The sequence below is a fragment of the Erpetoichthys calabaricus genome, chromosome 11, assembly GCF_900747795.2.
Source record: "Erpetoichthys calabaricus chromosome 11, fErpCal1.3, whole genome shotgun sequence".
In the NCBI taxonomy this organism is placed as follows: Eukaryota; Metazoa; Chordata; class Cladistia; order Polypteriformes; family Polypteridae; genus Erpetoichthys; species Erpetoichthys calabaricus.
This window is the reverse complement of record NC_041404.2, coordinates 65,384,287-65,628,079: the sequence shown is the minus strand read 5'-3', so window position 1 is coordinate 65,628,079 and position 243,793 is coordinate 65,384,287. Positions and strand designations below refer to the sequence as shown.

The 243,793-nt window shown below is 38.4% G+C and overlaps 5 protein-coding genes and 2 non-coding genes across 11 annotated transcripts; 3 read left to right on the top strand and 4 right to left on the bottom strand.

The window, feature by feature from the left end:
• Positions 1-937: 937 nt before the first annotated feature.
• Positions 938-129,223, bottom strand: LOC114660506 (golgin subfamily A member 6-like protein 22). 3 transcript variants are annotated; one of them, XM_051933339.1, is made up of 9 exons: positions 128,891-129,223; positions 113,381-113,436; positions 98,845-99,321; positions 97,162-98,805; positions 65,429-65,510; positions 62,782-62,878; positions 3,963-4,436; positions 3,438-3,809; positions 938-3,399 (listed from the first exon to the last, which is right to left on the bottom strand). In XM_051933339.1, exons 2-7 carry the CDS (start codon positions 113,427-113,429, stop codon positions 4,314-4,316), a joined length of 2,472 nt encoding a protein of 823 aa, XP_051789299.1. In that variant the 5' UTR covers positions 113,430-113,436; positions 128,891-129,223; the 3' UTR covers positions 938-3,399; positions 3,438-3,809; positions 3,963-4,313. The 3 variants fall into 3 exon arrangements, with proteins under 3 accessions (XP_051789299.1, XP_051789300.1, XP_051789298.1); XM_051933340.1 differs by having other exon boundaries at positions 97,162-98,703; positions 128,891-129,222; XM_051933338.1 differs by having other exon boundaries at positions 97,162-99,321.
• A 3,374-nt stretch (positions 129,224-132,597) lies between these two features.
• Positions 132,598-138,519, top strand: rpl10 (ribosomal protein L10). The gene is made up of 6 exons (XM_028813243.2): positions 132,598-132,734; positions 133,822-133,880; positions 134,199-134,306; positions 135,116-135,254; positions 137,763-137,925; positions 138,286-138,519. Exons 1-6 carry the CDS (start codon positions 132,712-132,714, stop codon positions 138,439-138,441), a joined length of 648 nt encoding a protein of 215 aa, XP_028669076.1. The 5' UTR covers positions 132,598-132,711; the 3' UTR covers positions 138,442-138,519.
• Positions 134,552-134,687, top strand: LOC114661439 (small nucleolar RNA SNORA70). Its single transcript, XR_003717826.2, has one exon. It is a non-coding gene; the product is annotated as a small nucleolar RNA SNORA70 (small nucleolar RNA).
• Positions 138,031-138,165, top strand: LOC114661438 (small nucleolar RNA SNORA70). Its single transcript, XR_003717825.1, has one exon. It is a non-coding gene; the product is annotated as a small nucleolar RNA SNORA70 (small nucleolar RNA).
• A 220-nt stretch (positions 138,520-138,739) lies between the features above and the next one.
• Positions 138,740-145,505, bottom strand: dnase1l1l (deoxyribonuclease I-like 1-like). The gene is made up of 8 exons (XM_028814534.2): positions 145,165-145,505; positions 141,682-141,770; positions 141,493-141,579; positions 141,008-141,120; positions 139,758-139,870; positions 139,413-139,570; positions 139,129-139,225; positions 138,740-138,851 (listed from the first exon to the last, which is right to left on the bottom strand). The coding sequence occupies exons 1-8, from the start codon at positions 145,297-145,299 to the stop codon at positions 138,771-138,773; spliced, it is 873 nt and encodes a 290-aa protein (XP_028670367.2). The 5' UTR covers positions 145,300-145,505; the 3' UTR covers positions 138,740-138,770.
• A 21,405-nt stretch (positions 145,506-166,910) lies between these two features.
• atp6ap1a (ATPase H+ transporting accessory protein 1a) lies at positions 166,911-189,128 on the bottom strand. Of its 2 annotated transcripts, XR_007936163.1 has the most exons (11): positions 188,962-189,128; positions 187,185-187,311; positions 178,780-178,854; positions 177,808-178,001; positions 173,588-173,628; positions 172,050-172,135; positions 171,316-171,581; positions 170,105-170,155; positions 169,604-169,841; positions 168,081-169,510; positions 166,911-168,044 (listed from the first exon to the last, which is right to left on the bottom strand). XR_007936163.1 is itself a non-coding variant. In XM_028813240.2 (10 exons), the coding sequence occupies exons 1-10, from the start codon at positions 189,078-189,080 to the stop codon at positions 169,301-169,303; spliced, it is 1,407 nt and encodes a 468-aa protein (XP_028669073.2). In that variant the 5' UTR covers positions 189,081-189,128; the 3' UTR covers positions 166,911-169,300. The 2 variants fall into 2 exon arrangements, 1 of the variants encoding a protein (XP_028669073.2); XM_028813240.2 differs by having other exon boundaries at positions 166,911-169,510.
• A 15,566-nt stretch (positions 189,129-204,694) lies between these two features.
• LOC114660504 (sterile alpha motif domain-containing protein 9-like) lies at positions 204,695-225,652 on the bottom strand. Of its 2 annotated transcripts, XM_028813239.2 has the most exons (4): positions 225,520-225,652; positions 223,061-223,141; positions 211,927-212,008; positions 204,695-209,870 (listed from the first exon to the last, which is right to left on the bottom strand). In XM_028813239.2, the coding sequence occupies exons 3-4, from the start codon at positions 211,928-211,930 to the stop codon at positions 205,246-205,248; spliced, it is 4,629 nt and encodes a 1,542-aa protein (XP_028669072.2). In that variant the 5' UTR covers positions 211,931-212,008; positions 223,061-223,141; positions 225,520-225,652; the 3' UTR covers positions 204,695-205,245. The 2 variants fall into 2 exon arrangements, with proteins under 2 accessions (XP_028669072.2, XP_051789296.1); XM_051933336.1 differs by lacking the exon at positions 223,061-223,141 and having other exon boundaries at positions 225,520-225,632.
• Positions 225,653-243,793: the final 18,141 nt, after the last annotated feature.

Below are 243,793 nucleotides of genomic sequence, written 5' to 3'. Positions count from 1 at the left end.
AAGTATCTTTGTTGGGTCAACAAGAGGTTAATGTAAGGACAATCTTCAGCACGGCTGCCCCTTTTGCAAATGAAACGACAGTACTTGGTATACCTGAGCAGCAGTCTTAGTATCAGTGCCACTACCTTTACAACACAACAGATGTTCCAGTTGTTTTTGTTATACTGTGTATGTATACTTATAATAGTAGAAGAAATCACAAAAATAGGTAATTATGTGATAGGTTACACTCCAAAAGTGTTCGGAAAGCAAAATTCTTGTTGCCAAGTGAATAGATGGTGTGATTATTTGGTGAGTAAAACACATCAGGTTCTGCAAAGGATATTTTAAATAGAGACGTCTCATTGTCATGAATCTTCTGCCAATTGTTGGACCTTTAAGCAGGTGATCACAACATAAACAGTGTGATCACTCATTTAAATGATAAATAGGAATGAAATAACAATAAACAAGAACAACTGTATATTTTAGCAGGTACCGTAGGTTTCATGCCTGTTTTCCTTGTCCTTATTTTAGAGGAGATGCTTAAAATGAAATAACATGAATTTGAGTTTACTATGAAAACGTTTTCACTCTGTGGCCCATAAAACTGTCATAGATGTGTCCTTAACAGATCCAGACTCCTAGTTCCAAATTACTTGCTCAATGTCTGTTTGGAGATTATATATTTTTGCCATGTCTTCACTGTATTTTTTCTAGTGTATTCCACATTCTTATGTGAATAACTTTGAGAATGTGAAAAGTAAACCCAGACTCCTGGTGAAAGACCACACAGACATGGAGGAGAACAATGAATGGGTGTTGGATTTAAATCCAAGAAGGTAGATCTGTGAGGCAGCCTAACTAACCAGTGCACGACATGACTGCATATTACACGGGGAAAAACATGAATGAATAAATGTAAACTGCTTATATCTTTACAGAAGACACAAAAACATTTTCAAAAAAATATTTATTTTAATATTTTAAAAGCATCTGGTTTTGTTTTTCCTGATTACAGAAGAATGTATAATAACAGCTGCTTGATAAGATGATGAATGATGTAAGTAAAGCATAAAGACATTTTAGGAAACAATAATGCAACAGAAAAGCAAAGTATAACCCTCTGCTATCCTGTAGATGATATTTAGGCTTTAAAAAAACTTGAGGCATAAAGCAATATGTGCTGAATGTGTTAAGTAGGGCACAACATTAGCATGACTTTGCAAATAAACAGCAGATAACTTTCCAGTTTTCCGAGTTTCTACTAAGTAACACAATGTTAATTTGAATTTTACCACAACAGTATAAGGACTATGAGAAGAATAAGAATGCATAAAGAAAAATGATTATGACCCCAGTAGAGCTGGTGGTTTATTGCTGAATATTATTTATATCAAGCAAAATACTGTATGTTTTATATATTGTAGGTACACAGCAAAATTGTTGCATGTAAAATAACCAGAACAACCCAACTGGGATTCAATTTTTTTGCTAGACAAACCATTACAAAAAAAAAACTGCCATTTATTCAGTAAGTTCATACTGAGAAACATCAAACACAGAATAGAAGAATACTTCTAGTTGCTTCATCCAGTCTCCCTTCTTTTTCCCAAATTAGGGATCACAGCAGTGCATATACATTTTAGATCTTTTTAGAAATTCTGCACCCATGAATCCAAGACCGCCTTTCTTAAAAGCAGTAAGACTGCATGCAAATACCTTTTAGTGCTACACTATCACTTTTAATAATTCTGTGGCCTAACATAAAATTTTCAGACCTGCTTAATTCAGTTCAGGGTTGCAGGATTCTGGAGCCAATCCTAGCAGTTTTGGAGGCAAGATGGCCCTGGACAAAATGATGCTACTCATGCACACACTCAATTTACAGATTGACAATTTGTGTTAGGTGTTGTAAGAGCAAGATCAGGGTGCCCAGAGAAAGTTCACACAGGCACAGTATGGAAGGTACAAAATATATCAACACAACAACCAGGCATGGTATTTGAATCCAGGATGATAGATACATGTGGCCCCATTAACATTCATGTGCCACCCTTAAGAATTACTGTACATGGAAATCTGAAAGTGCACGTGTAATTTTATAATTTGCATCCCTAGAATACCTGCCACAAATGAATGCTATGTTTGGACTCAGAATGGAAGGCAAGCAACCCTAATTCCCCTTTTCTTTAAGTGATGCTTGTTTTCCCTTCAGCAGTTGCTCTGTGGCCAACATTTAGGAAATCTGGTCCATTGTGTGTAGATTTTTAAGCGTGCCGACAAATTCAGCATGATTACTTCACAATTACTTGGCCATCATCTTATAGTTTTTATAGGCCTAAAATCATTTATCTCTACATTAGTGGAGAGGCCAAATGCCTGCCATCAGTTACTACTATGTGACATGATTGTAATGATTTGAGTTATTGCTCACAAATAAAAGCTCATAAGAAATTCAAGAAAGATCAACAGCTTTGACTGTATGCGCTGACCGTCTTGGAGTATTTAATTTAGAGATTCCAGATTATACGATTTTAACCTTCCAGTTGTTAAATATTTACCCTGGAAACTGGCTTGTTTGAACACACAGCATATGCATTTATATTATGCAGAAGGCTGAGTCAAGCAGTGGAGTAGAGACACTGACCTGAAGTCAGAGGGTGGTGACAACACCACCCTTCCTCTGTGACTGTTATACTAGTGAAAGTGTATAAATAAGCCATGCCCCGGTGCTTAAAAGCTGTGTGAAAGTTGAATTGAAAGTCCTTGCTGCCCACAACATTACAGTAATGCACAAATGTATTTACCCAAAATGCCTGCAGTGGAAGCTAAATCTAGGTTATCTGAACTGTTACAACATGTACATTGCCAATTAGAGTTTGAACGGATTGAACAGAGTTTTGTAGCTAGAAGGTCTAGAAGTCATTTTAAAACCATAATAGCATGCCCAGAAGTACCAATCAATTTGGTAAGTGCTCACTGCTCTTCTTGAGACATGCGATTAAAACAATGAGGGCACCCCCTGGAGTGGCACAACTAGCTAGTAATGAAGTCTCATGCACAGTACACATGCATTTAATCAGGCCTTGAGAACATAAGGAAAGCAAAAATGTGGATCCAAAATTTTTTAACCTCTTCATTGTTTTGAGTCCTTCTTCTCTACTGGCCATAAACATACAATTTTCAAAGAATTAGGGTTAACATACTGAAATAAAAATGGAGGCATTTATGGTTCTGCCTCCAGGATGGGGTTGTCACCTATTACATTGAGAAAATGGCCCTTTAAGCACTTAAACTTTATGATTTGTCATTTCCTAATAGAGATGGAAGGGTAAGTAGATGAGTTTGCTCAGAAAGGGTGTCAGGTGGCTTTGTAATGCCTACAATGACTTCTGCACAGGGCCTATTTAACTCAAGCTCCTGAGTGCACTACGTGTTTCGTAGAATGCCTGTACTAATAAGTCATAGCAGTAATCTTTATTAAAAATTGCAGTTATAAAGCTCTGTTCCATAGTAGAAAATACTGGTAGGTTTATTACTTTAACAACTTAAAAATTAATTAAGAAATTGGCTGAATGATGAACCACTTTGCACTCTCAAAATAGTAACAGTCCTGTAATGGCACTTTACTGAGTTGTGTGGATCCTTGGCAGAGAAACATTTCATTCTGAGAGGGGTTCTTTGGGCTTTGAAAGGGTTCTTAATATGTGGATCAAACAGAAATCTTTAAATTATAGTAGGCCCAGCAGGGTACTAACAGATCAAGAAAGACATGAACTTAGCCTGTGTGATTGCATGCAGCAATAGTTATTTTAAAATAAGAAACTCTTTCGTCTACGGTGGGCTGGCGCCCTGCCCGGGGTTTGTTTCCTGCCTTGTGCCCTGTGTTGGCTGGGATTGGCTCCAGCAGACCCCTGTGACCCTGTAGTTAGGATAGAGAGGGTTGGATAATGGATGGATGGAACTCTTTCGTATTTTACAAATCTGTTACCATCTATTTATGGAGCCTGGTACAGTTCTAAATAAATAAAGCTTTTTTGTGGAACCTTCATATGGACGCTTCATTTGGTAACCAAAAACAGTTTCTCTAAGGCATTGCTCTGCAGAATCGCCTTTATTTTTAAAAGTGTATATGCTGTTAGTTTTACCTCCATTTACCAGCAGCCCTTTTTGACTAAACAAGGATCTCCAACCATCCATCCAAAAAAAAATATACAGTATATCTAGATGACAACACTAGTCGCAGATGAATTCAGTATCCATGCAATCAACAAATGTTTCAGAAAATTCTACACATAAACCATTGGGCCAGAAAAGCTTTGTTCCATGTTTTAGAGCTGCAAGAAATCCTGGAGGGAAGAGGCATCCAGCTGGCCAGTAGCCCACCAAAAGAAGAGTGTTCCCAATAGGATGATCAGGCAAATCCTCAGGAAGGTTCGCAAGAAGCTGGAATTCTGGGGATATAGAAGAAGAGGTTATAAGTTACAATTTTCAATCTTTTTCAGATGTAAGAAGTTTTGTAGAGAAGATAAGCTCTAAAAATATGACAACTCAGTATCAGTAAGCTTGGAACTTTATGAGGCCCACAGATGAGTTGAGAACAATTTCATAACAAGGAATAAAATTATCCGGACCACTGAAGAGAATATTGACTTAACTAATTCTACCTAATTCTACCATACTGTAAATATCCTAAGCACTTATAGATAAGGCTACTTGCCCTCACTTCCCCAATTCATGATACACTCCATTTTGGTTTTTCTGTAATGATTTTCTGATATTACACTTATCCTTCTTCTCTTCCAGTGAGTTTTTACTTAGATTTACTCTGTTATAGTATGAATTTTCAAATTCTAGTGCAGTACTTATTTTTGAGCTTTATGTGTAACTTGGTTTTAACTTGTTTTTGCAATGTTTGCATTATTACTGTACTCGCCCACCCCCGGATTTGGTTAACTGGATATGCAATTTAAAGAGATTGTTATTTTCATGGGAATTGTTACATATGCATTATTTTCACTTTTACCTTAAAACTTTTGTAAAAACAATACTTGTCCTTTATTTCCGGCCCCGGGAGTGGTTAAATATTTTTCTCACAGGATGTATAACGCTGTTCGCGTAGTGAAGGGGTGGGGGGGCTTAACGCACGCTATGGAGAAGCAGTTGGATCATCTGCTGGCTTGCTGCTGCTGCTGCTGGTGAGTTGCATGTTCTGCTTGTTGCGCGTCAATTATTTAAAAGCCTGTACAGCTGTTGTCCTTTTGCAATTTTGCATCTCTGCCGCTCGCGTTGTGAAGGTTTGTGTGTTGGGTTGGGGTGGGGGGCGCTTAATGCACGCTAGGAGAAACGGTCAGATCATCTGCTGGCTTGCTGCTGCTGCTGCTGGCGAGTTGCATGTTTTGCTTGTTGTGCTGCGCGTCAATTATTTAAAAGCCTGTACAGAAGCTGTCCTTTTGCAACTTCACATCTCTGCCGCTTGCATTGTGAAGGTGGTGGTGGGGGGGTGTTAACGCACGCTAGGAGAAACGGTGGGATCATCTGCTGGCTTGTTGCCGCTGGCAAGTTGCATGTTCTGCTTGTCGCTTGTCGTTGTTTTAAGAGCTGGGAGCACATGAAGTGTGTCTGCCAAAAGCATTCCAACAACTGCTAGATTAGATGATCATGAATTTGTTTTAAATGTCGTCTCACTGCCTTGTCTCATGTGACATTAAAGTGCCTCTCATGGGACGTCAAATTGTCTTCCGAGACGATCACGTCTCATCTCCCTAGTCTCCCTCCCAAGATTTTTTTTATAATAGAGAGATATCAGCATTCTGGTGATGCTATTTTATGTTCTCTTTTGCATATGGTTGCTGCCATTTTGAGACATTTGTGTTGCTTGACCCTACCCCTAACCCTAATTTCATGACAAACACTGGTATCTGAAGATCCTAACCTGTCTGGGAGACCAATGTAATGGAAAAACATGGGGCGACAACCTGCCAGGACTGTAGCCTCCCCTTCCTTACACACTAGATGCACACATGTAGAGCATGCTGGGAGCTGTAGTTCCTTGTGGCAGCTCTGCTGGGTCCTGTGGGTGGCACCAGAGGGAGCTGCAAGGATTAGTGGACCCTATTTCATAGGGTTTTCTCCTGACCCGGAAATGCTTTCTACATCCAATGTCCTAAAATCAGACGTTTTCCTGGGTCTTGTATAAAAAGAGCCACTATGTTTCAGAAGGAAGACAGAGAGAAGAGAGTTGTATTTGTGTATGGAATTCAACAAGAAATCTGCTTAAAGGTATTTTGTTGTAATTAACCTTTTATTTAAACCCAGGACTTGCATCTGTGAGTTTGGGGCTCTGCTCCCTACAGATCACACCTTATATTCAGTTTCTCATGACAACATTTTGGGAGACTTAACCATATTTTGAAGGGCTACCAGTACAGTACAGTATCAGCAACCCTACCCCTAACCCTAACCCTGGCAACTTTCTGCTTCCCACACCAATTCCTGTGGAAGTTCTCATCTCATCAGTAAGGTACTTTAACCTAAAAAAGAGCCCCTCCCGAAGGAGCTATTTTCATTTCATTTTTGCCTATAGTTCCATTTAGTACAGCTATGTAGAACACAATAGCAACCCAAATTATTTTCTGTTTAGTGAGTTGAAAGGCTACACCATTAAGTTTTCCTCTTTAATAAGCAAGCAACTGTTAAAGTGCTTGATGTGAGAATGTAAAATAGGAAAGGATTAGGATCCTGAATTATTTCTCACTGGTGACAAGTGGTTACAAAGCAGGATAGCCTGGACATGGCAGATAAAGCCATCTGGTAGCATCTAATGAACTGAAATCATGGAGAAGTAAGGAAAAAAGTATAGTTGATTATGGGCACTAAATAAAGAGAAACATTTATTACAGTGTTAACATATGAAGATCCAGATCCTCACTGCAAACAGTGTATCTCTGTTTAGTTTTGCATTAATTTTGTATTACAAGTGTACAGAAATAGACAATGAGAATATTTTTGGGGAGAAGAATGTCTTATTAGATTTGTAAATGCTGTGTGAACATTACCCAATCTCTGATTTCCTTCATTCCCTGGAGAGATCAGGCAAGAGGCCAGGGGTCTCTTTAAATAGGGCCTAGATCCTCTAGCGGTTTGCTCCAAAAATGGGATGTGTTTCATACAAAGCAAATAAACAAGATCACCATGATAACAACAGAGATTAGCTTCAGCTGTAGAATTCTCAGAGAAAACATTAGCTGTTATCCCCACCATGTGCATCTGATCTTCAAAGGAATGAAAAAATGACAAGAAAGGACTGGTACAGCACTTGTGCCATAACTAAATTTATCATTTTTCAGCTAACTGCATGGCACAACTTACAAACACCACACAAAGAACCATTATGTAAAATAAAAAAAAACATTTGAGCAGTTATACATTATAAAGATGCAGTATGTGACTGCATAACATCTTTTTGAAAAAAAATACCAGAAAAAAAAGTTTTATAACTAATCATACCACACCTACTATAGCAAATGGGTTAAAAGAAAGCTGAAAGAGAACATAGAATTTACTACATGTGTGCGTCATAAGCAGTTTGTTTTATATATATTCTTGAGACTGTTAAGAAAGTCATTTCAATGCCCATTGAGAATGTCTGTGCATACTACAATCTCATGAACTAATGAAGACACAGTGGGCACTAAAACATCTACTTCCACACCCTAATCTAGGAAAGATGACTGCATATGATTGATGCTAAAGAATGCATACAGTGAAACCTCAGTTCACGAACATCTCTGAACATGTACAAATCAGTTTACAACCAAAAAGTTCGCCAAACTTTTGTATCTGTTCACGACCACACACTCGGTATACGAACAAGCCAGTTTCCCTTTCGGTTTGTACGTGTTCAGTCTCTCCCTGTGCATTTCCTGTGCAGTGAGCAAGAGAGAGAGAGCGAGAGAGCACGTCACACACACATGAGAGAGACACATATGAGAGAGAGACACACACACAGGCAGCGTGAGAGAGAGACACACACACAGGCGCGCGAGAGAGAGACACACACACACAGGCGCACGAGAGAGACACACACACAGGCGCGTGAGAGAGAGACACAAACACACACACAGGCAGCGCGAGAAAGACACACACACAGGCGAGCCAGCGAGAGAGAGGGCTGGACGCATAAGGTAGAGAAGGCAGTTAAAGAATGCACTGAGCTTGATTTTGTTTTCACTTCTGTTTTCAGCGATCAGTTCGTAGCGTGCATTGTTGCAATGTTACTTTTATTGCTGGTTTATTAAATTACGGATTTTTTGAAATGTTCATTTTTTTCCCTGTGCTTAAAACTCATTAAAAAAAGTGTTTTTAGTCAGCAGTTGGTAGCACTATAGCGTGAACTATTGCAGTGTTAGTTTTTTCTGTTGTTCAAGGTTTTCTCAGTGTTATTCAATGTTTTTACATTTAGTTTACTATTACGCTGTGCATTCTATGGTTTAATTAACTATATTTGTGCTTAAAAACTTAAAAAAATATATATTTACATACAGTTTGTATAGTCTGGAACGGATTAATTGTATTTACATACAATCCTATGGGGGAAATTACTTCGGTTCACGACCAAATCGGGCTACGACCAGAGTTTTGGAATGAATTATAGTCGTGAACCGAGGTTCCACTGTATACTTGCCTCACAGCATCTGTCATCTTAATAGCATTTCCAGCTTCCACAAAGTTCTGACTTGAGAATCAACCTCCTGCTTTTAGTTCCCACATTGTCCCTATAAATGCTGCAATGCAAAGAAAGGGGTAATGACTGACAGAGGATGCCATCGACCACATGACCCTTCAAGATTTTCAGAACAAAATCAGACAGGCTTATATTGTATCAACCTACCAACAGGAGGAGCTAGAACAAGTAAGTGGGGTTGTAGACACTGAAAAGACAGTAGGGGATGGGTAACAGTTGGACACATGTTGCTCAATATACCAGAGGACAGCTGTGGGTTTCTTTTTTGTTGCTCATGATCTCCTGCTGGCACTTGTGAAAGACAGGCCACCATCCTACCTATGGGAGATGACTGACTTTTAATGCTATATTTGGGGCTCAGAATTGCAGAAGTGCCCGGGGCTGCTAAAAAGCTCTAAATGTATAGCCCCAAGACTTCTAAACAGCACATTTGACCCTGGAACATATTATTGGTGTTTCCCCAGATGTTTTCTCAAGCTGGGAGTATAAAGCTAATAAAGCATTACCTTTTCTAACAGTAAAGAAAGCTTGGGGCTGGGAGTGGAATCAGGGTTCATCTGGTGGCTGTGGAAGCTTTAAAAGCAGTCTATCATTCATCTGCATCCCTAATTCCAATGAGGTTATTTGTGCTTCTTAAGTCCGATATAATGAAGAAAGTTTAACCTATGACTTAATTTAACAAAATGAAATTAATGGAAGGGAGTAGCTGTTTTGATGGTGGTTTTACTTTATTAAATTTGATACAGGCTCTGAAGTAACCATATTATTTCTTCAAAACATAGCCAGCCAGAGTGAAGGAGGAGTGCTATAGTGATAAATCCAAGATGACCTTTGTCAATAGGTCCTCCATCAATGGATAACCCACATAATTTGATTTTCAAAGAGATCTTAGTAATATTCAGTTGTTCTAGGAGACCAAAACTAATAAAATTCCTGGTGGAGCCAGAATCTATTAGAACAAGAAATTCAATTGAATCCTGAAAGCAGACTAGTAGTATGGAATCTGATATGTTTCAGCCAGGGTTTATTTCCTTGGTAAAGTATGTGCTCCTTTTTTCTATTATTTTTGTTGTTCTTGAATTATTGTTTTTGTTTAAATGTTACTTCTGTTGATATTGTTGTTTATTATTTATTACTTTTGCACTTTGTATTTAAGTATGAATACGTTCTGTTATGTGTCGTTATACTAATTTTAGTACTGCAACATAGTGGATTTTTTTTTATTACCTGTGCTGTCGTTTTGTTTATGGGGCAGTACTTAACAGGGGCCTTTTGCCATCCTGTGTGAATGTTAGGGCTTGCCGTGCACACTGGTTTTGGCACCACCAGAAGCCCTTAAAAAGGACTGCAGAGCAACAAGAAGAAGAAAGAAAGACAGTTATAAAGACTCTTTCAACATCACACATTCATTCTAAAACAAAGGTATTGTCAGCAACTTCCTGAGCTGATAAAAGATCATCATTCAGAGAGATTTGTATTGGGAAAGGTGGCCACCTCAGGGGCCACATTCAGTGTACAGCTGGAGCAGTTGGAGAAGTATCGATTTTAAATGGTGGTGAACAGGAGTTTCCCAAATATCCCTTTGAGGCACTACCAGTTTTTCATGTTGGGGATAGTGCGGGTTACAAAGGGTTTCACCTGCTTTGCCGGCTCTTTCGCATATTACGTTTACAACCGTTACTTACTAAACTAGACTTTTTTTATTGTTCTCACTGAACTTTCTGTTTCTGTGGGCCTGTTGTAAAAAATTAATTAAGCAACAAACTGCTAGGGATTTGTGTTAATGGTGTCGTGGGGTGTGTAGGGATAGTTCGGTTGGATGTGCATTGTATGTTGTCTTGCTTTGTATCTTATTACAACAGTAAAAACTTTAATTAGCTGTCTTGTTTTTTTGTATATGATCAAGGGATTTTAGAGGGGTTGGAAAAACCAAGAATGAAGTATAGTGAGGCTGTTGGCATTTTTTCGATCCTTTGCCTCATCCATGTTAGGTGGAGAAGTGTTGCATAATGGCTTCATGAAGTATGTCTTCAATGTAATAATAAGCCATTTCACGTTGTACGTCCTCAGAGAGGTCACCATAACAAAGATTCACTAAAGTCTGGTCCTCCCATCCCAAGTCTGCTTTAAAATGTAATAAAATTCTCAGTTGATGTATTGCCTTGCTGATAATTAATACGTTTCTTTGTGTCTAAACTATTTAATTTAGGCCAATCAAAAATCATTGCAAATGTTTTTCCCACTTGCTTCAAACCAGTTTTGCTGCCCTTTGTATGGCTCATTCTTTGTTAGGCTGTTGGGACTTGATGTGCCTAGCATGACAGCAAGGCGGGAACTGACACTAGACAGGGTGTTGATTAAATATGAATTTTATAATATTGGAATGACACCTGGAGGAAATGGAAGCATGCTCAGCTAGCAAAAGGTCAGTGCGCAGATCAGCAAACACATTAGTTATAGGGCATGGTAATAAAGTCATGGAATGAAACAAAGAAAAGTTCCAAAACCCAAGTGAAATACTAAGGCAGTAGAAACAGAAGGCTAATTCATATTTAAGACCTGAATCAATACATGGAGCCCTGTGAAATATATGCATAGGTACGGAAAAAAGGCCCTCTCTTGACTTGAAATAAAGTGACATTGGCAAGCAGGGTGTAACACAAATTGAGGATACAATGTGTGATATTTAAAATGTGTTTTTTTACATCTATTTTGATCATCTTTATGGTTTTTATTATCAGGATTCTGTTCATTTTAGTTTCAATTCATTTGACAAAATTTTATTTTTACCTTTTTGTTTTTTAGTTGTTTCTGCAATGCATTTTGGATGATCTGCGGTGGGTTGGCACCCTGCCCGGGTTTGGTTCCTGCCTTGTGCCCTGTGTTGGCTGGGATTGGCTCCGGCAGACCCCCGTGACCCTGTGTTCGGATTCAGCGGGTTGGAAAATGGATGGATGGATTTTGGATGATTGACGTGATCAGAATTGCCATGGTAGTGATGTCAAGGAAGTGATACTATAAATATGGCAGCATTTCAGTATACACTATCCTTAGGTAGATAAACAATGTCTTGAAAATCCTTTGTGTAGTTAGCTCTAGCACTGGGTTTGGTTTCGACTTGCCTTTGGTCTTTGACTCATGATTCTTGTTTTGCCTTTTTGCTCCCTTTGCTTTGTATTTTGCCATCTCCCAGCTTTAACCTCTGCCTGTCCTAATTATGATCAAATTACATCTTTCACATCCTGGTCATAACAATCTGTGCCCTTGCTTGTGTATCTTAACAGCATGATTGAATTGTTCTTGATACTTTTTACCCATTTTGGGAAAGATTTTATTTTTATATGTGCAAATAATATATTTCTCAAAATTTACAGTGCATCCGGAAAGTTTTCACAGCGCATCACTTTTTTCACATTTTGTTATGTTACAGCCTTATTCCAAAATGGATTAAATTCATTTTTTTCCTCAGAATTCTACACACAACACCCCATAATGACAACATGAAAAAAGTTTACTTGAGGTTTTTGCAAATTTATTAAAAATAAAAAAAATGAGAAATCACATGTACATAAGTATTCACAGCCTTTGCTCAATACTTTGTCGATGCACCTTTGGCAGCAATTACAGCCTCAAGTCTTTTTGAATATGATGCCACAAGCTTGGCACACCTATCCTTGGCCAGTTTCGTCCATTCCTCTTTGCAGCACCTCTCAAGCTCCATCAGGTTGGATGGGAAGCGTCGGTGCACAGCCATTTTAAGATCTCTCCAGAGATGTTCAATCGGATTCAAGTCTGGCCTCTGGCTGGGCCACTCAAGGACATTCACAGAGTTGTCCTGAAGCCACTCCTTTGATATCTTGGCTGTGTGCTTAGGGTCGTTGTCCTGCTGAAAGATGAACCGTCGCCCCAGTCTGAGGTCAAGAGCGCTCTGGAGCAGGTTTTCATCCAGGATGTCTCTGTACATTGCTGCAGTCATCTTTCCCTTTATCCTGACTAGTCTCCCAGCCTCTGCCGCTGAAAAACATCCCCACAGCATGATGCCGCCACCACCACGCTTCACTGTAGGGGTGGTATTGGCCTGGTGATGAGCAGTGCCTGGTTTCCTCCAAACGTGACGCCTGGCATTCACACCAAAGAGTTCAATCTTTGTCTCATCAGACCAGAGAATTTTCTTTCTCATGGTCTGAGAGTCCTTCAGGTGCCTTTTGGCAAACTCCAGGCGGGCTGCCATGTGCCTTTTACTAAGGAGTGGCTTCCGTCTGGCCACTCTACCATACAGGCCTGATTGGTGGATTGCTGCAGAGATGGTTATTTTTCTGGAAGGTTCTCCTCTCTCCACAGAGGACCTCTGGAGCTCTGACAGAGTGACCATCTGGTTCTTGGTCACCTCCCTGACTAAGGCCCTTCTCCCCCAATCGCTCGGTTTAGATGGCCGGCCAGCTCTAGGAAGAGTCCTGGTTGTTTCGAACTTCTTCCACTTACGGATGATGGAGGCCACTGCGCTCATTGGGACTTTCAAAGCAGCAGAAATTTTTCTGTAACCTTTCCCAGATTTGTGCCTCGAGACAATCCTGTCTCGGAGGTCTACAGACAATTCCTTTGACTTCATGCTTGGTTTGTGCTCTGACATGAACTGTCAACTGTGGGACCTTATATAGACAGGTGTGTGCCTTTCCAAATCATGTCCAATCAACTGAATTTACCACTGGTGGACTCCAATTAAGCTGCAGTAACATTTCAAGGATGATCAGGGGAAACAGGATGCACCTGAGCTCAATTTAGAGCATCATGGCAAAGGCTGTGAATACTTATGTACATGTGCTTTCGCAATTTTTTTATTTGTAATAAATTGGCAAAAATCTCAAGTAAACTTTTTTTCATGTTGTCATTATGGGGTGTTGTGTGTAGAATTCTGAGGAAAAAAATGAATTTAATCCATTTTGGAATAAGACTGTAACATAACAATATGTGGAAAAAGTGATGCGCTGTGAATACTTTCCGGATGCACTGTACATACTTGAATACTTATTATTATTTAGGTGTGAAGTTGGGTGCAGCTTAGTATGGTTTATTCAGCTTTTTTTAGGTGATCAATCTTGCTCTTTTCAGTGTCTTCGAGACCCATTCCTTGTTGAATGCTCAGTTTTGCCCCTTGGAGAGTTATGGACGATTGGCAGGTTGGGGTGGGGTGACTGAGGACAATCGTCACAGCAATGTCAACTGATTAATTAACCTCCGACAACCCACCACAACCCACTTCACAAACCATCTTCATCAAACCATTACCATTAAATACATAACTAACTTGAGACCAAATGACAGCAACCCACATTAAGGACCTTAAAGGATGCCTTAAAAACCTGAGGCTTTGGAGGGTCAAATACAGGTTCTCGGTGAGGGTTGTCAGGATCTCCATTGCTCACTATTGGGAGTGCAACCCAGTGTCCCTGTAGCATGTGCAGGGCCAGCTGTTGCCCCAGAAGCAAATATAGTAGGGGTTTCACAACCAGAATACATTTGGGGTAAAGCCTCGACCTAAGTTGGGTGGACGGAGAGAAAAAGGAAGTGAGATGGGAGTGCTTCGATTTACTTGATAGTTGAGCAAATTGTCAAACTGCAGCAACAGGAAGAGAGTGGTTCAAGATCTGTATAAGTGGTCCACAGTGGCAAGAGATTTTTGGTTTTTGATCTGTAGTACTTTGTATTCTCCTTTTTGTGCACCCCTCCCTTGTAATTATTTTGCACTGTTCCTCTGGGATTACCTTATATCATAGCACCTACAGTTAAGAATGAATGATTTCTCAAGATGCATTACCTTTCTTTTTATTGTTTGAAACTGTCTAGGTTAAATTGATTGAAGAAAGAAACAAACAGACCCCTGGCTAGTTTAGGAGAACAAAGAATACTATCCTACTGCTTGAAAATAGGCAGAAATATCAAATGCAGCAAGATTATTAGACTCCTTCAAATCAATCACTGCAATTAGTTTCAGTGTTCTGTGCCACATTTCATATTTTCCTAATACTGCAGAGTGCTTTGCCAAGCAGTCTGTATCGTAACCCTAAAAGGAATAACGATGTAGCATGCTTACAAATTAACAGGTAAAATAAACCAGAGTTTTCATTACTTAAATAAACTTAATTTTGTAATGCACCAGAAACTACTGGGGCTTCAAGACATTATTTCAGTGTTGAGAGAGAGAGAGAGAGAGAGAGAGAGAGAAAGAAGTGGTAATGAGCCAGAGCTCCACAGAAGGAAGTGTTTGCCACAAACCTGGGTGGGCATTCTTATGTTGGCATAGTAACCTGACTTCTGTAAAAAGATCTTGGCTGCCTCACAACTTTATTCTGGTTAAACAGCACCAGTCAAAAAGTGATAATGCACCAACAAATTAAGAAGTTATTATCCAGTGTCCCCAAAATGAGTGATCAAATGAACACAAAAAAAATTTATCAATTCATTTACCAAAATCAGAATCAGAATCAAAACTACTTTTATATGCCAGTACTTAATGTAGAGGACCTTAACTGGGTAGATGTGGAGCTGCTAATAACAGAACCCATCATCACATACACATAACATAAATAACACAAGTTAAACAACATGCATTATAAACAGTTACGATTATTAAGGAGCTGTGCGAATGAAAGCATGTCGGTGTGTAGCGTGTATGCACATGCATACACATACAAGTGGATTTACATGCATACACACACATACACACACCTTCATATATATGAGAGAACACATGAATAAGTGAGGAAGAAAGACTAAATTGTTGGTTTGGAAGGGCTGTGGCTCTGTGAAAGAAACTGTTTAGGCATCTATTAGTTTAAGTTTACCAGAGGGGACTTTTTGGAACAAGTGATGACCTGGTTGAGATGAGTCAAACTCACTTAATCCAAGTTTGGGTTTATGAGGAGAGGGAGCCGTTCCCCTCAGTGCCAGACACGAGACAGGAAGCACTATAGAAACAGTGGGGGGGGGGGGGGGGGGGGGGGACCTATTTTTAATTCGAAAATTTTGCAATCTGAAGAGATTCCAAAAAGTGGAATGTGTGTTTTTTAGTCAGGCAAGGCGGATGCAGGAAGTAAAAAATGGGCAAGAATTTGCAAGTCTGGACAATTTCTGAAACTCAGGGGACACCTTCATGATTTACCTTGTGTGATGTTTGGCTTCATGTTGTGAACACACAGTGCAGCAGGTTTGAAAAGTGATGTCATAAAGATATAGAGGAAAGGGTGGAGGGCTGCAGAAGCAAGGCATAAGCAGACGTTAAACAGAAATGAATGATTTCTGTTAAAATGTAAGACTCCTCTCTCTCTAACGCACTCTCTCTCCTCTTTCAACCCTCCTGTCATTTCTACTGACTGCTTCAGTCCAATTTAGGAAATTTCTTGTGGCCATTAACCTCTCCTTGACTCTTCTTTGCAATGTAAAACATTGCAAACATATGCCTGTTACTGGCCAGGACCCAGAATTCATCCATCCTGTTCACTGAAGAGTACTGTGAGCAGTGCCTTTGTCAGAAATACCATCAAGAAACTGTGAAGCTACTATATAAACAGAGATTACACAGCAGTGAGAAACCAGCACTGACCAAAAGATAGCAGTTATGTGATCAAATGGTCATCACCAAAAACTGGTAAACAGGAGCAGAGAAGCCTGATAGAAGCTGAAGACTTTGTAAGCAGGGGTCATGTTGCTCAGGGTATAAAGTGATGCAATGATAAACAATAGTAGCACCACCAAGTTAGTAAAAGGTGACAGAGCAATAAACCCAAGTGCTAAAGAGGAGCCAGAGCAGTGTGTTTCATTGAGTACTGTATATGCAACGGTCTTCTTGAGATTAGTGGCAGCCTACTAAACAGGAGAGGGTGGACTAAAGTAAAAAGTGATCCACCACCAGCCAATGGGATCTCCTCAAATTACTAAACGGTTATAGTATAAAAAATGGAGTGCTATTAATCACTTACTAAAGTCAGACAAGATTGTTCATATCTAATAGTCTACTAGACAAGAGTGGCTCAGGTGATGACTTATAAAACAAGATTGGTGTAATCCATGATCTAAACTAATGTACTGATAAATAAATATGCAGTACTCATATTTACACTTATATTTACATTTACTTATTTGGCTGATGTCCTTATCCAAGGTGACCTGCAACATTTATCATACAAATGCTTACATTTCTTTGTTTGGTTTTCCAAAAACTGTGACAGCCATAAAAAATAAGGAGTGCTACCTCCCAATTACTAAAAATGGTGGTCTGCTAGACAAGAGGGATGTACCTGTTAAAATGGCTGGCCTACTGACTTAGCATCTGTTCACCTCCCAGAAACAGCAGCTGTAAGGCTGTTTCTGCCCCAGGGAAGTAAATAAATGGGCTGAGCAAATGCACCAAAGAATGGCATTATCGACTGTCGACAAGACTCCTCTCTGCATGTACATAACTATCAAGTGATTAAGACTATGAAGGAACTGTATGTTCTGAGTTAATAATGTTCATGTGTTCATTTTCAGATGTAATTACACAGTTCATAATGGAGAGCTGCCACATTTAAGCAGCAGCTTGTATGCCATTTTCAGGGAAAAGGCTTAGTGTAGAACAATATAAAAATATTATTGGATATCTATTTGATGTACACACTTCACATTATTATTGTGGCTTGAGTTTAAACCATTACTAGTTAGTTTGTTAATGTTAATATAGTAAACTGAATGTTAATTTTTCAGTGGATATCAACATAGTTTCAGATGAGACAAGCCACCTCCTTTTAGAGGCAACTAAACAATTTGTTCCTGCCATCTAAAACTTATATAGCATTATTAGGCAGTTTTGTAGTTTATTTACATAAATATGTAATGAGTCAATAATCTTATATTATATCTGTGACGATGCGGGTTTGGCTCCATGCTCCCCTCTTCTGTTAGGGAGCTCTTGAACCCAACACCGTCGGTAATGTCACCGATGAGCTAGACAGTGAGGCAATAACAATGAGCAAGGGGATGATGTAATAAAATAAAGGTGCAAAGTGCTTTTATTTAAAACAGTCAAAACAGTGTCCAAATCAAGTGCAGTCAAAGTTCAATAAATAAATAATCCATAAAACAAGTGTCCAGTGGGGTTAAAACCATCCATAAATAAATCCTTTAAAATCAGAGGTTAAAAATGCAGACTCTCACTTCCTTTACTCTCCGGCCCCCCTCCATCACTCTCTCCCCGGCTCACCCATTGCTCTCTCAGCCGGTGGAGACCCATTTCTCCCCCTAACCATCTTGGGCTTCTCTACATATGCAGAGAGGACATGGCAGCTGCAGCACATTAGCCCCAGGAACAATCACGGATGTGGGCAGTCTCTCACCTGCGCACTTAGGTGAGAAACGCCCACACCGCAGATCGCCCTGCGGCTCGCTACAGTCACCACGCCCCCTCGTTAAGCCGCGAGCGCGGTGATTATTTATTTAAAAATGGCCTTTGTTGGGAGAGCTGTGGACCCATAACACCACAATATCTATTATAGTATTCTTTCAAACATTATGTAGGATGGGCGGCACAGTGGGTAGCGCTGCTGCCTCACAGTTAGGACACCCAGGTTTGCTTCCCGGGTCCACCCTGCGTGGAGTTTGCATGTTCTTCCCGTGTCTGCGTGGGTTTCCTCTGGGTACTCCGGTTTCCTCCCACAGTCCAAAGATATGCAGGTTAGGTGCATTGGCGATTTTAAATTGTCCCTAGTGTGTGCTTGGTGTGTGGGTGTGTGTGTGGGTGCCCTGTGGTGGGCTGGCACCCTGCCTGGGGTTTGTTTCCTGCCTTGCACCCTGTGTTGGCTGGGATTGGCTCCAGCAGACCCCCATGACCCTGTAGTTAGGATATAGCAAGTTGGATAATGGATGGATGGATTATGTAGGATAACTTATGAATGTTTTTCTTTTATTCAGGAAACCACACACATACACATGCATACTGAAGGGTTTATATCTTACCAGTAATAAGAGAGCAAATTAAAGAGTTATTCCAAGACATTTCATTGTCTCATCGTCTCCAACTGGAGAGCTGTGGTAGGTTCAACTCCCCCCTTCAACCCCACTGAATCAACATACCATAATTGTGAAGGCTGCCTATAGCACATCACTTGTTTACAATACCATAATCATCAAAAATCTAATGGACTTTAACACAGGGATGAGGTGACTCGGGGAACCTGATTGACTGATGGATATAATCATCGTTCCTCAGAGCTTCAGGTTTAAGGATTGCGTCCCTCTTCTCAGTATTTGCATTACACGTAGGATGCCCGCACAGGGTGTTTTAATTCATAGTGTGCACCTCATAAGCATAAGTTTGTGAGGTTCTCAAAGTCTATAGAGAGTACTGCAATGTGCAGATGTGTAAAACCTACAGAAATATATTCATTATCCTGATTTTCGCACATTACCCTTCTATTTAAGAAGACTAAAAATCAAAAATGTGTGCCTAGCGGTCAAGCCGACAGTGAAAGATAAATTCATATCATTTGGTCATTTGATTCCCAAATCTATTAATCAACAAGAATTCTAACTCTGAAATACAACAGTAATGTTTGAACAAGAAAGCATTTTTGTCACATAAAACAAAGAGATTGGAAAGGCCTTGACAACAAATGTAAAGAGCATAGCGAGGAGGAAATGGAGGAGCTGTAGGGCATCATCACAAATGACAGGGTTCAGCTTTATCAAGTTAAAGCAGGAGGAAGATTTCTAAAAAAGAAAAAGGGAAGAGGTGGGTCTTCTTTAGTCCAATTGAGCAAGCAGGTAGGAAGTTCCATAGAGTGGGAGCCAAAAAACTAAATCAGCACACGCTAAATGTAGCAGCACTTCAACACAATAAGAAAGTCAATGTTAAAATGTCATGGGTTTAAACACTATAAGGTGCTGATCTTGACAGTTTTTTAAGGTAAAACCAGCAAAGTTTTATAGATGATTTGGTGTCAGAGAAGAAGCCAAAGCAGCTAAACCAGCTGAGATTTAATAAAATCGACACATCACAGGCAAGTACAGTAAAGAGTGAAGCAGCTGCATTGTGAATCTTTAGCGTGCAGATACTCATTGAAGAGACCATTTCAGAATTCATAAGAGAAAAAATGAAGGAATAACAAAGGAATTCAACATCAGTCAAAGAGCCCAAGACCTGCAAGAAATCTCCAGGAGAGAGAAAGCAAAAGAGAAAGAGAGAGAGAAACTTTAATATGAGGATGATGAGTGTACAAGAGCCACTAGTAGAGAAGTTCACATTTACTGTATATGTCTGCTAGGTGACCTGGGAGGACAATAGACAGCTGCACCAGTGAAGGGGAGAGCAAAATGTGGCCTCGGTTTAATTATGAAAAGTTCCCCCAGATGCCAGAGGAAAGTGAACATAACAATAGTCTTGGGATGTGTCTGACTGTCTGCTAAAAGATCAACGATGGCATGCAGGAGACCACAAGATCCCATGGCTAATATTTAAAAAAAAACTAAGGTTAGGGTGCACATTCAATAGCAAAGATTGGGGAACAGGACAACCACTTTCTGCTAAGGTGACAAGATACTGTTGTCTCTCTCATTGAATGAGAAGCTGAAATGATGCTTGGAGACCAACCACATGAAAACTGGTTACATGGTTTGGTGGCATCAATGTAACGACATAAGGGCAGATCATCAACTGTACAAAACAACATGATCAAAATTATTGTTGCATTTAGGCATATTTGAGAATGTGCTGAGGAAAATTCAGATATCAGTGCTTGTCTTGAGGTAGTTGAAGAGCAGAGGATCACATGCTGTTGGTGAACTGGTATAATTATATTGTGCGAGCTATACACCATCAACAATAAGTAAGAAATCACTTTAGAAATTGGTCAGAGCAGGGAAAATTATAATCATTGATCCATTTAGACGTAAGCCAAAAATACAAGGAGGAAAAACTAGTTTACAGTGCTGGTCTTAATATAATTTGGCATCAGGGGGTTGTTGGATCAAACAGAGTACATAGAAATTCCACTAAATGAGCTAACATTTATGTGGGAAATAACTCCAAATCCAAATTGCTGCTCAGTTGTAATTGGAAAAATAGGCAAATAATAAAGGAAAAGCACTAAAGAAATAGTAGAAAAGGAAAAAGGTCGCAAGTCAAAAAGTTTGTTAAACTGAATTTTTCAATGTAAAGTCAATAAGTACATAACATTCAGACAAAAATATCAAAGCTGTCAGTCATCTCAGCAAACTCCAAATAATGTAGATCTCAAAATGACACCCGAAGGACCCTTCTACATCATTAACTCACATACTGTAACTGTGCATTAGAAGTCTTCACTCTTGGCCTGCTTACAACTGACTTGATCCCAGAATGGTCAAACTCTTCAAAATTAAGAAGATGGAGAGGACATCAATCCACATTCCTTCTTAAATTAAGCTCTGGTGAGCCTCACACATACAGAAATAATGAAGATGCGTTTAACTTCAAAGTTCACCCCTGTGATTTACACATTCTGTCACCAAGGGTCCAATTTCATTACAGAGGATAAACCCCCTCTTAACCATTTGCTATTTGAAAAACTGCTGCAGAACCATAGAAGAAACATAGTGGCTGGCCTTGTTTTGTGCTAAACTACACCAAGGCAGTGGAAACCTATTTGAATACTAACATAGAACAGGTTGCTTGGTTTGGGCAGATGCGGAATGTGGAGTTCATAAGCCTTTGCAAAATATAAATACAGCATAAGTTAATATGAGATATTTGCCCACAAAAGAGAATTGTGCAAAATGGAACAATTCTGCATGACAGGCCATATTGAATCAAGGTACGGTTGTAGTACTTGACACCAGTCTTGAACTTGAGATGTTTTTCTATTGTCTCAGACTTGTATTGAACTTGTTAGTATTTGCACTCAGACTTGTCTTGGTCTTTGTCATTTGCTTCACCAAATGTGGTTTTTGGTTTTGTGATTAATTCTATTTATTTCTTGTAATCATTACTATCTGTCTGTAATAATTTCTTATTGCTGCCTTTCATAGGCTTTGCTATCTGGGAGAATGTGCACAACACCATGTTTGATTGTTATAACCACAAGGGAATGATTCAGGATTGTTCTGATCAAGCATTTGTGAGAACTCTGGTGACAGTTAGGGCAAGGCATAGCAACTACTTGTGACTTTGATTTTTGGTTAGAGTCTTGGTCTGATTTATTAAACTGTACTTTTGTGGTCACTTTTGTGATCTGTCCCTAAAATCACAGCAACTTGATCTGCCCCTTATTTGCTACAACAACTTCAGATTAATTTGTTTCAAAGGACATAGTCACTGCAACCACAGATTTGTTTAGTTGAATATGCATTTTTTTTCTCAGGATCCGCAGTGTCTGCAAACAAATAATATTAGACTGATTCAGATACTTTTCAGCCAAATAGATATGAAGTCCATCACTACGAAGATTATTCGGTCATAAATAGTGATGAGGGAAACAATTACGTTTTCATCCTGTAAGGCAGTGTCTCCCATTTTGTATTTATAATTGCCATTGCTTTTGCCTATGTGTAGCACTTTGCACTTTTCTGTGTTAAACTGCATTTTCCAACTGTTTGCTGCGTTCTGAAGTTTATCGAAGTCTTTCTGAATTGTTTACGCTGCCTGCTCATTATCTGCTGTTCTTCCTTTTGTAGGATCATCTGTGAATTGCATACGTTTGCGAAGTATACCAAACTCAATGTCATTAATACAACTTAGGAAAAGTAGTGGTCCAAGAACAGACCCCAGAGGGAATTCACTGGTGATCTCACTCCATGTGGAGCATTCTCCTCTTTTCTGTAATCTTTGTCTCCTGCTAGTTAACCAACTTGATATCCTTAGAAAGGAAAAACAAATCTACAATATACAGTAAGAATGACCTGACACTGCAGGATTAAAACATTAACAAACCATGAAATTAAATAAGACCCATTATTGGTAAGGAGTGTTTTCTAATTAAGCAGCTGGTTTGGAACAAAACCTGCGGCCACTGTGGCACTCCAGGACGCTGCTCGTCCCTGGATCAATCCATCCTTCCATCCAGGTTTTAGATCCTCTTAACCATTAGAATTTTGGTACAACATTGGGCTTAAGACAAGACTCAAACCTGGAAGGGAGTATGCTAGTCTCTTGCAGGTGCATGCAGAAAATCACTCATATTGAACCTGTTTAGATTTGTCAGTTTACCACACAGGTAGAGAGAGACCAAAATGGGAGATGAACCCGGATCACTAGAGCTGTGAGCTAAAAAGAAACACAGATTGATATTTTATTAACCTCACAGGAAATTGCATTACTACAGCAAATTGTATAAAGTTAACAACAGCCAGATATACACAGTGTAGAATACTTTCAAGTATAAACACTAAAAATAAATAGTCCTTAATTTATTTAATATTAACCAACTTGCAAGTCTGTTCCAACTGTAAAAATATTTATTTATAAAAATGACTCGGTAGTGTGGGCGGCACTGTGGTAGCGGTGCTGCCTCGCAGTAAGGAGACCTGGGTTTGCTTTCTGGGTCCTCCCTGTGTGGACTTTGCATGTTCTCCCCGTGTCTGCATGGGTTTCCTCCCAAGGTCCAAAGACATGCAGGCTAGGAGGATTGGCGATCCTAAATTGTCCCTAGTGTGTGTTTGGTGTGTGGGTGTGTGTGTGTGTGTGTGCCCTGCGGTGGGCTGGCGCCCTGCCCAGAGATTTGTTCCTGCCTTCCGCCCTGTGTTGGCTGGGATTGGATCCAACAGACCCCCGTGACCCTGTAGTTAGGATATAGCAGGTTGTGAAATGACTAACTGACTGAATGACTCAGTAGTGTGTACATAAACCTCTTTAGCAATGGTATTTAATGGTATTTAAAATGTAAAGTGCTGTATTAAATTAATAATAATTGATAGCTATATCCAAAATGTGTATTGCACAATTAAGTACTAAGTTGTCATTGTCTCTAATGTGTAATGGCTTTCCCTTTGTCTTATCACAATGTGACACTGGGCTAACAAGCAGATTGTCTCTGTTAAGTAGCTGGGGGCTCATAATGATAAAGACAATGGCTGCAACAACATCAAGAACGATTTGCTTGTCTGGTTTTAGGATTCTGATTGGGAAATGCTTCTGGCAGAGGTCCAACCATTTGGCCTCAATCCTCGGATTTAGCAGACACGTTTGCTCATGAAAAGTTCAAAGCGAGTGCTGGATGGCTCATTGAATCTTTTTCCTTCACTGGAGCTGCACCAAGAGTAGATACAGGAGAAAATAAAAAGAATGTTCCTTAGGAAAGCTAAAAGATGTCAGTCTTGAGAAATTAACCAGCTACAGTTCACAGGAATTTTTTTATACCAAATAAAGTAGTATATGAGCTGAGTGGCTGTGTGATTGGATGCTGAGATGGTGAGACCATTGACCGAGTCTATCATATGAAACCTTAAAAAAACAAGTACTGAAGTGAAAAATAGCAATGATTTGTACACATTAAACTTTCATGGTTATTTATCATGAATTATGAATGCAAAAAATAAAGCTGGGTGCTTGTTTTGAATATATTACTACTGTCAGACGTTCCATCAATTCTGTCAGCAGGACTAGAGAATAGTCCATACTGCACTCTAATGCAGCTTAGAAATGAAGATTTTGCTTCCTGGACACTTTTGGGTGTATCTTATGGATTTTGGCTTGCTGATCATAAAAACACCTTTAAATGTTACCATCACATACCATTTTATTGCCATATCACAATATATGTATGCATATACAGTACAACATCTACAACTGGAACATCTATGCAGTTCTAAAAGTAGTGACTCTGCTACTAAGAATGCAACTCGAAAATCCCAAGTACTGTTGTTTCATTTGTGAATGGGACAGCCATGCTAAAACGTCTCATTACAATAGAAAGAACAGGACACTCCATAAGTATTTGGTTACAGGGCTGAAAAGTGTGAAACATTAACCACTTGTCGAACCAACAAATTATTGTCTTCTCTTCATTTAAAACTTTGACTAATGAAAAATGTTGTGAAAGCAATGAACAAAGAAGGTGAAGATTTATGATATCTGAGGCAGATATTTCCATGAATAAACTAATGGCACGATTAAGGAAGGCATTTTTGTTGGTCCACAGATCAGACATGTCATTAATGACAAGCGGGTCAAAGATGTGCTGGTTGTCTGGAGGAAATCACATGGAAGGCATGTTGTTTGTGAATTTTCTAGACGTCTACAGAGCACCAAACTATGTCCAGCTGGATGACAACAGGCTTCAAGCTTAGAAAACCATGAAGTGCAACATTTCGCTAAATTTTCATTTTTTTGCATTCACACTTGGACTTCATCCTCGCTAATCTTGGTGCAGTGACTGGCAAACATGGTGAAAAGTTTCACAAGGACATTGCAACAATTCCATCCATCCATTATCCAACCTGCTATATCCTAACTACAGGGTCACGGGGGTCTGCTGGAGCCAATCCCAGCCAACACAGGGCACAAGGCAGGAAACAAACCCCAGGCAGGGTGCCAGCCCACCACAGGGCGCACAAACAAACACAGCAAGGACAATTTAGGATCGCCAATCCTCCTAACCTGCATGTCTTTGGACTGTGGGAGGAAACCCACGCAAATAAGGGGAGAACATGCAAACTCCATGCAGGGAGGACCCGGGAAGCGAACCCAGGTCTCCTAACTGCGAGGCAGCAGCGCTACCTATTGCGCCACCGTGCCGCCCCCATTGCAACAATTGACAAGTGGAATTAACTGTTGTGAGATACTAAATTGACAATCAGATACTAAGAACAACCTAAAAGCATCAAGAAAACATTTTCAGCTCAGCTGAATTAATGCAATGTGTCAGTATCCTTAAGCCATTAAACATGCTAAATTCAATGAAAATTAATCTCATGCTTTTCCAATTTCCTATGTGATGCAGTCAATCTGAAATTAAGTTAGTGTTCAGCTTCAAGCTATCATAAATCGTAAAACTTTTTCAGGAAGAAAAACTTTAATAAATTGTTACAGTATCCAGTGTTATTGAAATGTACTTCTACCCTGCAGCTTTACTGTATAGAATTATAGATCTTAGCTATTACACCATCTTCATGTGCCATAACTTCAGGTGCTGTTCTTTGCCATATCTTAACTCCACTATGGTCCATCCAGATTATATTTTTTCGCTCCTAAATCAACCATATTGTGCTCCCATTCTCCCCAACTGGGCTGGCATGCAGTGGGCTTTGAAATTAATCAGGTAAATGCCAGGGGTACAGTAGTACTGAAATGCTGTATTTGGTTTAAATCCTCTTTGAGATATGTAATGGAGAAGCATTAAACATTTGCACCAAATGTAAACAACATCCAGAATTGGCTCCTGTCGCGTGTTCAGAAGCACTTCAAGGAAGCTACCCAGGTCCCTGTATTGGAATATCCTGCTACAGAAAATGAATGAGTGGGTGAAAGCACATTTTAACATTTTCACTTAGTTTCTGTGCATGCTGTATATAGTGAACAATTTTCTCAGCTGAGAATGAATCCAACTGCCATGTAAACACTTTCCATTAAGAGTCATGGGGAGCCAAAGTCACTAATTAGCCTAACATGTAAAACTTCAGATTGTGGGAAGAAACCCTGGCACCAGGCATAAAGCACACATGGGCATGGGTAGAATAAACTCCAACATCAAACCAGCCATCTGCAAAGAAAAGTGTTGTCCTATGAGAATATCACACCCATGTGAAGCATAACATTACTGATTCCTGTGAAGGTCAAAACTAAACACACAATGGATTAATTGATTAGTTTTTAAAGAAAAAGAGGAATGTTCAGCTTCTTTTACTGTAAGCCATTAAAATGTACAACCACCACACTAAAGTGCCCTCCAAGAGGGAGTCCGTCACCTTCACATCAAGGACAGCAGTGTAGTCTACATAAGAAAATTCCATCTGTCCGAGACACCAACACATAGATAAAAGCCTGCTTAAAGTTATTAATAGCTACTGAGGTATTTAAAAAATATTTTTGTTTTCCTTTCAGTGAGTGGAATACTTATATTTTAAAGGACCACCAATTAATGCCTTATTCCTTCAATAAACATCCATCCATCAAATGTTATACCCAATTAATTCAGTGGGGCCATCCCATCAGCATCACCCAAAAGGCTTGAACCAACAATCAACAGTGTGGCACCAGTATGCCATGCCATTGGGCACATTGATGTGTACATCATATTCTGTCACTGGAGGCCATTAGATACAAGACAGAAGCCAACAATCAACTGCGTGCCACTATGTCATCGGACATATTTATTTGTATATCCATATTCAGTCGCTGGAAGCAATAGATACAAAGCAGGGACCAAAAATCAACAGCGTGCCAATGTATCATTGGCTTCATTTGTGTGTATGTCATATTCAGTCATTAGAAGATACAAGGCAGAAACCAGACCTGGACAGGCTACAAGTCCATTACCTCACAGTCACCCTCACTCATGTGAAGCTAATTTAGAATTGCCAACTTAACACTCACGTCTTTAGGATGTGGGAGGAAAACCAGAAAACCCAAAGAGAATTCCACACTGACACAGGTATAGCATACAAGCACCACATCCAAAAGGCAGTAGTGCCAACATTTCACCAAAACAAGTTTTAGAAACACATGCAAGACTATAAATCAGGACATTGATTAGCACATGTGAGCAAGACTTTCATTGCACTCTGTACACTTGATAACAATAACCCAATAAACACATAACTGATAATAAACTAGAACCAAATATGAAGTAGCAAGAATATAAAGATATTTTGGAAGGCTGAGCTAAGCTCATTTTTTTAAGACAGGCATCTCACACCCCACCCCTGACTTCCTCCCAACTTCAAAGCATCTTCATCTGTGGTGAGTGTTGCCTGTATAGGAGTGCACATCTGCGTCTGCTGTCTTAACCATTTTCTACTGGACTTAGATGTTGCCTTTTCTTTATTTCAGATTTCTTGATACTTTTCAAAGAAAACAAAGTACTAAAAAAATAAGCAGTTGTCCAAGTCCCTTATGATTCACTTACATGAAAACCAGTGTGTAAAACGTGAGGTGGCCATTATGTTTTCTGTGCTTCATCCTGTGATTTTGATGCTTAATTCACAAATACACCAACTTAAGAAATTCCTCAGAATTATAATAGTCTTAATAGTCTTCTTGTGGTGCCTAATCTGACACTGTTCACACATTCATACAAATGTAAAGCAATTATCTGCTTTATATGTATTTTTCTATGTAAAGAATATAGATGCTGAAGAGTTGAGATGCTATACAATTAAAGAATCATTGGGGATATCATCTGGTCATGAAAGAAGACAGTGCAGTGTGTGGAAGAAGGGGTCCAGTTTGAAAGCATTAAAATGCAAAAGCAGGAGGAACTCCTCCTCTGCTAAATTCTATTGCCTGGGATGTGTGATCACCAGCGATGGTATTGTCTATGACTTCAGGTGAGGTGCCAGGTGGAGTAGGCAGTGGATGAGACAGAGGAGAGAGCCATGAAAGATTAGGGCAGTATTGGTGTTGGAGGGCAGTTGAGGTATGAAAACCTCCTGTGTCATTACAATACGTATATATATTCCTACTGTGGTAAATCTACCTCTGATAACAATGTTTCTTATATTGTACTGAAGTCCTGGAAAACATCTGCTTTGTTAACTGAGATATTACTATACAGGGCAGAATAGGGAGTTAAATCTTTGTGATTGATCTGTGACCTCCATGAATCACAGGAAAACAACTCCGATTTATACCAAACAAAATAACAGGAAAATCAAATGAGACCCACTCTCTAAATTTATAAGAAATGTCAGCTTGTTTTCCACTAACTTAAAAAAGTTGGTTTAAAAATTTTTGGAATGTTGAATTCTGTAGATATACAGTATCAAAGGTTGTGGGCTTTTTGGGATTGGGGTGGCACTGTTAAGGTATGTCATACAGGACTCACTGACTTTTCCCAGCAGTGCTCTACCATACATACTTCATGCCTTTTATTTAGAGAATAGAATTATGATTTATGCATGTGAGCGATTATTATCTTTTTCCAAGGCCTGCTTGTATCTGTTTGATTTAGTCTAAGCAGCTAAGCCAGAAGGTCACAACACTGATATTGGCTTCATGCTTGCATGCCAAGGAAAAAGCTTACTTGCTGCCAGAAATTTTGGGAACACTGAGTACTCGCATAAAGATGTTAAGTGCCCAGCAGCCTTCTGGCAAGCTGCTGATTGGTTAATATACAAAATACATTTTTACATTTTATTATTTAAAAATTTAAATATTAATTACAGTCTTTGAGCACCAAATTTCAAAACAGAACACGACAATAGGAGATACAGTATCATTAAGATTTTCATTATTGGCATATGTAAAAGCATAGTGAACATCATGACTCTATTAGCTAGATAGATAGATAGATAGATAGATAGATAGATAGATAGATAGATAGATAGATAGATAGATAGATAGATAGATAGATAGATAGATAGATAGATAGACATGACACCAGAATGTCCAAAACACACACGTTTAATTTACACTATTTACAGATTTTTTGCTCAGTCCTTGTTCCTTCAGCAGCCTCCACTCCCCTCTCGCAAGCTCTGTCCTCTTCCACCCGACTCTATGTTTCCCGAATGGAGTGAGGTGGCCCCTTTTATCTTGCCCTGGATGTGCTCCAGGTGCACGATGACAAACTTCCAGCGGCACTCCCCAGTGTGGTAGAAGTGCTGCCTTTGCACCCAGAAGCACTCTGGGCATACACCATCCCTGGTCCGGCAGCACTTCCTGGTGTAGCGGAAGTGCTGTTCTCCAGGATTCAAGGACCATCTAGGCACCCAGGGAAGAATAGTGCCGCTCTCCCAGTTCGTCATTCCTCCAGGCATCCCGGCGGGGCAGGGTCCCTGGCCATCAGTCACAATAGATAGATAGATAGATAGATAGATAGATAGATAGATAGATAGATAGATAGATAGATAGATAGATAGATAGATAGATAGATAGATAGATAGATAGATAGATAGATAGATAGATAGATAGATAGATAGATAGATAGATAGATAGAATTTTATTTGTCCCCAGGGGAAATTTTGCTATTTACCAAATAAATACATAATATAATACAGTACTGTGAGAAAAACAAACCCATCTCAAATATAAACAACAGTAACTAAAAAGAAAGAAAACTTGTGACTTGGCAGTTACAGCCACAGTCAGGCATTATACCAGCATATTGCTGTTGGTATAAAAGAGCCCATAGTTACATTTCTTGAATGATTGAATGATTTGCTGGCTGAAAGTACTCAGTGTGTCAGAGAGAGGATGTGCAGCATTATTCATGATGTTCATCGGTTTTGTCTTCATTTTCTCCACTACTACTTCCTCCAGTAGGCTGAGCATGTGCTCCATAACTACGCTTGCCTTCTTAATCAGTTTGTTGATTTGGTGGGCCTCTCAATAAATGAAGGACCAGCCCAACACAACACAACATAGAAAATCACACTGGCCATCACAGAGTTGTAGAATATGTAAAGAAGGTCACTACTCCCATTAAAGGAGTGCGGCCCTCTAAGAAAAAAACAGTTTGCTCTGCCCTTCCTTATATACTGTAGTTCCTCTGTGTTAATAGAGCCTGTCATTGATATGAACCCACACATATCTGTAACACTGCACTTCTTCCACTTTCACTCATAGACATAGAGGGTCTTTGGTGCAAAGAAAGTCAATAACCAGTTAATTAGGTTTGCTGATGATAATTTTCAAAGAATTCTTTCTATTCCAAGAAACACAGTTCTCCACTTAACTCCTGTCTCATCCCCTACATCAATACACCCCATAAGTGAAGAATTATCCAAAAATGTTTGCAAGAGACTTGACCTGGTGTTATATTTATAGTCTGAGGTGTACACAATGAAGAGAAAAGGACTGTTCCTTGTGGTGCTCCGGTGTTGCTCACATCCATGTCAGAGTCTCACAAACTGCAGTCTGCCCAAAAGACAGTCCACTATCCAGGACATCATAGCCTTGTCCATGTGCATATCTCTGAGTTTACCCCTTAACAGGGATGGCTGGATGGAATTAAAGGAGGAGGAGGAGGTTGGGAGCATGCGCTGATTACAGCGCATTGCCGCACCCACCACATGGCAAACCACCCACATTGAGATCTGAGTGCAGCCATGTAACAGGTTAAAGGCACTGCAGAATTTATAAAACACAATCATCAAGGTGCTGACAGCTTTATCCAGGTGAGAGAAGGCCTTGTGGTGCAGATAGATAATTGCATCTTTAACTCCGGTCTTTATCTCATTAGCAGACTGCAGTAGATCCCAGTGGTCTGCCACAAGAGGATTCAAATCGCCCAGGAGCAGCCCCTCAAAGATCTTTATGATGTGAGATGTTAGTGCCACTTGTCTAGTCATTAGGTGAAGAGGCGACTGCCTTCTGCTGGCTGCCTATATCTCTTTATGTATCAAAATAATTATTAAGGAAATCCACTCTCATGATACAAAGGTATGGAATGATTCTGTATCTATGGGTCTCTGATGGAAACAGCAGAAATTAAGATTAAACAACAAGCTGAAAGAACTCTGGCTATCAGATACTATTATGGAGTGAGTAAGCTCAGGTGGCCAGGCTTTTCAAAAGGCAATTCTTTCTTGATAAGGTACAGGAGAAGGCCAAGAAAACCTGGAGCAACAAGTATATGATCTATCAGAAACAAGAAGAATGTGCAAACTCCAAACACACAGAAGAGCACAGTAGCTTGAACTCAAACTGAAGTCCAAGTGACAGCCAAAATATATCCATCAAATATCAATTGCTTCCTCAATTGCAATGTCATAAAGAGCTGTCACTGGAAGATGCCTACAGTTTCTGTGGACTTAACCAAACACAAAAAATGTATGTAAGTAGTTAATGAGTCACTTGATTATTTTTAAAATAGATTTGTCATGCCAAAGTACATTCATACAAACAAATGGAAAAATAAAGTACAGCAAACCAATATAACCTTTAACCTTTTTATTATTAGCTGCAAGGCTGTCTGACTGAAGACTGATTAACTTTGACGATTGTTTTACAAAAAAGTCCATGTCTTATTGAGATTTATTGATGGTGATTAGTCAAATGACTGTTCTGTTAGCATGATGTGCTGATCTTGAGATTTTTTTGTAATGAATTGCACCCTTGTACAATCTTATTCCTGTGCTTTATGCTTTTGGAAGAGGCAGTATTTTTAGCACAAAGTACTGCTTATGCATTGCGCTGCTTTACTCTTGATATGACTGCTAGTGGTATCTTGTATGGTGCTGAATATTGCAGCATGTTTTCAGTAACCTTTACCAAATGTTGCTATTTCAACCATACTGTCTACTTACTGTATATTGCACATAGAGAGAATGGGTCAAGAAGTATTCACAGAGTGATCAGATAGCTTTTCAATCACCCCTCTTAGGAGTGCCACTTTGCAGTGGTGGGATTGGAATGAAGGGGGGCACAGTAATCATAATTGACCCTCATGAATAAATCAAAGAAGACTTCACCTGAAACTGGGATGCTGGCACCTACTCCTGGTTCCAGGCCTGGGAGTGGCAGGAACCGGAGAGCACATGGTGGTCATGTGACTCGTATAGTCTGATTGGGTTTAGCTTAAAAAGGTGTGTGGAATGAAGATCAGATACAATGCAGAAATGGGACGAGCCTGGATCAACTGACCTTACCGGTGAAGACTGACTTTTGGGACATGGAACATATTTTCTCTGGCAATGGAGCCGAACTTGTGAAGAAGCCTAAGTACAGCAGATAAACCACCTGCACCTGCACAGGCTATTTACATGAAGCTAAGCACATTTGGGCCTAGCCAGTACTTAAATTGGAGATCAACCGTGGAAAGCTTTGTATGCTGCTGAAAGAGGTGTTGGTGAGGCCAACAGGAGTTGCTTACCCTGTGGTGTGTGTGTGGATGCCAATGTCCGAGTGCAGTGACGGGGACAGCATGCAGAAAAAAATGGTGCCATCTTTTGGATGAGACGTTAAACTGAGGTCTTGACTCTGTGGTCATAATGGGTCTTTTGAGAACAGTAGGGAGGCCAAATTTTCCATCATGACCCCATCTGTTCTGGCCCCCTAATCATCGCTTGTCTCTAATTAGCTAACTATCCTTGTCACCTTTTCATTATTTACTAATTAATGTGAGGTGAGTGTACTGGTGCAAAATGTTTGCTGTCACATCATTCAGGTGGATGGTACACATTGGTGGTGGTTGAAGTGGTTCCCCACTGTCTATGTAAAGTGCTTTGAGTAGCTACAAAAGCACTCTATAAATGTAATTAACTATTTTTATTTATTAATTATAAGTAAAGGATTAAATCCATATCTATTGTATTAGGTTAGATTATCTGGTTTTGCTAGCCCAACCTTTCTGACTGACACAGAAAAAAGGTCTCTGCTACCTAAAGATTCAAACACTTTTTTTACAAATTACATCAATTAAAGCAACTTTTCTAGGTAATGTTCTCTCTAGCTCCTACGGTAAATAAAACTGGTCTGGCACTCTTGTCCCATAGAATGAATATTAAACCAAATATTGTTATACATACAGAGGAAGAATATATTAATAAAAGTACTTTTTGTAATAGTGGGCAGCACGTTGGCATTGTTGCCTCAAAGTAAGGAGACCTGTGTTCGCGTCCTAGGTCCTTGCTGCATGGAGTGTACATGTTCTCCTCGTGTCCTCATGAGTTTCCTCCCACAGTCCAAACACATGCAGGTTATTTGGATTGGCAATATTACACTGGCCCTGGTATATGGTTGGGGTGTGTGTGTGTGTGTGTGTGTGTGTGTGTGTGTGTGTGTGTGTGTGTTCACCCTGCAATGGACTGACACCCTGTCCAGGGTTTGATCCTGCCTTACACCCTATGCTAGCTGGAATTGGCTCCAGCACCCTCTGCGACCATGTTCAGGACCAAGTGGTTTAGAAAATGACTGACTGACTGACTTTTTGCAATATCTCTTTATACATTATGACAACAAGAACGAGAAGACCTATTATGAATGTCAGCTGTCAATAACAGGAAACAATATTTGTAATGAATGGTTGTTTCTGTAACTAAAACAATACGAAGCAATCAAGTTGCCAAGTGAGCAACATCCTTAACGGCAGTCCATTCTGGTATTGTGTCAGTTATGTCACAGTAATCTTGGCCTGGTGTCACAGATATCATAGATATTCCTTTAAATTAATTTTCATGCCTTGCTGGTAAAGACTGTTTGTGCTAAGCCTGGTTATACTATTTCATATTCCATCATAAAACGTTTTAATCAAGCATAAACATATTACTTAAATCTATCCTCCTAACTTACACTGTATAAATATTGTAATGGGAAAACTGATTTGTTTAAGGCCATTTTATTTAAAATTATACAGGGCAGTAAAGAATGAAAGAGAGCCTGTGATTCAGCCACTAGGAAGATAACATGGACAGCCTGCATTGGTGAATCATAGATATGAAGCCAGTTACTATTCTTAATGTATGAAAAGAGAAGACTTCCTCCTCCAAATTAGAGAGCAATTTTCCTTTGTGGTTCTTTGCCTTTGACGTTAGTATTTGTGTTAAAAAAGAGTAATAGAAAGGAATACTGATCATAAATAATAGATCAGGAGATGTAAATAAGTTAAGAAGAAATATCAAAATCATCAAACTCAAAATGCGAAGCTAAAAGTCAAAAGAGACAAAACAGAAGTCCAGGAACTTAACTACGAAGGCTTTCCCTATCTGAATTATAGGTTAAAATGTTATTTTTAAAAGATTTATTCAGAAGCTTGGACATAAGTACCATTTAAATATCATCAGACCGATGACACAACCTGCCTGTGTCTTCATCATGTGATCGGCAATGAACTAAAAAACATACAGTAACTAAAGATATTAAGTCTTCTTCCTCCTCCTCTTCATCTTTTCTCACTTCTATGTGGGGTTGATCCAAACAGCTCGTTCCTGCACCTCTTCTCCAGTCGAGCCTTTTTTCTTCAGATCTTTTTCTACTTCATCTATTCACCTCCACTTAGGCCTCCCTCACTTTCTCTGCCCCTGTACTTCCATTCCCATCACTCTTTTGCCCACAAATGTATTGTCTCTCCTCATCATATGTCAATACTACTTCAGTCTACTTTACTGTACTTTCTTGATATCTTTTCCACTTTTGTTGCACTTTTGATTGTCGTATTTCTTATTCTGTGCTTTTTTGTAACTTCAGATATCCATCTAAACATTTTCATTTCTACCACATCTAACTTCTTCTGAACTCCTTTTACTGCCCGTGTCTCAGCTCCAAACATCTTTGCTGGTCTCATGACTGTCTTGGAAACCTGACCTTTAACCTTTGCCTTAATTCTTCTATCACACAATACTCCTGATACCTTCTTCCAATTGCTCCATCCATACTGCACTCTATGGGTTATTTCTGCATCTAATTTTCCAGTGGGCTGTTACTTATCCTAGATATTCACTAACATACTGTAATTCAAAATTAAGTGATCAAGATGCTGCTATGTTTTTAAGAGCTGATTTGTCTGCTGCCCCAGTGATGTAGACCTCTGCCAACAAAAATTGTCCTTTTTGTGAAATTGAAGCGTCTTGGAGACTGGTAGGATTACTCTCAAGACATGTTAAACTGGACTGCATATGATGTGTGACTGCTTTTTTCTCATTTATAGATAGATAGATAGATAGATAGATAGATAGATAGATAGATAGATAGATAGATAGATAGATAGATAGATAGATAGATAGATAGATAGATAGATAGAGTGAAAGGCACTATATGATAGATAGATAGATAGATAGATAGATAGATAGATAGATAGATAGATAGATAGATAGATAGATAGATAGATAGATAGATAGATAGAGTGAAAGGCACTATATGATAGATAGATAGATAGATAGATAGATAGAGTGAAAGGCACTATATGATAGATAGATAGATAGATAGATAGATAGATAGATAGATAGATAGATAGATAGATAGATAGATAGATAGATAGATAGATAGATAGATAGATACTTTATTAATCCCAATGGGAAATTCACATTCTTCAGCAGCAGCATACTGATACAATAAATAATATTAAATTAAAGAATGATAATAATGCAGGTGAAAAACAGACAATAACTATGTATAATTTTAAATGTTAACGTTTATCCATCAGATAATTCCTTTATGTGTTGGTCTGCCAATAGGAATGAATTATGCACTGAAACTGCAATCTCATTTTCTGGATCTGTCCTTAATTTTTTTTTTTTAATAGTATCAGATTAATGGTCTCTTCAGTACAAGGCTGTTTGGAGAAGATCTGGAGACTGATTATTCTACAAAGAGACAAAATTGTACTTACTTAGGCAGCACTGTCAATTAATAAAAAAATTTAAAGGATTAAGCAAATCTGAAACTGAAAAAGGAAGGGTATAACATACTATATATGAAATAAAAGTTTAGAACTTTTAGAGTCCTTGGAAGAACTTCCAACTACTCAGAACCTTTTTATCAGCACCTGCAAGTGTCTAGGACTGTCCCTTAAAATCTACAGAACTATGATCATTCTTCCAAGACGTCTCTGGTTGGGTGTTTGAGACCCTATTAGTTATCATCTCTGGAGAAACTCTGGAAGTTGTTGATCATCCTGTATACTTTGGTAGTTATATGTCTTAAAAGACAGCCATGGAAAGGGAAGTTCAACACTGAATCTGCTGTACTAGAACATCTTTAAGGAAATTGCTCTGTCAGGTTTTCAAGAATTATGACTACAAGATGAAAATCAAGCTTAAATTTAATTGCTGCTGTCTTATACATTAACGAAATCTGAGTTACCTATCGATCTCTGTTGAGAAATCACTCAGGGCTTCACTTCCTCTCTTAATGCCCATCTTCCCTGAGACAGTACTGTTGGGATGCAAGCTTAAGATAATGGGAAGTACAAGCACTTAGTGCTACTACTCAGCCTGTAAAAGATCAAGCTGCGTAGAAATGATGAAGCTTTCTGCACAATAGTGCACATCTTAAAGGTTCATTAGATGGAAGACCCTAGCCATAGGACATCCCCCAAAGAGCAATATGATTCATCAAGTTCAAAACACATGTGCCACTAGTTATGTTTGTCCCTTCTTGAGTAAATTTGACACATGACGCCATTTACCTCTGCTGAGGAATAACTCATGATGTCTTCCCCCCCAAGCAGCTATCCTTAATGAGGAAGAAATGCTGGGACACAGACATGAAATATTTGGAATTATAAGCAGCAAGTTATATCCCTCAGTCAAAGAATTCCATCAGCCAGTAGCAGATTAGGCAGTTTAGCTGTGAGGGATTCTCTTTAGCAGAGAACATCTCTCAGGTTTGCTGCATGCATGCTTCCGAGTAGATGATCAGTGTCACAAACAAACTCTCATGAGACTCCATCAGCAGTGTGCCTGGAGGATTCTCTTTATCAAGAGAGAAGTTTGCTCTACTGCTCCTGTCTTCTTCAACAAGGTAAAGATTACCAGCATTGAAGCCACAATCCTATAGAATCAGCTCCTATAGAAGGGCCACTGCATCAGTATGTTCCTCATCCCCAGACACTATTACCCGCTGAAAAAGGGTCTGAAAACCCAGAGTGGTGGGTCAAAGATACCCTTGAGGTCTTCCTTACAAAAGGCCATCTCAATGTCATTAGCTGAAACACCATAACCAAGGGATATGCTCCAAGCAGACATGTTATTCATAAAGTAGTTAATTATTTTGAGGGCGACCACATTTCTGATGAAGTGCACAAAAGGCTGTGACACAACGAGAGGGAGGAAAAACCAAGATTTATGGAAGCTGCTCCCAAACACAACTTCCTGTTCTCTATTAGAAGTATAACTTTCATGGGCATCATTTTCATTTTGGGTGAATAATGAATGCAATCAGCTATTTCTTATCAATGCTTGGATGAAAGTCAGGTCATGACAGATTCCCTCAAGATCTGCACAAATAAAATGACATGCAGCAAGATTTAATTCTGGACAAATTCTAAAATTATAAAAGCCACCGAGCAGTATAAAGGAAGTCTTGCCTCTTGCATATTTTGCAATATGTTTTAATCAAATGAAAAACAATTATCTCAGAACCCTTGGAACTCATTAGGAAATCTGTTGTTTAAGTTGGACAAGCTGCTGCTGGACTAACAAATTATAAACAAGATGAAACTGACACCCATTTCCTCCTCCCTTACACTTCTAGCTAAAAGGATCGTCTCCTATCATAGCTTAGCTTTCGAGCCTCTGCCTCCGAGCTCTGCTCTTCACTCCAGGACAATCTGTTTTGCTTTAAAAGGCAAAGCCAGATTTATTTATTTTTGAAAATGAATCAAAGCAATGGAATTTACAACCATGCAACTATCCATTTAAAAAGACTTTAAGAAATGTGGCTCACTCCCCCGTCGTCTTTAAAGTCCCTTAAGGCTCTCCATCTCTCTCAAACATTGCTTTTAAACATTTGGTTTGTTTTCCCTCTGGTCAGTACCTTTCTAAATTTATAGTACATTTATTGACCCCAAGTTTCTTGTTTTGAGCAAACTTGTTTATATTCACTTACAGATTTAATAAAATGCATTTTTTTAAAAAAATATTTCAGAATGTAGGTAAGTGTAAAATTGCTCCTTTTACAATGTTCAAACTTCTGAATTTAGAATGATGTCAAATGGTAAATAGCCACTTTGTTGCCATTGTCAGAAAGGCTCATGAGGTTCATCCACACATATTGATATTTGGTCTTTCTGAGAACACCACTACTGGTCATGTGTGAGTAGATATGGGTGGAGAACTTTGGTAGAGCTGCTGCCTTTGTCTTTAGTGCATATTGGAAAGCAATAACGAACATTATAAGGACTCATCTGCTCCCAGTAAGGGTGTACATTTGGAGTGGAGGTAATGAATGCTGAGACAACAACAACAACATTTATTTATATAGCACATTTTCATACAAATGATGTAGCTCAAAGTGCTTAACAGGATGAAGAAAGAGAAAAAAGACAAAATATATTAAAAAAATAAAATTAGGCATTATTAATTAACATAGAATAAAAGTAAGGTCCAATGGCCAGGGAGGACAGAAAAAAAAAAACTCCAGACGGCTAGAGAAGAAAAAAATAAAATCTGCAGGGGTTCCGAGGCCACGAGACCACCCAGCCCCCTCTAGGCATTCTACCTAACATAAATGACCTAAATTAGTCTTCATTGTATTCAGGGTTCACATGGAAGGACTTGATGATGATGGTCATGAGGCAACTCCTGTGATTAGTAAGATGTTAAAAGACTCACTGGAATATCAAAGGTGTGAAGCTATTTGGAAAAGAGGAAGGATAGTGAAAGAAACAATTCTAAGATATCTGGATGAACGTGAGATAGCCACCTCTCACTCCACAGAAAGATCCTGAGATCCATGATCTGACTCCTATTTCAATTTCCATTGAGTATTATACTGTTAGGTCCATCATTGTTACTAAGGAGAAGTTGTAGGTGGAGTGGTGGCTCTGAGGCTAGGGATCTGCATTGGCAATCGGAAGGTTGCTGGTTTGAATCCCGTAAATGCCAATAGGAACTCTGCTCTGTTGGGCCCTTGAGCAAGGCCGTTAACCTGCAATTGCTGAGTAGTGAGAAAAGCACTATATAAATGCAAAGAATTATTATTAAGTGAAACAGGCAAGTTTTCATTTGCCTACAGTTTCACAAAACTGGCACTAAAATTTTGCTCTTGCTAAATATGAAACTTACTAAGAGTTTTGTTGAGGTTTGAAAGTTTTTTTGAGTGGAAAAGAAAGAATACTTCTCCCTAAAGTCTCATTCACTTCTGTGCTTTGCAAAGTGAAACATCGTGAATTCAATTTCACTCGAATCATTTCATTTATCACTAATTCTGACTTAAGCTTACTGTATATACTCACAGATAAGTTCTCCCGCGCATAAGTCGGGACTTGATTTTACCGTATATTTTCTGGTATTTTATAATGTCAGTCATGTCATGTAAGTCGAATGCGGAAAACTCACGCTATTCGTCCAAGAGATTATGATATGCTAACGCCCACCTGAGAGAGTAACCACGGAGCACACTGCCTTTTTTTCTCTGTATTGTGCCTACGTGAACACATGGTAATACTCAAACTATTCCATAGCAGCGTTTGCGCTGATTTGTGTTTTTTGTATCTCACACCCTCATACACCTTTATTGTAAGATCATCCCTTATCTATGATGGAGTGTTCGATCAAAAGAAAATATGAAGCTGGTTTTAAATTAAACGTCGTTGAAGTAGAGAAAGAAATTGGTAGCTGCGCTCCTGGAACAAAATTTGATGCATCTGAGAAACTGATGTGAGATTGGAGGAGGCAAAAAGATGTAAAAAAAAAATTTACGTGTTGCATTTTTGAACGGGAGTCTGGGGGTCTGATTTTATGATCGATTTTTTGAGTTTCAAGACACGACTTATACGTGGGTATATATAGTAGTTCTGCTTATACTGGAAAAGGAGGATATTGTTTCAGTGTAATCCACTAACATTGATTTTTCAGGGAGGAAGTCCCAGATGCAAGAAGTGTGAGCAGGAAAAATAAAGAAGCATACAATATCGTTTAAATTTAAATCCAAAAAGCAAAGTGAAAAGGAGCAAAAGACAAAGCACCGAAGAAGCAAATGTAGCCAAAAAACTCGTTAGAAAGGCAAAAATCTAAAAACAAGCACTAGGACAAAACACTCAAGCTCTGATCTTGGAAGTAAACTTGACTAGGGACTTTTCATACTGGCAAGAAGTACGGTGTTAGAACAAAGAGATCTAGTCGGGTTCCTTCTTTAATTTCTTCTTCATCATTTGACTTCAAAGTGATTAGTGTTGCTAATCAACAAATTAGACAAGGAGGGTCCAGGAGGAAACTGCAAGCCAAATGGATTCCAAATGTGACAGCGGCCTGCTAAATACGAGGTGGGGGGCTCCTACAATATTCTTAAAAAAAACTTAATTATAAAACTAACAGCAATTCTTGTTTAGTTACCTTCAAAATACACTCCTTGATATCCGATTCATTTATCTCACTGATTCTCCCATTCCTGGAAACATTTCCTGAACTCATGTTTTGTTACCATGTCTAGAGCCTCCTGCAGTTTTTGTTGAGATTTGTCCATGGTAACCAATCTTCTTTACTTCAGCTTTAATTTTAATTTTGGGAACAAAAAGAAATTGCTGACAGCAGAAACTGGTGAATATAGAGGATGTGAAGCAACAACCACATTGTTTTTGGTCAAAAACTCTTTGAATGACAATGCAGTGTGTGCAGGTGTATTGTCATGGTACAAAATAAAGTTTTACGTGCAACACTGCTCCAGACATTTCTTAATTATGCTTTCCTGTAGATGCCTTAACAGTTCAATGTAATGTTACAGACTAACAGTCTGTCTACAGGAAACGCTTTATGAGGAATTCTGTCAATGTTGAAAAGCACAATCATCATTGTCTCCTGAAAATCTGCCCTGGTGGCTTGGAGAAAAAAAAAACTGCTAAAGTCACCTGCATGATTCTAGAATAAATGCCAGAAATACACCTTCAATGAACTCAGCACTGTGTCCTGCGGTGGGTTGGCACCCTGCCCGGGATTGGTTCCTGCCTTGTGCCCTGTGTTGGCTGGGATTGGCTCCAGCAGACCCCCGTGACCCTGTGTTCGGATTCAGCGGGTTGGAAAATGGATGGATGGATGAACTCAGCACAATGCCACTCAGTGGACTGCCTAACCAGACATTAGGCATACAATACCTAGCAGCACATTTGAGATCTACACCATACTATTGTGCTATTGACCAAATTTTTGGGTCTCCTCGAGTGACAGCTGACTTAATATATGTTTTGTTTTTTTTAAGCACAATATACAAAAAGATGATACCTCAGTTCTCCATTAATCATGTTGTTATTGACATTTAAAGATGGCTGTAATACCTACTATACTGGAATCTTCCAACAACACTTTTGATGATGTTCAGTTATCCATCCATCCATTTAATTATAATTATTGTCCTCACAGGTAGCGCAGTAGTAGTGGTAGTGGTAGTAAGGAGACTACAGAAGATTGTGGGTTCGCTTCCTGGTTCCTCCCTGTGTGGATAGCGCTTTGAGTACTGAGAAAAGCGCTATATAAATGTAATGGATTATTATTATTATCCCACCGCAGGACACACACACAAACACACCCAGCACACACTAGGGCCAATTTAGAATCGCCAATCCACCTAACCAGCATGTCTTTGGACTGTGGGAGGAAACCCACGCAGACACGGGGAGAACATGCAAACTCCACGCAGGGAGGACCCGGGAAGCGAACCCAGGTCCCCAGATCTCCCAACTGCGAGGCAGCAGCTCTACCCACTGCGCCACCCTATTTAAGATATGTTGATGTTAATAAAAGTGAGATACTTGTTTTTTGCAAAGTTCCATTTTTAAGAAGAAAGAAGACTGATTTTTTTTTTAAAAAAAGTCTCTAAACTAGACCATCTCTGAAATGTACATTAAGTGCTTCTTATCATCTGACCTGAACACAAAATTTGTTTGTCTTTCAGGAAAGAGTAAAATATCTTCTTGTACACAACCAAATTACAAAGATCCTGCATTATATGTGGTAAAGTCAGGCAAAGAAATTGTTTGCAAACTGAAAAACATTAGCTGTGGACCTTTCATGGAACTTCTAAGATTCTATCCTACTTCACTCAGTGCCCACTACAGATCATCAGACGTGAAAATCATTGACCTAGGACACTACGATTCACCTTTATATGCATGATTGAGCTGCTCTTACTAATCCATTGCACTGTCAGCCCTGTAATATAAACATGTGAAAGTGACTGCTATATATTAAACATCTTTTCTATTGATTCTGAAGCTTATGGACTTTTTCAGGAAGATGGACTACCTATATTTTACCTATATGACCAGAGAAGCTCAATTTACACTACTTTTTATTATAATTGCTATTCTGTTTTCTTGTTGTTTCTTGTTTAGCCACTTCCCCTTTGGACTAGCATGATCTCATGTTATCTGCTCCATGCAGACACACACTCTGAATATCTATATAATAATATCCAATTTTTGTATGCCCAGCAGTTACCTTCTGTTGGGTTTATTCAGCCATCTGTGCCATCTATTGGAGTGTATTTTTTAATTAATTGCATTTTTTATTCCAATGGATGACACATCACAAACATTAGCACTGCAGTTGAGAATCCTGTATCAATTGCCATATAGCTGAAGAAACAGTTGAATTGGCACTAACACTTCATTTATCTATATATATAAAAGCCAAATACCACTGACTCACTCATCACGAAATCTCCCAAACCATGAGGAATGTAGGTTACCCTTGGCCCATAGGTGCTCGATAAGAAACGGTTTTAAAAATTTTGTGGTCCAACCGCGAAATTTCTTATAGTTTTTTAGAACCATTTGTATGTCTGTCCGCTTTTCACGGGAGAACTACTTAACGGATTTAGATTGGGTTTTTTTCTATAATTTTCTTGAACATTTCATTAATTTTCGCGCTAAGTATCATAGTTTGCTCGCGTTACCGATTTATTAGCGTGAATCCGAGAGAGACTCATTGGGCTGTGGGGAGGGGGGTGGAGCCCTCCTCACTCACGCGTCTGCCTCGGGGCGTAACCTTAACTCTGCTTAGTTAGTGAACGAGAGAACTACTTAACGGATTTAGATCTTTTTTTTTTTTTTTTTAATAATTTGCTTGAACATTCTGGTTGATTTTGCGACTTCTCTCATTACACTAAGAATCATAGTTTGCTTGCAGGAGTGATATATTCACTCTTATCCGAGACAGAGGCTGTGGGCCGAAGGGAATGGGAAGAGTGACATCAGGAGTAGAGAGCTGGGTGGGGCCCTCCTCACTGTTCTGTTTCACTAATACACAGGTGAAGCCGTGAGGGATGGCTAGTTTAAATATAAAAATATAGGATATAAAAAAGAATGATAGAGGGAGTACAAATTTTATTTGAGTCTATTAAACGTTCTGGTGATCTGCCCTCATTAATGTAGCAAAATGACAGCAGGAATAGATCTTGTAAATAAATAACAAATTCCATTAACAGCTGTAAAGAGAGCATGCTGGACTCCCTGGATCCATGTTTGAGACCCCTGTGGTCATACCATCGACTACCTCACTCTGTGTGACAGTCAGTGGGCTCCAATGGGATTAATACTATTACTATTAATACTATGAGCCTTTTGTGCCTCTATTTATTTATAACTTCCTTTATTAGGTTATAGTGTCAATTGTTGAAAAATGCAATACATTTTATTAGTAAACACGACAAGCGCTTTGGAATGAACGTTTTAAGAACAGCACTCCTGAATGAGGATGTCGTGAGTGATGTCATAGGTATTGCAGGCTGTTGAACTAATTTCAGTTAGATGACACCATGATTTTAAGTGTTGGATCAGCTAGTAGACTGGCTCAGCAAGTAGTATGAACTTACAGTATGCTTTGTTCAACTCACCTTGCTTGTTTTTTAGATTGCTGAGTCTCAAATTCTTGTCATTCTCTTTCTCCTTGACTCAAGAGTTTGTGACTTTGTTCTTGTGTTTTATTCTTACCAGCTACAATCGTTAGCCTAGCTCTCACACTCTTATTTGTGATTTCTCATGTACTTACAGTGCATCCGGAATGTATTCACAGCGCATCACTTTTTCCACATTTTGTTATGTTACAGCCTTATTCCAAAATGGATTAAATTCATTTTTTTCCTCAGAATTCTACACACAACACCCCATAATGACAACATGAAAAAAGTTTACTTGAGGCTTTTGCAAATCTATTAAAAATAAAAAATTTGAGAAAGCACATGTACATAAGTATTCACAGCCTTTGCCATGAAGCTCAAAATTGAGCTCAGGTGCATCCTGTTTCCCCTGATCATCCTTGAGATGTTTCTGCAGCTTAATTGGAGTCCACCTGTGGTAAATTCAGTTGATTGGACATGATTTGGAAAGGCACACACCTGTCTATATAAGGTCCCACAGTTGACAGTTCATGTCAGAGCGCAAACCAAGCATGAAGTCAAAGGAATTGTCTTGAGGCACAAATCTGGGGAAGGTTACAGAAAAATTAATGCTGCTTTGAAGGTCCCAATGAGCTCAGTGGCCTCCATCATCTGTAAGTGGAAGAAGTTCGACACCACCAGGACTGTTCCTAGAGATGGCCAGCCATCTAAATTGAGCGTTCGGGGGAGAAGGGCCTTAGTCAGAGAGGTGACCAAGAACCCGATGGTCACTCTGTCAGAGCTCCAGAGGTCCTCTGTGGAGAGAGGAGAACCTTCCAGAAGGACAACCATCTCTGCAGCAATCCACCAATCAGGCCTGTATGGTAGGGTGGCCAGACGGAAGCCACTCCTTAGTAAAAGGCATATGGCAGCCCGCCTGGAGTTTGCCAAAAGGCACCTGAAGGACTCCCAGACCATGAGAAAGAAAATTCTCTGGTCTGATGAGACAAAGATTGAACTCTTTGGTGTGAATGCCAGGTGTCACGTTTAGAGGAAACCAGGCACCGCTCATCACCAGGCCAATACCATCCCTACAGTGAAGCATGGTGGTGGCAGCATCATGCTGTGGGGATGCTTTTCAGCGGCAGGGACTGAGAGACTAGTCAGGATAAAGGGAAAGATGACTGCAGCAATGTACAGAGACATCCTGGATGAAAACCTGCTCCAGAGCGCTCTTGACCTCAGACTGGGGTGACGGTTCATCTTTCAGCAGGACAACGACCCTAAGCACACAGCCAAGATATCAAAGGAGTGGCTTCAGGACAACTCTGTGAATGTCCTTGAGTGGCCCAGCCAGAGCCCAGACTTGAATCTGATTGAACATCTCTGGAGAGATCTTAAAATGGCTGAGCACCGACACTTCCCATCCAACCTGATGGAGCTTGAGAGGTGCTGCAAAGAGGAATGGGCGAAACTGGCCAAGGATAGGTGTGCCAAGCTTGTGGCATCATATTCAAAAAGACTTGAGGCTGTAATTGCTGCCAAAGGTGCATTGACAAAGTATTGAGCAAAGGCTGTGAATACTTATGTACATGTGATTTCTCAGTTTTTTTATTTTTAATAAATTTGCAAAAACCTCAAATAAACTTTTTTTACGTTGTCATTATGGGGTGTTGTGTGTAGAATTCTGAGGAAAAAAATGAATTTAATCCATTTTGGACTAAGGCTGTAACATAACAAAATGTGGAAAAAGTACTTTCCGGATGCACTGTAGATCTATTTGTAGCTAGAGATCCACAAAGGGAGAAAATGAGTCACGTATCTTAGAATAGTTTTTTATTCCTAAGCTTTCGACAACCTCCCAGATGTCATCATCAGAGGGAAATGATTAGACATACAGAAATCAAAGGCAATATACAGCTGATGAAGAGAGAGTGGGGATGGAGGGAGAAATTGTAAGGGGGGTTGGAGGTGGATTAGTAAGGTGGGGTTCGGAAGGTGCATGTACCACACCCTCCTTTATCATTGTGACGTTTCAGAAAGTACAGTACGCATCCTGTCCAGATCTGGGATCAAGATAGCACATAAACAGGCAAACATTTTACGGACTGTCCTTTTCAATGCTAAAAACAAAAAGTCAACCACAGAGACAAGAAACGCAGTTTACAGCATTTCATGCCGTGCTTGCCCAGCGGTATACATAGGACAAACATCTAAAACACTCACAACACATATACAGGAACATCACAATGCCGTCAGAAGAAAAGACCACGGTCACTGATTTACACACAAATAAGTTCCACTGGACACATGTTTAACTGGGATACTGTGAAAGTAAAATTCAGGGCCAAAGCTAAGAGTGGCAAAGAGCTAGCTGAATCGTGGGTGCCTAATGAAAACGCCATTAACAGACACTTGGACCTGAACCCAGCAAATGCAGGCTTAAAAAAAAGAACATCTAAATAATAAAAAAAGACTTTATGACCAACACCTTCCAAACCCCATCTTACTAAAGAGCGGACCATATTTTGTGACTTGCTGTCTCTGCTTTAACATGGAGATACAGTGAGTGCTAAGTATTTCTCCTGCGCACTCCACCATTATTCCAATACCAAGCCTGGAAATTCAAGAAAGGAATATCGAGCATTTCAGAAATAAAATACTTGTCTTGATCACGTGATGTATGTTTCAGTGCACTCATTGCCGCTGCAGTAAGCAATCCATATAATTATAAACAACCTGACAATGCTTAGGCCCACGTAACACTTATGTATTCGTCAACATTTTCAGAGAGGCTGGCAGTGAAGAAGAAAGAAGAACAGAAGAGAATTGCCCTAAGATTTGAGAGCATATTGATAAATTTCTGTTCTCTGATTATGATCAGCATCCATTGTACGGTTCCAGATCACCCAATCAGCAAATGTCTGAGTCTCTGAAACAAACAGTGTGCATCCTGTGTAGACATTTTATTGTCGTAAGACAGACATTTAACAGCTCTAAGCTCTTATGTCTAAGATGATGTAGTATAGACAATATGTATGCTATTCTTGCTTTATTTTTATTTATACTCTATTGCTCATTTATATCTCATGCCGTCTCTGTTATGTTTATGTGTTTTGTCTCCACATCCTGGCAGCAAAAAGTGAAAGCAATTACACAGTATGGCCACACCTACCATCATCTTATGGTCCAACTCCTGTCCTGTACAGTAATAAATAATCTGCAACCCCAAATCCAAACCCCTATACATGTGTCATTTACAGTCTTCACAGTCCTTAACCCACTGTGTAAATTGATACAGCAGACACTATATTATCTCACCTGAAACAAGCATGTTACAACCTGGACTGGAAGGAACTGAAGTTTAAATCTTCTTCATTAATTCTGTTTAGTCCTATTACAGCATGCCTTCATCACCTTGAAGCCAAGCGGTAATCTGGCCTATCTCCATCCATCACCATGCTGAAGATCAGATTAGCCGCTGGCATGAAGTTAAAAGCTGTCAGCAACTCGACAGCAAAGGCTACATTCTTTTGAACTTATCAAGCATAACTACAGCTATGACTAAGTTAAGCAAGTCTGGATCTGGAAGTGGTTCACACTTGACCAGATGTCAGCGGGTTGCTTTTGTTTATTTGGATTGGGATGTAACCAGAATAATTCAGATTCAACTATGAATTCATTCTAGAAACTGGCAGGACTTCTGAAGACACATCCAGGCTATCAGCTGTTAGTCTATGGTTCGTTCAGCTCTCATGAGCGCAATTAGTGCTCTTCACATGTTTAGCTGTGAGATGCAATTTGCTACTCACAAGAAATTTTTAAAGAAAAATATATTTAGCCCTTCCTCTTTTTGGCTCATGTTTAAATGAATTCAAGAATGAATGGATTTATGGTCATCTATCCCAGTTGTCATTGTGAATAAAACCTTAGACACAGCCCTAAGAGATCCTATCCATTGCTAAGATTTAGTTTTACCTAAATCTTTCCCTTTCTTCAGCTCACCATCTTTGTCCTGAGTCCATGGTGACTGCCTTAGATGTTGTACGCCTGAGGGCAATTCATTTTTTTGTACCACTAAACCTCATGCTCCATTGTGTTGTGTAATCATATACTTCCCTGCCTACTTCTGCTGTATTTTGTAAAAAGCTACTGGATTTAGCTTGAGATGTTCCACCAAGGAACATTTTCTACAACATTAGTTAAGATGTGCACGCAAACATTACGTAGAGCATAACACACATTTTTGGGAAAGGCTACGCATGTTTGCTTAATATAAGTCTGCACATGAAGTCTTTTAGTACCTAAGAACCCTGAAGCATTAGGCAATTCTTTTCTTTAAGAGATGCCATCCCCCCCCCCACAGTCCCTCAAATCAAATGATTCCAGTCTAACACTACCTTATAAGGAAAGCCAGCATTCCTGGAAGCCTTTTTAAATTCCCAAACAAATCCCAGCCTCTGCAGGGTTTGACCTTTTCCCCAAGAAGAGTGAAGTAATTACGTCATTCATAAATTCTCCAGAGGTGAGCAGGGGTCATGTGGATACAGTAGACTTTACGTTTCACTTTCTTTTCTTCTCTGAATGTGGGCTGCTGAGGATGCCCAACTGGATATGTGGGAGATGCCAGAACCTTTAAGCCATGACAGGAGCTGGGTGGTCTGTTTTTAAGCTCTTCGCATTATATAGCAAAAACTACTTAGGTACTTCACTGTGAGGTGGAAATAGCATGTTAAAAAACTTTGTTTTTGGTAAACATGTTTGCATGTCGGACAGAGTAAAAAATTATTGCAAAAAATGTATGCATTTAGGTTTTTCAAAAGCCTGGACCCTGTGTACAAAGAAACTATTAACAATTTGGCTTTAACTAAAATGAGGGAAAAAAAATGTAAAAGAAAACAAAATAACCTTTAGGAAAAGGCTTTGTTTAACTGTTCAGAGTGCACAGAGAATGATCAAGGAGACCGGCTGGCCAGTCTCACTGACATTTACACAGCCTGCAGTTGATATCATTTGAAAAAGGAGTAATCCTGATTTGCTTGAAAAAAACTGATGCTGAAAATGTACAATAAATAGCAGACCACCTCTCAGTGGTTATTGTGTCACTCCACGGTTGTATTGTTCCAATAGCACAAGTAATGATTTTACCATAATTGTCCTCATCTCAGCCTTCAGTTGTTCTGTGGATTTCTGCAGTTACATCAGGGATATGCAGGCAAAAATGAGATACGTGTAACTTTAAAAACAAGAAAAGTGACGTCTAAATTTGGCAAGGTTGGCACAATAGCTATAAGCAAAGCAAATATGTGGTAAAACGCAAGAATCAAAGTCATTGTACAAGAGCACTGAGTCAAAAAACAAACTAGGAAGGGCAGGAATAAGGGGCCAGGCAAAAATGGAGTTGGAGTAACGAAGGAAGAAGTCAGACCACACGAGACACAAAGCAACCAGAAATTCCAAAAACTATAGAAAGATGAAGAGAATTTTAAAATATAGTATTGAATATTGGCCAAGTCCAATGGACGTCTGAAGACACTGTCGCCAGCCAATATTAAGTGCTGCAAGTGGAAAGAGGCTTGGTCAGCTGTGTGTCCCCACACTCTGGGAATTCATGCAAGTGGACTTGAATGAAAAACTTTAAAGCTGTAAGCTCAGATTCCATCACTGCCTCATTGTACCCTGACTATTTATTTCATAAGCCTGAATGTTTATGAATTTGCCTCATGGATGTTACAGTGATTAGAATTACTAACTCACAGCTCCAGAGTCCTGGGTTCAAATACCAGTCTGGGTCTTACAACAATAACAGTTTATTTCATGCACAGCCCAAAATCACACAAGAATGGCCTCAATGGGCTTTAACAGAGCCTGTTTTTTGACAGCCTCCAAGCCTTGACTCCCTAAGAAGACAAGGAAAAAAACTCCCAAAAAATGAAAATCCTTGTAGGGAAAAAAATAGAAGAAATCATGGGAAAGGTATTTGAGATTGACACCCTTCCATGTTGAGTTTGCACTATTGGTGTGGAGTTTGCATGTTCTCTCTGTGTTCATCTTAGCTTTCTGTGTATCCTCTAGTTTTTCTCCCACATCCCAAAATGTGTATATTAGGCTAACTGGTGATAGATAGATAGATAGATAGATAGATAGATAGATAGATAGATAGATAGATAGATAGATAGATAGATAGATAGATAGATAGATAGATAGATAGATAGATAGATAGATAGATAGATAGATAGATAGATAGAACTACGGGAGTAGCCTAAAAATGAACTGAATACATGTTCTGCTTTTCACCCAGCGCTGCAGGGAAATACGCCGAGTTCAGTACTTGGAGAAAGCACATATGAAAAAATAAAAAATAATAATGGATATATGGATGGATAATTAAGCCATTTATTTTCTAAACCTGCTTATTCACAAAGACGGACACCAGCCATTGGGCACATGCCAGGAAACACCAGTAGAAAGTGCATTAGCCCATTGATAGTTTGTAATTGTGAAAATTTGAAGCACCAAGTGCCAAGAGATTAGGAGCAAAGGGGGATGTTCATCATCGAAGGTTGCTTAAAACAATAAATAGACTGAGTAAGGGTGAAAGATTATCAAAAGAGGCTCATGGAATATTAGGAACTTGCTTAGAGAAGTGTTCGAAGGATAAAACAAATCAGGAACAGTAACAGTAATGCATTTACTGCACTGTGTATTTAAGTAATCGCTTCATTAGATAGCATTGTGAACCCGTTATGCTACCTTCACATGCTATGGGAGTTTTTAAAGCTCCCACTTGTGACCTCTCATCTTCCAGTTCCATTACATTCTTAAGGTCCACATAAAAAAGCATTAGAAGATAGGCTTCATTTTGTCATGAATATAAAGAGCATAGTAAATGTAATAAAAGTGTATTGCATCCATTCCAATACAATTCAACCACAAACGTCCCATTTCTCGGCAAGCAAGTCATTTTTTTTAATTTTATGTTATTAACTGAGGTTAAAGCTTGGCATTCTGTTACTTGGATAATTTGGAGGACATTGCCTGGCTCACAGCTTTCACTTTGGAGGGTGTTCACAGGATATTTTCTAACCAAGAAACTTGTATTTGCCATCACTCTGAAAGTACATAAATGCAGCATTAGCCTAGGTCCTTAGCCATTTACTTTCCAGTGTGTTTGAGCTCAATAAAGGTACTGTTTTATCCTTAAAATGATCATTATTTTATATATACAATAACTTTTATGAAGATGTCTGACTGGAGTGGAGTGACCTTCTTACCTGCATGTGTTAATCAACATATAACATGTTGCCATTTTCCAGCATCATGACTAGCAGTATAACGGCATTACCTTGAAACCTCTGTCTTCTTTACCCGAAAAATCTCAGGACTAATCTAGGCAAACTCACAGCTCTTAATCCTACAGAAAACTGTCAATCATTCACCACTGTATTTTATCCTTCTGTCCATTTGTTAAACTCACATAACCAGTCAAGGGTGCCTGTATGAGGTAGCACTGGGCACAAAGCAGAAAGAGACTCACTCCTTCAAAATTCACATATGCTGGACTATCAGGACATCTTTGTAATAAGGGCCGAAAACCTGCACGGTCATGAGAAGAAAGTGCAAATTCCAAATAACCAGCCTCATCTCCAGCCTTAATTTATTTTACCTGATTGTAGCTTTTGCTAAAATTCTTCTTATCACTTATTAAGCGAGGGAAGCATGGTGGCATAGTGGTAAAGCTGGTATCTCGCAGTAAAGAGATCAGGGTTCGCCTTTAGGTCCTGCCTGTATGAAATCTGCATGTTCTCCTTATGTCTGCATGGGTTTCTTCTGATTATTCCGGTTTCTTCCCACTGTCTAAAGACCCACAGGTTAGGTGGATTGGCTACGCTAATTTGACCAGAGTGTGTGAGTGAGTTCACCCCATGATGGGCTGCACAGGGTTTGTTCTTGCCTTGCACCCTATGCTGGCTGGGATGGCTCCAGCAGCCCCCAGAGTAACTCATTAAGAATTAAGAGAAGACTGGGAATGTAGATTTACCTGCAGATTTTCAGGTATTATGTACAAAGAAATTCAGATCTTCAGAAAAATACACTTCATTCTAACAGACTCACGAGTTTCATATTAAATACTTTTTCCAATAAATTGCACTGATCTACACCAAAATTCTCACATCCAAAACAACTGGATGTACTTTATAGATTTAGGCATGATAAATCCATTTATGAAATTGGAATTTATCTACCACAAACCATTTTGAGTGAAAAATGCCATTTTGAAAAAAAATGCTGAGTTTTTAAAAATAAGCTAAGTTTGCTTTATGGCATACTAGCCGTGCCCCGTGGCTCCCCCCGCCTATTAATGAAACAGGACAGTAAGAAGGGCCCTGCCCAGCTCCCCACTCCTGACGTCACGCTTTCCCCTTCCCTCGGCCTGCAGCCTCTGCTTCAGATTAGCGCGAATATATCGCTCCTGCAAGTGAACCATGATACTTAGAGCAATGAAAGAAGTCACAAAATCAACTGGATTGTTCAAGCAAATTATAGAAAAAAACCCAATCTAAATCCGTTAAGTAGTTCTCTCTTGAAAGCGGACAGGCAGACAGACAGACATTGGATTTTATATATATAGAGAAGTCTTTTTCATGGTGAAAATAAGTATATTTTGAGCTGATCCTCATTCTTAACGTTAGTTGAGGTGGAAACAAATCCAAATCAAGAATTTACTACACAGTCTTTGCTCTCAATCGGTATTTTTCTCTCTCTTCTTATCCCTTCAAAATAGCCAGGAATTTATATTTAGAAAATTAGAAAGATGCCTTTTTAATTGTCCAGAAGAGAGAAAGTTGTTGTTTAAATGTTTTTCAACAGAAATATGCAAGGTCAGGTTGATCCATCCATGCAGATGGTAAAAGAATTTACACCATTCCTTTATTAAAAACAAAATGCCACAATTTTCTTGGGAACACAAAGGCGGAAAACTAAGATGAACTATCTGAGGAGCGTCTCTCTTCCTGCTTTGCACTCAGGTGTAACCTGTCTTTAAAAGTCAACTTCTTACGTTCTTATTTGGATCTTTTCCCTGAGATTGTGGGAGCGTTCTTTAATGGAAGTCTGGAGACGTTCCACTCGAACATCCCTCAGTGGAAAGTGGAGTGAGTCTGTGTTAGCAAACATCCAACATGGAACACCTTGAGAAGATTATAAGAGCAAAAAAGCTACCAAGTGACTACTTTTTGTTAATGATAATAATATTTAAAACAGTATTTGTCATTCATAATTTTTTCAAGTTTTAAATTATTAAGTGTAAAAATATGGATTTTTTAAGAAGGTTTTTTTTTAAAACTTCAATTTAAAAACTGGACATGAAAGAGCAATTCTATTGCCAGTTTTGCATTCAGCACCCTCAAGACGAGAGTGAAAGCTTTTTTTTTTTTTTGCGGACCAGTTTTGTTAAGCAAACCCAGGGAACTCTCCAGTTACATCCCACATGAGGTATAATACATATTTATATATCTTTTTAGGTGGAGGATGAGTCACCATGAGACAGTATCATTGTTTTCCTTTTACAATAACATCAAGAACAACAATTTGATTTACTGTATATAGCTCCTTTCCTATGTTCAAAGTGCCTAATACCTATATAAAAGACCACAATAGAAGCAAATCACAAGATAGCTCAATTAAAAGCACTGGATAGATACTATTATCAAAGTATTAAACACCAAATATAAGATAAAAAAAGAAACACAACAAATTCTGTATTAGTACACGTAAACAATAAACAGAAATAAAATACCCAGCACGAGAAAACAACAAGCAAGATTACACAGTTTGAGACTCCATGTTCCATTTAAGGAATTTACCTGGACAATGAATTAAGAGATGGGATATGAATGTCAGCTCAAACTGAATGCCATCCTGAATAAAATGTGTTTGATTCAGCAGCTTGAATTACTTTGGGGATACCAGTCCATAGTCTACAGCTGAAGGCTCTGTCACCCCCACAGCACTGTTTGGTTTGGTTTATAGCAAGAAGGCAGATAGGGCTTTAGTGGTGTAGAAGGTAGGCCATGTAAAAGTTTATAGGTCAGCAAAAGAATTTTATATTCAGTCCTATAAAACACAGGGAGCCAATGAACAAAACGGGCATTGTGCACTCAGTCTGAGTGAAGACATTGCTCCAGAGTTTTGAGTCGGGTTAACAGATTAAAGGAGATAAAAAAGAACTGATGAATATGTGGTATTATACAAGTGTTTCAATAGTAATTATAAAGCTGTTTTCCACAGCCATTACCAGATTTTATTTTTCTATTTCCAGAAAGATCGGAGACATGTGCCCCTTCAGAGCCTATGGGCATGATGCCATTGTTTCACAGAGAACTCCATCACAAAGTACTTTGTAAGACACTCAACAATACAATGCAAGCCAGCACAAGATAAGGGGAGAAAATCAAACAAAACCCAAGATAACCCACAAAGCAATCCTGAGACTCTTTGTGGAACTGGAAAGAGTGTTGGCGTCAAGTCAGAATGTTACATAGTGAAGTGTGTCTACACAGGAGTAAGAACTGCAAAATAAGCACCAGTATTGAAGGCACAAAAGTTTCAGTTGTAAAAGTAAGAAAAAGAGCAACTTGGACACATTGTGAATGCTGTAACCAATGGAGAGACAAAGACAAATTCCTACAGCATCCTGTTGCCAGAAGGTGAGTCCATGCTGCTTTAGGTCCTCACTTTTTGTTTCACCCTCGTAGTTAACTAACCTATGAGCAGGTGTCCGTTCATGGACGTGGAGACCCCCCCCATCCCACCCCCCCCCCCCCAACCCTGTCTGAGGTGGCTGAACTGAGACCCATTTCTCTTGATATTACATATTTAGTATAAGCCCTATGAATTTACCTTCACAGCAACATGTCATAGCAACATGATGACTAACAATCTACTGATGTTTTATAAGTGTTATGAAGACCAGAAGATGCCTTTGTTACGGTCTTGTTACATAGGAGGGAATGAGTAAATAAATGCATTTTTGCAGTACCTAAACTAAAATGTTGCCGGTTTTTAAAAATGAGTTTAAATGTTGAGAATATCAGTTGGGAAACAGGGAAAAAAAAGGTTGAGTAAGTGGAATGTCAATAAAATAGAATGAATGTAAACATGAGCAAAGGGAGCAGACAAGGTTAAATTCAAAAACCAGGCCAAACAAAAGGTTAAAGTCTGATAAAACCTTAACAAAAAGTAGCATATACTGAAAAATGAAAAAGTAAAAAATCTGAAATATGAGAAAACAAGAAAAAAATATTTTGTAAAATCTTCAAGTCAAGAGTGGCTTGAAGAATAAATGTCTTCAAGTTTTTACAGGATGTATTGTGATGGAGCAGCAGCCCATCCATGACTGGTACCTACCTTATGTCTGATATTGCCTGGTTAGGCACCAATTTTTACACAAATCACAATGATGTTAAATGGGTTTGTTAAAAAATGAATGCATATTTACAGGACATGCACATAAAGTATAATCTTCTAGCTGTGGAGAGTGTATTTAAAGAATGAAAGACCAGTTATAAACTTCAACTCCTTTATGGAAACCAGATAAAGGTGACATTCTATTTTTCTGCAAACATGATTAGCTGATACATTTTTACACTTTTATTAAGAACTGCAAAAAAATAAACTCTCACAAAGCAAAAAAGTCACAATTTCTAAAATCTTCATCTAGTTGAATGTTTTCAAAGGTGTTGGTCCTTCAGAGACAGACCAAAAAAATAACAAAGTACTATGGCTGGCATGAAAGCAGCCTCACATCTGCAGCATTCCACATTCAAATCCTGACTCAGTTACCATGTGGAATTGGCATGTTGTACCACCCGATTTTCACACAATATCCAAAAAAAATGTCAGTCTTTATAATAAGAATTTTCCTTATTTTTCATTAATTTGATAGACACCTTCATTCAAGATAATGTACCAGATCAAGATACATTACAAATATTTCAGCGAAATTTTTACCATTTGAAATCAGACAGGTTATATGACTTGTACAATGGATGAGATGCATTAAGAAAAGTACTTCAGTGACTAGAAGAAGAAACATACGTAAAAAGCAATACTGAAGCCAAGTGTCCATCCCATCTTTTGTCTATATAAGAATCAGAAACAAGAAATTATAATTGAGAGTTCATGTAATATAAATTTTTGCCAGGAATCACAAACTAAACGAGTATGATAAATTTGTTTTTGAAGGTCAATCCACAATCTTGGATTACCAGGAATGGTGTTGCTATCCAGTAATGCCAGATAACAATACCATAGCCACTGTACACAAAGATTGCATCGATTTAAGGTATGAAATATATTTAACCAACAGCAAAACTCCCTGTAGGGGAAAACAAATATTAGATTTGGATTCTCCAATGTCAAAAACCATAAACAGAACCTAAACCTGCCATGAAAAGGTTCAGAAAAAGTCAAGAAAATGTTAAAAAGAAAGCAAATTATAACAACTTGCACACAGTGAGTCAAAGCTGGTGGTTGATCTGGACAATGTGTGTAATTTAGTTCCACAACACAGCCACATGGCCACATGGCTACTAAATATTAAAAATGCTTTCTTAAATATTGCACCAAGTAATTGTTGTTGCCCAAAAACAGCAAGCATTTGATACATCCAAGAGCGCAGTCAGGTGTACATTATTGTTACAGTGGATTTATTAATTATGTGATTCGTTAGTGGCAAGCCTGGTTTGGTTCACATAGTGTGTGAGTTGATAAGAGTTTAAGTGATATAACAAATAATGGATACTACAGTTTTAATATCTATACACCTAGAATGTATTAGTATTAAGAAACTATCAGGAAAAGTATAAATTAAACAAAAAAAACAAAAGTAAAGGAATGAACAAGTGAGGACAATAAAACAGCAAATAAATTAGGAACACACTGTGGCAGATGGATGGCTACTTAACCAAGCTGGGATGCCCAAAGAAGAGAATGAAGGGGGAAGGCAGCGACTCTGGGACACTGCCTCCACCAAGACTGCAGATGGCAAGATCCTGGCCACCATGGGATTTGGAATTCAGCTTCTCAGCCATGCTGGATACCATGGGTGCTGCCAGGAGATGCTGCCTGGGGACCTGGAGACTCATATCTTTTCCATAGCCTGGAAGTACTATCGAGTCACATGGATGGAAGCCCCAAATTACTACTAGGCTGAAGAAAAAAGCAAGTTCTCCATCTGAACTGGAAGTGCTGGCAAGACATGTGAACAGAAGAGGAGAAGCACTTCCGGGTCAAAGACTATATAAAGGACTTCTGGAGACCCAGCCAGGAAGCCACAGTTGGGAGCTGGAGGACAGAGTTTGCTAGGAGGTGTGGAGGAGAGATTTGTGTCAATTTATTGTATTATTAGTATTGTATTGCCTGTTTGTGATGCCGGAGGTGCTTTTGGGCACTACTACAAGAAGAAAAATAATGAAATACCTTCTTGGTGATTTTACCCTGTGTTCAGTGTGTCTGTCTGTTGGGTTAAAAGAGGCAACAGCGACCTCTAGTGTCTTACAACACTAAACCAACTACCCCTCTGATCCTGCCTGTACAGGCCTTGGAACCTCTGACTACAATGAGGGGTAGCTCACCACTTACCCATCTTAAAGTACCAAATCTGAATGCCCTCCATCATTCACTTCCTTGTTCTTAACTCACAAGTCTCTCAACATAACAAGCCTTTAAAATCTCACCCTGAGATCACTTCGCAGGTCATATGTTGGGCTAAGAACCCCACCTAGGTTTATTTCCTACATGTATAAGGTCCAACTCTTGAAAAAAAGGTCCAAATACTTCTGATCAGTCCCTGGTGGCCTGTTCTCCTCAATATGCAGCAGAGACCTCTATATTCTCTCTAATGGCACCCTGTTACTATATACCAACCAGGAGCATTTCTTGCATTCTTTCACCTGCGCCCCGCCCACCCCACCATCCTTTTAGTTCTGTGCCAACAGTGATAATTAGTTGTCAGGTATTCTATACTACCATACCAGGTGTAACTTTTCTGCATACTATGTGACATTTCTACCAGTATGTGATCTTCCCTCCTTCCAAAAACACATCTGAATGTTCTCTTTTAGTGGCACAGTGCCCCCTGTGTCTACAATTCCCCTATGTACCAGTGGAAAATTCTTAATAGACATAACATTATGGAATACTGTTAATGTAGAACTCATGATTTAAGGAAATGCCGTCACTAAGAGAGCACGTTGTGCAGAGGGATGGACATACAGTATGCTCCAGAATGTCATGTTTTAATGACTGAATGTAAGTACACAACTTTGTTTCTTGCCTCTTTTCATCTTTTGTGAAATTTTGCAGCTGAGTGTAGGGCAAAACTCAAGCAAGAGTTGATCGGAAGTCTCCACAAGTAGAGCGTATGCAGTCTTCCTGTATCTCCAGAGAAACAACACCATATTTGTTGTTAAACATCAGTTTAATTACAGTTTATGGAAATCTGTGGCTTCCTATAAAAAAAGTCAAGTAAGAAAAGATCTCAAAGTACATTCCTTAGACGCCCAAAACAAGTGCTTAAGAATAGAGGTTACCATGTTTAAAGGCAGCTGCAAAGGCATGTAATGGTCTGTGTCTGCAGCTATTGTGCTCTTTGAATTCCAGGAAGACTTCCAATTGCTCATCTCATATTATTTGCTTGGTGACTTAATGAGGAGACTGACAATATTTATCGTGAAAAGACAGCCTGCATGAGCATCCAGCAAAACATGACAATTACAACACAGCTAAAATTATTTTCAGCTGCACAACAGAGATAATGGAATGTTTACAAGGGCGGGTGAAGAGCGAGGATGTTCCCCTGTCAAAAAGGAAAATCCCACTTCACAACCCTTTGTCATTTCTGTTCAAGTCACTGCCACACCCCTTGGATGTTTGAGTGTGGGTCAGACAGCCCTTTGGCCAAAAGGGATCTCTGCCAAAAAAAAAATAAAATATAATTTAAAAAATTAAAACAATACATTTTGAAATACAGCATAAACATCCAGCTCCTCATTGGCCATCATTTAAGATGGCCAAACCCACTGAATAGACAGTTCAGGTCTAATGCCATAATAAGATGCATTGTATTTGTACAGTCTAATGCTTATTTTATCGATAAAATGATAATTTAATGGGCTTCTTAAGCTCATTATAAACTACAAAGAAATCCATCTTGGGGAATTATTATTATTATTAGTGCATTATTTGAAGACAAAACTGCATGAAGTTTGCCAGAACTTGAACTAAGTGCTTCATTTTCAGGCATTAGTTGGGTGAAATGGACAAATTAGGTCTTAACCAATGAGAGAAATGGAGGCAGTGTAAAGTCTTCTATTTGGACACTCTTCCATTTATTCTTATCTGCAACTGTGGACATTTTCTTTTTTAACTAAGGCCTTATTAAATGATCTAATTACCAAATGTAGTCTGCTGCGCTACTCCTTAAATAAACAAAAAAAAGTCATTCTGGAAAGGTGCATCTGAAGGGGTACGTTTGCGGCTACAGAAGGAGACCTCCTACATGTACAGTAGCCTCTTTGGCTTCTTTTGCTGCTGTCAGAGTATTTCTCTTCTTGCCCTGGAAATGGTTAATAATCTTCAGGCTCCGATGATTTAACAACTGCGACATGAAGTCAGAACAGCTCTGCTCTCTCATTCCTGACCTCCCGGCATCCCACACACCAAATAAGGGAAAAATCCTCGAATTGCGGGCCTCTGACTCACACAGACTGCCAGGCACTGACGCTTAGTAGTTCCAGCAGAGCTCATCACTGTGGAGAGTCACAAAAAAAGATTTACAAAATTTGCAATGGCGCTCCATGTACAATACTCCTCCAAGTAGGAACATTCCAGCCTCCACTTTTTCGTAAGAGCTGTCTGATCAGATCTCCAGATAAGGTTCTAAATCTGGTGGTGAGATCACCATACCACTAAATTCCACAATAAATGATGGGAGTGACTCTAGACACAACTATACACACACACACACACACACACACACACACACACGCACACACACACACACACTCTTCGGTTAATTAAAAACTCTAAAACTGAGCCTTGTGCTGCTATTTGACTTAAGATGTACAGTACAAAGGCAGCACCTAGGTGCGGTGTGTGAAAAAAACAGCAACAACAGGCCAAGGATGGCTCAAATTACATGATACCATTTTTCAGTTTTATATATCAGCAAGTAAGTACAGTAAGTATCATGTATCTGTCTATTCATCTAAATCAACTTCATCAGTCTCATGGTCATCATGCTACCAGCTGTCCCAGCTTTGTTAATCAAAAGACAATGGCCAGTCCATCACTAGGCACTCGCACACACACACAACCCCACACAACAGGCCAATTTAAACTGCCAACAAGTGTTCAAACAGATTGAAAATTAGTCCACGTCTAATAGTATGAGGCAAGCATTATATTTTTCTCAGTTCATAAAGTATACTGGCATGTGTACTGAATTTATGTAATTTATTTAAATTATTGGCCATCCCTGGGGCTTTGTATAATGTTTTACCAAAAAGTCATTTTTCCTCATGGCTTCCAATAATGACCCATAGACAACCTAAGAAGTCATGGTTTGAATTTCTGAAGTTAGCATACGTGTGTACAGTATTTGCTTTGCTGAAATTGCTTTCAAAAGAGAGATATTTACTGTAATCATTCATTTATTAGTCCCTGTTTCTGGCTCTACCCAACCGGCTTGTGAATCTACTTTAGTTGACCTCTTGCTCTTTCATTGCATTAGAATTTTTGCCATCTTGACATAGTTATTGATCAATTTGCTTACCAACCTTGGCCATTCTAATAATTTCCAGCCTCCTGTCCCTCTCCAAGAATATGTCACCATCATAAATTATTGGCCAATACCAAACTCTCGAAGAGTGCCTGGCAGTCAGTAGGTGGTAGCACATGAGGGTCCCTGATAGGATTTAAATGAATATGTAATCAGACTGTTTCATGGTACTCCAAAATTAGAGTTTACCACAAGACCATGATGAAATATCTTGTCCAACAGTAAAGGTGTTTTCACAAATTGATTCTTTCAATAATCAAACAATGTGGTTTTACTGCTTCAATAAATTTCAGAACAGACATCTTGAGTGATACTGCAGGCCAAAACAGCTTGAAATCTGTTAAATCTAATTCAAGGTCTGTCCTAGCAGCATTGGGCAGAAGTTAGGGGCCAAAACCGGACAGATGTCCAGTCAATTATAGATTCCACTTACATCACAAGCATAACATTAGAAGAATTATAGTTTCAAAAATGCAACCAAAGAATTTCAGGAAAGCCATAACACAGATTCATGACAACCTGGCCCAGAGACCTATGATAAAATGGAAGACTGGAAGTAACATTAGTAGTTCATCTCAGTATGCTGAGAAACACAGAACTCTGTCATGCTATGGGTGTAGTTTATACATAAAGTGACTTGTGCGTACCCTTTATTGTGATTTGTATTCTTTATTTTTATGAGTATTTCTGAACCAATATTGCTGATCTTTATAGGCAGTTATAGGGTTTTTTGGTTTGTACAATTCGTTTCTGACATTGGTCACTTTCCACAATGTTTTCAGAGAGTTAAAAATATTTAGAGTCATATTTCAACAAAATTTTTACTTTCATGCTTGTCACCATTTTAGTAGTGTCATTGTTAAGTTGCAGACCCGATTGTTGGGGGTGTGGCCTCAGAGGTCACAACACCCGATGTCATTCACAAGAGGGATTAAAAATGTCACCTATGATGACCTTTCCTCATTTGAGTTTGTAGGAAATTCAAAAAGAAATCTCTGTTGTTGTTGTTGTTCTGTTTATTAGCATTAATAAATCATTTTTTGATTCAAAATTGGCTTTTGATTTACAAGTAGGCTTTGACATTGATCTTTATTCTCCCGGTCACCTACATTGTTCAAAGTTTGCCTCCTTTTATGGCAAACATAAGATCAATTAAGAGGATTTAAAGAAAAATGAACCAGAGGTTTCTGTGTGAATTAAAGAAGAATACGAACAGACCACTGCACTCATATTTAGAGTCTTTAGTAAGGACTAAAGATCATTTTAGCTGATTTTGAATTTCTAGTTTTAGCCATTTCTTTGAAGAAATAAAAATTATTCCATGCAACGATGGAATCAATAAGGAATACCTACCTCATATGGCCAGTTGTGTGTCCCACTATGCACACAACATGCAAAAATAAGCAAATGTGTATTAAATGAAGAAATGTGAACAGAGAGGCCAAAAAAACAATCATTAGAATGTTATGATAAAAGGAGGCTCCACAGTGGTGGAGATTACTGGAATTTATAAGGGAGGTGAAAAAAATGAAGAGTGAGTTATACAAGATCTGTAGCTTAACTAATAAAGCATTCAACGGGCCAATTCTCATTCGAAGTTCACGTGCTCCTTCAGTGGCTTTAGGTTAGACTAGATCTTACCTTGGATGCTCCTACTTTTCTAACATGGTAAGCCTTCTTCAATTCATCCTCTCTCATTTGCATCTCTTCCTCAAGGCTGCTCTCACTGTCACTGTTCCTGTGCAAAAACAGAAAGATATTGTTGGTTAATGCAGAAACTGAAACATCCATCAGGTCATCTCCTCAGCTTGGGAAAGCCCACTGATTAATAATCAAATTTTAACAGCTCATTTGAATTTTTTAAATTTGTGACTGACACTTTACACATATTAACAGCATGTTAATGAGAGCATGTTTTTACTACTCTGTTCCTACCTCCGAGTGCCCATTCTAATTTATCAGTTAATGTGGCGTTTCACTGTTCAATGACTGTTCATTTTCAAAGATTTTGATGATGTCCTTGCACTTCCACACTTCCACACTGTCTTGCACAAGAGAAGTTTGAGAGTAGCGTTCTCTTTCTATCATAGCTTCAGATGGTCCGCCTTATACATATAGTGCTAGCTGTAAATTTTGGTGGAGGTGGAATAATGGCCTGAAACTATTTCATTAGGTTAGGCCCCTTAATTCCAGAAAAGAGAAATCTTAATGCTACAGCATTCAATGACATTCTAGAGGATTGTGTGCTTCTGAATTTGTGACAGCAGTTTGGGGAAGGTCCTTTCGTATTTCCGCATGACAATGTTTCAATACACAAAGCAAGGTCCATACAGAAATGGTATGCCAAGATTGGTGCGGAAGAACTTCCTTGGCCTGCACCACATTCTGACTTCAACCCCATTGAACACCTTTGGGAAGAACTAGAATGCTAACTGTAAGCCCAGCATCAGCGCCTGACCTCACTAATGCTCTTGTGGCTGAATGGAAGGGAATCCTCGCATCCATGTTCCAAAATCTAGTGGAAAGCCTTCCTAGAAGAGTGGAGATTGTTTTAACAGCAAATGGAGGGCCAACTCCATACTAACGTCCATGGTTTCAGAATTAGAAGTTAGGGTGTGATGTCTGGTTGTCCACATACTTTTGACGATGTAGTGTACTCTATCCTTCATTCAAGATGGACAGAATAAATAAATCATCTCAACAAAATCTGATGACTTATTTGAATTATCAATGATAAACTGAAGTCCCATTATCATGTTTATGTATGTATCCAATGTATTTCTGCTTAAACATAATGAAGCTGCTAAAATAAAGCATATTTTTTAATTTTATACCATGGGCAGCTGGTAATTCTGATAAAGCAAAGACCTCCATCATGTGAATTTGTGAATTTCCCATTGGGATTAATAAAGTATCTATCTATCTATCTATCTATCTATCTATCTATCTATCTATCTATCTATCTATCTATCTATCTATCTATCTATCTATCTATCTATCTATCTATCTATCTGTCTATCTATCTATCTATCTATCTATCTATCTATCTATCTATCTATCTATCTATGTTTGTCTCATATGTTGCCATGGCCTTGGTGTTGGACAGTTGGTAAATCAAAAGATGTCTTAAGTATCGTGAGGAGCAATTAAAAGAGTAGTTGACATTTCCAAAGCATTCTTGCTGTTAGTTTATAAAACAATCATTGACATTTTTTGGCGCTGAATTTGAGATTTCTGGCTTCTAGATCCTGCCATTATGGACTTTTCAGTTTAATTAAACACTTGTTTATTGTTCTACCCTTATTTATTTGCTAATTCTAGACTGCACTGCCCAAAAGATTTATTCTAACCCTGCATTGTCCCTCATGTTTGAAATCATATGGATTTCTGTATAATGCAAAATCTCCAATGTTTGCAATGTTTAATCTACCTATCACATTTCTTATGACAGAATGGTAGTGCTTGACACAAGGTGCCCCATGGGCAAGGTTACAGTCTATCGCCTAACCAAACTCACACTGGGACCAGTTTCGAGTCCCCAGTTAATCTAACCTGTATGTGGAAGGAAATGTCAAGTATTAGGATGAAAACCTACACATGCTAGTGGAGAGCATGCAAACCCACATTCACAACAACTGTTCGGATCCTTCCAGATTATTATTTTTTTCATGCTTTGGAAATTTATGCCATGTATTTTATTATTATTTTGATTTTATTGCTACATCATTGCCAGTCATGTTGCCCATGTAGTGCAACACATGATGTCATCATGCCCATCATCCCAGTTTTGGGATATTCTAAATGAATACAGTTTACATTACACGCTGCCACCAACAGGCCCAAAGTAACACACACAATGGGTACTCTGTGGTCACCTACCTCCTTATATGGCTGAAAACAATCAAAAAGTTCATATTTAACAAATTACACCAGGGAGAAAAATTTGTGTTACTGATCTCTTATGTCCTACTCAAAATGAATGGATTATTTAAGAAAAATGTAAAAATAAATGCTGAATTAATTCAATAAAAAATAAAATATTTAAAATTTAAATGTAAAGTAATAAAAACATAAAACATAATGTATATAAAATGTAAAAATACTTTTTTTGCATAACATTTTTATCTTAAACTGTATACCACAAACATCAAATTTGTTTGCAAGTTTTTAGGTTTCTTATTTTTTTACAATTTTACATCTTTATTTTAGCTCATCCCATCTTACTGTTAGTATTTCCCATTTCTTTCAGGCAGTGCTCACTACAAGGCCTTTTTGCAGGTTCACTTACCTCTTGGAATCTCCCTTCACATTAGCACGTGTGACTGGATGTTGCTTTCGAAATCGAATCGCTTGTTTCTGTTTGGCGTTACCTATGATAAAGAAGACAAATTGTTAAATTAAGCTTAAGGTATACTGAAGCATGTTTACATCTATAGGTGTGTACGTATGAGTAATTTTCCTAATGGTATCAAGTACACATTACACAGTTATTTTATTTGCACCACATAATCTTTTTCTAAAACTGTAAAGAAACTAAATAGAATTCCAAGAACGTCTTAAACATTACTAAGAAAGCTTTCAAATCTGACAGCACAGTTTTCATACCAAGAGATGATTAGCAATGGAGTTTTAATGACACATACTGTACTAGCCAAATAAGCATACAGTATGTCTAAACAATTGACCAATTTGTTTATACTGGTTTTTATGTCTGAAGAATATGCTGCATATGGTCATAGCCTTGGTACAGGATTAAAGGGAACCAAAGATGGAAAAGTGAAAGCCACCAAGTTGAAGCTTCCATAGTAGTGACTATATTACCTGCCACTAGCTTATCGGGTTTTACATATTGTGTCTGCTGTTCAGGTTGGAAAGACATGCTAGGACCATGATGAATGGAGCTCACAAACTGGTAGGTACACCTCACAGACAGATGATCTATTTGATCTGTTGGATTCAAGTAGCTTCAACATGGGATATAATTTTGTGTGCCAGAGAAGAATATCTTACAAGAGACATCATGACAGCTACACTTTTCTTAACACCTATGTCACACATTTCCTGAAGACATTTGATTTCAAAGAATTCATAGGCTGTGCAGTCTTTGTTGGTCAGTCAGGTTTGATTCTAAAACAGTATTTGCTGCTTGTTTGATTTGTTTAATATGATTGCTCAAATATAATAAAAATAAACCTTGCTTGATCTCAAGTTTTTAAAAGACTCCAGTAATCATTCACGTATTAGTGAAACAGGACAAACTTTAAAAATCAATAAAAAATGTTTAAAATTTGTATTGAGAAGAATTTATATCAATAGCTTTGTATCTGAGGGCCTCTTGATATACGATAATTTTGGTTTTGCTATCATGGGCGAGAATGTAGCTGTAATGTCTTTGCCAAAAATGTAAAAAGTTTTTCAAATATCTCTGGCCAAGCAGAAGGTAGGTACGTTCCAACGTCATCCAATCGTGTTCAGCTCTGACGAGAGAGCGTCCCCCACATGGGGAGAAGAGCACATGGCTGTGAAATGAGCAGGTACCCTCTAAAACACATATAGCTGTGATCTCTCTCTCAAAAACAAATGTTACTCTTTAGCAATCTCTAGATGATAATATCTGCTGAACAAATAGGTATCAGTAGCTAAGCAGAAACAAGGTACACTCCAACATGTGGTGAGAGGTAGAGTGAATCTAATCCGGCTCCCTACACCTGAGGTCCTGTCTCCTCCTCCCCTCAGCCCATAGCCTGTCTCTTGGATACCAGCGAATAAATCTGTGCTGCAACTAAACTATAATACGCGATGAGAGAAGTCGCAAATTCAACCGGAATGTTCAAGCAAATTATAGAAAAAAAAAACCCAATCTAAATCCGTTAAGCAGTTCTCTCATGAAAAGTGGACATACAGACAGACAGATGTTAGATTTTATATATATATAGAGATGTTACTACCCAAAAATTTGTAAATTCCATAATATATAATTTTGCTCTTATCACCCATCCATAAGTGGTATGAATGGTAAATTCCACTTCATGTATTCTGTCCTCGTTTTCAGCTTTGCCCGCCCTTCCAAAGGAAACTCACAAATCAGTCATCATCAGCAAGATATGTGTTACTGAGAGCAGCAATGTCAATTCTATAACAAGCTAGCTCCCTGGCTATAAAGGTTGATCATCTCTGGGATCTCGCTGTCTCGTTTCTGTCTATAAGGATGCATATATTTTTTGTTTTGATCACATGAATGGGTTAGCTGCCAGCCATGGCCTACTGGCCATTTAGGTGGTAATTGGTAGGACAGGCATTGTCCCTTACTTGGTTGAACAGTGCTATCCCTAAACAGGGCTGCCCAGTCATCTGGAATGCTGCCAAACGTCCCTGCTGCCTTTATTCAAAGAAGAGCAACCACTCATCCACAGACCCCTACGAACAGATTTGGGACTACAACTGCCCCGTCAGGATGCCCTGCGGATGGAAGGACCGGAACAGAACACATCTTCACAGCAATACCTCCCCCGGAACACAAGAGGGCAACCCCACTGGATTGCATAGGGAACACAGGCTTGGAGCTTGGAAGCTCAACGCTTTTGGGACTCATGGTTTCCGCCAGGGAGTGCCTGTACAGTCCAGGAGACCTGGACTGTGGCACTTCCCCCACAGCCAGAAGTGCTGCCGGAAAAGGATCCAGGTGCACCTGGAACACTTCCGGGTGCCTATGCAGCACTTCCGCCACACTTGAGATGCAGATCAGAGTGCACCTGGGATACTTCCGGGTGCAGTATTAAAGAGGCTCACTCTGTTCAGGGAGCCAGAGTCGGGAGAAGGTGGACAAAGCTTGTAGAAGTGGAGTAGAGGTGACAGGAGAAAGAGAAAGTGAGAAGGGAAAATGACTGAACAGTAATTGTGGTTGATGGTGCACTGTGCTGTAGAGGCAACTAAAAGTAAAGAGAGTGTTGCTTAAGAACTTGTGGCTCCGGTTTCCTTCCAAAAATATGCAGATTTGGGATTTGGTGACGCTAAAATGATGCTAGTGTATGTGAGTGCTTGTATACACCTTATGATGAGCTGATGCCCTGCCCAGGGATTGTTTCTGCCTCGTGCCCAGTGCTAGCTGGAATGGGCACATCCCTGGATTGATGGATTTAATGATTAAACATCCTTTTCAGAGAGGATAAGGTGTCCTCAGAATTTAATGGATGTTACAGGCAATTCAAAAGACACCGAAGCCGAACGTTTTCTCACCGTGATGATATTGTGTACTGCCACCTTGTGGAATCTTCCAGATTTACGTAAAGTACGTGCACAAGTATGAACAGTATAACACTTGCGTAGCAGTAGCGTCCGCTGGAGCATGTGTTACGTCGCGTGAAGTATCAACATGGCCTTAGAGGTTTAATGTAATGTCACTGATTAACAGTCTGTCCATGGAGATCAGCCTCTTCATGAGCAACTAAATGTCAAAAAACGTGGTCATGGTTCGCCCTTATAAATCTGCCATGGTGAAGTGGAGAAACAAAAACGCACAAGTCATGTGTATGATTGTAGAATAAATGCCAGAAATATGCACTCAATCAATTCAGCACAATGCCACTCAGCAGACTGATTAACCTGATTGTAGCTATTCAAGAACTATATCCTACTTCCGCACCATTGACCAGTTCTGTAAATTTTTGGGTCCCCCTTGTATGCTTAAAATATATGAGACTGAAATGGAAAATTTTATTTGAGGTACAGAAATGATTTTCACCATTATTTTCTCTTAGTCTAGTCATTGGAAGCCTATATGTTTAATCACAGCCATCTTCCATTACAGAGCTACAATTGTGTCAGCTAACAGATTACTAAACATCTAACAATTCCTGCATTCATATCTGCAGAAACATTTCTTCAAAATAATAGAAAAAACATGACATCCAGTCATCAGTGTAAACCTTTCCTAAGTTGTTTATTTTAACTTTCAACAAACATGCTAGTGTTACGTCAATTAAATTAGTGAAATTGCCCCACTTCTCATAAGAAAATCCAGAAGGATTTACTTTTATTAGTTATGGTTTTGGTTAGTGCTCCAGAGTCCTGAGTTCATGTCCTAGCCTAATCACTGTATGTTTGTCTGGACTTTGCATGTTATCTCCATATCCCTTGTATTTTCTTCTCCATCTCCAAAACCCACTGTACACTTTCATTCTCTGATCACTCTCATTCCATATGGTAGATGGCTTCAGGCTGTTGAGATTAAGACTATCAAGTGTCATAACAGTATTTACACCCCAGCTATGAGAGGCATATATTTAACATCTAAACTCTATTGTGCTAGACTTGGATAAGGTGGGGTTCCAAACTGATTGCTTGTATTAATATTTTATTTGTATGAATCCCACCAAAGCAAATTCTATGCAAATTTCGTACTATGGCAATTATAACAACTAAAAGTAAAACAGAAATGGACATTATTCTGAGTTGTAATTCTAAACTGGCCCAAAATGAACAAGTGTGCTTGTAACGACAGCCCATCCAGACATTCATTCCTGCCTGGAAACTGATACTACTGGGTTAGACTCTGGCACCCATGTTGTAATAATAGGAAACATGAACTAATGAAGTGTCTTGTACAAGTAGAATTCAACTTACAATTACTTTATTTACTATTACTATGCTACCTATATAAGACGGGTTGAAAATTAACTAATCAATGCAGACCTCAGCATTAACATTTGCAGTGCAATATGCAATGCTTATTTCTCTGTTACATGCCATTTGGTATGAGTTTTGTTAAAGCAGTATTAACGTTTGTGATTTTATTACTAAAAATTTTAAAATCTTTTAAAGTGACAGAGACATAGCAACTAGATGGACACACAAGCAAATACACTGACACTCATCCTTTTATTAAGGTAGATTGTGTCAATGATACAGATGTGTAGTAAGTTGAGGGTTAAAGATGCTAAGATTTGCATTGGGTGTGACGAGGACGGATAGGATTAGAAAGTACATTAGAGGGTCAGCTCAAGTTGAACGGTTGGGAGACAAAGTCAGAGAGGCGAGATTGCGTTGTTTTGGACATGTGCAGAGGAGAGATGCTGGGTATATTGGGAAAAGGATGCTAAGGATGGAGCTGCCAGGGAAGAGGAAAAAAGGAAGGCCTAAGACAGCGGTTCTCAAACTGTGGGGCATGCCCCTGACGTAACAAAAAAGGGGGCGCAAATGTTGCCATATGTGGCATAATTTTGCTATTCGTAGGGAAATTTTAAACTTGTAGCGGTGTATCAGCAGCAAAAAATATACGAATAAATTTTATTAGGGTTTTAAAAAAACGTTAGGGGGGCGCAATTAAAACTGTTATGGAAACTCGGGTCGCAAATACTTAAAGGTTGAGAAACGCTGGTCTAAGAGAAGATTTATGGATGTGGTGAAAGAAGACATGGAGGTGATAGGTGTGACAGAGCAAAATGTAGAGTACAGGAAGATATGGAGAAAGATAATCTGCTGTGGCAACCCTTAACAGGAGCAGCCGAAAGAAGAAGAAGAAGAAGAAGTTCATAATGCTTAGTTGTTTTTAATTCATATAGTATTTAATAAGCATGACTTTGTCTTATCCTGCGGTGGGTTGGCACCCTGCCCAGGATTGATTCCTGCCTTGTGCCCTGTGTTGGCTGGGATTGGCTCCAGCAGACCCCTGTGACCCTGTGTTCGGATTCAGCGGGTTGGAAAATGGATGGATGGATGGACTTTGTCTTAACCCAGATAGCAATGACTACTAATGTTTATCATGTATCTGTTTCAGCCAGAATATGGGCCAGTTGGTCATTCTTGAGAAGCCTTGAATGTGAACCCCTGATGGCATGTGAGTCCATTTCACACACTACTCCTAAACCTTCGCCTAAAAAGTGTTTTGCATCCCTTCATTTTACAGGTTGCTGAAACAGACAAAATGGCAGAAGTAAATGGGAAAACTGAAATGAAGAAAACATCTTCTTAAAGGGGGTGCCAGGACCAAGGTTGGAGCTGATGGGATGTCGAAGTACAGGTGTTGTATAATTCTTGGGTGGAGAATTGGCGAAAGGGAGTAGTGGTGAGGTGATAAATAGCTACCCAGTGGGCCTGCACAGTTGTTGCTAATGCTGTTGATGCCTTCAGGTGTCTCACTAGCATCCATTGTTGCTGCAATCATCATCTGTGTACTTTTCGTCTTAGTCATGATTTTTACAGCAGAACTTTCCAAATACCCCTTAGCTACCTACTTCTTCTGTTTCCTTTTTCTTTTTTCCTACCCACTGTAGTAATTTGTCCCATCTCTTCTTGTGTCCACCATTTTTCCAAGCTAGTTGTCCAATAATAGTTGTTCACGATCATTTGTAGCTTGCAAATGGTGATATCAGTGTTAAAATATGCTCTACTGCTCATTTTAGATTTCATTGTCAGTACAAGTAAAAGTTTTGTGTGTCACTTTATTCAAATATTTTAACATATACACATTTATATTTTTATATATGTGTAGAGGTATTGAGGATTGTGAAGTGGAAGGTTAGCAGTCCCCCAAATAGTGGAGCTCTCCTGTTTCACAAAGACTGCTCTGAATGGAGAGGCAGGAAGAGAATGAAAGAGAAATAACACTTTTATCCTAATAAATTAAATTATTTTTCCTAAAACTGGGGATCCCAAGTGAGTGACAGCTTTTGTTCATTCTACTTTCCTTATCAGTAGGTGTTTAATGCCTGGTTAATCTAAAATACTTGTCTATGCATTCTGACAATGGATGATTAGCATATATAAATATTAAACAAGAACAGTAGTGTTATTAATCCAGCCATATATAGTATTATTAGCTCACATAATTAAGTCCAATGTTTTCTGTACACATTTTAAAACCCAAAAGCTTGTGAAGCGCAATCATAACAGCCAGTCATGGTGGTGACATTAGGCACAGTAGGCACAAGAAATTCATTTTTGTTGGCCCATTAATTGCACTCCTTAGTTAGTTATTTATGTTATTTATGTTTTTTATCCAGCCTTGAGATGGACTGGCACCCAATTCAAGATTTATTCCTAAATTCTACCTGATTATTCCAATGCACCCATTGTTATAAACTGGATTACTTAGGTTTAAAAATGGACATATAGATACATTTCACAAGATACAATTAGTATATATACCGCACCTAGATTATTCTTTTTCTTTTTTGAATTTTTTTCTCTCCAACACTTTTGAGTCTCTTTTCTCAGCGCTGCTCTTTCTTCTTCGCTTAGTCATCGACGTTTCATCTATAACGTATTGTCCTTATACGCTTTATATGTGCTGAGACCCTGGATCTGTGTGCGCTCAAAGCCTTGACACAACTGAGTGTTTTGCTGCCCTTGGTCTTATTTGATATTGGTTGTAAGTAGGGCGTGTCTTGCAAGAATCTCATGTTCTACATCCCCACGAGACGGTCCTGGGTCAATCTCTTGGCACAAAGTCTCATGTATTCATGTCTTCACGTGAAGATCACGTCTCATCTCCCTAGTCTTTCTCTCCCAGGATATTTTTTTATAATAGAGAGATTGGACCGATGCCTTTATCCAGGGTGTCTTACACATTTGAGCTATGATCTGTTGCATTTCGTTTGGAAGATAAATAGACTTGCAATCACATTGTGTCAGTAGTGGGATTTAAAGCCACCACCTTAGGGTTTGAAGTCCATAAGTCAAGTCAATTTTATTTATATGGCCCATTTAAAAAAACTGAAGTTGACCAATTGGATTGGAGTTTTACATTCTTAGGTGTGAAATGCAATCCGATTAATTGGTTGGTTACCTATCAGGTAACGCTTGTTGTTGGTCACCAAGTCGGCAAACATCCGCCACATCCACTCAGATGCGAGAAACAGATCATAGACATGTCATACTGTATCTGTCAAATAATACAAAGAGTACAAGATACATGTGTCGCCTTTACTGGGGCTGACCAACCTCAAGCATTACTGGGTAGGTAACCACTCAATTAATCAGATTGAGTTTCAGACCTAAGAATGTAATGCTCTGAACTTCACCCCGTCAAAGTGAACCATCCACCATGGCACATCGTCAGAGGCTTCACCTCAGGCACTGACATCTGAGGTTCAATCCCCATAATGGGATGCAGAAGTATGTACACCTGATGAGACCCAATAAGGGCAAAATGCATGTTGTATACTCTTTGTATTATTTGACAGGTACCAGATAACATATCTATGATCTGCTTCTCACAACTCAGATGACGTGGCAGATTTGCCGACTGGCCAACCAACCACAAGCATTACCTGGTAGGTAACCACCCAATTAATCAGATTGCGTTTCAGACCTAAGAACATATATATAGTAAATAAACACACCAAAATTAATACTCACATGCAAGTTTAAAAAGTTAAGGCAAAAAGGTAGGTTTTCAGACAAGATATAAAAGTGATCAATGTTGGTGCTGATCTAATGTAAAAAGCTGGACCAATCCAAAACTTAGGGGTGGCTACTGCAAACGCACAGTCCTCTCTAAGCTTAAGTCTAGAACTCTTCTAGCTTCTGGTCAGAGGATCTCAGTAATCGTGAAGGAGAGTAAGAGTATAAGAGGTCAGTAAGATTAAAGGGGGCTTAACCATTCATGGACTTAAAAACAAACAGTAAAATTTTAAACTCCATCTTGTAGTGAACAGGAAGCCAGTGAAAAGAAGCTAAGACTGGTGTGATGCAATTCTGTTGTTGTGTGCGTGTTAGAAGGGTGGCAGCAGCATTCTCGACTTACTATAGATGAGGAACAGATGACTGATTAACTCCGATGTATAATGAATTGCAATAGTCAAGCCGAGAAGAGACAAACACATGAATTAGTGTTTCAAAATCATGTACAGAAAGAAAGGGCTTGACCTTAGCTAATACCCTGTGCTGATAGAAATAAGCCTTCACAATGGAGTCAAATTTGAGGGTATTATCAAAAATCAGACCAAGATTTTTTGCGAAAGGATTACTGTAGGTTGTCAAAGGGCCAAGATTAATTGCAGGAGCACAAGTAAGTTAAGAAGGTCCAAAACACATAATCTTCGTTTTTTTTTGTCATTTATACTAAGTATGCCATGCTGCCTACCTTTTCTTCTAGAGATCTAATTATATGTTCGTTTGTGCGTCTCGGGAACTGAATGTTTGACATTGTGGTCAGCAACACAGGAGCGCTACAGGGGACTGTACTTTCTCCGGTCCTGTTCAGCCTATATACATATGACTTCCAATACAACTCGGAGTCCTGCCATGTGCAAAAGTTCGCTGACAACACTGCTATCGTGGGCTGCATCAGGAGTGGGCAGGAGGAGGAGTATAGGGACCTAATCAAGAACTTTGTTAAATGGTGCGACTCAAACCACCTACACCTGAACACCAGCAAAACCAAGGAGCTGGTGGTGGATTTTAGGAGGCCCAGACCCCTCATGGACCCCGTGATCATCAGAGGTGACTGTGTGCAGATGGTGCAGACCTATAAATACCTGGGAGTGCAGCTGGATGATAAATTAGACTGGACTACCAATACTGATGCTCTGTGTAAGAAAGGACAGAGCCGACTACACTTCCTTAGAAGGCTGGCGTCCTTCAACATCTGCAATAAGATGCTGCAGATGTTCTATCAGACGGTTGTGGTGAGCGCCCTCTTCTATGCGGTGGTGTGCTGGGGAGGCAGCATTAAGAAGAAGGACGCCTCACGCGTGGACAAACTGGTGAGGAAGGCAGGCTCTATTGTTGGCATGGAGCTGGACAGTTTGACATCTGTGGCAGAGCGACGGGCGCTCAGCAGGCTCCTATCAATTATGGAGAATCCACTGCATCCACTGAACAGGATCATCTCCAGACAGAGGAGCAGCTTCAGTGACAGACTGCTGTCACTGTCCTGCTCCATTGACAGACTGAGGAGATCGTTCCTCCCCCAAACTATGCGACTCTTCAATTCCACCCGGGGGGGTAAACGTTAACATTATTCAAAGTTATTGTCTGTTTTTACCTGCATTTTTATTACTCTTTAATTTAATATTGTTTTTTGTATCAGTATGCTGCTGCTGGAGCATGTGAATTTCCCCTTGGGATTAATAAAGTATCTATCTATCTATCTATCTATCTATCTATCTATCTATCTATCTATCTATCTATCTATCTATCTATCTATCTATCTATCTATCTATCTATCTATCTATCTATCTATCTATCTATCTATCTATCTATCTATAACACAGTAATATTAATTAGAGCAATTAATAATATTGTTCAGAAGCAAGTACTACAGATTTGTAATCATAGTAAAATGTTTTATTACCACAACCAACTATCCATACATTTCACCATGTATTACTGAGTGTCCAATACAAATACTTTCAAATTGCAGTAAAATGTCAAGACATAAACTGGAAAATCTGAGAGAATTGTGTGACTTTGCTGATATCTCTGCTGAAACTCAAGAGGAGACACTTGTACATACAGTATTTTTGTGGGTATTGTTTCCTCGGGAAAAATCTGACAAGTATGAGACAAAAAAAAATATCTCCATTATTTTTATCTTAAGGTGTTCCTGACAATGGAATAAGTAAAGGTGTCAAAACTGTAAATAAAGGAACAGGAAAGGCTAAAGAATGGAGGTCAGTCTCTGAAACACTGTAGCTGTGTGATTAACAAAGTTGTTTTCTTATTTTAGTGTGAAAATAAGGTTTTTGTTGTCAGTGTTAAGGTGATTCTCTTTAAAGGACGATTAGTCTCCTTTTTTCTCCTAACAAGGTCCACAAAATGTATACTTACAGGATTGACTGAGGGAATGTTGTGACTTCCTCTTGATACAATCAGTTATATCATCATACCTCTATGAGTTTACATTTTTTGAAGATATTTTGGACTTCCTCCAGAAGACCTGTTTATACTTCCCATGAATCTGCTAACACTGCGTCACTATGGCAACTGAATGGATAACAAGTAAACACACACATACACACACATCGAGGAATGGCCCACAGTGATAGAGCTGAGTCAGAAAAGGGGGACGAGCAGGAAATTCATTCCTATTGTTATAGTTACATAGTTGCAATTAAAGCAATTGGAACCTGTATAGCAAAGCATCCCAATTATATGTTGTGTTTCTCTTCAGAGTAAGCTCCCCTAGACTTTATATGGTACATGCTGTTGGAAGTTCTTGTGAAGAGGCGGTTTAAAATATTAATAGCTGTTTCTCCTTTTGGAAGTTTAGGTCTTGGAAAGAAGAAATACAAAGAATACAACCAGGGAAATTAGGAAGGAAGTTTCAGTGCAGTAATTTGTTTGTCTGCCAAATATTGCTTCCTAAAGTGGGCTTGGTGTGCAACAACTTTATTGTAATGCAGTATGTGAAATATTCACTCTTGACTAATAGTTGTTTTCTCATGCTTGTTAAAATCCCTTTTCAAATAATTATTTTATAGTCATATTTAGACAATTATTACTGAACTTATGCACTCTTTGAGAAACCCACTTTAAAGGGGTAATCTAGGAGCCATGGATTGCAAGGGGAGAACATCATTGAAAGGTGGTATATATAGTGCAGGAGGAAGCTTCAAAAGAGACTCCCCAAAGTGAAAGAGACACAGAGGGATCCAAAGTGATTTTCAGGGAGCACCTCTGTATACTGGTGTGAGAAGATAGGTGCTGCTAGGAGGCTTCAGACAATGTCAGATGAGGATATCTCTATTACTTAAGTATATAAGGGCACCTCTAGAAACAAAGTTTTGGAGCAACCTAGAAGTGAGAATGCTAGAGGACAAGAAAACCAGCCAAGGCTAGGCGTGACTGACAAAATACCCAAGGAGAAGGCAAGGTCATAAAAAGTTGTCAATAGGTAGCAGTCCATCCTTTCTAGCTAACAAAGAAGGGATCGTGGTGCCTTTTAGGGTAAGCCTAGTATTTTCACATGGTCCCTGAAAGGGAACAAGTGGCTTTGTGATTTCCTAAGACTACCATTCTTTTAAGACAATGCAAGGCTCAGAGATGCAGTAACACTAGGAGCCACCTGAGGGAGGTCTGACCTGGTGGTCTTAAACCATAAAGAGAGACATTTCTGATGTTTTTCTGAGGTTTGGCCCAGATAATCATTAGAAAAGTTCTGCAGAAAAGAGTAAAATGGTAGCTTAGAAGGAGAGACCAGTTATCAGAAGGTAGGAAAGTCAGGAAGCCAAATGACTAGACATTCAAAAGCAAAACCTTGGAAGTTAGATCCAGAACGTGATGCTGGAAAAAGAGATCCTGAAATTTCCTAAAGGAACAGTTGAAAAGATGGATCAGAGGATGACTGAAGGGGAAAAGTATGAAAGAGTGGTCAAAAAACAAAACAAAGTTAGCAATGCAAAGTCAAACAAATAAAATACCAATTGCAAAACACAAAAACAAAAGGGAAATTGTTAACCTTACACATAACCGATTAGAAACTTGAAACCAAAGCTCAGTCCAATCGAATGTCAGTACCTAAAACTAGCCAAGAATCATATTAAGGAAAATGAAAGCAAACATCTACGACCAGAAATCTTAATAGCACAGCTAAGATATGAACAAAGAGATTTTTCTTTGTTTGCATAATTTACTTGGATAGTGATGCATCTGACATGCTGATTCTCATAGCGTCCCACTGACAGTGTCAACCATGGATCTACCACAATCGCAAACCACTGCAATCATCATTTTATCATGATGAAAGCAATATAAAATGGCAACTCCCAGGGAAAACCAAAATGGAGATGGAAACAAAGCACAATATTATCAAATAACTGAATAGAGTTTCTATAAAAAAATAAATGCAAAAATTAGATTCAGCACCCCAAAAAATCATAATAGGGATTAACCATTAATAAAACAGGCTAAAACAAGTGTAGAATAATATGCCAACATGCAGAATCATAAAAGAAGTTTAAAAAAATGATAATCAAAGCCAAAGTGTCAAATACAGTAATCCCTCGCTATATCGCGCTTCGCCTTTCGCGGCTTCACTCCATCGCGGATTTTATATGTAAGCATATTTAAATATATATCACGGATTTTTCGCTGCTTCGCGGGTTTCTGCGGACAATGGGTCTTTTAATTTCTGGTACATGCTTCCTCAGTTGGTTTGCCCAGTTGATTTCATACAAGGGACGCTATTGGCAGATGGCTGAGAAGCTACCCAGCTTACTTTTCTCTTTCTTTTGCGCTGACTTTCTCTGATCCTGACGTAGGGATTGAGCAGGGGGGCTGTTCGCACACCTAGACGATACGGACGCTCGTCTAAAAATGCTGAAAGATTATCTTCACGTTGTGATCTTTTGTGCAGCTGCTTCCTGAAACGACATGCTGCACGGAGCTCCGCATACTTAAAAGCTCGAAGGGCACGTATTGATTTTTGATTGAAAAACAAACTCTGTCTCACTTTGTCTGCTCCTGACAGAGGGGGTGTGAGCTGCCGCCTTCAACAGCTTTGTGCCGCGGTGCTTCACATACTTAAAAGAAAAACAGCCCTATTGATATGTTTGCTTTTCTCTCTATCTCTGTGACAGTCACTGCTCCTGACAAGCACTCCTTTGAAGAGGAAGATATGTTTACATTCTTTTAATTGTGAGACGGAACTGTCATCTCTGTCTTGTCATGGAGCACATGAAAAAGAGACAAATGTTTGTTTGCAGTGTTTGAATAAAGTTCATGTCTCTCTACAACCTCCTGTGTTTCTGCGCAAATAAAAATAACCATATAAACATATGGTTTCTACTTCGCGGATTTTCTTATTTCGCGGGTGGCTCTGGAACGCAACCCCGCGATGGAGGAGGGATTACTGTAAAAAGATTACAAAAAAACAACCCACATTACAGAATTAGTAGGATGCTGACAAACAAATCAGCCATATGTTATACTACCTGTGTGATGATATTAGAAGTGATGTGACACAATTCACATTCCTACCTTGAAACCCAAAAGAGGGAAAATGGCGGTATGCATGAAAATTTAAAATGGTGTCACAGTAAAACAAAATATAATAATGAAAGCAAAAAAGCAGAAAAAAATGAAGTATTAAAAATAACCTGTAGAATCATGACAGTAATGATCATTTGTAATTAGGAAGCCCTAACAACCTGCTATGGCCTGTCCACATGTTATTACTGCCTTGAACCCAATGATTTCTAGGGTACAGTAGGTAGGTAGCTGCCCTGGAACCCAGTCCTGAATAAGTGGGTTAGGAAGACATATGTATGGGTAGACAGATGGACAGAACTGAATATAGTATTGAGGCAGTTCACAAATCATTTACCAAAGATCAAAGTTTTTGTAACCAAAATGCTAAACCCAAATACTAAACCAAAATTCAAAGTCAAATGCTCTTTGCCAAATTAAAAACCAAACAAAAACTCTACTATGTTTTTTTTTTAATGAAATGCCCTTTGAAAGCAAAATGTATGTGAATTTTTCTTGTTTTACCAAAGTTTTGACATGAGCAAATGCTTTCCAACATATTTTATAGGGGCAGTGGTTTATTCCCACAAATAAAATGACGATGCCTATGTGAAATACAGAACAAACCAAATGACAGTATGATGATGTCACAAAAGTACTCTTAACAACACAAATAATAATATTAATTTACAAATTATAAAACAAATCAGGACAAAACAAATTGGGTAGTAGGACTTTTGTTTAATTGGTGATAATTTTGATATTCTCTGTTCTCTTTATGCATCCTTCCTTTACATGCCATGTACTGTACCTCAGTTTTGATGTTCTGAATTCATTATAGAGAGTATAAAGGGATCCTAGGAGTTGCGGTATTTGTTACCAATATGGCTAAAATGCACAACTTATTAGTGAAGTAAAGACCTACTTTACGATCAGACCTGATATGCATGGCCGACACCTTTTGTTTCACTTGAGAGATAATATCTGGAACATCTCCAGTTTCTACTATACATGCAACTGTGATGCAGACTTCAACTAAGAATTTAACATTTCAAGTTCATATTTTTCATCACTGCCATAGGACACAAGTTCTTTAGAATTTTTGGACAGAAGCACTTTCAATAATGGAAAACTACAATAGAAAAAGGCAACAGCAACATTTCAACAAGAAATACTAAGACAACAAACACAAAATATGTGTGTGTAGGGAATTGAAAAAAAATAGAATATAATTTTTGTGTGTGCATTATCAAAGAGGAGAAACTAAGTGTGAACAAATCGTTTTGTGCCTGTAGTATCATTTGCTAAGCTGTAGGATATGAAAGAGATTCATTCAGCAGTGTTTGATAGACAGCAGGCCCTGTCCTCTGATTTAATGTGCCTTGGGCATAATTTCTGCATGTTTTGTATGCCACCCCTTCGTTGTGCCAGCATTTCTGGACGCATGTTTCAATTTCGATAATGCCCTCCTGGTCAGGGCTATTAAACTTTCCTTTCTAGATGACCACATGTTAGGCAAAATGAGTGTAATCTATCTAGCAATAGTCTTCATGTAATTCAGATGGTGTTGAAGGGGTAATGTTTAATGCTGTGTTTGGGGTTCAGGAGAAAACTGGGTATGGTTTATACATGGAAGTTTCCTATTCAAACACATTGGAAGCACATTGAATTGTTGGTTAGCACTACCCTGCCATATGCTGTCTTGTAGATTTTGCACTGCATGGACTATCCTAATTGTTATGAAATTCCTTCAACTGGGGAAGGCCAAAACCAAAAAAAAAATCTTTGCTAATACAAAATTTTAATATCACCTTTTGAAAGTTTTGATAAGTAAGAAATAATGCAAAATTCAAAATGACCAAAGTCTATAGTCAAAATTACAAACATTGGAAAATGCTCAGTATGAAAACATAAAGGACTCCAAATAAGAAAACAGCTGAAAATGTATGACAAAACTAGAACCAAATATACTAGAGAGCCAAACCCAACATTTAAAAAAACAGTAATGCCAAAGCAATATTCAGCACTCCAAGAAAATTAACGATCAATGACTACAAACAATAAAAGAAAGAACAGAAGAGGAGCCAAACAAAAAAGCTGAGAGAGTGAGCTAATGCCACAGTAAGTAGTGGTGGCAGCAAGTTTCTTAAATGGGCTCTAAGGTAATTGTTGTTCTAACCAACAAAACACATGAGATGCCTAAATTGGCTACAGGAGAAAAAGAGAAAAAACAAGAAGAAAGTAAACCAAATCAAGAGCAAAGAATGGAGGAAAATTACAACAATGGCAAAAAACGAAAACAACAAGGAAACAGAAGTCGTAACACCTCACTTCAAGGTTAGCACTCTAATATGATTACATTTTGGGCTTAGGTTTAGTGAGCTCTTCAATTCTCCAAAAAAGTGCATCCAATTATAGTCGCCCATTTAGGACAAAAGATAACATTTCTGAAATGGCATAGAAAAATTCAAAAACTCAGGCAGCAGTGAGAAAACAACAAAAATCATATAAAAATATTATGAGGTGAGAGAAAAAGCAAGGCTCAAATCGAAGGCACGCTTTTTGTCTATATGTGCACAAAATGAATTGCCATTTAAACTGAGGATGTTCATTGAAAATCATGTGATGAAGGGATATCATCTAGCAACAAGACCAGACAAGAAAAACAGAGCCCAACATGTGGACCTGAATTATTCATTTGAAACCACATACAGCATATTCTTACTTCAGAAAAACAATTTCCTCTTCATGGCACAGAAAAACGAATAGATAGCTACACCCACTAAAACCACATGCTCAAATAGCAGCTGAAGTGCCCCTTCTTTCTTGATATTTTGCAACAAAATTCAGCTGTGCAATGTCTAAAAAAACTGACTTCCTATGTAACCAAGAAGCAGTAAAGATGTGGTTTTCTAAGGGTGGCAGACTCTGAAGGTAGATTGATCAACAGGACTGTCAGACTGAATAAGATGCTTGGAATCAAGATGGGTGTTTTCTTCTAAAGCTTGGAGAATAAAACAAAATATGTAATGAAACTTAAAAGTGCATAGGATATCTGGTTATTCTGTAAAAACTGTGATAACAGTACCATACATCAGAAATTACAAATGCTCTTAATTTCAACCTAGTATGACTGAGTGAGTCCTAAAATGGACTGGTGTCTCATCTGAGGTTGGGTCCTATTATAATTCTTGTATTTTATTATTTATTTTTTATTGCTATGATGATAACATCATCACAGTGCTATTTTAATACACCTTTTGTCACATATAGCAATGGCCATATCATCATTGACAATGATATCCACTGTAAATCTTTGTGCGTTGGTGTGAAACATGACTACTCAGGCCATGACTTGAAGATCTTTCTCGTCTCTATGACCTTTCTGCCTGATGTTTTTACTTTATTCTTTCAATTTCATTATTTGTACTGGTAAATAAACTTCTCAGGAGGTCTTCTGCCTATGGACTTGCCTTTTTCATTTAAATACTTGCTGTTCCCTGTTAACCCATTCAATTGCTGTTTTAACTCTGTGCTTGTGATTTGCAGTTCATGCCTCTCTATTTGTATCAATAGATTGACAGAAACAATTTGCTATGAAAATCTGCAGGCATACTGATGATGTAGAATTATCTGGAGTTCATTGGTATGAGAGACAGTGCCATGCGCAAATTTGTGCAAGAACAACGTAACAAATACAGTATGTCTAAAAAGTCCACAGTACTGAATAGTAAATTAAAGCTCCAACATGACGTTAATCTGCATCCAGTCCTGCAAGCAGGTCCTCCAATTTACAGGGTATTAGTGGCAAGATTGGCACTCCAGCCACCATAAAAAGCCTCACACTGTTCCAGTGTGGTACTGAGGTAGCACCCGTTGCATTCAGGTCCCAATTCAGGTGGTTTGCTGTGTGGTTAAACAAATTCAGGGCTGAAGTTTAGAAAGCAGCCTGGGGATTCAAAATGAATTACACCGGGTAGTAAATTGTTTCAAAATGTTTTGTTTTCTAATAAATTTTTCATGATTATGATAGACAGTTTCAAGCTGTCAGTTTCAGATTGACTGTATCACGTGGTAATTTTGAGAAATCTGATATTAACTTTTATTGAATTTAGCCTGTTCACTTCAGTACTGGCACATTACATTAGTTCATTTGAACTAAAAATTCTGCTGCTGATTGCCATTAGTACTCAGCATCTGAAGCATCTCGTTTCAGTGTCCAACAATAGTTGGCCAAGCATTGATGGACTCCAATCGCCTTGAAATAGTTTTTCCTCTTTTCCATTGTTGTAATGTCCTGTTGAAACCGTTCACCATGTTCATCATGGACTGTACCAAGATAATCAGGAAAGAAATCGAAGTATGAAGCATTCAAAATGCTCGTTCATGTTTGAGCACTTTCTATTTTCATTCATCAGAGTGTTTTCTGGAAGTTGTTTATTTAACAATATTTTTGGAAAAATACATGTGTTTGGAACATTGTGAGCATACAAGTCGATGACTTGACATGTGGATTATACAACACATGTAATGTGAAACATTTTCATGGACAATTTTGATATAGTTTGCCGTTGTGCAGCATTGGTCACCATAGATGCTTATTGTATCAGAAACTTTGTTATGAAAAAATAACATTATTTTTCATTGCCATCAGTACAAACTATATTGGATAAATAACTTTTAAACAAATATAATTTTTTGGTGGGATAGTCCTTTAAATTACAGAAAGGTTCCTGATGGTATGTGAGGGCAAGAGGATGAGCTTCTATAGAATAATATTGAAATAAAGATCTATGAAAGGAGAGGCAAATCAGTAAGAGGTAAGCAGTAAGTATCAGGTTAGGAGAGGTCAAGTTAAAAATGATCATCAATGATCCACAGTAAGATGGATACCAGGCAATAGCTGACAGGGGCTGAAATATGGGGATGCAAACGAGTAACGCATGTAAAATATGAGGAAGCACACTCAAACAACGAACTCACAAGATTGTTTTCATTATACATCTACAGTATGTTCTGTTAATTTAACAGAAAAAGATCAGAGTTGCTGGCTGTAGCTGATATAAACCTCTTGGATAGCAGATTATCGCATATAAGTCACACTGTGAAAAATTCAACAGATTACATTCTTTTAAAAAGAAGCACAATCAGACTCAGTGACTCTTGCCATTGTCTATCTACCTTATGTTAATGAAAATAAACATTTTTCTACTCCAAATTGGTATGTGTCTGTTCCCCATATACAGTTGTGTTAAGCTGATTTAACATAAAATCATCACATTTTTATGTTTATGTATATGAAGAGTCTTCTACCCCAAAAGTTGGTTATTTTTAATTATTTTTATCAGGTAGAGCAGATGTGGAAGGATATGAGAGTACCTAGGAATGACTGTAAAGAAAAAAAAAAACTACTAATCTTGACGATGAGCGTATGTCTGACAAAAGATGATGACAGAGATATGAACTGAGACATACAGTAGTGGGCCACTCAGTGATAGTAAACATGTATGATTCAAGTCAGTCCAGCCCAGAATTTGTCACTCATCATTTATTGAGTACATGAGAAGAGCATGGACTGGTTGACCTTATCAAAAGCTGACGAGAGGAAATAGTATTGGTAATCTGAAGCAACCAGACCACCACATCAAATTGACCCTATGGTGAATTTTGGGGGAAATGACAGAAAGATGGTAAATATGAGGTGAAATGGTAAGACCACATACTCCTGGAATCTGATAAAGGCTTTGATCTAAAGTTGCCCAGTAAAAATAGGCTGACTGCTCAAAATCTTCAGAAGGAAGTTATTGCCTACTTTTTATTTCTTCCTTGGTGACTTTGATATTTTATTTTTCATCATTAAAAATAATTTGCATATCTGTGTAGATTTAAAGCACTACTGGGCTGCAGACATATGTACAAATGGCTCGCGGGTATTTTCGAGTTACCTGCATGACATCATTATGATCTAATCCATGAAGCTGCAGCTCTGGGCTGACAAGAGGAAACTTGCCATCTCCTCCTATAGTCAGAAAAAGCAGCTGGGTGTGAATGAAGAAAGAAAGAAAGAAAGAAAGAAAGAAAGAAAGAAAGAAAGAAAGAAAGAAAGAAAGAAAGAAAGAAAGAAAGAAAGAAAGAAAGAAAGAAAGAAAGAAAGAAAGAAAGAAAGAAAGAAAGAAAATGATGACATGATTTTGCTGTGCCACAGGAGTGGAACTCAGCCATACATAGAATACATTCCAGTTCTATATGGACCAAACTTTCCATGATTTAACTAAAAGTCTTTCACCGATCACATTTACCTCCCTTAAAACTGTCCAAAATGTACCTAGGGCAAGACCCAACCTGCAAGCATTGATATCTAGCTCCAGCATCACTGGGTCACATGTTCTGGGAAATCACCAAATTAACATTGTTTTAGACCAAAATCTTTACATACTTGTCAAGCAGTTCACTCTAACTCTATTAACAGTGATATTTGGTGCACTCCCTGATGGCATTAAAGTGCATAGGGAGAAATCATTTGTAACAGCCTATGCCACACTGTTAGAATGCAGACTTGTTTTGCTCAATTGGAAGAATCCAAATCCATTTTCTAGAACTCAGTGGGTAAGCGATGTTCTAGATTATTTCAAATGAGAACAAATCAGATTCTCCCGTAGAGGATATGTCCAAAACATTTTTAAAATTTGGCGAAAAATTCATTAATAGTATTTTTGAAAAAGCATGCTGGGCCTGTGATTGACTCTCTAGTTTCATAGACTGTATTATCATCTCTAATAAAGGTTAGAGGGGTTTTGTTTCTTTTCTGTTCCATTTTATTCTTTTATTCTTACTTATGGCTGGGGGTTGATTTTTTTTCTGCTGATGTTTTTTTTTTGTATTTTTATTTTTTGTTTTCTTTCATTGTAATAATTTGAAGTAAATGGTTATATCTGGTATATGATCTGTCAAATGCCACTGTAATGTTGTGGTTTTTGGAAAGAAAAAAAGGAAGAAAAAAAGAAACAGCCAAACAATGCTGTGAAATACTGGCTGACAGTCTATGGAACTGCTTCACACATTTAGAACAGACCAGGTGGTGGCGCTGAAGGCACTTCTCTAGATATACAGGGTGAGGTAGAAAGGATGGACGTCTTTGAAATGGCTAGAACTCACCACTAGGTGGAGTGACAGATGTGCGGTAGGTGGCGTTAGGTTCGTTAAGTCTTAGTATTTTTTTATTTTCTTTTTAGTTGAAGCCATGGAGCCATGGACGATAGAACACCACGTTTATGCGTACGACTGTTTTGTCAAGAACAATCAATCTATTACCGCAGTTCAGCATGGGTTTCGTTGCCATTTCAATATCCACAGAAATAAAGCTGTTCCCACTCGTAACACTATCCTACTTTGGGTTAAAGAACTTCGTACATGAGGTACACTAATGAACAAAAGACCGCCGGGGGCTACACAAACGGCACGTACCCCTGAAAATGTGGAAAGCATACGACTAGCCCTGCTGCGCAGTCCAAGTCGATCTGCTCGGAAGCATTCTTCTGAACTTGGCCTCAGTAATCTTTCGGAGTGCTATATCGAGATGATAAACAACTTCTTTTTACCTGAATTACGACGAAAACGTATTCCCATACGGCGTGTGTGGCTTCAACAGGATAGGGCGACAGCCCACACAGCTAGAGCATCAATGGATGTTATTCACCCTCTCCTCCCTGGTCACCTCATTTCCAGGTTTGGTGACATTCATTGGCCTCCTCGGTTCCCTGACTTATCCATGTGTGATTATTTCTTGTGGGGTCACCTCAAGGCACATGTATACAAGCATAAGCCCCGTACATTGGAGGAACTGAAGGAAGCCATTCGCGTGGAAGTCGCCCAAATCAACAGAGCGATGTTGAAAAGAGTGGAGGCCAACTTCCATGAACGCCTTCAGAAATGCATCAGTGATAACGGACACCACATGGGAGATGTTGTTTTCCACACTTGATTTTCTCAAATGCTATTTCAATATGAACTCAAATCTTTCAATAAATTTCTTTGTAAGAAAAAATTAACAATTTTGTGATTTTGTAAAAAATGTCCATCCTTTCTGCCTCACCCTGTATATAGATACAGTTCCACCAAATTCAAAGGAGTTAAGAAATACAATAAGCAGAAGACACCTCCCCATCAGTGACCACCCACTACATACTGGGTATCTTAGTTGATAACATGCACTAATGATGATTAAGGAATCCTTACATGAGTCAATTCATCAAGACTGAGCTCACCAGCAGGCAAGCAACATCACTTCTGCTTATGACAAATGACATACATAGTTTTAGATGCAAAGACACCAACACACATTCACTTAGATAGATAGATAGATAGATAGATAGATAGATAGATAGATAGATAGATAGATAGATAGATAGATAGATAGATAGATAGATAGATAGATAGATAGATAGATAGATAGATAGATAGATAGATAGATAGATAGATAGATAGAATTGTATTTGTCCCCAGTGTAAATTTGGCTTTTTACAGAAGATCCTTAAATAAAAACATAAATAGGTAGGTAAATGAATAATATAAGATTGTTATAAATAATAATAAAAATCTACTCTATATATTGTGAAAGATAGAGGCACTGTCGACCCCTTGAACCCTCAGATCAGACGTCAGACACCAGATAAAAGTCCAATATGACTTTATTTTATAATAATAATGTGCACCAAGCACACTCCACTCCACTATACTCATACAATAAATCAATAATCAAATAAACAATCAATATAATCCTCCACTCCCAGACGCGTTGCCACCCTTCCACCCAGCTCAGCTCATCTTCTGGGATTTCCCATAGTCCTTGTATATTCCCTGACCCAGAAGTGTTTCCAATCCCTTAGTCCATGTGATCTCCTATCACTTCCGGGTCAGATAAAAATCCTCTTCTTCATCCCGGAAGCACATCATTTCCCTTGTCGCCTTGCCTATGACGTACTTCCGGGTTATAGGGCATATAGAATTCCCTGAGCCTCCCTACAGCGTCTCCTGGAGGTCCCCATGGTATCCAGCAGGGCTGGTTGTAAAAACTACAAGGTCCATGAGGCCCTGCTGGAATTCGGGGAACCTCTATGCCGCAGGGAGAGCTCCATCTGGCGGCCTGGGGGTGTTGGCCGGGATGACAGGCCGGCCATCCCTCACAATATATAAAATCCTAAGCCTAAAAGTGCAGTGATTTTGTACAATGATTTTATGTGACTTTTTTGTCATGCATTAAATCTGGTTTATTTTAAAACCTTGTCACAGGTGGCTGGGTGTGGTCGGCAATCAGCTGCCTATTTAAAGGTCCACCTCCCAACAATCAAGGCTGGAGTCGGGTGAGGAGTTGGACGAGGTCGGAGAAGGAGGTCCTGTGTGAATAGAGTGTGAAGAGAGAGGAGGCTGAAGGAAGCCTGGACTTGGGGAAGCAGTTGGGGTTTGTGTGGTGGTGCACTTATGGACTTTGTAAATAGTTTTTATTGTAAATAAACGTGTGGTGATGGCTTGTAACGTGTCTGCCTGTCTGTGTCCGAGTCGCCTATTCCACAGTGGCGTAGTCGGCAGGATGCTCTGCCTGGTTCAAGGCAGGGACCTGCATTTAAAAAATTGTCTGTGGACGGCCTGGCACAGCAGGTAACCTCACCCACATGCCGCAGGGGCGGCGTGCACCCAACCCCGCGTGAAGATTGTTTAATCCGGACCGTTAGCGGTCCACCAAAGGACTGTGTGTTTCAGGGGCGGCTCAAAGACGCGGCGGCAGCAAGAGGAGCTGCCGGGATAGAGAGGCTGCAACTCAGACAGCCGCGGAGCTGCCCGGAGCTTCGTCTCCGTGTGTGTATGGAAGACGAGATGGTTGCCAACCGGAAGTCCCTCCTTGTGACAGGCATGGGATTGGATAGCGTGTCCTGTGTCCCTGCCAGTGATTGGATGGAAGCGGGACCAGGGAATGTCCATCCCGTGCCAGCCAGAAACCCGATTGGGCTGGAGGAAGAGGCCCAAAGGAAGCAGACGGTGAGTGGCGCTGTGTGTCAGGTAAGCCCGCCGTCAGATGTTTCTCTCTCCTTGGCAGCGATTTTGCAGGAGCTACAAGAAGAGCTGCGGATTGTACTATCGCTGCCGGCCGAGCGAGGTGCCCTCCAGGCAGAGACGCAGGGATCAGAAGGGACGGCTGCTGCGCCAAAGCAAGCGCTGCTGGCAAGAGAGGAATGGCGCCGCGCTGGAACTTCTGACCGGAGAAGCACAGCGGGGACGGTGAGTAGGACCGCCCCCGTAACACTGCGGACACCAGCGGGGCAGGGTCTGTCCTTTTCCTATAGGCAGATCCGAACCGTTACGGTGTCCCACAGTAAGAGGAGAAGTCAGAGGAAGAAAACTGATTCCTCCAATATGAGAGGACGTGTTGCTGGGTGCACACGTCTCACGAAGGGCCGCCCTCTGCCGAGGCAGAGGGAAAAACCGCAGGCTGGGAAGCAAAACATGAGAGTGCTCCAGTTGGCGGTCCGGTGGCGAGGTAATCGCAGGTTTTGGATGGTGAGGCCGAAGAAAGGAGCATTGGGGTGCCGGTCGGAGCGGAGAGCGTTGGCCCACACATGGGTGAAGTGTGCAGAGTGGCCGCGACAGGGCAACGTCTCTGCCCCCTGTTTTTCTGTTTATTTTTTAGGACTGGACCCTAGACTGGAAGGTGTCGGCCTACCGCCGAGAGAAATCTGTCCCTCTCGGATTGCCCGCTGGCCCTTAGGGGTCTCAGCTTGGGGGGAGTATTGTCACAGGTGGCTGGGTGTGGTCAGCAATCAGCTGCCTATTTAAAGGTCCGCCTCCCGACAATCAAGGCTGGGGTCGGGTGAGGAGTTGGACGAGGTCGGAGAAGGAGGTGGGCGAAGAGAGGCCTTGTGTGAATAGAGTGTGAAGAGAGAGGAGGCTGAAGGAAGCCTGGACTTAGGGAGACTGTTGGGGTTTGTGTGGTGGTGCACTTATGGACTTTGTAAATAGTTTTTATTGTAAATAAACGTGTGGTGATGGCTTGTAACGTGTCTGCCTGTCTGTGTCTGGGTCGCCTATTCCACAACCTACATATATATGTTTGGTATCATTCTTTTCAGAATTTATCGAACTTTAATGTGATGTTGTTAGTTTTTCAGATTCTTATTCCGTTTTTAAATTATAAACTAAAAAATATCAAGAACTCACCTCCCGTGAGACGAGACTTTGTGCCAAGAGATTTAACAATGCGCAGGGCTGGAAATAAAAGACAAAAAGTAGGACAGCAGGCTTTTAAATGTTCAAAGCAGCTGATTGAGTAAAGAGTAGGTAAAAAAAACTGTATTTGTTTCCCATTGCATCACTGTTTAAGAGGGGATTTCGGAGGAGCAACCGCATCTCCTTGGGTTGTGTTCAGCACTGCTCTTCACAAGAGACGTGAAGTGGCTGGCACATAGCACAGGCTGGGGGGGTTGGCGAGTAAAGCGAGCACGGGGTGAACCCCATAGTAATAATATAAGATTATTTGATTTGAGCTGGAACTACAGTATGCAAAGCAAAACAATACACTAAACCACATCGTAAACAAAAACTAATCTTACCTGAAACAAATAATTTGATCAAATGATAACACATTAGCACATGCACACTACATCAAACAATAGATTACCTGATACTGATGCATTAGCAACATTCAGATTTAACATAGCTTAGTTTTATACCTACTGTGTGATTCAATTATTACCTTCAGCTAGTGAATGAACTGAATGATTTCAAAAACTGGATTTGCAGCAAAAGTGTTGCTTTGACAGAAAATTTGAAAAACAAGGGTGTTTTGCCACAAGCAAAATGTGGACCAGTAGCACAGATATTTCATCTGATCTGCACACCTTTTTCTCCATGTTCAAAAGCATAGGGAAATGTACTCCAGTGCCGAGCATGAAGAAGTGGTCCCTGATAGATAGTTCTTAACCGCAGGCACCTCAGAGGCACTTCTCAAGTGCTAACATCCACTGACCTGAGCCTCCAGAAGGATCTCAGCTTGTATCACATTACAGACTTGGGGGGCTTAAGCCCAAATGAGCAGTGCAAGGCATGACTGCTGGAGTTCACACAGGAACTTCATAAGGCAGATGAGAGTGTGCGGAGCCACATTGAGGTCCACATAAGATTGTGGTGGCATTGAAGGGCAGCTGAGAAAGCAGACAACAGCTTCAGCTATGGAAAAAAACCCTTAGGGAGCAATATTCCTTGCTTTCCACTTCAACCCAAACCTAATTTTAGCACGTTTTATATTTCACAATTGCAAAATCACACACAAAATTAATATTATGGGCAATTTCACAAAATTCTGCTTCAGAACAAAACTTTGCTGTTTTGCTCACCACTACTTGCAACCTTCTCCATTTCTATTCTTTCTGAGTGTCCATGGTGGCACTTGGTCTGCCTCTTAGTAGATATGTATTATCACATATTTTAAACTTATTTTCGTACAACAGTTACCAAAATGAAACTTGTTGACTACAGAATATTTTTTTCAGAATGAGGCTGACCAAAGATGGTTAGAATTTTGCCTTAAAACCATCATGTATAAAGTGCAAGCATATATATGTGTATTTTGTATATTACATTTTTATATGTTTATATTTCATTTTATTTTTCAGTTTATATTTGTTATTATTTTATTGGCTTAGCAGAAGAATAAATTGAAACTGAACATTGTAATATGATGGATGGGTGATGAGCATTCAGTATGACTGACAGTTAAACATCATGCTATGACTGTTGAATTTGAACCCCAGCTTGTCACGTCTTGGTCCTCTGATGCCTTTGATACTTCATCACACCTCTTGTCTACTGTTGGTTTCCCAAGCCTTCAGAAAATTTCTAGAAAATCTGCAGGGTTATTGACAGTGGTGGGCCTGAGTGGGCACACAGGAAGGAGGTTAGGTAGCAGGTGGTCTGGTGCACAAAAACATTGTGTCTCTTAACATCGACAAAATGAAAGAGATGATTGTGAACTTCAGAAAAACCTGTCCTGTCCACACATTCCTGCACATCAATGACTACTCTCTTGAAGTTGTCAAGAGTGAAACGTTTTTGGAGTGGTCATCATGGCGGACCTTATTTGAACCCTCAACTCTGCCAGCATAGCAAAAAAGGTGGCACAGTGTTGTCACTTCCTGCAACACTTGAAAAGAGCCAGAACCCCCCCCCCCATCAAATCCTCTTCACATTTTACAGAGGCACTAAAGAGAGCATCCTGAGCAGTTGTAATACTCTACCTGGTATAGGTACAAAAGCACCTCAGATTGCAAAACCCTGCAGATGATAGTGAAGACAGCAGAGAAAATCATTGGGTGTCTTTCCCTTCTCTCCAAAACATTTAGAAAAATGGTGCGTTCAGAAGACTTCAGCATCATGGACAAGCTCCACAAACCCCTCACATGGACTATTTGTTCTTCTACCATCTGACAAGCAATACTGGCACATTCATGCCCACCCTGCCAGACTGTGTAACAGCTTCTGTCCTCACAGTCAACACCTTGCTGAGTCCATGACCCAGATAACTATGAAGACATTCCGTCAGAAACACCTACTGTACATCTATATATATAATTCACTATGCCGACAGAAAAGGCAAGACAACCATGGGATACGCACGATATAGCCATGCCCGCCAACTCACAGAGACCCACCCACCAATGCTAAGATGAAGGGATACGCCGACAACTCACAGAGCCACGCCCGCCAACAACACAGAGCCACGCCCACCAACTCTAAGACCATGGGACGAGAATGCCTGCCTGCCCGCCTGACTGTTATCAGCGTGTAAAACCATTGCAGCTTTTAACTCACAAACTGCAACAACTCACCAAACAAGGACACCCTGTCTCTCGAGGCATTCACACTGCTGGAAGACAATCATAGGATACGCAAAAAAATAGCCATGTCAGTCAACTCACAAAGCCCAGCCCACCAACTCATGCCCACCAACTCGAGCACGCGTCCACCCACGCTCTCAAGGTATTCACAGTGCCTGCTCATGTGCCCAGACGCAACAACTCACCAACTCGCTTTCGTCTCTGCTACAGTACACATGCACCACTGAGCCACGTTGACTTTTCATTATTCTTTTCGGTTTCAGCTGCATTTCTATATATAATCCACCAAGTCGTCCGACCATGGGATACAAACGACAGAGCACTGCCCAACAACTCGAACCGATACAGAGACACGCCCACCAACTCTAAGAGTATGGGACGAGAACGCCTGCCCGCCCGCCCACCTGACTGTTACCAGCGTTCACCGCAATGTACTGGAGTGTAAAACCATCACAACTGCCAACTCACAAACTGCAACAATTCACCAAACACCGCATCAGACGCTGTCTATATCTAAGAAGATATATAGATACTCATTATTCCCCGGCATGCGTCCACCCACGCTCTCAAGGCATTCACAGTGCCTGCTCATGTGCCCGGACGCAACAACTCACCACACACAAATTTTGCTTAATCTGACTCAACACGGGAAACCTCACCCGGCCCGAACACGGAGAGGATTGACAGATTGATAGCTCTTTCTCGATTCTGTGCGTGGTGTTGCATGGCTGTGCTTAGTTGGTGGAGCGATTAGTCTGGTTAATTCCGAAAACGAATGATACTCCTTACTGCTAAATAGTTACGCGATCCCCAAGCGGTCGGCGTCCAACTTCTTAGAGGGACAAGTGGCTCGCAGCCACATGAGATTGAGCATTAACAGGTCTGTGATGCCCTTGGATGTCCGGTACTGCACACGCACTACACTGAATGGATCAACGTGTGTCTACCCGGCGCCGACAGGCGTGGGTAAGCCGTTGAACCCCATTCGTGATGGGGACCAGGGCTTGTAATTGTTCCCCACGAATGAGGAATACCCAGTAAGTGCGAGTCATACGCTTGCACTAATTACGACCCTGCCCTTTGTACACCCCCCCCACCCCCACTACTACCATGGTCGGGTGACTTGGTGGATTATATATAGAAAAGCAGCCGGAACCGCAAAGAACAATGAAAAGACAACGTGGCTCAGAGATGCACAGACGAAAGCGACTCAGGTGAGGAGTTGGGGGCGGGCACATGAGCAGGCAGTGTGTACTGAACGATGACTGTATGTTGGTTCGTAGCGTGCATTGTTGCAATGTTACTTTTCTTGGTGGTTTATTAAATTATGGATTTTGCAAATGTTCATTTTTTTCTCTGTGCTTAAAAATCATTAAAAAAGAGGCGTGATTATGCGGCGTATGCTACGCCATGGGTTGGCTAGTAAAGTATATATGTGCAATTGTGAACTATTCCCAAATACAATAGAGGCACTTATGCACTTTATTATATTTTGGGATACTGAGGAACTTCTTGCCGCTAACAGTCTGCTTGTCATACTGCTACTTCTTCCACTGCTGCTGCTGCTGCTTCTTGCTGCTGCGACTCTAGTACAGCAAACACTTAGACTGCTGTATACCTGCACTGAACGTTTGACTTTTGATTTTTCTGTTGGTTGTATTGTTTGTGTCAAGTTGCACTGTGGTCCAGGACGCACATCATTTCATTTCTCTTTCTATTCTGTATATGGTTGAGATAACAAAAGAAGCTGACTTGACTTGTTAACAATATGGCAATTGATATTCAAAATAATTTTTTTTATTTATCTCTGTGGGTACATAAAGTTGCAATTATATTTTATATATAGAATACAAGTATTTAGTAAGTTTTCTATGACTGGCATATCTTTACGTTATGATTAAGTTGTGATTGTGTTATTGTTTGCCCTGTATCAGATGGTCAAGCCCTCCCAGAGACAGTATGGCACAGGGTGGCTGAACATGCATATCTCTCAAAGCACCAACTGACTTTCTTCTTTTTCTTTCAATCTAGCTTTGGGGGTGTGACCTTTTGCTGTAGACACGCCCCCCAAGTCTAAGCAGATGATAACACTTAATGACCAAGATGAGGCTGCATATGAGGGATGGCATGTCATGTACAGGAATGTTTGTGTTGGAGTCCAACCCCGATAAGGAAAGAGAAAATGAATGGAAGAAAGACAACAGAGAGAGAGAAGAATATTAGACACACTAGCCTTACAGATAAGAGGATTCTGTGCTTACAGAAGTAATTTTTTTTTACTTTTTACTGATATATAAAATAAATGATAAAAAAAAAAAAACACACACACTTTTCTTATGCTCTTTTTCTTTGGACCCAAAACATGTAAAAATTCAAAACCATAAAAGTAAAGAATTTTTATGTAAGACGCTTTTTAATGTTTACATAAATAATGACACATACCTTATAAAAGCATACACATACAAAATTAACAGCTCGTGTTATGTAATCTGATTTTGCAATGAACATAGAAGTGAAAAGCAGTGTTACTTTTTGTTTAAACCTACTGTAAACAGTCATCTCTCAACGAAAACATATACTGTACATTTAAATCAACAACTGCTTCAGGACTGGTAAGGAAAGTGTGGCACACGTCATGAAGGAGCCTAGGATAGTTTACAGAAAGCAAAACTGAATGGAAAGACGCTTCAGCTTTGATTAAGTAACTGCATCTGTGTGATTTATTTATTTATTATTTATCAGTTATCATGAGGCATGCAAGAAAGTGATTGTAGACTAAGGTCTGTCATGTAGTTTGAAAGGATCTGCTGGTTTCCATGGTCACAAAAGAGCCCAATGTCTCTGAGTTTTCTCTGAGTTTGTCCCTGCATAGTGATGGTAAGGTTCGACACGACTCTATTTCACCCCAATTTGACATTATCATGGGACTCTAAGAACACTGCAACATGTGGTCACTTGATCCATCCATCCATCTATTTGTTCATCAGTGGAGGAATCAATTCATTTTTCATCAAACCCACTTCTAGACATAACATAAAAAAGTACTTAAAAATACAACCCTGTATGAGGTTTAGAGTGCATTCATTTCAGCCTGCCACAATTGCGTAAGTATAACCATGCAGCATATCAGACTTGCTCACACACATACTTTTAAGTTTGTATTTATATGTACTTTGCACATCCACACAGTCAGACACAAAAGCTCTTGAATTACAACCATTTATAATAAAAAGGGGCCATGTTAATGGCATTGCTATCTGAAAAGTATTTTTTTTATTATATTCTTTTTTCAGCAAACTCAGGGAAGGTTATATGTTGTTGCAAATTATAGATATAAGAAATAATTAAAGAAATATTTGCTCTCTCAAGAGAGGCAGGAACTGATAAGCAGAAGAGGGCACCGATAATGGAGTTGTATATGTTTCCATAGGACTTTCCTGTGAAGCAGGATGAGGATGCTATTTTAATGATAAGCCCCATATAATCAGCAGTTCTACTTTTAGGCCTGGTACATCTTCAAGGCAAAAAGGATATGTCTCCATCCTTTTTCTAAACACTCGCCCCACTTTCTTCCATTACAGGGTTGTGAGGAGTTAAAACCTATCCTTGAATCATCAGGCTAAAAACTAGAAACACCAGTCCATTATGGGACACAGTTAGGCTTACTTTCACGAATAATACCAGTCAACCTGATGCGAGAGTCATGGGACATGTAAATATATTCGAGTGTCCATGTGGATACTAGAAGAACTCAAGATAGGCAGTAACTAGACTGGACATTAAACCTAGGTCTATGGTGTGATAATTAATACATTTAATATATGTATTTCATCTTGTTTATCATTTTTAAGGTTCTGGATCATTGATTTGAAGTCTATTTTTTTTAACGTTTTGCCTTTACTGTTTACATGACACTCCAAGTATTGTCACGTGACAAGGTCAGTCGCTTTAGGATGTCACAGGAAGAGATGTTTTTAGTACATACTTTTTGCTTTTAGTGCTGACTAATTTATTCCTATTCAGGATTTCTGAGGATTGAATTAGATGAAAACAAATTGCTTGCCAGTACTATTAAATTAGGAGTTAAAAGAAGATCTTGATGTGATAATCAAACTAGATGAGAAAGATCGGAACAACATTAGAATAAAATTGTCACACAGGATGTAAGCAAAGAGTAGACATCTACCTTATGGTAGCTTCAGTTTTCCAAATGAAAGGTCATTCTTACCTCGACTCTGATTTTCTTTGTCATAGAGCCCAGGACCAATATTCTTTGGTGAAAACTGCATGAAATCATCGGGGTGAGACATGTCCATAGGATTCTGTTGCTCTAGATCTTCTTTTTTATGGCCCTGGGTAATGGCTTTATCATCATCTGTCAGATACTGATGCACGTTCTTGGGGCAACCAGGATCAGCTAAGAAGGTTGTCATCTCCAACAGTTCAAAGGTTGAGGATGACAAAGTGACATCTTTCAGAGCCAATTTTTCTTCATCTGATGACTTGCCTCGTTGCTGGGAATGAATGATATTGTTTCTTTCATTTTCCTTAGTTGGTAGCTGCTGGACATCTTTAAGGCCTACTAATTCAAGGCCAATCGTTTCAATGTCATCATCATCATCATCTTGTTCTTGGCTATCTTCATCACTGCAGCCAGTAATCTCCACTGTCGGACATCTCATTGTCAGTAGAATGTTTGTTTCTTCTTCATTATCTTCAGATTCATCAATATTTTCATTAAGTGTTTCATTAGAAAACTCCAAGATTCCTGATGAAGAAAGGATTTCTAATTCATTGGGTTGTTGGTTGGATGAAAGCTCCAGCTCTCGCTTTTTCATCTTTTCCTGAGTATCACTTTTGATTCCATGTGGATTTGTCATATCATCCACTTTTACGTTGTTTACTGAAGTTGTGTCTTCAGTCTCCTCATAAAATGAAGGAAGGGACTCAGAAGGACCATTCTTTCTCTGCTCTTCAAAGATTAGACCAGCATCAAGAATGCAACATTCCTCATCCTGATCAATGGAATAATGATATTTGCTATCTTCCAACTCAAAACTGGTCCTCAGGTTTACAACCTCATCTAGCAGTTGTTCAGCTTTTACTTGTAGATCATCAGAGTATGTGTCCACACGTTGCTCCATCATTTCATTGCTACTATGCACAACCATTGATTTGGTGGTACTGGTAAAGCATTCTTTTAACCCTTCTTCACTTTCATAAACTTCTTGACTATCACTGGACACTTGCCCAGACTCCTCCTCCTCAAAAATGGCCTTCAAACATTTTCCTGAACTCATGTGAATATCTGCATGATGATGTCTTGGTAGATCAAAGCTAAAATCAGATTGTTCTAGATCACATATACCTTCTTCCTGTTTACAGCGAACATCTTCATATAGCTGGCTACAGGCAGAATGTAGAATCTGTGTTATTTTTGATCCAAGATAATCACACTCTTCTACCATAGTTATATAGTGACCATCATTCTTTAGTTGATGAAAGAGCTGCAAATCTGGTAAGTGCTCAGCTTGCTCCTGTATGAATATACCACCATCTTCTTCTTCTCCCTCTTCTTCTTCTTGTATTTCTTCTTCTCTTACTTTTTCTTCTTCTGTTTCTTCTTCTCCTCCCTTTTCTTCTATTTCTTGTTCTCTTCCTTCTTTTTCCATTTCTTTTTCTTCTTCTTCTTCTTCTTCTTCTTCTTCTTCTTCTTCTTCTTCTTCTTCTTCTTCTTCTTCCTCTTCTTCTTCTTCTTCTTTTACTAGTACTTCTCCCAATACTTCTCCCAATTCGTCTCCTTTATAATCTTGTTCTCCTCCATCCTCCTCCCCCTTCTCCTCCTCCTCCTCTTCTTCTTCTTCTTCTTCTTCTTCTTCCCCTTCTTTTTCTTCTTTTTTTACTTCAACACCATAACCATGAATCAGCTCACTTGGCTTTTCTTCAAAATCTCTCTCCAAAGACCATTTGCTTTCAGTATCTAAGTTATATTTCTCTCTGGCCTCTTTTGACTTTAAATGAACTGACCAGTCACCTGTGTCTTCACTATTCTGCTTCACTCTTATCTCTTTCTGAATCACCTCAGAATTCAATTGCTCTTTCTCTTGACCATCTTCCTCCTTTAATTGCTGATTATTATTCATAACATCATCATCACTGCTGCTCTCTGCTTCCCATTCAGGTGTGAAGTCTCTGACACCAATTGAAGTCTTCACCTCTTCACCAAGGTTATTGTTATTGAGAAGGTCATTGGTTTCACTGACATCCTCATCATCTTCTGAAGCCTCTTCTATATCATTCTGCTTTTTCAGAGTTAAAAGTTTAGAGAGGTCTCCTTCTTCACTTACACTTGTGAAGGCTTCATAGTCCAGCTCGTCTTGAAGGTACTCTGAAAAAAACATAATCAGGTTAGCCCTGAAAATCAGTAAATTCAGCATCCATCAGATGTTGGACACCTTGAGAACCAAAATGATTATTTTATTAACTCTTCTCCATCATATATTGCACAACATGCTGCATTAAGATTTACTCCACTTTAATTAGGTCCTGTACTTGTAACAGCAAATGTTACAGAAGAAGAAATTATAAATTAAAATAATTTGCTCCTATAAACATAGATGAGTTTTTTTTTATTTATTGAATGACCCCCTTCAATTACCCAGTCTATGTGGAGTTTCTCCCTGTGCTTCTGTTGGCTTGTGTAAGGCATGTGTGTTATGTTCATTTCAGATTCTAAATGTAATGTTTTTGTGCAGTGAATGGGCCATTTCAAAGCTGATTCCTGCTTTCTGCCTAATGTAGTCAGGAAGGGTTCTACTCCCCTGAAATGGATTAAAAAGAGTCTGAAAATGCTATGGTATGTTACTTTACAATAAAAAGAATAGTTTACTTTATGAAAATTGTTTTAATAAATTAAATAACCTGAAAGAAAATATGATTAATTTTTAACATGTTGGTGAACAGAGGAAGCCTATGGATATTATTAAATTAGGGTTAGGGTTATGGTTAGGGTTACTTGGTTGACCTGCTTACCCGAGATAACTCACAAGATACAAACATGCATGCAGTTTATCATTTTCATATTAAACCCAGAGTTATGATTACCCAAAGCCAATCCCAGTAGCACTGGGAGCAAGGTAGGAAACTGCTCTGGACATGTAACCAGTCAGTCACAGACACTAGAATCAGCTTAGAGTCAACAGTTACCTAATTAACTTAACTATGGTGACAAAAAGAGAACATCCAACTTCAAACAAGCAACAGCCTGGTGAAGAATCTGAACCCAGCATGTTGGAACCAAAAGACAGCAATACTATCCAGTACTCCTGTGTGCCTCTCCGAGATGAGAAAACATTACAGTTTATTTTTGAAGTGAAGCCCATACAGAGTGAAGCATTATAACTCAAGAATGAAGTGGCAGCCTTGTGGTTTATACTCTAATACCTTGTCTACCAGACCACAGCACCTTCCTGAAATCAACAAGACATTGTGGGCGACAGGAGAAAAGAGCGCTTGATCTTTGGTCTTCAATGCCCTTATTATTTTTTGTGTAAGCCATTGGTGAACATACCCCTACCTTCTCTTTCATGTTTTTCACAATTCCCTGACTTAACACACTTTATCAGAGTAAGACAGAGATTAACTCATTGGCATGGCATGCTGACATCAAGAAGCCCTGCAGTAGTGTCAGTCTCTTATCAAGATAAGAACTCATCTGAAACGGTAAAGAACACAAGTGTTTTAATATGCAGACGCCCAGTTCTTCATACACTAACAATCTCAGCTCTGGCTCTGGGACCAGCAAGGAATGAAAGTCAGAATTCTGGTTATGGACCCATTGTCTTTTAAACTTGTGTAATGTACAGGTAAAAGGCAACTTTGGCTGCATCCTTTTGAGCACCAGTGACATAGGACTTTTTGGTTGGTAATTTAGGCAAAAATCAAATGTAAACAACAACATTTATTTCTATCATACATTTTCATACAAATGATGTAGCTTAAAGTGCTTGGCAAGATGAAGAAAAAAAAAGACAAAATATAAAAATAAAATTAGGCAATACTAATTAACAAAGAATAAAGTAAGGTCTGATGGCCAAGAAGGACAGAAAAAATGAAAAAAAAAACTCCAAGGGCTGAAAAAAAAACAAAATCTGAAGGGGTTCCAAGGCCACAAGACCACCCAGCCCCCACTGGGCATTCTACCTAACATAAATGATCTAAATCACTTCTCATGGCTTTTAGGCTTCACATGGAAGAAATAGACGATGATGGTCATGTGGACTTCTGGCCTTCAATCCATCAATGTAGGGCAGGGGTGTGCAGATTCAGTCCTAGAGGGCCACAGTGGCTGCAGGTTTTTCTTCCAACCCATTTGCTTAATAAGAAGCACTTATTGCTCAAGTAACACTTCTGCTTCACTTTAGTTGCCTCGCTCGTTAAGATGTTGAACCATTATTGTTTATTTTAGTCTTAAATAGCTGTAGTCTTGGTTTTTAAGTGCTCCTTATTAGCAATAAGATGCAAATGACAAAATAAACCAGCATTTCTCAATTTAGCTTGTTTCCATTTACCCTTGTGTGTATTTATCATGCACTATTGGGTTTAATTAAATACTTGGAAGGAAAGTGAAGAGAAAAAAGTGAAGGACTGAGAATAACTCATCTGTTTTAGACTTCAAATCATTTGGATGATATCCTTAGAAAGGAAAAACATCTAGGATATGAGAATGACTTGACATGACAGAGTTAAAGCACTAGCAAGCCTCGAAATTAAATAATTGACAAGGATTGTTTTTTAATTAATCAACTGGGTTGGAACAAAAACCTGCAACCACTGCAGCCCTCCAGGACTGAATCTGCCCACCCGTGATGTAGGGACTTTACGGTGCTTTGATTAGGTGGTGGTGGCTCTGATTGCCACCACAGAAAACCGGAAAGAGAACAGCAGAGAAGATAGGGGTTGGTACGGATTTTGGAGCCATGAAAAATAATGATAATTAAATGCATATACAGAATATCAGGGTTACACTAAAATGTAGCTATGAGAAAGCCATGTTAAAATAATGGGTTTTTAGCAGTTTTTTTAAAGTGCTGCACTGTATTAGCCTGGCGAATTTCTATCGGTAAGCTGTTCCAGAATTTAGGTGCATAACAGCAGAAGGCCACCTCACCACTTCTTTAAAGTTTAGCTCTTAGAATTATAAGCAGACACTCATTTGAAGATCTAAGGTTATGATTTGGAGTGTAAGATGAAAAGCATTCTGAAATATAGGATGGAGCGAGATTACTTAAGGCTTTATAAACCATAAGCAGAATTTTAAAGTCAATTCTAAATGGCACAGGTAATCAATGTAGTGACATCAAAACTGGAGAGATGTGTTTGTATTTTCTTTACATACTTAAGATTCTGGCAGCTGCATTCTGCACTCGTTGCAATCGATTGATGTCTTTTTTGGGTAGTCCTGAGAGGAGTGCGTTACAGTAATCTAGCCAACTAAAAACAAAAGCGTGAACTAATTTCTCAGCATCTTGCAAAGTTATGAGGGATCTAACTTTGGCTATATTTATTAAGTGAAAAAATGCTGTCCTAGTAATCTGATTAATATGTGATTTAAAACTTAGGTCAGAGTTAATAATTACCCCTAAATTCTTTACCTCTGTCTTGACTTTTAAGCCTAATGGATCAAGCTTATTTCTAATACCCTCATTATATCCATTTTTGCCAATCACTAAGATTTCCGATTTCTCCTATGCTTACATCCTGGATTCACAAATCTTGCCATACATGGCCACACTTTTATTCCAGACAGTCTCTGAATCATAGCCTTATTAATATGCCTTATTGGACTTGTTGCTTAGTTGATTTCTTGCTCCTGATACTGTGGATTGACAAAAGACAGAGACGTTAAAAAGTGACGAGCCCAACACGAGAGAAACATCTGGTCATTTATTTCCTGAACCCTTTTTAATCCACTATAGAGTATCTATCTATCTATCTATCTATCTATCTATCTATCTATCTATCTATCTATCTATCTATCTATCTATCTATCTATCTATAGGGTCACATGGAACCAAAGCAAGATGAAATTCCAAATGGGAACTCCTAAACTCACATTTGCTCCTTGCTGGCCATTTAAAGATTGTACCTTTGAAACAGGTAAAGAAATGTGATTTTCAGGAAGAAATGTACATGCAAACATTTATAGAACAATGAAATTCCACACGGAATGTGTCTCACATTCCCACACCCAATATAGAACAGACAGTGACTTGGAGTTTGTATCTTTGGACAGAGCACTTGAATTTCTTGAACAGTTTAATGTCTGGTGTCAGGCTTATGGATAGAAGTGTTTTACCATCATCTGAACCTTCAAAGTCAAATGAGAAGCAGGACTTAACTCAGCAACACTGAAGAGATCAACCATTTCAGATGCTGGTTAAGATGGATCCAATTATCCTAGGAGGAAGCCTTGGCATGGCCTAGAGTTTTCACATGGGTAAACAGGGTCTTTGTCAGGTGGACCAAGAAAAACTGTACTCCTAACACTTTCGAAATATTCAGTAATAAAAAGAAAGTAGGACACAGGACATTGAGATCTTTAACAAAAGGCAGTTCACGTTTCAGTGATAGGCAAGGGGAGGCATGAGAATTATTGAAAGGCAATCAAAAGATTCTGTTTTAATATAAACATAGCATAACAGTCAGAGAAAATTAAAAGAAATCCACATTATAACAAAGCCAGATTGCCACAATGCTGTGGGCTGACCTGCTCTCCATAGTTGCATTTTATGAATCTGCTTTTTTTCCTGCTCAGTGTTTCAAGGAGTTGGAATCTGTCTTGGTGACTTTGGATGTAAGCTAGAAGCAATCCTTATACAGGATTCCAGGCCATCAGAGGATAAGCTAATGTACACACACAGAGGCTCACTAAAACAAACCATCAGAGATGGCAGTCAACTTGACAGACTATTTTTGGACTGTGGACTACAGAAGCTCCCCTATATGGTGTACAAATATGCAGCCTGAAAACTTTCTTGATTCTAACTAGTGAGTGAGTGAGTGAGTGTGCCCTAAAAGACACACATTAATAGATCAGTGAATTAATGGGCCGATTAGTTATTTCAGGACATATTTACAAAAGAACATCCTTTTTCATTAATGATTCCGCCAGGTCCTCCTTCTGTCTTATGTCGGACTGCAAGTGAGAAAACCTTCCCACAAATGACCTAATGCAGAGTTGTGCTGGGTTGAAGGTTGTCCAACATGAACTGATACCCGTGTCAGCAGGAAAAAACAATTTCCAGAACATTTTTCTGTGACTAGAGTAAAGCATATAAACCTCACAAAGGAGGCACCTAATCCAGGAGCAGAGCTTGAGTGTTGTGATGGAGAGCAACTTCACAGAAACCAGGATAAAATGGCAAAATGATATGATATGCAGCATACATTAAGTCTTTATCAAAATATATTCTTTGACAAATATTAGACAAACACATGAGCAATGGTTCAATTTATTTGACAATCTGTAGACAGATTAAGGGCATATGTGAAAAAGAAATGGTGTTGCTTTCAGAGCAATCCCTGGAATGACTTGTAGGTAAAGAACACTCTTGAAAATCTTGGGGCTGCTCTAGCAAAACATCCTCGGGCAGCCTCAGATGTCCCTGTACATCTGAGACCTGGGTTACAATTAAAAGGCCAGGCACCTTTCGTAACTTTTGTGGTTCTTAGTACGGATTCACGTCTATTCTACATGGGAACTGTTTGCTGCTACCTGATGCCCTCCTGGCTTCCTCCATACTCCAGTTCATTTCAGTGCCCAAGGAGTAACTATTTTTGCAGCTTACATGTGTCCAACTCAAAATATTGGTGGGCTGTAGTGGCTTCAGGTTTTGATTCCAACCACTTTCTTCTTCTTCTCTTGTGTTAATTTTAAGCGATTTGCTTTTTAAGATTCCAAAACCTGAACTGTTTATAATAGCCAGAAAATAATGAGATGCAAAGCAAGCCAACAAATGACCAGCTCACCTAATCCTATCTGCATCTGTATATCCACCGAGGTGATGCGAGGGATGGAGGAATGGAATTAGCCACTCTATGCCAATTGCTGGTGAATGGCACTTAAAAAGACCTTTGCCATCTTCAGCGGCCACTTCCACCACTCTTTCAGGTCTTCAGTACATGCTCCCAGCTGCTTGGTCCTTTTGTCCCCTCTCACCTGACCCCCAGCTCCTCCTCTCTCTGCTCACCCTGGGGTCAGAGGCAAACCATATTCCACACCATTCCCTGGGTCTATGAGCCTACCCAAGACCAAGGTGCACATCCGAGAGTCGCCAAAGGATGCGCACCAGGGTTAATGGACTCATGCAACCAGAAGATGCAACCAAAGTGCTTTCTAAGTGCTGTGTCTGGGCCCCGCTTTTTGCTGCCTACCCCCTTGGACAGTGTGTGGCTACCTAAAGAGTGTGTCCCATTCAGTTCTGGACTCAGGGAAGCTACACTGCCCTCTTCTCAGAATCCTCTGCCTCGAAGGTAACATGAACACTATCTTCTGAGACACTCGAAGGGTGAGAGGCAATCTGGTTTGTTCTGCATAAAGCAAGACATCATGACCGTGATCGAAGGGGTCCACCAGTGCTATTAATAAACCAGTCCGCTATCTTGGAGTCGTTAGTCAGTTCTTCTCCCACTGCTTCCACCAGTCTTGTGATACGCGGCGTGCAAGAGACAGAAGGAATGTAATTAGACTTTTAACGCCAAATGCTGGTGAATGGCCCTAAGATCCAAGATCAGGGTCCACATCCGAGGCTCACCAGCAACCACACATCAGGGCTGATGGGCTTTAGCAGCTGAGTGATGCATGTGAAGGGCAATCTAAGTCCTGTTTCTGCATTCATTCTCCTACCTACTGCTCACAGGACTGCTTTATTACTGGTTCTCTAAGTACTCTCTCCACAGCCACCTGACAAGCATGTCCCTCTCAGATCCAGACAAAAGGATGCTACAATATGATATCTGTTTTTCAGTAAAATATTTGAAAAAAGAAAAATGTCTGAAGAATATCAATCTATTCTGGGACACAAAACAGATTGATGGTATTCTTATAAAAAAGAAAATCAACCATTTTGAAAATATCTGGTATGGCAGAATGAGAGCACATAGTTAAGTATTATAATAAATTAACAGCAATATTGACTTTTTATTAATAAATTAGCAGGAACAAAAATGATGGCCTATTTTAAGTTTAAGACTTCTGAATTAGTTGGTTATCTGTTGTCTTGTTTTTCATCTTATTATTGGCTGCTAGTGAACCAAAGGGAAAGAAGGGTTCTGAATCGTAAAAAGCAAATGAACTAAAATGAAGACAAAAGATGCTTGTTCCATTAGCTTCTGTAACTGGTGACCTAAAAGGAAAGTGACTATGAAAGCCTGCCGGCATACTGCCTCCCAGTGGCTGCTTATCCACACTGGCATTAGGCAAAACTCTTCAGTTATCAGTGTAGGCATCTCTTTTTAAAAAGTCCCTCGTTCTTTCCCTGCTGTTTACCCTTTACCTCCTAGGAAACCCATTTGAACCTTCACAAATCTAAAATGCAAGAGTTTCCAAATTCAGTCCTTGGGCAACAGAGGTGGTCGCAGGCTAATTTCACAAATAAGTGATTCAGATATAGTTGTAAATGATCTAATTGTTTAACTAGTCTTTTTCTTCTTTTATTTTGCATTAAGAAACATGTATTAATAAATATGCTAAAAATCTAAACAAGATTCAGAAATTTGAAATTTTTGACATGTCTTTAAATATTAACTTTATTACTGTATTCTTTTAATTCACCTTTTTCTGTTTAGTTTACTCCTTTAATTGTTTCCAGATACTTATGATTAAAGATGAGCAGTACAGCTACAGCCACAGGTGCAAATGACACCGAATACTAAAGGAAAGCAGCTACTTCAGTATAAAATTCACTTTGAGCTTATTAATAAAAAAGGCTTAGAGGGCCAGTGATTGTATTTATCAAGGATCTCAGAATTACTCCTAGGAATTGCAATTAAATGTCTGACTAGGATAAGAATTTGCCCTACCTCTGAGTAGTACACCCACATCCAGCTAGGAGGGAGTATTCACATTTAAGAAGGAATGTTACAATTTTACAACACCCCTTGTCACACATTGGCACTCATGATGATATTTAATAGATTTCTGATACTACAGATGAACCGGCTTCACCACAAAGATAACAACAACACCAATAATAATACTAATATTCAAAGTATTAGGAGAAGAAGAACAATGGAAAACGTAATAACTTTGGATGTTGCACTTATCTGCAGGTAATTGTTACAACAATATCAAGAATAATACTGTATGACCAATGAGATGGAAAGACAGAATGAAGTTAAGGCCTAATAATGGACATGTTTATTTAACAAAGAATGATCCCAAACTGTTTCAGAAGAATTACCTTCCCTTGATTCGGCCTCATGAAACACCTCGTAAAGAAACAGTTTAGCTCTTCCACTGTTACCAATCATCTTCCAGAGTCACATGTCGTGTTCCTGTCCGTGATCCCACTGTTATCTTCTGCAAGCCTCTATTTATGTAAAGCTCTGGGAGTCTCTGCCTGCCTTCTTGAACCTTCCTGGGCTTGTAAAGTGTAATGTGAAAGTCTCAGCAGTCTCAGCACACCCATGTCATGTTTTGCTGTCAATCACCAATCCAGCCCTGCTTATCTTCGGGGTAATATGATGTCTACTACAACTCAGTTTGTATCCATGACCACCTGTGTGTTGATACTGTGATTTCACTAGCAATTTACATATATATATGCTCATCCACACTTGTTGCAATGATCTTTATGTGTGTGATGATCTGCACAAATACAGCTTGCTTTAACATTACCTCATGTGAAGTGCCAGGGAAGAGTATGAATCTGCATATTACCTCACGTGTTGTAAGGACATTGAAAGGTTGGTGCAAAATTCAAGAAATGGTTGGTTGTGATATACCCAAATCATCTCTATTGCAAAGCTACTTTTTCCCCATGGAAAAACTGTAATAGAAATATAACATGACCATCAATCGCCCTCGGTCTGGAGCTCCATGCAAGATCTTGCCCTCGTGGGGAGAGGATGATCATGAGAAAGGTTGTTAATGATCTGAAGGCAGTTGGGCCACAGTCACCAAGAACACCATTGGTAGCACACTATGCTGTAAGAAGGCACATGTACAGGCCTGTCTTAAGTTTGCTAGTGAACATCTGGGCCTTTACATGTGCCTTCTTGAGCAGTGGGACCTTGCGGGTGCTGCAAAATGTCAATCCATTACAGCATAGTGTGTTACCAATGGTGTTCTTGGTGATTGCGGTTCCAACTGCCTTCAGATCATTAACAAGCTCCTCATGTGTAGTTTTGGGCTGATCCCTCACCTTTCTCATTATCATCCTCACCCCATGAGGCAAGATCTTGCATGGAGCTCCAGACTGAGGGTGATTGATAGTCATTTTATATTAATTCCTTTTCTGAATAATCACAGCAACAGTTGTCACCTTCTCACCAAGCTTCTTGCTTATGGTCTTGTAGTCCATTCCAGCCTTGTGCAGGTCTACAGTCTTGTCCCTGACATCCTTTGACATCTCTTTGGTCTTGCCCATGGTGGTGGAGAGGATAGAATGGAAGAAATTGATTCTGTGGACAGGTGTGCTTCATACACATAACAAGCTGAGATCAGGAGTATCTGTAATTGATTGATTGATTGATTGATTGATTGATTGATTGATTGATTGTAATCTGTGTACCACATGGGCACACAGCCAATGTGTGGGAGCCAGAAATCTGGCTGGGTTGTAGGGGATCAAATACTTATTTCTCTCAATGACATTCAAATCAATTTATAACTTTTATGTAATGTGTTTTTTCTGGATTTTTGGTTGATATTCTGTCTATTTCCATTAAAATGAAACTACCATAAAAATTACAGACTGTCCATTTCTTTGTAAGTTGGCAAACTTACAAATTCAGCTGGGGATCAAATACTTATTTCCCCCAGTGTAGATTTAGTGATCACATAACATACAAGAATTGATACAATTATTATTCCATCTCTATGTGCTCATTGTTGCTCAGCCTTTCCCAAGATGTGCATGCAGATCTCTGCCTGAATGTCATCTACTGGCATCTCCAAGGCTATCCTAAATTCTTGTGAAATCAGGAGTAGTTTCCTAAATTAGGAAAACTGATAAAATACTATTCCTCCTACTCTTAAGAATAGGACCACATCTGCATCTCTCTGAGATTTTTTAGCCAGTTAGGACTTTTTTTTCTACTCTGAGACTCTTGAAAAATCTTAAAAAGCAAGAAAAAGAACAATAATTAATATCACTCAGTCAAATCCTTGCTACATTCACCTAATATTTAGCAAACCCATTTTGCAATTTCTGGATTGACACAAAAAGGCAGAAACTAGGAAATAACAGCTTATTTAACAAAGGTAGGAGTTCATTTAAAAGCAGAATGTGGTTGGGATGAACACCAGTAGTTAAGGTGGTCTATAGGATTGAACTTGAGGACCACTCATTTATGCATTTTATTACTAATTAGCAAACAAATAAATGCAACGTTGAAGTAGTGGCTCTGCTTTAACTTCCAGTGTCATTTCCCCCGTGCTGCTCATAACTGATTGTCAGTATGTGGATGCAATTGAAGGAGCAAACTCCACAGAAATAAGGTGAAATTAAATAAAAATTGTAAAAGAATGTTGATTGTTTAAAACTATGACAAAAAAAAACACATTTATAGAGGCCAGCTAAACAATTAGATTGGTGAGACATAAGAGTGACCCACGGTTGGAATGAAAGCCCGCAGCCACAGTGGTGCACCATCAATGAACTTGGGAACCACTGTCTTAAAGCTTATATTATTGAACTAAACTGTTAACAAATGTGAGAAAGACTAAAAGTGGTTGTTATAAAGTGTATGCCACCTGTAAGTCAATTCTAACTAAATTTCTTGATCAAGTAATGGCAGATTCCTTGAGGAAACACACCACTGAGACCCATTCAAACACTTAATGCTACCCCTAAATCCTAGCCTCAATGACAAACTGCTTTGTGCCTTTCATGCTTCCATTGTGTACGAACAAATATATAACACAACACAGTATTGTCAAGTATGTTTTTACATGTTGAAAAATAAATATAAGTAAAGCTAAAGTGGAGGCATTAGCATGTTTTCAAGTATTTACTTGGGTTTGGCTAAGAAAGGCTGCTGCCGTCTTGTGCTAAAGCTACAATCAGATAACAGAGCCTTATTGTGCCCCTGCCCAAAGAAAAAGATAAACAGTCATTCATCTTACTGGGAGGCGGAGAAAACAAATAATTCATAGTGCCTCCTTCCACATGACTTCATCCTGCCTTACAGAGGAGCCGGTCAGCATGATACTCTTTACTCATTCAAGGCAGCATTTAACAAAAATGTGATGAACAGTCTCGGCGGACAGATCAGTGGGCAGCATTCTGCCTGCCTAAGAGAATGCAAAGCTTTTAATTTGGCCATAGGAAAAGTATTATTCTCAGTGGAAAAAGAAAATCGCAAAGCACAGTGAGGCACTATAATCCACATGCAGTAAATCACAGACCAGACACCAGGTCTGATGCACAGAGTGGCGCCAATAGCACAGCAAATGGAGGGAGTGGGTTCAACTAGAAAACAAATCACAGACTAAATGGAGAGTCCAGCAGTCATTATACTCAGAGGCCTATCCTACATGCATGTAAAAGAGATGATAAAATGTCCCACATTCTCTGGGTAATAGAAATTAAGTTCACCAAATAAAGACAGTGCTTTGTAACGTCAACATACAGCACAAAACAACAACTCAATGAGAGACTTAAAAGAAACTTTAAGATTCTGCACTCTTCCTACAGTAAGTGTCACAAAGTAGAGAAAAGGCCAGCCAGACAAAAACAAAAAGTAAATCATAGCATAGCTGACAGTGCTTGTTAAATTAGGGTGCCTTGGAGGCTAAAATCTTGGACTGTAAGCAGGAGGCTCTCAGTTCAACCCCAATAACTGATTCACTGGGTGACCATTAAGGAGTCTCCTAACATACAAAGTGAAGATGTAAGGAAAGTGCTAACAGCACATGGGCGTTGTAAAAAATTGTTTAAGGAAATTCCCCAAGCAAAGCTGAGTATTACAACTAGTATAACAGATCATATAAAAAGATAAAGGGGAATATTTCAGGGCTTAATATTGCAGAAAATGTATAAAAGGGATTTTTTGTAACTGAATGAATTTTTTTTTAATTCTTAAATTTTTACCTGCATTTTTCTTGGATGAGGCTAATGTGACACTGCTTGTTGATGAGCATTTTAAGTTACTAAGTGGTATTCGTCTGACACGCCTGGCCACACTGAGTTCAGTTATGTCTGCCTGCAGCCCATCCCATGCTTGAATGATTGTCATCCAATTATCCAAAAGAATTCATTTAGACCTTTTGGGTTTGAGCAGTGACATTTTCCTTTGTTAAATTTAGGCTTTGATGAGGCATAGAGAGTCTGCGCCAGACTGAAACGCTTCTGTCATTGCAGCCCAGTCTGTCCTTCATTAGGAACAGCTCTTACCCGATTATCCATCAGAATCCTTGAGGTGTCAACAGTGCGCTGCAGTTTTCTTGGTTAAGTTTTAGGACAAATAGAGTTACTGTAGAATTTTAGATTTTGTTCTGACTTATACCATCAGAGTGGCCACAAATAGACCGTTCACTTTTAGCTCAGCCAATCCAGACCTCCTAGTCCATTTATTCATTGTATTTAAGTCTGATAGGTAGTTACATTTAGGGTTACCTCTCTGGATTTAGCAGTAATTCAATACAATAGCCTCAGTCATGCCCACATATCCTTAGTTGATGAGTGTGCCTCTCTAAAATGCTCATATATTCAATGCAAAACATTAAAGAAGGAATCACACTCAGCCATGAGAAGTATATGTAATCTCCTAAACTAGGAATCAGCCAGGAGTCGGATGTAGAGAAGCCATGCTATCCACTGCACCCAAGGTGTAATTCTATGACATGTGTTATTCCCTGCAAGTTGAATATTTCTTTTCAATGCCATTTGTCCTTAATCTGCTCTCTCACATTAACTGCCAACTTACCACAGCTCACCAATGTGTTTAATCCAATTATGGGTCATGCAGGCCACCAGGACAAGACAGGAGACAACCTTGGATGGGATGTGATTCCATTACTGGCCCAGCTATTTTAAGAGTTTTTGATGCAGCATTAGTGTTTTTAAGGTACTATGGTGTTGTACTGTGTTAGCCAATATGGATGTAGTGAGAAGTCAAGCAAAATTACACCTTTTATTGGCTAACTAAAAAGTTTACAATATGCAAGCTTTCAAGGCAACTCAGGCCCCTTCTTCAGGCAAGATAATAATAATAATTCAAAGATGTAATGTTTTTAAGGTGAATGACTGCCCTCTGCTGGAGATCCTTTAGTTAATTCCGACAGCTGTAGTTATGTGCCCATACATTTTCAGAACAAAGTTTTTCTAAAGCAGGGTGGTCAGCATCAAGTGTAATAGATTGACATAAATATGGAGCTTCTATAAAGGCTGCAGGAAGTTCATCTCTATGCAGCCTCAAGACATCATACTGTGCACAGACTCGCTCACACAGGGCCCATTTAGAGTCCCCAGTAAATGTAAGATGCATGTCTGTAGGATGTGTTACAATATGAAATAGGAAAGGAAAGCTGAAAGCCAAAAGAACACAAGGAGAACATGCAAACTCCACACAGTGACCAGACTGAGGATCTACATGGGAAGGACAACAACCTTCTTTATCTTTGTGCGATCCAAATAAAAAATATTTTATTTCTAGATTAACATAACATTTTCAAACTCTTTTAATCCTACTCAGGGCTAAAGAGGAAGTATCAACCCTAGAAACACAGAGCACAAATTAACCCTAACCAGCATGTTCTTGGGGATGTGGTGGAAAAATCAGAATAACTGGAGGAAAACCCAGGCAGATATGGGGAGAATGTACAACTACAGACAACTACCAAGATGGTATCTGAATTTAAGACACTTGAGCGTGAGGGAGCAGTGATTATTTCTGAGATGTCTGTTTCAGAATTTCATTGGAAAAACCTCTATTAATATTGTAAAACATTGTGTGCATAGAAATTAACTATTAAAACTAGAACTATAGCTTTACTACTTGTTTAGCCAATTAAACATCAAACAACATGGAAATGTAATTCTGAAATTAAATAGTCTTAGTTAATGCAAATATTAATGTGTATGAGAAACACATTGAAGAAATAAATATATTTAAAGAAAGTAATTTCTTTTCCTACAAGATGTGATTTCTCAGAATCATCAGTTTCACTTTTTTACATGTCTTACTTTTGATGTTCCACATATAAACCAAATAACACTTACTGTCAGATTGGAAAGCTTGATTCAGGAGACTTTCAAAATCTTCATCCATTGTGGGCCTAGTGGAGAGTGAAACAAATGAGATGGTGAAATTATTTCCTGAGCGTTTGGACCACTCTAGTAAATGTGAAATACTGTGGCCTCAACGGTTCTAACCCTAGGAGTCAATTTGGTAACAACTGAACAGATTTTCTCTGACTTTACCAAACTGCTGTAAATTGTAATTTCCAAAAAAAAGGTTTTATTTTAATCCTTGTATAATCAATGCTCATCCAAATTTTGACATACATGTCAGGCAAACATCCATGCATTTTCTGGCCTGCCTAAACCAGTTTTTGGATCACAGGGAGCCACAACCTGTTCTGGGCAAACTTCTCCACAAGATAAGAATCAACCCCGGACAGACAAAGGTTATATGAGTCTATGAAAACAATATTATGAACCAATTGTATTAAATTGTGCAGCCTTTGTGTGGGATGAGTGTGTGATCCCAGAGCTGGTCCTATCTACAGTATACACACATCACACACTGTGTATGGAGCCTACGATCAAAGGACTGATAGAAAGGGAGAGTTGAGCCATAGACCTCCACAGCTCTGCAAGTCTGGAGCTCCGCTGGACAGCCAATTGGATTGCACGCTTTTGTCACATGGTTTACTGGATCTGAGTCAGATAGACTTCGCACAACCCAAATCTTATAACAACAGTGTATCCAGGCATATCGCATAACATCACTGAAGTATCATGTAAAGCAACAACCTCCTCAACGGAGCGGAGAGATGAAGGTCTGCAGCTACACTCTGTTGGAGTTATTGCTATTTCATTAATCATCAGGCTAACATTGTTGTGATAATTTTACATTAACTAGCAGAGAGATGGTTTCAAGTCAACACCAATCAGGAGCACAGAAAAGGAAAAAAAGTGAAAGCATGAAGAAGCAACTTGTTCTGCACTTGCAGGTGTTTTTAGAAATCTATACTTGTCCAACTTAAAGTAAGCTAACTGACGTTACATCAATTGCCAGTACATTAAAGCTAGTGGTTTACAATGGAGTAACAATGCCATTATGTGTAATAGTTTTGATATCGAGTGTTTAACAGATACTGTCTCATGTTACTATACCTCCCTGACAAATCCTTGTAGACTATTTATTACTCTACATGTTGTTAAATGCTGCTAATGCTAGTCTACATATTAAGTGCTGTGAGTGTTGCTGCAATGAGGAGATGTTTGTAAGTTTCACCAACACAGGCTTTCATACCTGCTAGTTAGTTATTGGCTGAATTGTAGAAATGTGGAAACAAATAAAAAAGAGCAATTAGTTCAGATTAATGACTACTGTTGATTAATTTAATAGGCAACTAACATTATTGATTTAGTTAATGCCTAATAACTACGTGCTGTCATTGGAAAGACAAAAAATGTAAATAAATTAATAAGTGTATGTGATACATACACATGTTCACTTTTTAAATACTGAATCTAAATATTCAGATTCATTTTGTATTTACGGTATTAAGTAAGTTTATTAAAAAAATGTTCATTATTAGTAACAGTATTTTTATTTATTATTATAATTAGTAGTAGTAATAGTAGTAGTACTAGTAGTAGTGTATTATTATTATTATTATAGTAGTAGTAGTACTAGTAGTAGTGTATTATTATTATTATTATTATTATCTCTCTATTATAGAAAAAATCCTGGGAGAGAATGACTAGGAAGACGAGACGTGATCTTCACGTGAAGATCACGGAAGACACTTAAAAGACCCGCGAGATGAAAGAGATTGGCCACCGAGCGTCTTGCGGGGACCTTAAACATGAGACTTTGTGTCAAGACAATGACCCAGGACCGTCTTGTGGGGACGTAGAACATGAGATTCTTGCAAGACACACCCTATTTACAACCAATATCAAATAAGACCAAGAGGCAGCAAAACACTCAGTCATGTCAAGGCTTTGAGCACACACAGATCCAGTGCTCTCAGTGCATATAAAGCGTATAAGGACAATACGTTATAAATGAAACTTTGACGACTAAGCGAAGAAGAAAGCAGCGTGGAGAAAAGAGCCTCAAAAGTGTTGGAGAGAAAAAAATGCAAAAAAGAAAAAGAATAATCTAGGTGCAAATTCAGAAAATAAGGAAAGTAATAATCAGTCCAGAACAAGTGGAACTGAAAAAAAAGCACATCCAGTTGGGCTCAGAATTAAAAGACAAAGTATAACTTCATAAAGACGTTCAAAAACGTTGGCGCTATACACATGCAGAGCAGGTTAGAGATTATGAAAGCAGTGGAATTCGAAAGGCTCAAAAAAAACGATGGTGCAATACAAATGTGGAGAAAGTTAAAGAATATGAAAGTAGGAAAATTCGAAAGTATTGTAGTGTCCCAAGCAGGTTGAAGCCTTTTTTTTTGGAGAGACTGTTAGGTTCGATTGAGGGAGGGCAGAGTACAGCACGGAAGACTGACAGTGGGGTATTGATTGATGTGGTAAGGGGGGGGAGGAGAAATAACGAAAAGGCGAATAGAGATCGAATATATGGACACAGGTGATATGTCTGAAGTATGTAAATACTGTATTGTAAGGCTTTGAAGTTTAAGTCAGAGAATTTCAAAAACGTGGTTTATCTCACATGCATTTATTGGTTACTTTGCAAAAAAAAATTATTAACTGCTGATGATATGGATCGTTTGTCTGTGCTGAAATTCGAAACAGAGAAAACTATCCTGAATTATGGTACAAAGTCATTAACACATGTCTCACTGACCTCACTTAAAAGATTCAGCATATTGGGACTCTAAATATTCCAAATATTGTTTTTAAAGAAGTTCTGAAATAAAAGTGAAACTAATGAAATAGCAACAATTCAAAGAAAAAACAAATCTTAAAAGTGTGTATCTGTAAAACCAAACACGGAGGTTGGCGAGCGAAGCGAGCAGGGGACAAAGACCCCTAGTTATTATTATCATTATTATTATTATTATTAGTAGTAGTAGTAGTAGTGTATTATTATTATTGTTATTATTATTATTATTATATTAGTAGTAGTAGTAGTAGTAGTAGTAATAGTAGTAGTAGTATTAGTAGAAGTAGTGTTTTGGTATTTATTATAATGATTATTGTTATCATTATTATTATTATTAGCAGTAGTAGTAGCGATAGTAATAAAATTGTTCTTTTCATTACTGTTGTATCACATGTCACATTAACACCCTGGACCATTATTATTATTAATTATTATTATTATTATTATTATTATTATTACTAATTAGGCCTTCATTTTTACAGGAAAAAAATCAATTTTATATATCACTGCCATTAAATAGAATTAAAGCCTAAATCTATGGATTACCTTCCAGACTGCAGCAACCCTTCCAGTTACTGTTGCATCTGCTGAGCAAAGTTTTTCCAAACTTAAGCTCATCATGACACACTTGAGGTCACCCATGGCGCAACGTATGGGCAGCTTGGCTCTTATCAGCATCCACTCAGACGTTGCTCTGAAGCTGTGTTATGATGACTAATAGAGGGCTTTGCCTGCAGAAAATGTAGATGAGTGCTATTGTGATATGCAACAACGAGACTGAGGAAACCTTTAAACATTCATTTTCAAGTTTTGATTATTTAAAAAAGGCATTTTATTATTTTATTACTTTTATTATTTAAAAATGGCATTTTATTTGACTATTTAACTAGTTATTGTTAAGTCTGGGATGCGTGCTTCTCTGTTTACTTATTATTTATATATTTATTCTTCCCGTTAAAGCTGTTATATATAAGAAATACTAATGTAATGAATTCAGGGTGAGGCAGGCTGGGAAGTCTGGGACACCCAAGAAGAAGGTTCTGCTTAGGACCCCAGTTTGCAGCATGGGAGCCATTCTAATGCAAAGCACTGTATCCCAGTTTTTTGGGAACACACTAACACAGGGATTGTTTTGTAGAAGTGTCTCACTCAGAGTGAAACTCTGCTTTGCTAGATTTGTAAAACAGACAATTTCTGAGCTACTTAAATTTCAGGTGAGACTTCCCTACAAAACATGACACTCTTGCCATCTGTTTATATTTCTGATGCCAAAGGCCAAGGCAGTGTCCAGGCTTCCCCCCCAGGCTAATGTGCTGCAAAGACTTTGAATTGTATTTTTTTGTGGCACTTATCAATGAAACAAGCACCTTGAGCATGGGAAAGGTGCTAAATACATACAATGTATTATTATTTTTTTTATTATAATTATTATTAAGCATTAAGGAACACGGACAGCAGAAAATCTTTCCCAAATTACCTTTCACTTGTGTTCAGTAGAGACTACACTTTAGACATCCCTGAACCAAAATAATAACCAAATAATCAGAAATATTCAAAAGAAATGATGATTTTATTATAAAAAATAAATGCACAAGAAAGGTTAAACACAAAGGAGATAGGAATAGCACACATAAAGAAAAATAAATAACCAGACAGCCCTTCAGCAACTCATTAACACTCACATGGGATGCCTGACACACTTACCCACTGTGACAAACAACACACTCCTACCAGCCACTAGTTTTTCGTCCTCCCAGCAGCTGACCTCTTGCCACCACTAGACCACCCAACTCCACGCTCACTGGCCTTATGGCAGGCAGTGTCTTTAAATCTCCAGCCCACAGGCATTTTAGGGGTTATTTCTATTGCCCTCAGAAACACTTCTGGGCAAGTGGCTAGTCTGACCCTTGACTAAGGACACAGCTAAGAGCCCCACTTAGCAGACCCTGCTGTCCCTGCAACCACTGGAGCCTGAATATAATGTAAATTGAGGGTCTGTGCATAAAGTAAAGATCTCCATTGTTTCTAGCTGGGCTAAATGTCACATGCTTTATTTCCACTTAGATTGTACTGCCAAGGACGACAGTGCCATTTATCCCCTTTTATAGTTACACCAGTGCAGTAACCATCCACCCATTCATTTTTTGAGCTTCACTTGTCTATCACAGCATCACAGAGAAATGGAGCCTGTGTTGACAGAGTCTGGCCAAAGACAAGATGCAACCCAGGACGGGGGTCTAGGAACACATTCATATAAACATATACCTTTTATTTGCTCACAGTCAGCTAATTTAGACTGGTCAATGTTATTCACAGCTGTGTAGCTTAGAAACCAATTTCTATGTGTACATATGGTTTCTTTTTATCTAATGGTTTGACAAAGAAACCTGGCTTTAACGGCTTCATGGGATTTGTAAAAGGAGGCAGTATCAGATCTTATGTGATGTGGGTGTACCTAACACACCTATACTCACATACAATGGACCAGTTTAGCATTACCCACAGCCCAATGTGAATGACATTGACAAGCTTGGACAGGTAAAATGCCCAGACTCTACACAGGAGTCCCAGTCATCCTGACCATCATGGGGTGGATGGGGTACTAGTCCATTATGGGGTACACTCACCCTTACAGGGTCAATGGCAAGTCAGCAGTGAATAGCTGCATGTTTTTGGGCTATCTGAGAATACTGGCACAGACATGATGAAAATGTTCAGACCAAGTTTTGTGAGCTCGGAGGTGGCAGCTCTAACCCCTGCAGCATTTTGCTTTTCTTGTACATAAATTTATCTCTTAAATCCAAAACCCTTGCACAGGAAATTAAATATTTTAACTAACTTTTAAATTCCTGATTAATCATTGTTTTACTTTGGAAATGATTTTTCATTCTTCACATATGTGAGCCACCTTGTAGGTTAGTTCTCCCCTCTCAACTGCTGTTATCTCAGCCAACAACGTGGGGTCTCACTAAATCAGGCTTTTCATCTTAATTCCTTTGTAAGAGCTGTTGGCTCAAAGACAGTCATCTCATGATTCTTCATTCTGGTTTGACCTCCCAGCTGGTCAATCTCTCTCTGTACCTTTCCTTCAAGTTATTGCTTTGGGACTCATGTTGGTTCATCTGGAAGTCATAATTCCCAGATGAATTTCCATGCAGATGTGCTTTTCTCAGAGACAAAAGCCTTTTTTGCGATGTGATGTTTTTTAACATTTTCTTATTCAGTTGGAGAGACATAATTGAGCTGATTCACTAGTGATCAAACCTTCATGTTCCCCCACATTGCGCAAATCAAAAGCAGTATTATGAAACATTTAGCTGAGATCTGCACAATTAGTAGTCACAATGGACAACTGACAGAAGTCAATCCAATCTGGGAATTAACATAATCTAACCTTCTCAGATCCTTTTAATCCAATTCAAGGCTGTGGGGGGATAGAGCTTGTACTGGAATGTATCAGGCATAAGTATGAATAGAGTGCCAGTCCATCACAGAATCTCTATTTTATTGGAAATAATTTGAAAAAAGAGCTTAAAATTCAGCCAACAGTATGCTACAGAGGTTAACACTACTGTCTCACAGCTTCAGAGACCTGCATTCAAATTACCATCACCTCCTGCATGGATAAGATTAAGAATGTTGTTCCTGTGGCTGTGTGGGTTTTCTCCTTGGCCTGATGTTTTCCTCCCACATCCCAATGGGTAGATTTATTGGCAGCTCTAAACCGGCACAAAGAGAATGTGAGTATGAGTGTGACTGGTAAAGGACTCTCACCTTGTTTACGGTTAGTTCTTACCTATGCCTTAGTGCTGAAGGAATGGACTTAACTCACCCACAATCCTGCAATAAACTGAACAGGTTATGAAAATGGATGACTAGGTGGCTATAAAAGACAAATTCAACAAAGATGATCCAGCAGAGGGCAGTCACTCCCCTTTTTATAATAAAAAGCTCTGAAGTTCTGAAAATAGTGTCAATGAGTAATGGAAGCTGACACATTAGATAAAGATGCCCTCAAAGAGAAAGAAGCAACATGCAACATGCAGCACAAAATGCCATGCTAGATTGACCCAATATGAGTGAGTTTCCCTGGTGATAGACCTGCCCTGTGGATGTCTTCTGTTTTGTGTCTATGCTGCAGATTAGGCTTTGGCCTCTATTAGAACATTAGAACAATATAGACAAGATCAGGCCATTCAGCCCCACAAAGCTCGCCAGTCCTATCCACTTAATTCTTCTAAAATAACATCAAGTTTAGTTCCGAAAATCCCCAAAGTCCAACTTTCTACCACACTACTTGATTTCTTATTTAACGTCTATATGGTTCTCTATGTAAAGAAAAATTTCTTAATTTTTCAGTGAATTTTACCCTTAAGTTTCCAACTGAGTCTGTGCATTCTTGATGAATTCATTTTAAAATAACAGTCTCGATCAACTGTACTAATTCCATTCATAATTTTAAACATTTCAGTCATGTCACCTCTTAATTGTCTTTTGCTTAAACTCAAAAGGCTCAGCTCTTTTAATGTTTCTTGATAATTCATTCCCTTGTAGCCCTGTAATCAGCCTAGTTGCTCTTCTCTGGACTTTTTCTAGTGCTGCTCTGTCCTTTTTGTAGTCTGGAGTCCAAAACTGCACACAGTACACCAAATGAGGCCTCACCAGTGCATATTGACTTCATATTGTAACATGTGGGTTTAGAAAATCAATGGATAGAGCACCAACCTTAAATTTAGCTGTAAAGAAAATACCTTCTGTGTCATAAAATTTGGTAATCCAATAAACTTTCACTTAGAAAATGCCTCACATGACTTGATCTGCAATCCCTAGTGGCCCCATTCTTTCTACATTTGCTTGCAAAGAGTCTCTGTTTTCTGCAGTGCCCGGGCAGCACGTTTTATCACACAGAGCATGTCCATGAAGCTTAGTAAGTTAAATCTAGACCAAACCCATGCATCTTCCTGTCTAATGTTAACATTTTCATATTACAACAGTGTACTTTCAGCCTGTAACTTATGCTCACGGGCAGCTTGGTGGCACAGCGGATAGCGTTCTCCGCAGCTATTGCACTCCATTTCTGAGTGACTGCTCACAATCCCAAACACATGCTGTCATATTGATCGATGACCATGAAGTGGTTCATTATGAGAGAGCATGCCATAGCATAGACTGTTGGATCAAGCATTGCATTTAAGGTTGAAATAGACTCTGCCTGTTTGCACCCACTGTGCCACTGTGGACATGTGCTATCTGTGCCTTTTTGGCATATTGTTTTATGTTAAGGTTTGTTTTATTAATTCATTTAAATCACTGTTCACTGTACAAAATTTTTTTTTTTTTTTTCAATTTCCTTTTTATTAATTTTATTGTAATCATTCGGTACATGTAGATCAATTTTTCCAAAAAATAGGATTGAAAACAAATCAAACCCTACCCCTGAGAAGGAGAGCATGGCCAAAAGAGTAAAACATAAGGCTTGTAAACATGCCTAAATTATTGAGTTTAATAGGGCAAAAAAAAGATAAATGGAGAAGGAAAAGAAATGCAGAAATAATTATTTCTTCTTTTTCTAAAATATTATTGATTAGATCTTGCCAGGTTTTGAAAAAAATCTGTACAGATCCTCTAACTGAGAATTTGATTTTTTCCAATTTCAAATAATATAAAACATTGGTTTCCCACTGACTTATTAGAGGAGAGTTAGGATTCTTCCAATGTAACAAAATCAGTCTGCATGCCAAATGTGTAGTGAATGCAATCACAGTTTGCTTGTCCTTATCCATTTCAAATCCATCTGGAAGAACACCAAACACAGCTATTAATGGGTTAGGAGGGATTGTAACACCAAGGCTGTACTAAATATTCTTCACTAATTTCAGAAAGAGAACAGAATGAAGGAGAGAGCCTTCAGGAGATTGTGCTTTGAAACATAAAGGAGAGAGAAACTACATGTGAACAGATTCGAAAAGGTATAATTGAGCAACACCAGAGATCAAGGTGTCTGCCCACTCCTAAGTTAGACAATTATAGAATCCATTGTACCATTATGTCCTTGGCCATGACTACACAAAAGAAGAAGACAAGGAATCTGGAAAAGCTGTTTAAAGGAGAATGTGAATAATAGAGTTATACCTTTTAAAAATCATAAAGGATGCGTGTGTCAGCTTTTTTCAATCATTTAAAATGAAATGTTTTGCTGTTATTAAATAACATTGTATCAACTCTTTAATTGTACCAACCATTCATCTATCCATTTAGCCATTTGTTTTTATTACCTGCTATGTGCAGCGTAATGTTGTGTTGAGTCTCAGTCTGTCCTGGCAGCACTGGTGGCAAGGCACTAGATGCCAGGTCACCTAAGGGTACGTTCATACAATCTCTGAAATTCTAAAATTGGATTAAGTGGGTTCAGCTGTGCATGCGTAGATGGATGAATGAATAATGATTATTTCTATTTACACCTAATTCATGCACCCTTAATTTGTTCTTGTGGTGCTGTTAGTTCTCATTTTAGGAACCTAATCAAGGACTTTGTTAAATGGTGTGACTCAAGCCACTTACACTTGAACACCAGCAAATCCAAGGAGCTGGTGGTGGAATTTAGGAGGCCCAGGCCCCTCATGGAGCCCGTGATCATCAGAGGTGAGTGTGTGCAGAGGATGAAGACCTATAAATACCTGGGAGTGCAGCTGGACGATAAATTGGACTGGACTGCCAATATTGATGCTCTGTGTAAGAAAGGACAGAGCCTACTATACTTCCTTAGAAGACTGGCATCCTTCAACATCTGCAATAAGATGCTGCAGATGTTCTATTAGACGGTTGTGGCGAGCACCCTCTTCTACATGGTGGTGTGCTGGGGAGTCAGCATTAAGAAGAGAGACGCCTCACGCCTGAACAAACTGGTGAGGAAGGCAGGCTGTATTGTAGGCACAGAGCTGGACAGTTTGACATCCGTGGCAGAGCGATGGGCACTGAGCAGGCTCCTGTCAATCATGGAGAATCCACTGCATCCACTAAACAGTATCATCTCCAGACAAAGGAGCAGCTTCAGTGACAGACTGAGGAGATCGTTCCTCCCCAACACTATGCGACTCTTCAATTCGACCCGGGGTCTGTAAACGTTAACATTATTCAAAGTTATTGACTGTCTGTATACCTGTATCGTTATCACTCTTTAATTTAATATTTTCTTTATCAGTATGCTGCTGCTGGAGTATGTGAATTTCCCTTTGGGATTAATAAAGTATCTATCTATCTATCTATCTATCTATCTATCTATCTATCTATCTATCTATCTATCTATCTATCTATCTATCTATCTATCTATCTATCTATCTATCTATCTATCTATCTATCTATCTATCTATCTATCTATCTATCTATCTATCTATCTATCTATCTATCTCTTTCACTTTATATAAAGTATCTAAACTTGCATTATTCTCATAGGTAAATGTGTGTATTCTGGCAGAACTGGGTGTAAGGCAAGGACTAACACCGTGCATCTTGGCCTGTCCATCACAGGCTGCTCTCATACACTCACACTTCACATGTGCTGAATATAATCATAAATACCAAATAACCTAACATAAGTATTTGGAAAAACCAGCCAACACAGACACAGGGAGAACGCAGAACTTCATACACACCATATGAATATCAGGCCAGAATTCAAACCCAGGGCTCTAGAGTTGTGAGGTAGCAGCACACACCACGGTTCCACCATGTCACCATGCTAAACAGAATAAAGAAGTGAAAAGTCCTGCTTGCCATAAACCCTGTGATTCAGACACTTGCTTGTTTTTTCCACACAAAGCATACTAAAGCCTCGTTTCCCTTTTGTCACTTCCTCAGACCTTTTGTCTAAACTGTAAATATACATACTTCTACAATAATAATTTTTTCCCTTACTGTGGTGTTTGGCTTCGTGCTTTGACTTTCTGGCATCTTTCCACTTGTGAGGATGAGGCGGCAGAAGGGCTTCACCAGAATCTTCAGCTGTCTTAACCACATTTTCTAACAAGCTGGGAAATGGAGATCCATGCTGGGAAGGTGCCTTCCTTCATCTTGCAGGACATACAGTATTTGCCTGTGACAATTTACCAGGGTCAAGAAGCCTGATTGCCATCTTATGGTTTCAGTTTTGAAGCTGGGGCTGCTCTGTTCTGCTGTCCTTCATTTTTTTTTAAATAAAAATGTTGCCTAATAGCCACATGCATTTTAAGGTGTCTCAGGAAATGACTCCAGGGAGAAGGGACATGTAGTTACCATGTGTAGTTACAGAATAAGTGACAGTTTGTTGGTTGGAAGAACAGCAGATGTTGGGTCACTGTAGGCACATTGGCTCTTTACACTTTTGTATGTATAGGGTGGTCCAGATCTAATTATGCCATTTTCATTACGCTATAAGTTATTACGTTTATTACATAGAGAATTCACATCACCTGCCCTGCACATAGAGATTTCACTTAAAATTATTTTTGTTGCTGATAGATGGAAGCACCTGCCCTGCATTCCAAAATGGTGGGGAGACGGTTATCAGTCGAACAGTTGCATAATTAGATCTGGACCACCCTGTACTTTTTCTGTTCAGTCGGGCCAACAGTTTCAATTAGATACAAAGTTCTAATGCCTTTCCAGAGATATGAGTGTTTGTAAAAACAGTTAGAAATTCAAACACAGAAAAGGAATAAAGTAAAGAAATCTAAAATCAAAAACAGAATCCAAAGACAAATATAACATGATATTGTCACACCCATTTAATTCATTTCAGGGTGGCAGGAAGTTGGAGTCTGTCCCAGCAGTACTGGACACTGGGTGGGCAAGGGGGGCAACTGCTCTGGACAGGGTGCCAGCCACTGCAAGGCTCAATCAAGCACACACACACACACACACACGCACACACACACACACACACACACACACACACACACACACACGCACACACACACACAGGGCTAGTTCAACATCACCCATCAACCTTACCAGCATGTCTTTTGGGATGTGGGAGAAAACCAGAGGACCCAATCGAAAACCCCTACAGACACACAGCAAACATGAAAATTCCAGATGCACTTAAACTGGGCACTGTTGCATGCACATTAAGGTGCACTAAAGTTATCAAGTGAGACTGGGAGATGAGCGTAGCCATGTGTCAGTCAAACAGTTAGTCAAACAGGCAAGAGTCAGCTCTGGAAAAACAGAAAACAACTGAGCACTGCAATAAAGGGGAGCAAAAGAATAGTCAGGAAAAAGAAGCCAAAGTCAGTATACCAAAAGGAACCTCTCTATGTTGTGAATTCATTTTGTTCTTTAATTATTCCTTATCTTATTAATGGATATCTTGCCTTCTTGATGATCATTTTGGAGGTTTTGTTACTCTAGGACATTTGTTCAGTAGTTATTTTATTATTTCCATCCATCCATTTTCCAACCCGCTGAATCCGAACACAGGGTCACGGGGGTCTGCTGGAGCCAATCCCAGCCAACACAGGGCATAAGGCAGGAACAAATCCCCGGGCAGGGCACACGCACACACACCAAGCACACACGAGGGACTATTTAGGATCGACAATGCACCTAACCAGCATGTCTTTGGAATGTGGGAGGAAACCAGAGGAAACCATATTATGCAAACTCCACGCAGGGAGGACCCGGGAAGCGAATCCAGGTCTCCTTACTGCGAGGCAGCAGCACTACCACTGCACCACCATGCCGCCCTAACCATGATGTAATTTTACAAAAAAAAAAGATTATAAATATTATCTTGGTGGCCATTTTCTATCCAAGTTTGCAGAATTATTCCCAAAAGATTTGACTTATTTAATTTGCTTTTCTAGACTCTTTTTGGTAATGACTTTTTGTCTAGTGCTTTTGATTATGATTTTTGCCTAGTGTTTAGGTACTTTTGAAAGAGCTTTTTGATTTCCTGATTATAATTTTTGAGAGTCTTAGGTTACATCCTGTTTTCTGGTCCTCTATGTAAAATCTTTCTTTCATTTTGACACAGCATATTCTACGTGCTTTTGAAAGTTGAGCTACTGAGAACTGAAGTGAGGACTTTTATTTATCCATCAAGTGATAACTTGTAGGTTCAAGAGTGCTAAATTTATATGCAGGCAAGTCACATGACATCTAGACTGCATCAAATAAATGCAAAATAATATAACATTAAACAACATAAACACTGTTACAATTAGCACAGGGCAATAATAAACCACAAATTTAGATGCCTTACGAGAAAATTCAAAAATTGGTGAAAGAAAATGTGCATATAAATGGTGCAACCATAATGAAAGAAACAGATTGCAAACCATAATCATAACAGGCACAGGATTTCAAGCCAGAACCTTAGATTTGTAAGGTGACAGCACTACCAGCTACCCCACCTTGCCATCCACCAAAAACATACAGAAAAGCTAAAAAGCAAGAAATCCAAGCAGATTCCTAATACACTAGGCAAAACTAAAAAAATGAAACCAAAGATCAAAAACACTAAAATGTAGCAGAACAAGGCAATACCTGCTAAAGAAGGGGGAGCTCAACATGGGCTTTTACAGAGCAACATCTGAGCTCCCTCCAGTTGTCTTATCTGGCTCTTCACCACATGATTGCTGCATAATTAAGGTTTCTAAGCAACATACCTAGTGGGAGGAGCCAGGAGCCAAACGTAGGCATAAAGGGAGAGCTATCGGCAGAGCCCCAGTTCACTCTTAACAGCTGATGATTCAAAACTTGACATAGGAAGTAAAATGAGCAGCTGGAGGATGCAAAACGTAATTTACCATTCAGGTGACATACAAGAATCAAAGAATAGATGTGGTTTAGTATAGACAAAAAGACCAAAAATTCATGGCCGGTATGAAAAACATAAAAAGATAAAAGGAAAAAGAGTTAGAATCCAAAATAAGACAACTAGAAAGAGAGAGAAAGGCTCCCTCAATTACAAGTGCACAGGGAGTCTTTTTAGATACAGTACTAACACAGAAGGAGCCTTTAGAAATAGTAAAGCGGACACCTTGGCAACCCCTTAGAGAAGTTAAAGGGAGCTGATGAAAGAGGAAAGTGTGGGAAAATGCCACCCCAGTATCTAGTTCATGTAAACATTTCATAGTTTACCTTATGGACACTTCTTGGTATTTTTTCATATACAATATGTCAGCTCTTGTAATGTGAATTTGGTAGTTGGACAGTGTTGGCATTCCATATTGAAGGCTGTATATAAAACAGCAATTTACATTTCCTACTTCAGTGTAGCTATAGACAAAGATGACAGAATCGGATGCATACTTTAATAGCTCTAATCAAGGAGAGAATCCTCTCTCAAACTCATACTGCCAAAAATAGTCATGTAATTTTAAACTACTTATAGCTTGGGCCAAAGAAGTGAAGCTACAAAAATTTTATGCGACCCCAAAATAGAGAAGCACCTTAGGCAACTTCACATATCACTGTAGCCCGATCCAGGGGTTATGACATGGTTTCACAGATGTACAATATCACTTTAAGCTAATTTTATGTTTATTCATTGTAATAAATTAAGACTGAATTTTTTTTATTTTAAGGATTTATTACAATGAATAAACATAAAATTAGCTTATGGTCATTTTTGGAGCATGGGGGCTGCAAACTGGGATCCCGAGCCATTTTGTTGTCCAGTGGGCACAACAACATGCTATACCAGTGCATGCTCCCCAACCTGACCCGATCTTAATATGTCACCCCATCTTACCACCACCACAATATTTCCTATCCGAAGGGTCCTAAAACCTGATGAAAGAAAAACAGTGGTGTTTCAGCTGTGAATTCATACTGAATTCACATACTTCCCTCATTCTCCATGACCTTCTTATCTTTACACCACACTCTTTTTTTAAATTCATTAGAGCCTTATTTTGTAACTTTTTCCTGGCTTCTTGTTAACTATGCTTCCTCTACTCCATCCTTTATATCTTTAATTTCTCCCTCCTCCCCTTTCTAGAAGACTCACAGCCAAGACATCCTGTATCTTCTCTAGATGTCTGTTTATGTTTGAATAATTGATGTATCGGTGACAAAAATGGTTTGTTGCAGATTCTTTAAATGTCACTCCATGATGTGGTGGAATGCTGTGGAATGCAGGATAGCACCTAGAAGTACTGCATTTAAGGAACGTCCGCTTACGTGATCTGCAATGATGTTGGGAATTCAGAGAAAAAACAGGTTTATCTTTAAGAGGTCATGATGTACTGTACATTTGGGATATGTAAACTATTCTGGCATTTTCTTCTAATATTTCTAAACACCAGAATGCACAGCTTAAATTCATGACAGTCCCATATGGTCACCAAGAGGATAAGGCTATGAAGCTTGCAGACAAGCAAGACAAATCACCTCAAATGACAAAGGGTACCACCTCATTGGACCCCCGCTGGTATGATGTGATCTGAAGTACTGTACATGAATATTTACTTCTTGACTCTAGCAGAGGACTGTATCTGTAGAGAAATCTAAATCAGCACAGGAAAATGGCCGGTCAGACTGGCTTATGACAACATCTTCTACTAATGTTTATCTTATAACATCATCTACACTTGCAGACTTCAAAGAATGCAAACTTGAACAAAACCAATCATGATGTCACCTTTCAAAAAGACCATCTTCTCAATAAACCGTTTCTAGCATGCATTTTATCTTTTTTTTTAATGCTTAAAAGAAATTACCTGCTTTGGATGCAATCAGAGTTGCTTAAAATGGAGACAGCTGAAATAACAAACGTCTTGAAAGAACAGCGTCCAAGTGGCAGGAAATTCTACACAGGAAGTCTGCTGACAAAGACAGGTGAGCTTGAAAGAGCTGTAGCATGAACTGTAGTCCACTAGAACTCTGATTTCATTTGGACCACCACTTCACAGGGTGGGTTGTCCCATGCTCCATGTAACCAGGACGTGCCAGTAATCTTATTTGCCAGGATCAAGGTTGTGTATTGCCTCCCCGCCTCCTGCTCTTGAAATGGTGTCAGCGCTTGTTTTGTTTTTGGTTAGGTTTGTGGTTACCGTTCATTTCCCTTAAAGAGTGTATAAAGCGCTTGAAATAAAGGTCACATGATATCATGGTCTTCAGAGTGCCAAAAATGGCACTGTTCTTGTTTCCTTTCCACAGGTGCATTCAAATGCAGAAAATCACATTAAATTAAATATTAAAATTAATAGTGGAATCTTTCAGACTGAAGATGGATAATATCCTGAACGAAATCTCAGTGGTCTGTAATTACCTGAGCTCTAGTGTAAATTTAGTGATCCTGTAACAAGCAGTGCTGACTCATAGCTCCTGGGGGATGGGTTCAAATGTGTAGAGCTTGTATGATCTGCCCATGTTTGTGTGGATATTCCTCTCAGCCCTAAACCGTGGCCTGGAGACATGAATGTGAGTGTGTGCATCAGGCCATCGACGTACTCGGTGGTGAGATGGCACAGTGGCTGGACTTGGCGAAAGAATAGTCTTTGGCTCCCATGACTCTGTACCTCAGGGTTGTCCAACTCAGATCCTGGAGGGCTACTGTGGTTGCAGGCTTTAATTCCTGACCATTTTTTAATCCATGACCAATTTCTTCTGGTAGAATTGACATTCCCTTCATTTTAATGACTTTGTTTTTAAGACTCAGCCCTCTGAATTGCTTCTTTTTCCTTTAAATGGTAGGCAAACAAAAATGAGATGTGACATGAGCCAACAGCTAAGTCAAGACCTCAAACACCAACCAATTTCACTCCAACTAGTATCTTAATTAGAAACCAGTTCTCATTGTTAATTAAACCCATTATTTACAGTATGTCCATTACTCATTGGTGCTGTTATTCTGCCCCAGTAAACATTTCCAAAACTATTGATTTTCTTTTTTCTAAGAACACTGTCAAAACTCTGTTTTGAGGACCAGAGCAGATCAACATTACTGAGACCTTCACCTTTTTTTATTTTCAGATATTGTATGATAGATACAGGAAGGCTGGTCATGTGTTGGCTCATCTTGTATCTCGTTACGTTTGGCTGCTAATTAAATAACAAAAATACAAGGGGTCTGTGTCTTAAATAGCAAGTCGATTAAAATTAAGACAAAGGAAATAAGAAAATGGTTAGAATGAAAACCTGCAGCCAAATTGCCCATCCCCAACCTGATATAACTTATTTAATCTGCATCTGGAGAATACTGAGGTTAGTAGCCTTCTTCTCTGAACTCAGGATCTTTGTACATCAAGCATTGTAGATTTAGTGAGCTCCCCAGTGCATGGTTAAAAACCGAGGTAAGCTAAAACATGATTCAGTTAAGTTTCGAATTACAGTACATTGGCATAAAACAAATGAGTGATTACTGTAAAACGTTAAAGGACAGCAAAGAGGTGCAATTGTTAGCTCTGTTGCCTCATGAATACAAATCCCAGCATGGTTGCTGTCTGTGTGTAGTGTGTATGTTTGAGGTACTTTTATTGTATGGTGTTCCTGGACCACTGCTATGAACCTGTATTTGTGGTAAAAAAAAGTTGTGTTTCCACACTTGGCATTAAGTTGAGTTTGTTAATTGTGAACAATGGACCGTGCTAAAGTTGCCTGTTGTCTCCTGTCCTATTTATGATTTCACAGAAAGCATGTCAAATCACCCCAATATGGAAAAGTATCTCATTTGAAAACCAAAGTAATGTTTTCAATGTCTGCAGTTAATGCTGTCTTCTTGGCATCAACAGACTACGACCTCTGCTGCGTACTGGAATGGTTTGCAACTGACTGTGATTTAGTTGGGATGAGAGTCAGCACCTCCAAATGTAAGGTCACATATTCTTTTGGAAAAGTATATTGTGTTCCCTTCAGGTAAAGGGCTTTGTTTTAGCATGTTAAGTGCTTGTGACACTGACCAAAGAATTAGTGCAACGGTGGCATTTTTGCAGATGCTGTAGCAGATCATGGTGATACTATATTCTCAGATGAAGGTTTCTTTCTACAAGTCAGTCTACATCTCCATTCTAACCTGTGGTCACAACTTCTGGGTATAGAATGATAGAATGAGAGTATGAATACAAGCAGTTGAAAATAGTTTCTTGTATAGGATTAGTTTGTTCTCTTTCCTTGATAGGATGAGGAGCTCAGCAATATTGGGTTAAAGTGGGTTCAAGTTCACACATGGATGTATCCCATGGTCGATATACTAAAATTTAGAGGAAGGTTTCTTTGCAAGTGCCTATCTGAATTGAGAGGAGCCTCTTCATGTGGTTTGGACAAATGTCCCCCTGACACCTCCCACTAAAGACATTCAAGGAATGGCTGGTCCACTGAAAGAAGATATGCTAGAAGAGTTATATCTCTTAGCTGGTCTAGGAGCATTTTGTGTTCCTCAGGAAAAGCTAGAAGATCTTGTTAAGGATAGGGTGGCCTGGTCAGTCCAGCTCAATGTGTTGCTATTGTGACCTTCATCATAAATAGTGGAGTGATAATGATCATTTAAAAATGATGATGATGATGATGTTTGTAGTATAAAAGATCCTGTTTTTTCTCTGTAAACTTTCCCTTTTAATATTTCTCTTTGTTTTTCATAAAGTGCAACAGAAAGTACATCTTGCAAACAGCTTCTGAGGTTTGGTCTGATATTCGCCAATAATAAATACTGTATACCTACTGAGAGCACCTTTCAGCAAGGTGCACCACCTCTGTATGTATGGACATTTTCCAGGGAGAAAATTTAATTTACTGCAATGTCTCCTTGCATGCATACAGCAGGGTGGCACATTGCCAGAGTCCCTTTTCTATATAACACCCAGGCCCACACCCATACCTTATTCTTTTTAATGAATGTGTCTTTGGTGGCTTATCCTAAATAATAATCATTTAATATGTATGTTACATTACACTAGAAAAATTTGTCCTGCTCTTATTTACTTCACAGCATACACAAACGGGAGTAAGAGGTACATCAGGTAAGCCATTGTGTGCTTTGTATTGATTGAAATTAAGTTTTGTGTTTTAATATGCTCTTGTTTATCGAAAAATTTTTCATTTTAATCACAGATATAAGTAAAAATTTCACTGTGCTTTGTACACGTGGCAGTATTACTGCAGCTTATCGTTAAAAGCACAGCCGGCTCTATGGTAGAAATAGAAACTGACTACGTCAAGGACTACAAATCCCAGCTTTCACAGGGAACGGTTACCGGCATCCGGAAGGAAATCGGTCAAGGACATAGGTTTAAGTAATTACAAATATTTTTAACATTAATTTTATGTAAAAGTCTTTACTCACAAAGAAATGTATAAAAATGGAAGTTAAAATGATTTAACTAAGTAAAACGGGGAGTTCCGCCTGGAGAGCCCGCTTGTTGAAGTGACGTCGCCGTGTGGCTCCTCCCTCTTTTCCTCCATTAAGTAAGTGAAGGGTGGTGGTGTGTAAGACTGTGTGAAATAAAACGTTAATAAAGTGGTTTTTTTTATACAGAGAAGCTTTTGAAATAGTGGCACGGGTGGCGAATAACATCTCCCTTTTATTGTGTTGCAGATTGCAGCCATGGGCCGACGACCAGCCCGCTGGTGAGTTCAAAATTGGGGCCGTGAAGGCGACAGTGCTCCGGCGCTTGGAAATGGCAGCAGAGGCCGGCCATGTGCGCTCAGCTGCTATAAGGCCTGCTGTCTCCAGAAGCCTTCACTTCCAAAAACATTTTTGAAGAGTTTCTTTTAACAATTTTAATAATGCTTAACGGTATTTGCCAGCACACGTTTTAATATCGGGTTGTGTGTCGTTTGTAATCGTACAAGTTTTAAGAATTTTGTACGTCTACTACAGTTTGGTTTCTTTGGCATCTTTGTAACTTTGGCAAAATTTGACCGAAACGTTTTGTGTCGTAGATAAATTAAGCAGTAGTTCATAATCTCCAAATTACCTGGCGTCATGTTGATCGGATTGGCCAGTGTAATCTTGAGTTTTCTTAGTACGCTATGCAAAAATAAACCGAATTGAGGTGAATTTGATTTAGCGAATATAAATCTTTATCCGCGAATGTGTTCTCCTGACAGTTCACATATGGAACTTTTAAAGTCCATATAGGCATATATTATTGCAATTGATAATGGAGTTATGCTAATTTAATGGTACAAAGCATACTTTATCCACACTTTTCCAAATTAAACAATGGAAACAATGGCATCTTACCTGTAGTAGTGTACTATAATGTGAAATACTTTGTAGTCGTGCTCACGTTGACGTGGATGTTTATAAGAGATGTCAAAAAATTTTATAGTTGTTAATCGCCCAAAATAACCACCACCAGATTTTGTGGCCAGTTTGTTTTGGGCAGTAACTTTTAAGGCCATAGTGTAATAGATTATTTCAAAAGGACATCTCTTAAAGTGAACAGAATTGCCAAGAGAGACATTTTATAGAAATTTCCCTTCATTTTTAGTTTCAGTGGGTTCAAGTTCACACATGGATGTATCTCATGGTTGATATACTAATATTTAAAGGAAAGTTTACTTGCATATTGTAGGCTGCTAAATTTAGTTTTATCTTTTTGTGTGTGTGTGTATCACCAATTCTTGTTCTAATGTTTGGAGTAATAGTTTGTTTTGATCTTCATACTGTTACGCATTTCGTTTTAATGAGTTTGTCTTTGTTCTGCAGTTACAGATACTGTAAAAACAAGCCATACCCGAAGTCTCGATTCTGTCGGGGTGTGCCTGGTAAGAAGATCATTACAGTGTTTATTTCTGTAGTTAAACACTCTTATTCTATTATATTTTAAATGGAATTTGATATCAATAGTTGTAATATATAATTTTTCTGTGTGGTAATTTTGACTGTTTTCAGAGATTTGCTTTGTCTCAGCATCTGTTAAATATCTGTGAATGCCAGATCCTTAGATTTAAAATGTGTTCTTTGGTGGCATGTTACAAAGAACATCATAATTAAACTGAAATTGATTTATATTTTGTCAGTTATTTTATAAAGCTCAAGTTTAAACATTCAAGTTAATGTTAATCACATACCTTGAATTTCAGACCCAAAGATCCGAATCTTCGACTTGGGTAGGAAGAAGGCTAAGGTAGATGAGTTCCCCCTTTGTGGTCACATGGTATCTGATGAGTATGAGCAGCTTTCATCTGAGGGTACGAGCCATGTTTTTAGATTTTACCAAATTTTATATAAAACTATGTAAACCAATATCAAAACATTTCAACAAAAATTTACATTGCATGGACATATATTGGCAGAGGTATCTTGAAGTTATACATTTTATATGGTTGTGGCTTATGTTTATTTTCTAAAACTTTCAAATTTGGTTTAAATCTCTTAAAACTTGTTTAAGGCAAGTATTAACTCAAATGCACAATGATACTTGTCATCTGTACTCCTGCAGTTTATTAAGCCGACCATACTGAGTGTTAATCCAGTGGTGGTGTGCAAAGGCTGCAGACAGTAAAAGTCATTGGTTGTGTATGTGCTTGGCTGTGTAGTGCCTAGTGCTTTAAGGGACCATTGAGATACTTGAAAAATGAATTACTGGAAGCATGTTTGCTTGGAATGAGAACTGTTAACTTTTAGCTTTAAATTTATACTAGCTGTGCTATTTGTTTAAGGTGGGTTGAAATCTGAGTAAACCAGAGACTTTAGCGTTAACATTTGCAGGCACCATGCAACCTGTACATCGGTTATATGCCATTTTGGTATGTTATTAATAAAAACAGTGTTCGTGATGCAGCATCTGTTGGAATGACAGAAGCATAGCAACTGAATAGACACATTTTTATGTAGGTGGATTAGCTGCCTGGACACAGTGGAAAAATGTTAAATATTGAATTACAGGGAAACACTTTCTAGTTCCAGTACTCCCTTTGAATTGTTGCTGATTGTGTATGTTAAAGATTTTATGCCTGCTATGGTTTAATGTAACATACTTTGTTACTCTGTCTTGCAGCTCTTGAAGCTGCTCGCATCTGTGCCAACAAGTACATGGTAAAGACTTGTGGCAAGGATGGTTTCCACATCAGAGTCAGACTTCATCCTTTCCATGTCATCCGCATCAACAAAATGTTATCCTGTGCTGGAGCTGATAGGTAAGTCATTATTCTTAACAGCATTGTCATCATAGTTTAGACAAATGATTTGCTAATTACAATAAACTTATGCATAGAAAATATCCTTGTTTTATGCTTTTTCAGTGGGGTCCGCAGCATTGAGCACATGCAGTAATAATGCAGAAGTTTAATACAGATCTATTTTCAGCAGTGCTGGCTAGTTTGTTAAATCAGACTTGGAAGGGCCTGGGTAGTTAAATACAGTTTCAAATAGTTTTTATAATCTATATTATCTGTATAAATACTGTGATTTAATGGTTACAATCCTGCAGCTACACATAATCTGAGTGTTATGGTTTCAGAACTGGTTTTCACTCAAATTTGGGTTGGTTATTCTAAAATGCTTCATCTGTGGCAGTATATTGTTTTTCCAGAGCTTCAAGATTGATTGAATTTCCATAAAGCTGGTTTCCCATTTCTTTACCCTAAATGCTATATATGTTTCAAAACTTTACATGACATGACCAAATCAATGTACTATACCTGTAAATAGAAATCGGTATCCTTGTATAAAGCAGTGCTAATGCGTATTTGTTTTGGAGTTTATATGTACGTGTGTGTGTGTGTGAAATAATGTCAACTGTCTTCATTTCCTTGCCCCATCTTGTTAAACAATTGAGAAGTCAGTTGGTTAGCTTTGTGATTTCCCCCCCCAGTGTAAAGCTCCAGTTAAAAGTCCAGAAGGGGTTATTTTTTTCATATAGCATCTTAATAGGAGTTGGTCATTAATTGCCACATTGAAGTCAAAGAATAGTAAAAAATGAAAAACCACATCAACAAATTGAGGAGGTTATGCAAAACCACAGGTGTCAAACTCCAGGCCTGGAGGGCTGCAGTGGCTGCAGGTTTTCATTCTAACCTTTTTCATAACAAGTGACCAGTTTTCACTGCTAATTAACTTCTTTAGCCCCGTTTTAAGGATTCAGTCCCCTGAATTGATTCTTCATTAAATGACAGCCAAACAGAAATTAGACGTGAAACGAGCCAACAGATTATCAATTAAACTGGGGATTCAAACTCCAACCAATTTCACTCCAACCAGTTTCTTAATGAGCTGCTGATTCTTGTTAATTGAACCTGTCATTTAATTCCATGGCTTGTTGCTGCTCTCGTTCTGCCACAGCAGACATTTCCAAAACTGTTGATTGTCTGTTTTACTGAGACCTTCACCCTTCTTTATTTTCAGTTATTGTGTGATGGGCACAGGGGAGCTGGTCATGTGGCTGCTTGTTTTATGTCACCTTATTGTTTGGCTGTTAATTAAGGACAAAGAAACTAAGGGGTCTTGAGTCACATCAATTAAAACAAAGGCAAAAGTTAATTAGTAGCAAAAACTGATCACTAATTAAGGAGATGGTTAGAATGAAAACCTGCACCCACTGCGGCCCTCCAGGACCGGAGTTAGACACCCCTGTCAGCTCAACTAATAAACCACTGATCTGGATTTAAACACTTCTGTAATAGATTAACTCAGTTTTGGAAGGCTTCCACTTTTTAGAGTGTTTTTGGTAAAAGGCTGATGTGTTTGTTTAAATTGTGAAAATTTTGGGGTATCATGATTGTGCTTTTTTTTTTTTTTTTTTTTTTTTTTTATGTAGTTGATGTAAAGTTATGTAGCAACTTGAACTATGGTTTTAGTTGTAATGTTTTGAAGAGACTGGACAGCAGCTAGTGTGTAAAGGTAACAATTGTTTGCATCACTGTTAAAGCTAATACCTGAGTTTTATAGAAGTTTGTGAAATTAAAGCTTCAGGTCTTAATATACCTTTTTTTCTAATTTATACTACTGTTCATTGTTTCAGCTCACTAAACGTCACTGCAGATTTATTATCCAGTTTTTTTTTTTTTTGTTTGGATAGTCTGCACCATTTAAAGTAGTGGTCCCACTGATCTGTTGTATCTTAGGCAAGTAGGACAAAAGTCATGGTAGAACGGTCCCTCACAGTTGTAAATATTTCTGTCATGAATGTATTGTATTGCTGAAGCCTGTTATGTAAAGCTGTAACTGGGTGTAAGGATGACGATTGTGATGTCTCCTGCACTGCAAGATAATTTAGAGTTGTTAACAGCACTAACTAATGCTGTTTGTGTCTGCAGCAAAACCCAGAATTAACTTTCTTTTACTACTTTTTAAGATCAGACTAGAAAGAATTGAAAAGTCTTTTCTCTAAAACATTTAGAAAAGGTCTGTGTGAAATATGTTTGAGGGTTCAGACCTACATCTTCATACTGAACATAATAATCTTTTAATGGCGCAAAGTATTGCTTTTCAATGATGTTGCCAAACCAAGGTAGCAGAATTTCTTTGTACCTTGCTTACAGATATGTAGCACACAATGGTGATGCAGTCGTCCAGATATAGTTAATATACAAACTTTTTCTGTCTGCAATCTAGTGATGTTCAGTCTGTTTTTAAAAGCCTCTTAAAGTGATCCATATACATCATGTTAAACAAATTAACTAATATGGGAGATCTTTATCCTGCAGGCTCCAGACAGGGATGCGTGGTGCATTTGGAAAGCCACAGGGCACAGTGGCTCGTGTCCATATTGGCCAAGTGATCATGTCTGTCCGAACCAAGGTCCAGAACAAGGAGCATGTCATTGAGGCACTGCGCCGTGCCAAGTTCAAGTTCCCAGGGCGACAAAAGGTGGGCAGTAGTTTATTTCCAAACTCGGACTTAAATTTAAAAAGTCTTTTACATTTGAGTGTGTATCTAAACCATTATGTTTAAAATTAATCATAATAGATACCACTGCAGCTTATTAAGCCGACCAGAATATTTGCAAGTAATATACTGGTGTGCAAAGGCTGCAGACATCAAACTCACTGGTTGTGTATGTGCTTGGCCATATCATGCCAAGTGCTTTAAGGGACCTTTGAAACAAAGGTTGTTTTTTCATTTGGTTAGGCCCTTGTGTTGTTTTTAAATCATGCAGATGTATATAGTGCTGTCAACCTGTTAACAGTTGTTAATGAATGACTGACTTTTTTTTGCCCTCCTGTTCAGATTCATATCTCCAAGAAATATGGATTTACCAAGTTCAATGCTTGTGACTTTGATGACATGATGGCTGAGAAGAGACTGATTCCTGATGGTTGCGGGGTGAAGTACATCCCTAACCGTGGGCCCCTGGACAGGTGGCGTGCCCTGCATGCTGCTTAAGCAGCCAACAGCAGTTGAACTTCTACAGTTAAGTTTCAGTGAATTTCAAAAACAAATAAAAGGTTTAAAAATTCAAAATGTCTCCCTTTGTTCTTCCCCACCCATTCTCACTAAACAATTATGAATAGCACATCAGTAAATTTGACAGAACGCCTTAACATTTTATAAAATATATATATATATATGGAATTTAATCTTTGTACATTTAGTAATATATTACTTTTCATTAAAAGGTAATTCATGAATTCACCTTTAGCTTACAAAGTTGTATCCATCTGCTTCAGTAGCAGTATATGCTAATCTTTAGCAAAAACATTCTTTTCTCAATATCAGAGCTCACTGTGGTGATGCCCTCTTGAACAAGCTATCAGGTCTACTTCGACTGGGAAATGGTCGCTCACCTCCTTAGCCTGCAGAAAGAAGGAAGTCATCAGTCACACTGAGTTGAGATACATGTAGTCAAGACATTAATAGGTTTAAGAAAACAATTTTATATATTATATAATAAATTGATTACCACATTATACTAATTTGAGTGGTTCTGAAAGACTTTGTTGAGGTCATGTTCAGTAACTTAGTAAATTACGGACATTCGTGTGAGACTTGCACAATCTGGAGCTGCCAAGCAGTAACTATACATGCTGGCCTATCAATGTAAATTGTGAAGCACACCACAAAGCTACCTACGTCGTCTTCAGAAAGTCTGTATTTCTTCTTAAAGTTGAATGGCTTGGCTGATTTTACTATTATTCCATTGAGGAACTCCTTCCCATGAACTATAATCCTGTTGGTAATATACAAGAGAGAAAGAAACTGATGTTTGATCACGCTTGCCATGGTTTTGTCTTTTTTTTTGTTTAAGTTGAAACCACCTAAAGTTAATTTAGATTTTATTGAGCCTTAAGTTTGACTTAACTTTGCTGTTAATTAAACTTGGATAACTTGGACTGATTCCCATTTTGCATTCTGACCTGTCGTAGGCACAATGTGTCTTCTCGCTAACTGTGGTGTCCTCCTCATCCCCAATCAGCCAGTAGAAGTTGGGGTGTTTTCTCAGTCTGATGCTTTCCCAGTCCTTGGCAGTAACGTAACTGCAAGCAGCATTCAGATCCCCTAGAAACATGATATTCTGTGGATAAAACCCAAGAGGGCCAAGTTAGGAGGTGGTGCTGCTTTTATTATATGATGCTTCCAAGATGATTTTTGTTCAAACATGAAAAGTTCTGCCAAATTGGACCTAAATATTTGAAGAGTTCTTCTAAAACATTTTTAAGGTTAAAGGTGTTTTCATATGCACATATTCATTTAAATCAGACCTGTGTCTTCCAGCGCTCCTTCACACTTTCAAAGACTTTGAACAGCTCATCAATCTCTCGGACAGCATCCTTTGGAGAAGTGTGCTGTGCAATGAGAACAAAGTCTTTCACTGCTGAAAAAGTAAAAGTTGTGTGTCAGTTCATGGCATCCTAAATACACATTGCAGGCAGTGTGTGGTTAACAGAGGCTCACATTCTAAGATGTAAACATCTTTAAGGTAATATGGAGAAATATGAATAGAGTGTCTCCATAATAAGAAATCTAAACCAGGGGTTCTCACAGGCGGTCCTAGGGGCCCACTGTGGCTTCAGGTTTTTGCTTCAACCAGATTCATAATCGGTGACAACTGACAACACTGATCTCAATTAATTAGCTGATATTTTTTTTATCTTGTTCATTAAGAGAAAACAGAAGCATGATTTTTACATTTATAAGACATATAGAAATAATTCTGCTTTTGCTATAGATTTAAATGCTTAACTCACTTTTGTTGCTTTCATTATATTTTGCCCTTTCTCTGTGCAGTTTGCTCCCTTCATTGCACCTTAATAATGACAATTAAAAATGAGCAGAGCAGACACCCAGGCAAATGACACTGAATCATGAAAGGCTGCAACTACTTTAGTGTTAGACCAACTAATTAGAAAACAATGGATTAATTAAACGATTAGAACACCTGGAAAAACAATGAACATCAAGATGTAAATATTGTTAAAAAGAAAAAACATACATTATTCCCATATAACTTCTTTTACATTTTAATATTTTCTTTTATTAAACTTAGTTTTCTAATTTCTATATTGTTCCCAAACACAGAATCTGGGAAATAACAGTTCACTTAATTACCCCAGGAGTCCAATTAAAAACAGAAGCTGGTTGGAACAAAAAACTTGCCACCACAGGGGCTCCCCAGGACCGACGTCGAGAACCCCTGGCCTAGAGGACAGTTAAACGCAATCCTTGTCTCACCCACAGCTTCCGATATGTGGTCTGCTGAATAACACCAAACGTTTTTAAAGCAGCATTTAGTGCTCTGAATCTGTAGTGCTCTTTTACAAACATTTTGCTGGAGTAAACAGTTGGAGAAAAGGTTGAGGACCTTTGCAGTAGAAGCCACAATGCTGGAAGACTGGATTATATTTAAATATCTTTCCTATTCCTGAAAAGCTTTCTCATTTTTAACAAATAAAGCTTCTACTAATCTCAGTGACATTTTAGCAATCACTGAGGGCCATTTTCTTGAACTAACCGGTATGTGGTGAGTGAAACCATGCGATGAAAGGCTCTCTGGAGAAAGTGTCCGAGTCCCCCTTTGTGGTACTGGGATATTGATAGAAGGCTTGGACCTGCACCACATCACTCCTGTGACAGAGAGGTCTAAGTAGAAGTCACCGGTCGCTTTGCATTTCACATTAACAATCTGCACATCACTACCTCCATTATTATGCTACTTTGACTAGAATACAGTATTATTCACTTCTTTATAAAACTCCAAGCTAACACACTGATGATTTTCAGCTACATGGACATATTCTATTAAATAAAGCAAGCAATCCACCAGTTAAATGCTCTTAATCCCAAAAGCAGAAAGTATTTTATTATGGATGGATGACTACCCATAGAACATATCTGTCATGAAGGCTTATGAGCGTATCTTCTTTTCATCTCCAAACTCTGACTGCATGTAAGATATAAAAGACAGTTTCAAGAATCTGTTGGGTGTGAAGACGTTACCTGAATATAAAGACATACTGCTCTTTGTAGGAGTTCCGGCCGAGCCTCTCGCTCCCCAAAAAGGTGTAGTTGTGCAACTTATCAAACCTAAAAATGGCAACCACACACATAAACAAGGTCATTGATCATGTGAAGCACGCTTGGACATCAACAATTCTCCACTGCAGCTATTCAGGCTGGTCGTTTTACCTGTTTAGCCCCTCGATGAGCACCCGGACAGCCTCGCCTTTGGAGTCTCGAACCTCCTGAATCAGACACACGTCACAGCGAGAAATGATCTGCAGAGTCCAGAGAAGTAAAAAAACAAAAAATCTGTAAAGCACTGGTGGTGATACAACACCCCTTACCCGTAACCAGTATGGCAATGCCAGCAGGCTGACCTTAATGGCATAGAGTACCTATAAAAAGTACATATTCACCCCTTTCACATTTTATTGTTTGTACAACACTCAATCACAGTGGACTTATTTAATCAACAGAAAAAGACTCGTTAATGTCAAAGTGAAAACAGGTCTCTGCAACGTTGCCTAAATTAATTAGAAATGTAAAAAGCAAAATAATAGATCACTTAAGTATTCAGCCCCTTTAATATGACACCCTTGAATCATCACTGGTTTTAGATGTTCAATGGAGATCACCTGTCGGGGGTTTCAATTGACTGTTGTACAAATCCATCTGTGCCTGGAAGGTCCTGCTTAAGATGAGTCAGTATGGTGGGCTCTCCTGCACACTGAAGATAAAGAACACTCCAAGCAACAGCAGGCGAAAATGGGATTGAAAAAGCACAAATCGGGATGGAGATAAGAAAATATCCAAGTTACTGAATATCACTTGGAGTCAATTAAAATCAATCATTAAGAAGTGAAAAGAGCCTGGCACAGCTGTAAATCTGCCTTGAGCAGGCTGTCCACAAAATCATGTAAGAAGAAGACTACTGAGAGAGGCCACCAAGAGACCCGTGTTAACTGGGAAGGAGTTACAAGCTACAGTGCAACAGATTGGCGAGGTGTACATTCTGAAAAATGTAATCGTGCAAGAAGAAGACTGGCGAGGGAGGCTACCAAGAGAACTGTGATAGTGCTGAAGGAGTTACAAGCTACAGTGAGTGACAACATCTGTGCCCATACGCTTCACCATTCACAGCTTTATGGGAGAGTGGCAAAGAGAAAGTCACCATTTAAAAAAACACACACACAACATCTTGGCTAGAGTTTGTCAGAATCTACATATACTTTTGAAGCCCATTATAAGCAGACCAATTTTGATATTATCTATAACAAAATTGGTAGAATTATGTCGGCATGTGGAATAACATTGTAACATAGGGTTGGCATGATACCACTGAAAGGTTGCTGACCCCTGGTTTAGGGGGACCAAAATTGAGCAATTTGGACATCAGGGTAAATGCCATGTTTGGACATTGCCCATTATCAAAAACACACCCTCCCCACCATGAAGCGTTGTGGTGGCTGCACCCTCGTGTCATTGGGGATGCTTCTGTGCAGCAGGACCTGGAAGGTTTGTGATGGTAAAATGAACTCGGGCAAAATACCAGGAAATCCTGGAGGAGAACCCCACACCTCAGGAGCTTTGTTTTCCAGCAAGAATACAACCCCAAGCATAAAACCAACACTACACAGGAATAGCTTAAAAACAACAATGTTGATGTCCTGGAGTGGCTGTGTCAGAGTCTATCTGATGTCATTCCAATTGAGAATTTGTGGCTGCACTTGATAAGGCCTGTTCACTCACTAACACCATGTACCCTGGCAGAGCCTGAGCAGCAGAAATATTGGGAAAAGATGGCCAGATGTGCAAGGCTGATAGACACCCATGAGGCTGTCATGGCCGACAAAAGTACATCAACTAAATACTAACTTGAAGGGTGTGAATACTTACAGTATGCAATTAGTTATTTGGGGGGATTTTATTGAACTAATTCGGACCACTTTGCAAGGATCTGTTAACATATAAAGTCTTTATGTTGAAAAAACAAAATCCACTGTGATTCACAACAAAATGTGAAAAATTCCAAGGGGTGAACACTTTTTGTAGGCACTGTAAGTATGAATAGCTATGAGCGATTTGTTTTCTTGAAGTTTTATGTGGCTTTTGCCCTAAATATTTGATGCCACTTTATACTTTGCATTTATTTCTGCACGGTATTTTGCTAACAATAGAGTATATGAATAATATGAAAAATAAATTGTGATAAACAAAACAGAAATAATTGGGAACATCTTCAGCATGGCAACAGAAGGAACTGGAATTGCAGATCCATTTATTCAGGCTCTACCTTCAGCAAGAAATAATTGCAATCTGAGCTGAAGAACCCCAACATACTGATGTGGCGTCACAGTGGATCTCTAGAACTCTGGCTGAACTGGAACCTTTTCTAGAAGACGATAATTGGACAGATGTTGCAATATTTCACTTTGGTCATTGTGAACTGATTTTGGACTCCTTCAGTGCTGTGTTTCTTTGGAGAATCCTTGGGTACCACTGGATTGACTTTGTGTCAAATGAGTGGTTACTCACTGACTCCTAAATGAGGCACATTACCTGCCTTGTCACAGCACTACAGCTACGTGGGGCGATTCCCTGAGGGTGATCCAACTCACAGAACCCAAGTGTCTGGACCGGGCCAAGGGGATGCCCATGTAACACCTGGCTGCGGCAGATAGATGGTCATTTCCGGAGGGTAGGACTGGACCGCGTGTCTGCCTGAGGAGTTGCCAACCAGGATCATGTGGTGGGTGCTGTACCAGTGCATGCTCCCCAACCTGACCTGACCTGACCTGCCATTGTGACATAAAACTGCCACTTCAGTGCTAGTGATAGTTACTGGAGGATATTAAACTAAGGTTACATCCACTGTACTACATTTTCATTTAAAATATTTGTTCAATATAACAATTACCACTAGGGTTTTCACATCATTTATAAAATAATCTTCATCCACACTAAAGTGACCAAAAATGCTCATGACGTAAACATTTGCCTACTCTGGGCATTTGCGCATTGGTGAGGCTGTAAGCCACAAGACTTATTACAAAACTGTAGTGATCAGTAAATTATATGTGCATTTATGAAGAATTCAAACTGTACACAACCCAATTTAGATGCATACAGGCAAGCAACACAAGTACCATGGAAAACAACTCCACTTTGACCACCATGGTTAGAATGTGGTTTTCTCCTGGGAAGGGTGGCCATTCACAGACTGAGACATCGTAGAAGCAGGATCCAATCAGGGAAGGGCTACACAATAAGCACAAGCAGTTCAGAGTCTGATTAGAGTCTACGTTTTCAAAAGTCTGCGTTTTCACCAGTCCACATTACAACGCTGAGACTGCGTTTTCAGAAGTATACAGTTCTGGAGAGCATTTACATAACTTTCTGTTTTCAAGGGTTAAAAATGCGGCGGTTGTGTGGACAAAAGACAAAAACTGAGATTAATGTCTGCATTTTTAAATGAAAATGTACAGGTGTGGACGTTGCCTAAGATGTATGACCATCAAAACTTGTCACCAGATTGACACACAGTCAGCTCTGCCACCAAGGCAAACATGGAGGTAGCTACTTGAAACTTTAATCTTATCAAGAAGACATCCTGTGGAGGACAGCAAACTTAGCATGACGACTAATTAAATATGCTGTGTGGAAACCCACCTTAATCAAAATGTCCATAACTTGTTTGTTAGCCGCTTTGGCCTCTCCGAAGCTTTTAACATTAAAGGCACAAATCTTGAAAGCCAGAGACACATGGAAGCCAATGATGAATAAAACCAAAGTAGCAGACTTCATCCTTCAGATTGATGTGGCCTACAATGCAGAATTATCAGAGTGATTATCAGAGTGGCGATAATTTGATCTTTATGCTCACATCTCTGGCTTCTGAAAATGGGCTCACAGTTCTCTTCACCTTCTTCCCCGTCTCATCAGCAGCGCCATCATCTACTTTACCAGCCACCGTGACTAAACACAGCTGATCTCGGACTTTGCACAATGTGACCCTCAAACTGTAACCCTGACCTCACTGCCTGGATGCAAGGAGATCTTCACACTTTCACTCAAATGAAAGATGACATCCAAACTCAAACCTGAAAACAAGCTGACTTGTCCACTTTCAGCTCTGGGACCCCATGATGGAGCCAATCTAACTTTCATCATCTCATGTTTGGCACTCTTTGATATCCAAATGCTCACCAATGCCTTGACACAACTGGCATAAGCACAGCTACACACTACCAGTCCCAGCTTGTCCACTGTCTTTGCACAAAATGAAAACCTCCAGCTTCTCAGGCTGTGTGGATGGACACAGTCTCATTCTGGAAGTGGGCACAAGATGACATCTACACTTTAGTCCATGCCTTACCATGAGGTCATCTCCATACTACCACACCTGGCCATACTTTCACACCAGTTGATAAAATTTTCCAACAGATTAAATTCACTTACAATCTCTAACCCCTGGCTGAATACAAGATGACATTCACTTGCTCATTTCAAATACTGAAGCTTCAACTGCACAATCCCATTCTACAAATAGATATGAGATGATGTCCATCCACACTGTGGTCCATGCATTTCCATAAGCTGATCTCCATGCTGCCAGTCCAAAACATTCTATGATTGATCACACATATCCTGGATACTGGACACAACACCATGGCTCTCAACTCACTCCCTTCCTACTCTGTAAGAAAACTGGACCCTCTTACCTTTACATTATAAGCTGATGTCCACACTGACCTCAGGCTTCTCTAAATCAACATGAGCTGCTCTTCATTGCCATAGTAGTCCGTCAGAATAAAAACATCAATTAATCTGAACTCTCAACATTTTACAACTGAAAGACAAATTATAAACATCCACAGGATTTGATCTACTGTATATTCTCACTCTTATTTTCTCTCACACCGATCAGCCACAACATTAAAACCACCCGCCTAATACTGCGTAGGTCTGCCACCAAAAACAGCTCTGTCCCATTGAGCCATGGACACCATAAGACCTCTGAAGGTGTCCTGTGTCATCTGGCCCTGAGACATTAGCAGCAAGTGCCTTTACGTCCTTTAAGTTGGGAGGTGGGGCCCTGATGGATCAGACTTGTTTTACTAGCATTCCAGGTGGAGATCTGGAGAATTCGAAGGTCAAGTCAACACCTTGAACTCTCTGTCATGATCAACAGACCATTCCTGAACAATTTTTGCTGTGAGGTAGGGTGCATTATCCTGCTGAAAAAAGCCGCTGCCATTACAGTGAACAATTTTGCCATGAAGAGGTGTGTGTGGTCTGCAAAAATCTTTAGGTAGGTGATATATGTCAAAGTAATATCCACTTGAATGCCAGAACCCACGTTTTCCTAGCAGAACAATACCCAGAACATCACACTGCCTCCACCAACTTGAATTCTTCCCATAGTGCATCCTGCTGCAATCACTTCCCCACATAAACAATGCACATCCACCATGATCCAGATGTTCTAAAAGAAAAGTGACTTATTACATCAGGCCACCTTCTTCCATTGCTCCATGGTCCAGTTCTGACACTCATGTGCCCAATGTAGGCACTTTTAGCAGTGGACAGGGGTCAGCATGGGCACTCAGACCACTCAAGTTACGATGCACCGTGTGTTCTGATACCCTTTTTCATGGCCAGCATTAAGTTTTACAGCAATTTGTGCTACAGTAGCTCCTCTGTGGGATCAGACCAAACAGACTAACTTTCAGTCAATGAGCTTTGCGGACCCATGACACTGTGCCGGTTCATCAGTTGTCCTTCCTTGCACCACTTTTGGAAGGTACTAACCACTGCATAATGGGGACACCCCACAAGACTTGCCATTTTAGAGATGCACTGACTCTGTTTTCAAGCCATCACAATTTGGCTCTTGTTGAAGTCACTCAAATCCTTTCACTTGCCCATTTTTCTTGCTTCTAACACATCACCTTCAAGAATTGACTGTTCCCCTGCCGATTGTTGTTTTGAGATAATCAATGTTACTCACTTTACTTGTCAGTGTTTTCAGTGTTGTGGCTGGTCGATGTAAATCGTATTTACTTATAAATTCAAATGTAATGACAGCACTGACCTGAGATACCAAGATGCGTGAAGCTGGCCTGCAGGCTGAATCCATTGTGTGATTCTCATCCAGCGTGCCAGTAGGAGCCCCAGGCCGGCCTACGTCTTTGTGCTTTGTCAGTAAGTGGTCAGCACTAAGCCTCTTCTCAAATGCAGCACTGCCCCTCAGTACAATCAGCCAATGAGGAAGGACGAACAGAGGATGTGAAAGACAGCTGATCGCTCTTCATGCTCTTGTGTTTGTGTAACTTTAGCTCAATGGGTGTGATAAATGCAAAGAGAAAGAGACAGAACAGTCTGGCCTTTCACAGATGTGTCTTTTTATAGAAAAGGGGGCTTTGTTTTTTTTTTACATTTAAACTTCATTTAAAATGATTTGTTTTTACACTCTTTTAGCCTAAAATACAGACAGTGGAACAACCTTTGTCAAGTCATTTTCAAAGTAATCCATCCATTTTCAAACCTGTTTAATCTAGATCAGGACTGGGGAATATCCGAGCAGCATTGGCATAAGGCAGGGGCCAACATCAGACAGGGCAAAAACCTATGACAGGGCCCATTGACCTATGACTCCTGGCCATTTCAGAACCACTCAGTTAGGCTAACACATGCACACCTTTGAGATGTAGGAGAAAAAAGCCCACATAGCTCTAGAGAAAGCGTGCAAAATTCATACAGAAACTAACATCTGCTCTACCAAACAATAAGGGTCCTGTACAGTGGCAAATTGATGGTAATTAACCAGTCTGCTACGGAGACTAAGATTCATACCTGGGCGGTCCCTGATTGTCTGATGGGAGTTTTCTCTGAGTACTGTGGAAGATGAATGTTCTTTTCGTTCCCTTGTACTAATCCTTGTTTAAGGAGTTAAGCAGAAGTAAGCTTTAAAAACATGCTTTGCTGAGCAAACAGAAAAATATTTGTCAAAAGGACTCAAGGTCTAAGCATTCCACACTGAGACTGCCTTATCACGTTTTCCCTTAGTTTACATCTGAACGCCATAACAAAGGGGCCAAGAAAATCAAGTTACAAAATGGGCGTTAAAGAGGCTCAAGGATTGTGTAAAATAAAAGTGTCGACTGTTGTATTTCATAATGAATATTAAATCACACATTCTAGGGGTATAAAAACTTTGCCCCACCCAACAAACAGTTGTTCAGAAGAGCCCTGATGCTGTCATGTAATATTGATTGCCTGCTTTTCTGAAACCTGCTCACTGTGACGATGAGAAAATAAAGCTGCTATATGACCACACCTGCTGTCTTGTCTAAGTGATCGTCCACAGTACCAATTGCCATGGATGTGTTTAATTGTGCCCTGCAAAGGACTTTACATTCAGAGCTGGTCCCTCATTTCCACCCAGAATAATCAGTAAGCTGGTGAGGTTTGTAGATGATACCAAACTAAGTGGAAGGGCAGATAATGCAGAATGAGATAAATTGTTACAGAGGGATGTGGACCGATTTGTTGCAGAGGAAATTGTATGCAATTAAATGTAAAGTGTAACATGCTGAAATGATAGATTTGGATACTCAGCGAGAGGTCGGAAATGTGAATTTACCTCTTATGAAAAGTTCTTAGATGTCATAGTGGACTCTTCACTGTCTACATCCAGAAGCAATAAAGAAAGCTAATAGGATGTTACATTGTATAGCACAAGGCGCAGAGTACAAGTCAAGGGAGGTTGCACTTAAGTTATATAACTCACTAATGAGCCCTCATCTGGTGTATTATGTGCAGTTTTGGTCTCCATATTACAAAAAAGATATAGCAGCACTAAAGAAAGTCCAGAGAAGAGTGACTAGGCTGATTCTGCGACTGAGAGGTATGAGCTATGAGGAGAGGCAGAAGGAGTTGAAGCTTTCTAGTTGAAGATTAAGAGGGGACATACAAATAAGTGTTTAAAATTATGAAATAAATTAGCATAGTGGATCCCATCTATTACTTTAAAATAAATCCTTCAAGAAGAACACAGGGATGCAGTTGAAACCTTGTTAAATATATGATTGTCCGTCTCAGACTGCGTGCTTTCTATTTTGATCTCACTGAGGCAATGTGGTGCAGCGGTTGGCACTGCTGCTGCACAGCTCAGGTCACGTTTTTGGCCACAACAATCGGTCCAGCATAGTTGGCAGGCGTTTCCTTAGCCCTCAAGGACACTTTAAAGGTGATTGCACCATTATAATCCAAAATAGTTCAGTTAGTCCTTCCCTTTTGACTTCAATGCATTTCGCCGAGTTCAGCAATATTCACGAACACTTCCATGATTTCTCTGAACTCGAGGCAAAACGAACACCATGGAGTTCACTCATCACTACTCCACAGACAAACATTTATCCAACCAAGACAAATTTACATGGATAAGCAGGCACAGGACAATGCATACACCCAGAAGAAACTGTAATCCATCGTGTGTTTAGTTGTAATCCAATAGTGCAGGGGTCCCCAACTCCAGTCCTGGAGGGCACCATTGGCTGCAGAGTTTCATTCTAACCCTTTTTTAAATTAGTGACCTGTTTTTGTTGCTAATTAACTCATTTTCCTTTCATTTTAATGGACTTGTTCTTTAAGATTTGTTCCCCAGAATTTCTTCACTGTTCCTCTGAATTGCTTGATTTCTTACCTCAAATGGTACCCAAATAGAAGTGAAATGTGAAGTGAGTGAGCCAACAGAAGACCAACTAAGTCAGGGCCTCAAATTCCAACCAATTTCACTCCAACCAGCTGCTCAATTAGGCTCTGATGCTTGTCATTAATTAAACCTGTTGTTTAATTCCACGGCTCGTTGCTGCTCTCATTGTGCAATAACATACATTTCAGAAATTGTTGATTTTATTTTTTCTATAAACACTGCTAACATGGTTTGAGGACCTGAGCAGATCAACATTCCTGAGACCTTCGCCTTTCTTTGTATTCAGATATTGTATGATGGACACAATTTTGCTGGTCATGTTTTGGTTCATTTTATATCTCATTATTGTTTGGCTGCTAATTAAGGAAAATGAAACAATTAAGGGGTCTGAGTCTTCAAGAGCAAGTCAATGAAAATTAATTCAAAAGAAGTTAATAGCAGCAAAATACAGGTCACTAATTAAGAAAAGGGTTAGAATGAAAACCTGCAGCCACTATGGCCCTCCAGGACCGGAGTTGGGGACCCCTGCAATAGTGTGTGTGTGTGATGTGCAGATACAAATACAGACAGTTGATCACAGTCCCTTCGGAATCTTTTTGGCTCCATTTTGAATAGTGTGCCTAATTCCAAACAGTGAAGCTGCCCAATGATGAAATACTACCAAGGCTGCTGGGAGTTGTGGAAAATATAAGTAGTGCTGCTATAAGACTGCTCTGTTCTCTTCTTACCTACTATAATCATTGCATTAAAAAAGATACAGTAGTGATCAGACACAACTATATCCAGTAGACATGACACAACAGCACTGATATCCTGTAATTTAACTAGGTGGAATATATGGAAATGTTAGGGAGCTGGCCTAGAAACGGGTTAAATAAAACCAAAAGAATATGCAGTGTTACATTAATAAATTCCATGACACTTAATTCAACCTTGTTGTTAAAGTGTAAATTAACTCCCAAATCAGAATGATTCAGTAATATCCTGCAGTGACAACCAATACCAAATCAGACAATTCAGTAATAAAAGCAGAACTTTGCTTTAGGTGGCCGATTAAAGGTTTCTACAAGCACCGATTGTTTGAATGACATCATACCAGCCAAACAATCCAATGAGGAAAAACTCCCAAAAGCATTTCAAGATTCAAGTGAAATGTGCCCTGAATCGGCCCATGAGACTGTACAATAAGTTAACAAATAGATCATTTAAATTAAATGAAATTTAAATGAAAAAAGAAAGAAGAAATTTTAATTAATAAAAAGAAACTTAAAAGGGTAGAACTAAGGTGCTACAATATATAGGGGAAATGTACTGTATATATCCAAAGCTTTACAATTTTAAACAAGGACGGTGCTGTGTGCAAATGGTACAGAATAGAACATCTACTGTATGGTCTGTAAAGTGCAGTGTGCTAGATTGCTGGTTAAAATGGACTTCAATGACATGGTGGTAGATGAGAAACAATGAGGTAGAGAATTCAGTTTGTGTTTATGAACATTTGAAAAAAATTTGTGATGGCATGTCCAGGTTAAGAAGTGGATCAAAGTTCCTCCTGAGTCTCTCTGTTCTGGCCATAATACTCCTAAACCGTTGGCCTGATTTGAGCAGGTCAAACAGGTAGTTACTGGGGAGTGATGAGTCTCTGATGATCCTAGTTGCTCTGGTCCTGCTATAAAAACAATAAAATATCCTGCAGAGATTGGCAGATTAGATCTGGTGCAGTATTCCGCTGCCCGGATCACTCTCTGTAGTTCCTTAATGTCCCGTACATAACTGTTCCTAAACCAGGAGGTGATGATCTGAGTCAAGACACTTTCTACAGTACCAGAGTAAAAAGTCCTCAGGATCACTGGAGAAACCCACAACTTCCTCAACTGTCTAAGATGGTAAAGACGTTGCCTCACATTTTTGGAGGGATTGAATGTGATCAGTCTATATCAAATCCTCTGTGACATGAATGCCCAGATGTCTGAAGCTGCTCACCCTCTCCACTGCGATCCCGTGGACATTGATAGGGGTATAGGACTGCTGCTGTCTTCTACCAAAGTACACCACCAACTCCTTGGTTTTGCTGGCATTCAGTTGGAGGTAGTTCTTCTGACACTACAATGCCAGGTAGTTCACTCCCTCTATGTATCTCTATCTCCATCTCATCATTGTTGGAGAAGAAGCCCAGCACCACTCTGTCATCAGCCAATTTGATGATGAAGTTGGAGGAGTGTGGCCACGCAGTCGTGAGTATAGAGGCCGTGGAGCAGAGAGTGTAGAGTAGAGGGCTGAGTACACTGCCTTGTGGTGCCTCTGTATCGAGTGTGATGATGCTGGAGGCATCACTACCAACACTCACCACCTGTGGTCTTCCTGTGAGAAAGCTGAAAACCCAGGCACACAGTAGTAGTAGTGCCCAGTATGGGGTAGTGCCTACCTTTTCTTTTCGGTTCTTTCTGTAAGTAAATATTTTAAATTTGAAAGGCACATCTCATTTAATTGGCCTGGACCTTCAAGACCAAGTTAGATCTCTGATAAAAAAAACAGACTTCAGTTACATAATCTCAGCGAGTTGTGGCGCATGTCTATGACAGTTCCTTGTGCAATATGACATTCCCAGTGTCACAAGCGACAACAAGCCGTGACAAAATAATGTGTAATACTATGTGTTTAAGAAAATAGTGCTCAGGTGGAAGTGCAGTGCATACAATGTGACCACAAGAAAAGAAGAAAAGTGGGTATTTTGGACCAGAGAAAACAAATCAAATCTTATCTGTTCAATGTCTAATGTTTGTCATACAACAATAGATTGGAAAAAGGAAAAAGTCAGGTTGAGGCTGCAGCTAAACTCGCTATATATCTGCAAAATATGCGTACAGCCGCTGGGGCTGTCAGGCAGCATGTTAACTTGCGGTCAGGTTGTGTCATGGCCATGATTCTTTGGAAATTTAAAACTGCTGAAAAGTCATGAGGGAGATGTTTACTTCATCATTCCCCTGTAAGCAATGAGATCCAGCAACCGCAGGCTTTAAGTGTAATATGCTTTCTCATTCAAAGCTGGGTAGTGTGACATCAGCCTTTGCGTCACCTTTTGTAAACAAAAGGTGAAGATGCCCTAAATTTGGTCAGAGGGAACGGTTCAAATAGAAAATACTGAAAAACAAAAGTATCTGTTTACCAAAGTGCAAAATGTAGTTTAAAAGAATCAAAAATACATTAAACAAAATTCAAAACAATAGATAGCATTACATCTCTGAACAGAAAGCACGAGAAATCTCCTGCAATATCCAAACGTTTGGATGGTCACATGACTGAGATGTCATCTTTTACAGTGATATGTAGAGATGGACATTACTGTTAAATAAAGTATACCTGTGGTGATGAAAAACAAGTGCAAAATGATGCCACCCAGCAGTGAAAATCCTATTTATGATGTCAGCATTATTATATCATTAACTAGAGGGTTCTGCCCCCTGCTCGCTTCTCTCGCCAACCCCTTGGCGGGTGCTACGCATTAGCCACTTCGTGGTTCTGCCACTCACGTATGGGGAAGCGGATGTACAATTTAAAAAGATTGTTATTTCCATGGGAATTGTTACATATGCATAATAGAAGTAACTATTTTACATTAGTGAGTAATTAACCATAGTAAAAAATAGTAAAACGTAATAAATTGAAGGAAAATTATGTTTCATGTTGTGTTAGAGGTATTCGTTGCGTTATACATGTTCATTCTGTTTGGCTTTGATAGTAACACGCAAATACTGTACTTTTTAAACTTACACTTTTACTGCAAAACTTCAGTAAAAACAATATTTGGAATTAACTTTTCATCAATATCGCATTGAATTCTGATTCCGTGTTAGGACTTACATCGTAACTGCCCGTGAGTGAATATCATTTCTTTCACTCTAATAAATAAACCGACTTTTTCAAATGTTTGTCCCGGTGATTTGTTAAACATCCATCCATCCATTCTCCAACCCGCTGAATCCGAACACAGGGTCACGGGGGTCTGCTGGAGCCAATCCCAGCCAACACAGGGCACAAGGCAGGAAACAATCCCGGGCAGGGTGCCAACCCACCGCAGGACACACACAAACACACCCACTCACCAAGCACACACTAGGGCCAATTTAGAATCGCCAATCCACCTAACCTGCATGTCTTTGGACTGTGGGAGGAAACCGGAGCCCCCGGAGGAAACCCACGCAGACACGGGGAGAACATGCAAACTCCACGCAGGGAGGACCCGGGAATCGAACCCAGGTCCCCAGATCTCCCAACTGCGAGGCAGCAGCGCTACCCACTGCGCCACCGTGCCGCCCGATTTGTTAAACAGAAAACTGCAAACATTTTAATATGAATGACATATCAAGATCTTCTTTGGTGTCTAATGTTATCCATGGAAGATGTACTACATTACCTTTCTTGTCGCCTTTTAAAATTTTATATGTCAGAATTGTTCGACCAGTTTTGAATACAACTTATCTTGTCCTATTGCATAGCCCATCACTCATACATAAATTACGCAATAACATTATGCTAGCCCTGCAGTGGGCTGGCGCCCTGCCCAGGGATTTGTTCCTGCCTTGCGCCCTGTGTTGGCTGGGATTGGCTCCAGTAGACCCCCGTGACCCTGTATTAGGATATAGCGGGTTTGAGAATGACTGACTGACTGGCATTATGCTATATCCTTCTTTCAACAGTAATTCCACAGGTGGAAGACTGGACAGTGTTAACAGTTGTAGATATTCTACAGGATAGTGTAAGTTGATGTTTTCATCTTCTGCACCATCACCACCAACTGTTTCAGCATAGTCTATAGATACACATTTAACCAATTTGCCGTGTAACCAATCAACAATTTTCGTATTAATTGACTTCATTGCTCCTCTGTGCTAGGATTGCCCGTGTACTCATTTCTTCTGTTGATAACCCTTTGGGATGAAATTCTTCAATAAGATAATAAGTCTTCTTTTATTGGGAACTTAAAGTGAGGAAAACATAAAAATTTATAAGAGCTGAGAGCGCAGGAACTGTGTCTGACAAAAACATTCACACGAATGAGAGGTGAGAGGGCATGGGCCATTAAACGTAAATGGTTGAGAGGAGGGTGGGACTTGAAAAAATCTTTTGGCAATAGTCTTGTCTCGTCTCAAGATTTTCTTTTATAATAGAGAGATTTAATAATAAATAATAAATGTAGAACTTTAATTAAAGCAAACAAAAATATGTAGAAATGAATTGGCTGCTGTTAATAGCAAAGTTCACGGCAGTTTGAATACGTGTGTCCCATGATGGACTGGTGTCTGCAGTTGGTTCCAGCTTTGCCCTCAATGCTCATGATCTTTAACTGTAAAATGCAGATTTAGAAAATAGATACAAGTATGGACGAAAAATAGTAGCCCTTTCTGTTCTTTACATAAAGTTCCGGTAAACAAACAACATTTATTTATATAGCATGTTTTCATACAAATTATGTAGCTCAAAATGTTTTACAAGATAAAGAAAAAAAAAAAGAAAAATATAAAAATAAGATTAGGCAATACTAAGTAACAAAGTAAAAAGTAAGGTCTGATTGCAAGGAGGACAGAAAAATAAAAAAAAAAAAACACTCCAGAGGGCTGGAAAAAACCCAAAAAGAAGAAGAAGAAAAAGAAGAAGAAAGGATGGAGGGACTGGGCATTAGTGCTTGTGCTTATCTGTATTGAGGTGGGTAGCGAGGGGAAAGCTCTGCTCCACGAGAAAAAAAAAAACGTGTGTTGCCTTGGACTGGTGTCTTTGTGCCTGTTTGTGTCCGGGTTTAGAGTGGCTGCATGCCCCGGTATTCCACAAAGGACAATCATTTTATTATATGTTAGTAAACTGAAAGTTGTGCTTTACTTTAAGTCAGTCTTATACAACTGGGAAAAGCATGACATTTTGCAGTTTCAGTTAATTTAAAGGATATAGTTGAAATTTCCTTGGTGCTGCTATATCTGACCACAACTACTGTAAGTAAGAGGGGCGTTCAATAATTCATCTACCTCAGTAGGAAAGAAAAGAGTTTGCAAAAAAATTTTGTTTTATTTTTCAATATATTCTCCTGATAGTTCCACACACTTCTCCAACTTTTCCTGCAATGACTTTAACCCCTTTGAAAAAAATCTTCAAACCAGGACATCACGGCTGCCTTGACGTCTTCATTCCTTGAAAACTGCTGTCCACGGAGAAATTTCTTCAAAACTCAGAATGAGAAATAATCTGAGGGAGCCAGGTCAGGACTGTAGGGTGGATGGTTCAGCTGCTGGAACCCACATTTTTGGATGGCAGCCTGTGATTAACATGACATGTGAGCTGGCACATTGTCATGAAGAAGCAGCATGCCTGCTGTGAATTTTGGTTGTCTTTTCTCCTTGATTGACTCCTGCAAAGCAATCATTGTGCTGGCATAACTCTCACTTGTTATTGTTGTCTTGTGTGGCATGTACTCCAGAAGCAAAAGTCCTTCAAATTCCCAGAAGACAGATGACTTTGCTTGCAGATTTTTCTGTCTTGAACTTTTTTGGGGTGGGAGATGACTTGTGCTTCCACTGCATTGACACCATTTTGGAGCCTCATCTCTAGTCACCATAAAATGAAAAAAATTCACTTGGTCTTCACAGAGCATCTCTAAGTTCTCCTGACAGCACTGGAGCCTTCTGACATGGCATCAGCATTCTTGGAATCCATCTTTTACTGACTTTTGACATGCCCAACTTTTCATGAGTTATTTTCCAAACTGTACCTGCCGAGATGCCCATTTCTTCAGCTAATCAGGAAACCTTAATTCGTCTGTCTGACAAAATGAAATCCCCGACTTTCTCGTACATTTCTGTGGATGTTGCTTCCACAGACAGTCCAGTGTGAGGGTCATCTTTAATAGACTCTCTACCCCACTTAAACTACTTTCTCCTAAATTGTACTTTGTAGGATGATGGAGCAGACTCACCATGAACTGCAGTCATGTGTTCATGAATCTCCTTTGGCTTTTCCCCTTCTTTTGTGAGAATTTTATCACTGAACGTTGCTCCAAATCTAGCATTTTCTTACTTGATTCGCACAAGGAGTTCCGGGCCCAAGAATGTCACTTCCGGTTCCAGGCCCCGATGACGTCCCTTCCGCTGACCTGCCTTAAAAGCAAGACAACCTCCACTTTGTATTCAGTTCTGTTTTGGACTCAACTCTGTACACAACTCTGCAACATATTTGCCTTTTGCAGCCAGGATTCAAGTATACGGGTAGCTGCCCCTAACCTTTTTCGTGTGTCAAGGCTATTTTATTTCACACCCGATATCTCTTTTAAACGCTTGATGTCAGATATTACAGTGTTGGTATCAAATTTCAAAAGCGCCAGATCAAATTTTAAAAGCATGATATGAAATTTTAAAATGATATCAAATTTCAAATGTGTGATATCAAATTTCAAAATCTCAATATCACCTTTTACAAACTTGATATCAAATTTCAAAAGCTCGATATCACATTTTAAAAGTGTGATATCAAATTTTATAAGGCTGATATAAAATTTAAAACTCACTAGCCAACCCGCGGCGTAGCATACGCCGCATAATTATGTATTAATGAGTGAACACTTCCTGAAAGACACAGTTGTCCAAATGGGGTGGATTTGAGGATACGACTGTAGGTGAATGAAAAGATGGAACTCTGGAGAGGGCAACATACAATTGTCCGTGACTGACAATTGGAGGACCGCTGTTGCACGCTCATTCAGCGATTCACATCCGCGACAAACATGATTTTTCTTAGATGGTCCTGTTGCGTCCACCCTCATTCTCGAAGCATACACACCACCTGGTCATGTGCCCGCTTGCAAGAGCAACTCATGGAGACCCACCCACCAACTCTAAGACCATGGCGTGTAAAACAGTTTGCGATGGTGGACGCGGTCGTGCGTCGTAACCGAAAAGAATAATGAAAAGTCAACGTGGCTCAGAGGTGCATGTGGAGTGTAGCAGAGATGAACGCGAATGACGCCGTGTTTTGTGAGTAGCTGCGTCCGAGTTGGTGGGCGTGGCTCCGCGAGTTGTCGTCGTATCCAATGGTCTTAGATTTGGTGGGCGTGGCTCCGTCCTGTGTGCTCCGTGGGTGTCTTGCTTGCTGGCAGCTTAGTGAATTATATATATATATATAGATAATATCAACGTTTTGAAAGCAGATTATCAAATTTAAGGAATTAAATGTTTAAAGGGTTTGCCATAATGTTGAGGATGTTAATATTAAATTTCAAAAGGGTGATATCAAATTTTAAATGCTCGATATCGAATTTGAAAAGCCTGATATCAAATTTAATAAGCCTGATGTCTCCTTTAAATGCTTGATATCGGACATTACTATGCTGGTATCAAATTTCAAAAACTTGATGTCAAATTTCAAAAGCTCAATATCAAATTTTAAAAGCATGATATCCAATTTTAAAACTTGATATTAAATTTTGAAAGCTTGATATCAAACTTCAAATGTGCAATATCAAATTTTAAAACACTTGAGGCTTGAACATCTTCCATAATATTTTGTGTCTGGAAATCACGACTCAAACAAGAACAAACATCAAAACAAGAAGAGCTAAATCTGAGGCAAACCCACTAAAAGATTTTAAACTGAAAGATCTTATTGACGTCTTATGTTAGTTATACTTAACTGCCAGTAAGAAACTGTTATCTTATATAGAATATGTGGGATGACATAATGTGTCTTAAGTTGCAACCAATGTAGCAATAGCAACCGATATGTTCATGACCATGAAAGATGGTTTAATTATCTTATGGTGTTATAGTAGAAAACATTTCTGGCCCGTTTGTGTTTTGGATTCATGCTTTGCTCTTTGCTGCACATTAACTTCAAGTGAGTTAGATGGCAGTTAAACTTAAGCACAGGGTAAAATATGTTCTACAATTGTGAGTTCTCTTATTTATTGTTTTAGAGGCATTAACATAGGAGGTCAGAGTTTGAGGAGCAATCTGAGTTTAAGCAATTAAAAACACTGAAATTGCAATATCTCAATATCCCATTTTAAAAACTTGACATCAGATTTCAAAAGCTCGATATCACATTTTTAAAGTGTGATATCAAATTTTATAAGCCTGATCTCAAATTTAAAACTCATAATATCAACATTTTGAAAGCAGATTATCAAATTAAAGGCATTAAATGTTTAAAGGGTTTACCATAATGTTGAGGATGTTGATATCAAACTTTAAACACTCGATATCGAAGGTGAAAAGCTTGATATCAAATTTAACAACCCTGATGTCTCCTTTAAACTCTTGGTATCGGACATTACAGTGTTAGCGTTGACATCACATTTCAAAAGTGCCAGATCAAATTTTAAAAACTTGATTTTAAATTTCAAAAGCCTGATATCAAATTTCAAATGTGCAATTTCACAGTTTAAAAGTATGATATCAAATTTAAAACTCATGATATCAATGTTTTGAAAGCAGTTATCAAATTAAAGAGATTAAATGGTAAAAGGGATTGCCATAATGTGGAGGATGTAGATAATCAGATTTCAAAAGGGTGATATTAAATTTTATACGTCTGATGTCAAATTTCATAAAAATGAAAATGGATTAAATGCCTGCAATAAGTGAGCGTCTCCTGAAGCAGCATAAGCAGGGTTGCCAGGTCAGATTCAATCCCCCTGTTTTTGGAGACTTAGAAACCAATTTTATGTTTAAGCACTCTACTTCTCTGTTAATAATATATCTATCTTATGTAAGTGTGCATTTATTTTTTTTTTAATGTTATTTATTCATTACTTTTATTTTTTCTATTCTTGTAACTGTTTATATAAATGTCCTATAGAAATGCATGATGTTGTTATCTCAAATGGCAGGTATACACTTCAAAGTAAAAGTCCCCAGTGATCACATGGGTCTGTGCCATAGAGAGATGCAAACGGGCAGTGATGAATGGAAAAGAAATAGAATTCTGCAGGACTGACACAGGTGTCTAATTCCTTTTGGAAGAGTAAAGTAGGGGTGAGTTCTTACTTTTAGAGTCCTCATTTCATTTGTGAATCCACTGTTCAGTCTGTCAAAGTTAGCAAAACTGGGCAACCCAACGAGAATAGAGGGGCTTGGGATTTGTGATGCATTGAAATCATCACAACCTGTGGTGATTGATCTTGTGTTCATGAAGCTATGAATGTTTCATTTCACTTTTCACAACCATTCCAAATTAACTAAACCATGCATTCATTTGCAGTAGTTAATTCAAAATAAAGAATTACAGATAGCATAGTTTGCATATTTTTGGCTCAATGTCTGATGACAGGCTTTTCCTTTTTGTATGTAAAGGAGTCAAGTCATTTTCTAACCTGATGGGTGGTGGTGGCTTCTGGAGCCCATCCCAGATATTGAGGGCAAAAGGCAAGAACAGACCCTGGACAGGGTGCCAGTCCATCACAGGGAGAACACACACACAAACCAGGACCATTTTAGCATCACCAATTTGCCTACCATGCATGTCTTTGGACTGTGGCAGGAAACTGGAGCAGCTGGAGGAAACCTACAAAGACACAGGAAGAACATGCAAACTCCACACACGGAGGGCCCTGGACACAAACTCAGGTCTAGTGACTGCGAGGCAGCAGTGGTGCACCACCATGAAAAGGAGTACAATCACAACTTTTTTGAAGGCCTTGTGATTTGTGACCCTTTGAAGTCTATTTTAACCTGGCAAGAAGCATCAAAGAAACACAATAATAAGGCTGTTCAAGTTTTGACATGGGCAATTATACAGAACTTATTTTAATAAGGTATATGATGAATATCACTGAATGCAAGGCAGCTAAGCAAAGTGGTAGTTAGCCAATCTATCTGAAATGTAACCAGCTACTTATCAAGACTGTGTCATCTTAATTGAATTTTAATTTTTAGACTGAGACACAGCAGGATTTTTCATTTTTCTAAGGTTCATTTCTATTGAACGTACTGTAGAAGCCAGAAAATGAGAGGTCTTGTAGATCAGATGTAGCCAGTGACCTTCCAGAGTGGGGCACCCTACCTGATTTATAGCAAACTCTCTATAAGCATCCACAGCTCTCAAGGTAGCACTGTCCAGGGGCTGGAGTTTGGTCTAACTGCAGCCGGCAATACCCATGACATCAGTCACGAAGCGGCCTTTGAGTCAGATAACTCTCCCACAACCCTAACCTTAACCACAGTGTAATACGATGGGCAGTTCATGATGTTGGGGTGTTACGTGGCTGACCTCATAGGTGCTGCGGTCAGCAGTTACAGTCTGTTGAGGGCCTGCGTTCCTGGTGGCTTCAGTGCTTTAAAAACAGATATTGCATTTACCAGGGTATACAGTGGGAGGAAGGAAGGAAGGATGAGATTCTTTTATGTTTTCTGTTATTATTTTTGTTTTGACCTTAAACCCAAGTTAACCTTTTGATTATGAAAATTCTTTGTATATGAAAATGATGTTTGTTATGGACATCACAACTAGTCCAGTCACAGTTAATGTCATAGATTACAATCAATCAGGTCGTTCCTCCAAGTCAGAAACCCTTAGTGTCCAGTATCTCCTTCATTCCACACTTCAGCACTGAACTGAGCTTCAAATCACCATCTCTTCAAAGGCAGGATGCTCTAAAATAGTTCTTAGACGTAAAGATCCAAAAAGAGCTGCAAAACTATGTCATTAAGTGACCAGATAAATCTGTGCTATTGAGCCATGAAGAATGGCGTTTAATGTACTGTATATGAAAACTTCTTTCCCTCACTATATTTTCATCTCATCTGCAATCTTGCAGTTGTGCTAATGAGAGAACTACACTTCCCATCAGGCAGCAGGAGTGCATGGTGGCTGCTGCTCAGACTGAGTTGGTTACGCTTATGGGGCTGTCACGTGATGAACGAACGACTCGAAAAAAACTATAGAAAGTTGCGCAAATGCGCATGCGCGATTGAACGAATCACTCCCACGAGACGACTCGTTTTTCCCGAGTCACATTAAAGATTCGCAAGAACGACCCATCACTAGCTGCTGGGAGGTCGCCTTAGTGCCGGTTTGAAGTTGCGCTTTGTAGAATCAGCGCACCACGCTAAAAGTTTGAATTGGGAGACTACTGGAGGTTTATCTTTTTTTTGTTTTGTCACTCTTATAACTACTTTATATAACAATCACCTAGCTGGATTACAGCTTTTGTCTAACAGAACACCCTTTGGTCTCATAGTTTTCAAAAACACTGTTCCCGTTTTTTTGGAATCTTTTCTGAGAAATCGACAGGTTCAAAAGGGGTGTACGATGTTGCAAAACTATCATGGAGTGGCGTGTCTTTATTTTCACTAAGAAAGTGTTTATAAACTCTTTTTGTAATAAACTTTTTGTAATCGGAAAATCGCTTTTGAAACAAATGTTAGTGTAAATTTCACAAAAATGTATACAAAAGGAAACTTCGCTCTTTTTCTTATCACTATTATATTTTGTGATGTTCTATTTTACATAAAGCGCTACCCACAACAGGAAAAGCATGCAAAATACTGTATGTGACATAGCCAAACCATGACGAAAACAAAATGTTCAATTTTTTGCTATACTACATTCCGATATTAAAAAGATGATAGGAGTGTGACTGACGGTGCCGTGTTTGAGTGAGTAAAAGTAATTGGTAACTTTTACTGTGTCGTGTTGGTAGACATTTATTCAAATTCATTATATGAGGCGGCAGATCTTCTTTTAGAGTTTGACTTGTGCCTATTTTAATTAAACTTCTCAATAACATTAGCAAATGCTGCTACGCGTGCTGACCTCCAGGAATTTTTGTAGGACAGCCATCCCACCCATTCCCCCCTACTGTAGATACCATCCACAGTCCATGGTTAGGTGCATAGACGCTAAAACAAAATTTCCTCTCCACATGTCAAAGCAACCCTTTGTGGTGACCCCTTTGGCCACTACTACTAACACCATGAGCATCTGTGCCTGGGGCCTGTCAGAGAATCACCAGAGAAGACCCTCAATACCTGGTGATGTCTATGAATCACAGACTTCAAGCAGTCATTGCATTCAAGGGATATACAGTACAACAAAGTACTAAATATGACCTACCACGGCTATGTCTCAGACATCTTAGTGCCCAGAAATGGGTATGGGGGGCTATGTAGAAAAAGCATTGCCATTTCCACAAGGTGTGACCAAAATGTATGCAAACACCCTTCAATGGAAGTTTGCAATGCACACTTTAATCACCTTGGATTTATTTTTAATTTTAAACTGTGGTTAAGAGGGGTAAATCAAGGAAAAATATTACTGTGAACACTGCAGAAGCCTAGGAGTTTGGGAATGGATTTCAAAAAAATCTTGAAACCATTGGAAATCAACCACTCCACTGTCTGGAAGATTGTCCACGAGTGGAGGAGATTTCAAACAAATGCCAGCCTGTCCAGGCCAGGCCACCCCAGCAACTTCAATCTGAGAGCAGAAGGCAAGAAAGAGGTCTCTAAGAAGCCTAAAATTCCATCACAGGATGTATAGGTAGCTGTTGCCACTGTTGATGTCAAAGTCCAGGAGTCTACCATTAGGAAGGTGTGCCAGGTGGAACATGAAAGAACACCATGTCCAGAAAGAACACCAGGGAACAACGAAGGTTTGCCCATTAACTCCTTGGCGAAGGCAAAGAGTTGAGGAACAAAGTGCTCTGGGCCAGATCAGGCAAGTTATCTGGCCACAGTACCCAAAGACATGTTTGGGAAAAAAACAAAGACAGCATTTGACTAAAAGAGCCTGATGCCAACTGTAAAGGGCAGTTCACCATCATAGACTCCACTATGAATTCTTCATTGTACCATAGGGATTAAACAAGACCATCTGTCAGAGTACTGAAGCTCAACCAAAAGTAGAACATGTAACATGATAATTGCCCTAAACATACCAATAAATTTGCCAAGGAATGGCCGAAAAGACAGAAAGGTAGGGTTCTGGAATGGCAAAGTCAATACCTGGATCTGAATCCCTTTGAGATGATATGGGGTCAGAGGATTTAAAATGGCTGTGCACGTAGCACATCCCTCTATCACAGACATGAACAAACTCTGCATGGAGCAGTAAGAAAAACTCTCCAAGTTGCTATCAGAAACTGGTAGACAACTATAGGAAACTCTACTTGAGTTTGTTTCTGCCATGGCATACACCATATCCATTCAAGTCAAATTTTCATTTTTCTTTTCCAGTTACATAATAACCTTTATCTAAATATAATTTAAATAAAGATCAAATCTTGATACATCTACATACGTATGTAGTAAAGAGAAACATGAGGTGTACATAGTAGTAAAGAGAAACATGAGGTGTACATACTTTTTCCCATAACCATATGTGTGATCCACTGGCTCTGATGTTCTTAACCATTAACAAGCTGCATTGCAGAACAATAGACTGGAAAGAGAGGGTAGTTCAGATTATGTACATTTATCCGTAGCTGCTGCTGCTTCTGTGGTTGAAATGGAGTGTAGAAACTAGAGCAAAGAGAGAGAACATGGGCATTATACACTGCCTGGCCAAAAATAAAGTCGCCACCAAAAAAAAGGGTCACACACTCTAATATTTCGTTGGACCGCCTTTAGCTTTGATTACGGCACGCATTCGCTGTGGCATTGTTTCGATAAGCTTCTGCAATGTCACAAGATTTAGTTCCATCCAGTGTTGCATTCATTTTTCACCAAGATCTTGCATTGATGATGGTAGAGTCTGACCGCTGCGCAAAGCCTTCTCCAGCACATCCCAAAGATTCTCAATGGGGTTAAGGTCTGGACTCTGTGGTGGCCAATCCATGACCTTCTTCCATTGCTCCAGAGTCCAATCTTTATGCTCCCTAGCAAATTGAAGCCTTTTTTTCCGGTTTGCCTCACTGATTAGTGGTTTTCTTACGGCTACACAGCTGTTCAGTCCCAGTCCCTTGAGTTCCCTTCGCATTGTGCGTGTGGAAATGCTCTTACCTTCACTATTAAACATAGACCCGAGTTCTGCTGTTGTTTTTCTTCGATTTGATTTCACCAAACGTTTAAGTGATCGCCGATTATGATCATTCAGGATTTTTTTCCAGCCACATTTCTTCCTCGAAGACGATGGGTCCCCACTATCCTTCCAGTTTTTAATAATGCGTTGGACAGTTCTTAACCCAATTTTAGTAGTTTCTGCAATCTCCTTAGATGTTTTCTCTGCTTGATGCATGTCAGTGATTTGACCCTTCTCAAACGGACTAACATCTTTTCCACGACCACGAGATGTGTCTTTCGACATGGTTGTTTAAGAAATGAGAAGCAACTCATTGCACCAGTTGGGGTTAAATAACTTGTTGCCAGCTGAAAGATAATCGCCCATGCAGTAATTATCCTATAGGAGGCTCGCACCTATTTGCTTAGTTAAATCCAGGTGCCGACTTTTTTTTTTGGCCAGGCAGTGTAGTTTGGAGAGGAAATCGTCTGGTTTGCCTGAACTTTATACAATGAGAGGATGAGCTCTAGACCCACACTGAGAACTGGTGTCAAAAACTTTCACGTTCGTCAGCATTGCTGCTCTCCAATGACACCCATTTCTGCCCAGTGTCTTTCCAATTTTGGAGTTACAATTCTTGACCTTTTCTCAGCCAAGAGCAACCAGCACTTCTTTGGATGTTTGTTAGAATGCATGCTATATTCTGGACAATCTTACACAGCCCCTTGGAGTAACTTTTGGCAGAGCAGCAACTCCTGGGCAGATGTGCTACTGTTGCAGGTGTTTCCATATGGAGATTACGGCTCTCACTATGGTTTGGTGGAGTCCTAAAGCCTTTTCTTGACTCAGATCCCATCTTTGCACATAGTGTTATTTGCTTGGTAAATGTTTGTGCTGGCAACATGACTTAGATGGCATGGGTCAAATCCGTGAGGTTTACTCTGAGCTGGGCTAGCTGCAATCATGGCAGGCCGTTTTTAAATCAGCCAACCTCGGCTCATCCTTTTAATGGGACTGAATTAACCAGGGCAACAACTAGTTTCTCACACAGTGCCGGTTAAGGATGAAAACTTTACATTTCTTCAGTTATGTAATGTGTAAACAAATGTATTATTTATTAATTTAGGCACCAGTTTTCTTCCAATATTGGATTTTGGTTAAAGAATGTAACAAAAAAAAAAAAAAAAAACAGGAATGGAGTAAATGTTTTTTCTCCATACTGTAAATTTCTGCAAAACATGTGCAATACAAATTTAAATGTAAATATGTACATTTATTTAATGTATTTAATGAACTTACATTCTTTTATCAACGGCACCCTTTAAAATATGTTCCCACACCTCTGCCTCGTTTTGTTCGACTGAAGAGTCCGACACCGTGTGGCAGTTCAGTGGAGTACAGCAGTCTTCACTGCAAACGGGTCTGTACTTTCAGCCTCCAAAAAGGCAGACTCTTATTTCCCCTTATACTTTCCACCTCCTAACATTAATTTTTTTCTTAATGAGACGGATGGAGGAAAAATAAATTACTGGAAATTAGTAATGTTTAAAAACAAAAGACCCAATTTTATATAATCACTAAAACTGAGCTCTAATGTAGTTCATTGCTCAATAAAGAGAAAGAAGAATCATAAAGCACGGACCAAAATGGAGATTAGGGCGATTCTTTTCTAGAGAAGAGTAGTAATTAACCATATTTGACACCAAATAAGTGAAACACCGCATCAGTTTTACATAACGTCTTTAATCAGAACACAGTTTGTTCATTTTTCTTAAGTTCTGTAAACAGGTAATTGAAGAATTGCTGTACAGTGAATATAATTTACCTTAAAACCTTTCCAGCCCATTTTTTTGGGGATAATTGCCCATCACAAATAAAACCCTTCCAGTTTAAAACAAATTAATACCATAAAAAATAAATACTATATTTATTTGCTCAATTGGTGAATTAATCCAAAGTGTAAAACAGTAGAAGTGGTTATTTAATAACACCTGGGAAGCAGCAAATGAAAGGAACTTGCCAAGTCCTTGTGTGATTACGATGCAGGGCTGTAAAGGCTTCCGCAAGTAGGATAATTCACAAGAAATCTCAGTAACACCAAGTATAACACAAACACAGTCCGAAAAACACAGGACTATCACAAATAAATAGAAGCGCTTAACGCACAACTTTACTCTGCTTTTATAATTTCTTTATATACATATATTTCCTTTTAAGTCCTAACACTTGACTGAATTCAATATTTTATCATACAGGTGGTCTACATTAGTAAGATAGAAAGACTTAGAAACTGATGCAATAAACACACTTGACTCATGTCTGCTTTTTTCTTTAGCAATCATAGAATACTGCGTATGAATTAAAGCTCAGGTTCAGAACAGAAGAAGAAAGCGATTCCATAGTTGAAGTTATGGTGTTGTGCCTCTGGATATTTCTAAAGGAATTCATTACCACTGCAGCGCCTACTGTAATGCCTACTGAAATGGGACAGATGCTGGAGTAGTGTCATGGAAGCATGTCCAAGTCCTTTGATGGCACAAAATGCTTAGAAATGTAACCAAGAATAAAAATTGAAAGAAACTTCAACTTAAAATGTAAAGCAGAAAGAAAATCCTTGCTTAGTTGCAGCTCTTGCAGTCAGACATCATTATAACAAGTCTGATAATTATTTAACATGGGATTTAGTGAACACAGAAACTACCGTGTACTTGATGTGCAAGTTTCAATGAAGTTCTCACAATTTTAAGAAAGATGTGAAGCTCCAAAGCTAGTTTTAAATAATATAGTTTTACATAATCTAAGACACATTTCAAAACATCAATATGAGAAACTACTTTCTTCTCAAAAACTCAAATTTCTGAGACATCTTCTGAGCAAATCAGGCACAACACACGTAAGCACTGCCAACTCTGGAATACCCCCTGTAAACGTTTCTGATGTACAGTGATGCCAAACCTAAGCAAGGCGAACTACTGAGATTTCACCTCAAACATCGCATTAGTTTCACATAGTAGTGCAGAAAAAACACAGACATGGATGAATCTCACATTTCACATAAAACACGTCTGAAAATGAAAATCTAAACTTTCAGGGCACAGGCATTACCAGTATCTAAATCTAGAACAATTACAGATACTCTTATTAAAACATTTTACTTTACATTTTGATTCTGGGCGATTGAATCAAAAACACAACTAATCAGAGGATACTATTGCACGTTGTTACAGAGTGGAAATGGTGGCTGAAAACTACTGTAATTTTAAACATGAAATATGGAAATTGTATCTTGAATTAAATCAAATTTATCTCACACTCTTATGTTTAAAAAAAAAATAAAAACATTACATCCTTCTGTGTGTACATACCAAACTCTGCATTTTGTAAAATTATTGTATAATTAATTAGGTGCAACAAACAGCAGACAAAAATAGAAGGGTGCCGCTTTGAGTAAATCTAATATTGGAAGATTGGAATGCAGTAAAGTTTAACTGTTGCTTTCTGTGTTAATCCGTTTTGTATACATATCTATATACACACACTCTATAACAAACAGGTCAAATAAGCAACACATTTGTACCAAATTTTAAAAAGACATTGACAATTAGGGTTATTTATGAAGTTGGTACACAGTGCATTAATACCAAAGATGGGTAGCCAGGTAGCTGGAATCTTTCACTAAGGTGTCTATTGTCCCAGGCAACCACACTCAAAGTAGCCATCAATGCAGCTGCTAACCAACTTCAAATAATACTTAAAATTATAACCGGCAATGTTCAAATAGCAGCTAATAAATTAAGTGTGTGTGACAAATGGTATTAATTATGACACACTAACCAGTGACGGTCTTGTTAATCCAAGCTACAGAAATAATCTAAAATCTTCAGTTGTATTTTTGTTTGCTGTTTGACACAACAAGGTTTAATGTAATAATTGAAATAAAGATGGGTAAGGAATGGCAAATTATAATTTCTAAATAAAGTAACAAAATTAGAAAAAATCTGTTTTAGGGTTATCAAAAAAAGAAAAAGTGGGCATTGAAGAATGAAAAGATTTAAGATGGACTTTCCACTGCTATGTGCCACTTGAAAAATGTGAAGGCAAAAGGAACTAACATTACTCATTCTGAGGCACAGAGATGGAAGGTCCTTTAGGGTCATCAAACCGGTCCATAGTCTTAAGATGCATGATCATATGGAGACCGTATGTAAGAATAAGAGTCATCAGTAGAGTGGTGACAAGACCCATCCAGATTCCAGGGGTAAAGAAGGTGGCACAGTCACTGGCATATGAGAAGTTCACTCCTGTTACATTGAAACCTTGGATCTAAAGGAAGGAAGGCAGTACAATTGATTGGCATGGAAGATCAACAAAAAATATTAACATGAAAGGTTTAAGCAAGAAGTGCCTTCAGTTTACCTGAAATTCAGAGAAAGAGAATGTCCACTGTATAGCTGGATTTGTGCTATTAAAGGGTACCAGTAAGGGGTTCCATTTGCTTGTAATTGATTCACAATGAAAAGAGTAGTTTCGTGGAGCATAGATCTGATTACTTCCATTGAAGGTAGCTACTGTCCCGTTGTAGCCAATTTCCACATACTGCAGCTTGAACCATTCTCGAGCAGAGACTTCAGAATAGGAGCTACTCATTACAAACCTAAGAAGAGAAACAACAAAAATGGACAATGCATATACTAAATGCAAAAAAGAACCCTACTCAACTCACCCCCAACCACCAAACAAAAGTGCTAAAATTGAAATTCAGAACTTAATAAAAACATATAAGAATAACTTTGGAAAGTGTGACTTGTAAAATAAGCAGTTGATACCACATCTCTCAAAACATCTGCACAAAGTCCTGCTTTATTTTGTGTGTGCTCTACAAATACAGCCTATACATCAAAATGTTATTTTACTTACGTAAGTCTGAAACCACTGAAGTTTGCAATGTTTCCATAATTAAGGACAAGCCTTGAAAGATTGAAAGAAAACTAAAATTAATAATACATCTGTTATAAAGAAAATGATTTGTTTAGTGAAAACAGTAAACACATAAAAACTCAACATGACCACTGGTTACCATCACCTTTGGGTTGTAAATTAAACTCCTTAACCACTAGACACTATCAGCCTACATCAAAGTTGGATTTTGATGTTACAGACCTACTTCATTAACTGAGATATTGAAAACGTAAGTTGTTACAGACATCATTTGACCTCAAATCCATTCACAACTATAGAAAATAGTAATATCTGTAAAAGGAGAAATGCCTCGATTAAGCAGAAAGAACTAATTATTTTGTTCCCAGATATTTTAAAAAATGGAGATCGGAACTGCACTTATTTGATGTTTTCAAGTCTGAAATGTATCGACTAAAGGAGAATCAGTTTAGGAACTCTTAAATGATATAGAAATGATTTAGTGCAAATACAGAGAGATTCCATGAGCATGAGGATAACAGGTTCAGAAAATTATTTGGCATGAAGGCGACAGGCTAATAATGCTTAGGTAGGTGGAACTGAAAACATAGTAAAAAGATGTAATGCACTATGGTTTATGAGCATGAAAGGAAGGGTAGAAAGATAACATTAACGAATAGGCTTCTCCCTCAGGACACACAAAGAAGACAGGGAATTTGATGGGGTAACCAATTCAGGTTCACATTGATGATATTTGAAGTTACAGTGTGTGTATATATGTGTGTGTATATATAAAGAGAGAAAGAGAGAGAAGTAGGGGTTTGGTTAACAGAAGAGCAATTGGCAGGTATTTTACAGCATAACAATTCCAGCAACTACCTTGGGACTGTATGTGCTCTACTGGAATACTTATAAGGGCCGTGTAGCGATAGTTGGGTGATTCATGTGATATACGGTACTGTAATCTAATGAGATCTTCACAATGAAAAAGATTCACGACTAAGCCGTAAAAACAAGACAAATAATGTAACCTTGAATGACACAAACAATGCTGAACAAGTTACAATAAACGTGATTTTTACATTTGTAAAACTTCTAGTTTTAATTTCAATTAACTAGAAATATGAAAGTCAGCCGGCTACAATACAACAATAAACATCTGATAGAAGTCCCTTGTAGAACAGGTTACCTGTAACCTTTATCTTACTCACGTGGCAAGTGACTGACTACATGAAGAGCCATCAAGTGACACACTGGCACCTGAACCAAACGTCCGACTAGTAAGATCGAGACGGGCCTCTGACGGAGTATTTTCGCTATAGGTTAAATTCAGGCCTTTTGCCCAAAGTAGGATGCATGGTTCTGATGAAGTTCTGTTAAACATTACTGGAGGGTAAGGGGCAGGAGTAGGTTTTACTGGTGCCTGCAGAAGTGAACGGCCAATATTCTCAAAGGCCAAAGACACTTCTCGTATCACCTTGGAAAAAAAGAGGACACAAAAAAAAAATAAAAATAAAACAGGTATGATTCATATTTTAATAAACAGTACTCACATCACATATTCTAAGCATGTACTTAATATAGTGAAAGGATAACTAGGCTATTCAAAAGTATAAATGTAAATAAATAACAGTAAATTAGTACTGCAAAATGTTAAATTTCTACTGTAGTAGTAAGAAATATAAGAAGCGGTGTCCATTTATAAAGTTGAATAAAGCTTTGCTATTACGTCTATACAGGAATGCAATACATGCCAGGATTGCAATACAACTGGAGAAATAATTATGCTGGAGCACTCAATGTAAGAGCAAATCCTTCAGAGAATCCCACATCAAGTGGACTATGTAACAAATACAATTATATTCAACAATCTAATGCAGAAGAAAATATAAAAGCAGTTTTTAAAATTTTTTCTTTAACATTGATACTGGAGATGGCCACTTACCCTTGAAGGCCTTGGGGCAGTAAAGATGGCTGTATATGGAACAGTCTGGCTTTTCATTATGTTCAATACCTGGCCAATGACATCATCTTTATAGAAAAATAGAAACATACAAAAAGACAAACATACAAGGATTAAAGGATCACGCAAGTCTTATCCTGATTTAAGCAATAAATAAATAAACCTGAGAAAGCAAGTAAAGTAATTATTTCAGAGCAATAACAAAAAATAAAATGGTAGTCGATAGGTTTTTGCATGACATTTTAGCTGATGACTGTTAAAAATAACATTGGAGATGCAACTAAATCAAAAATGCTTTTCACAAAGGCTGCCCAGAAACTTCCCAGGCTAACTATCCCAAAATGAACTAGAACTCAATCATTTACAGTGTATTAATTACCAGGCAAAACTAGAAGAGATTCTGGGCCACCAACTGAGTATTTTTTTTTTTTTTTTGTAATACATCGATGAATGGCAGTGGTTGAGTGTTGCAATCTTACATACACACACACGCACACAAAGACATATATGACACAACCATTAATACTACCTAAGCATAAAAATGGTTGGAAAACTGAAGTACAGGAGAGCCAAAAACAAAGCAGAAAAGGTCCAAATATGGATGCTTCTGCATTTTACGGTTTGGCAAAGCAGCAGAAGCATTCGTTTTCAACATGTGCCTTCCTTCACTACTTTTTTGATGCTAGAATAGTTTCACAAGTAGAAACCAGCATCTACAAAACAAGAGGTGCCTAGTTATGTCTGATGGCAACTGGACTCGACAGTGTTCTGCTTATCTAGGCATTTCTTTAAGTCAATATTCATTGACTTCCCAACTGTCTTACCCAAGAAAATAATTCAAATTCTATAAAATTATCAAAAATGCTGCCCAAGTCTGTTATGATTGGTTTATTGACATGAATGTTAGACCATTCTGTATGCAGAAATGCTTTGCACACCTTTTCCCCATGTATTTCTGCAGCTTTATATACAGTATAATATTATATGACAACCTAAAAAAATTCCTGGGAACTTTACTAGGATTTCACTTGGGAAATTTTTAGGTTGACTGTTCCAGTATTTCTGACCATGCTTTCCTTCCATATGCACTTAACCAAATATTTAAGATCTAATAAAATAATGCTGCACTCTACAGTGTATTTTTGAAACAAACTAAGTTATTGTATGTAATGTCATTGGGGTGTTACTATGTGTTCCAATCTACATGTTCATTTCATAGATTTCTTAAACCCTTGCATATAATATTTAAATATCTTAGAGAGTGTATTAGGCGCAAAACATTTTCAAAATGTCTTAATACAAATCAGCAAAGTAAACTTATGACAAAAAAAGGAAATCTCTACCTTTTATTGTTTAAATATAAGAAAAGGTGTTATTTATGAAACCATAAAGCAAAAGCTCGCAAGATAGTCTACAAAGTTTATAAATTTGCTAACACTACACTAGATTAATTGATCATAAAAATGAAATATTACCTGCTAATACATGGCATGCATTTAAATCAGCTGGAAGAAACTTACCATTTCCATGAAGAACATCTCGTGCAGACATCAGATGCGTGCTAAAATGCAAAAACAAACATTTTTGCAATTACCCGAATTCCAAATAACACTATTTATGAAAAGCAGTTTCCGCTGTTAGAGAGTCTGAATGAATGTACAATAGTTTTCAAACATTTTACTAACCATTACCAAGTCTTTAATCATAAACTGCTCAGCAATCACATTGGTACACATACCATATATAACACTGATTTCTCAAACACTTTCAATGCAAATCAGGGTCACAGAGAAGAGTAGAGTTCATAAATGTATACCTACACAGTGCTATAATATGTTGACACATTAGAATCGGGGGGTGGGCAATTAATTCTCCCAAGAGGCCACATGAGAAACTGGGACTGTTTTGGAGGGCCGGACAAATAGGCTGAACTCAATTCTGCTCCACATTTATTTTCTCTCTTTATAAAAAGCAGTAAATTGTATGGTTTTACTTATTAATAATAATAATGCATTTTATTTATATAGCTGCTACTGGTAAGAGTAAATGTTATGGTTAGGCTATGAAAATATGGAACAGGCATAGTAAAAACACCAACATTGTATCACTATTTAATCAACATTCACAAAAACAATTTTGAAAATTGACGTTTTTACAGCATTTAAAAGACCAGCATTAAATTGACTTTATACAAAAAATAAACTAGTAAGTGCTATTGCAATTTTTTGTAGTCTAATCACCTCATTTGCTATTTTTCAGGTTTTTTTGTTCAGTGAGAGAAAGCTAGTGTATCTTGAGGTTGCACAAGTACACTGAAGTCAGGCTGAATGTCTGGGGTGGATATGCAAAGGACAGCTGATAAGTGATTGTCAGTGAAAGAAGATCTCTATCTGGATTTGTTAAATTTCATCACTGTGAATGTTTGTTCACATATGTAGGTAGATCCAAAGAGAAGCAAAATCTTCTGAGTGTACCTCCTCGTGTGCAAAGTCCTCATTTTTGAGAACTCATCCTTATGAGAGAATAAAAATCCAGCAGCGTTACAGACTTAAAGTGCTCTGCTAGTAGTGTATCAGACTGCAGGCCAATGAGTTTCAGATGAACTTCACTGGGCGCATTATACACAATGCAAGTGAAGGGAGAAGAAATCATGTGTATTTCACTCTCAACTGTTTTGAAGTTTTCAAATCACCTTGAAAACTCACTATGCAGGGCTCCTAACATGGATGTGTACCTGTGGCGGTGTGGCTTGTTTCAGTGGTAGCATATGTGAGAATGTTGCCCTCCAAATGGCTAGAAAGATGCTGCAATTTTCCTCATGAAAGCTTTCATCAGGATGTACATTTCAGGTACTTTCCTTGCGTTTTGGTATTTGGATTATTCATTAATACTGTCACATCAGTAGCAAATGCAAGATCTTCTCGCCATTTTGGCATCTGAGAGTGCTGGAATGTCCTTGGCCTTTCTTCTCACAACACTCTTGAATCTTTGCTCTCAGGTCCCATATTCTTAAGCACTTTATCCAGGCTGAGCCACCTTACAACTGTGTGATAGCCTATGCCTCCTCGTTCAGTTCATGCTCTTCCTAAAGTGCAACACATGGTTTCTGATTCAATGATTTTGCCCTGCTGAAGTTAACTATTTAAGTTACATCAATAACTTGGTAAATTTTTAGCAGTGACTTACACAACACCTTCAGGTCTATTCTGGGTTAATTTTAGTCACTTTATCTTGCATCTACTTTAAAAGTCCAACATTTTTCCCTGTCAGATTTGGACAACCATTGGTTTTAACACCTGTCTTTTTATCCGATTTCAATCCCAGCTTGTCAAAGCATTCATTTACCTCCATGATCAAATCACTTCCTGTTGTCGTCTTTCATTGACTGCATTGCTGCCGGCTCCTCCATAATCTCAAAGTCCTTCCTTATCCCATGTAAAAAGATGAGTAACTGGGTTATGACACAGACATCACAGCTCTCATCCAGAGCCAAGGAGAAAAAGGCAAAATTGTTTGCAACTGAAGGTCCAGATTTCCTGCAATTTTCCCGGAGAGGGGGACATTCTCAAATGCTTTTTTCTTCTCTGGGCGTATTAGCGCTGCACCGTCCAACAAAAACACTCTTTAATAAACTCTCTATCAGGGAATGGCTTACTGTTTTCGACTGCTCCATCCCTGGATGTGGAAAGCTTGGTAAAAAGTCCATGTTGCTTTTGCAGCTTAGGTAGCAAAGCTTCAAATGTCCGTGCCTGCTCTATATCAGTCAGTCAGTCATTTTTCAACCCACTATATCCTAACACAGGGTCACGGGGGGTCTGCTGGAGCCAGTCCCAGCCAACACAGGGCACAATGCAGGAACAAACCCCGGGCAGGGCACCAGCCCACTGCAGAGCACATACACACACACACACACACACACTAGGGACAATTTAGGATCACCAATGCACCTAACCTGCATGTCTTTGGATGTGGGAGGAAGTCAAGATCTTATATTTCTCTGTGTGTTTAATCTTATAATTACAATTAAAATTGTAATCCTTAAAAAAAGTTATCTGTTCTCTACAAACTAAGCACATGGCTTTACCTTTGACTTCAGCAAATAAATACTCAGTAGTCCAAGTCTAGTTAAAAACTCTACATACTTGATCAATCTTTCTTAACGTGGCCTGACATTTTTGAGTGCTAACAGCTAACTCACATTTTCTCAAAAATGCCTGTTCGGCAAAACATTACAGTGAAGTTGCATACGCTCGCTCGCACACACGCAGGAATGTATGTAAATTAATTAGGTATGGTTAAAAAATAAATAAATAAATAAATAAATAAATTGTTGCCTTCAAAGTAAAAAACAATGCTGTTGTATTGCATGCACCAAAACATGCATACCGTGCAAATATCACGTGTAATTCCTAATTTTCCACTGACCTAATGCAGGCCAGTCAGGGACAACTAAAGGGATGGCTGTAGCTCAGGGGCTACACAATGCCCAGGTCTGCATTAGACTGTGAAATTTAACACACAAGTCACAAATTCTTATTCTAAGTGCTCATCCTTAAAACAAAACAGTAAACAAAAACTATTGCAAAGTCATCTTTTTCATTTTAAAATACCACCTTTAATCTTTTTGAATAAAACTGCTTATTGTAATATAGCAAAATTTGTTTAGTCCTTCTACAACTTTAGCTTTGCCAAGCTATTAGGGGAATAGTGATGACCAGAAACTCTGATCTCCAATGGAACTAACCGGGCTAAGCAGGGACACCTATTGTCTTCATTTTAATACACCACATTATACAACTTGCACTACTATGCTAGTGTGCTTTAGATTATTATACATTTTCCTCATTTTCAATTTTCTCTCATACAGATACATTTTTAATGAGTGTTTCTCTATCTTGTGCCCCATTCATCTTTCCATTTTTAGTCAAATATTAGCTAAATATGCAAGCAGCATATAAAGGGAGATGCACAATATAAGAATCCATTTACATTATATAAATAAATTGAATCAGAGGGGGTAAACAAGCAAAGCAGATTAAACAATGCACACTTAAATTGCTAAATCTTTCAAATTTAAACTGAAAACAGTTTTTGTATTAAAAAGTAGTTGGGAGAGGCATGGAACCAGCTAACTCTCTTATACAGACCGAACATCTCAGCAAACTATGCTCTGTATCGATTTAATATTTGACAGATGAGCAATGTGTAATAGTAAAAACGTTTTCATTTTGTGAAAAATTATACCAATATATTTCCAATTTGACAGAATGCTCAAAATTTAGCAGATCACAGAGGACACAATATAAATGAATCAATTTCAAACTGAAAAACCAGAGGCAATCAAATATAAAGAGAGTTAAGAGTGGAAAACTTTTTCAAGGCTCTGTAGTTTATTGTATTTCATATACTTAAACTGAACTCCTGGGTACATGGTAAACCAGAAAAAAAGCCCTGCAAATTGTATATGAACTTCAAACTTTTGGATTTTTCCCCATGTTTTTAAAAATGCTGAGATCCTGGTATAGCCAATCAATCATTCACAGAGTGAACATCAATTACATTATTAATTTTAACGTCCATTATCTATGCCCTGGTTAAAAATAAATAAATAAATAAATAAATAAATAAAGCAAACATTATTCAAACAATGTGAATTGCCAGTAGGGATAGAATAATCATAGGATCTGTACACCATAACTTTCTTCCTGTAAAATTATTATCAGGTTGAAAATCCAATTACCTTGTACTATAAGGAAGACGAAGCACTAGTAGAGATGCAATAGTTTCATTAAGTCGCAGCTGACTTAGGGTTGATGGTTCGATATAAAGAGGGCTGGTAGCCAACTTCTCCTGTAGCAAGGCTGGCAAAGCACTTGATGCTTGCCAATCCACTGATGGCAAAACAAGTGTGGATGGTGCGGACTCTAAAGCATTCTGAAAAATGTAAAAATTAAAAATAAATGCACCACAAAGTACACCACATGTATATTTGAAAAAGTGATTGTGGAAATAAGGAGGCTTGGAGAGTTTCATGCACCTATTGACATTAATAGTGTTTCTGCGGAAGAATCAGGCACATATTAAATTGTTAGAGGTCCACTGACAGGTAAATACAATTGAGAGGAGTTACTGAAAGCAATGCACACTAAATATGGAAACATAGTTAATTAAAATGAATTTTAGAGATTGGATTATTGCTTCCGTCTATGTATATGATGGCTATGATTCATAAATGGTAGAAAGAACATGTGCGCATTACACAGCAAATACAAAAATCAATGAGCTGGTAAAAGAAAGCTGACACATCCTAAAAGGTAACATAGCTAGTTATATCCACAGAAAAAGATTCCTATTGCTGCAATCAAGCTGTCAGAAATAACTTCACTAAGGATACCATTTTATTCCAACAGAATTACAAAATGCACTATAGTAACTATCACATTAGCTAGTGGGTAACACTGTTAATGCCTGTATATATGATGATGTCTTAACCACCAGCAACTACTTCTGCTTTTAATGCAAGACAAAATGAAACACTCTAGTGACTAATGGTTTAATAATGGATTAGACAACTAGATGTATTTTGAAACATCAGGAAACTGTTGCTCAAAAGAGGAATTCATGTGTAAGTAACAGCACAACCATTATCTATTTTTCAATTAAACTGACATGGGAAAACATGATTTTCCCTTTATTTTCAGTGTTTGCTTACCTCTAGGTTGGGAAATGCATTGTCTTGTTGATTTCCAAATGCCCCTCCATACACTGTAAAGTCATCAAGGCTCAGCTGGATAACAGAGAATGCATGTATTATAGAAGCATATCACTTTGTTCCAAGACTTCTTTAATAACAGGTGTGCACAACATATAGGCTGTAGGCCAGCTCTAGCTAGTCAAAGAAAATTTTCCTGGGTGGAAAACATGAAATACTGACTATTGTAAAATCTACTCAAACTTCTGCCTAAATCTATGTTAAATCATAGATTCAGCTATGCAGTTGGTCAGAACAAACACGCCCATGTATCCACAACAAACACAGCCCAAAATCAAATGGGTATGCAGAAAAGGTGATTCTGACCTACTTTTGAAAATTTTTGAACTACTCCTGTTTCAAAAATGGACATCTTTCAGATGACTTGATGGCATTTTTCTTAACAAAAAATACACACAAATATATTCAACAGTATCTTCTATAAGCAACATTCATGTATCTTTGAAATATTAGCTGGCGTAACTAAAAATAATAAAATATTTGGAATCGTTATACAATACTTTTGTGCTTTATTTTAAATGTAAAAGAACAATAAAAGACTGTTCAATAAAAAATCCTTATAAAGGTGCTTGTTGTGTCTAAAATATTACTTTTATAAATTATAGGTTTCTGGGCAACTGGACACACTGAAGTAAAGAACTGGAGAGATCTTGTAAAATCTAAATATATATTAAAAGGAAATTAGACAAAAAGGCAGGAGATAAAGACAAGGGGGGTCAAAATTAGATCTGGGAGGGCTGTAGCGGTTTAAGGTTTTTCATTAAAAAGACATAGAATTAACTAATGTTTTTCAAAGACAGTAAGGGCTGGCTTCTAATTAAAAAACTGACTGGAGTGAGAATGGTGGCCTTCAAGAATCAAGTTGGAAACCCAGTGTTAGACGTTCATTTGTTGGCTCACTTTGGATTTCATTATTGTTTGGCTACTGGTCAAGGATAAAACAAACATTTAGGAGTGATGAATATCAAAAAGCAAGTCAATTAAACTGAAGGCAAAAAGGAGTATGTTTCATTAGTGTAATAATTAATAATCTGGCTAATAAAAACTTGCAGGCACTGCAGCTCTCCAGGATCCAAGTCTGACACCGCTCACCCAGTTAAATTATAACCCCGTGTTAACAGATACATTCTTTGAAGAAATCAATTAACAGCAACTTTATAAGTTTCTGTACTTACTTTATACTATTCTGCTTCAAGATATAGCAATAACCATATTAATGAAATACACTTTGCAAAAACTGGAATGTGATTCATTTTAAATTGAAAGCTAGAGAACATCACTCCAAGCAAGCACAACTTTCCTAAAGGAACTAGGTTTACAAAATCTCTGTGCAAAATCAGGACGTTTTACACAATGAAGGGTTTTCTGGATGAGTGGAAGTTTCTTTGCTTACTTCCTGCCTATGTTACAAGTGTAACAGCACCCAGCGCCACCCGCAACCCGTCTACAAATATAACCGGTGAACATTTACTGCAAGAAGAAGAAAAACAATAGTGTCTGGAAAAGCATCATGAGTCACACACATGTGGCTGAAATGCTATTTGAGGCAAACACATGATCAACTATTTCTTGGTACACTGAAACAAGAATCCTTCATTCCATTAATTTTCTAAAACTTATCTGGTTCAGGGTCACATAATCTGCCATTAGCATCACACACAAAACAGAAACAAACCCAGGGTCAGTTAATGGCCAGACTCATCAAACTGGCACAGTTTAGTCATTAAACTAACTTGCATCATGTTTACAGAAAGCAAACAAAGAAAGTTTTTTTTTTTTTGAGCTTGCAATAAATTTAAATTTTGCATGACTCTTCTATCCATTTCTCTAAATAAACAGAGTGCCCAGACTAAGGCAGTCCATCATGCATACTGAGGCGTTAAAAAAAAGGTATAAACAGATCTTTATAACAGCACTAATATATTATTGCCAAAGTACACAAAAAACTAGACCTCTTCTTGTACAGAAAATTAGATTTTGTTCTAGTTTTACATAATACAACATATGACTTTACAGATGGGTTAAATAGGTGGGTTAGGATTATTCTAGCTTCAAAAGAAGTCAATGCCATGCTCAGCTAACATGGTGCAAAGATATTACAATGGATTTTTCTTTCACTTATGCTTTCCCATCTGCTGTTGCCAAATAATGCTATTGAAATACTGGGATAGACAATAAAATCAAATGCTGACAGATAAGCAAAAAACCTTTTCCTAAAAAGGTGCAACTGTGGGGTAATCCAAAAACATATCATCTAGTAGGGTATATGCTTCATGATGTTGCTCAGTTTGGACTCTGTCCCTGATAAATTTTAGGTAATCTTTGTTGAGAAAGGCATGTGTGCCATACAATTCGGGGGTAAATTATACTTTGCATAGAGACAAGAAAAAGTGCATCTTGTTGATAACCAAATTCCATTCATATCCAAGATTCTAATTAAAAGATCCTGTTCCCATAGTTATTTAAAAAATCATCTAGGAGTGCATTGCTTGAATTAAATTAGTGCAGTTTTAAGCATAGCTACTGGGCAGGTTTCTTTTATCAAAGTTTGTTTGTAAATGAAACAAATAATGTTTTACTGGAATATTACTGCACCTTATCTCATTCCAATAAAGGAGATGTTTATATTTACAGATACTTTCCAAAAGAGAAAAGAAAATTTTAACAATATTAATTATACTAGTTGAAGTGAAATAAGATGCAAATAGATGACCTTCTCTTATTCTGCATTTTCCATCATATGACAGTGTTACAGTTAAGTTTTCTAGTAATTATTTCTCATAGACTGCGGTGGGTTGGCACCCTGCCCAGGATTGGTTCCTGCCTTGTGCCCTGTGTTGGCTGGGATTGGCTCTAGCAGACCCCCGTTACCCTGTGTATGGATTCAGCGGGTTGGAAAATGGATGGATGGATTTCTCATAGACACTTAAACTGTTGTATGAAAAATCCGCAAGATGTGGATTTTCTGATTATCAAGAGTCAACTTGTTTATCCACATTTTTTCCTAATACTACTTCTCAGTCATGAATTTATTATTTCTTTATTGATTAGGCAAGCGACAATACACTTATCCTGCAATAAAATTCATATTGCCATTCAGTCTTCATGATATACCTCCAATATGAAATTTTCATAAAAAGAAATGTACTGTGTTTAGTGTTCATTATAAATCAAAAAGTGCAAAATATATTCAAATCAGTGTGCAAACATACAAGTTTGAATGTATGCTTTTAAAAGCTTTTTTTATGAAAATAAAATATTTTATTAGCATAAAATATTTCCACTACAGTAACATAAGATGTGTTGCATGTTAATTAGCTAATGTAAGCATGAATATTATTATACTTTATAGAGATGAAATAATGACCCTATAAACCTACTGTATAATATAATGTGACTACTATAATGCTACAATATCCAAATCTAAATGTACCTTTTTTTTCTCTGAGTTAACATTAAACATTGCTCAACAATGGTTTATTTTTATTTTCTGCTTGAATGCCTAACTGACCCATTAGCTGTAGAACCTGACTGGATTTGTGAAGAACTTAAATGTTATATTTTCTTTTAAGTGAAATGAGAATGTCATCACTCTAATAAAGCCAAGACCTCACCACTGTGACAACATTTCATATAATTGAAACACCTGCTCACTCACTGGGTACAGATTTAGCAGTGACAGACGTGCGATTTCACCAGAAAGGCAAACTTTGTTACTTTGGCTGCTTTCTCTAGCTCTCTCTTTCTACCGTGCTAAAGCACTGCTGTTGACAGCAACACAAGTCTTAAGCTGGTATTCTTACATCCACAGCTTGTGGGACCAGCAGGAAGTACAGCGCGCTGCTCCCAGAAGTGTCTGTGTATAGCATGTGACATCTTTCAGTAGAGCAAGTTTGTGTTCTGTTGGTCTCAAAAGAGTTCCAATTGAAAACAAGTCTGTTGATGCAATGGTGCATTTATTAAACAATGTTGCATTTCACTGTACACATTTAAGGATGCGGCTGACTAAATTAAGTTTGTATGCATAGCACTAAACCTGTAGTCCCAGCCCATATTCAGATACAGCCATGACCATTTTGTGCATCGACAACTTTCACGTTATTATATAGTGTATAAAGGTTCTGTCAAAGTGCAGCTTGTTTGCCAAGGAGTATGTTGTTTTTCAATCAGTGCATTTACATGCACACAAAAAATAGGAGAAGCTGAGTAACCCAGGTTAAGGCAGAAACTTTGTTTCTTAAAAAACCACATTTACCTGAGCAAGTACACTTCTGGAGTTCTAACTTATATATATATAAAAAAAAAAATAAAAAAAAACATGGAACGTCATTAAATTGCACAAAAGAAAAAAGTGTTAAATGTCATAATGGGCCATTATAAATCCAAAAACAAGCATGAAGCCTGTGGTAATTTTCTAGTGTTGTATACAAGTGTTTAGTTTTAGTTCATCAGGTGCTGTGAAGTAAATAACATCCAATCCATTTTTACATCCTCAACCTGTGCCACCAATGACTCACGGTGTGAACACTGGCCACTGCATCACCCCGTCACACTGTTTTAACATATCTATAGAAAATAACTGGATGAAAAATAAACTAACACCTTATTAATATATTTGTTACCGGATTGCATGCAGCACACTTTTCTACTTGGCTGTACAATTAAGCCCTGAAAAGGAGCTGTAAAATAATATGAATCCTTCTAAGATTTTAATGCGTAACCCACAACACTGCCCCCTGAGATTGTTCTGTACGCTCAACTCATAAACATAAATTTATTGATTTCTGAAATACTGAAACAGACTATTTCAATTAAAAACAGGATCCCCCAAAATATCTTGTAGATGCTCTTACCTGTGGCTATCTTGTGTTACAAGCAAAGACATATGGAGGTGGAGTGCAACCGACATGAGCAAACAACAAAATCCTTAACTGTAATCTGGTTAACAATGTTTACAATGAAAGACATTATTGCTTGCCTTTGTGTTTCATGTGATAATATATGATACACGACCACATTTTATACTGGAAGTATTTTATGTTGCAAATCAATACAAAATTTTGTCTCATGTCTATTACTGATAGTTTACTGTCATCTTTAAAATTATGCAGCAATGACATCATTGTTATCCCTGACCGTGTTTCTCTTATTCAAGGACTCTACCTACCTCCACTGATCCAATTCATAATAAATCTATCATCTATAATTACAAGTTGATTAAGATTTTATCAAACTTAATTTCTGCACTAAGTGAGGTTTGGAGTTATTCACAGATCAAATTTTAAGAGATATTTGTGGGTCTACCCCATAAACAAAGAATCTGAGGTAATAAAACATTTTACATGACTCACATAAAAAACTGCAAACCTGAAGAACAGCAAATCATATTTCCAAATAAAATTATCAAGAAAACACAAAATTGTCCAGTACTAAGTTCTACAAAATGGTACTTTCATTACAAACTGAATTTAAACCTCCTGACCAAAGAAGGTTACAAATAAACAAAAAAAATTCAGAATGTACTGCAGAAATTAACAATAAATTGAAACTAAAGTTAGTGTAAACCAATTATTAGCATATTTAATACGATTTTCTACACATCCAAGTGTAAAGAAAGTGACACTTATATCAATGATTTCATCAATAAGAAAGAAAGAGAGAACAAGAAAGAAAGAAAAAGAAAGAACTAACTCTGAGTATGGATCCAATCTCACTACCAAATAAAGAAGTTAAAGGAAAACTCCAATCAAAATTGGTGGTTGTTTATATGCTCCTCAAAAGTTTTTTATATGAAAATCACCCCCTGGCCATGAGTCCAGTCCAGTAGCAGCTTACTCACTGGCAAACACTGTGTTTCAGGTCACATCAGCAATGCAAAGTTCACAGACAGACATGTACAGCTAAAAATTAAACCTTAAAGAAAGCAAGTAGTGACATTATCAGGAAGTGAATATACTTGGACTTATGCATTTCCAAGATCATTCAAGAAGTAGAAGGTCAATTTGTTTCACAGCCTGCCGCAAGATAATTTCAAGGTACTCCAGTTGTGAATATGAAAGTAAATGCAGTGACAGGAGAAAGTTCCACAAATCAAATTCCAGTGCACATTTCGTTTTAGTTCAGGATAGTGATTTATTTAACAATATTTTAGTAAAAAATCATGTGTTTAGGGCGCTGTCAGAATATGACTGAAGGAATACATGTGGATTATTGGACCATAAATTTTATGCTTACCACAGACTTACAGTGCATTGTATCAAAAACTTTAGTTCTGTTCTGCATGAAAACACAAGATTATATTTTTTTTCAGCCATCACTATAAACTACATGTGGTAAGTAACACGTAAATAAAATACCATTTTTGCGTGGAGTATTTCTTTAGGACCCTGGCAAAAATTTGACCTAAAAGGGAAAGTGCTCCTTTCTTACAGCCTCACATAATCAAAATGAATTTATGAAAAATTTAAACAATTAAGTTTAATACAAACGTCTGCAGTATCTGAGTTTTGAGAGGTCCTATTATCTCTGTTTGCAGAAAGTGGTTTTGATAAAGTTGAATGGGAATGGTCTATTCTCTGTACTACAAAAAATTGGATCAGCATATGTACCTGCATCAAATTTTATATTCCAATCCAGGAGGCTCTGTTCATATAAACTGTATAAATTGAAAATATTTCAAAGTGCAATACAAAACCAGACAGGGCTATCTATTGCCATCAACATTTTATCCAAATGTTATTATAGTAATGGTTATTCAAACCATAACTTGCAGAAGTAAAATGAATTATGAGTGAAGAGTCTAAACAAAAAAGGCATCTCTCTCTGTGCAGATGACACAGTATTTTGCATTATGTATCCCTATTTTTAACTGCTACTCATATTAAACCTCTGAATATTTTCCATAGGCTCTGTACTTTGAACTACTAACTTGAATAAAGCAAAAACTCCATATTGTGTTTACTCATAACATTTTCCAGAAGCAAACCTCTGACAGTACTCCACAGCCCCTCACATGACAGGTAGGAAAAAATCCAATTTACAGTTAGGTGATGATTCAAGGTTCTGTAAAACACCCAAATTCTCAAACCAGTTTTGAGGAGAAGAAAACTGTCCAGGTCTAAATGGAAAAACGCAGGAATCATCATGGGCAACAAAGTGCAAAAATAAATAAATAAAAAAGTCAAGATATGCAGAGTTATGGGAAAAGAGTACCTCCACACTGGGATAAAGTGGTTAACTGAAATTGGAAGAGCCACAGTATGTGCCCAAGTCAAGTTCAAGGACTCAACCCAAACCAAATCCTAAAATGTGTATTATCATTGGCAAATTTATCACTAATAGCTGGCAAGAACCACAGTATGATATCAGCACCAGTGAAGCATGTTCAAAGCGTTATAATTTATACCAGAACATAACATTTTGAACCCCATTTAATCCAATTAAGGGTCACCTCTCTTTAATTGATATCTACCAGCAAAGACTCCAATTAATATCAATTAAAAGAATTAATAACTATGCACAGACTGTTTTATTAATATGTTTCTAGGACTGCATAAATAGTAAATAATAATGAATTCACTTATTTGCATGTACTCTACAAGAACATTCAAAACTCAAAGAAACTGTTTGCTGGGCAAGTTAGGGAAAAACTTCATTGTACATTAACACAAGCACAGCCAAACAATCTACAGTCCATTAATAAAGAAACAAGCGTGAAGTGCACTTGATGAATACACAAAAACAATCTTTAGATGAGAAACAGAAGTTAAACAAGCTTTAATAATTTTTTTCTCAACCATTGTAAGTATTGTGTAAGTATTTCCCATAAAACAGAATGTGGAAATGCTTACTACAGCTCTTGCAGACTAGAACTAGCAACTTTATTATATTACAAAATACAAGTAGATAACTAGAGATTTAGTACAAGAAGCATAATTTGACAGTTGTTGTTAACACCTCCTCTGAACTGATTTTATTTTGAGCCAGAGCTATTTCAATTATTCAATGCACAGCATATTCAACTGCATAAGATTCACCATTCACCCTCCCAAGAACCCATTACCCAAAATGCCAAAAATGCAAACATGGGTATCATTTTCTTAAAAGTGTTCTAGGCGGCTGCCAAAGATGTGCAAATCGTACCTGAAATATACAGTGCTTCTTATTACTGGATGATATAATTTTAAACAAATCCATAAAATTAATTTGTAATGCAAGAGCAAGAAAATCGGGCCTTCAATTTTTGAAAAGATTTTCAATTATACTTTTACCCATAATCTACACATTTATGTGAATCTGAAGTTTAAGTGCCAAATGACACTGTAAAGTTATTTGACATCAAGTACCTTGTCTTGTAGGAACAGTAGCACACTGTGTGGTCCATTATTGAATGCACAGTTCAGGTAAGAAAGAAGTTGGGAGCCAGACACCACATGTCCCACACTAGGGGTGTCTTGTGATTGCCACAACGAGCTGAAAGAAATAATCAAACCTCATTATCATTTTGTACATTTCACATTGAAATCCAGATCCAGCATAACTGTTGCAAATTTCTCCAGGAGAGCTGCACATGCAAGCTAAGGATCATATGGCGCTACAGAGCCATGCTGTCTGCCTAAAACCTATATAGACAAGTCAAGGGTAAAATTTGGTTTAAACACCTTCAGTGGGAAAAATAGTAATTTTCACCCAATATAAGCTAAACCTTAAATGAGTGTGATAAGACTTAAGCAGAGCACCTTATAATGTGAAAGTGGGTTTACTTAGTTAAAGGAAAATTCCTGCTGGTGATAGGACTTTTTTCTCTGTAACAAATGAAATTGCACATTGAAGCATTTCAAAATAATATACTGTGGGATTGTGGTGATTTGTTGGGAGTCTAAGCATGAGAACAAAACTGTAACTTTTTTTTTTATTTAAAAAAAGTGAACACTTGCCTTCTCGCATTATTTCCAGCAGAATTATTTCACCTTAATAATTACGTTGAGCCAGGAAGCACTTCATTATGCAAAGAGTTGTGGGAATTTGGAACAAAGTACTACTGAAACATTTAAATGAAACAGAAACCTTGACAACAAAAAATATATCTGCATGAGATATTAGGACAGCTCAGCTATGGACTGAATGGTCTGCTCTCTTGTCAAATTTCATATTAAGCCTCTAAGTTTGGTTCTCTGTTGTATTTCACTGAGCACTCGGTTATTTGATGAAGGTGATTTTGAAGTTTCCACCATAGATAATTATCTGTTCTTGATGTCTAGTTACCCCCCCCCCCCCCCCAGTTATTTTTACTGTTCGCTAACTCTACTGTTGTTCTACTTCCCTAGCTTGAACTGTATTTTTAACAAGCGTGTATGCCTCATACAAAACAATCTTGTTTATTTGCAAAGCACCCTGTTATGAAGTGCAGTCAAAAACTGTGCCATTCCTATGATATCTTGGAGGAAAATGAATGCCTTTAGATTATTCTGCACGGGTGACGAGGGAAACGGAGAAAACTACATTGTTACTATAAATTCGTTTTGTATTTGTTAGCTTTGAAAAGGGCTAAACAGGTGGGTATTTTGAGTCATTTAATGTTTTAAACAAAATTAATTTCTGTTCTCATAAAAACGAATTCGAAAACCTTTATTCTTAGTGTGGTACTCTTTATTGATGCTAAAACAACGGTGGCGGCTGGCTCGACCCAACGGGAAAAGAAAACCCTGAAAGATCAGATAACTTAATGGATTTATTAGGAAACGACCAGGAAAACACACTTTACATAGAAACTGATGCATAGGAAACCGGGGGAAAAATGTTAAAACCCAAGTACTCGGATACGTTCACAACTAGATCCTATAATGTAATGTACTCCCCGGTTGAAATATATAGCTATGAAGTACTGGCGAATGCGAGTAAATAGTGCAATTTTATGATGAAAATGGTACTATCCCCTGCAGTTACAATAATTGCATAAACACTTAACTACCATTACGTAACGTATTGTAACTTAGAAGACCAACTAACGACGTTTTAAATCCTAAAAAAATGTCTGAATGACAAGCATGCAATAAAGGATGCAGGCAGAAAATACATAACAAGGGGGAACCTCAACAAGAATGTATGTTTAATCACTCTTACCTTTCTGTGGACCAGATAAGTACGGGAACCTGATCAGTACAACAGCTTAAACCGAAGAGTCCGAATAAAAGGCTAAACAACCCCATCCCCAAGTGACATCTCAGCTCCATTTTCGCCATCTTCAGCTTCTCCCCTGCAGTGACTATCTTCCTCAATACGGATGACACGAGACACGTCACATGACCCAGTCACATGCCACACCTAAAACGCTAAGGACATGGATTGGCTATGAGAAACAGCACAACTTTAAGGTACTCGCCTCCAAAATGCGTTCATTGGTTCTCTGCATGCGTGACAGTTTAACTACGGAAGTAGTTATCGCAATACAGTATTTAAATACTATATTGTATTTTGGTAATCTTTTATATTTGAATTGCAATGTGGAAATTCTATATATGCATTGTAACTGAGAAGTAAATTTTAAACGCAACGGGTTCATATAACGGTTATTAGTAGACACTTTTACAATAGTCTGGTATTTTATTTTTTATGATTTACCATTCTACACCAGATGGTGGGGCTGTAGTTGTACGATGCACTGCTTCTTTGCAGGTGGAAAACCTTACAGTACTCTCAGCAGCAGGTAGATAACAGAGTGTACTATATTGTTACGTTTTTCGCAAGCCAGTGGCACGCAGTTACGAGATACTGGCACACACTGACGGGACAATATCGCAGGACAGTGGCATCCTCTCACGGAGCAATGGTTTGCCTCGCACTACCGGTTACAGATCACACACGCCATAGATCACCATGCTGAAGCGCCGTATGGGCCCTCTAATGGCACAGAAAACTCATTACAATATGAAGGGCACATTAATAACGCAAGTGCAGGTGCTGTTATAATATATACTGTATTTTTTTTTTATCTCCCGAATTCAAACAACATTAAACCACAATATGTAATGTTTGCAATTAAACCAATCGCCAAACAAAAATCAAAGAAAATGAAGAGGGTCACAGCAGGTTACCGTATTGTTTCGTTTGTCCAGACCAATGTTTCCCTGAAATGTTTTTGCGTTTATTATTATTTTTTTCCCCCCACTGTATCCTGAACAGAGAATTGGGTTCAGATTTTGCAGCGTGCTGGGGGCGAGGAAGAGCGCAAGCAATAAGAGACTTCAGGACAGTGAGAAAATAACAAGCCTCCTAAGGACTAATAAGAACAGGCACTTTCCCTTAGTGAGATGGAATTAGGGTGTAAAAATAATATTTAGATGAAGCACTACACATCAGTTATAGAGAAAGGCTGATTTAAGACCGAGAGCATAAATATTCATTCATAACGAGGGGCATTTTCTTTAAATACAGTGTATTTGGCAGCACCGGGTGTGAAACTAAAAACAAAAAGCGGCATCGTGTTAGGAAAGTAGTCACCTAGGTAGGCAATGGGGGGAATGGGAAAGCAATTATAAATAAAGACACTGGCACTCAAGGAACGAGCATATTACAGGTGTTAAATGACTGCAATCGTTCATTTAAATCAATATTTACATTTTTAAATAATGTAATTTAAATAATTTACACAAATAAAAATGGAGCTGATAAATTTACTAATACAAATTTTGATAATGAAGTCAATCTAATGCAGGTTCTATTTGATGTTGGAGCTTTTGTTGTGTAGCTTGGATGAATTAGTCTTTTTTGAGTTGCCATTTACTTATTAGGGTGTGCCTTTATCCAGGGAAGTTTACACCATTTATGATACAATTGGTTATATTTCTTTTAGTTTTCCAATTGCACCACAGCAGTGTTAAATTACTTGCCTAAGGTCACACAGTGTCAGTAGGTGGATTTGAACCCACAACCTCAAGGTTTAAGAGCCAAAACCTTAACCACTACACCGCTGCCTGCACACTACTGACACTGTATTATTATCATTCTTTAATTTAATATTATTTATTGTATCAGTATGCTGCTGCTGAAGAATGTGAATTTCCCATTGGGATTAATAAAGTATCTATCTATCTATCTATCTATCTATCTATCTATCTATCTATCTATCTATCTATCTATCTATCTGTGGTAGAACTAGGTGGGTCATTTAGACACATGTAAAGAATGCACTCTGTTCTGAGGCATTAACCCCAGTATTAGAAATGTCAAACCATTTCCAGAACTTTGTAGAACTGGATGGTGATTCTGAAAACTCTGAGGTGGTAGGCAGGCATGAGGAATCAATGGGTCATCTCAAAAAGGTGATAGTGGTGGACTTGATCTGTAGAGGTATTGAAATGCAGGTTCACTCCTGGAGCAGATACTCTTGTACGGTGTATTTTCTTCTGGGTCCACAGGTGGAGGAACTCCCAGGAAGGGTGGATAAGCTCTTGGAAAGAGTGGGGGTGGATCTAGAGGTCATTGTCTATATTGGAACAAATGACATAAATAAAGGCAGGTTATCAGTTTTGCAGTCAAAATTTAAAGAGTTGAGTGCCAAACTGAGGTAAAGAATTGACAAGGCAGTCTCTCAATGTCTTCCTGTGCTGCACAGCTGTCCTGGTAAGACTGAGGACATTAAAACATTTAATGCATGCCTCAAACCTTGGAGTAGTATAGAAAGGTATAGGGACTCTTTCTGGAAAAGATGGTATTGTGTGATGGGTTACATTTGAACAGAAGGGATGCCAATATATTGGGGAACCATATGATTAGGCTAGTCAGTGATTGTGGACCATGAAGTTTAGGCCAGGCCTGGTTTTGAATTTCATATAAAGAGAAGAACAGTGGTGGAATTACAGATACGCATAGTAATCTGATTTCTAGCCCAACATTAAAGTGCTGCAAATTAACCATCCTTTATATTGTGTTTTAATTGAATTGTTCTCATTATTACCTTGTATCTTCATTTGGTCACATAGAAGCACTTTGGTTTGGCCTATTAAAAATGATACCAGAATATTAACAAATTGTCAAATTGTGGTATGAACTTTGCATATGCTATTACTTTTAAAACATAAGTCATGCTAGTGATATAAGAAATGAAAAACGTACAAGTTATTTAAAATTCAGAGCCTAAAAAATGCTTCTACCCACAATTGCTTTTGGTGTCAGGTAAATTAGGATCATAAAACAATTGTCATCCAGCACTGTCAGTATATAATAGAAAAATTGACATATTATGGCACAGTGGTACATTTATCTACAACAGGCTGTAGTCTCAGAGCTGTGACTGGTACTTTATATAATTCTGACAAACAAAAACTAAATGGCTATGATAAAATATAAAATAAATTATTGAATATTTTAATTTGTAATTAAGCTCCAGCTATTAGTCTTTTAGTTGACCAGTGATAACAAGTCCCAGCTACTTTTTATAGGCATGGAATTATTACTTCCTTGGCACTGCTGACATTATGTTTTTATTATCTCATTAAAGGTGCAGTTGCATTGTCCTGGAAAGGTAGGCATTTTTTTTTTCTTCATTGCCTATTTTATAGAGGCATGTTGGAGTTCACTCAAAAATGAAACAATAGAAAAAATAGGTATGGTCTGTAAATCCCACATAATAAACTCTTCATTCAGCACATATCATGAGAAGCTTTTTCCAGAACAGGCATTTGTGATAATATAATATACAGTATTACATTCAGTAATTTCTGAGCATTTGTGGGCTAGATATTGGTCATTATACATATTATAGATAAAATATCATAAAATTATAAATAATATGCTCTAAGGAGACAATCAAAATTAAGTTAAACACAGAACGTTATTTGAAGACAACAGCAGAAGCTTTTTCCTGCCATTCAATAAAAAGTGTTATTTTGCAATAATTATTTCATTATTTCACAGAAGTATTATGTTAGTAGAATTGTGTAAGAATCAGTAAGAACTTACTGACAAATATACTTTCCTGGTTTGGAGGATTGTTGGATAGATGACAATGTCAGCATTAGAAAGTAATACGAATAAATATAGCACACAAGATTGTATTTTACACGAGCATTAAAATGCCCATTTAATGCAATACCAGTTTTCAACTTCTGATTTATTGTCTCATATGTGTAAAAAAGGGATGAAAAGATCATTAAATGATTGACAATTACAATGTGACTGATCATGGCTAGTGCTGTTACCTCTCACTTCCAGACACCTACGTTTATCATTTTTTAAATACATTTGCATTTTCTTCTCATGTTTACGTGGGTTTTAACAGATTACCCACCCCAAAGCCCAATGCCTTCCACAAACATACATTTATGGAATTATAACTCTGTTAAACCAGTTTGCATAATTGCATTAGGTCAGGGGTAGGCAATGTCGGTCCTGGTGAGCCGCAGTGGCTACAGGTTTTCATTCCAACCCAATTGCTTAATTAGAAACCAATCATTGCCAATCTCAGACCTTATTTAATTTTATGGCTTGTTAGTCTGTGCAATGTAAGGCTCTTATATCGTAGATTTTTTTCCTTTCCAAGGATATCATCCAAATGATATGAAGCCTAAAACAGATCATTTTCAGTCTGTCACATTTTTCTATTAAGTGTTTTATTAAATCAAACAGTACATGATGAACACACACAGATGTAATTGGAAAAAAGCTAGCTGGAGAACTGCTGGCTGCTTTGTCTTTTACATCTTATTGCTAATAAGGAGCAATTAAAACACTGAATGCAGCAGTTTAAGATTGAAATAAGCAATTAAGGTTGGAGAACCGTAACAAGCGAGACCACTAAAATGAAGCATCAAAATGTCACTTAAGCAATATGTGCTTCATCAGCAATAATTGAGTTCTCGTTAAGGAACTGGGTTAGAACAAAAACCTGCACATACTGTGGCACTCCAGGACCGACATTGCCTACCCCTGCATTAGGTTATTAAAATGTGATATTTCTTTACATCACTGGAAATGCATAGACATGTTACCTGTACCACTGTTGCTATAATGAAATATGCATTCATCTTTTTTCGCTATGTGCCCCAGTGATGCTTCAGTCAGGTTGTGTCAGTAAGGTCATTGCATTTTAAGTTTAGGATTTTAATTTCATTTAGCTTGTTTGCAGAAAATACCTCCCATACCTAGGGTACCATCATCAGAGGGGCACTATTTAAGAAAAGTAAAGGTGTATGCTTTCTGGACACTGAGGGGACCGACACCACCCTCCCCCCAGTCATTGAACTCTGATGATACTGAATGGGTGCTGTTACCCACTGGGTGCCATTTATGAAAGTAAAAGTACCCTCACTCCATACATGAAGGGGTGAGCTCTACTTAAAGTGCTTCCGTTGGTATGGTGAGAAAATATTTTATATATGCAAGTATTTTTCATGACACCAACCTGTGAAACTGTCAAACTTAGATGACTGACAAGCAAAGGCATAAGTAAGAAAGGGAGAGAGAGGTGAGGAAGACACAAAGGAGCACTTGAGTTGAGGAGGCCATGGCACCAATCTGAAATGTCGAAATAAAAAGAACTAGTGAAGGACTTGGACCAGCATGTGGTGTTGTAGGGGGTGAGTCAATATGGTGAGGGTATATATTGTGCCGTGGCTGTGTTTTATGCTAAATAAAACTGTTTTAGTGGTCATTTACAACTGGTCAGTAACTCATTACATGTGCACCGTTATGACATATATTGAATCTAAATCTGTAACTGAGTTGCAAAAAAGATTTCATGTTAAGCTTAAAGTGCCTTGATAAATTCCTTCTCTAAACACTATTTTAAAGTGGTTTAATCATTTTAATTTACTGATAGTGTGAAGGATGTGCTTGGTAAACCATTGAGAACTGGTAAGAGCAGCAGACAATATCAAAACGGTGAGGCAGGCTGTAGATTTGGCATTCAGCAGCACATCAGCTCGCAGCTTTAAACATTTTAGACTGGACTGTTTGCCAGATTTGTCATCAAGATTAACCCCATCACCCTTATAAAATGAAAATACTGCATACATTTGTTAAGAATAATTTCAGTATGGGACTCAACTTTGTTAGATTCGGTGAAATATCTTTATTTTCACATACATTGCGAAAGCATAGTGAAAATTCTTCTGCTACAGTTGTGCTGATGTATAAATTAATTGTAAATAAACGGAGTAAACAGTGGATAAATAAGAGTAGTAGAAGATAAATAAACAGTGGAAAAAAATATAATGTACAGTACAAATACACATAAACCAGCAGGTGGGTACACAGTGCAAGGTAGGCAGGATCAGGTTGCTGGGAGTTCAGTGACCTTATGGCCTGGAAGAAACCCACCTTTGAAGTAGCTCCGGTAGCGCTTTTCAGAAAGAAGTAGAAACAGGGATGACCTGGGTGGCTGTCATCAGAGATGATGGACCCAACTATCTTCTGACATCTGGTTAGCACATGTTATGAAGCTGTGGAAAGTCAGACCCAATTTTTTTAGAAATTGTATGGACAGTCCTTTGGAGGAGCAAGTGATCTTGGAAAGTGAAGTTACCAAACCATACCGTGATGCCTCAGTAAAAGTTCACTAGTGTTTTGGTTCTTACCCCAAACCTCTTTAGTCTTTACTGTTCCTTTTTCAGTATGCAAGGAGTGTTGATAGACCACGAAAGACAGCCAGAACGTGAACACCAAAGAACCTAAAGCTGCTAACTGTGTGCACAGGGAGCTGTTGATGTGGAGGGAAGTGTGACTGCCTTTGTTCTTTCTGAAGTCAACAATGATACCAATTGTTCTTTTGACATTCAAGGTGAGGTTGTTGTTATGGCACCGTACAGTCAGGTCTTTTATCTCCCTCCTCTAGGTAGCCTCATCATTGTTTCCGAAGAAGCCAATCATAGTGGTGTCCATAAAGTTGATGATGCTGTTACCGTCATGCTGTGCTACATAGGCATTGACTTTATAGCAGTAGGCAGAGGCAGCGGAATGCTAATTTTGGTGAACAGCGTTGAGTAGTTATTTTTGCCAGTCTTCGCTGACTGGGGTCTATTTGTCAGGAAGTCATACAACCAGCCAAAGATGGAGCCACTTAGACCAAGGTCTCTGTGTTTTAGTGCCAGGCTGGTAGGCACAATGGTGTTGAAGACAGACCTATAGTCAATGAACAACATGCTGACATGTTGTCCTTTCTAGTTATCCTAGAGCAGTGTGAAAGATGAGGGAGATGGCACCATCCACAGATCTGTGATGTTGGCATTCAAACTGTAGCAGCGATGTTGTGGTTAATGTGGATTGTGACCAGTTTCTCCAGACACTTCCTCACCATGAATGTTAATACAATGGGCCGATAGTCTTTCAGACAAGAAACAGCAGATTGCTTTAACACAAGCATAATTGTCGTTTCCTTTAAGTACTGTGGCACCATACATAAAAACAGGGACAAGTTGAAGATGTCAGTGTACATGCTGAGCAATTTGTGAACTCATTTAGAAGAAAATATTGTTATTCTGGAGCTCATTTAAAAACATTTATTTAATACTAGGTAAATACATCAAACTATACTACTCAATTAGTATTATATATTATAATCATTACAAACAATGTTAAGCTTGATTCTGAATTATGAACATGCAGGCAGCATGTCTTGGGGGGCAGCTCTCCTGGGTGCTTGATACCATGTAAGTACTGTTTAAAAAGCTTTCTGGAACAGTTTCTGATGGTGTTTGCACATTGTTTGTAGTCAACATGGCAGCGGTATCATTTGATGTGAGAACATTATAACATCATTGGTATTGTGGGAAATCAGTTAGGAAGTACATTTTTACTTCTTGAAGTAACCCGCTGTCTGCCTGCCTGGGTTTTTGTTTGTTATGTTTTTCAACTTTGTTAGTGTCAATGAAATCTTGTAGTTTTCAAAGTAAATGAGCAGAGATGTCTTAATTTTCAGGACCTGAAAAAGTTTGTGTAAATGATTTATAAGGATTTATAATGTAAACACTGGTGTATGGTAGAGGTTGGTTTTTGAAGGAGTGTAGTCAACCAATATAATGATAAACCTGACTATGAATTGTGAACCTAAAGCCACTATGTCCTGGGAAATTATTAACAGAGGCTACCATGGACGAAAAAGATAAGAAGCTGTTGATAGTGCTTATGTCTTGTAAATAGTTCCATCTTGTACTTCCTGAGGAAGTTACAATGTGTTTTAGTTCTTATGTAGTCTTCACCAAATGAACAAAGTACTGTGTGTTTTAATGGCATTGGTGTTGTGTAAAAGCAGTGAGAAAGTGCCTTGCAACTTTTTGAAGCTGTCTGCGTGTGACTGTAGTGTTTGTACTGCTTCAACTTCTGTTGTAAAAGCTTGGGTGTAACAAATGTTTTGAGTTAATTAAATCCTGTTTTTTTAAGTAAGTGACAAGACATGTCTAAAGTGGGATTAAAAATAGAGGGTCCCATGTGAACCGTTAGTATGTATAACTTTGTTTGATGATAAAGTTTGTACCTTGCAAGTGGCATTCAGCAGATGGTACAGTAGCACAGCCTGTGACTTGTGGATGGTGCATGAGGCGTGTATGGACATTGCTGGTTGTAGTGAGAAGGAACTGAAGTGGTTGGTGCAATGTGCTTGACAGACTTTTTCATAGTTCTGGAGCTGTGACTTTTGCTCACACCTACGATGTTTTTTCGTACTGTTGTTTTCATGTCACTGTGGACAATTGGCCATTGTTTTTGTGTCAGCCTGAGATACATGGGCATTGTTTTGTCTGTTAGGCCACGTGTGGAACTGAAACCCTCTTTTAGTTTCACTCCAGACATGAGGCATGATTAATGCAGTGAGAAGGAACCACACATCCGCAAATTTCCTGTAAGATGATGCATGCTGCAGCATTGTGGTTAGCGGTTAGGAGGAGTCAAAGTCCAACTTCAGAGTCACCATGGGCTGGATGTCCAAATGATTTGACTGCTTTATTCCATAACCAGCACTATCAGCCAAATGAAGAAGTTAAGTGACCATTCATAGTATTCTTTCAAAAATCATATCCTGGTACTGCACCTGTTATAGAGAAAAATGCCTTTGTCTCAGCTTTATTAAAGTTTACACTAATCATTTAAACTAGCAGTGATATACCTCAGAAATATATTCCGTTCTGAACTATAATTTTTGTTTTATTAACAACTAGGGGGCATTTCCCCCTGCTCGCTTCACTTGCCCACTCCCTCCCCTTTCCCCCCCGGCGCACACTCCGCTCCAGCCACTTTGCATCTCTGCTGCTCGCGTTGCGAAGGCTGAACACACGCTGAGGAGATGTGGTCTGATCAGCTGCTGTCTTTCTGCTGCTGCTGCCGAGCTGCATGTTCTGCTTGTTGCGCTGTGCGTCAATCATTTAAAAACCTGTACAGCAGCTGTCCTTTTGTCTCACTGCTTTGTCTCGCGTGACATTGAAGTGTCTCTCGCGGGACGTCAAATTGTCTTCTGAGAAGATCACGTATCGTCTCCTTCCAAGCATTCCAAGATTTTTTTTTTATAATAGAGAGATATGTTTGCTTTCCTCTTTTCTCTTTTAGTAATATTTATGTGACAAATACGCTTGAACTGAAACAAAAACATTCACTGTTTTTTATTATATGTCAATCGTTATTTGTGTAAGTATGGCTCATTGTGCTTACAGTCATCATCTTGAGTCCCAATATGGTACCAGTTGTCTTATTTGGGTCCTAATATTTAAAAGTATAAGGTGATATATTTTTAAGAGTATGACATCTTCCAAAAATTATTAGCAGATTTATCATATATCTAACCTTGAGATTAACATCATTTCTTTTAAAACATAGAAATATGATATTATCACTCAAGTTTAATACATGGTGTAACAATAGTGCCTTCTTGCGCCCGACCTGGCACAGACTCACACGGAAGCACGTATAAAAATCAAATACAGGTGCTGGTCATACAATTAGAATATTATGACAAAGTTGATTTATTTCAGTAATTCCATTCAAAAAGTGAAACTTGTATATTAGATTCATTCATTACACACAGACTGATGTATTTCAAATGTTTATTTCTTTTAATGTTGATGATTATAACTGACAACTAATGAAAGTCCAAAATTCAGTATCTCGGAAAATTGGAATATTGTGAAAAGGTTCAATATTGAAGACACCTGGTGCCACACTCTAATCAGCTAATTAACTCAAAACACCTGCAAAAGCCTTTAAATGGTCTCTCAGTCTAGTTCTGTAGGCTATACAATCATGGGGAAGACTGCTGACTTGACAGTTGTCCAAAAGATGACCATTGACACCTTGCACAAGGAGGACAAGACACAAAAGGTCATTGCTAAAGAGGCTGGCTGTTCACAGAGCTCTGTGTCCAAGCACATTAATAGAGAGGTGAAGGGAAGGACAAGATGTGGTAGAAAAAAGTGTACAAGCAATAGGGATAACTGCACCCTGGAGAGGATTGTGAAACAAAACCCATTCAAAACTGTGGGGGAGATTCACAAAGAGTGGACTGCAGCTGGAGTCAGTGCTTCAAGAACCACCACGCACAGACGTATGCAAGACATGGGTTTCAGCTGTCGCATTCCTTGTGTCAAGCCACTCTTGAACAACAGACAGTGTCAGAAGCGTCTCGCTTGGGCTAAAGACATAAAAGGACTGGACTGCTGTGGAGTGGTCCAAAGTTATGTTCTCTGATGAAAGTAAATTTTGCATTTCCTTTGGAAATCAAGGTCCCAGAGTCTGGAGGAAGAGAGGAGAGGCACAGAATCCACGTTGCGTGAGGTCCAGTGTAAAGTTTCCACAGTCAGTGATGGTTTGGGGTGCCATGTCATCTGCTGGTGTTGGTCCATTGTGTTTTCTGAGGTCCAAGGTCAACACAGCCGTCTACCAGGAAGTTTTAGAGCACTTCATGCTTCCTGCTGCTGACGAACTTTATGGAGATGCAGATTTCATTTTCCAACAGGACCTGGCACCTGCACACAGTGCCAAAGCTACCAGAACCTGGTTTAAGGACCATGGTATCCCTGTTCTTGATTGGCCAGCAAACTCGCCTGATCTTAAACCTATAGAAAATCTATGGGGTATTGTGAAGAGGAAGATGCAATACGCCAGACCCAACAATTCAGAAGAGCTGAAGGCCACTATCAGAGCAACATGGGCTCTCATAACACCTGAGCAGTGCCACAGACTGATCGACTCCATGCCACGCCGCATTGCTGCAGTAATCCAGGCCAAAGGAGCCCCAACTAAATATTGAGTGCTGTACATGATCATACTTTTCATGTTTATACCTTTCAGTTGGCCAACATTTCTAAAAATCCTTTTTTTGCATTGGTCTTAATTGATATTCTAATTTTCCGAGATACTGAATTTGGGACTTTTATTAGTTGTCAGTTATAATCATCAACATTAAAAGAAATAAACATTTGAAATACATCAGTCTGTGTGTAATGAATGAATCTAATATACAAGTTTCACTTTTTGAATGGAATTACTGAAATAAATCAACTTTGTCATGATGTTCAAATTTTATGACCAGCACCTGTAAATGCTTATTTTTCTTCAGCTGGAGGGCACGTCTTCCTCGTAATCCCTCCAGCCACAACACAGTCCCAAATAAAGCACTAAACACAACCAAAACACGCCCTTCTGGCACCACCACTCCTCCCTTGAAACTTCGTCCTCTCCTCCCGACTCTGGCCGCTGAGTGGTGGTGGCTGGCCACTTTTATAGCACACCCGGAAGTGTTCCAGGTGCTTGACCCCCTGGTTCCAATTGCACTTCTGGGTGGGGCTGAAGATTTGTCCAATAGGGCTCCGGGACCTATGCAACTCCCCCTGGGGGCCACCCCAGATCCCAATAGGGCTGTGGAGGACTCCATCTCCCATGGAGCCCTGCGGGAAACTGAGGCACCCTCGTCAGCCAGGGAGGCTGCCACCAAGCTTCCCGGTGGAGGTATTGAGTAGTCCATATGTTGGGGCATCACGGCCGGTCATGGGACCTGGCCATCCACCACAATGGTTCACAAAGGATTTCTGAAAATGTAAATAAATCCAAAACCCTTTAGAACACTGATATTCCCAAAAAAGATGAGAAAATGTTTTTGGATCAATCTCACGAAAAACGAGTGTGTTGAAAATCAATTCTCATTGTAAACTCTAAGAGGGTAAATCTTTTGTATCAGCATAAAGCTTACTGTATCATGGATACTGTAAAAGAGGTACTTAATATTTTATTCCAATCAATGCCATCTACCACAGCACTCCACCTCACACCCACTACTGGTAGATGACTGGCGGCACATTTTCCTCATATGGTTATCATTACCTTTGAAACTGCTAATGTCAGTTCATCTAAAAGAAGGAATGAGGTGAAACTTACAACATCTACAGTAGGGATTCTGTGATAGCCAACCACCTGAATAGTCTTCAGTAGAATAGTTTATTATAATATAAAAACTCATAAAATGAGATTAAATCTTTATATATAATCTTCATTTGGATCTTGATCTTTGTTTGTCCGCGAATTCACTGCCTTGTGTGGTGTTAGGATTGAACTAAAGGAGACTATGTGCTGTTTGTACTGGCTGAATACACAACACCTTGTTTGTTACTTTTGTTTACAAACACTGTCGATACTACTATTTGTGTTTAGATCTGGCGTCGACACCGTGCTTTATGTTTAGATCTGGCGTTGACACCTGCTTCGTTGTCGAGACTGTGGTTTTTTGTGTTTCTATCGACCGTTGTTGGCAGCACTTCGTCCAAATCGAATGTTTCATCCATTTCTTGGAGTCAGCAGTCAGAGTATATAAGTTGGACACACTTCTGTGATTTTTCCATTAGTCTGCGTTTGGAGTTCAAGAAAGAAGCATTGGTTCTTCCTTACTGTTTGGATTGCCACAAAGCAACCTGCGAGATTGGAGAATGATTGAGAAGAGATCGTGAGAGGAAACGACAGCGTCATGAAAACGAGACGGACTGTGAACGGAGAGAAGCAGAAATGCTCCTCCACCACCACATAATTACTATTTGGACAGTGATTCTGAGTAGGCCATTCCTATCGAATCAATGTCCAAGGGTTTTGTTTTGTAATTTTGTTTCCCTTATAAAAAATCATAATGCTGTGCGACGAAGGGCCCAGTTGATGACTGGCAGCCGCGTTTAAACAGGGAGCCCTTCACAGACAACTTTAACACGAGCAACGTAGTTGGGCGCACATGGCTAGTCACTATATATATTTCATAGCCTGACAATTTCACTTCTTTGTTAAATAGCTGCTTCACAAATAAAATTTTGTTTCAAATAGTTTGTAAATGCAGATTCGTTTTGGAATTTCATATACCTATTATTGCATATGGTGCATGTGTGTGGTGAAACTGAGAAAATCTGCTTATGAAAATTAGACAGTTTTAGGGGAAATTTACCAGTATCAAAAGTTGCATTTAAGATCACAATTCCAAGCCCCCAACAAATCTATTGAGGGTATTAAATTGGGGAATATGTTCCAGCTTTGTGTTTTATTATTAAATGAATGTTGTAACCATTTCAGTTTGAACATAATATTGTAAGTTTTATAAACAGGAATATTTAAATTACCAACACCTATTAAGTCTTTCTTTTAATTGTAGGATTTGTTTTTTAATATAAAATTTAAAATTTGGTTTCCAAATTCAACACAGACGAGGATATGTCCCATACAATTGAAGCAAGAACCAGTTTTGATAAACCTTCTGATTTAGAAGAATGGGTCCATTTAGAGAGTGATCCCTTAGTAACCATACATTAAATCATTTGTCAATTTGATATAAAAACTGGAAAGAATTTAAGAATGACAGCCATTTTATTTTTTTACAGTTTCACTCATAGATATGTTAGAACGTTTTTCCTCAGAATCAATAACTATTTTTATTTTCACAATTCTTATGGGCAAATAATTCATATTTATTTATATTAACCAGTCAGACCAGATACCTCAGACAAAGCATTTTGGACCTCAGTCTGATTTCTGATTAATACTACTGTATCATTCACCAGCTGTGAGGATTTGATTCCCCTCTCTTTTACTTGTATTCCCCCTAAAAGGGTCACAACTTGTTCTTCCTAGATGAATGACATGCAAGAACTAAAAGTTTTTTGTGAAGCAGGAGCTGGACAGGGTCCTTTACCAGTAATCACTGCTAGAACAGCAAAGCCAAAATGCTAAACCTAAAATCAAAACAAAAATCACTCACTAGCACTAGGCCATTTTTTGGAATGTCCAGAATCTCGGACAACCTGCAAGTGTGTGACCTCAACCTTTATACTGCCATGGTAATATTGTCAGATGTTGCTACTTCTGGTTACCAAATGGTAGCAACCACATCATTTATATAATTGTTAACAGTTGCTATGGAAACAGTTTTCTTAGTAATTTCCACTTCTGTAATCATACAGCAAGCTCCCTCATTTCACATTTCAGTAATTCCCAATATTTGGTTAGAAAGCACAAAATTCCATTTTGCTAGAATATTCCTAATGTCTGTGCTGAATGCAGTATTTGGTATATGTTTATTATTAAATTTCCTGTAGCTTTTATTAACATTACTTAGAACACTAATTTCCAAGTCGAAAGCAAGGATTATAACCCTGTCCAGTAGTTGTTCCTGCCTTGTGGTTAACGATTGCTGGGATAGGCTCCCACTTCCACATGACTCTGTTCAGGATAAGCGTGTTTGAAAATTGACAAATGGATGGACCTGTTACTGCAGAAGGTTGAGTAGACACTTAAACCTTTTCTCGCATAATATTAAATATGAACCAATGTTTGATTCTGGATTGTTTCGTTAAATCTTTAGTACACCATGCAAATTGCTTAGTGTCAGGGTGAATAGTTCTCCATACATCATAGACTCCAAGGGTCACGCATACTGGATGAAGAACAGTCAACTGGGGGTATCTCTCTATTGTCTTATCAAAGACAGATTTAAAATCATTGTATACAAAAAGTTTTAGATTTTAGAAAATGTGTGTAGTAACACTCCACTCAAAAATATTCTTTTTAAATGTGACTTACCTTATGTAGTTTGTAGTGTTTGGCAAGAAAAAAATGTAATCTCATGAATTAATGCAGAATATAGATAAAAGTTTCTGATATAAAAGACATCTATATATTTCAATGCTGGGCAAAAGCAAAAATAATCAAAAAGTCAATGAAAACATCTCATGTTCCTCATGTTGCATAATCAACTGGTCAAGTTATCCAATAGTATGCTTGCAACATCCCAAACACATGTATTTTTTAACAAAATATTGTGAAATAAACTGGTTCAGTAAAACGCTCCTGTAAATGAAAATGGATCTCACTCAGACCCATCCAAGCATCTGAAGTGAAGACCTGCTTCTCTGCCTTATTCATTGGTCAGGGGTCCAGCCCAGTAACAGCTTACTCATTGGCTAACATTGGGCTTCATATGATATCATCAAAGTGCACACTGGCAGATGTGTAAAATTAATATTAAAAGTTAAACAAAAGCCAGTGAAACATTAGTAGGAAGAAAATATGTCTCATACTTATACATATCTGAGATGCTTCAACAAGCAGGAGGTCAGTTCACTCCATGCAGTTTCACAGACTGCTGTTCAATAATCCTGAGGTACTCAAGATGTGGCTCACCACTATGAATATAAATGTAATGACAAGAAGCAGGTGTACAACTCAAATGCTCTTTTATCCATCAGTAAAAACTAAATGGGGTAGGTAACATATGAAATAAACATAATCCTCAAAATAAGGATAACTCATTGGCCTCAGTGATCATAATATAATTTAATAATTTCCTCATTGGAAACCCTTCAATATTGCAAACCCTGCACTATAATTACTACAATGTTAAAATTTCTGGTTTTTTAGACACTAAACACTGCCTCTATGTCACTAATACAGTATACATTTTGTACATTATAGACCATGTAAATTTGCTTTGAGAGTAATAATGTGTATTTTATTGGATGTAGAGCATCACACAATCTTTGCTGATACTACTGTGATTGCCATTTTTTATGTATGTAGGTACAGCAGGTTCTACTTACACTTTGAACATAAAAACAATAAGCTCCCTTATGCCTTTCTTACTTTTTCCATCTCACAAAGTATCCTGATGATATGAAACTTTCAGTATAATTCATTTCAACCATTCAATCCATGGTGCTTATTTGAAGTTTTAGATTGGTACATCAGGAATTCTTAATATAGTACATTCTAGTTAGGGATGTGAGTAAAAAATGTTTAAATGTTTAAACCAATTTGTGACAGACATTAAATCTGCCAATTCTGAGTTGCTGTAATTCAACATTAATAAGTTCAGATATCTGTGTCAACATTTACAGTACATGATTTTATTCTTTACAAAAAACCTTTACTAAACTTCTTGTATTTTAACATTCCTCATTCTAATCATTTGTCAATCTGTACATTAAAAGCAACTGGACCATAAAATGAAAATCCTAAGTAGAATATAACATTTTCATTGGCATTTGGCATTGAGGCAGAATTCATAGGAAGGATATGAATTTTGCTGTCCTTGTGAGCTCCTCGAACAAAAACACCACCATCTTCTGTCCATCCCTTGCACTGTTTCAAAAGCTGCCTAAATTCTTTCATCTCCCACACTTCACCACTTAGCCATTTTAATCTCCTTTCATTAAAAGTGCATTTCAGGATTTTTTCTACCTTGCTCCTATGTATGATCCTATCAAGGCCTTTTCCATTTCCCAGAAAGAAGTGAGTGTAAATTCTTTTTTTCCTGGGAGGAATATTTTTAATTTTGATACCATACAGCCGTTTCAAGGTATCAATTGCAGACAGTAATATTTCATTATTCCTACGATTATTTTCATTGCTTTCAAATCCATCTGGCCAAAATAATATGGAAAGCAAGAATGCCGCTGTAGGAGGGTAAGCATAGTTTTTCAGTTTACGCAACTGCATGCAGATTTGTTGAAGTTTTTCTAGGGTGACACGTTTGACAGAACGAGGCAAAGCACACCCCAGAGCAATCTGACTGGTTATATAATTTACAAGATCCAGTGGGTCCAGTCTCTCCTTTTGTAGATCCTTGGGGTACATGCTGATGATTTTTTCTAGATTCTGGCCAGATTTATCATTTTCATTGTCGGTTAGCATTGACAGTATGGTAGTTATGTTGCCACCCCCGTTACGATAAATAAGCATACGTTTCATCAGAGGGGTCAACTTATTCTTAGGTTCTGTCTCAATTTTTATATTTGAGGAAAAGCTGAAAAAACGTGCATAGATCTGAGCTTTCCGCAACAACCAGTTTCTTGGATTGTACACATGTTCCAGCTCTTTGCTCTGTTGTTCCTCTTCCTCTACAGTTTTATCCGTTTGAAAGTAACTTAAATCCTCAGAAATCCATTCCAGAGCTTCATAAATGCATCTTTGTAGTCCTTTTATATGGCCATGTAAAGTTTGCCAATATTTCTCTATTCTGACAGGAATGTAATCTGTGAGTAAATACCGCTGTAATTCACAATGTCCATTTTTTTCTGTAAATATATCCACATTTTCAATCAGTTGTAACAAACGGCATCCCACATCAACCTCTCCAAAGTAAGCAGTATTATTCATGTGGTCCATTTCAGCTTTGTCAGCTTTCTCTGAAGCTCGAAAACATTCCATTGCCTTCAATGCAATCTGGATTATTTCAGAGGTATTTTCAGCAGTAATGTCCCCTTTTGGTGAAGGGTATAAGAAATTGAACCACTTCCTATAAACCTGACCTTCTGTGTGCAGAATAATCGAATCATTTGGAAGCTTAGATTTTGCCTTTTCAGCCCATTTCTTGGCGTCCTCAAACTGGTTGTGTGTATAATGTAGGCGGGCTAACTGCTGAGCAAAAAAAGGATCCTCGCCAAAAAGTAAATAAGCCATAATTAACAACTCTATGGCTTTTTGTGGATTTTTTTCTTCATTGAGAATATGCATGATCAAAGGAGCAAAAAAGGTATCTGTGTCATCACCTCTACTTTTTCTATGTCTTCTTATAAACAGGTTCCTTAAAAACTTTACATAGTCATCTCGGCCAAAGCGATGCTCAAAAAGAACTTTCTCCTGCAAAAGACTCACCGCAATTGTACTCTGGGGCTGGTTATCAGAGAGTTGACGTAGAATTTCCTTTGCTACCAAAGGATGAATAATGCGTATAGATGAGATGTGCGTTGTGCTTTCTCTTAAGTGGATAAAGACTAGTCTTCCTTGTTCCCCTAATGAATTTTCAAAAGCATGCAGGTAAAACTGTTGTTGTTCCACACCTATCCCGAGAAAGGCTATGCAGTGGGATACTGAAATATACGAGTTCTCAAGGTAACAATTAAGGAGGGCAACATACCTGATCAGGTAAGTGACAAGAGATGAATGATCAATACCTTGTAACAAATGTTGCACAAAGTCTTTAATGTACTTTTCCTCAAATTCTTTACTCATCAACACAAAGGTTAAAACAAAATAGGGTTCATATTCTTGCTCAAGCTCCTCACACTTTCTTCGAAACAATACCTTTTCTTTATCTGTCAGCTTGTGTGTAACTGCAACAGTTTGCGAAGGTGAGATTTTACACATTTTTTCCGGGTCATGAGATCTTTTACAGCTAAGCAATATGAAAGAAGCCACAGAAGGATTTGTCTTTTTACAGGACATTGCTTCCCCTAGTTCGTGTTTTAAATCGTCAAGATACTCTTCATCACAGTCCTCCACTAACAAAAGCACTGGAACACAATTGTTGATATCTTTTTCTTCATATTCCCTCAGAAAGATTGCATTCTCGCAAACGCTAGTGACACTGTGAGATTGTTTAACCACTGCACACCTCAGCTTTTTTCGATAATTCCAAAGAATCTGCCTTGCAGTTGTGCTCCCCCCACTTCCTGGATGATGGTACATATTAATCCGTGCCACGGCTCTTCTCTGGCCATGTGATTTTAAAGTATCATCTAGCAACTTAGCAGTTTCTCCATAAGCTTCACGCTGAATAATGTCACCACAATATTTGTTATCAGCTAGCCACAATAGTTTCCAATTCACTTTTCCTCCATGATAAAAATACCTCTCAGTATTTTTGATTTCCTCCTTATCAAGATATTCAGGATTTATGTTTTCACATTCATCAACACTCAGGACTTCCAGGGAAACCATTTTTTCCTCGTCCACAGCTCTCAGTAAACACAGACCCCCAGTGTGGACAGCAAGATGCTTTGTGACCCGAACAGTAATTGGCTGGATGCTTTGAACGGTTTCATCTACATGGCTCATCTTCATTCCAACAATGCTCATCTGATTTAAGGCGTCAATGCTGCATGATGTTTGCGCAAGGTTGGCCCATTTGGTAAAGATCTTTTTTGATTCAGAAACACATACAAGATATTCACTGCCAGTCAATTCAGAATGAAACTCATGAAAGGCCTCTACAATTGGCTGTTCAATCTGGGACATTAACAAAAAAATAACAACAAAGGAGCTTTTGGGAAGAATTTCATTACAGATAACTGAAATAGCTTTTTTGAGATATTTCTTTTTAGTTCTCATCCATAGCTTCTCGTCACATGATTTTTCATCCCCATGGTAATCATTTCGTCCATTGCAGAATATCCAGCTTGTTTTGTCAACAAGCTGCAAGTGTTTAATAAATTCACTTGTACTTAGCCCACTTTCATTCATGTAGTTTTGCAAGAAATGTGCATTTACAGCATGGTGCTCCTGGTAATGGTTACAGAAACCTGATGTTTTTGAATCAGGATCAAAATCAAACACACAGAAGATTTTCATGTGTAGCAAAAAGTTCATGTATTCCAAACTTTCACTGTCCCACTTGTTTGTAACAAGAATGTACCAAAGGGAATCATCAAGAAGTTTTCTGCCACATGTCAATAGGATGTGCAATTTTCTTCCCAGATCTTCAGTTTCTTCTGCAGGGTAGCAGGCATCTAAAGCTTCAGCTTCTTCTCTCCTTCTGTCTCGGTCTGCCATGCTGATAATAAAGTCATCTAGTTCCTCTTCACTGGTAATGGGTTCTGTTTTGGCACCTATTCTGCGGAAGACAGTTTTCTTTCCAAACTCAATCTTATTGTTTTTTTCATTATACTTTGGCAAAGAAACTGTGTAGCGTTTGCCTTTGACAATACTTATAGATGAAACAATGTCTACTTCAACAATCCACCTTGTCTCTTGGCAGCCCTTTCCTATTACCTCAATAAATTTTGGAGGCTTTATGCAGTGCCGCGCTTCCTCTCGCTGAGCATCATTTTTGAAACATCTTTCTATGTAATCCAAAGCATCAACATATATGTCTTTACTTTCAACTGGGATTCCAACTATTTCTCCATGGCAATTTTCAGAATTTTCTACACTATCCACAACTCCAAAGTGTATTGTACCATTTGTACGAACATTCATGCAGCCAGAACCAAATCTGATCACTTCAAATGCAAATTTGGATTGCAGACGCATTCTATCCAATACTGCAGCTGTAGTAAATGCTTTATATTCATGGCAAGGAATTATTAAATTTTTACTTCCTGATTCTGGAAGAAGAACTGTGTGTTTCACATATTTAAAGTTGATATCCTCTGTATCAAAAGGACGCATTTCACTCTGTGGCAATGATGAACCTTCACTTAGATTTTCATTTTGTACTTTATGAGGTTCTTGGTCACGTCTGGCATTCACCTCTACAGTGTTCTGCTCAAGTGATCTGCACACTTGTTCACTTTCTTGCGTAGGTGTACTGTTTTTGCCCACCTTCTTTACAGCAGTCTGTTTAGTGGACTTTTGCTTTTTACTGGAATCAAGTAATTCCTTTCTTTCACTTAAAACTAGATCAATTTGTCCATCTTGCATCCCAATCTTGTCCTTCAGAAAGGCTTCTTGTAAACGTTTTAGAACCGGACCCGTAACCTCCTTCTCCTGAAACTTGGTAATATATTGCTGTTTCACTCCTATTTCCTTAAGCCAGGCAGCAACGTGCACTTCAGACCATTCATCAATTGGTATTTCCTTGTAGTCCTCTAAAATAAACAAAACAAGAATTGGTTTTAAAGCAGAAACTATTATGTAACAGGAAGATGTCAATATTGTAAAACACAGCATTCATTTTTTTGGGAAAGTGTGATGGTGCAGGTTTGCTCCTTGCTCTCACTCTTCTTTGGGAATCCCTTGAAATCTCAACCGTTGATACCCTAACCAAAATGAGCCGAGCAGATAAGGATACATACATTGCAGACAAGGCATAAGTGTACAAAGGTACTCAGTGCTTTTATGAAAACAAGTTCTTAAAAACAGTGATTAAAATAAATAGTGCAGTGCATAAATAAATAATCCATAAAAGCAAGTGACAGCAGAGGTTAAAACAAGTCCAATAAATAATCCTTTTATAGCGAGGTTAAAAGCGATCAAGGCAGAAAACTGTCCTTTTAAAAATCTTGGTGTGTCCCTTTATCCTGGCATCTCCTCCCCTTATCCCGACAGGACCTTTCAGGAGGAGAAGACACCCAACCGACAGTCACATCCATCCTTCATTTCCACGTTTGGGTCCTTACTGCTTCAAGACTCCTATTAGGGTGCCCCATCTGAACCTCTTCTATCAGTGCTTAGGTCCCTGCAGCCATCTGTGTCCCCAGTAGGGCCCCCCACCCGAGCATCCCCAACTCCTTCTGCCTTCCTGGACTTACACAGGTACGGTATCTGGGTCACTCCAACTCACTGATCACTCAGCAGGAGTGGCCAACTTCAGCCTCCTGAATGTCACCTGCATGCTCTCAGGATGGGCTGTTCTTCCAGCTGTCTGCCTCTCCATGTATGCTTGTTCTTTCTCTCTTGTTCGTTCACTTGCTTTGCCTTCCTGCCTGCTACTCTCTCTCCTTTCTTTAACTTCCTTTTCTTCTTGATCTTCCTCCCATTTCTTTTGTCCCATGTAGGTTCCTCTTTAAACTGCCTCTCTAAATGGGTGCTGATGCGAAAAGGGGATACCTCCATGGCTCAATTGAGCCACCTGACTGATCCACCGGTTTCCACATGTGCATGCAGTGGGTTCGGCCAAGTACCCCAATTATCCATGAGTGAAATGTGCCTGCACACACCTTCCCTGAATGGAGCCTTGCACACGATTATTTTTATAAACCTAGCCACCTATTGCTAAGCCACGGACCCTCTATACCATAGAAAGTTAACAGTTATAAAGAATATGGAATTGGAACCTAATGCTGGAAATATAACTGCTTGTTTTGGACTCTTGGTAAGGAATTCTGTTTTGTACTTATGGGCCACCTCTTCACAAACACAAACCAAAATGATTATAGTAATATTAATAATAATATACAGTAATAGTAGTACTATACTAACTGCTGAAACTTAAGGAATAGCAATCCTAGTGAATCAGCCCCTCCTGGCAAACTGCAACCACTTCTTGGTCTTCTGTCTCTTTCTCCTCCACAGTAAGTGTATACTATGCTCAGGTTTGCCCATTGATGTTGCACCACTAAGTATTACTGTACTAAAAAAGTCTTTGTTTGTTTTTTTAACACCATATCTAAACCACTAAAACACAGTTTTTGTTAAGCTTATACTTCTAAATAGCTATACATATTAGTATCTGAAAAATATACTGATGCCTTTTGTATTTACACTCATACATTTTCCACAGCTGTTCTACATGCACACTGTCATGGGGAAGAGGACATTTCTAAGTTTGTAACAGTTTCTGTAAGTTGTGTTCAACTTTTAAACACGTTTAAAAACTCCTATTAGTCTGGTAAAGACCAGAGCTAGATTTTCCCCAGAAGCCAATAAAGATTACAAAGAATAAGAGGAATGCAATTTAACTTCACCCCTTTACCACTTTCAAGCAGCTGAGCATCCTCTGTTCAATGTGATGAATGCAGTTTTAGAAATCACATACTGTATATATGTTGATAAGAATTAGTGAAAAAATAAATGTAATGGGTGGCTGTGATTATTTTCGCATTTAGATATACTAACAAGTGAGAAACCTAAAGCCCACAAATATCAACTGTATTCTCTTTATTTTTTTAGCCAGCATATTGTAAAATAAAGGACTTCACTTACCCATTTTCCAAGTAGTGTAAATTGTATATGATGCTATGTATCAAATAGTAATCCACATCAGCTGTTCCCAAAATTAATACTCCTAGAAAAATAAACCAGCAACAGTATTAAACTAAACAATGGCATAAAATGCTGTTGGCATTCAATATCAACTATAGAAAATTTATGGGAAAGCAAAATTTAGCAAAATTTACAGATGGAAACAACACAAAGTCTTAGTTTCTGGTTACAAAAAACTGTTATTGCAGCGTTATTTATATAAATGCTGAAAAACTATTACATATAATAAAACTAACAACCACACACATACAATTTATCAGGTATTTTGTAAGGTCTGCTGTATCTGTGAAAACTTAATTGCTAATTTTAAAGACCACAGGTAAATAATTTCACACTTTCCATATTCTGCTGAGTTGGGTTATTTCAATTTTATAAATAGTATTTGTCATTACTAGTAATCATAGCTGCCTCCACAGGCTCCAGGAGACAGGTTTTAATCTTCATCTGGCCACTGACTATGTTTGCTAGTATTATTTTATCTCTAAAAGTTGTTTTTTCCACATTCTAAAGATGTGCATGTTGAACTAAGAGACTTGAATTGGTTCCTTATGAGTGATTTAAGATGATTGTTAACTGTGCACTGAACTGTCCTCTATGTCTCCTGATTGTATAAATCACTTAGGATTGAATAAACAACAGCAAAACATACAAACAGTTTTGATCAAAATAGGTTATCCAGCCCAACACAGCCTGTGAATCCCATTCACCTATCTTTTATAAAATATAATCTAGTTGAGCTTTGAAGGTCCTTAATGAGCTAAAGTCTACCACACTAATTTATTCCACATATAAAAACATTCAAAAGTTTGTTAGAAACTTACCTTTAAATAGCTTCTACTTGTGTCCCCATGATCTTGTTGATGAATCATTTTAAAGTAACCACTGTACTAATTTCTTTCTTAATTCTATAATAACTACTCTTAACCAGAATTTATACAACCTCTTTAAATCTTTACTCATAAGTCACACCCCACAGTTTTGGAATCAACCTAGTTGCTCTTTTCTGCTGTTTTACCAGGGGTGTTGTACCTTTTTTTGTAATATTAAGATCAGAACTGCACACAATATTCCAGACGAGGCCTCACTAATCTTAGTAATAACTTCTTGTGTAATATCTATTATTCTATCATCATTTTTAATCTCTCCTATACAATGTCTTGATGTGCACAGCAACAAGTCCACTATGATTCCTAAGTTGATTTCATAAGGTGTTCAAGTTTCAGATGCCCCCATTTGTGTATTCAGATCTAAGATCCTTACTTAAGACATGCAACACTTTACTTTTCATCCATCCATCCATTTTCCAACCTGCTGATTCCGAACACAGGGTCACGGGGGTCTGCTGGAGCCAATCCCAATTTATATTTATTTATGTTAAATTATGTTGACCACATATATACCTAAATGTGCATTTGTAATGATTCTGCCAAGTCTAGGGTATTGTTGAAATTCCACCTATAATAATAGGTTTTTCCAATAATTCCACCTAATAATAATAATCTACTAATAAAACTACTAAGCATTTTGACTGGCACAACCAAGTAAGGATTTCATTGCGCTCTGTTCCAGTAACTGATCTGGAAAAAGTACCACTCACCATAACCCTTTGTATTTTATTTTTGATCTACTTTTTGGACAAAAAAACAAATAAAATAGGAAGGGTCTGGAGTTAAAAACTAAGGTAACAAGTATTTAAACCACTTCGACAAGGGGCAATAATACGTAAGAAAACTAGCAGTTCATGACCGAGGGACTGCGGTAGGGCCAGTGTTTAGAAGTGGTCACATTAACATCCTGTGTTAGTATGGTACCAGGACAATTCATCACATTACTTAAATTAGGACAGGGTCATTTCATGGCAAATCAACCAATTGCCCATGAACTTCGGAGTCAAAAAATCCTGGAAAAATTACCAGGTGTACCCATGTTAGACAGGAAACACTCTGTAAACATTTTTTGATGTAAGATCAATACTTACCAAGATACAGACAGTTTAACGAGGGGAGGGGGGTGTCGATTTCATCCAGCCTCATTTTTTCACCAAATTTCACCATAGCTCAAGAACTAAACCATCGAGAAGGCTCAGACTTTGTACGCTGGTATATTAATTGGTATAGTATGTGACTAAATTAAAAACATTTGGTCCTGATGACCCTGCATGGTCAAAGCAGGCCCTTGAAATTGACTAAAGTTTAATTTGAAACTGACTAAAATTTTGATTTTTTTTTCCTTATTCAGATAACTATATAGGCTTTCAGAAAAAGCAATAAACAGAAAAGTAACTGTATCAGGGTTTGAACAGCAGACCTCTAAAATCCTAAAAATCATTTTGGATTACATTTTCAGAGCACCCTTACAGCATTGTGGGAATGTGCAGATCATTTTTTAAATATTTGTCATTTATTCTACATTGTGCCTTCTTTCTCAAAACACAAACCTTACTTTTCTTATGCAAATCTTTCAAGTTTATTTTCCATACTAAACATAAGCTGAATGAGCCATATGTTGAATTTTTAATCAGTAAGTTATCAAAAATGAACTTTTTCATATCAAATGACAATGTCCTATCTTATGTTGCTGAACAGAGAATGCAATTCTTCAAGGCCAGAAGAGTGCCTGGTACTCGAAAATAACCACTCTTATATCCCAACAAAAGATGGCAAACTCAAAGTCAGCCGGGTGTCTGGTGAAGACAGTCAATAGACAGTCTGAATATTCATCAATGATGAATCAGATGTGTCCCTCACATTAGACAGTGTCCTATTGGAGGCTATGTTGGGTGCATGTATGATGAAAAATGTTGGATTGGTGTGATTCGTGAAAAGAGTGAAGCGGAACCAGATATCCTGATATGTTTCATGCATCCAGACTATCCTGCACAGTCTTTCCATTGGCCACCTAGAGATGATATTTGTTGGGTGCCATTACAGTGTGTCATTGCACTGCTTAGTGCACCTACAATGGTCAGTGGGAGGCAGTACCATCTTGATCTCAAAGACAAAGTTGCCCTACACTCTGCACTTCAAATTGAAACAGAAACGGAATGAGTCACATTCCTGCTGCTGCAATACCAAGAAGTTAACATTTCATTATAACTAGTGTTGTATTTAATGATAAATTAAGCAGCTGATGTTCATGTGTTGTGCTTAATGTGCCTTTGGTAATTTATTTTTTTCCATTAATCCTATACCCAGGTTACTGATGAAGAATTTGATGATTATCATAACTGACACATGGTGAATTTAACCCATGTTTAGAATGGAAAATAAAAATGAAACATTCAAATAAGAAAAGTAAGATGTGTTTTTAAAAAAGAAGAGAATATATGTAGGACACAGGAAAAATATTTTTTAAAATGTCTTAACATTCCCACAGTGTATTAAGCTGGTCTGACAATTACACCCAAAATGATTTTTCACATTTGAGAGGCCTGCTGGTCAAACCTTCATGCAGCTTCTTGTTTGTTTATAACCTTTTGAAAAGCCCTCTGTAGGTATCTAAACATGGAAAAAGTTTCAGCAGGCTGTATCAGTTAGAAGTTAGAAAGTTAGAAAGTTAGAAAGCCTAAACATGGCAAAACCAAAGATGTAAAATATTTTCTTCCCCATTTTGAAGGTCTGCTCTTACCAAGTGGTGTCATCTGGACCAAACATTTCAATTTGTTTACGTACTATAGTCATAAAAGTACCAGTGTGTAAAATTTGAGCCTGCTAGGTGGCTTAGTTCTTGAGATATGGTCTTGCGAGACTGATGAAAAAGTAAAGCTGCGTCAAATTTGACACCCTTCTCCCCTCACAAAATTGGCTGTGTCTTGTAAAGTATAGGTCTTACATCAAAATAATTTTACAGGGTGTCTCCTGGATAAAATGGGTACACCTGGTAATTATTTTAAGATTTTTTTGAGACCGAAGTGCGTGGGATTTCTGGAAAATCGGTTGATTGACATGGAATGACCCTATACGTTTTAAATGATTTATTAAGCTACAAACACAGTAGTAAAGGGTGATTTGTAACTTTAAGAACATGGTGTTAACATCTGGTGGTAAATAAGACACCCTAATAGTTAGAAGACCTGTCTTTGATTTTATTTCCTAAAGTTTAATGTAGTCAAAAACCTAAGCTGCTTTCTTTTCATGCTTTATTTTACAAGAATGCAAACAAAACACATGTGAAGTGTAGTTAACATGTTCTCTGGTTGATAACTAATAAGTTTAGTCAGGACCAAAAACCTAACTTTGTAAATGTATTAGACTCTTAATTTTTTTGTCAAAGTTCAGGCAACTGCAGCATCTTTAGAGCAGCATGGCATAATTGTTAAGAGGCATGAGGACAAAGTAGCTGCAGAGGTATCAGAGAGTGCCAGGCATGGGGGACAATACAACTCGTTCAGCCTGTGCTTTTAGTCAGTGTGTATATCATACTACTTCATTTACATATCAACGAGGAATGTTAAGTATGTGCACATGCATGGAAATGGAAGAAAGGATGGCTGGTGTCCAGCAGATTGTACTGGGCCAGTCTGGACCAATTTATGATCTCAGTCCATCCCTGCCATTAAATGTCCATTTATATTACACTTTCCTCAGTTGAGTCAGGATTCTGTTACTCCTATAACATCATATCTCTCTATTATAAAAAAAAAATCTTGGCAGGGAGACCAGGGAGACGAGACGTGCTCTTCTCGGAAGACAATTTGACGTCCCTCGAGAGACACTTTAACGTCACGTGAGACAAGGCAGCGAGACAGAAGGACAGCTGCTGTACAGGCTTTTAAATGATTGACGCAAAGCGCAACAAGCAGAACACGCAGCTCGCCAGCAGCAGCAGCAACTCAGCAGCTGATCCGACCGCATTTCCTTAGCGGGCACTCAGCCACCGCCCCCCCCCACCCCTTTCACAACGCGAGCAGCATTATACGTCCCACGAGAGAGATTTAACCACGCCTGGGGCAGGAAATAAAGGACAAATATTGTTTTTACAAAGGTTTAAAAGTAAAAGTGAAAATAATGCATATGTAGCAATTCCCATGAAAATAACAATCTCTTTAAATTGTATATCCGGTAAACCAAACCCGGGTGTGGGTGAGCGAAGCGAGAAGGGGGCAGAGCCCCCTAGTATTTATAAAGCTACATATAAGTCCAATAATTTCTTATATATTTAATACTTCTAATATTAAGGGAATAAATATTTAGTGTATCACTTTTTTTATTTTGTAGTAGAAGCAACATCCGGTGTTGCTCGGGTAAGTCAAATTAAAGCCCTGTTCCTTTTTGTTTGCTAATCTGGCTCAGCCTGTTCTGGTGTTTCACTTATTCTTCCACTCAGTGACACAGGTGATTCACGAGGTAACACTGTTCTTAAAACTCACTGTATTAAAAAATAAAAAGTACCCTCAGGGTCAGAATTTTGGGTTTCAGATTAGTCTATTGTGTGACAAAGTGGGACATGTGTGCAAAATTATGGTGAGATTGGACCAAGGGTGTGGAAAGCTAGATCACCTCCATCGGCTTAGGCAAGCATCTCTATCCAGAACTGTTTCGACCCTCTCTGCTCCCCCACTCTGCTGACAGCCACGGGTGGCGTATTTATTATTGGAGATTCTATTGTATGAAACTTCAATATTTCTTGCCCTAAACAGAAATCTTTTGTTTCTTGTTTTCCCTGTGCTCATGTACAAAATATTACAAGAAGAGCCTGACAGTCTTCAAGAGGTACAAGGACAGGGCAGCGGGGACCATCATAATACATGCCGGAGTAAACAACGTGTGATACCAATAATCAATGGTTCTTAAAGTGGATTTGCAGCACTTAATAATGCCACAAAGGTGAGAATCTTCATTTTGGGTCCTTTACCTCAGGCTAGAAGATTGGATGAATACTACTGTCATCTGCTGGCATTGAACAACTGGTTGAAAGGCTTCTATGAGGGACAAAACATAGGTTTCATGGACAACTGGGATCTCCTCTGGGAGAAGCTGCATTTCTTCAAGGAGATGGTATGCATCCTAATAGAACTGGCACCCAGGTCCTCTCCAAAAACATCTGTAAGGTAATCTGTCTCTCCTAACTATGTAATTCTAATCCAAATTCTTTCCATATTGTCTTGCTAGGATATGATAACTCTGTAGCAAGCTCTTCCTCAAATATGCACTGCATTAACATTATAATAACCAAAAAAAAAAAAAACTGGAGAATGATGCATGAATGCAAATAATTTAATTACCATTTCAGTTCTAGATGTGCACTGCATTAAAACTATAACAGCAGACTATAGATTAAAGAAAAAAATCTGCACAAAGCGGCATTAATACAAATAACTTAATTACCATTTTGAGCAGCCATAACAGTCCACCATTTCAGCACTATTCTTCCGAAATCTTAAATATGGCCTTATTAAATGTTAAAGTGTTAACCAACAAGATGTTTTACATCACTGGTCTTATTAGTGATTGGAAAATTGACTTTCTTACATTAAGTGAAGTGTGGCTCACCTCTGATGGTGCAGCTGTTTTAATTGAATCTGCACCTCCAAATTATAGCTTTACTTATTCAGTTCACCAAGATTAAAAAAAAGTGGGGTCTTCATTGAGTATTTACTTCAGAAAGTTAAAGTGTAATGATGATGGCTTTAGTACATTCGCATCTTTTGAGTATCTTGCCGTTGTTATTTAAGGAGTTTCTCAGTCTCTAGTGTTGTCTGTGTGTAGACTTCCTAAACATAATGTGTCCTTCATTGAGGAATTCTCAGACTTAGTGTAAATTATAATAACTAACTATGATAGGTTCCTAATTGTTGGTGACTGTAATTTTCATATTGATAACCAGTGAAAGCAAAAGAATCCATGAACCTCCTGCACTCTTTTGGTCTGAGCCAGTACGTTAGCCGGCCCACTCTTGGTGGGGGCGTCACACTCTGGATTTAGTGATTACTAAAGGATTAAAAGTTGATGTGAGGCTGGTCGTGGATATCGGTTTACCACACCATTTTTTCATATTATTTAATGTAGAAATACTGCTAACTACAACTAATGAGAAGCATATTGTTAAAAAAAACGCTATTACATCTACACACTATCTAAACGTTAGATACATCTACAACTTCAAAGTTTGCTAACATTCTAAACAACCAGTCCATTTGTAGTGCTTACCACAATAGTCATAATAATGTAAATGATAAGGTGGAAATTTTTAATGCTAAAGTGACAGCTGCCGCTGACATAGTTGGTCCTGAAATAATCCTCCAGCACTATTATACCATAGAAGACACAAAGAGTGTCTGATTTAAAGAAAACATACTGGAGAGCGGAGTGTAAATGGAGAAAAACTAAACTGATAGTTCACTATGAAATATTCAAGGCTAAAATAACAGAATATAACAACTTCTCTAAAATTATAAATAATAATGCTGGTAATCCAAGAGTTTTATTCTCTACCATTGATTGTTTTCTAAACCAAGGTTACTCAATGGAATGCCTCCAAAAAACTTCTAGTAAAACTTATGAGGTTTTTGCTGTACTTTTTAAGCACAAAGTTAATGATATTAGAAACAATACAGTACACCCCACCAAAGCTGATCCTATTAAATCTCGATATTCCATTTTAATCTAATTAAATTCTTTCACCAGGATAGATTTACCTGATCAGTGCAGAATAATTTCCCAAATGAAGTCCTCCGCCTGCGTCTGTAACACAATACCAACAAGCTTTTTCAAAGAAGTTTAGATACAGGGGTCTTCCCAGACTGTCTTAAGATTGCTGTTGTTAAACACCTGCTCAAGAAAAATAATCTCCACTCCTCTGTTTTTGACAACTTTAGACCTATTTCTAATCTGCCTTTCTTAAGTAAAGTTCTAGTAAAGGCAGTCATTACACAGCTAAACGATCACTAGCAACTATAGGCCAGTAAGCTTAACATGCATCACAGGAAAATTAATGGAAGGAATTATTAAGGATAAGTTTGAACAACACCTGGCAAGGACAGGAGTTATTAGGAACATTCAGCATGGGTTCAGAAGAGGGAGGTCGTGTTTTACTAACATGCTGGAATTCTATGAGGAGGAAACAAAAGGATACGATCAAAATGGAGCATATGATATTATTTATCTGGACTTTCAGAAAGCATTTGATAAGGTGTCACATGAGAGGTTGGGCATCAAATTAAAAGAAGTGGGAGTTCAGGGTGATGTTTTTAGATGGGTGCAGAATTGGCTCAGACACAGGAAGCTGAGGGTAATGGTGCAAGGAACAAGCTGGTTAAGTTTGCAGATGATACCAAGATAGGTGGATTAGCAGATACTTTGGAATCCGTTATATCATTACAGAAGGACTTGGATAGCATACAGACTTGGGCAGATTTGTGGCAGATGAAATTTAATGTCAGTAAATGTAAAGTATTATACATAGGAAGTAAAAATATTAGGTTTGAATACACAATGGGTGGTTGGAAAATTGAGAGTACACCTTATGAGAAGGATTTAGGAGTCATAGTAGACTCTAAGCTATCGACTTCCCAACAGTGTTCAGAAGCCATTAAGAAGGCTAACAGAATGTTAGGTTATACAGCACAATGTGTGGAGTACAAGTCCAAGGAGGTTATGCTCAACCTTTATAATGCACTAGTGAGGCCTCATCTTGAGTACTGTGTGCAGTTTTGGTCTCCAAGCTACAAAAAGGACATAGCAGCACTAGAGAAGGTCCAGCAAAGAGCGACTAGGCTGATTCCAAGACTACAGGGGTTGAATTATTAGGAAAGATTAAAAGAGCTGAGCCTATACAGTTTAAGCAAAAGAAGATTAACAGGCGACATGATTAAGTGTTTAAAATTATGAAGGGAATTAGTACAGTGGATCGAGACTGTTATTTTAAAATGAGTTCATCAAGAACACGGGGACACAGCTGTAAACTTGTTAAGGGTAAATTTCGCACAAACATTAGGACGTTTTTCTTTACACAAAGAACGATAGACACTTGGAATAAGTTACCAAGTAGTGTGGTAGACAGTAAGATGATGAACTTTCAAAACTCAACTTGATGTTTTTTTGGAAGAAATAAGTGGATAGGACTGGTGAGCTTTGTTGGGCTAAATGGCCTGTTCTCATCTAGAGTGTTCTAATGTTCTAACTTGAAAAAACATGCTATTATTGACAAATTTCAGTCAGGTTTTAGAACGAATCACAGTACAGAAACTGCACTGTTTAAAGTAGTAAATGACTTGTGGATTAATACAGACAGAGGCCATTTATCTGTCTTATTTGCTTATCTGTTCTCATCTGAGTGCAGCATTTGATACCATTGATCACAATATTCTTATAAATTGCCTTAGTCAGTGGGTGAGCCCCTCTGGCAATGTCTCAAATTGGTTTGAGTTTTGCTTAACAGGTAGAAAATTCTTTGTTAGTTGTAGTAATTACACTATGAAGACACATGACATTTTATATGATGTTCCACAAGGATCTATCCTGGGTCCGCTGCTCTTTTCGATCTACATGCTTCCATTAGGTCTGATTATCTCAAGGCATAATGTGAGCTACCACAGCTATGCTGATGACACACAAGTGTATTTATCAATAGCGCCTGATGACCCAGACTCTCTTGGCTCACTGACCCAATGTCTTACTTGTGTTTTTGAATGGACGAGCAGTAATTTTCTCAAAATAAATATGGAGAAAACTGCAGCATCCAAACCATTCTGTCAGGTTCAACAAGAGCTACTACTCCTTAGATGTTTGGATCCTGAACTCTTTGTCTATATTGCATCACGGTCCTGGAGAACATTATTTTATGCTTCTGTATGATGCAATACGGTATATGGATTTTATAACAAAAAAGCCACTTGACTTGAATAAAGAACAAGAACACACACATATTGAGCTTTATATATTAGATTATTATGAGTAAGCTAGTAACATAGAAATCACCTTTATATTCTCATTTATTTGACTGCTTATTTGATTAAATGAGCTTTTAAAACATGGCCTGTACTAAGCTTCATTCCTCCTACACCAACATCTGAGCAATTGTGTTAAACTTCCTGTTCTCCTTAATCTTACCTGGATGAGCAGAGGTTCAGAGAAGAACATCTTGTCAGAATTTGCTCCTTATCTTAGCTCTTCATATTTCTCTAGCAGAACTGGAAGTCTAGACTTATTTATGTGAATTGCTCCGATGTAGACAATCACAACTGGTTACATACTGTATCTAGCCTATTAACATATCTAGGAAATATCTCCCAATCATACACCTAGAAAGCAGCACACTGTACCAGTGAAGGAAAAACCTTTGTGTCATCCCCCCAAATATCTCTGTCTCCTATCTTTACATTGCTCTTGCTGGAGACTTGGTTAAAGGAGATGTTTTGGAAACACTTCAAAGTTATCAGAGTTGCCATCTTTCTCCACAGGGTCTTGATAATGGTTGAACTGCCATGGGGCATCAACTCTAGAGTTGATGCACCTTGATGGTGTGAAAATCTTACCTTCTCTTTCTATACCATTTTAGAGCTGCATAGTCTCTCTCTCTCTCTCTCTCTCTAAAGGACAACTGATTAAGTCCATCCAATTCTCTGTTGTAATGGAGGCAAGCAAATTCCTCCTCTAAGTTCTGTGATCCAGTACTCCAGGGATTATTGGCATCTCTTGCAGAAGTAGGTCTCCTGGAGCAAGCTTCTCAAAAGTTCAGTATCATACAAGACTGACATGTTATCAGCATTATTTTAGAAATATTTTGAGGTAAAGCTGTTTAACCTCTATTTAAGTTAACATTTTAAATACGAGTTGTAAGCAACTAGAGTAGCTGATAACACCTTTTGCCCTCTTCTAGTAGTAGTATTAGCAGTTGTTCCATGTGTGCAGAATACATTGAAATCCTTACTTGTACAGTACATCTAACCAAAATGCAACAGGTTAACACTTTCTGGTTCCATAATAAACAAGAATGTATCAAAATACATAACATCACCTGTTAATAATATCATTGTACACCTTGGTCTTTGCCCCACTAATACTTAAGACTTTGTTTTAAAGTCTGCTCTGTAACTTTGTCCGTAACTTTCAAATGTTTCCAGGCCATCACTCACCTCCTTGCCTTTTTAGGTTTTTCCATCTCTTGATCACATTTTTATCATCCTGCTGGTTGCCTCTGCTTCTGTCACCCAGTTCTGTTCGAAATGCAAAGCAAATAAAAAATGTCTTCAGCTGCTCCAAATCAGAAACTTAACACAGCAAAAACAACTTTCTGCACAGGGAAAAAATAACAAAAATATACTCCATAGGCTATAATTGGTAATCAAAATGAAGTTTTAGGAGCAGGCGCTACAAATACATTAAACTTGCACATAGGTGAAAGCAAACACAAGCTCCCATCATGCCTTAAAGGAATGACATTACTATGTGACACGTGTTTTCTGTGGCAGCAATGCCAGCAGAATCCCAAAATAAAGCAACATTTTTTGATTCCCCAAAGATGATAACATTACATCTCACAAAATATTCCCTAAAAATACTGTATAAGTACTCTGCACTGTCAACGCCTGGTAAACTTAATAACCTAAAATTTTAGTTTCCTTTAACTATTATCCCTGCCACGGAACAGTTTGTTAGGCTAATTTGCTTTGATTTTGTAAAAACTGGAAGTATTTAGCCAGGAGACATAATGGCTACTGCTGCTTTACAGCTTCAAGAGTCTGGTCTGAAATCCTGGTCTGGTTACTCTGTGAAGTTTGTATATTCTAGGTATGTCTGCATGGATCAGTTACTCTGGTTTTCCCAAAGATGTGTGTTTTAGGTCATTTGGCCATGTGGGACTGATTCTGTACATGTGTTTGAATTTACCCAACAGTTATGGTGGCGCTCAGTCCAAGGTTAGTTCTTGCCTTGCATTCACTCCAACTCTGAACTGAACAAATCAAGCATGGGTAAGGAATATTATGGAAAATTTCATAACTGCTTTTAAGAAAATGATTTGAGACATCATCATCATCATAATAATAATACATTTTATTTATATAGTGCATATCCCATGCTCAAGGTGCTTCAGAAAGTTTCATAAAGAAACAGCACATAAATGTAATATTGGATACAAATGTTTCCTGAATAGAACACTAAAATAAATAGATACAGGATATACAAAAGTAATAAATAGAATAAAAGACAATAAACCAGAGTAAAATACTAAGTTCAATACTAAATTAAAAGCCTACAAAATAACATAATTTGTGGTATAACACACACACACAAATTATAACAAATGTCGGGACAGAAAGCGAGACTGACAGAGGGAGAATGTCAGGTTAACTTATATAATTGACATATCTATTGATACTGTTGACAAACAGCAAACTAACTGAATGTCAGTTGTTTTTGTACAATTTTAGTATAACCAATCGGGAAGTCCTCAGCATTATTTCGCATTTTATAACAAATGCTGAGTACAGTCTTGCCTAGATGGTTTTAAAGATATAAAGAAATTTCTAAATTATTGAAAAAGTTCATACATTTGCTTCACATTTTCATGCTTAGTGAAGATACTGTGGGTAACATCAGATTGTGCCAGTTCTCTTCATCCACTAACATAAATAACTGCAACAGAAGTGGCATTTTACTAATTAGAGGAAGGACTGCATTAAAGAACATTAACTTATGAGGACTTCAAATACAGATGCTGCTCTATCAATCTTCCCTAAAATGTTGGTCACTTCATGCACTACAATTCATTTTACTTCAATCTTTAAAACACATCCTTGGACTTCAAAACTCCTGATTTTGTAACTGTTAATTCAAGAAGCTCTGGGTGCTCCCTCTTGTTCTGATGCATGTCTCATTCAAATGATATCAGAACACTACAGTAAAATAAGTGTCCACTTGTACAGAAGCAATGCCACATTCTGCAGAGCAAGCCAATACTAATTAAAGACTCAGTCAATTGGCTGAATCCATTTCTCACTGTTTAGACAGAGAGGTCACGTGACCAAAGAGACCCACAAAAGAGGCTGGAGGGAAAATCTGGTAATCCCTCAGCATACTCTTTAGAATTTCTAAAAAATGCAGAGCTACTGTTTTTAAATGAAAAAGAGTCTTAAAGCCTGACATAGTATTTTAAACGTCCCAGTTAGTGATACTGTTTTTTTACAGTAGATTCTGAACCTAAAACTATGGCTTGCGCTTAGAAACGTTGAATTTGATAATAAATGTATAATTTCAATTGTGTGCAATTCCCTCTCTCGCTGTGTCATTCTGTACTCCTTTGCATTTTAAATGTTGTTTTCCTTTTAATGCAAAAATATTATTTTCCCCTAATGTATGTGCCACACCTCTAAGTATCTCGGCAGCCATTGCAATGCGGCGATAAGCTGCAATGCACATATACAGTATGTTTCATGAAGAATATTTTGGATTTATAAGGAGACTGTCACTGCATTTCACGCATTGCTTTAATTTTTCACCATGCACTCACTATTATACAAGCAATGGTCGAATCAATTTTTAAAAATAATAATATGCAAACACTTTGGATAAACTGTTATGCAGAGAAACTTACCTTTATTTTGATCAGTCTGAAAAAGGTTCGTTACAAAGATTACGACGGCTACCCGAGATCAGCACGCCAGAGCTGTAATCTCCGCAGTGAAGTCCCAAGTGCCGAGAAACGAAACTAAAGTGAAGAGAAGGCGCATGCGTAGTGTGAGAGTGCCCTACATCATACTGTACGGCGATGCCCGATCTGCTTTACAATTAACTCTTCAATTACTTGCATACATTCTTGCTTACAAAATTTTTTTTTTTCATATTAGTCATAGGGACATAATACATGGAAATACTTAGTTGGATGTGCTAATCAATTTGCATAGTCGATGTTAAAAATGGTATCCCTCTGGGATTATAGCTGGTGTGACTGTTATTTTTTAATGTATATGAATAGTATTGATGAAAATGTAATTAACTAGCAATAAGTTAGATGGAATCTCAAGGATACCCATGACAGGATTCGGATTTAGACAAATGTGTAATAGACACAATTTAATGTAAATAGTGTAGTATGTAGCAAGTAAACATGTTAGATCTGTACACACAATTGGATGGGGCTGAAACTTGAATATACACCTCAAAAAAACAATTTATGAACCATAGTGGACTTGTTGCTGTTTACATGCAGTGCACTGGAAAGAAAGACAAAGATAATATACTAGGCGATATCGTACAATGATGTGTCAAATACAAATCAAAGGAATTTATTTTTAATATAGTGCATTAGTGATGTTTCATCCGGAATATTGTCTGCAGCTCCGATCTCTGCATTACAAAATAGATAACAGCAACTAAGCTGATTCCAAAACCGTGGGGTGTGATTTATGACAAAATAGATTAATATTTTCGATTTAACACAAAATAAGTTTAAACGTAGACATGTTAGAATTATTAAAAAATATTAATATAATTATTTAAACAAGAACACGGGGGCACAAGTAAAACTTTTTCTGGGGCAATTTTCACACAATTGTTAGAAACGTTCACACAAACAGCTAAAAATATGTGGAGTAATTTTTTTATTCTTTTTTCAAAATTGCTCCTATATTTCTTGTTCTTGTTTATTATACCCTATGTATGGGGTTCCCGTACCCCCAGGGGGTGCCAGATGGCATTTCAGGGAGCGCGACCAAGAGGAGGTGCGTTGTCCGGAGGTGCATTTGGCGTCCTGCAGTGTGCCATCCGTTAGTGCTCCTCTTCTAGGCTTTGTAAAGAATCGTCAGCTGTGAATTAGCCACAGAAATGCGTGTTCTCGCGGCTTTCTTGCTGCGGGAAGAGCGTTCTTACAGGTGAATAACTTTTTTAATAAAATGGAATTTGGACTCTGCTATGATCTGTAGAGAAGGGCGAGGTCTAGTGTCGTCTTCTGTGTAAACCCTAATCATGAAACGTCAATGATTTCGAGGTCTGACATTTTTGCCAGTGTGGAGCAACGCAATGTGAATTGAATGCAACAGCTGCTGCTTAAACTCAGTCCATTTCTCCTGCTGGCGGTCCTGACAGTAGCACAACAATTTTAAATGTGCGGTGAATCCGTTTTTGAACTGCAGTGAGTGTAAAAATGGGGGATACAGCTTGCTGACTGTGTTTCAACGCTTAGCGCTGCGTGCACCGTCGATCACGTGTCATTTTCTCGCGGCACTTGATGTTTCGCGGGATACCCCCACCCCCGAATCATCGACTGGGCATCTAGGCTTCACTGGGGACACATTTACAAGATTATATTGATCTATATAGGTAAAGTGGTCAATTTATATTTATATTTTATGCAGTCTTAAAAAGCTTTTTTTTGTTCAATTTGTTCACCCGCAGTACAGTATGTGGTTCAATTTATGGTTAAAAAATTAGAAATGCCTTCATCTTCAAATATGATATTACTTTTGAAGGTGGTGCAAACAATTTGTACATTTTGTAGTGGTGTGGGACATAGAAAATGTTGGGAACAACTGCCCTGGATGATTTATAAAATCAGGAGTAACAGAGGAGAGGTTAGTGCACAGTTTGCCATCATCTTAAAATAATAGTCATTGGCAATGTTCCAGATTTAAGATTATCATGGTGATGAAATCCTTATCCTTTAGTTTATATATATATATATCGCAATCTGATCCATCAGGTAACGCTTGTGGTTCATCGGCCAGTCGGCAAACATCCGCCACACCCTCGCAGTTGCGAGAAGCAGATAATAGACATGCCGAACAATACCTGCCAAATAATACAAAAAATACACAAAACGTGTTTCGCCCTAATTGGGGCTCATCAGGTATGCGCACCTTTGCTTCCCCTTATGGGGATCGAACCTCTGACGTTGCTCCATGGCGGCTGGTTCACTTACTTGACATGGTGAAGATCGGAGTATTACAGCGCCCGAGGCAGAGCCGCAGACTTCACCCTGTCAAGTAAGCAAACCAGCTGTCCTGGCACAACTGACTTCAGAAGTTCGATTGAATCGAAGCGAAGGTGAATACACCTGATGAGCCCCCAAGTTTAGTAAAAAGTAATAACACATTGAACTGGAACTATTTCACATAATAATACTGCACATTCTCAGAACCAAAAAAGTTATTCACTCGAGAAGCAACAGAAAAGTTATTGCACATCTAAGTAGTTGGAAAATGTTCTGAGTGATCCATTAAGGAAAGAGGGAACTGCTTACTGTGTGGATGAGCAACTGGAAGAGGACTTCTAGAGTCTGATGGCTGTGGGGAGGAAGGAGTTTCTGTGATTTTCAGTGGAGCACGTTATGCAGGTATATTAAATGGCAGGAATATCAAAGCAGTCATATTTAGTACTTTGTCACATAACCCTTGCATGTAATGACTGTTTGAAGTCTGTGATTCATAGACATCACCAGCTGCCTAGTGCCAAGCCTCTAATGCAGTCATCTTCAGCTCCTGCTTGTTTTGGGTGCGGACCTGGAGAAAGCATATGACAGGGTGCCTCTAGAGGAGTTGTGGTATTGTATGAGGAAGTTGAGAGTGGCAGAGAAGTATGTAAGAGGTGTACAGGATATGTACGAGGGAAGTGTGACTGTGGTGAGATCTGCGGTAGGAGTGACAGATGCATTCAAGGTGGAGGTGGGATTACATCAGGGATCGGCTCTGAGCCTTTTCTTATTTGCAATGGTGACGGACAGATTGACAGACGAGATTAGACAGGAGTCCCCGTGGACTATGATGTTTGCTGATGACATTGTGATCTGTAGTGATAGTAAGGAGCAGGTTGAGGAGACCCTGGAGAGGTGGAGATATGCTCTAGAGAGGAGAGGAATGAAGGTCAGTAGGAACAAGACAGAATACATGTGTGCAAATGAGAGAGGAGGTCAGTGGAATGGTGAGGATGCAGGGAGTAGAGCTGGTGAAGGTGGATGAGTTTAAATACTTGGGATCAACAGTACAGAGTAATGGGGATTGTGGAAGAGAGGTGAAAAAGAGTGCAGGCAGGGTGGAAAAGAGTGTCAGGAGTGATTTGTGACAGACGGATAACAGCAAGAGTGAAAGGGAAGGTCTACAGGACGGTAGAGAGACCAGCTATGTTATATGGGTTGGAGACGGGTAGCACTGGACCAGAAAGCAGGAGACAGAGCTGAAGGGTAGCAGAATTAAAGATGTTAAGATTTGCACTGGGTGTGACGAGGATGGATTAGGATTAAAAATGAGTACATAAGAGGGTCAGCTCAAGTTGGACGGTTTGGGAGACAAAGTCAGAGAGGTGAGATTGTGCTGGTTTGGACTTGTGCAGAGGAGAGATACTGGGTATATTGGGAGAAGAATGCTAAGGATAGAGCTGCCAGGCAAGAGAAAAAGAGGAAGGCCTAAGCGAAGGTTTATGGAATGTGGTGAGAGAGGACATGCAGGTGATGGGTGTAACAGAATAAGAGGCAGGAGGGACAGAAAGATATGGAAGAGGATGACCTGCTGTGGCGACCCCTAACGGGAGCAGCCGAAAGAAGAAGAAGATTTGGAAGGCATGCTGAATTGGATTTCAATCGGGTGATTGCCTTGGCCATCAACAAATATTCCACTTTTTAGATTTGAACAACTCCTTTGCTGCCTTAGCAGTTTGTTTGTTGTTGTGTAAAACTCAAGTCTATGCACATTTTTTCAGCTTCCCCTCCCACCAAATACAACACTTGAGGCAGAACTTAAATAAATTGACCCTTCTGATGACACATGCTTGTTTATCAAAAAGGTGGTGGCAACTTAACTACCATACTGTCAATGCTAACAGACAATGAAAATGATAAATCTGGCTGAAAGCTGGAAAGAATTATTGGCATGTACCCCCAGGATCTACAAAACGAGAAACTGGAACCTATGGATCTTGTAAGTTACACAACCAGTCAAATTGTTTTGAAGTGTACTTTGCCTGGTTCTCTCAAACATGTTATCCTACAAAAACTTCAACAAATTTGCACGCAGATGTGTAAAGTGAAAATGTATGCTTACCCTGCTACAGCTGCATTCTCGCTATCAGTGTTATTTTGGCCAGATGGATCTGAAAGCAGTGACAATCATCATAGAAATAATGAAATATTACTGTCTGCAATTGAGACCTTGAATCAAATGTATGGTATCAAAATTAATAATATTCCCCAGAGAAAAAAATGAATTTACACTCACTTCTTTTTGGGAAATGGAATGGGTCGTGATAGGATCATACATAGGAGCAAAGGAATGTTTCTGAGCTGAAATGGACCACATGAATAATACTGTTCACTTTGGCAATCAATATCAACCTCTCCATTTTGTGTGAGAGGTGGAGTTGTTGGGTTGTCAGGAGGACAGACTTCGATGCTGCCTTCTGCAGAGCAAAGTATTGTGGGTAGCAGGAAGTAAAAGAGGAAAACGTGCTTGTTCTGAGTGTCTGTAAAAAGTATTAGTTTGCACTTCAAATGGTTAGACAGTTCCATAGAAATAGTGTGTGTCAAGCAAAGCAACAACACACACATTTACATAATCTGCATATTAAAGTTTGGATCTAAAATCTTCTTTCCAAGTGTCTGCTGCAAATGCCAACTATTCCTGAACAACCAGAAGAAGTCCTTTAGTTTTTCTCTCCTACACATTTAAAACAATTGATTTAAAATGTGGGCATATTTACAGATAAAACTGGACATTCTGAACTATAGCGCTATCTACTCACAGATTACATTCCTGCAAAAATAGAGAAATCGTGGCAAAATTTACATGGCCATTTAAAAAGACTACATGCATTTTAATGAAGCTCCGGAATGGATTTCTGAAGATTCAAGTTACTTTCGAATGGATACAACTTTGGAGCAAGAAGAACAGTACAGCCAAGAGCTGGAACATGTGTACAATCCAAGAAACTGGTTGTTGCAGAAAACTCAGATCTACACACGCTTTTTCAGCTGTTCCCCAAATACAAGATTTGACACAGAAGTTAAGAATAAATTGACCCCTGTGATGAAATGCATGCTTATTTATCTTAATGGGGTGGAAACATAACTACCATACTGTCAATTCTAACCGACAATGAAAATGATAAATCCGGCCAGAATCTAGAAAGAATCATCATCATGTACCCCCAGGATCCACGAAACGAGAAACTGGAACCCGTGGTTCTTGTAATTTACACAACCAGTCAAATTGTTTTGGAGTTTGCTTTGCTTGGTCCTCTCAAATGTGTTATCCTAGAAAAACTTCAACAGATTTGAACACGGTACATAAAGTGAAAAATTATTCTTAATCTGCTACAGCTGCATTCTTGCTTTCCATATTATTTTGGTCAGATGGATCTGAAAGCATTGAAAATGATCACAGAAATAATGAGACCTTGAACCGAATGTATGGTATCATAATTGAAAATATTCCTCAGAGAAAAAAATAAATTTACACTCACCTCTTTGTGAGAAATGTCATGGGCCTTGATAGGATCAATCATAGGAGCGTGCTATACAAAATCCTGAGACGTGCCTTTAATAAAAGGAGATTAAAATGGCTATGTGGTAAAGTGTGGGGATGAAAGAAGTTACTTAGCTTTTGAAACAATGCAATGGATAGATCAAAGATGGTGTTTTTGACTGATGCGCTTACAAGGACAGCAAAACTCAAAACCTTCCTTTGAATTCCACTTCAATGCCAAATGCCAATGAAAATGTTACATTCTATTTAGGATTTTAATTTTACAGTACAGTGGCTTTTAATGTACAAACTGACAAATGATTAGATTGTAGAAAAAAAGAGCAACTTGAGAAATGGGGGTCTGAGGTCTGGGCCCAACTTTAATTTCATCATCAGCTGATAGGGCAAAAAATCAAAAAGAAGTTGATGTTCCAACTATAAGACAAACCCTGAATCCAGAACTTAATCACATCACAGTTGAAGACGTCCAGCATTGTTTCTAAAGTGGTAGGGTTGTTCAAAAAAAATATAGGGCCCTATGGATTCCGTTTTTGTGGAATAACAAATTTGCACATGAAAATGAAATTTCCATGTAAAACTGGAATTGCATTACACATTTTCTCTAGTTAGTCCATACTAATTCATCAAACTGTTTATCACAAACCCAAAAAAAGGTGTGCTTTGCTGATGTGGCTTAGTGAATCAAATCATACTATGCAAGAAGTAGTGTAGGTTTCATAGTTAAGTGTATTTAATCATATTTTTAATCGCAATGTTATTTGAATTCCTTTAGAAAGGTGACAAACTTGTCAAAGCATCAGACAACTGAAACATTTAAACCATCACAAAAAATTAGGAATTTGATACTGACAGCTAATGTTTGTGCTGAGCAGTACCCCAGCAAGTACAGTGAATCAGATGAGCAGTTATTCTGCAAAGCCTAGAAACACATCATTTTCTGGACCCACCAATCAACCATTTTCTTTCCTTTTGCAAAACAGGAGTTCAGAAGTAATACTACTGTATATGGCAGATGTCACTTTCATTGAGTGCTGTAACTACTCAACTTTCTCCCAAGCAATACTAGGCTCCTTCCACAACAATAACATCAACCTCAATAATGGAAGGGCTTTTGTCACTGATAATGCATCATACTGTATAAAAGCACGCAATGAAGTGCTTAAGGGGATAATGCCTAAAAGTGATCATGTAATATTTATGTGTCACAGCCTCAGTTTGATAGGCGAGACATAGCAGCATTACAAGTATTTCAGTGAGGCTGCATCATTAGTGATCTTGGTGAAGTCTGCCTTTTTCACAAAACCGGCAAGGAAAATAAGGTAGTTAGCATTTTTGTCAGTGAAAGAGAGGACCCAAAACAAACGATGTCAGTGATGAAATGCCTTGTATCTTGTATGCTTTCAGTCAACATCTCTATTTACAGTATATAAAATCCAATGTCTGTCTGTCTGTCTGTCCGCTTTTCATGAAAGAACTACTTAACAGTTTTAGATCTTTTTTTTTTCTATAATTTGCTTGGACATTCCGGTTGATTTTGCGACTTCTCTCATTGTGCTATGTATCACAGTTCGATGCGACACACACAGCGGGCCGAGGGGAGAGGGATGGGTCCCTCCTCACTCACACGGGGCATATCTTACCTCCGCTTAGCTAGTGAACAAAAGAACTGCTTAACGGATTTAGATCTTTTTTTTCTATAATTTGCTTGAACATTCCGGTTGATTTTGTGACTTCTCTCATCGCACTCAGAATCATGGTTCGCTTGCAGGAGCGATATATTCGCACTAATCCGAGAGAGAGGCTGCGGGCTGAGGGGAAGGGGAAGCGTGATGTCAGGAGTGGGGAGCTGGCCAGGGCCCTTCTCACTGTCCTGTTTCACTACTATGCAGGCGGAGCCACAGGGGATGGCTAGTAGTAAATATATTAGACTAATTACAAAGAAAGAAGTTGGAGTTGGATTCAGAGTCAGAGGTACCATAAATTGAGGAGTCAGAGTCAGGGTCAAAGGTTTTGTGTACTGACTCCACAGCCCACAGCTTCTCCAGCAGCACCAGCATGGCATTTTGAATGCCTGCTCAAGACCCCAGGCTTAATGCATTACAAAATAAGATATTGTTTTAAGTTCTAATGCAACAACACTACATTACGAAAAACTTGTAACCCTTCACAAAAGCCAATGTATAAAACCACTTTTAGAATTGTGTCACATTTCAAGGAATAAAAATGCTTGCAATACATCAAGAACACTTTCTGAAAAACAAAAAATACATACATAAACATATGCATCAAAACTATATCATTTTTATAGTAAGGTGCTTCAAAATTATTTGGAATAATGTAGATTATAAAACTGCTTAGAATAAGTGCACCACAATACTGTTTAGTATAAAGCTTATTTTAGTAAAGTGTCTCAACAAACTTAGAAAAATGTGTAAATTGCAAAATGCATCAAAATCAATTGCAGCTGTATCAATAACAAAAAATGAAGCATAATCAACTTGCATAAGAACAAAGAAATCAATGAAATGTACAAAGTGCCACAATACATAAAATGACTTAAGATTTACATCTTAATGTTAGAGATAGTACTAACTATCTGGCTAATGCTAGTCTGTCTGTATTAGGGTGCCCATTCCTGCCCTTTGAGATCTACCTTTAGCTGCAAACCTCATCAATCACACCTGACTGAAGTACAACAGCCCTTTGAAGGAATGGCAAAGTGCCATAAGGTGTTTGATGAGAGGTGCAGCTAAGCCAAAGATGGGGAACCATGTGCCACAAAGGTCCATGAGGCTATAGGTTTCACTGCAATCATAATTTGTACCATGCGTGTTCCATGATTAGCTCCTTCTCAGGGAAATTACCCGATACAGTATGTGGTTAAATGAAAACCTGCAGCTTCATGGTCCTCCATGACAGGTGGTTCCCCACTTCAGAGCTAAGCTCTGCAGATTGGTAGATCTTCAAGAACAGAATTGAGCACCCCTGGTCGTAATCCAGGTCATCTTTATCTGTGTATTATTCTGTGTGTGTGTGTGTGTGTAAAGCACCTGAACAACTTTCAGTGGGCAGCTCAATTCATGGCCCCCACATTCTAATGCGGGCCCCTAGGCCAGGATCTCTGGCAGGCCCTTCACCTAGGGTTAAGGAAAACGTGATACCCAATAGGATTTAAAATAAAATAAGTGAGGATAATGATGTGAAAACATAAGAAGTATTATGCATAATTATTGAATATACTGTATTTATAAAGTAAAGAAAAATTTTGTTATATATTGACGACCATGCGATGCTTTCGATTCTTTCTCAGATTTAAGTTTCCTTTTCTGAGCGCTGGACTTATGTTTGTAGTTTGAATTAGACATGGTGTCTGATTTACTTTATAACTAGAAATAAAATAATAATAATAATTAATCACACTACAGAGAAAGAAAACGAAAATATAAAGAAAAAAAAATAAATTAATGAAAATACATATAAGTCAACTTTTTAAAAATACATGTAGAATTTGAATATTCATGGAAATTAATTACTTACAAAGTTTTTAAATTACACAGATAACTATATACAAGTATTTAATAGGTACCAACTTCCAAGCATGTAGCGGGTAGTGAAATCAGCTGAATCTGAATTTCTTGATAACAGGCTAACAAATCCTCAATGGATCTGTGCAGCTAAGCAAATTCTATTATATTTTATAAATTATAATTTATTTATCTGCAATAGTCAACTACTCATACAAATTAAATAATATTACTTGTTTCTTGTTTTGCCTTTAAAAGAATTAGAACAGGCTTCTTATAAACTAATTGTGAATATAAATAGAATTGTTTGCGTTTTTAGCTTTAAATGTAGGTATACAATTTAGTTGAAGATCCATACGGTTCTATGACGCTTAGTTTTTCATGTACTCCGGCATTTTTGATATACTTTTCTAATGTAGGGTTTCCTATAGGAAATTTTCCGACTAAAATAATGACGGTTGTTGCAGGCCTCAATTTTCTTGCAAAAAGCCGGAAATTACGTCTTTTTGAAATATGGCAGCAATTTTGAAAAAAATCGAAATTTTAAATTTAACTCTTTGTAGTAAATCTGCAGAAATAAGTGACGTAAATATTTAATTTTTTTGTGTAGTATTTCTTATTTAATTGTTTAAAACCATGTATAATTTGTTTAAGTTTATTGTTTATAATATTTATAAATAAAGAATATATAAAACTATATGACACCAAATCAGCAATTAATATCAAAATTTTCGACCAGTGGAGAGGTCTACGTTTTATTTGGATTCGTAAAATGTCAAAGCGAGAAAGTTGTAGAAAAATGTATGTAGAAATTTTTTTTATCTGAAACTTTTTTTGATATTGTTTTTAGTTTTCAAAATATTTTATGCTGAAGTTGACACTCAACACTGTAGGATCAATTCTTGCTTTCTGTTCATACGTTTTGTTTGTGCATAATATCTACTCATCCCGCACCGGGCCCCTGTGATCCTGGGCCCCCTGGCTAGAGCCCTGCCAGCCCCCCTTGTGGGGGCCGTGGCTCAATTTGAAACATTCATCAAAGTTCCAAAAATACAATGTTCACCGATCACATTCAATAGTGTACAGAATGAGAATTAATCTCTAATGCCCTTCTTCCCTGCTGTGATACTTGGATTGCATTCATTCAATGTTACTTGGCAAAAGTTACATTAGCTTCAGTTATCGTCAGTATTATGTGTGAACGCACACATCAGAGTCATGACTGATTGTTTCACTGTCTGTAAGTATCGTGTAGACAAACTATTAAGACATTTTGTTTACAGCAAGAGCTTTGTCTTTATGGACCACACCCTGGAAGAGCACTGGGTATTTAACTATGAGAGTATCTTTTCTAATACCTCAAAAGGTGTATTTAACTCCATATTTAAAGCAAAGAGGATTCCAAAGAGTATGGCAACTGCAGTTGGTAGGTCTGAAGCATCTTTATCCATAGCAGCTTCCTCCAGGACAATGGCAATGTTGGTCACAGTTGCAACAAATAAAACAGAATAATCACTCTCAACCATCTTCAGGATACCAACTTGAATTCCCTTGAATCAGTTCTCCTTTGGATCTGTATTCTGATTAAGATAAAAATGGTCAGAAGAAAACACTGGTGCAAACCAGTATCTAAAATGTACTTGCAACAACACTAAACTGCAATGCCTTGGCTGCAGAGACGCATTGGAAGACACTCACCAAACAGATTATGACAAGGAAACTGGGTTCTTCATGTTAATTCATGGACAGACTTTCCACAACAGCAACCTTGTGGTGTGCTACAATGTCTGTAGACTGAAAGAACACAAACTAAGTTCACATTTTAGTCTTTGAGGCATTTATACTGCATAACTGTACAATATATAGTTCAATTTCTATTAGTCTCCATGCTGCAGACAGTTCTAGCATTTCAAACTGTATGTTTAGTCACATAAGCTGAACTTGCTCTCAAACTTGTTTTGCAAATTACATGTATGCATAAGATTATTGGCATTACAGTATGTGATCATTGTGACAGTAGATGTTTTTCAAGCCTTAATTCACTTCACTTAATTTTGACTATTTAGTTTTTTGAGTTTGCATACTCACCTTTTCATCACAAATTCATATATAGCAATGGTTTTAATGCACAAGACACAGTTGGAAACTTGTCAAGGGTAAATTTTGGACCAGCATTAAGATGGTTTTCTTTACACAGAGGACCACTGACATGTGGAATAAGTTACCAAGTGGTGTGGTAGACAGCAGGACTTTAGGGACTTTCAAAACTAGACTTGATGTTATTATTTTTTTTTTAATATTTTTATTTTATTAATTTTCATTGTAATCATTCCGTACAAACAGATCAATTTATAACCCAACAAATTTGAAGACAAATCAAACCCCACCCCTGAGAAGGAGAGCTTAGCTAAAGGAAAATTGCTTAAGGCTTTTTAATAAGGCAACATTAAACAAAAGAAAGGGAGAAGTAAATATATATGTAAATAAGAGATGGAGAAGGGAGTTAAATGCGGTAATAGTTATTTCTCTTATTCTAAAATAATATTGATTAAATCCTGCCAGGTTTTGAAAAAATTTTGTACAGATCCTCTAACTGAGAATTTGATTTTTTCCAATTTCAAATAATATAAAACATCGGTTTCCCACTGACTTATAAGAGGAGAATTAGGATTCTTCCAATTTAACAAAATAAGTCTGCGTGCCAAAAGTGTAGTGAATGCAATCACAGTTTGCTTGTCCTTCTCCAATTCAAGTCCATATGGAAGAACACCGAACACAGCTGTTAATGGGTTAGGAGGGATTGTGACCCCAAGGCTGTCTGAGAGGCACTTAAAAATTTTTGTCCAAAATGATGTTAGTTTGGTGCAGGCCCAGAACATGTGACCCAGTGAGGCAGGAGCTTGGTTGCAGCGTTCGCAGGTTGAATCCTGCCCTGGAAACATTTTGGACAGTTTTAAGCGAGACAGATGGGCTCGATATATAATTTTTAGTTGAATAATTCTATGCTTTGCGCATATAGAACTCGAGTGAATTCTCTGCTTTGCTACCTTCCCACTCCTTTTCTGATATATTGATTAAGAGATCTTCTTCCCAATGTCCTCTTGGATCTTTGAAAGGTAGGGACTCTAAAAAGATTTTATATATTGCGGAAATAGTGTTTATTTCCTCGAAATTGAGCAGTATTTTTTTCCAGCATTGTGGAGGGTGCAAGGTGGGGGAAATCGGGCAATTTCTGTATAACAAAAATTTCTAATTTGAAGATAGTAAAAGAAATGTGTAGCTGGGAGGTTGAATTTTGAACGTAATTGTTCAAAAGATGTAAATATGTTGTCTATATAAAGATCTCTGAGAATTTTAATCCCAAAACTTTTCCAGGTATTAAAAACTGGATATACTTGCGAAGGTTGAAAGAGGTGGTTCTCTTGCAGAGGTGCCACTGATAAAAGATTTTCCATCTTAAAATGCTTCTAATTTGGTTCCATATTCTGAGTGAGTAAAGCACAATTGGGTTATTAGGATATTTGCGATAACTTGCATTTATTGGAGCAGAGCAGGGAGTATAAAGAAGTACTACAGGATTTTATTTCTATTGCGGACCAGGCCTGTGTATGTTCATTTATTTGTGTCCAGGTTTTATGGCTTGTATGTTTGCTGCCCAGTAATAAAAACTGAAAATTAGGTAAAGCCATGCCACCTTCTGCCTGAGGTCTTTGTAGGGTCGCTCTTTGGATACGTGGTGTTTTGAGTTCCAAATGAATGAGTTATTGTTGAATCTAACTTTTTAAAAAACGATTTATTGATATATATTGGAATGTTTTGAAATAAAAAGTGAAGTTTAGGAAGGATATTCATATTAACAATGTTAATTCTTCCGGCTAGAGTGAGATGAAGGGTTGACCATCTATGCAAGTCTTGCTTAATTTTTTCCATACAGACGCCAAAATTTTGTTGATGAAGAGCTTTATGTTTACTTGTGATATTTACCCCTAGGTATTTAAACTGATCTGCTATGGTAAAAGGTAGGGTGTCTAATCTAATATTATATGCTTGTGAATTCACTGGAAAGAGTATACTTTTATTCAGATTAATTCTAAGACCAGATATCTTTTGAAATTCTGTTAGTGCTGTTAAAACAGCAGGGACAGTGTTTTCTGGGTCTGATATATATAAGACCATATCATCTGCATATACAGAAATTTTCTGTTCCAGTCCTTCTCTGACAATTCCCTTTATCTGATAAGAATTTCAGCAGTGAACCGCCAGTGGTTCAATAGCGATTGCAAACAACAGTGGCGACAAGGGACATCCTTGTCTGGTACCACGTTCTAGTTTAAAGTAGTCTGAGCAAATGTTATTAATACAAACTGAAGCTTCTGGATGGTATACAGTAGTTTGATCCATGCACAAATATTTGGGCCAAACCCAAATTTCTCCAATGCAGTGAAAAGGTAATTCCATTCAATCATATCAAATGCTTTTTCTGCGTCTAATGATAGTAATATCTCTGGGGTGTTTGATTTTGCTGGTGAATATATAACATTAAACAAGCGTCGGAGATTTGAAGATAGGTGTCGGCCTTTAATAAATCCAGTTTGATCTTGTGATATTACCGAGGGCAGCACTTTCTCCATCCTTCTAGCTAGGATTTTTGAGAGTATCTTAACATCATTATTCAGGAGTGAAATTGGTCTGTATGATGCACATTGTAACAAGTCCTTATTTTGTTTAGGGAAAGACGGTGATTAATGCTTGTCGAAATGTTTGAGGTAGTATTTGGTTGTCTCTAGCTTCTGTAAATGTTGCCAATAAGAGGGGAGCTAGCTGAGTGGAGAATTTCTTATAAAATTCTACGGGGTAACCATCAGGGCCTGATGATTTCCCGCTTTGTATCGACTTTATAGCATCTAGTAATTCTGTTAGCGTTAGAGGTTTATCCAGTTCCTCAGCACTTAAAGCATCTATTTGTGGTATCTGTGATGTATCCAGAAATGCATTAGATTGTGTGCTGTCTTCTTTGGGCTCAGTAGAATATAAAGACTTATAGTTGTAACGGCCGACCCCTTTTACCCAGCCGGCAGCTACACCTCCAAGACCAGTGGCCTGGATAATTTACTGAGAAATAATCTAACTATCAAGCCGTACTTCTTACCAATTGAACTTTTCCCCCACAATCGACGGTGAAAAATATAAGCACACAAAAACAGGATGTAAAATTTAAACGGATTAAATGTATTAAGTAAAATAAGACATGCAAAAAATAGAAACATATATAAATATAAATATCCCTTCACCCCAGCAATAACAACACACCACCAAATATATATATATATATATATATATATATATATATATATATATATATATATATATATATATATATATATATACATACAACAAAAACCCTCCCTTGTCCCTGTAACAAATAAACACACAACACGAATAACAATGAATGATAAACTGAAAATGAATGAGAACGTGAGTCCAGTAATAAAGAAACTGTCCTGAAAGCGGATGACTGAATTAGTGATATTGTGTTGTTTGATTCTCCCCGGAAAAAATGGAACAGCCTCACCGTGAATCCTCGTGTGTGTGGTGGATGATTAAGTCCTACCCCGGGGTCTCTCGTGGTGAGGTCCTTGAAGTAAATCCGGCAGATGGAAAAACAAACTGGATGGCTAAGCGCGATATGGAAAAGAACAGGTACAGTGTGGTCGTGATGGTGAAAAAAAATCTCCTTCTCTCCTCTCTTCCTTCTCCTCCTAATGGCTTAAATAATCCTGTAACGGCTGTGATTGATTGATTGTAAACAGATGTTTTCCAGGTTTGTGGCTGTGGTCTCCTTCCATCATCCGTCCCCTTTTACGGGGACGGCATTAACTGATGCACAAACAGTAAACGGGACAATGAAACGAGACGCACTCAGAACTGACATTTAAACACTATGTGGCCCCGCTACATAGTAATCTCTAAATGTGTGCATTATTTTATTATGGTCGATGATTTCTTCTCCATTCTTGTTGGTGATTACTGGTATTGCATTGTGAACTTCTTGTTTGTGAATTTGTTGAGCTAAAAGCTTATTAGCTTTTTCTCCGTGTTCATAGTAATGCTGTCTAGACTTATAAATAAGTTGTTCAGTTTCTTTAGTTGTTAAGATGTTAAGTTCTGTATGCAGGGCCTACCTTTTCCTGTGGAGAACTTCATTTGGATGCCTGGCTTGTTCTTCATCTATTCTAGTAATTTCAATTCTTAGCTCTGACACTTTCTTGGTTTCTAATTTATTTCTGTGGGAAAGATATGAAATAATCTGTCCTCTTAAGAAGGCCTTTAGAGTTTCCCAGAGTGTTCCTGCAGAAACCTCTGTGGACGTGTTTGTCTCTAGGAAGAAGCTGATTTGTTTGGATATAAATTCTGTGCAGTTCTCGTCTGCCAATAAAAGAGGGTTAAGAAGCCATCTGCGAGGTAAGTGTGAGGGGCTTAATGATTTTAGCTCCAAGACTAGAGGGGCATGGTCAGAGATAACAATTGTGTCGTATTTGCATGATTTAATTGTAGGCAGGAAATTATTATCTATAAAAAAATAATCAATTCTTGAGTAGCTATAATGCACTGGTGAGTAGAACAAATATGTTCTTGAGTTTGGGTTAAGAAACCTCCATGGGTCTGATAAGTTGTAATCATTTAAAAACTGTGTAATTATCTTTGCAGTATTAGATGTCGTCCCCCCTGTCACAGGAGTCCTATCTAAGAGTGGATTTAAAACACAATTAAAGTCCCCAGCCATTATAATTTTATGAGTGTTCACATTGGGAATGGATGCAAATAGATTTTGCATGAATTCCTTATCATCAACATTGGGTGCATAAACATTTATCAAAATCATTTTACTGTTATATAAGTTGCCCATGACCATCACATATCTCCCTTCAGGGTCCGACACTACCTCTGATGCCTACAAATGGAACTGTTCTGTGTATGAGATTCCCACCCCTCTAGTTTTCTTTATAAAGCTAGAATGGAACATTTGGCCAGTCCAGTCTTTTTGTAGTCTGAACTGATCCTTGGGTTAGTAAGTGGGTCTCCTGTAAAAATACTATTTTAGCGTTTAAGCCTGTTAGGTGAGGAGCATACTTTCTTTCTCTTTAATTCATGATTCAGGCCTTTACATTCCAGCTCACAAAGTTAACTGTCCCTCATGGAGACATTGATTCTGAGTTTTTTAATGTCATTTTATAGTTTTTAATTGGTAATATGGCAGTTTTTAATCTTAGTTTCAAGATTCCCCCATGAGTTATTGCATTTTAGCCTATTGTTGCATTGATATTTATAATTATAAGGATTACAAGAATAGATTAGATATAACCTGCTCTCCTTCTCTCCCCCCCTTCACCCCCCCCCCCCCCCCCCATTTTGCCTCCCCACATGAGGCTAGATCCCACTTTGCGATTGTCCCCAGTCCTCTGACATACGAAGAGACAGAGCACGTCCAAAACAAAACAAACCCCACCCTGCAGCGGCGTTAGAGAATTAAAACAGAGATCTCTTTTGCAGCTAAATTCTTAATACTATCTGCCGAAAATATTATCATTAACAGTATTTAAGCTTGAAATAATCTTCAGCGCTTTTCAGTTAAGATATTAAGATAAAAAAAAAAAAAAAGAAGAATCAACCCTGGGAATGATTTTAAAAACTAGTCTGGGATAAACCTGGTAATTCCTACTGTAATAATATAATGGTAATAGTATAAATAGTAGAAAAAGCAATAAACCAAGGGTATGATGTTAAACAGTCTACTTTAAGGTATAGTAGAATAAAAAAAAAACAAAAAAAAAACGAATCCTACTTTAATTACTTCCACATTTTCACACTCATGTCTATAACTCTATAACTCTGATTAAAACATAAACATATAAAGTCCAGATAAAGAAAAGGATGTATAATTATAATACCAATCTCTTTAAACATGGATCCAGAGAGCAGATCATAGGTCCTTCCCGTGCCTTGATAGAATACGGCTCCTTATTAACTTTCAAAAAAGTGTCGGGAAACAGCTTCTTTAGTTCCTTTTCAGCTTCTTCTTTGCTTAGGAAAATAAAATATTGATCTTGAACTTCCACTTTCAGTTTGGCGGGATACAAGAGGCTGTATTTGATATCGGCTTTCCGTAGCAACTTTTTAATGTCAATGTAGGCTCTGCGTTTTGCAGCTGTTGATGGTGAGAAGTCTGGGAAAATACGAATAAGATTATTTTCGAATATAATCTCTTGCTTGTGTCTGAGAAGTGCCATCACATCAAGCTTACATCGTAGTCGCTCGAAGCGGACAATAAAAGACCTAGGTTTAAAGGTGCTTGGTCTGTTTGTGCGATAAGCCGTGGCTATCTCGATGTCGAGTTTAAAGTCATCTCCAATTATTTTAGACAGTAATTCTACTGCAAATTTCACTGGGCTTGAGCTTTCTCATTTCTCAGGTATACCCTCAATTCTTATATTATTTCTTCTGCACCCATCCTTCAGGGCTGCAAGTCTGTCTCCAAGTTTTTTGCATTCAGAATTCGCAGCTGTGGCTTTTTCATCGGCGTTAAGACGCCAGTTGTTCCGCTGTTTCAACTCGAGCCGTGAGTCCCTGCTTAACGTCTTCCAGCTGATCTGAAACGTCATTAATCTGGTCAGCAAGCATTTTCAGTTTGGAATTAGTTTCTTCGATGTGTTCCACTAATTTCTCCAACATGCCTTTAAAGTTCACGTCAAAACGTTTAAATAGACGCGTTTCCTTATCTTTGTTATCCTTCTTGAGCTCAATGGTCGCCTTCTTAAGATCACTCTTGTTATCTTTCTTAAGCTCATTCATGGCCGTAACCATGGCAGTGGCCAGT

Bases quoted from the DNA above. Each gene is read 5' to 3' on its own strand.
- atp6ap1a (XM_028813240.2), bottom strand. From the start codon at position 189,080: ATGGCGAAAATGGAGCTGAGATGTCACTTGGGGATGGGGTTGTTTAGC. The intron at 178,002-178,779 runs GTAAGCAAACAC...TACATTTTTCAG, and splicing joins ATGCATTTCCCAACCTAGAG to AATGCTTTAGAGTCCGCACC. The intron at 171,582-172,049 runs GTAAGTGGCCAT...TTTTTTTCCAAG, and splicing joins CTGCCCCAAGGCCTTCAAGG to GTGATACGAGAAGTGTCTTT.
- dnase1l1l (XM_028814534.2), bottom strand. From the start codon at position 145,299: ATGAAGTCTGCTACTTTGGTTTTATTCATCATTGGCTTCCATGTGTCT. The intron at 141,771-145,164 runs GTGGGTTTCCAC...TGGACTCTGCAG, and splicing joins TTATGGACATTTTGATTAAG to ATCATTTCTCGCTGTGACGT. The intron at 138,852-139,128 runs GTAGGTAGCTTT...TTCTTTCTGCAG, and splicing joins ACAGACTTTCTGAAGACGAC to GCTAAGGAGGTGAGCGACCA.
- LOC114660506 (XM_051933338.1), bottom strand. From the start codon at position 113,429: ATGGATGAAGATTTTGAAAGTCTCCTGAATCAAGCTTTCCAATCTGAC. The intron at 65,511-97,161 runs GTAAGAATGACC...TCTTTATCATAG, and splicing joins CAAAGAAAATCAGAGTCGAG to GTAACGCCAAACAGAAACAA. The intron at 4,437-62,781 runs GTAAGATCTAGT...CTATATCCCCAG, and splicing joins GAAAAGTAGGAGCATCCAAG to AATTCCAGCTTCTTGCGAAC.
- rpl10 (XM_028813243.2), top strand. From the start codon at position 132,712: ATGGGCCGACGACCAGCCCGCTG. The intron at 132,735-133,821 runs GTGAGTTCAAAA...TTTGTTCTGCAG, and splicing joins GGCCGACGACCAGCCCGCTG to TTACAGATACTGTAAAAACA. The intron at 137,926-138,285 runs GTGGGCAGTAGT...CCTCCTGTTCAG, and splicing joins AGTTCCCAGGGCGACAAAAG to ATTCATATCTCCAAGAAATA.